This window comes from Anolis sagrei, chromosome 5, assembly GCF_037176765.1.
Source record: "Anolis sagrei isolate rAnoSag1 chromosome 5, rAnoSag1.mat, whole genome shotgun sequence".
NCBI lineage: Eukaryota > Metazoa > Chordata > Lepidosauria > Squamata > Dactyloidae > Anolis > Anolis sagrei.
The window spans coordinates 15,740,472-16,028,829 of record NC_090025.1 but is presented as its reverse complement, the minus strand read 5'-3'; the positions used below and the strand labels follow the sequence as shown (position 1 = coordinate 16,028,829).

The following is a 288,358-nucleotide window of genomic DNA, read 5'->3' as shown; positions in this document are numbered from 1 at the left end:
GGAGGTTTTAAATCAAAAGTAAAGAGTAATTAAAGGGACACGTCTGTTTATAAAACACGTGCTTTGCTATTGAATGCTGCGGTGCCTCATAAATGCCCATTTTACCCGGCTGAGGAGGGAAAGGAAGGGGCCTGAGGCTGTTAGGAATGGTGGGAGTTGAAGTCCAAAACACTTGGAGAGCCCTTGTTTGCTGACTCTCCTTCTCTCTCTCTGTCTCTCTCTCTCTGGCCTCCGCGACGGATTGGAGGTCAGCGCCCGAGAGGGAACGTCTGTCTGCTCATTAACATAATCCCGCACTTTCCCTGGGAGACTTTAATTAAAAGCAGCCAGCAGAGGGAATTAGGCCTCACCTCGACACGCTCCTTTCCAAGGGAGAGAGGGGGGGGGGGGAACCCGCCTCGGAAGGGGGCCGGAAAGGGGAGGCTTGCCGCGGGATTCTCCTTCGCCCCTCAAAAAATAAACAAATACCCAAACCCACAAAGGCTGGATCTACAGTGCTTGAACCCCACCATATGCCCTGATCATGTAATGCATTTTGTGGCGGTGTAGATCCAACTAAAACACTTGGAAATTAAACCGATTCGTTACTGGAAACAAAGTCCTAGGCGGAGAACTATTTCTGAAACCTCAGGAGAGAACGGGAGAAAGGTCAGGAGAGAATGCTTCTGGAACACGGGTTGTTGTGAGTTTTTCGAGCTGTATGGTCATGTTCCAGAAGCATTCTCTCCTGATGTTTCACCCACATCTATGGCAGGTTGGAAACAGACCTCACCACCTCTGAGGATGCAGACGAAACGTCAGGAGAGAATGCTTCTAGGACATGGCCGTACTGCCCGGAAAACTCACAGCAACCGAGTGATTGGAATACGGGTTGTTGTGAGTTTTTCGGTCTGTATGGTTATGTTCCAGAAGCATTCCCTCCCGTTGTGTCACCCACATCTATGACAGGTATCCTCAGAGGTTGGAAACAGATTTCAAGAGATGCCTGCCATAGATGCAGGCAAAACGTCAGGAGAGAATGCTTTTAGAACATGACCATACAGCCCGGAAAACTCACAGCAACTGAGTGATTGGAACACTGGTCGTTGTGAGTTTTTCCGTCTGTATGGTTATGTTCCAGAAGCATCCTCTCCTGACGTTTTACCCACATCTATGACAGGTATCCTCAGACCTCACAATCTCAGAGGATGCTTGCCATAAATGCAAGCGAAACGTCAGGAGAGAATGCTTCTAAAACATGGCCATAAAGCTCGGAAAACTCACAGCAACTGAGTGATTGGAAACACGGGTTGTTGTGGGTTTTTCGGGCTGTATATTCATGTTCCAGAAGCATTCTGTCCTGACGTTTAATCCACATCTATGACAGGTGTCCTTAGAGGTTGGAAGCAGACCTCACAATCTCAGGGGGTGCCTGCCATAAATGCAGGCGAAACGTCAGGAGAGAATGCTTCTAGAACAGTGGTTCTCAATCTGTGGGTCTTCAACTCCCAGAAATCCTAAAAGCTGGTAAATTAGCTGGGATTTCTGGGAGTTGTAGGCCAAAACACCTGGGGACCTACAGGTTGAGAACCACTGTTCAGCCCGGAAAACTCACAGCAACCGAGTGATTGGAAACACAGGTTGTTGTGAGTTTTTTTCGGGCTGTATGACTATGTTCCAAAAGCATTCTCTCTTCTCAGGTTTCCTCAGAGGTTGGAAACAGACCTCACAATCTCGGGGGATGCCTGCCATAGATGCAGGCGAAACGTCAGGAGATAATGCCTTTAGAACATGGCCATACAGCCCGGAAAACTCACAGCAATCGAGTGATTCCGGCCACGAAAGCCTTCCAAAACACATTTCAGAAATATACCCTGATGGTGATTGAGGAGGAGGAGAGTTTCCCCTCAAGGAAAGGACCAGCAGACACCCTGAGGTGAATGGGATCTTCTTCTCCTGGAATTCCTGGAGGAGAAGTCACCAAGGGAGCTTCTGAAGAAGACTTTTCCAACGGAGAAACCCAAACAAGTCGCTTCTCATCCCGAAGACGCGCCTGAAAACTCGTCCGTGTACAACAAAGCAAGCTTTGGGATGACACGGAAGAGCTCCATTTTCTAAAACCCGGGTGGGGTGTTTAGAGAAGCCACTCTAGCCAGGTGTGGAGAAGGAGTCCTGCGTGGAGCTGAACTGGGCAACGAAGGAAGAGAGGAGAAAACAAGGGAGAGAGAACAGGAAGCATGGGTCGCAATAGCGCAGCCTGTTATTGTATTGTCGAAGACTTTCATGGCTGGAATCACTGGGTTGTTGTAGGTTTTTCGGGCTATATGAACATGCTCTAGAAGCATTCTCTCCTGACGTTTCGCCTGCATCTATGGCAAGCATCCTCAGAGGTTGGGAGGTCTGCAAGTGGGCTTTATATATATATATTGTCGAAGGCTTTCATGGCTGGAATCACTGGGTTGTTGTAGGATTTTCGAACTATATGGCTATGCTCTAGAAGCATTCTCTCCTGACGTTTTGCCTATGGCATCTATGGTAAGCATCCTCAGAGGTTGGGAAGTCTGCAAGTGGGCTTTATATATATTGTCTAAGGCTTTCATGGCTGGAATCACTGGGTTGTTGTAGGTTTTTTCGGGCTATATGGCCATGTTCTAGAAGCATTCTCTCCTGACGTTTGGCCTTCATCTATGGCAAGCATCCTCAGAGGTTGGGAGGTCTGCAAGTGGGGTTAATATATCTGTGGAATAATGTCCAGGGTGGGAGAAAGAACTCTTGTCTGTTGGAGGTGTGTGAATGTTGCAATTGGTCATCTTGATTGGCATTGAATGGCCATGCAGCTTCAATGACTGGCCTGGGGGAATCCTTTGTTAATATGACTCAGAGATTTTGCCAGAAATGTACACAAGTTTCTGAGAGATACATAATTAGCAAACCTTTTTGTATTTTGCTTCTATGTTCTCTTCATCTGTTAGTTCCCAACTGACCTCACTACCTCTGAGGATGCTTGCCATAGATGCAGGCGAAACGACAGGAGAGAATGCTTCTAGAACGTGGCCATATAGCCCGAAAAACCCACAACAACCCATGCTTATTATTGTTGCCATTGTTATTATTATTATTATTCGTGTGCTCCTAATAATTTAGAAGTTGGAGGTCATGATTAGAGAATCAATATTGCCATGGCTCGCTAATTATCAACAAAGAAATACAAATGAAGATGATGATAATGACAATAACAACAATGATAATGACAGCTTTCTCCACCAGCTTTTTCTTCCACCGCGACCAAAGCAATCCCCAAGCGGATTACTGTTCTGATTTCACGCCGAGCCTCTCCGAGGTGGGCGCGCGTGGGCTGGGTGGCGGGGAAGTTACTTTCTTCTGCTGCCAACTTCAGAATGGTTTCCTTTTGCCGGGCTGAAAGGGGTGGCATTCCCTCCTCGCCCTTCTCTCTGCCCTCAATGAAAAGAAATCAGGAGAAAGAGCCCCTGCGAGGGATCTGAGCGTGTTTCATTCCTCTTTTGATGGAGATGAGGCTGCCTGTGTGCGTGTGTATTCCTCTCACACACAACCTCCTCCCTCTCCCTCTTTCTCTCCTACAGATTTCCTTTCTCAATCCCAGAGTGGAAGGTCGGCTCTTGTTCCAGCATCAAAAAGTAATTCTGTGTAACGATGCTAAGACTGGGTCCTGTAACTTACTCCCAACGCATTGAATCAATGGGATTTATGGGTTGCTGTGAGTTTTCCGACCATGTTCCAGAAGCATTCTCTCCTGACATTTCGCCTCCATCTATGGCAGACATCCTCGGAGGTTGTGAGGTCTGTTGGAAACTAGGCAAGTGGGGTTTATGTATCTGTTGAAAGTCCAAGGTGGGATTTACCTCTGTCATAGATGTGGAAGAAACGACAGGAACCTGACCATACAGCCCAGAAAACTCTCAGCTCTGAGTCGCCTGCGGGGCTGAGAGGGGCGGCATACAAATATAGTATACAAATATAGTAAATAAATAAATAAATAAATACAGCCCGGAAAACTCTCAGCCCCGAGTCACCTGCGAGCTTAGAGGGGCGATATACTAATATAGTATACAAATATAGTAAATAAATACATACAGCCCGGAAAACTCTCAGCCTTGAGTCTTCTGTGGGCTGAGAGGGTCGGTATACAAATATAGTATATACAAATATAAATACACTAGGTTCTTGTGGGTTTTTTCGGGCTATAGGGCCATGTTCTAGAGGCATTTCTCCTGACGTTTCGCCTGCATCTATGGCAAGCATCCTCAGAGGTAATTCAGCCCGGAAAACTCTCAGCCCTGAGTCACCTATGGGGCTGAGAGGGGCGGTATACAAATATAGTATACAAATATAGTAAATAAATACATACAGCCCGGAAAACTCTCAGCCCCGAGTCGCCTGTGGGGCTGAGAGGGACGGTATAGAAATATAGTAAATAAATAAATACAGCCTGGAAAAATCTCAGCCCTGAGTCTCCTGTGGGGCTGAAATATACAAATATAGTAAATAAATAAATACAGCCCGGAAAATTCTCAGCCCTGAGTCACCTGCGGGGCTGAGAGGGGCTGTATACACACAGAGTATACAAATATAGTAAATAAATACAGCCCGGAAAACTTTCAGCTCTGAGTCACCTGTGGGCTGAGAGGGGCGGTATAAAAATATAGTAAATAAATAAATACAGCCCGGAAAACTCTCAGCCCTGAGTCTCCTGTGGGGCTGAGAGGGACGGTATACAAATATAGTATACAAATATAATAAATAAATAAATACAGCCCGGAAAACTCTCAGCCCGGAAAACTCTCAGGAAAACCTGAGTCGCCCGTGGGGCTGAGAGGGGCGGTATACAAATATAGTATACAAAAATAGTAATTAATAAATACAGCCCGGAAAACTCACAGTAACCCAGTGGTTTCGGCAGTGAAAGCCTTGGACAACACAATGCAAAGGATCCCTCGCCAAGCAAAAGAGGCAGAACTCCAAAGTGGAAGGGAAACAAGGAAGAGAAAAAGAAAAGAAGGACAGAAAGAAGGGAGGAAGAAAAGAAGGAAGGAAGGAAGGAGAAAGACAACATGTTCCCTTCCTTCTGTTTTGCTCCTTTTCGATCCTTTTTTTGAGCTTTCCTCCCCAAATTTCCGTTCACAGCAGCAATCCGCTCCAATCCATCCTCTCTGTTTATTTCCTTCCATCTGAGCTCTCTCTTTCTATTTTTTTTGGCTGAAAAGGGGGGACAAAATACCCGCAACCGAAACAGATGTCCTCCCGACTTCCAGTCATTGTCTGATGCTTTTTTCCTCCCCTCCACCGATTAAAATTAAATACAAACCCGACACCCGCTTTTTCCTCCAAGCCGCTTTGTATTGATCGCCCTGCCATCTCTCTTTCGCTCTGTTCTGTTTCTCCGTCTCTTCTCTCTTTCTGTCTTTTCTCTATCTCTCTATTTTGGCCTTTTGAGGTGCCAGGAAACGAACCCCCCAAAAGCAGCCACGAAGGGTGTGGTGTGGGCAAGTAACATTTCCCCTTCTTTCTCTTATTATTGAATGCATGCATTTTTTTCATTTCGATGTACAACCAAAATATATCTTTACTTACCGGGAATAAGGTCAGGATTGTAATCCTAAAGGCAGAAGGGAAGGGACAGATTGGCAAAAGCAGGAAAAATATATTAATCCCCAGCAAAAAGTGGCCAAAATTGGGAAAAAAATTCAAAAAAGACGCGACGAGTTCCCCTCTTGTTTTTTTCTATGGGGAGAGGGAAGGAAAAAAAGGCAAAAAAGGAGAATATATATTTTTAGAGTGGGTAGGTGGGGATGTGCCTATTGTCCGTGTGCCTTTTCCATGGCCGTGGGGCGCTGCTGGCAGGCGCGCTGGTGTTTTTCTCCGGTGCTTGGCGGAAAAAAGAAGGAAGGGAGGAAGGAAGGAAAGAAGGAAGCGGGGAGGAAGGAGGGAGGAAGGGAGAGAGAGAGGGAGGGAGGCGGCCGGCAGGCAGGCAGGCAGGCGGGCGGGCGGGCAGGCAGAAAGGAGCCTGGTGCAGATGGACCCGATGCAGTGACTGACTGGCACCCAGGCGCACCGTTTTTGTTTGCTGCACATCATCGGCCCAATGACGCGTGAGAGCCCCACCTCCCCGCCCCTCTTAACTCTTTCCTCGGCTCCTCCGGCGCCGACAGAGAAGGGAAGGAGGGAGGGAGGGGCCTCGGGAGGAGGAAGGAAGAAGAAGGGGCTGGGAGGGGGGCCCAACCCAGAAGGACTCCTGGAGAGGGACTTGGAGAAGTCGGCTTCAGAGGGGCGCAAGGAAGGGACCACTTTGTAGAGCTGGATGGCAGAGGGGCGCCCGGGGAAGAGCGCTTGGGGAAGGGCTCATGGAGAGGGGCGCTGAAAGAGGCGCACGGGGAGGGGGCTTTGGAGAAGGACGCTCCTAAAGTGGGGCTTGGAAAGGGGGCTTGGAGAGGAGCGCACGAAAGCGGGAGCTTGAAGAGAGGGCTTGGAGAGGGACGTTTGTAAGAATGGGAATGGAGAGAGGTGTTACAAGAGGGGGGCTGGAGAAAGGAGCTTGAAGAGGGGTGCACGAAGAAAGGCTCACGAAAAGGGGCGCTTGGAAAGACTTGGAGTGGGGCTTTGGGAGAGAGCTGCACAGAAAGGGACACGGAGAAGGGCGCTTGGAGAAGGGCGCACGAAGAGGTCTCCCTCCCTTCCTCCCTCCCTCCTTTCTTCCTTCTCTTCTTTCTTCCCTTTTTCTTTCCTTTCTTCTTTCATCCCTCCCTCCCTTCTTCCTTACTTCCTTCCTTCCCTCCGTCCTTTCCTCCCTCCCTGCCTTTCTTCCTTCATTCCCTCCCTCCCTCCTTCCTTCCTTCTTTCCCCTCTTACATCCCTTCTTCCTTCCCTCCGTCCTTCCCTCCCTCCCTGCCTTCCTTCCTTCCTTCCCTCCTTCCTTCCTTGCCCTCTTACATCCCCCCTTCCTTCCTTCCTTCCTTCCTTCCTTCCTTCCTTCCTGCCTTCTTTCCCTCCCTTCCCTCCTTCCTTCCTTCCCTCCCTTCCTTCTTTCCCTCCCTTCCTTCCTTTGCTCCCTCTTTCCTTCCTTTCTTCTTTCATTCCTTCTTTTTTTCCTTTCCTTCCCTCCCTCCCACCCTTCTTCCTTCCTTCCTTCCTTTTCTCCTTCCTTCCCTTCTTTCCTTCCCTTCTCCCTCCCTCTCTTTCTACTTCCTTCTTCCCTTCTTTCCTGCCTTCCTTTTTTCCTTCCTTCCTTCCTTACCTCCTCCCTCCCTGCTTTTCTTTCTTCCTTCCTTCCTTCCTTCCTTCCTTCCTTCCTTCCTTCCTTCCTTCCTTTCCACCTCCTATCCCGACTTCCCCTCCACCTCCCCGGAGGGCCACACTTTCCTCCTTCTAAAGGAAAGGGCAGTTGGGAAGTCCAAGTGAGAAGGCGTCGTGCCTCCTTACCAGAGGTGTGACCAACTCTCCAAGTTTCTTGGAGGGAAAACAATGCATCCTCCTTGACTTCCCGGATGTAGTGCTTCGAGCCTTGGACTAGGATGTGGGGAGAGCAGGGTTCAGATCCCCACAGGAAGTCACTGGGTCACTTTAGGGAAACCACACTTTCCCAGAGGGAGGCGAAGGCAAAGCGCCTCTGAACAAAACGTGCCAAGAAAGGTTTGCCTTCAGGTTGCCCTCTGCTGCAAGCAACAAGAAAACCTTCTACAGTTGGCCCACTGCTGTAGAAAGAAAGCATTCCCTTCCTTCCTTCCTTCCCTCCCTCCCTCCCTTCCCTTCTTCCTTCCCTCCTTCCCTCCCGCCCTCCTTCCTTCCTTCCTTCCTTCCTTCCTTTTTTCCTTCCCTCCCTCTTTCCCTCCTTCTCAATGTCTTCCAAATAATATTGGGACCATAGTTTAAGGAGGCTGGAGAAGCCGAATGGAAAGGATTGGAGGCAAAGAGTTCTTTCTCCTCCATTGGCCATGGACTTCTATCTCTTTTAAGTTTCTAAACGCTTTCTGAGGTTTTCCTTGCAAACATCGTGCCTTGAGATGCAAAAATGGGCAGAATCTGGATTTCGGCACATGCTCCCCACAAACCCCATCGGAAAGTATTTGTGAGTTTTCTAAATCCCACTGAAATCAATATGGCAGTGCAGTGGTTCTCAACCTGTTTAGTGCAGTGGTTCTCAACCTATGGGTCCCTTGATGTTTTGGCCTTCATCTCCCAGAAATCCTACCAGCTAGTAAACTGGCTGGGATATCTGGGAGTCAGGGGATCCCAATACAGTCTTGCTGAGAAAGTCTATGCCCCCATTGTAGTCAATGGGATTTATCTCCGAGTCCATACGCATAACAGAGGCTATATCTGTTCTAATGGCATTTATATCAATACAAATCACACAAACCACCTATATGTTAAAGGATACTAGTAAACTGGGTTATTGTGATTTTCCTGGGCTATATGGCCATGTTCTAGAAGCATTTTCTCCTGACATTTCAACTGCATCTCTGGTGGGCATCCTCAGAGGTTTTGAAGTCTGTTGGAAACTAAGAAAATGGGGTTTATATATCTGTGGAATGTCCAGGGTGGGAGAAAGAACTCTTGTCTGTTGGAGCTAGGTGTGAATGTTTTAATTGGCCACCTTCACTAACATTTAATGGCCTAGCAGTTTCAAAATCTTACTGCCTGAGAAAATCCTTTGTTGGGAGGTGATTAGCTAGTAAAGCAACTCATTTTCCAATGCAACATGGCCAATATGCTATTGACAGCCCCAATTAAATGCAACTACTGAGTCACCCTCATGGTACAAAGTGTATTATTCAATGAGTCTACTCTACTTGGGATGAATTATATTCCAGTCCAAGGTTTGAAGACACTTTAACCTCTACTGACAATATTCCCCACTTTAGAGGATTTAGGAATAATTTTCTCCCTAGCTCTACATTAACCCTTTCCTGTCATCTTTTGAATTCTCTCGCTCTATAAAATCCCAACAGAAAGTGCAAGTGCTACAAGTCAGTATTTTAATATTTAGAGCTCCCAGGTTAAGTTAAAGCTTTCTAGTTTTTCCCCCTAAAGGGCATCAGTTCCTTTATGAGGGTGGGAATGCTCTGGATGTTGTTGAACTGCAAGTCCCATCAATCCTAGCCAACACTGTCAATGGTGAAAAATTCCAGGGACTAGAGCAGGCCTGGGCAAACTTTGGCCCTCCGGGTGTTTTGGACTTCAACTCCCACAATTCCTAACAGCTAGTAGGCTGTTAGGAATTGTGGGAGTTGAAGTCCAAAACACCCAAAGGGCCAAAGTTTGCCTAGGCCTGGACTAGAGTGTGATAGCATCTGTTAGGACATCCCAGGTAGAATGTGGCCTCTGTGCCTTTTTTCTGGACTCAGAGATCTCTCCTGAAGATTTCTGAAATTTATTGAATCAAGCAAAGTCACTTCTCCAAGGCAACAATGACCATTCCCCTTCTTTGCTTGATCACTTGGATGAAATAAGATCTACTGCCTTAACACCCTAAAGGCATTGGAGCCCATCTAACCTTTGAAGCAGAGTCAATCCTGGATAGAATCAGGATGGGAGGCCACCAAGGAATACCAGATGCTGCAGGTCACATTTTGAGAGGAAAGAACTAGCAGAAGAAGCCTTGTCAAGGAAAACCCTACAGGATTCGTGGGGTTGCCACAAGTCAACAGCAACTGCATGGAATGAGAAATACAGCTTGAATCTGGCCACATTTTTTTTCCAGAAGTAGGAATTGTTGGCTGTTTAGTAAGTCTGCATTACTTCCTGGGAGTAAATTCCATTGAACTGATGGTGTATCTAGACCAGACGTTGGCAAACTTCAGCCCTCCAGGTGTTTTGGACTTCAACTCCTACAATTCCAAAACACCTGGAGAGCCAAATTTTTCCCATGCCTTATCCCACTATAGAATTAATATAGTTTGAAGTTCATGAGAGTTGCAGTCTTAACAAGTCTCCCAACAAGATCTGGTAAATCACTAAACTGCAAATCGCACAATTCTATAGCATTGAGCCATGGTAGTTAAAGCGGGGACAAACTACAATGTAGAGATGCTTCTTGTGTAGTGTAAATACACAGAGAGAAGTCAGGAAAAGTAGGAGATGAGCTTAGAAGGAGAAAAGGGAAAAGGGAAATGGGGGTTGCAGAAGAGGGGAAAGGTTGCCAATGCATCTTCCAGGCACTTGATCAGTCAGCATATGCAAATGATATGTGGATTTATCTCCTATAGCCAGATACTCTCTCCATCTCCATACCAATCTCATAGATGACTTCTCCCTCACAGGCCTTGCTTAAAGTAGTTTGGGGGTCTAGAGTTTCCCAAACCCCCTAACTAGCATGGTCCTTGGGGATCCTAGGTGTTGTAGTCCACAATAACATTGTCAAGCCCTGACCTTCCAGTTTGAGATCTGAATTGACTGGATCCATATTTTGCCTTGGATGACCTATGGCTAGTTTTTTCAAAGAGGCAATGACTTTCTGAAAGCTATAACTTTTGTAAAGGCATGACCTTTTAGAGATCACAACCTTTTGGAAAACCAGAACATCCATAGCCTTTTAGAGAAGATGGCATTCACAACCATTTGAAAATTTTGTGAAAGTATGATCTTCCAGAGAAGAGCCAAAAACTCCTTTGAGTAATCTTCTCTTCTGTAGTATATATCCATACGTACTTATGCAAGGCAATTTGGTTTCCAGTTAGACTGATAACCTGGTTGTCTTTGATTTGTTAGGAACAGAGATTATGCCAATGCACAAAATATAGCAGTTCTTCAGAAGTGTTTCCTTCAGTGTTCAAAAATATCTACTCTCCCATAAAACATCTTGTTTCTATATCATGCGCTCAAGAGACAAAAATAAAGTAGACTTCATTAAAAGTAATGTATTTGGTTTACTCACAACCTTCATGCATTCAGCATACAGGTACAAAACTTCTCAATCCAGTTACAGATAGGTTTTAATAATAATAATAATAATAATAATAATAATAATAATAATTATTATTATTATTATTATTATTATTATTATTATTTATACCCCACCACCATCTCTCCAAAGGGACTCGGGGCTGCTAACATGAGGCCAAGCCCAAGAATTACAATAAGGCAAAAATAAAATACATACAACAAACAATAACATCAAATAAAATGTGAACAATAACCAAATAATACAATAAGGTAATGACAATAACATTTTAAAGCAGTTTCTCTGAGCAGATAACACAGGGCATCTTTCTTATAATCAACAGCAACATGAAGGTGCGCTTAACAGTCCAAAGTCTAATAGTGTCTCTGTGTTCTGTGCTCTAATGGAGTCTGAAGTCTAAAAAAATGGAGTCTGAGCTCAGAGTAGTCCCAGATCTGATCATGTTGTTTGCAGTCCCTCCCACAACATAGAGTAAAGGGAAAGTTGCATATCAAAACATATATATACCATATAGCAAGCATATCATATACAAAAGAAATTACTAGTGGAGGCTTGAAGAAGGTTGCCATTTCCAACAATAACATAGTCAGTTTAAAGACTGTTTACATCCATTCTTCCTCCTCCTACTACTTCCTCCTCCTACTTGGTTATTTCAATGTGCCTTCAATGATTGAATGTAAGACACTCCCTGACCAAACTTTGCATAAAATGACCTCAGAAGCACTTTATTTTATGCTTTGTGCAATTAAATCCTTCCTCATCCCTGGATCCCTCTTCCCAACATTTTTATATTGCCCTATCTCCCAGTGTTTTAAAATCTTTATCTTTGAATCTGGCCCTGCCTGGTGTAATTTCTTTTGTGTTTTAATGTTTTGATTTTATATTGTTGTGTCGTCTATCATATTGGTTTTGCATTTTTTAAAAAAATTATTGTATAATACATAGAAACATACCATCTTTGAAATTAACATTCAAAATACCAGTATTTTCCCCAATCCTAATTCTTCTACACAGGCCCTCATAAAGGAGAACTTCCTGATGGATTATGTCTGCTGATGTTGTTTTAAAAATTAGGAACAGAAGTTTCATCTGCAGTCAGGAAAATGTTAGGAGGATTTCAAAGTCACTCATCTTTCTGTATATAATTGCATCCCCCCCTCCCATTTACATTAGGATTAAAGGCTATCTATAATATGCTACCGGCATTTATCTCATTAAGTCCACAAAACCCACTGTCTTTTTTTTAAATGGGAAAAATAATTTAGAGAAAAATATGGAAAAGGGAAACAATCAGACAAATAATTCCTGCCTAAAAGGTATTTATTTTCCTCATATTTTAACTGATATAGTATATGATCTGTCTTTGTCTACTTAATGAATTAAAATATTCTCAGTGATAAAAAAAAAACCCTCTCGGCTTTTCTAGGACTGTAGTAGACAAGATACTGGATGCTCTTTCTGCCCCAAATCTTGTGAAAGGGATATTTAGATGGGTGGAAGGTGCTATGGAGCTAATGTTTGATTTGTACTAGCCCAGCTCTGATAGTTGTCAAGGCCCACTCTGGAATTCTGGCCTTTGGAAGCTGAGTTTGGAAGCTGGAATTAGTACTGAACTGGCTTTTAATTTTAAATATGTATGACTGTTATATAGTATTATGGCTATGTTTTTATAATGATTTTCTGTATGTTTTTATATTGGTAATTGCAATGCTGGAAACACCCCGAGTCCCCTCGGGGAGATAGAGTGACATACAAATAAATTATTATTATTATTATTATTATTATTATTATTATTATTATACATAAAATGCTTGCAAAGATTTTCTATCTGATCTTGAAAGCTAAAGTATGTCAGCTCTGGTTAGTATTTGGAAGGGAGACTGTCATCAAGAAACTTGGAGGTGCACATGCACACAAACGCAAAGAAGAAAACACAACATATCCAGAGAGAACCAGGATCCTACCTCTGAAGTACAGCACTAATGCTATGACTTGCCTCAAGAGTACTTCTGGAAAAGGAGAAAGCTTGGAGTCACCAGCTGCTTGGTTTTGCTACTCAGAAAAAAATCCCTGCACTCAGAAATCTTGAATACATCAGTGGCTTTTACACCAGTTTCCCATTGTTGAATCTCAGGATTTTAGTAAAAAGGCAAAGATGTTTCAAGCCCAAAGTCTGGCAACTTGGCGTCTAAAATAGTTAAAGTAGTGATCCTGGAAAGAAGTGACAAGTGGAGTGCCACAGGGTTCCATCCTAGACCCAGTCCTGTTCAATATCTTTGTTAATGACTTAGATGAAGGGTTAGAAAGCATGATCAAGTTTGCAGACAACACCAAATTGGGAGGGATAGCCAATACTCCAGAAGACAGGAGCAGAATTCAAGAAGATCTTGACAGATTAGAGAGATGGGCCAAAACTAACAAAATGAAGTTCAACAGGGACAAATGCAAGATACTCCACTTAGGCAGGAAAAACAAAATGCAAAGATACGGAATGGGGGATGCCTGGCTCGAGAGCAGTATGTGTGAAAAGATCTTGGAGTCCTCGTGGACATGAGCCAACAATGTGATGTGGCGGCAAAAAAAGCCAATGGGATTTTGGCCTGCATCAATAGGAGCATAGTGTCTAGATCTAGGGAAGTAATGCTACCTCTCTATTCTGCCTTGGTTAGACCACACCTGGAATATTGTATCCAATTCTGGGCACCACAATTGAAGAGAGATATTGACAAGCTGGAATGTGTCCAGAGGAGGGCGACTAAAATGATCAAGGGTCTGGAGAACAAGCCCTATGAGGAGTGGCTTAAAGAGCATGTTTAGCCTGAAGAAGAGAAGGCTGAGAGGAGATATGATAGCCATGTATAAATATGTGAGAGGAAGCCTCAGGGAGGAGGGAGCAGGCTTGTTTTCTGCTTCCCTGGAGACTAGGACATGGAACAATGGCTTCAAACTACAAGAAATAAGATTCCATCAGAACATTAGGAAGAACTTCCTGACCGTGAGAGCCATTCAGCAGTGGAACTCTCTGTCCTGGAGTGTGGTGGAGGCTCCTTCTTTGGAAGCTTTTAAACAGAGGCTGGATGGCCATCTGTCAGGGGTGATTTGAATGCTATATTCCTGCTTCTTGGCAGGGGGTTGGACTGGATGGCCCATGAGGTCTCTTCCAACTCTAGGATTCTATAATTCTATGATCCATGAACTAGTGCTGATCCCCAGGACATTGATGGCCAATCCTTGGAGAGTTACCTGGAAAGAAGAAAGAAAGAAAGAAAGAAAGAAAGAAAGAAAGAAAGAAAGAAAGATAGAAAAAAATAGAATCTAGTCCTGCCATATCTGGGAAAAAATACTGGTCCATTTCTTCTGATAGTCACACAAAAAATCAACAACAACTTACCAGGTTGTTTTAGAACACTGTTGAGATAATTTCTGTCCGCTCTAGTTTAAGCTTCAGATATGGCCACAAATTACATATTGTCCTCTGGCTGCCTCAAGAGAGCAATTGGTATATTTCTATAGGATGCAATGCAGCCAAAGTTCAGACTCATTCAGCCTCATATCATGTCCAATGGGCAGTCAAAGCACGTGCTGAAAAGGAGACAACTGATCAGTACAGCTTGCATTTTGGCTAGTGGAGTTTGTTTTAGAAGCAAAGCCATATAGCACTAGACTGCGACACTCCTATTTAAATCAATGGACACTATGCATATCTCCAACTTTTAAACATAAAAGTAGTGTGGTTTGAGAGTCTGCTGACACTTGAAGCTCATGAGATGACCTGGTCTCATTCTCAGCCTAGTCTACCTCATGGGGTTGCTGTGTAGAAAAAAATAAATAAAAATAAGGGGAAAAATATATGCTTTCCTGGATGAAAGGCAGGGAAATGAATTAGGTAAAGACAAGATGTTGGGTGAAGTCAATTAAAGTAATTGGCAGATGTGTCAGGAGTGGCAAGAATGTACTTCTTCACAGAGTGCATAATTAATTTATGAAATTCATCATCACAGAGATTGCAACTGACTTAACTGGCTTGTTTTAATATAACGGTATTGTTGCTGGGTGCCTTGAAATCAACTCTGACTTAAAGTGACTCAGTGGTAGAGTTTTCTTGGCAAGATTTATTCACATTGTCTTTCTCTGAGGCTGAGAGAGTATCACTCAGAAAACAGTTCTCACCGTTATACAAATAGATTGGGGAAAGCATGTTCCCAAATGCAAGTCTCTGCAACTCTCCAACAAGAATACATTCAAAGACCACATATACAAAATGTATATTTCCACATAACATGGAAATTATTTCAGCCCTAGCTCTAAATTGTAGCCAGAGTCCTAACTTTCAATACCTTTGAAGCTACTGCAGATCTGCAAGGCACTCAGCTAGGACCATGGAGAGCTCCTAAGCCCCCATATTTGTAATGGAAGATGTGAAAAGTATAAGAATGGAGGTAGCAATAGTTTGAAGGTTGAGTCGAAGCCAAGGCTCAACAATAACAACGATCAGATGGGTAGCATGTGGAATCTTTCAGTGGCTACTAGTCTTGATGGATATGTTCTCTTACTAGTACCAGAGCCATTACAATCATAGTTATAGAATCTTAGAGTTAGAAGGCCGTCTTGTTCATCCCCATTCTGCCATGCAGGAATACACAATCAAAGCACTCCAGACAGATGGCCATCCAGAGGAGGAGACTACATCATGTTCTGAGGCAGCATATTCCACTGTTGAACAGTGTTGAACAGTACAATATGTTCTTCCCAACATTTACACAGAATCATGTTTTTGAATCCACTACTACATTTTTAAACCCACTTCTACATGTCCCAGTTTTTGGAGAAGCAGAAAAAAGCTCTCCAAGTATTTAAAATGGTTATTATGTCCCTTCTCAACTTTTTCTTCTCCAAGCTAAACATACTCAACTCCTTAAGTCTCTCCTTGTAGGGATTCAGGATTTCTGGACGTTTTGTCATTTTTATCACCCTCTTCTGGACTCCTCCCAGCTTATCATTGTCCTTCTTGAATTGTATTGCTCAGAACTGGACACAGGATTATTCCAGGGGAGGTCTAAACAAAGCAGAATAGAGTGGGACTATGGCTTCCCTCGATCCACACACTATACTTCTATTCATGCATTCTGGGAAAGGCCAGGCTTGGTTGGGATAAAGATGGTAAGAAAACCCTACTTTGGATTGCAATGCAACTCTGTCCATTTGGAGAAAGATGTGAAACATTTCCGTCCTGTAGCAGCTGCTTGGCAAGATTCCCAGGGCTTCCTTGCCTTTTCTCTCCCTCCCTTCCTTAGCCTTCCAGCCTCCATGGCTGGGGAGGGCTGAGCCCAGAAGCCAGACAGATTTGGGTGTACCTACACTGTAGAATTGACACAGTTTGACACCACTTGAAGGACCAGGGCTCGATACTGTCATGCAATATATGATGTATGGTTTGAATAGAATTGTATCAAAGGTGTATGAATGAGACCTAATAATTTTAGAGACACCATTCTAAAGATTGAGGCCTAGAAAACAACTAAACTCAGGAACTGTAATTAAAAGTTGATGAACTGCTAACATTGATGAGAACTGTGACAATGATTAACTGTTTAACTTTTGGGTAAAAACAATGTGTTTACATTAATCGGAGACAATGGCTCTTTAAGTTAAGGAAATGTTTACAGGGCTTCTTTATGTTAAGAAGGAAGCCAACACAAAGCTTCTTGTATTTACCAACACCAATCAAAGAGAGTCAATATCTGCCGGGAAACTGAGATGAAGCCAGGATGTTTCCAGCTGGAAAAACATCTATCAGTAATTTAAAACTTTGGAATGACATCAACAGAAGTATTCACATAAAAGAGTCAATCTAATAATTCTCAAAGTGTGACAGACAGCGGTGCCATTCACCCACCATGCTCTATGGAAAGAGATGGTGTATATATTTGGGAGTGTCACATCTGCAATGGAAAGCAGGAGTCTGGACGTTTGGCTAAGTAGTACAATTTTGGAGTCATTTGCAGAGAGTCTGTTTCTGCTGTAGAGATCTGATCCTTGGCATTGTTCTTAGGCAAAGGGGGTGTATTTTGGCGTTTTAGAAGTTTTGGAAGTTTTGGAAGTTTTGGAGCTGGGCATTGGCAGATTTGCAAGGAAGCAGTCTGGCCTAAGCAGGTGCCTCTCCAGGAGGGAGGAACAATATGGTAATATTTGGGGCATGAGGATGAATGAATTAATGTATATGTGTAAGTGAATGCTGAGTAGAAATGTTACCCCTTTAATCAATGTAACTGTAGGTTGTTTTTGGATTCAATGTAGTTACATAGAATCTGTATTTCTGTATGTCTAAATGTTGTTCTGTAAATGTTCCGATACCCTTTCTCTTACTGAAAAATTGCAATTAAAAGAACCAATGCTTTAAAATTATTGGAAAGTTATTCATAACAATACTATGAAATCCTGGGATTTGTAGATTGGTGAGAGAAGGCTAAAGACCTCATGAAATGACAGTTCCCATGATTCCATAGGGATAAGCCATGGCAGTTAAAGTGATGCCAAGCCGCATTCTAGACAGCATCAATTCCGATGATAACAAAAGTGTTTATGGCATTTTTGTTCTTTGTGTGACCATTTATCAAAATAATGTTTCTTAACATGGCATCCTCCAAGAGAGCTGGATTGCAAATCCTATTATCTCTACCACCATCTCATCATTCTCATTTAGATGATTGAAACTGTAGTCAAAAACATTTGGAGGGTCCAAATGTTTGGTGATGCTGCTGAGATGTAGTATCCATTACAAGGGCATGAGAACCATGACATGTAGATTTAGTGTTATAGGAAGTACTTGTGTGGTTTTTCAATAATATGCAGTGATGTTATAGAAAATTCATAGCCCAGTCTTCCAAGATACACATTTTTCTACTATTTACATTCAAAGGAGGTAACATTTCAGTCAGGAATTGTGCCATGGAACACAAGCATTCAAACAAATGGAACCATTAACACAATCTCACAGTTACATTTACTTCCATAACTGACTTCCTGTAGTGTACACAGTTATCTGGGAGTTAGCTCTGTCAAACATAGCACAGTCTCCATCTGACTAGTAGAGTCAGCTTTTCAACCAAGCTGAGCTTAACAAACATTTTCCCATCATGCTGAAATGTAACCTATAACTTTTAATTACACATCCAGAAAATCTAGAGAAGTCTCAACAGCTGAACTGTGAATTGCATATGAGAAAAACTCCTTCTGCATGATTATTGCCCTCATTCTCCAGTTCCCTGTATCCAATCTAATCTCTGTAGACTCTCTGGGGCATCTATCTGTTTGCCAATCTATCAAAAGTCATGCTAAAATATAAACGTTTCATTATTCCTTCATTTTCTTTTGACCAAGTAAGGATATATAGCAGTTATCACAATACCTTGACAAATGCCATAACCTGTATCTGAAAAAAGAGGGCTGTAGTCTTAAAAAGAGAAGGCTTCTGAGGAGGTCGTGGGTGGTGCGATTTGGGGTGGGACTCTGAGTTTTAAAGGCTATTTTAAGTGTATTCATTATATTTTAATCAGTTTCTACCTCACTGTACTATTTAATTGCTTTTTAACCTTGTATTGCTCCAGCAAAGGATTGCTGCCTTGTTGTGGCGCTGGAGCTTGAACACCTCAGTGATGTCACAAGCAAAACCAAGATGGGATGGTCATGGCAGAGAGGTCAGACCAAGCACGATCCCTGGGGAAGGCAACGGCAAACCACCCCAGTATTCTTGCCAAGAAAACTAAATGGACCAGTATATTGGAGAAAATGTGGAGGCCGTGACAGACTTTGTATTTCTAGGTGCAAAGATTACTGCAGATACAGACTACAGCCAGGAAATCAGAAGATGCTTACTTCTTGGGAGGAGAGCAATGAGCAATCTCGATAAAATAGTGAAGAGTAGAAACATCACATTGGCAACAAAGATCTGCATAGTAAAAGCAATGGTATTCCCCATAGTCACCTATGGATGAGAGAGCTGGGAAGGCTGAGTGAAGGAAGATAGATGCTTTTGAATTGTGGTGCTGGAGGAAAGTTCTGAGAGTGCTTTGGAGTGTGAGAAGATCCAACCAGTCCATACTTCAGAAAATAAAGCCTGACTGCTCATTGGAGGGAAGGATATTAGAGACAAAGATGAAGTCATTTGGCCATATAATGAGAAGACAGGAAAGCTTAGAGAAGATAATTATGCTGGGGAAAATGGAAGGAAAAAGGAAGAGGGGCCGACTAATGGCAAGATGGATGGATGGCATCCTTGCAGTTACTGGCTTGACCTTGAAGGAGCTGGGGGTGATGACAGCGGACAGGGAGCTCTGGCATCGGCTGGTTCATGAAGTCATGAAGAGTCAGAAGCGACTTAATGAATGAACAACAACAACAACAACAAGTATTGTATTGAGCTTTTAAAACTTGGCTAAATCGGGAGATTGTTAGCCACCTTGAATCTCCACAGAGAGAAAGGCGAGGCATAAAGTTAATAATATAGTACCAAAGGTTTCATATAGACCAGCATTCTATGACTGACTAATATATAGTATACTAAGGCTCATTTCACAATCAGACATTTGTTATTAAAAAGAAAGAACACATAAGTGAGGCAATGGGGTAGAAGTTTGCTTTTGTTTGTGTCTACAGGGAAGGGTAAATTTCTACCCCTTTTCTCCTTTCTCTCAAATTAATTGAGGACAAACTACTTTTGTACTTTGAACTCAGTTTGCACCAACTGAAGTAAATTATTTATTTATTATTTGTTTATTATTTATTATTTGCATTTGTTAACCGCCACTCTCAGCCCGGAGGCGACTCGTGGCGGTGTACAAAACATAGAACATAAAGACAACAGTTACAATCATCAGGAACATAACACACATGTTACTAACATACCACTAATTAAGCTAAAAATCCGCTTCGTCTTGTTTGGGTCATAATCCATCTCGTCGTCATAGTCCATTCCGGTGGTCATACCAAAAACATAGCACTTAATTAAAGGCCTTTTCAAAGAGCCAGGTTTTCAGGCCCCTACGGAAGGCCATGAGGGACGGCGCCTGTCTAACTTCAGCAGGGAGGGAGTTCCACAACCGGGGGGCCACCACCGAGAAGGCCCGCTCTCTAGTCCCCGCCAAGCGTGCCTGTGAGGCAGGCGGGACCGAGAGAAGGGTCTCCCCGGATGATCTCAAGGTCCTCGTGGGCTCGTAGGCCGAGATGCGGTACTCAAGGTATTTTGGGCCGGAACCGTTTAGGGCTTTGTAGGTTAACACCAGCACCTTGAATTGGGCCCGGTAGCTGATCGGCAGCCAGTGGAGCTGGGACAGCAAGGGCGTTGTGCGCTCCCTGCGTCCCGCTCCGGTTAACAACATGGCTGCCGCGCGCTGGACTAGCTGGAGCTTCCGGGCCGTCTTCAAGGGCAGCCTTGAAGGGTAAACTAAGGATAAAGGAAGTGGAGGTGGTGGAGAGAAGTCGGGATGTTTTAGAACAGTGGTTCTCAAAGTGTTTTGACCTGCGACTCCCAGTAATCCCAGCCAGTTTACCAGCTGTTATGATTTCTGGGAGTTGAGGCCAAAATATCTGGGGACAAGCAGGTTAAGAATAACTGTTTTAGAAGAAACTGCTCCTGTCAAACTGGCATAGGTGCAGGGTACAGGTATGCTCAAATTTTTCAATTTTTTAAATCTTAATATTTAGATTCATTAATTTTATATTTATTCTCGCAGGTAACTTTCTACATGGCAACCAGGGAGTACATCCTTCCACAAATTCCTTTGTGTGAGCGGAGGTCTACTTGTGTTCCACATTGCATTCCTATATGAAATAAATGGAAACCAGCAAAAACAGATTCAGGGTTTTGCTTCGTGACCCATGATTTTAAAGCTGTTTTAATGTCATTCAGTGTGAGACTACAAAGAGAAGCCAGAGGTCTTCTGAAAGACAACCTATCTGGTTTTAGAATCAATGACTTGAATGATACTAAAATAGCTTTAAAATCATAGGTCATGAAGCAAAACCCTGAATTTTTCCAAAATGGTTTTGATGCGTGGGTTAAACAATTGCACAAATATGTACACATTGATGGTGACTATGTCGAATGGTATTTTTATGTAGAGGGCAGTTCAGGCTATGACCTGTAGCAACTTTTGCTGTTATATGTTCATTTATAATGTTTTTATGACACAGGAGGCAAAACTTTTTGACCCACTTGCGTATGTGCCATCTCCAAGATATCTCATTATGTTTCTAAAATATGAAAATACACCAAAGCCAAATGACTTTGGCCCTGAGCATTTCAGGTATAGAAAACTCAACCTGTGTTGCACTTCTAAGCTTTTGAAGCAACACCTGGTGAAATCCTGTTTTCTTGTTTTTAATGTATTCCCCACTCTTAAGACTGAGGAAAGATTTTTTTGTGGGGAAGTCCCTTTGCTTCCTCACCACCACAGCCTTCAGGGCTGCAAGAAAGCTGAAGCAGCTGCAAGAGAAGCGTCCTACTTGGCAAGGCCTAAAACTCTGCAGTCCTTTTGCTCCATGTCAGGGGGAAGAGAAAGGCAGTGAGGGGAAGGGGGAGGATTGGGGTTTGGACTGGGCCTTGTTGCAGGAAGAGAACTGAGTTTAATTTTTTTTAAACGAAGAAGGAAGATTTATTTTCTCAAGTCGTAAATCTCGTTGCCTTGTTCCTCTGCCCAACGAAGCATGATAAAGTCCTTTTCCATAAAGTATTCAGCATTAAAGCCACAAAGCTCGCCCAATCAGTAGCCATCTGCTTCTCCCGTAACAGAGGCTCCCAAAGCAGGAGGGCAAAAGGAGCCCACAGAGAAAGAACACCACTGTTCAGGCTGCGAGGAACAAATGAGGAAGCTCTGAATAGCAGGAGAGACCCTTTAGATTTCCTTGTAAATCTGTATCTATAGAGACAGGGGGAGAAAGGAAGCATTATATTGATACAACAATCGTAAAACAAAACCACAAAAAGGGACGAGGCATCGAAAGGGCAACCGGAGCATGCATCAGAGGGCTCTGTGTGAAAGCGGGAACTAACAGATTTATAGAAACCTTTAATTGGTTTTCAATCGCAAGATAAAGAGGTTGGAGCTAAACAGAAGAGAGTGGCAAAATGTTTCACATTCGTCTGCACAGTACGAATGCCATTCATGCGGAAGCCAATATTTTTCTCTCCTCCCCAGTAAGTGGTCCTTGTCTGGTTTGGAGAGGAGACACCTCCTCCCCTTACATTTTACATCTCCAAAAATGTACATAGAAGCCAAAGAGATTTTCCTGAGAACCCCAGGCAGATTTAGAAGAAAAAGAATCCAATAACACGTTTCCTTCTAAATCCTTCTTCACTCAGTCCCCATATTCGCTAGGGTTAGGGGCACAGACCCCCATGAAAGTGAAAATCCTATCAACCTTGTGGTTGCCTTCAAAGGGCCACTGAATCCATGGATGGAGAATCCATGGATACAAAGGACTAACTGTAATTTTTTGTTATAGTGTTTCATATTCTTTACCCAGTTTGGGTTGCCATGAGTTATAGAACAACATGTCCCCCCACTTTTCACTTCTTCACTTCACTTCACTTCACTTCACTTCATTTCTTAATTAGTCGCTCTCCACCTAGGTGCTCCGAGCGACTTACAATCTAAAATAGCATTTACAGAATATAAAAACATTCAACAGTGACTATTTGGCAAATTAGATCTGATTACTTAAATGCACAACCAAACAGCCAAGTCTTGAGTGCCTTTACAAAAGGTTGCAACTCCAACATTGCTCTAATGTATGGAGGCAAAGAGTTCCACAGAATTGTACCTCCCTAGGGCCCGGTATGTATAGGAGATTTTCCTGGGTGGATCGAGGTGACCACTGATGGAGAAAAGGAATGAGGCTTTTGATTATCTGCTATGCAGACTGGGGATAATGGGAATTGCAACTCAACAGCACTTGTGGATCTGAGGTTATGGGAAGGTTAAAGGACATTTTAAAGTCAGGGATCATATTCATGTGCCTTGCATAAATTGAAACCCCACTTTCCTGAGTAAATAGAACAAACTGCAGCCTTCCAAATATTGCTGTATCACAACTCCCATCAGTTCTAGTCATGATGTCTAAGGCTGAGGAATGCAGGAGTGTATTCCAGGATCTAGATTCCAGGTCTAGATTCAGCCCACGGGCTTTGAGCTTGACACATGTGACATAGAGATTCCTAGTGAGAATATTTTGTTCAATTCCCTGAATAATCAAATCTACAAAAATCAAAACTGCAAGTGTGGAGGGACAACTTAGCCATAGTCTATTTTAGGAGATGCAGGAAGACATCAGTAAAGTGCTAGATCTACTTGGATCCAAAGCTTGGAAAAATACATTGTTAGATGCCATTAATTCAGCTTCAATTTATAGCAACCCTTTGCATGACAGACCTCCAAAGAGTCCTGCTATTAACAGCCCAACACAGAACTTGCAAGATTCAGGCCATGGCTTATTTCATGAAGCCAACCCACCTGTCATGTAGTCTTGTTCTTTTCCTGCTTTTACGACTATTAGTGATATAACAAGTTATGTCATCTCATGATACGTCCAAAGTATGATGGTTACAGTTTAGTCATGTTGACTTAGGCAAGTAGGGCAGCGGCTTCCAAGATTTTCAAGGCTTTATTGGTTTGTTGCTGCAACTTGCTAAGACTCTCCAGAGGCATCTACTACCTATATATTTTGCTTGCTTTCTCCTTCCTTCCTATTAGTGTGTCAAGGTTCATTCTTCACTCTACTCCACATCTAATATCTGGCTAGAAGCAAGTAGGCTTGGTAAGTCTTGTTTATCCTGTTTCCCCAAACATGTGGGCAACAGTGATTAATATATTTTTTAACACATGAAGCTTATGGAAATGACCAGGGGTTCTCAGGTTTTGGCTGTGAAAATATAGAGCTTGGGATGATCCTAGACTTATAACTATTTTTTGGGTGGACAAGGAGCTCCCATATACTTACTACATGAAGAAGCCCTATGAATGATTCTTGTCTTCTCATTGACACAACTCAGTATGAACCAAGGAGGCTATCGTTCAAAAAACGCCTTTTCAAAGCTGTGATCAAACCCTTCCAACCAATCTTGCTTTGCTGAAAAGACAATCATCCCTGTTCTGTAGATCCAAACAGACCACTGCAGACAAGGGCACCATCCGTTGGAGACACAATGCAAACAATACACTCAATATTGCCCTACTGTAATTATACAGGATTTCCATAAGAGAAAATTGTTTGGTGGAAAACACACATCAGATTATGTTAATGGTCCTTCTTTGTGCCCCCTCCCCCCTTCTTATTTTGCATATGAACATTTCCCTAACAACTGGACAATCAGACTTAAAAGACCTGCCAACATAAATGTAGTAGGTCAGAAAAAGGCATTTGTTCCTGTAAGGGATTAATGGGGGCCTTGTATTATGCTGCTTTTTGGAATTACTCTCAGGATTAAGAGGCAGATATAGCAAAGGGACATATTTTGTATTCTCTATCCATTTTGATTAATGTTTACTGGAGGAAGGGGGAGGGGAATAAAAATTACTCAACTAGCTTCTCAAGCTGGATGGAGCCTCTCTTTTTCTCTCTTTCTCCATATCCTCCAATGGTTTACAGATAAAAACAAGATACACGTGACCAAGCAACAATAAAGCATTAAGAAAATGGTCAAAGTTATTCACGAGGATGAACACATACATTTGGAGAGGGTGTAGTGTTGTCCTGATCATGATAGCAGAGTCAAGACTGGTGGGCCACAAAAATGGACCTTGGCAATGTCATCCTCATGGTTTCAATGTTTATGTAGTACTTAATCTGTTCTGAAGTTTAGCCTGAACCTATCCTACACAACTTGAAGATCCACCAAATGTTGACTACTAGTATTTTCAAGAGGCCAAATCCGGTCCTCAGAATAGGCCCAGAACCTTGAAGAGTCTAGACTAAAACCTTGAGCTGATCTACTGCTCTGTTGATATGGAAGGCATTCCCCACAATGTTGAAAGGCCCTAATGTGGCTCTGGAAGGGAGTCTGAGAAAAGCGCTTTGCCATCAGGAGAGAAATATAAAGAAAGTATTTTATTTAATTATTTGCTACATTTATATCCCACCCTTCTCACCCCAAAGGGGACTCAGAGCAGCCTTACAATGCCATAAGCATACAGACAATGGATAAACAAAATTTTAAAACCAAACAATTAAACACATCACTATTAAAACCAATTATTAAAATTATGCCGTCCAAAATCGTAAGCCAAGGCTATTCCGTATTTCTTTCCACTATTCTGTATTCTCATATTGCACTAAACTTGCTATCCGAAACCTTGGTCCCATAACCATGTTTTTACTTTCATCCTGAAGGTCAGGTGGGATGGCACTGATCTAATTTCACTGGGGAGGGAGTTCCACAGCTGATGGGACACCACTGAGAAGGCCCTGTCTCTCTTTCCCATCAAACACAGCAGCGAAGGTGATGAGATCGAGAGCAGGGCCTCCTTGGAAGATCTAAACCTCTATGATGGTTCATAGAGGGAGATGTGTTTGGACAGGTAAGCTGGGCTGGAACCATTTAAGGCTTTATAGGATAAAGCCAGCACTTTGAATTGTGCTCGGTAGAAGACTGGCAGCCAGTGGAGCTGACATAACAGGGGGGTTGTATGTTCCCTGTGCGCTGCCCCAGTGAGGAATGTGGCTGCCACATGTTGGACCACTTGAAGCTTCCAAACAGTCTTCAAAGGCAGCCCCATGTAGAGTGCTTTGTAGTAGTCTATTTGGGACTTAACAAGAGTGTGGACCATCTTAACAGCAATGTTTTCACTACAGCCTGCTGTGGAATTGCTGGGTTAAGCCAAGTGCTTTTCTTTTTGACTTTTTCTTTTGTAAAGATTCCACCAGTACCTGTAATGGTTGTAACACCACTAACATGATTTATACAGAACAATAAATTATGGACAGAGAAGGTAGATGTGGAGAGAATTGCCACTTGATTGTTTTCTCTGCCTTTGGCCTTCTGGGTCCCCCGACTTGCGGAGTTGTTGAGCTACATTATATTTTGCATTCTGGGTGGAAACTTTCCATGGCTTTTCCTAAAGCTGCCTGGTGTCCAGCTGTGCTCCAGTGTGTCAAAGATTTGGAATGTTGCAGAGTGACACATCTGCTAGGTGTGGGTAGCATTCATTAGCCAAGGTTTTCCGCTCGGTAAGAAGCCAGAGTTCTGACAGCCATGGCTGATGCCAATCATTTGTTTGCTGCCAATCCATTTGGGGATGGCTTCTTTCCATGTATGACCTCTGGGAACACAGGAGATGCTAGGCGCAACCCATGGAGATGTGAGGAAAGAAATGGCTCCTGTGAGGGATAGCTAATTGGTAGGTTTTGCAATGAGAAAGATGACTACATGGTGGCGAGTCAAGAAATGTGCTTGCAAAGGTTCAGAGATCCAAGGCAAGTGCCACATGGATATTTATTTATTAATACAGCTACAGATGATTTGAAAACTTGCATAGCCTCCAACATTTCCTAGATGAACTCCAGGGCACATATGGCCAAGTAACATTAGGGTGTGACCAAGATGACAAAGGCTCCTCAGCTCCAGGAATTTTTGGATGAAACTGTTTATCTGGACTGGTTTTAGTCCTGGTCAAAGAATGGAGACAGCTTTGGTTGCCTTGGTGGATGACTCCACAGGGAGCTGGACGGGGGGGGGGGGGGGGGGGTATGTTCCTGCTGGTTCTCTTGGATCTCTCAGTGGCTTTCAATATGATCAACCATGGTATCCTTCTGGGTCAGCTCTCCAGAATGTATATTGGGGGCACTGTTTTGAAGTGGCTCCACTCCTTCCTTGAGGATCGTACTCAGGTGATGATGCTGGGGGACATCTGCTTGGATCCCTGGCCATTGACCTGTGAGGTCCCACAAGGTCCTATTATTTCCCCCATAAAACCGTTAAGTAAGTTCACCTGGGGTTTTGGAGTTGGGTGCCATCTCTACACAGATGTCACACAACTCTACTACCCTTTTCTACCACAATCCAAGGAAGCTCCCCGGATCCTGGACCAGTGTCTGGCAGCTGTGATGGACTGATTGAGGGCCAACAAACTGAGACTTAATCCAGACAAGACAGATGAACTCCTGATAAGTCGCGTGGCTGATTGGGGTATAGGATGGCAACCTGTGCTACACTCCCCCTAAGGACACAGGTCCACAGTCTGGGGGTTCTCCTGGATTCATTGCTGACACTTGAAGCTCAGGTGTCGGTGATGGCCAGGAGGGCCTTCACACAGTTAAAACTTGTGTGCCAGCTGTGACCATACCTCAAAAATCCTGACTTGGCCATAGTGGTCCATGCCTTGATTACATCTAACCATTAATCTTGCCAGAGCCAATCAGAAGAAGAAAACGAATCACATGTCTTTTTGCAAAACTGGCCTATATCTACCAGGGCAAGCTTCTTCATTTTTCTCTGGCATCCTGGTCTGAGAGAGAGATTCTGTGCTAGCTAGCTCTGTGTTCTATCTCAGTGCCATCAGTGCTTGGGATTGCTTTTTGAGAATTTAGATCTTTTTTCTTGCATTATATCATTCAATTTTCTTAGTTAATATCTTCCTTACAGCCCTTCTTTTATTGAAATTTCACTTGGGAGGTGTGGGTGGGTGTGCAACGGGGGTGGGAAGGCTAAAAGTTTAAAGGGGATATTTGTGTGTGTGTGTGTGTTGAATTTTTTTAACCTTTTTTTGTTTTAACTTGACTGAGCGTGGGATAGGTTTATGGAAGGAAGGGATAGTTTGACTCCCTTGAATCGCCACGGGAAGAATATTATTTCAATTTCAGTCCCTCCCCAGCCCTACCTTCTGGTTTCTGTACTCGGTACACCAGCATCCTCCTCCACTCTAAATATTTAAATTTTTAAGCCCTTTTTTTTCTAGTTCACCACTTTGACTCTCTGCTAGTGTAGAAAATTTGTCCTAAAAATGAGTGGATGGTCCAAATGTTTTGAAATATGGGGGGCTCGCAGTTGTTAATGTGTCCTCCAAATGTGGCCATTTTTGTCCTGATAGCCATAAAAATGACAGAAAGGGTAGCCTTGCAATTTTCCCCATTGTCACCTGTGGTTTGGATATTTATTTATTTATTATTTATTTGGGTTACTTCTACCCCGCCCTTCTCACCCCGAAGGGGACTCAGTGCGGCTTACAAAAACAAGGCAGAATTTGATGCCCATATCACACAACAGTAATAAAACAAAATAACATAAATTAGCAATCAAACCACAATGTTACTTTACATCTATAAACCGATAAAACCAATAAGACCAATAAAATCCATACAAACCAATACATACGAATTACTCCTTGTTGCTGGTCAGCGTTCGCTATCTCATCGTTCCATTTCCAATTCCACAATTGTCAGTCCTGTCAGTCCTATTCGTCTGGCTGTCCTTATCTAGTTAGTAGATTGCCCGAAGGCCTGGTCCCACAACCATGTCTTTACCTTCCTCCTGAAGGAGAGGAGGGATGTTGATGCCCTAATTTCCCCCGGGAGTGAGTTCCACAGGTGGGAGGCCACCACTGAGAAGGCCCTGCTCCTCGTCTCCACCAGCCTCACTTGGGATAGCAGTGGGGTCGAGAGCAGCCCCCCCCCCAAATGATCTCAAATTCCGGTGTGGGACATAGAGGGAGATAAGTTCGGACAGATACACCAGACTGGAACCATATAGGGTTTTGTAGGTCAAAACCAGCACCTTGAATTGAGCTTGGAACTGAACCGGCAGCCAGTGGAGCTGACACAGCAGAGGGGTGGTGTGCTCCCTGTATGTCACTCCGGTGAGCAGCCTGGCTGCTGCTCACTGGACCAGTTGAAGTTTCCGAACCGTCTTCAAGGGCAACCCCACATAGAGTGCGTTGCAGTAGTCTATTCGGGATGTAACAAGAGCGTGGACCACTGTGGCCAGATCAGATATTCCTGGAATGTTAACAGAACTTCTGGCTGCCAGATCATGGAATGATATTTTTCCCCTCCCAATTTCAGGAATTTCCTGGTAAGAAGAATGGGAGGCAGCTGAAAATGGAACCCAACACAGGAAAGCTTTTTGGTGTCTCGCACACCCCTATAACCCGTGTTTGTGAAAGAAAGGCCGGTATTGAAGGGTTCTGCCAAATTACACCCAATGGCTGGTATCCTAGATGACTGTGCATTGTATAAGAGTTGTGCATATGGCTCCGCTATCTGCATCCCCAGGAGTCCTCATGTCCCTGCAATAGCTTCCCCCCACAATCATTCCACAGCTGGAGAAGAGCAGAGGGATTGGAGAAGCATCTGGCTACGTTCCTATAACCAGATGCAAGCTGAGGACGTCTTTGTGACATCAAGGAGCTGTTCTTCCTAGTCAGGAGCATGTAGTTTTTACTTCAGTGACTGTCATTTGTGCATCCTAATTTGCCAAAATGTTCCTTGCTTTTTTGTCCTCTCAATCGCACGCAGCAACTACTTTGGCTCTCGGCTGCCTGCTCAGGAACAGTCTTTGTTCAAAACGGCAAATACAAATCTAAATAAAGCCCATGGCCCACTGCAGCCTCAGCAGCAACATGAGGCATCAGCTAACTAACATTTTTGAGGGCATATGGTACTTTGGAAGCCATATGTATAGCTGTTTAGCGATTCTGGCAGAGAGGCGTGGAATGGTGAAATCCAACTGCCAGCATTGCTGAAAACAAATATGTAAATGCTCCAGTGCTTTTGTTATTCATGACATACCTCTAACACAGCACATACAATATGCTGTCCATTCTGTAACTAGTACCACTACTAAACCACAGTCGCTTCTATTCTGATTCTAAGGGAGCGGGGAAGATTTCCTTTGATTAAACATTTGCTATTTTCTGTCATTTACATTTGTTCCTTTATATATTTTTAAAAGATATCCCTCTCTTATAGTTAAAAAATGCTATGAATTATTCAATCAAGAAAAAAGAGGCACATCTTAGATATACCTCAGTAAAAAATGGAGTGAACTGCTGCAGACAAGAACAAATATAAATATGGTATCTGATTGCATAGCAGTTTACAGTATTTAAGATACTTTATCATCAAGATCACAAATTGCTGACCCCAATGGCAGGTTTTCAGCTTGCTTCTGAGCACAAACAGGGCATTGGTTTTAATCTGGCATGTTTCATATGAACATGCCAAAATTTTGAGATCCTCAGTGGAGGTCCTTTTATAAACAAAAAGATTTATTTCAGTCCCAGACCAGAATATGTAGCATGTCCTAATTTGGGAGGGATTGTCCCAATTAATCCCGTGTCACCCCATTTATTTCATCTGCCTTTAAAATGTCCTGGTTTCTCTCTCCTCCTACTTTTGCCCTTTGTCAAAGCTTCATTCATTTGCTGCAAACAGAGTTTAGAGTAGCAGTTTGCGCTTAATTAACTCTTTTTCTTTTTCTCAGGCAAAAGCAAATTGTTTCAGTCTCTTTGAGCTTGTGTGTTCTTCGTGAATCACTTTTGCCATCCTGGGCCGCTCTAATGTTTCTTGGCCTCGTGTGTTCTGGATTTCATTTATGATGTGTTGGAGAGATCCACTTGATCATCCCATCACTTTGAGAGGGTAATATTGTATGTCAGCCTGTTCAGCCTGTGATTGTGTCTGATGTTCATGGTGGGAATGGGGATGATGTTCCTGATGGTGGGCCTGGGTCTTTTGGCAATGGGGATGAGGGTTTGCCTGGGCCTGAGTTAAGCTCAGATGAGAAGCCTAAGTTGTCTCAAGAATATTCCCAAGACCACATTCCTGGGAGAGGCCCTTCACAGTATTTCTCAGAGCAACTGTCTGAAGATGATTTGCAGAAGTTAATGAGAGTCAAGTTAATGAGAGTTTAGATAGAAGGCAAGGCTTTTTTAAACAGAGACAGAGTGCTCAGGCGCAAAGAATATCAGTTCTTTTACAGGAGAAGAGAGATAGGAAACCTTTATCTGGTGGTAAGGTCAAGATAAATGCTTTCCTTTTGGGTTTGGGATCTGGAAAAGCCTTATATTGATTCATGGGAAAGACTTGACTCAGTTGGGTCAACATTGGAATTTCATGACCGTCTTGCTTTCAAGTGTTCTTAGATTCATGTACCAAGTTTTTGCCAAGCTCCTGATTTGTGTATTGGATTTTTCATGTTGCCCTGTTTCATGGATCTTGTGCCTGTTCTAAGGATTTTTATACCTATGGATCTTGTTTTGCCTTAAAGCCCATTAACCAAGCTTTGTTTTGGAACTTTACTGTTTTTGCTAATTTTACTGCTTTGCCTACTTATATTCTTCAATAAACTGTTTGCTGATTTTATCGATGTCAGAGGTGTTCCTGCTCTGGTGTACAACAAGTAGGTTTATCCCTTTGACTGATGTAACCATTTGCGTTCTAAGTTGGGTTTTGGAGGGCTGAATCAGGAGAGAGGTCATAGCTCATGCATGAGCAAATTGGCCCTCTAGGTGTTTTGGACTCCAACTCCCACAATTCCTAACAGCCGGTAGGAAAACTCACAGCAAGCCAGTGATTCCGGCTATGAAAGCCTTCGACAGCACAATCTTGTAAGAAGTTATGGCAGGTGCAGTTTCAGAACCAGAGACATTATAATTCATCAGTCTGCTTAGCTATTATATATTTTTAGCTGTTGTATCACTCTTTATGAAAGCCTGCTTCATTCTAGACCCAACCACTTATTTATACATCAGAAATAAACATTGCTATCCTGCTCATGATATCATGGGATGTAGCTTGCCCCATGAGAAGAGAGGCAAGCAGATCCAGCGAGCTTTGCTCTCTCTTTGGCTCTTACTCCTTCCACAAAGTGAGCATTCTTTATTCCCTTTCAGCCTCTGTAATGAAACCTCTGTGATGCTAACCATGAGAGCCCCCGAATAAGGTTGTCATTGTGCCACTGCCCTGCCTCATTAGCAGGATTTTATGCGGGGTCCAGACATCATTATCTGCTATTCCTTTCTCTCCCGTTTCTCCCCCATGCCTTCCTCTATTTGTTTTCTTAACCACAGAAAATCTGTTAAGGGGTGAAAGATGAAAGGGCTGCTCTGTGTCTTTTGACTGGTAATACATGGAGGCACCCATCCGGGTGTGCCCGAGATGATTAGCGATTGCATATTTTAAAATGAGAGACCAAGTTCAGCTGGTGGCAGGGATGGGGTGATGGTAGTCATTGGCATCACAGGATGTGGAGACAGAGGTGTGTGTGTATCTCACATGGCAAAGGTCCAGGTGATTTGAAAGCCAACATCTCCCTATATGGTTTCGTTTGGTTTTACGATCTTTGGGTGAAGGCTTTCTCTCCATCCTATCTGGTGAAGATGTGGGAGAGAGTATTTTTGGTGGGCGCTCCTAGTTTATGGAAATCTCTGCCCTTGGAGATTTGATGAATGCCTTCTCTGCTCTCTTTTTCCCAATGGACAAAGACCTTCCTGTTTAAAGAGGCTTCAAGTCTGAACTAACCAGTGTAGAACATAAAATCATTATTTTGTTTTTAATACATCTAAATCCTCATATTCATGGGAACAGGACCCATGGCTTTGTTTATTCATGTCTGACAAAATATGACCTCTAAGCATTTTCTAGAGCCCCCGGTGGCGCAGTGGGTTAAAGTGATGAGCTGCTGAGCTTGTTGATCAAAAGGTCGCAGGTTCGATTCCAGGGAGCGGCGTGAGCTTCTGCTGTCAGCCCTAGCTTCTGCCAACCTAGCAGTTCGAAAACATGCAAATGTGAGTAGATCAATAGGTACCACTCCGGCAGGAAGGCAACGGCGCTCCAGGCAGTCATGCTGGCCACATGACCTTGGAGGTGTCTACGGACAACGCTGGCTCTTCAGCTTAGAAATGGAGATGAGCACCACACCCCAGAGTCAGACATGACTGGACTTAATGTCAGGGGACTACCTACCTACTAAGCATTTTCTAGGTCTTCCAGGATGATTCTATGATATTCTGGAGACAGAGGCCTTTCACCTCTATAGGGTTCACTTTATCTGTGATTTCAAATATCCATGTGAAGCTGGGTTGTTGTAGGTTTATTTGGGCTATATGGCCATGTCCTAGAGGCATTCTCTCCTGACATTTCAGGAGAGAATGCCTCTAGAACATGGCCATATAGCCCGAATAAACCTACAACAACCCAGTGATTCTGGCCATGAAAACCTTCAACAATACATCCATGTAAAGTCTAGAAATATATCCCCCATTGATATGGGAGTCATGCTGTATGTACTGCGTGTTTTTGTAATTGTTGGTCTGCAATTATCTTAGAAGTACTGATTTAATTCAATTGATGGTTTAATGCTTTAAAAACATTTGCACTTCATGTTGTTTGAGCTGTTCCATTTACACTAACTAAGGTCCCTTCTACACTACTATATAAAATCCAGATTATCTGCTTTGAACTGGATTATCTGGCAGTTCATATGATCCAGTTCAAACCAGATAATCTTGATTATATGGCAGTGTAGAGAGGCTATTGAGTGCCACTTTGGCCCCTTTTACACCACCGTATGCAATCCAGATTATCTGCTTTGAATTGGATTATCTGGCAGTGTAGACTCAAATAATCCAGTTCAAAACAGATAATGTGGATTATCTGCTTTGATAATCTGGATTATAGGGCAGTGTAGAAGGGGCCTTTACATCCCACTTTTCCTTTGAGGAAAAGTGGGATGTAAATCAAATAAGTAGATAAATAATAAAATAAAAAGACTGGTTAATCTGCTCTGGGCATTATTCTGAACAGGAAAAGGGATATTATCCAAATGTTAAACCACTGCAACCAGGTCTAGCATTCTGGATACGCCTTTTAAAATTTGGACTAAAAGACAAAACAGGTTTTGCTACCTCCCTGATATCAGAGCCAAAAGCTCTTGCTGCTTGTGGAGGTTTCTGGCTTTTCCACGATATCAGTAAATAACATTTAGCTACTTGCAAAATGGGAAAGTGAACATTAGGAAGAGAAATACTTGCTATTGGCATCAATGGAAGTGCCTCCCTCTCTATTAATTGCTATACAGGAAGTTATTTTCTGTGGCTGTTTAAGTCATTTGGGAGTCATGTTATATATTACCTTCTACAAAGAAAACCAAGATTATGAAATAACCTGCATGAAGTTTGTTTATATGCATTTGTTATTTGCCTTTACAGCTATCCTTTCTGCTCAATACAACAAAGAAAAGTGTTTGCACAAAATAGTATTGTCTCTTACATGCAATTCTCTAAAAATAGCAGCAGGTGGAGTGAGATGAAAGTTTGAAAGTATATCCCAAACATCTGATTGGCTGAAAAGTTGTTCTAGCCAACATGTGGCGCATTTAAAAGATGTTTTCCCACTCTGATTTCTTTTGTAATTGTTGGAATCAAGCTGACTATGTACTTGGGCTTTGTGGTTTCTTTGTCTTCCCTTAAATAAGAGTTGGAGAGTTGGCTTTGTTGGTAAATTTTCAGCGTCAGTACATTGTGATTCAATTATCCTTCGGAGTAATGAAGTGAGAGCTAGCATTATGTCGTGGTTTGAGCATGGGACTACAACTCTGGAATCCGTGCTTGGCCATGAAACTCACTGGGATTTGCATTCTAAGAGGAAGATAAAGAAGAACCCTCTCTGAAAAAAAATCATGTCAAGAAAATAAATAAATTAAAAAACCAAAACCCAGTGGGATTTAGTCCTGCATAAATAGGAATATAGTGTCGAGATCCAGAGAAGTCATGCTACCCTTCTAGTCTGCCTTGGTCAGACCACACCTGGAATACTGTGTCCAGTTCTGGCCATTGCAATTGAAGGGAGATCTTCACAAGCTAGAATGTGTGTCCATAGGAGGCTGACTAAAATAATTAAGGGTCTGGAGAGCAAGACCTATAAGGAGCGGCTTAAAGAGCTGGGCATGCTTAGCCTGCAGAAGAGAAGAAGAGATATGATGGCCATATATAAATATGTGAGGGAAAGTCATAGGGAGGAAGAAGCAAGCTTGTTTTCTGCTGCCCTGGAGACTAGGACATGGAAAAAATGGCTTCAAACTCCAGGAAAAGAGATTCTACCTGAACATGAGGAAGAACTTCCAAACTGTGAGAGGTGTTCAGCTGTGGAACTTTCTGCCCTGGAGTGCGGTAGAAGCTTCTTCTTTGGAGGCTTTGAAAGAGAGGCTGAGTGGCCATCTGTCGGGGTTGCTTTGAATGCAATTTTCCTGCTTCTTGGCAGGGGGTTGGACTGGATGGCCCATGAGGTCTCTTCCAACTCTATGATTCTATATTTCTGTGATTCTATGATTCTATCTTCAAGTTAGCATAAGTTAGAATGAAGGCACACAATAGCAACAGAGAAACACTCACCAAGCAGTGGGAAGATCAGTAGTGTTACTCCTCTAGCTGTAACTTGCGTTTGTATGCATGGATGTATTTTTCATCCTTTACTTGTGGAGCTGAGATTGGAGGCATTTATTTTCTAGAGCAGAGTTCTCAGAATCTCCCAAGTGTCATGACCCATGGCTTGGAGAGTCTGAGAATTGTGTTCCCCAAAAGTAACTGGAGTGATGAGAATGGAGTTAATTGTTCATTTCCCAGAGGTGTATTGGTCTGTAGACATAGGAATAAGTTCGTAATGAAACCTGGGATCTCTTGTAATGGTTAACCAAGATGCAGGGAGCAGAAAAGTAGAAGAAAGGAGAGGTGGGAAGAGAGTACCAAATAAAAGAGATGTACCATTGATTCTTTTAAAATGTAGTTTATCCGTAACGTCTTCTGCTAACCTAGCATTCGAAAACATGCAAATGAGAGTAGATCAATAGGTACCGCTTCAGCGGAAAGGTAATGGTGCCCCATGCAGTCATGCTGGCTACATGATCTTGGAGGCATCTACAGACAATGCCGGCTCTTTGGCTTAGAAATTGAGATGAGTACCATCCTCCAGAGTCCAGCACAACTAGACTTAATGTCAAGGGGAAACCTTTACCTTTACTACATAATGGCTTCATTTTGCAGAAAATTTTATCTAGGAAATTTTGAAAGATTTATGAGTCTATTTTGGAGGAGGACTGTAATTTGTATTTGAAATTCTACTTTTTCCAGTAGAGACAAATAAGGGAAAAATGAATGAATCCCCAAACAAGCAGGACTCAAATATCAGTCAAGGACTGATGCCAGATATTCTTCTGATGGTTAGGGAAAGAGCAGATTTAGCTTTTCTTACCAGGGATCCAGTTTACAATGTACAAACACTTGTTTCAGTTCTTTGAATGGTTACTTTTTTGTCTGATCTCTTAGAATCAGAGATGTAACTTTTCCAAGCTTTGATTTGTTCAAGCTCTCACAAAAAGCAAGCTTTAAGGATTGGTGATGCCCAAGCTTTGGGGATTCATCTTTTAATTTTATTTAGATGTTCAATTTTGGTGTTTGTGGCATTTTTGGTGACGAGGTTGATAATATTATGTGGCACTCAAATAAAATCTTGCTACCTTGAGGAATGTTAATAGAAAATTTCAGCTGGCAAACCAACATACTGGATTGGATCCAGGCTTAGTCATGCTTAGTGTCGATGGACTGAAATGCATGAGAGATATGTTAGTCATTCCATTAATTTCAGTGGTGTTACTCAAAGAATGACTAAGCCTGGATCCAATTTACTATTTATACTAAAGATAGAGACACAAAGAGAGTTTGTGTAAATATTTATGATTCAGTAAATATTGTTTTCCACGTGTCAGACTGGAGGATTTGTCATATTCAGTTGGGAGACATTTGCCCTGAAGGCCCACCTCTCCAAAGCTATCCTGTGTCTCATGCAAAGCAGGCAGGATCTGGGAAGCATTTGGTTATGTCCCTGTAACTAGTCATGAACTGATGATAGCAGTACTGAGAACTCCAAAGGCTGTAATATTCAAATCTACATGCCATTGCATAACTCTGCTGTTCGTCACCAATAGAAATCTACCTTGTTATGGACTTCTCAAAAGCATCTAACTGTCCCTTATAGTGTACATTTCTGTTCAGGAATGTAAACTAATAATCTACAATTGCATTGTAACAAACTGTAACCATAAAAGAGAATGCATGTCTGTATCTCTCTCTGTATTCCTAGTTTAGTCAATAAACACTTTTCTGTAGCATGTGGTACCATCTACAGTCACTAGGTGGCAGATTCCTCAAATTACAAGAAAGCCATTTGGCCTTGGAACCAATAGCCTAGAGTAGTGGTGAGGTCTTCTTTTCTGGTCTTCCTCAAAAAGAGGATGGATCCCCAACCTGGAGATTTTTACTGGGATGGACTCAATGGTCCCAGAGGCTTCTTCCAACTCTATGATTCTATGAAACCCTGCCTGATGTAGTAGTTTAAGTATTAGACTATGGCTATGATTATTAGGATTCAAATACTTGCTCAACCATGAAAACTGACTGGGTGACCTTGAACAAGTCACACTCCCTCAGCCTCAGAGTAAAACAAAGGCAAACCCTCTCTCAACAAATCCTATGACGAAAATCCCATGATTGATTGCCTTGAGGTCAACATAAAATGGAAATGATTTAAAGGTGCACAACAACAATAATGACAATTATATTATATCGTAAGGCAGTAGCAAGTACTCAGGCCAATCCTGTTCTGTTCTGCAACCATTGGAAAAAATGGGAGGAGGCTGGGGACTCAACACATTAATTTCTCAGATCTGGGGACAATCTATTTTTGCAAAGCTTCCCCCCACTCCTCCCCACCCACCACACACTCCTGAATACACACCCACACCCTCCTGTCATAGTTTCTCTGCTCAGATGGGATGTCGTGCATGGAAACTGGGAGTCCTGGTGTGTTGGAGGGAATTGATATGCACTGGCTCCATAAAAATGGAAATGTAGGCATAACACTTTAATTCCATGATAAGTTGGACAGAAGTTCCTCCATGTGTTAGGTTGTGCTAGTATGTATTGATTAATCGTTATAAAGCCTGTATAATTTTCTTTGTCCCCCTGCATACAGACCCCAAACTCTCACATCTATGCAAATGACCTTTTCTCAAAGTGTCCACAAGGGGTAGAAACTTGAGCTTTGTGAAATAAATATAATGAAAGGTGAGAGCCCAGTAAACTGACTTTTGCAGCCTGCACCAGTTTGTTCGTTTGCATATTTGTGTTGAGCCAACTGTGCAGTGCGGTTATCTGTTATGAAAAACACCAACAAGCATTATATCTGTTCATCTCATTATTGGGATTGCTTACATTCACACACAAGTCCCACTACATAAAATGGTGTATCAAAATGCTGCCCCTTATATAAAATGGCAAAAACAAAATTTGCCTTGCGAAATTATAATAATAATAATAATAATAACAGATTTGGATATCAAATTTGCAGATACAGAATCCATGGGTACAGAACATTGATTGAATAGCATAATATGCCTGAGTTTGATTATCAGAACAAAAAGGCAGATTAGCAATCATAGAATCATCGAGTTGGAAGAGTCCTTGTGGGCCATCCAATCCAACCCCATTCTGCCAAGAAGCAGGAAAATCACATTCAAAGCACCCCTGACAGATGGCTATCCAGCCTTTGTTTAAAAGCCTCCAAAGAAGGAGCCTCCACCACACTCTGGGGCAGAGAGTTCCACTGCTGAACGGCTCTCACAGTCAGGAAGTTCTTCGTCATGTTCAGATGGAATCTCCTCTCTTGTAATTTGAAGCCATTGTTCCATGTCCTAGTCTCCAAGGAAGCAGAAAACAAGCTTGCTCCCTCCTCCCTGTGGCTTCCTCTCACATATTTATACATGGCTATCATATCTCCAATCAGCCTTCTGTTCTGCAGGCTACACATGTCCAGCTCTTAAGCAGCTCCCCGTAGGGCTTGTTCTCCAGACCCTTGAGTCACCCTCCTCTGGACATATTCCAGCTTGTCAATATCTCCCTTCAATTGGACACAGTATTCCAGGTGTGGTCTGATTAAGACAGAATAGAGGAGTAGCATGACTTCCCTGGATCTAGAAACTATATTATTATTTATGCAGGCCAAAATCTCATTGGCTTTTTTTTGCTACCACATGACATTGTTGGCTCATGTTTAACTTAATCTTTTATCTGCTTCCATATTGACCAGTTCTAGCTATGTCTGGACGCACTGTTAGCTGGCTCTTTATATTTAATCCTGTTATAATGTATACATATTTGTAAATTTTAGATGTGGCACTCAAATTGTATGCTGATGCTTTTATGTTAGGCCACTCTGAGTCTCCCACAGGAGAGATAAAGCAGGGTATAAAATATAATAATAATAATAATAATAATAATAATAATAATAATAAGTGCCTAAAGTCCTTGGCCTGCACTTAAATACAGTCGGTGCTGAGAAAATTATCATCTGCCAGCTGCAAAAGGCCACCTTACTGAGATCTACACACATTATTCATTGATACATCACACAGTCCTAGACACTTGGGAAGTGTCTGACATATGATCCAATACAACAGTCAGGAGAATGATCTTGTTTGCTGTGGACTCATCTTGTTTTTCAAATAATAATAATAATAATAATAATAATAATCATCATCATCATCATCATAGAATCATAGAGTTGGAAGAGACCTCATGGGCCATCCAGTCCAACCCCCTGCCAAGAAGCAGGAATATTGCATGCAAATCACCCCTGACAGATGGCCATCCAGCTTCTGTTTAAAAGCTTCCAAAGAAGAAGCTTCATCATCTATAGTTTTTGTAGAACAGGAGATTTAAGGCAAAACACGCAATTACTCTTTGTTTACTTGTTTTGTAAGAAGTGTTCTGGCTCCTGTCTTTCTCTGGTTTTAACCACTCATTGTAATTTTAGCTATAGCTGTGATTGTGATGAGTGCTAAATAACAGCAGAGTGTAATACTACCATCTGGGGGTTCAAAACTTTCTCATAAGTTCTAAAACTTCTGTGGAGGGAGAGTTCTTCTGTTGTGAAAAAAGGATTGCTACCCACAGAAAACAACTATGAAAGACAGAACTGTAAAGTAGGTGTGATCAGTGACGTATCCACCCACAAGCAAAATATAATAGCAAATAAAGTTGGTATTTGAAACTGTGGTCTTGTTTCATCTTCTGAAAATTAATTCCATTTCCTAAGTTTGTAAACATTTCAAACATTATTCTACTCATAAAAATCAAAGTCATTGTTCTTACAGTATATTATAATAGTGGAAAAACTGACTGAGGTGGTGTTTAAAGGCACAGTATTGGAGAATCCAAGACAATATGTTGCTTCACCTCCAGTATCTTCCTTATGTTCCTTTTGACCACTCTGTTTCATTTTGGTATTTCCATCCTTTGTCTTTTTCTTCAACTGCACTTCCATCCTGGGCTTCTCTCCTTTGTCCACGATCTCATTTGCTTGATGATAAGATAGGCTATGTATGATGCTGACCAGCATTTGCTGAATTGTAGCAAGATCAAGAAAACCACAAGATTTGCCTAATTATCTTTCCTCAGTCATGGACTCCCTTTCTGAAGCTGTATGATTCAAAAAAGGGAAGGCAAAAAACAAAAAAACCCCTCACAACTATATAAAATGAAACGAATCCACAACTGCAACGTGTAAGGCTGCTGACTTTTAAACTTTTAAACTCGCTTCCTCTTAGTTGCCTTTCACTTCCATACTAATTTATCTGCTCAAGATGATGTGTGGACTGTGAAGTGTTTGAGGCACACGATCAACAGCTGGTGGGTTTTGATTCAGTGGGGCAGCAAAACTATTTTGGGACTTAGTCAAACTTAGTCAAACTTTAAAGGAGCAAACAATGGCTCAGAAGGCCACCTTACTATTCCTCAAATAGATTTAGTACCTTGGAAAGCTCATCTAAAGTTGAATTCTGAGATCCCATCTACACAGTACCTAAAACACAGGGTTTCTCATGTTTAAAAGAGGGGTGGCTACATGATGTTAGTACTAAATGCATGCTGATTTGCTGTACTGGCTGAAAAACATGGGATAAAAAAATCTCTTTTGTTGTAGCCTCATGAGATTCTGAGTGCTCTGAAGATGAGGAAGGGGATGCTGGGGTAGATTCAAAGGTGAAAACCTAGCTTTTTGAGCAGGCCTTCCCAAATATGGCATAGTTATACAAAATCATGGAACCACTTGACAACACAATTGAATAATGACTTGACATGGAGACTCTCACAATAATGTTTTTAAGGCTTTATACTTTTTTATATTCTTATATTGTATGCTAATGTTTTTAACAGTATTTTATTATTGTTTTACTTGTTATAATTGTTGAGGCATAAAATTATTGTCAATTGTGAACTGCTCCGAGTCACCTCTAGGCTGAGAGGGGCAGTATATAAATGTGGTAAATAATAATAAATAAATAAATAATAAAATGTTGCTGCATGGTAGAATTGGGTTGGACTGGATGGCCATTGGGATCTCTTTCAACTCTCCAATTCTGTGTTAACACAGTCCCTATTCTTACCAATTCAACACAAAGCAGAGAGTTGTACAAGCAAAGGACATTGCCACACAGCTCTGGTGTAATTAGGAATCATCATAATCAAATAAAGGAAATTGGCACATCTGCTTTTCAGGCTGTTGATCCAACTGCGTTGCTGAATGTGCACCCTGGCAAGAAGCTGCAGCTCGATGTGCTCAGCAAAGATGTCTCTGCATAAATATTTACATAATTTTCTCTAGGCAGCAGTGCTGGAAGCAGTTGTTTTTTAACACTTCTCTCCCCCTGTGCAATTTTCTCTCCCCTCCCTTGATCCTGAGAAAGAGAAATTGACTTGACATCCCAATGTTTGTCTTTTCTCCTGTTCTCTCTCATTTCCCTTGCTCTCCCCCTCACTCCCTTCTCTTCCCCCTCTTCTGCACTAATTAAATATTGGGTAATTTTTAACTAGGATAGTGAAAAGCAAACCATTCAGATTATGGTAACAGGCTTTATATAAGCCTTCTGCAAGAGTGTAGAGATTACAACTAGCATAAACTCTAGAAGCCAGGATGGTGTTCCTGTACACATGACTTTGCCCTTGTGAGAGCTATATTGCCTTTCAACTTGTTACAAGTGCAGGGTTCATTTTTTTTTATCTCTAAAACCTTCAAATGACTTGAGGGCAGGGTATCCGAAAGACTCCTCCCATATGAGCGTGCCTAGATTTCTGCTTGCTGTTTGTAGCCCTGGTATGTCAACAAGAATGGTGAAGTCAGTGGTTATCCAAGACAAGCCTTTTGTAATGTTTATCCAAGACATTTTGCTGCTGTGGACAAATTTCCCCCAGCTTGCTGTTAAATTTCCATAGCAAACCATGACTCCACTACTGAATTTGGGTGATACAATTCAAAATTTCATTGACATGGTTTGGTGAGTGGGGATTGAGATCTGTAGGAACATCCTCAGGGTCTGCATGAGGCATCACCCTATCTTGCTCTGTTCTGTCTAGTAATCTGATATAAATGTTTTCCAGACAAGTTCCTGGAGGCAGAGCAATCATTACTTGGCTTCTAGCCATAATGGCTATATATAACCTTCTTATTCAGATGTAGTATGCCAGATGTAGTAGGCCCAGTTTACCTGTCCGAACGTATCTCTCCCCCCCCTATGAACTATCTCTAAGATTAAGTGGCCCTGTTCTCGGTCCCGCCTGCTTTGTAAGCACAATTGGTGGGAACAAGAGACAGGGCCTTCTCAGTGGTGGCCCCTCACCTGTGGAACTCCCTCCCCAGCAATATTTCAGAAAGAAAGAGAAAACATGGCTTTGGAATTATATGCAATGACTACCAGAATGGCCTGGATTATGATTTTGGATAGCATGGTTTATAGTAGTAATTGTAATGTTTTAAATGTTTTAATGTTTTCTAATCTTGTTTTTAATTTTTAATTGAAATGTTTATTTAATTGTATATTGGATGTATATTGTTATTAAGGCATTGAATTATTGCCTATATTTTAAGCTACCTTGAATCCCCTTTGGCAGGCCCATAGCCAGGATTTCGTTTCGGGGGGGGGGGGGGGGGGCTAAAAAATTTTCAGGGGGGGTTTCGGGGGGGTTGAGTTTCGGGGGGGGGGGGCTGAGTCTGAGTGAAAGAGGGTCTAACCTAGCAAACCTTTTGTATCATTACCCCAATACCCCCATGCATATGGGATATATTGAGTATGGTGATCAGATCATGATATGAATAAACATAACAGTTTAAATAATGCACCAGTAAGGCCTTTTCGCGAACCAACATGAGAATTTTTTTGGGGGGGGGGGCTGAAGCCCCACGAGCCCCCCCCCCCCCCCCGGCTACATGCCTGCCCTTTGGGGTCGAGAAAGGTAGGATATAAATATAGTAATTAAGTAAGTAAGTAAGTAAGTAAATAAATAAATTTACTTACTTACTTACTATATTTATATCCTACCTTTCTCGACCCCAAAGGGGATTCAAGGTAGCTTACAATATAGGCAATAATAATAATAATAATAATAATAGTAAGTAAGTAAATAAATAAATAAATCATGTGAGTGCGGAGAGGAGCAAACCACTGACCACCTGCTGCAATGCAACCTGAGCCCAGCCACATGCACAATGGAGGACCTTCTTGCAGCAACACCAGAAGCGCTCCAAGTGGCCAGATACTGGTCAAAGGACATTTAATCAACTAACAAACTCACACATTTTGTATTTTCTCTGTTTGTTTGCTTTGTTCTGTTAGAAATGTAATATAATTGACTGGCTGCCCTGACAATAAATAAATAAATAAATGCAAGCAACAGGAAGGAGCAGGACTGTCAAAAGAAAATTTGCTGGCTATCCTTCCTTTGCAAGATATATTACCCAAAACCAACTGATTTATTATGGCCCATGAAAATCCTGCAAGCACCTCTCCTCATCCTTGAAAGCAGCAACAATTAAATTCAACAGTAGTATAACCAACAATGTGTTGTCTTGTCATGACATCACAAAGCTGCTGTCTTAGGTGGCCCCACCACATTCTGTGTAATGGCCAGGCCACCCTGTTAGAAGGGCTCTTCCCCATTTTGTGGGTTTCTAATTGGCCACAGAGATCCCAGAGTAGATTTGGTCTTTGGTATTATCCAGCAAATAGCTTCTTTTTTGTAGTGCAGTCCATCAAAGGGATAGTTGGAAGAGGTTACCAACAGATGCTAAGCATCTGCTCCAGATGTTGACCCATGTGGCAATGATATTGCTGCTGTTCTGTCACTTTATAGGAAGAGGACATGAAAAAGGGCTCTTGCAAAGTGGGGAAAGGAATCAATGGCACAATAACCAGAGCCTTCCAGTTATATCCCTTATCAGAAGAGGTGGAAAATGCAGTGTGTCAGGGGTTGAAATTTAGAGGATATTCTCTAAGGTCCTGCACAGACTGATAGAAAAAATATTAAAACCATTCAAAGCAAAAACAAATCCACTTCTGGTTTTGAAATAATACATGACAACCTTGTTTCTAATACTAACTTTTTTTATCTTAACCAATAGAAAGATACCACGTAGCCTATTTATAGGGTGAATTGCCAATCTTGAACGTATATGTTAATCTTTCTACAATACAGGAACTTTCTCATTGCCCTTCTGCTTCCTATTGAGTTGCTGTGAGTTTTTTGGGCTGTGTGGCCATGTTCCAGCAGCATTTTCTCCTAACATTTCACTTGCAACTGTGATTGGCATTTTCAGAGGTTCTATTGGCAGTGAAGCAAGTGGAGTGAATATATACCTGTGAAAGGACCATACAAAGGTACTCTGCTAAGTTTGTTTTTGTAGGCCTTTCTTCTTTTTTACATATTATTTTTGAAATATTGCTATGTCTGTCTTAAGATTTAAACATCACTAGTAGATCTTAGCTTTAAGATCTTAGATTTTTTTTTAAAAAAAAATCTTACAAGATCATGCTTAAGTCACATTAAGGAAACATTTCTGAGTTCAGTGGGTTTACTCCCACTTACTCACTAGAACAGGTATCATTGCTGATTTTTGCACACAAAACAGCCTTAGGCCATTTTCATTGTCCTGACCATGCAAAACGTTGATACTATACATAGCTTTATGTATTACAAAACATTTATTACTTCACCTTTCCTCACCAAACACATTAGGAGAAGCAGCTTGTTTTCTGCTGTTCTGGAGACTAGAACATGGAGCAATGGATTCAAAATGCAGGAAAGGGGATTTCATCTAAACATTGGGAAGAGCTTCCTTATAGTAAGAGTTGTTTGACAATGGAATATACTGCCTCGAAGCACAGAGGAGTCTCCTTCTATGGAGGTTTTTAATCAGGTGCTGGATGGTCACCTGTTGGGAGGACTTTAATTGTGAATTCCTACATGGCAGGAGGTTGGACTGGATGGCCATTGTGGTCTCTTCCAACTATGGTAATGCAACACTGTATCTCACTAAAGATCATAGGAGCCCCCAGTGGTGCAATGGGTTAAACCCTTGTGCTGGCATGACTGCTGATTGAAAGGTAGGCAGTTCGAATCCAGGGAGTGGGGTGAGCTCCCATCTGTCAGCTCCAGCTTCTCATGTGGGAACATGAGAGAAGCCTCCTGCATGATGGTAAAACATCCGGACGTCCCCTGGGCAACGTCCTTGCAGACAGCCAATTCTCTCACACCTGAAGCGACTTGCAGTTTCTCAAGGTACTCCTGACATGAGAAAAAAAATCAAGTAAAGATAATTAAATTTAGGTCTGGGTATGGGAAATTATTTTTATGGATGTACTAGCCTTGCATTTCCTATACTAAAAAAAGAACTTGAAATAGATGGCTCACAAGGCTCCTTCCCAGTTAGGCTGGATCTACAGATTAACTCCATTGAACTGCATTATATAGCAGCGTTGACTCAAAAATCCAGTTCAATGTAGTTATTCTGATACTGGTTTATATAGCAGTGTAGACCTAGCGTTTGTGATTCTGTTAAACATGAATATTTTCACTTGCCTAGCAACAACACTGACAGTTACAAAATTCCTCACTTGTGCACCTTGTGCACCTAAGTTATTTCCGCAATGCTTTTTACACTCTCTTGTTTGGTTTTCCTATACAGGAAATACTAACCACATGTGTTTACTAGTAACCAGATTGCCACACCACATCTTTAAAGTGAAATAAAAAGGAAATGGTTAAAAGACCTTCAAGCTGGAAGGTGATTTTGATACTAATGCTGTTTTATTGGCAGTTTGAATGCCTACTAAATCGTAAAAACCCATTGATTGGCCGTGGGCAAATCACACTCTCTCAACCTCAGAGGAAGACAAAGGCAAAACCCCACTGAACAAATGGAGCCCCCGGTGACGCAGTGGGTTAAACCCCTGTGCCGGCAGGACTGAAGACCGAGAGGTCGCAGGTTCGAATCCAGGGAGAATGCGGATGAGCTCCCTCTATCAGCTCTAGCTCCTCATGTGAGGACATGAGAGAAACTTCCCACAAGGATGGTAAAAATGTCAAAACATCCAGGCGTCCCCTGGGCAACATCCTTGCAGACAGACATTTCTCTCACACCAGAAGCGACTTGCAGTTTCTGAAGTCACTCCTGACACGACAAAAAAAAACCTGAACAAATCTTGCTAATAAAACCCCATAATAGGTTTAGCTTGGGATTGTTATAAGTTGGAAAGCATTTGAAGGTATTGTTATTGTTGTTCATTCGTTCAGTTGTCTCCAACTCTTCGTGACCTCATGGACCAGCCCACGCCAGAGCTCCCTGTCGGCCATCACCACCCCCAGCTCCTTCAAGGTCAGTCCAGTCACTTCAAGGATGCCATCCATCCATCTTGCCCTTGGTTGGCCCCTCTTCCTTTTACCTTCCAATTTCCCCAGCATAATTGTCTTCTCTAGGCTTTGCTGTCTCCTCACGATGTGGCCAAAGTACTTCAACTTTGTCTCTAGTATCCTTCCCTCCAATGAGCAGTCGGGCTTTATTTCCTGGAGAATGGACTGGTTGGATCTTCTCGCAGTCCAACGCACTCTCAGAACTTGCCTCCAACACCACAGTTCAAAAGCATCGATCTTCCTTCGCTCAGCCTTCCCTAAGGTCCAGCTCTCACATCCGTAGGTTACTTTAGGGAATACAGTATACAGTACGCGAAATACTCAGTATCTTATTCCACATATTTTTCCTATCTGGCTGCAAAATGAAATGTTTGGCATAACATCCTTCTGAACTCCCTGTTCTGTGGCTAGTGATCATGAAAGAGTACATATTATGCAAGAAAGTCAAGGAAATGTGGAAACCTGTGTTAAACTCCCAAAGCAGAGAACATTTTTAAAACCTGAAAATGGTAATAAAGATATGCCTCTTTTCCTTTGCTCCAACAATGCTGATAAATAACATTCATTATTTTCAGTGATTTGTCTGCAAGCTCAACAAGGAATGGAATCAAAACAGCATGTGTTAGTTTGTGACCGCATCCGGAAATGGAAAGGAAGTGAATGCATGCAACAACTGTCCTCCTCACTTCCTGGAAGTCATCTTCACATCCTGGTTTCATGTGGTTTACTTTTGAGTCAGGACTAACAATATAACCCCAAGATTTGCAGGTTATGGGCAGAATATCATTTTAAGGACAGTATAGACTCCATTTTTTTCTAGAAGGCCTTTACACTGGAAAGCCAAAAGAAGAGGGCTATATTATGATGCTGAAGCAATTCCTTCCATTCAGCATTTTATTTTAGGGACATTTTCCTTTGTCTGGTAGTCAAGAGAGCAGCTTCTTCATAGCAGGATAAAAAGTAATATTCTTGCAACAACCTTTTGCACCATGTTTGATTTTTCAATGCAGGTGCATCCACACTGTAAAACTAATGCAGCTTGACAAAACTTTAACTGGCATTGTTCAATGCTATGGAAATGCTATGGAATCCTTATTTGTAATTTAGTGAGGTACTGTTGTCGAGCCATGGACCCCCAACTCCCAAGAGTTATAGCTCATGAAGAGACTGCGAGGAAGATATGGTTTTTTTTATTTTAATTTTTTTCAGCAGCTCCAGAATTGTCAAATGTCAAAGACACATGAGGTTCCAGGGTGAACCTACAAGCAGCTGTACCCTAAAAACTATATCATATCGAACCCTTTAATAAACTGTATCAACTTGATGATTTTTCTGTAACTTATTTCTTTTATGTACTGTATTAATTCCTGAAAGTATAAACTGTATAAACTGTGTCAAATGAAATGTATCAAAATGTACCTTTCCATGCCCTCAAGTTTGCATAATCCCTTGGGAAAGGAGATCATGGGTCCTTCTGGCTATTTTCCAAGCCAGATAAATATCAAAACAATTGTTTTTGTCCCCATGATGAGCTCAGTATGTTTGTTCATTCAACTTGAGGCTGAAAGTCTGCTGCTCCCATGGAAGAGGGGCTCAGCAAGCATGAATTCATAAACTCTCTACACAGGCTGCCAATCCCCTGATTGTCTGAAATAATCACTTTTGTATTTGGGTCTTGCACCCAGTGTTTCACATGGAACTGGACACTTGAGTTAATTAGGGGCTAATCAGCATATCCACGTCACCATTTCCTCGTGGATTGTGCCCTCCCAAGGGGTGTCTCTACAGTAGATTGGCTCCTTAAAATTTCCAACCACCAGCTATCTTTCTTCCTGCCATAGTAATGTCTTCCCACAGGCTATGATGTCAAAGGAACCCCTGGCCAATCCTGGCATGGATCCTAGCCTGACCTTCTTTTCAGCCAATCAGAGGAGGGAGAGGGAAATCTGAATACCTGCCAGAACTGTTTAAGATGTTATGCATTTGTCTGTGAATGTGTGTTTGTATCTTTTGAAGCATATTGTTTGTACTTGCATCCTTTTTGGCTGAATCATAATAAACCTCTGTAGCTTTGCCTTTAAACTGGAGTGGCTGTCCTCTGTCCTGGCTGATCTGGTTTAGCGAAGGCTCACCGGGCACGGACCTCTCTATCCACAGCTGAAATCACTACAGCACTTGCACTCTTTAATTGAGTAGGCTAAAGACCTTGTAAAACTATAACTTCTTTAGCCTTCTCTGCCAAGGAATGTTGGTACCTGGCCTAACTTCAACTCCCATGATTCCCTAGCACTGAGGCATGGCAGTTAAAGTAGTGTCAAACTGCATTCTTCATACAAAAAAGATCCTTTCACAAGATTATATTGTGTTACATTTATGAATAGCAGACCTGTATGTTTTTCTAAAGTCATTCTCATGTAAAATCTAACCCCTGAACATTAAATCTGACAAAACCTGAGTGTATTTAATAATATATTTGATGTCTCTGGCATTAAAACTAGTAAGTATGCATTGCGCTAGCTAAGCAGTTACTATTGAATGACCTGGATGCCATGCTCTACAGCTGGAATGAGCAAAGAATAGCCTGTGCCTGCCATGTAGCCTCAAATGACCTATTTATTTTTGTTTTAGGCCTAGATTATGCTATTTTTCCCATATAGGAAATAACCTATAGAGTCTATAGATACAAATGTGGAATGTCGCAGAAATATACCACAAAATGGAAAAAAGAACTTTTTTACCAGTTCTGTGATATCAGATGTTCATTTAGTTTCCCTTCCTTGTTCTAATTCACAGTAATATTTTTGTATGTCATAAGAATTCAGAGAAATCAGAGGCAGTTGTTCATATAGTTAACACCAATATTGTAGCTGAATGGGTCCTAAGTGTCAAAAGCCAAGCCTCAGGTTATATTATGCCCTCTACCTGCCCTTATTTGGCAAAGACATTCCCAATTAATTCTCTGTCATTCTACTTTTTCTGCTGCTTTTCAAATGTCCAGGTTTTTTTCTCTTTCTCCCATTTCCCCACTTTGTCTTCAGCTTAATCTACTTTTGCAAAGTGAATTCAATGTGCAAAATAAGTTTGCACACATACTTGTATTGGTTTTTAGCTTAGATTTTAAAATTTCTTGAGTTTGAAGTATATAACCCCATGGGTTTGATGTGGACGTACGGGACTGGGTCCCCTGTTACGATCTGGTCATCAACCGTAATAAAGTTTACTTACTTACTTACATAACTCAACATGGGACAAGTAGAAGAGGAGGAAAAGTCTTGTCTTTCCCTATAGATTCAAGTAAAAGCAAACTGCCTTTCCAGTTTGTCTGTTTTTACTTATGAATAACCTTTTCCCTCTTGAACATACTCTTGGTGCGTGTTCACATGTATCCCAGTTGTCACCTGTGTAATGTTGGAAGATATGAAGTTTTTCCCTATGCATACACACATTGGATTGCTTCGATTAAGCCACTATTTCCTCAGTTTCATGCACTCCTCCTCAGACTGTAAAGTAAAAACAAAACAATAAAGATTATGAATAGCATGTTTCTGTATGAGGGCAATGGAGGCAATGATAGTGGGAACTCTAGACATGCATGCTGCATGTCTAGAGTAATAAATCATAAAACTCATTTATGGAGAGTAAGGACAGATTGGCTTGCCATTTAAGTAAAAAAACCTTGTAATTTTATGTGAGTAATAGTAATAGATGTTGCAAATAATTAAAACACAGGAAATGAGTCAGTGGGGCTAGTCCTCATGAAGTCACAAAATTACCTAAGATGAATGTATCTAGAATATCTGTTCTATGGAAGTAACTATTAAACTCTACTGTTACTTTACACAATCAGATCTTCTTCTTCTTTTTAGAAAATCAATCAATTTCATAATGGTTATTTGGCAGATGACTTGTTCACTATTAATGGTTTTCTATTCTCATGGTTGCTGCAGGATGACCAAAATAGTAGTTTAATAAATTAACTTTTTAACATTTCTGGCCAAAACATTCACATATACACTTGACCAACTTTTTGTGTGTGTCAGAAGCAACTTGCTTCTGTTGTGAGAGAATTGGCCGTCTGCAAGGACATTGCCCAGTGGATGCCTGGAGATTTTGCCATTCTGTGGAAAGCTTCTCTCATGTCCCCACATGAGAAGTTGGAACTGACAGACAGGAGCTCACCCCACTCCTCGGATTCGAACCACTGACCTTTAGGTCAGCAGTCCTGCCGGTGCAAGGGATTAACCCATTGTGCCACCAGGGCCTCCACGTAACCTACTTGCATCTAACAAGAAAGGCCATGCACCACAAGAATTTTGCTGAATTTTTCTTCTCCTTTGGAAAAAATGCCTTCAAAAGTAATTATAGTTGGCCTTCCACATTGTAGATTTGACTTGTGTGGATTTGATTACTCATGGATTTGATTAAAATATTCTTTTTATGAATCTTGAGGGCCTCCAATATGATTCCATGGTCAGCTTCTAGTGGAAGTTGACCTTCGTTGAGCTGGAGGACCTAGAAAATCCTTTAAAACTAACATTTTTATTTATGGTTCACAGAGGTGACAGAACTTATCAACCTAATAGAATAGGAAAAATGTATCAAATGGTTGGCAAGGGGCACCAGTCATGATAAACTATATGTTTCTCACTAAAGAGTTGATTTGCTCATAAGGCTACATCTGAGAAAACAGAAATGATGTGTTTGATCTCACAAGAGCAGAAGTGGTGTTGTGTGATCCCATCTAACAAGCAGGCCATTAACAATTCTGTGTGAAGTCCTCTGGTATTCTCCTCTTTTAAAAAAACCCTGTCAGCTCAGAGTGTGGGGAGAACAGTTTGTTAGAAGTGTCAAGAAACTGATAGATGTTCAAGAGATCGAATCTGGTAGCTTATCACCACCATGACGGCTGCACGATTCTTCTTGTTTTATCATGGATAGACAAGAAATATCTTAATTCAAAGAGCAGAGGTTTAATGAGGATTTTAAAAAAGTTATTACAGTAAAGCAATATATTTGTCCAAAGTAACCTATGGCTGACATTTATCTTAGTGTGTCAGAATCCTCTTGAATTATGTCTCATTGTCTGGACTTTGAAAATTATTTTTTGTTGTTAAGTAGTCCTGAGCTAATAGTGAGAACCGATCTGGTGCAGTAGTTTGAGTGTTGTTTTCTTGTCTTTCTATTTATTTCAGCATTATGTTGGATAAAGAAAAAATAAAATAAAGGCTTTTCTATTAGTCCCATTACTCATATTCACCACAAAAATAGTTTTAACCATGTCTTTGCTTTCAAAGTCACTTTCTCACCATGTAATAATGATTCATTAAGAGTTACTTTTTGACTACAACTCTCAGAATCTCTCATCTAGCATGACCAGCATATTGGTCTAAAAGGAACCTTTTTAGGTTGCTGCTATGTGCCCAATTACTATTTGGATATATATGTTCCCTTCAGGATCTAATACTTGCTTGGAGTTGATTCAAAAATGGCCACTTGATTTGTCTCTGAGCTTTGTTCATCCCTATGAAAGCCAAATTAATATCAAGTTGGCATTGGCTTATGACAACCCTAAGGTGAACGTATCATGGGGTTTTCTGAGGCTAAGAGTGTGTGACTCACCCAAAGCCACTGAAAGGTTTCCATGACTGAGAAGAGAATTGAAGCCTGGTATCTAGAGTATAGTTCAACACTGAAACCACGACACTACATTGGCCTTCAAGAGGTTTAAGTGACTCCCAATTAAGTAAATAAACATTCCCAATCTGTGTCATTGTGTTGAATGAGATTTACTTTCTGATGTGTATGTCTAGGACTACAGCCTAAAACAGAGTTCTTAAACTTACATGTTGTTGTTGTTGTTGTTGTTGTGTGCCTTCAAGTCATTTTTGAGTTATGGCCACCCAAAGGTGAACCTTTTATGGGTTTTTGGTCTAGATTTGTTCAATAGTGTTTTCCTTCTAAGGCTAGGTATGGCTAAGGTGATTGGGCCAACCCATTGATTTAATTGGCTTTACCTAGGTGGATGTGAAACTCAGCATTCAACAATGGGTTCAGTGGCCTTATTCTAGTTGGGACTAAGCAGAGGATTGAGCCCCATGGTGGTAGTGTTTTAAAATAGTAAGAAAGGGAAAAAAACCAATCGTACATGAAGCTGTGTTTCCCTTGGTATACCATGTCAACCCAACTGCTGATGCCAGACCTTTTTGTCACTACCCTTTCCATTAGCAGCCTCTGGCTCTGTTTTGTTGGTTACTTGGGAAATCACTAATGACCTGGAATTTTAGCTCCAGGGTTTGGACCTTGCTGTTGTTAACTTCCAAGAAGTCAGTGTCTAGTTATGGTGACCGTATGAATGAGAGACCACCAAGTCACCCATCATCATGTACTCTGCTTCAGTCTTGCAAAGACTCAGGGCTGAATCTATCTGTTTTCTTCCTTCCCAGGCATTATTCCTACCTTTTCTAGTGAGTCATGTCTTCTCATATCATGCCCAGAATAGGACAGCCTCAGTCTAGTCCTCTTGGCTTCTAGGGAAGAGTTCAGGCTCATTTATTGGTCTTGGCGGCAATCCAGGGTATCCACAGAATTCCCCTCCTGCACTACATTTTAAAAGAGTTGATTCTAAAGTAAAGTAAAGGTTTCACCTGACATGAAGTCTACTTGTGTCTGACTCTGAGGGGTTGTGCTCTTCTCTGCTTCTAAGCCAAAGAGTCCGCATTGTCCATAGACATCTCCAAGGTCATGTGGCCAACATGACTACATGGAGCACTGTTACCTTCCCGCAGAAGCTGTACCTATTGATCTACTCACACTTGCATTTTTTCAAACTGCTAGGTTGGCAGAAGCTTGGGCTAACAGCAGGAGCTCACCCCACTCCCCGTATTCGAACCGCCAACCTTTTGGTCAGCAAGTTCAGCAGCTCAGTGGTTTAACCCGCTGTGCCACCAGAGTTGATTTAAATATGCTGATTATCTTGGCCTAACAACACAAGCAAAAGAATTTGAAACAGTCAAAATCCAGCTTACTAATACCTTGAAAGATCTTTCCAGCTACTTCAAAGTTAACCACCTGAAGCCTAACCCTGCCAAGACACAAGTGTGTGCTTTTCACCTACAGAACTGTGAAGCCAACAGGAAATTGAAAGTTACCTGGGAAGGTCAAGAGCCTGAACACTGTTCCCATCCTAAATATCTTGGTGTCACCTTAGATTGAACACTAACATATAGGAAACATTGCATGAACACCAAGCACAAAATAGATGCATGTGATAACATCCTGCAGAAACTTACTGGCAGCATGTGGGGTGAAGACCCCAAATTAATAAAACATCAGCCCTGGCCTGGTCTTACTCAACTACAGAGTATGCCAGCCCTGTTTGGCACAAGTCTGCCCATGTGAAGCAGGTTAACATAGCATTGAATGAAACATGCAGAATAATCACAGGATATCTTAAACCTACACCTCTTGATAAACTCTACAAGTTAGCTGGCATTGCCCCCCCCCCCCCCCCCGATGTGCGATGGGAAGTTGCTGCTAACTATGAGAGAAATAAGGTTGAACACTGTGAAAGCCACCCACTGCATAGCTATCAGCCTCCTCCCAGTAGACACAAATCAAGGAAAAGCTTCATGAGAACCACCATTCCTCTTAATGTTTTCCCAGTAATTTATTTATATTTATTTATTTACGACATTTATATGCTGTCCTTCTCACCCCGAAGGGGACTAAGAGCAGCTCACAAGATATATATACATACAATATATTATAAGCATGGTACAATATCAGTATTACATATTACTATATTGTACTATACCATTATATTGTAATATTATTTGTAATATTACATGTAATATAAATATATAATTATAATACCATATTATTAGTATTATATTGCATTACATTATAATATTATAAATAAATTTATATGTATATACATTATATTATATTATATTATTATATATTATTAGCATAGCACAGGAGCAAGAGTATTCCTCTGGGCAGCTAAACTAGGAAATCCAAACGGGATGCCCCCCCCCCCCCCATATGAGGGTCTTCCAGGGGCAAACCAAGAATCGGCAACTTGGAAGTCTCCGAACTGACTCAGAAGTGAAATGGGCAGATGAAAAGACAACTTGCCAAAAATGGTACTACCTAAAACAATCCCCCACCTTGTGACACTGTGGAGCAGAACAGACAACTCTGCATCTGTATGCTTGTCCACAATGCCCTGCCTCAGGTACAGAGGAAGAATTGTTGGAGGCTACAGACAATGCTGTTGCTGTTGCCCATTTCTGGTCAAAAGATATTTAGCTGCTTGTGCTCCTTCTATTTTTATCAGTTTTATACTAATTTATGCAATGCTTTTGATACAAAATAAATGACCAGAGTTGATATTATTATTATTATTATTATTATTATTATTATTATTACTTTGCTTTTCCCTCTCCACAAGGAGACTCTTCTGATCTTTCATCACTGTCCAGCTTTCCAAATCTATATAAATAAAAATGTAATGTTCATTTGTGGGATTAACATTAGGGCTGGGCGGTTTCATTTCGTTAATTCGTAATTCGTTAATAATTCGTTAATTTTTTCAATTACAAAACAATAACGAACCATTCTGGAGCAATTTTTTAAAAAAACGAATTTTTAAACACGTTTTGTAAATGCTTCGTATTTCGTTATTGCATTCGTTTCGTTATTGTTCTGAGGTCGTTTCGTTATTATTTCCGCATGTCTGGGGCAAGTTTTTTGTTTAATTAGTGAAAAAAATTATAATATCACACCAACAGTCAACAACAGAGGGAGAGGGAAGCTTCAGAAGTTTTTGGAGGTTTTTTAGCGTATTTCGCGGTTGCGTCCGCCATTAATGAATCGATTCGTTATTGTTTCGGAAATCGATTCGTTAATGTTTTGAAATTTTTTTCACATTTACGAAATTTCGTAAATATTGAACTTTTTAAAAGGAAATTTTTGTAATTATTTTAAATATCAAAACAAAAAACCCCCCCAAATACAAATTGATTTTAGAAACAAATTTTTGCGTTGTTACCCAGGCCTAATTAACATAACTCAAAAACCACTGGATGAATTGATGTGAAATTTGGACATTACAACCCTAACAGCCCAACAAGTGACCATCACTCATACCCCCCCCCCCCAAAAAAAAACAGTGGAAAGGACTTTAAAACCCCCAAAAGGCTAAATGACAATGCAGTACATGTGTGAAAATGACAGCTCCCAGCATCCCCTAGACCAGGCCCTTTAGGGAAGAAAGATGCTCCAAATGCAAGCATGACAGGCAGTGGTGGCTGAAGCAATAGGCAAGATACGCATTTGCGTATAGCGCGAATCTCTGAGGGGCGCTCTTGAGGCGCCCCCACATACACACATCAGGCAAGGCATGAGAGAGAGAGAGGCAGGACTCTTGTGGGTCCCTTGCAGCTGCCGTAATACTTGTAGACCAAAAATAACAACAAAAACTTGAAATTGTTGCTAAGTTTAATAAAATATTTGCATTCTAAAAAGTTAATTTGTGTTAATTCTGTGTAAAGTAACTATATGAACATAATGTTGTAAGTAAATTTCTGGTTTGTAGGGTAACTCTTTTATTCACCTCAACCTTCTACCTTTTAGTTTTCAGTTATTGGTTTGGGTGGGCGGGGCGTGCCAAAATACTGTTTGCTTACACTTGAAAATTATCTAGGGCCGGCCTGGACCTTCCCAACTTTAGTATTCAATGATCTATTGCTCTCTTTCTTTTCCAAGAAGAGCTTTCCCTACTTCTTGGCAGGGGGTTGGATTGGATGGCTGATGAGGTCTCTTCCAACTCTATGATTCTATACACTTCAAGGTCTTGTCTAGTTGTGCAACCCCCTCAAAATAAAACAGAGGAGCAAGTTTTCAGAGGGTGAAGGCTGGCTTGTTGTTGCTTATTCATAGAATCATAGAATCATAGAATCAAAGAGTTGGAAGAGACCTCATGGGCCATCCAGTCCAACCCCCTGCCAAGAAGCAGGAATATTGCATTCAAATCACCCCTGACAGATGGCCATCCAGCCTCTGCTTAAAAGCTTCCAAAGAGGGAGCCTCCACCACACTCCGGGGCAGAGAGTTCCACTGCTGAACGGCTCTCACAGTCAGGAAGTTCTTCCTAATGTTCAGATGGAATCTCCTCTCTTGTAGTTTGAAGCCATTGTTCCGCATCCTAGTCTCCAAGGAAGCAGAAAACAAGCTTGCTCCCTCCTCCCTGTGGCTTCCTCTCACATATTTATACATGGCTATCATATCTCCTCTCAGCCTTCTCTTCTTCAGGCTGAACATGCCCAGTTCCCCAAGCCGCTCCTCATAGGGCTTGTTCTCCAGACCCTTGATCATTTTAGTCGCCCTCCTCTGGACACATTCCAGCTTGTCAATATCTCTCTTGAACTGTGGTGCCCAGAATTGGACACAATATTCCAGATGTGGTCTAACTAAAGCAGAATAGAGGGGTAGCATTACTTCCCTAGATCTAGACACTATGCTCCTATTGATGCAGGCCAAAATCCCATTGGCTTTTTTTGCCGCCACATCACATTGTTGGCTCATGTTTAACTTGTTGTCCACGAGGACTCCAAGATCTTTTTCACACGTACTGCTCTCGAGCCAGTTGCTTCTGACTATTCTTTCAGTTGCTTCTGACTATTCTTTCAGTTGCTTCTGACTATTCGTGACCTCATGGACCAGCCCACGCCAGAGCTCCCTGTTGGCCGTCACAACCCCAGCTCCTTCAAGGACAAGCCAGTCACTTCAAGGAAACCATCCATCCATCTTGCCCTTGGTCGGCCCCTCTTCCCTTTTCCTTCCATTTTCCCCAGCATCTTGTCTTCTCTAAGCTTTCCTGTCTTCTCATGATGTGGCCAAAGTACTTCATCTTTGCCTCTAATATCCTTCCCTCTAATGAGCAGTTGGGCTTTATTTCCTGAAGTATGGACTGGTTGGATCTTCTCACGATCCAAGGCACTTTCAGAAGTTTCCTCCAACACCACAGTTCAAAAGCATCTGTCTTCCTTCGCTCAGCCATCCTTATGGTCCAGCTCTCACATCTGTAGGTCACTACGGCGAATACCATTGCTTTTACTATGCAGATCTTTGTTGCCGGTGTGATGTCTCCACTCCTCACTATTTTATTGAGATTGGTCATTGTTTTCCTCCCAAGAAGTAAACGTCTTCTGATTTCCTGGCTGCAGTCTGAGTCTGAAGTAATCTTTGCACCTAGAAATACAAAGTCTGTCCATGTTTTCTTCCTCTATTTGCCAGTTATCAATCAGTCTTGTTGCCAAAATCTTGAGTTTTTTTTCATGTTTAACTTCAACCCAGCTTTTGCACTTTCTTCTTTCACCATGGTTAGAAAGCTCCTCAGCTCCTCCTCGCTTTTGGCCATAATAACATAATAAAAATCCATATAAAAATGATGAAAACTATAATCACCAATGTATTCCAGTCAAACTCATTTTCCATTTGCATCATTTAAACCAGGGGTCCTCAAACCTTTTAAACATAGGGCCAGGTCACAGCCCTCAAACTGTTGGAGGGCCGGATTATAATTTGAAAAAAACATGAACGATTTCCTATGCACACTGTATATATCTTATTTGTAGTACAAAAACACTTTAAAACAATACAATAATTAAAATGAAGAACAATTTTAACAAATATAAGTTTATTAGTATTGCAATGGGAAGTGTGGGTCTGCTTTTGGCTGATGAGATAGGATTGTTGTTGTGTGCTTGGTTAACCCTGAGCAAGGGACAGGTAAATGAGCTTGGAGGACCATATTCAGCCCCCGGGCCTTAGTTTGAGGACCCCTGGTTTAAACCATTCCAAGTTCACTCATATCCAGAGAGCACTCTACCCAGATGATGATGTACCTGGACCAAACTTTGCACACAGACCCAAAATGGCCAACTTTTAATACTGGCAGGGTTTGAGGGGGATTGACCCTGTGATTCTGGGAATTGTAGACCACCCACCCCAAACAGAGAATACCTAACACCCAAAAACAAACAATACATTTCTCAAATAACCTGGGCATCGCAGGGTCCCCGAGCGAGTCATAAATAGAAATGGGAATGTATTGCCGAAGGCTTTCATGGCCATAATCACTAGGTTGTTGTAGGTTTTTTGGGCTATATGGCCATGTTCTAGAGGCATTTCACCTAGCTCCAGCAGACAAGAGTCCTTTGTCCCACCCTGGTCATTCCACAGATATATAAACCCCTTTTCCTAGTTCCAACATATCTCACTACCTCTGAGGATGCTTGCCATAGATGCAAGCAAAACGTCAGGAGAAATGCCTCTAGAACATGGCTCTATAGCCCGAAAAAACCTACAACAACCCAGAAATGGGAAACGCCATGGCCTGAACCTTCTCAACTTTAGTTTTCAATGATCTCTCACTCTCTGTCTTCTAAGAAGCGATTTTCCTGCTTCTTGTGGGTTGGACTGGATGGCCCACGAGGTCTCTTCCAACACTATGGTTCGATGCACTTCAGGGTCTTGTCTAGTTGTGGAACCCCTCAAATTCAAATGGAGGAGCAAGTTTTCAGAGGGTGAAGGCTGTGGCAACTCATCTCTTTTCTACTTTTCTCTTTTAGCTTTAATTTCCTGAGTTCAAGGAGGGCCACGGTCTCCCCCTTGCAGTCCCCGCCTCCGGGCGAGGCTGAGCCAGGGCTGCGGGGAAGAGGCTGCCTTGGGTCGGTCTCCTGGGCTCCCTCCGGGGCGACCCGCTTCCCTCCCTCTCCCTCCCCAAGTCCCTGAGCGTTAGTAGTCCCGCCAGCCGCGCCCTGGCCTTCCAAGCCCAAAGGAAGAAGGGACGGCCAGAAGGAGGAGAGAGAGAGGGAAGCGGAGGGGGAAGGGAAGGGGAAGGAAGAAGCGGAGAGGGGAAAACAAAGCGCGCGCAGGGGGAAAACTTGGGGGACGTGAGCTCCAAAGAGCAGGGAGAAAGAAGGAAAAAAGGAGACCCAGAGAAAGGAGAGGCCGCAAGTTTCCTCGGGGAGTTTGCGGAGTTGTGCACGGAGAGGGAAGAGGCAACAAAGAAGAGAAGAGGCTGCTGAAGGGGGCGAGGAGCCCAAAAAAGGGAAGGAGAGGCTGAGCCGCGGGAGGAGGGGGCTCCGCGCTCCGTACGCCCTCCTCTTCGCGTGGGGGGACCCACTTCTCCTCCTCCTCCTCCTCCCTCGGGGCTTGGCCCGCACTTGGCCAGGCTCCCCTTTGTCCTCGCCTCCTCCTCCTCCTCGCCGTCGTCCTCCTCCCTTCTGCGCGCTCGCTTCCTGGGCAGAAGAGAGACGCCGCCAAAGCCAGCCTGTTGTTGTGGAGGTCTCTGCCGGTGGGGAGAGGCCATGGGGTCCCCTTGGCTGGGCTTGGCTCTGCCGCCGCTCCTTCTCCTCCTCCTGCTCCTGGGGGACCCGATCCCGCGCCTCGCCCGCGCCCAGGACCAGGACAAGCAGCCCTCCTGCCACGGCGCCTTCGACCTCTATTTCGTCCTCGACAAGTGAGTGCAAGCAAGGAAGGGGCCCTGTGGGGGTGGCGGGTGGGAGAGAGAGAGAGGGAGGAGAAACCCCCAAATCGGAGCCCTGGGGAAGCCGAGGGTCTGCCTGCCCTGCCCACCAGAGCCTTCTAGGCTCCTTGCAGCATTTCTCGTGGCCTCATCACACTAGAGCAGTGTTTCTCAACCTGGTGGTGTCAGAGGGGTCACCAAAGACCATCAGCAAACAAAGTATTTTCTGTTGGTCAGGGGAGTTCTGTGTGCCAAGTTTGGTTTAATTCTCTCATTGGTGGAGTCCAGAATGCTCTTTGATTCTAGGTGAACTATAAATCCCGGCAATCACAACTCCCAAATGTCATGGTCTATTTCCCCCAAACTCCTCCACATTTGGACATATCGAGTATTTGTGCCAAGTTTGGTCCAGATCCATCATTATTTGAGTCCACAGTGCTCTCTGGATGTATGCAAACTACAACTCCCAAACTCAAAGTCAATGCCCACCAAACCCTTCCAGTATTTTCTGTTGGTCAGGGATGTTCTGTGTGCCAAGTTTGGTTTAATTCTCTCATTGGTGGAGTTCAGAATGCTCTTATATTATCAGTGAACTATAAATCTGGGAGTTGTAGGCCAAAACACTTGGGGACCCACAGATTGAGAACCACTGCTCTAGCGTGGTGAAGTTGTCTTCTCTCTTCTACTGCGCTAGACACCAGGGTTTGAATCTCTGCTGTTCAGTCATGACAACCCACTCAGTAACTTTAGGCAAGTCACACCCTCTCAGCTCTAGAAAGCCCCACCACAGCTTTGAGTTAGGGTTCTCACATGTTGGAAATGACTCCAAGGTACACAACAACAGCATATAAGTTTATCACTTTGGAATGAATGAAAGGCCAAGATCTTCTGTTATTGCCTTACTCTCTTGTTTGCTTGGTATGTAATGCCAAACTCTGGCAGTCCTTATATATGTAGTGTCACGTACATGTATTTCTAGGCAGAAACATAGAGACACAAGGACACATTTCTGGATGTAGTATTTTAGCACAGGATGGAAGGATTTGATTCTATAGCTGAACAAAGCTTTGCAAAGTTACTTTTTGAGATGACCCTGGCAAGCAGATCTTGGGACTTGCAGTCAGAAAAGTTTCTTTCCCAAGTTTGAGGATCTGGATGCTGCTTCTGGGATCTCGGCCTTGTTGTTTCCCTGAGAGCTCTTTCCTCCTCACTGCTCCTATCTTTAGAGCTTATCAGAGGCTGGTCCGATCTTGTTTGAACACTCATTTAGGCAAATGTGCTTTGGATCACATGTTCAACTGGCATGCCTGTGGTTTCTATTTGCACCAATAGCACTACTTAAAAATATTAGAGGCCTGTTTTGTATATTTTGCTGTAGCATGCTTTGTGTGCTGAGATGTCTGAGGGCATTCTTTGACTGGCATCCATTGCAAAACTCTAAATATAAAAGTGCATGCTTTTTCCCACTTGGTGAGAATCCTTCCTTAACTACGACTGTCATTTTCCTTACAGGGAGTAACTACTGTTAACTATCCTGCTTGTCTACAGAAGCCTTCAGTGGTACAAAAGGAATAACAGCAGCCATACTCAGTTAGAGGTCTGACACAAGCAGACCTGTATCATCTTACACAACTTTTTGAAAGTTTATGGCTAGGTCACAGTTTCCGTCTTTCCATATCTCATTAGATGGTAACCCTACTCCAATAAGTATGGCTAGGTCACAGTTTCTGTCTTTCCATATCTCATTAGATGGTAACCCTACTCCAATAAGTATGGCTAGGTCACAATTTCTGTCTTTCCATATCTCATTAGATGGTAACCCTACTCCACTTATCTGCATGACTGCATTTCTGTGTATGAACCCACACGATTTCTTCGATCATCTGGAGAGGCCCTGCTCACGCTCCCACCTCCTTCGCAGGTGCAATTGGTGGGGATGAGGGAGAGGGCCTTCTCGGTGGTGGCCCCCCACTCTGGAACTCACTTCCCAGGGACATAAGACATGCCCCAACTCTGGCAGTCTTTAGGAGGACTCAAGAAATGTGGTTGTTTCAGTGTGCCTTCCCAGAATAAGGAAACTCAGCAATATGCCCTCAAAATGCACTTTACCACTGATTTAGGACTGACTGCGTTCCCTCAATTCTCTCTGAAAATCCGATCCCAGTTATATCCTACCTTGTTCACATCAGCATTATCTTTTAATTTTAATCTATTACATTTGGCCCGGTCATTGGTTTTAGATGCTTGTATGTCACTGTTGATTGTTTATTGCTTATTTTTTGTTTATGTGATTTATATGAATTGTATTGTATTGATGGTTTTATTGACGTTTTGTTTATTGATGAATTGTGGGCTTGGCCTCATGTAAGCCACATTGAGTCCCTTGGGGAGATTAGTATGCAACTGCTATATCAGTGGTTCCCAACCTTTTTTGACCAGGGACCACTCTCCAACATAGTATCAAAAGGGTGACAAATAATTTTTTGGTCAACTTTAGATTTGGTTTGGTTATTTGGGGTGCTGATTCAGAAAATTGTGTTGGATAGACCACATCAGCTGTAGTATTTATTTATTCATCGTGTCATCAGCAACCATACCATTGTGTTACAATTCTAACAGAACAAAACAAACACACAGATTAAAAAGAAAAAGAAAAAAAAACACACAGATTTTGCAAACTTGGTAGTTGGTTAAATATCCTTTGACCAGTATCTGGCCACTTGGAGTGCCTCTGGTGTTGCTGCAAGAAGGTTCTCCATTGTGCATGTGGCAGGGCTGTAGTGCCTGATACAGAACATATACCACCCAGCAGTCACCATCTGTTTGCCCAAAGAAAACCATATTTTATAAGCTCTGGCACTATAAAAGGGCTTTGCGAGACCAGTCACTCTTGTTGCAATGGTGTAGTAATAGTAAGGCCACAAACCATATTTTAGTTCTTGTGGACCATTGGTGGTCCATGGACCACAGGTTGGAAACCACTGTGCTACATGGATCCTAGAGAAAATCTGGACCAAACTCTCCAGAAGCCAAGAAGCCAAGCCATATCATGAGAAGATGAGATTCACTAGAGAAGGTGATAGTGCTTGGCAAGGTGGAGGGCTATAGGAAAAGAGGAATACCATGTGCTTCCAGATAGATAGACTCAATCAAGGAAGCCACAGATCAGAGTCTGCTAGACTTGACCAGGCTGTTGAGAATAGGGTGAGTTGGAGGTCGCCATAAGTTGAAGTCAAAACTAAAGCACCCTGAGAAGGTAGCTGTCCAGCTTCTTTTTGAAGACAGCCAGAGAGAAAGACATTACCATGCCTGTATGCATTTTTCCCGATTGTTGAACCACTTTTATTGATAAGAAGTTCATTCTAATGTTCACTCAAAATATACTACTACTAACTTAAAATCATTAGAACTGTTATTACTTTTTGGGACATCAGAAAACAATCCTGCCTTTTCCTTCCTGTAACAACCAGGGGATATTTATAGAGTGGCATCATGTCACTCCTCAGTTTCCTATCCATCTCAGAGGTGCTTCTAGATTCCTCCGCCACTTTGTTTTTTAAGGGTGGCACACGAATCTTCATTTGTGTACATTTCTGTATTTAACATTGACCATCTCTTACAAAGTGGACCCCATGTGATTTTTAAAGTATTGTTGGACTGCTTACTTACTTATGTAGGTGATCCCTCATAGCCCGAGGATGATGACCCTCCAAGTGTAGTGTCATGGCAGTAGGTCTGTAAGTGGACGTGGAACCCTATGTTCTCCCACAGTGTTCTCCCACAGTGAGTGCATTGGTTTCCAGGTGGAAGGCAGTCCCAGTGAGGGTTGGCTTGACATTTCTTCCTTTTGCTCCATTTATACCACTTTGAAGTCCTCAACACTGCTGGTCACAGCTGTCTTCTAGTTAGAGCACTCAAGAGCCAGGTTTTCACAGTTCTTAGTGTCTATGCCACAGTTTTAAGGTTGGCTTTAAGCCCATCTTTAAATCTCTTTTCCTGTCCACCAACATTACATTTTCTGTTCTTGAGTTGGGAGTATAGTAACTGCTTTGGGAGATGGTGATTGGGCATTCAGACAACATGGCCTTCAGTCCAGTGGAGTTGATGGCATAGGAGCATCACTTCAATGCTGGTGGTCTTTGCTTCTTCCAGCATGGTAACATTTGTCCATCTGTCTTCCCAAGAGATTTGCAGGATTTTTCAGAGGCAACACTGATGTTGGACTGCAACTTCCATAGCCCTAGCCCAAATGATCAGTGGTGAGGAGTTGGGAATTGCAGTTCAACAATATCTGAAGGCCTGCATCATTCATGTCTGTGATCCATTGGTTGTATGGAGATAAGAACCTTCTTTACTCTGCTGAGACATGCCTTTCTACTAAACCAGGGGTCCTCAAACTAAGGCCCTCCAAGGCCATTTACCTGGCCCTCACTCAGGGTCAACCTAAGTCTGAGAGCACATAAAAACAACAACAACAGCAACAATCCTATCTCATCAGCCAAAAGTAGGCCCACACTTCTCATTTCAATACTAATAAGTTTATATTTGTTAAAATTGTTCTTCATTTTAATTATTGTATTGTTTAAAGTGTTTTTTGCACTACAAATAAGACATGTGCAGTGCGCATAGGAATTCATTCATGTGTTTTTTGAATTATAATCCGGCCCTCCAAAAGTTTGAAGGACTGTGATCTGGCCATCTGTTTAAAAAGTTTGAGGACCCCTGTACTAAACTGATGTATTTTGCTAATATAGTGCCCTTAGGAGTCATGCTGCTATGGCAATGCTGATTGACAAGAGCTCAAAACATTTCTGTGGTTTCAGCAAACCAGTTTACTAGTAAAAGTTGCAGTATGAAGTCTATCTTGTGGTGGCTGAGCACCACATTGTTAGTGCAGAGGCTTTGGAAGAGGGAAGCCTTAGAAGATTTTTTTTGCCAATCTGGTACCTCCCAGATGTGTTGGGTTATTGTATTGTTGAAGGCTTTCATGGCCGGAATCACTGGGTTGCTGTAGGTTTTTTCGGGCTATATGGCCATGTTCTAGAGATATTCTCTCCTGACGTTTCACCTGCATCTATGGTAAGCATCCTCAGAGGTAGTAAGGTGGTGTTGGGCTATTGTTGTGATTGTCCCTAACCAACTGGGATCAATGATGGCTGTATTCAAACACATCTGGAGGGAACCGGGTTGGGCAAAGGCTGTTTGGCAGTAAAATTAATATGCAGTTGAGGATTCAGGGGCATGTTCCAGGAATCTGGAGGAATGTAGCCAACTTGCAGAAATGATAGCCTAGTATTTCAAGCCATGTTGTCTTTATGTGTGCTGAAAGAGTGCCTCACATTGCAAACAAGCTGTATGTTTTTAGGGGAAGCAACTTGTTTTTAAATGAAGCAACACTATTAAAACTCACTACGAAATGCCTGATCAACTGCTGAAGAAACTGAAGGATAAGAGTTTGAAAACAACTGTATTAGTTTGTAGCTGGTGTGGTGTGTTGCTAAAGAAGCTGTTGAATTAGAGTCAGAGAAGGAAGATCAGGGTATGAAGAGGGAGAGCGGTAATTCTGGGTGCATCTACATTGTCGAATTACTGCAGTTTGACACCACTTTAACTGCCATAGCTCAATGTTATGGAATTATGAGAATTCTAATTTTACAAGATGCTTAGGCTTCTCTGTCTGTGGTCTCTGGCCAAACTACAACTCCCATGGCCATAGCATTGGGCCATGGCAGTTTAAGTGGTATCAAACTGCAATAATTCTACAGTGTAGGTGCACCCTCTACAATGCAGTATACAGTACCATACTTTGCATTTCTGTCAGAAATCTTCTGTTGGAGTCTCTGTGAGGTGAAGTTTTGGTATTGTGAATTGTGCTTAGTAAAACTGACCACATTGAATATGTAGTACAGAAAAAAGTGCAGAGGTGGTTATGTGGTTTGCTCTTGAGAGATGATCGCTCCACATGTTTAAACTTTCTTTTCAGGGTATAAGTTTGTATCAAGTTTTGATAGTTACATTTTTAACTTTTGTATATTGTGAACTTTTAGCTTCTGTTGTTTTCACTGTTGCAAGCCAGTTTGAGTCCTGGAATGACTGGCTATAGTGATACTGATAATTAGTTGCATCATGACATGGGGCTCTTCTGCATTGGGAGCTTTGTGATTTTCCCAACAAATGCATGGTTGCTGCAAGTGAGGAAGCCTTAATAAAGTAATGAAAGGAATGCTTCTGGCATTTCATATTCTCTACACAGGAGTTCACCCATCCAAGTGCTAACTAGGGCTGATCCTGCTTAGCATCCACAGTCAGACATACTTTAGTGTATTATAAATGCCTTATTATGTATACTTTTTGTGGAATGTGCGAAAAAGCCAGTCATCAGACAATCTGTAGGAGCCCCCAGTGGCGCAGTGGGTTAAACCCCTATGCCGGCAGGACTGAAGACCGATAGGTCGCAGGTTCGAATCCAGGGAGAGCATGGATGAGCTCCCTCTATCAGCTCCAGCTCCTCATGCAGGGACATGAGAGAAGCCTCCCAAAAGGATGATAAAACATCAAAACATCTGGGTGTCTCCTGGGCAACGTCCTTGCAGATGGCCAATTCTTTCACACCAGAAGTGACTTGCAGTTTCTCAAATGGCTCCTGACATGACAAAAAAAAAAGACAATCTATACATGTCTGAAGTAGGGCTTTTGGGGTAGTTGCTCCAAAGTGCAATGATTTCCCCCTTTTAAGTCTAGAATATAAGTTCTTTATTCACCTTTTAAAGTGGCCCTTTAAACCTAGGCTTTTGTCATTGTAGTGAATCTTCAAGATGTTTCTGACTTTTGGCAATCCTAACCCCATCACAAGATTTTCTGTGGTTCAGAATGTGTGACTTGCACAAGGGGCTTTCATAGCCAAGTGAGGAATCCAATGCTGGTCCCCAAAAGTGGAGTCCAATGCTGAAACCACTAATGACAGCGTGGCAATTTGCAAAGCCAAACTCTGGAAGAGAAATCAGTAGGAAATTTGATGCTATTGTTTTGGTTCTGTTTGATATTTGTATTAGTAGTTAAGGTCTTTAAAATGGCTATTAAATTTGCTTTATTTTTTATCAGCCACTTTGAGTTGAGAAACACCAGCATAAGCTTTTGTTTTATGTTTTATTGATCTTGTTATGGTTTTTATTATATGTTATTGTTTTTAATTGTATTTATAGCATTGTGGGCATTTAATTTTGCCCTGTAAACCACCTTGAGTCGCCTATGGGCTGAGAAAAGTGGTATACAAATACAGTAAATAAAAAAAAAAGCATTAAATATATGTCTCAAAATAAATAATGGTTGGGATTCTAGATTAATTATTACATCAAGGCCCCATCTACACTGCTATATAATGCAGTTTCAAAATGCAGATTAACTGCATTGAACTGGATATAATAATAATAATAATAATAATAATAATAATAATAATAATAGCAACTTTTTTTGTAGACCGCCCTATCTCCCCAAAAGGATTCAGGGCAGTTTCCAGCACATAAGGCAAACATTCAATGCCAACAAAGAGACATATTGGTGGTAATGTAGACTCATATAATTCATTTCAATGCAATTCCATCTGCATTATTTGAGTCTATACTGACCATTATAACGTAGTTCAAACTGTATTATATGACAGTGCAGATGGGACCTAATCAGTGTCTCCAAGAAGCCACCAGAGCTTTCCAAATTGTGTGTTGTAACACATAGTGTGTTGTCTGCTGTGTGAAGGTGTGTCACTCAAACATGACAAGAACTTCTGAGTCTATGTGAAATAAACAATAAATTATATAATCAATATATTATTTATTTATTTATTTATTTATTTAGGCCATTTCTACCCCGCCCTGCTCACCCCCGAGGGGGGACTCAGGGCGGCTAACACAGGCAACTATTCAATGCCAACAGTATCAAAACAACAATATAAAACAGCAATATAAAATCCATTACATAACAATTAAGCAGTGATATTAATTAAAATTACATAACCACATAGAACAGATCACAGAATCACAGGTCATAAAGCCATTTCCAATTTTCAAACAATCCTATTGTCTGAGTTCAGTGCCTAAAGTGCTGTTGTGCCCACTAGCCAAAGGCCTGGCTCCAAAACCACATCTTTAGTTTTTTCCTAAAAGTAAGGAGGGAGGACGTCGATCTAATCTCGCTGGGGAGTGAATTCCATAAGCAGGGGGTCACCACTGAGAAGGCCCTGTCCCTCGTCTCCACCAGATGTGTTTGAGACGATGGTGGGACCAAGAGCAGGGCCTCCCCAGTAGATCTTAAATTACGTGGTGGAACATAGAGAGAGATACGTTCGGATAAGTAAGCTGGGCAGGAGCTGTATAGGGTATAAATTAAAGGCTTTTATGAGATATTTTGCGTCCCCATACATTTCTTTATTACAGTTTATGTGAGTGACCATATATCTTATAAAGAGTTGGTCTAATACTAAAACTGAATTACTGTGTAATGAAATGATGCATGTTAAAAAAGTGAGTCACCAAAATGAAATGTTCAGAAAACTCTATTCTATACCCATATGTTAACTATGTTAGATTATTTCATCTTTTCAACTGATCCATGTTTACTCTTGCTTTCTCTGCAGATCAGGGAGTGTCATTGACCACTGGTTTGAAATCGTTGACTTTGTGAAACAACTGACAGATAGATTTGTAAGGTGAGTTATCCTCCTCCTGCTTTCCAGGATTAATGTAAATGGGAACAATTGCAAAATAAACTCAGATTTTCAATTCATGAGGAATTAGAAACATGCATCAGTTTGAGTTGTGGAGGCTCCTTCTTTGGAGGCTTTTAAACAGAAGCTAGATGGCCATCTGTTGGGGGTGCTTTGAATGGAAGGTCTCTTCCAACTCCATGATTCTATGCTCATGTAAGATAGTTACAAAATAGCACAGTCTACGACAAGCATGGATGGACCTTTTTGCCTTGGGGCCACATTGTGAACCCAGCCAGGAGGGTTGGGCTGGGAGGAAGAGGGGCAGGCCCATGAGGTGTAGGGCCTGGGAGTGGGCAGGACCAAGAGGGGAAGGGCAGGGCCTGGGTCATCCTCAGGTTGTCCTCCAAGCATAAGGATGGAGCTGCTTGCCCCATCCTTAAGCTGGGAGGAAAGCAGGACACGTGGTGACTGCCCCGATTCTTCTTCTCTTGACATTGTGCCTGGAGGAAGGTAAGACAGGCAGCAACTGAGAGTGCTCCAGAGGGCTTTCATTCACCACATGCCTTCTTTTAGCTGTCTTTCTGGCATAAGGATGGGGACGCTCGCATTGTCCTTATGCTGGTAGGAGGGCGAGACATGCAGTGGCTGAATGCACTTCAGAGGGCTCTCAGCTGTTGCAGGTCACCATGTCCTTATGGCAAAAGGACAAGGTAAATGAGGAGGACCTGAGGTAAGCGCCCCAGGGATCACATCCAGCCCCTGGGCCTTGGTTTGCCCATGCCTGTTCTACAACATACTTTCGGATTGCTATGTATTGTTCTATAAGTGTGTATCTTCCAGGATTCACTCAGGCAGGGAGCAGCCAGGCTTTGAAGCTGCAAGGTCATTCAATGTTAATCAAGGTGGCCAACACAGACACTTGTCTCAAACAGATAAGAGTTCTTTCTCCCACCTTGGACATTCCATAGATATATAAACCCCACCTGTCTAGTTTCCAACAGACGTCACAACCTCTGAGGATGCCTGCCATAGATGCTGGTGAAACGTCAGGAGAGAGTGCTTCTGGAACATGGCCATACAGCCCGGAAAATCTACAACAACCTGAAATGTATATAGTTCCTTAAGAAATAGAGATACTCCCTGGCTGTTATAACAACAACCTAGGAACCTAATAAGAACAGCTTATTCCATATGAAACAATTTATCCGTAAACCTAGTGTTATCTACGTTAACTAGCAGTTTGATTCAGGAAATATACATCTAAAATTACAGGGTGATTGTTATTTTGATCTAATTTACATTGAGAAATTCATGTTTTTAAAACATTTTTTAAAAAAATCCATCAAGTGAGATGTCAAGATCAGTATTTGAAGGAAAATATGTAAGTCAGCCGTACTTTCTGTTTCTTACATGTGCCTTTCTTTTTGTCTCCCTTTCATCATGCACAACATAGCTATTAGTCTGGGGAAATATGAGTGCATCTTCTAGAAACACAATGCTAAAATAGATGGAATTTAGTCTCCACTTTCAAGGCTATTCTAAGAACAAGAAGAACCTGTATTTAATACCCACCTGAAATAAAGATTGCATAGGTTGCTGTGAGTTTTCCAGGCTGTATGGCCATGTTCCCGAAGCATTCCCTCCTGCCATTTCATCCACATCTATGGCAGGCATCCTCAGAGGTTGTGAGGTCTTTTGGAAACTAGGCAAGGGAGGTTTATATATCTGTGGAATACCCAGGGTGGGAGAAAGAACTCTTGTCTGTTTGAGGCAGGTGTGAATGTTGCAATTGGCCACCGTGATTAGCACTGAATGGCTTTGCAGCTTCAAATCCTGGTTGGATTACTGCAACGCACTCTACGTGGGGTTGCCTTTGAAGACTGCTCGGAAACTTCAACTAGTCCAGCGAGAAGCAGCCAGATTGCTCACCGGAGCGGCATACAGGGAGCACACCACCCCCCTGTTGCGTCAGCTCCACTGGCTGCCGATCCAATTCCGAGCACAATTCAAAGTGCTGGTTTTGACCTACAAAACCCTGTACGGTTCCGGCCCAGTATATCTGTCCGAACGGATCTCCCTCTACATCCCACCTCAAAGTTTAAGATCTTCTGGGGAGGCCCTGCTCTCGACCCCGCCAGTGGCACAAGTGAGACTGGCGGGGACGAGGAGCAGGGCCTTCTCAGTGGTGGCCCCCCACCTGTGGAACTCACTCCCCGGGGAGATCAGATCGACAACTTCCCTTCTAGCGTTTAGGAAAAAACTAAAGACCTGGATGTGGGACCAAGCTTTTGGCCATGCTGACAACTGATTAAAGGACCTATCGATAGACAAGGACAATGGAATGGAATGGATATATGGACTCTGATATATGGACTCTGACATGAGATAGTTTTTATGATTTTAATAGGTATTGATGTTTCATTTTAATTGTTGAACTGTTATATTTTGTATTGTTTGTTGTGTGATTTGGGCATCTAATTGTGCCTCCTTTGTAAGCCGCCCTGAGTCCCCCCCGGGGTGAGAAGGGCGGGGTATAAGTAGATGAAATAAATAAATAATAAATAAATCCTGGTTGCTTCCTGCCTAGGGGAATCTTTCGTTGGAAGGTGTTAGTTGGCCCTGATTGTTCCTCCTACTGCAGATATATAAACCTCACTTGGCTAGTTTCCAACAGATCTCACAACCTCCGAGGATGCCTGCCAAAGATGTCGGAGAAACCTCAGGAGAGAATGCTTCTGGAACATGGCCATACAGCCTGAAAAACTCACAGCAGCCCAGTGATTCTGGCCATGAAAGCCTTTGACAACACAAAGATTGTATGCTCAGCAAGGTGCTGCTCATGTCATGGGTCTCTTTTAACCATTGCAAGCCACCTTGAGTCCTAGATTGGAAAAAAAATGAGATGATAGTGGTGATGATGATGATGATGACAAAAACAACAACACTCTTAAGATTTTTGTGCTTTGGACTCTTTTATCACCCTCTTTTCATGAGAGACAGTTATTGTAGTGGTTTAGTATTGGATTGGGGTATATAAGCTTTTGATTTAAATTCCATTCAAACCATAAACCATTGGATAACTGCTGTCCAGTTGCTATGTCTCAGCTTGATCTACCTCAGAGGCTTGTGGGCATGATAATAATGAAATAAAATAGAAGAAATAGCTAAATGTGCAGAATCCATATGACATAAATATCCCCCATTTGTTGTTGTTGTTGTTGTGTGCCTTCAAGTCATATTTGATGTAGTGTAACCCTATGCTCATGGGGTTTTCTGAGGCTGGAAGTATATGATTCACCCAATGTCACCCAGTGGGTTTAGTAGCTGAGCAGGGAATCAAGCCCTTCTCTCCAGTCTTAGGCTGGGTCTACACAACCATATAGATGCTTTGTGGAAAAAAAGTGGGGTTTAAATAAACATAATAATAATAATAATAATAATAATAATAATAATAATAATAATACCTGCCTGCCTGCCTGCCTGTGACAAAAAACCGGTGGGATCACAAGCCTGAAAAAGTTACACAAAATGAACACATCAAACTGCTCCAGGACTTCCAAATTCATACTGATAGAGTTTTGGAGCACAATACTCCTGACTTCACAATCGTGGAAAAAATGTAGTATGGATCATTGATGTCGCAATCCCAGGTGACCGCAGAACTGATGAGAAGCAACTGGAAAAGCTTACACAATATGAGGGTTTAAAGAGAGAACTGCAAAGACTCTGGCACAAGTCAGTCAAGGTGGTCCCAGTGATGATCAGTACACTGGGTGCAGTGCCTAAAGACTTTGACCTGCACTTAAAAACAATAGGCGCTGACAAAATTACCATCTGTTGGCTGCAAAAGGCCACCCTACTTGGATCTGCACACATTACTTGCCGATACATCACACAGTCCTAGACACTTGGGAAATGTCCAATGTGTGATCGAACACAAAAACCAGCACAGTGATCTAGTTTGCTGTGTACTAATCTTGTTGTGCATCAAATAATAATAATAATAATAATAATAATAATAATAATAATAATAATAATGGGTTGTAGTTTTTTCCGGGTTATATGGCCATGTTCTAGAGGCATTTTCTCCTGACGTTTCGCCTGCATCTATGGCAAGCATCCTCCGAGGTCCATCCTCACATCTTGTGAGGATGGACCTCGGAGGATGCTTGCCATAGATGCAGGCAAAACGTCAGGAGAAAATGCCTCTAGAACATGGCCATATAACCCGGAAAAACCTACAACAACCCGGCCATGAAAGCCTTTGTCAATAACAACAACAACAACAACTATCTGATCCCAGATTACTGGATTTGAACTGGATTATAGTCTACACTGCCATGTAATTCAGTTCAAAGCAGATAATCTGGGATCCAAAACTGGATTATATGGCAAGTGTGGATCTAGCCTTAGTCCAATACTCAAACCACTACACCACAACGGTTCTCACATTTGTTCTTCTGTTGCAACATATGTGATTGTGGGTTGAAGGGATGTGTCTCTTATTTGCATTGTATGTGAAAAGAGTTTGATTTCTGGCTCAGACTTTTTGCAGTTTGTCTTTGCAAAACAATGAAAGAAGCAAGCAAGAAAGTAAACAAACAAAAACAAATGATATTTTTAAGAAGACTTGGGGATTGCTGAGAAGTCAAGGCTTTAGTATCTTATATGGCTCTTTGTTTTTCTCCAGTTCTATCCAAAGCAGAATCCATAATGCAATCTAAGCTAATATATGCATGATCTACTGCATCATCTTACTCTTCCTACAGTTGTATAGCTGCTGAAGGATATCATGTTGGTGATTTTTCACATAGGCTACACTCAGCCCTGGATACTCAGAGCGCAAGAGGAAGTATCCTCACAGACAGTGGAGTTAATTGTTTCCTACGGAAAATGTAATACAGTGAGCAATTGTGAGCTTGACCAGCTGGTGAAAAGTCATGTGAAATAGACAGGCATAATTGCATTTTGCTTGCATGTCTCTTCCCAAAACCAGATATAAGGAGAGAAATCTAGTAGAAGTCGTCTCCCCATGAATGTAAGCTATTGAAAAGAGTCTAATCAGCCATTCGAAAGAGGCCATGGCCCAGACTTACAGTTACTGGCAAGAGAGATATTTATCTCTTCCAAAAAAGATCTGATTGTCCATTCCAAAACCTTTCAGTCATCTTTTTATTTAAGCCAAGACTCCCTGCCCTTGTAAATCTTTTTTTAAAAATCATTGAATTGGCTGAAATAAAGTAGGTTGAACTGAATCATTTGACAAACGGTTCTTAACAGCTTATTAAGATTTCTTCCTTCTCGCCCTCCTTTTTTTCCCCTTAAGAGAAAGAGGACAGCTTAATGGTTGACAAAAGCTGTTCAGCGCAGCATATGGTGAAAACACAGACCAGGTTTCATTATAAGAATTAGATCATTCCGGTATGAGTTGTACATCTGTTTCCCATTTTGCTGAGTCTGAAAGATGTAGGTCTGCAGTAGCAACACAACACACATTTTATTTCCCCTTTTAAGAGGCTCAGGCTTTCAGTGGGGCCTTAAAAAGAAAGGAGTTGTGCCAATGATCTTTTTTATCTTCATTGGAGGAAATGAAGAAAAAAATTGATAAAAGTGAAAAGTATTTATTAGCAACAGTATCTCGCTTTAAAAAACAGGAAGAAGCTACTTAAAAGTGATGGTGCAGATTAGAAAAGAAGTCGTTTTCTAAGGTGCTATTGGATATTTTCTAATGCAAACTCTATTTTGTGCAAATCAATAAGCTAAATACAAAGTTGGGAGAGACTAGATGTTACTTGTTACAGAGCAGTGACTCCTGACTTTGAATGTTGCTGAACTTCATAAACATAATGGTTGCATGACCAGGTTTTTAGAAATTCTAGTCCCACAAATACACACACACACACACACACACTCACACACACGGGTTATCCAGAAAGTACAGGTACAAGATTTTTTAAAAACACAAAGAATGAATATATTTTAATAAAACTTACACGGATTGTAGCATAGGTATTACATGATTTTCCACATAATCATCATTCAGTTCAATTACATTTGTCATCCGTAGGACGAGTTTTTGATTCCTGTGTTATAGAAGTTTCCCTCTGTCTTTTTCAGTCAGTTTGTCACTTCAGTTTTCACCTCCTCGTTGTCAGAAAAGTGTTTTCCACCCAGGTGTTCCTTCAATTTAATGAACAGATGATAGTCATTGGGTGTGAGATCGGGATTGTGAGATGGGTGGCTTAAAACATCCCAACAAAATGAAATCAACAACTCTTGTGTTGCATGAGCGGTGTGCGGATGCGCATTGTCATGAAGGAGACAGACTCCCACCATCAGCATCCCACAACATTTGTTTTGGATGTCTCTGCAAAGTTTCTTCATGGTCGCACAATATATTTTGTACCCATTTTGTTGCATGGTGTCTTGACATTACATCCTCTCCATAAACTGAAACCATTTCACAATGAATCACAGAGGCATTCATGTTCTGAGCATTCAGGTAGTGTATTACAGCGTGAACTTTGCACTTAGGGGGAAATGGAATGAGGATGTTCATCTCTTTCACTACAATGCCAGTCGATGAGCTACTTCACTTCCGCTGGCTTCCCACTACACGTCAGTGATACAAACTTCTCCTGCGGAAATTCTGTGCAAGAGCTTCATGCCTTGCAATCTTACTTTCTGGATAAGCCTTGTGTGTGTGTATGTGACACACACCCACCCACACACAGGCATATGTACACACACACACACACACATATCAGCCAATGACCAGCATTAAAACATACATAAAAGATATGTACAGCATTAAAATACAAGTTTTAAAAGCAGGGTTCAGAAGCAATGTTGAATATGAGAGTTAAAATAGTGTTAAATATTTGTATATTTGAATAACAGTGGTAGAAGCTGAGATAAAATCATAGACTAACAGTGTCCTTAGTTCAATCAATGCTTTGGCGTCTTTAGTTCAAGACATTCCTCTCTGAACATTCCTATTTTAGTCAACCAGTTATTATTCCTGGGCTCCAACTCACCAAGTCCCACAGACAGTATAGCAGTGGAAACTTTGAAATTGCAGAATGTCATGCACGTATTCAGACCATTGAATGAGCTTGACTTGGACTTGTATGTCTGAGTTAAGGTGTGTCCAGTTTGTGCTGTTTTTTAAGTGGTTTTATTTCTGAAAAGCATACAGATAACAATGCATTATAATACAAACCTTGACATTCTATATGGTCCTGTTAATATAAATTAGAGGTGAAAAATCTTCCGTTCTCCAGATGTTTTGGACTACAACTCCCACAGCCATACTGGTTGAGGCTGAAAGAAACTGTAAGTCAAAACAGAGGAAGGACTTGAGGTTCCACAGTTGAGGGGTGGATACTACTTTGTTGTAGTTCCCTCTTCTGTCCACTCTCCATGTGAGCTTGTCTCATTATAGGAAGAGCTCCTGCCAATGAGAGCAGATACTATCACTGGTATGCAGAGAAATGGCCCAAGTTACACACAGGTAACATGAGTGGAAACAACATAGGCATATTCATTCTTCCAAAGATTTGAACTTCAGGGGAATGTCCTATGTTAGCTGAAATAAGAATAGCTGAGCAGGAATGCACACATTGGATGTCTTGATACTTCCTGTGTGGGTTTTGTGTTTATTTGGCTCCTGTCATAAAGGTCAAGAGGGAGAGGTCCTCAGGGTCTGGTTATGGCACAGTTCCATTCCAAATGAATGTGGGCGCAATGTTCTGAGACAGATGTTTTTCTTTCTCTCTTTGTCTTTAAACAAGCCCTCGGATGCGGTTATCCTTCATAGTGTTTGCCATGCAAGCAAAAGTCATCCTGCCGTTAACAGGAAATAGGTAAGTAAATTGCTACATTGCTTGTTTTTTGTTCTTAAATGGTAGGTAACAATTCTACAATAAGTTGTTTGAAGGGATAAACTGTATGCCTTACTGAGTACCCAATAGTATGATCTCCCCTTTCCTTTTCAAAGAGAGAGATAATTTTCCTGAAAGATTGATGGCCACATGGAGTTGGTGGTTTTCAAACTGGAAAATGAAGCCTCAGGTGGTATAGTTAATTGACTCATTCATGTGGGGGCATGAGAAAAGTCTTCCACTGGATGGTAAAACTTCTGGATGTCCCCTGGGCAACGTCCTTGCAGACGCCAATTCTCTCACACCAGAAGTGACTTGCAGTTTCTCAAGTCACTCCTGACATGAAAAAAACTCATTATTTTACAGATAATGGATCCAGTAGTTGGTGATGGGTTTCTTGTTGGCAGGGCAGTGAATCCCCTCCAAGTCTGAATCCAAATTGTAACGGAACTCTCCAAGGTGCTGAACCTGGATCCACCTATATGTTTAGCACTTTACATAGCTCTTTTAAGGTTTGACAGAAGGATGGATCGCAGTAAGTGCTCTTCTTATGGAGAACTTGCTAGCTGCTCTGTGGTGTTGTAAGTGTTATTAGAATAATGTAACCAAATCCATCAGTGCAATATAAATGTGGCCTAGCATAATACTAGTGGATCAACTAGGGCTAAGCCATGTATCGCCTTATGTTTGATTACCAGTCTGAACGACTTGAAGAAACAATTATTGAATAGGAAGGAAGATTTGGGCATGACAACTTTTTGGAACAAAAACGTGCCTTTCTGAACAACAAAAGTATGATAATTATTGCACGAGATTGGGAAGGAAGACTTGGGCATGATAACTTTTTGGAACAGAATTGCCTTTCTGAACAGCAGAAGTGTGAGATTCATGCACATATGCTGCACTGACAAGAGATGTTCTATTTGTAACCACTCAAAGCAACCAGACAGCCACCAAGTTCTCTTCAAGTAGTGCTCTCCCTCCCACCCCCACTTTTGTCTTTAATTCCCAATGAGTTTCCTAGACCTCCAAGGATTGGTCTGTTATGGTATCGTCCAGTTCCTATTAATTGGTGTTTTGTTTTTGTTTATATTTTTTTCCTTGTGTTGGCTTTATTTTGGTGTAAAAGATAAAAGTTTCCCCTGACATTAAGTCTAGTTGTGTCCAACTCTGAAGGGTGGTGCTCATCTCCATTTCTAAGCCAAAGAGCCGGCATTGTCTGTAGACACCTCCAAGGTCATGCGGCCAGCATGACTGCATGGAGCACCATTAGCTTTCCGCAAAAGTGATACCTATTGATCTACTCACATTTGCATGCTTTCAGATTGCTAAGTTGGCAGAAGCTGAGGCTAACAGTGGGAGCTCATCCCACTCCCTGGATTCAATCCACCAACTTTTTGGTCAGTAAGTTCAGGAGCTCAGCAGTATAACCCACTGTGTCACCTTTTGGTGTATAGATTTTAATTTATGGATAACCTTGGGCTGGCCATTATCTTAAGCTGGCTTCCAGCACAAGTTTATGAAGATGAACTGAGATGGAGGAGAGACATGTGTACTGCCTTGAACTCTTTGAAAGAAAAACAGGGGTTTTTTTTTGTTAATGGACATTAAGTCAACCTTGACTTACGGTGACCCCATGAATGGGAGACAGCCATCACTCTGTTATCACCAGCCTTGTCATAACTTCATTTAATGATATTTAATATATTTTTCTTGACTGTGACTGAATAATAAAGCTCTATGTTAAGTGTGCTAACCTTTTTGGCTGTGTCAAAATCATATCGCATGGCTTGGAGTTGAGCTGATATTCTTCTATTGCTGATTACATCACAGATGGCTGGTTCTGGGAAACCTGTGACACTTTGTGAACACACTTTCTGTGCTTTTGTGCTTGAAGAAAATATATTTAAACAGACAATGACATTAACTTAAAAAATTTAAAAAATACATTGTCCTGAATCCTGTTTGTTCATTCCTGATAGAATAGACACATCTAATACAGTGTGGAATCATGAGTGGAATCATGAGTCAATATGTAGGTAACTCCTGTTGATTCAATGGGTCTCCTTTAGTTGTGACTAACGATAGGATTCAAGCGATTAACAGATTAATTCTCAGACACTGTTTGTATAATTGAATGATGAACAAGTTCAAGAAGTCTTAAAGGATGTAGATAAGCTAAATTAATTCTCCGTGTCTTTTTTCATGGCAGAAGACACAAGGCAAATGAGTGTACATGCACTGATATTTTTAGGGAAAGAAACTGATTAACTGATCTGAAGAGGTGAAATTAGGGAGGTGGTTCACAAATTGAATGTGAACAAATTTTGGGGTCCAAAGGGCACCTCAGGAAGTTCTTTGAAAATTCAAATGTGGCATTGCCCATCTTTTAAGAAAAGCATGACAGATGTCCTGTGCACTAGAGGACTGGAAAATGATCAAGGTAATGCCAATTTTTAAAATATGGATATAGAAAATTTCAGAACAGTTAGTTCAATTACTCTTCTAACTAAAGTGTGGAAAGCTTTACTAAAGATAGATTTTTCAAGCATATAGCAGGGCATGTCTACTGTAATGAAGAGAGCCAGCATTGCTTGTTGCAAAGGTTACATTCTGTCTCACAAATCATTCAGATTTTTTTTAGTAATATCACCAAGCATGTGAACAAGATAGTCTGGTAGACTATGTTCACTTGGACTTTAAAAAAAATCTTGGCCATAAATACTTAGCAAAAGCTTGGGCAGGGTTGTATGGGGAGGAAAGCCCATTCTTTAGCCTGGACTGTACACCCAAGTCTTTGGTCTGGTCCAGTTCATTTTGTTCTATATTTACACAACAATGGGTTGAAAATCAGATAATTCTTTTCTTCTTGCCTATGGTAGATTAGCAAAAGGTATGCTAAAACTTGCAAAGAGTAATACAGTGTTCCCTCATTGCTTCGCGGTTCGCTGTTTCATGGCTTTTCAAAAAAAAAAAATTAAAATACAAGTAGTGAGGGAACACTGTATATAACAGACTTGAGAGCCCCATGCCAGTGGGGAAGCAGGGAGGGAGAAGGGTGGCTCCAGCAAGGGGAGGGGGAAGGAAGAGAGAGAGGGAGGGAGTGTTGTGGCTCACTTTGATCCTGAGCTTTCTGAGCCCAAGTTTCCTCAGGACGAGGAGTATGATGGGTTACAGATTTCTGAACATGTCCCTGTTATTGAGTCAGAGAGTGTTGATTCTGAAGAAGAGACGGCATTTCTGTTTCCCAGAGAAAGGAATGTTGTTTAAGATGAAGACAGTGAAACTTCACAGCTGCAGGTGGAGGAGTCAGCCCCATCGGCCTCTCGGTTCCCAGGGTGACAAGTCCCAGGATAATGAGTTATCTGGCCTTGAAGATGGTGGAGATTTGATTAGGGAGGACCATTTGCAATTAAGGGTACGCTGAAGTGCTCGTCTTGCCAATAAAAGGGAAGTTCGAGGTCAACATAATGCTTTCATGCTAGGGAAACATATTTAATGATCTGATTGAAGTCAATCCTTTGTCAGTGCAATGTTGCTTACACCCTGTTAACTTCTTTGGAATTACCTCAGCTTTGGGGAAAAGATTTTAGCTCTTTGGGACTTTGGTTTTGATTGTGGTTTTTGGGGACCTTATCATGCTGCCATGGACTCTTGTTTAACCAATACTAAAGGATTATTCTTCATGTTATTTGCCCTTAGATCTTGGAAACTTTGCCTCTGCATTTAAGACTCTGTTTTGGTTATTTAACTTTTGCAACTATATTTCTATGTTTTTGTTTTTGCTTTTTCATCAATAAACTACAAAACCTACATCTTTGGTGTGTGGTGGTATCTTGAGCAAGGTGAATCTATCCTGAGTTGTGACAGGGGGAAAGAGAAGAGGGAAAGAGAGAGAGAGAGAGAGAGGGGGAGGAGGAGAGAGGAGTGGGTGGAGCTATACTGCACATATACAGTATAATGTCCCTACACCGTGGTTTTTCATCCACGATAGGGGAGGGAACACTGTACACACCTCTAAATTCTCTGGAGTCAGTGGTGCAGGACCCCAATGAAAGTAGAAAAATGCAAATAAAGAAAACTCTATTTTTAACTGAAGAGAACACTTCTCTAGGAACATGTAGGTAATCCATCAGAACTCTATAGTCAACTTCCACGTGACATTGGCCATAATATCTCACTAGAGGACCTACAAATACCTAGAAAAATGTTTCTTCCTAGGAATCACCAGGTCATCTATCATGACTTCTGGAGGAACTGGGCCATAGAGTAGCACTGGAGGATCTAGATATAATAATCAAATCTGTGAATATTGAATACTACAAGTCATAGTTTTTCTCCTTCTACCAAATTTGCAGGAGATTTGAATGTTGAGGCAAGTTATTGTAATGATAGTGTTAAATTCTGGTCTGTGACTGAAACAGCACAGAGTATCAAACCTGCAAATGTGGAGGTCTGATTGTACAATCATATTCATAACAGACATTAGAACATATAATGTTAAGATCAATTTGAAAAGACAGTGTAGAAATAGTTCTTGCAATCTGGGGCAATCTTAATAGCATTATAGACCCTTGGTGAAGCAGTGTGCTGGACCTTGTCTATACAACCACAGGAAAAAATGTAAATTACCGGTAAAATCGACTTATATGTTACCATGTAATAGATCAGCAATGTCTTTTTCCTCACTTCATTTTCTTACACTTCTTCTAACCCTTCACCGCACAAATGGGATTTTTGGAACACAAACAGGGGAGGTTCTGCTTCCAATAATGAAAATGCACACTGTCAGCAATTGTCCCCAACCATTAATTGCCTTCCCCGAATCCGTTACAATATTCTGCTTCTATAACATAGTAAGCAATAAAAACAGTGAAATTTCTCTCATGAATGTAGTCATGCCAACTCTCTACTACAAGTCATAGTTTTTCTCCTTCTACCAAATTTTCAGGAGATTTGAAAGTTGAGGCGGGCGATTGGAAAAATAGTGCTGAATTCTGGTGTGTTCCTAAAACAGCACAGGGTTCCTATGATTGTGTGCCCTTGACAACTGTCCATGCATTAGAACAACACTGGACTAGAAGCAACTGTAAGAATTAAAGAAAACTGACCAGAGGGGGGGGGATCCTTTGTGGACCTTGGTGGATGATGAAACCCTTCCCCGTTGAGCTTTGGTGGATGACGAAACCCTAACCCCTCCCCTTCTTCCACCTCCCCCAGGCCAAAGTCTTCCATTCTGCATTTTGTCATGTTATCGAATATTGGTGGGCAGATGGTAACCTGCTCTCTTTTGCTGCTGAGTGAATTGGTTTCTGTTTTCCTTCCTTCCTTCCTATTCATTGGGACCCTCACTCGAAATAGGTTTGGAGGTGGCAGGAGTTGCTGGGAGGTCTTGGTTGTATGCTGGATAACTAAAACTGAACTGATTGTACGAGAGCTATTTTTTGCGCCGTGAAATCTGTTTCAGAAAACTGGAACTCGATTTGTCGTTTGTTTCTTGGCAGCAGAACTGCCGGAGCCTGTGGACATGCTGCCACTCATTCCTGGCAAGCACAAAGTGTCTGCTTTGTAATCTGCATTCGTACATAATCAGTTTCAAGTTGTTTTCAATAGACGCCGAGTGTAAAATATTTTGGATTAAACAGATTGCATTGACTTTACGTAACTTGCTCAGCTGCCATCTATAGCACACAGCATGTCTTCCGTTGCGACCAGGACTGCCAGTACGGATATAAAGTGCTTTATGCAAGCATTTCGAGTTTACCTTTTAAATAGGGTGGAGGGTGTTAGTTAACAGAGTTTTTTTTTTAATTGAGTTGAACTGAGATGAAATATATTGACATTTTAGAACAGAACTTTTGTATTCACAATAAAAAAAAACCCCAGAAAAATGCATATTTATGAAAAGGCTTCCTTTGTATCAGTTGATATTTTTCTAGTTTGTGGGAGGTACATTTCTGATGTCATTATTTGGATTTGTAGAGCCATTTTATATAATGGTATCCCATGTTTCTATCTGATAAACACATTCATAGGCTGGATGAGAGCTTCTTGTTTAGCACAATGGTGGCTGATAACTCTGAGGTTGGTGAAGTGATGAACAATTATGCAATTCTTTACTAAATGTCTTCTTGAATGAAGCAACAAGTGTTTTTTTTTTAGTAATTTTCTTCCTGCTGTGAGAAAGTCTTCAAAATCCACATGATGTTTACTCTTTACTCTGTAAAGAAATCACACATGGTAGTTTTGTACATAAAATAGCATGTCCTGTTTCCTTTCTATGAATAAATATTCTGCTGTCTATGCAAAACAATGATATGCAAATTTTATATAGAATTGGTCTCTAGTATCAGTATTTTTTGCATAGGAAACATCATTCATTACTTCATATATTGAATTTGCTGTTTTCAATGCTGATCCACGTGTGATTTTTACATTTTCTTATAGAACAGTGTTTTCTGTACAGAAAAATAATTATTCTGTACAAAATATTTTTTCTGTGCAGAAAAAACCTTTTTCTCTATGCAGAACATTCTATTTTCTACCGAAAGTAAAAATGAGAAAATTTTTCACAGAACAAACCCTGAACTTTAAAGATTGTTGTTAGTCCGGGATTCTACATTTTCACATTTTCTTTTATATTCCCCCATCCCAGTGAGAATCTACTCTTGTTTAGCTCTGTAGTTTAAGGAGGTATCCATGGTGCTATGGGTGAGCTGAGGTTCAGCATTTTGGACTGCTTCTTAAAAACAAGAGTGCATTCATTGCTCCACTGACATGAAAGACACCAGTCACCATTGGTGCAGACTGAGAAGGGCAGAGGAGCCATTTTTCAGTGGTTAGTTTGGATTGTGGAGTCTAATCTGTTTCTACAGTACGTGGGCTTAGAATGAACAGCAGTGGTAAGCACATGCTACAACTCAGGAATCAGATATAGCTAGCAAATCAAATATTTCAACTGAATTCAGTGGAGCTGGAGGCAACACTCAGACCAACAAGAGACTGCTGAGACACACCAGTTCTTCTCAGAATCCTACATTGTAGACACATTAAATATTGCTGCTTTTTATGATATTCAGTTACCTTTTCCTTTGTTTTCTTATTCTCAGGGCACAAATTGAGAGAGGACTGGAAGAGTTGCGCAATGTGAAGCCAGGAGGTGAAACGTACATGCATGAAGGAATAAAAGAAGTATGTTTTGTCTCCCACCTACTTTTAAATCAGTGGTTCTCAACCTTTTTTGACCAGGGTCCACTTTGACCAGGAACCACCCTCCAACACTAGTACCAAAAGGGTTATAAATCAGTTTTTGGTCAACTTTAGATTTGGTTAGGCTATTTGGGATGCTGATTCAGAAAACTGCATTGGATAGATCACATCAGCTCTAGTTTCTGATACAGAACACATGCCGTCCAGTAGTCGCCATCTGCCCTCCCACAAAAAAGTTATATTTAATCATGTAGAGCTGATGTGATAGTAGTAATCATTGTGGGTAATCAGTTTCTCCCCTTCTGACATTGCCATTGCGTCAACACTATAAGAGGGTTTCACATGACTAGTTGTTCTCATTGCAGCATGGTTTTGAGGCAATGGTGTATAATGGTGAGGCTATGGACCATAATTTCATTCTTGCAGACCAGTGGTGGTCCATGGATCACAGGTTGGGAACCACTGTTTTAAATAAATGAATTGCAATATTTGTTACTGTCCAAGGTACCTCACATGCCTCACCCAGATATGACATTTCAGTCAGTCCTCCACATTTGCTGGTTTAGGGGTGCAGAACCCCATGAACATAAAAAAGTGAATAGGAGACTTGGAGTTTTTTTTACTTGTAAGAACATCTCTCTAGAAATCTCTAGGTCATCCAGTCTAACTCTATGGTCAGCTTCCACCAGGAGCTGGCCATAGAATTGCAGTTGAGGACCTAAAGATTTTGAAAAAGGTGCTTGTTTATTGATCTGTATGTCATCCAGTGTGACTGTATTGTCAGCCCCACTAGCATTATTTTAGCCTCAGCTTGAAAATTACAAAGCTTATTGCCAATAATGAATACTTTTTTTTTACAACTACTTATTACCATTTAAATATTTCTTCCCTTCTCCCTTGCCATAGTCTTGGGTTTGAAAAAGTTACTTTTTGATGACAACTCCAAGAATACGCTTGCTTGGGCATTTGGGGAGTTATACTCCAAATACTGAAGAGATGTCCCCTGTCAAGACAATTGTAGTAACCCACAATCTTGTTTTTTTTTAGGCCAATAGACAAATTGAAACAGCAGGAGGCTCGAAGTCTAATAGCATCATCATTGCTCTAACAGATGGGAAGTTAGAAGGCTATATACCACAGTATGCCGAGAAACAGGTAAATGTTAAATTGCGGCAATGCCTCTTGTTAAGTTCTGTTGTGGAACATATCATTTATAGCAGTTGCATGCAATCTTCTTTTCTTTCTCATTCTTTCTCTGGGATAGGCAGCTATATCCAGAAGTTTAGGAGCAAGAGTTTACTGTGTTGGTGTCCTCAATTTTAACCAAGAACAGGTAAGAGATTTTTATGTGGATTTTTTAATTCTACTATAGCAGCAGAATTGGCAATTGATATGCAGTTCAGCATGTTTCCAAACTTTGTTGTGTACATACTTTGCATTTGCCAAAATGTGGCCCAGAGAGTACTTATGGTCCCTAGACCCTCACATTTTGGCCCTGAATTCCCCAGTCAGTCCTATATTGACTACACTTTTTAAAGGGTTTTGTGTAACTTCCACAAAACCATGAAGAGCTCCCAAGTCCCCAAACACATCAAAATATATGGAAACAACACACCACACTGTTGCAAGTATCCCAAGACCCTGTACTACTCCCAAATGCTATGGTGTCACTTTCTATTACAATATTGAGAGACAAGGAAGAAAATAGAGGTGTTTGAGTTGTTATGCTAGTTGGGATGCTTCTGTAAGAGGTCAAGCAGTGAAAACTTTCTTACATTTGATAAACACAATGGAATGAAGCATCAGATCCTGAGGCAGGAGACTTGCATGTACAACTTTAGGCTGCATGTAAAACTCATGCAACTTCAAAGCTTACCTATCTGAAAATAATAATAAAAAATGTATTGTCGAAGGCTTTCATGGCCAGAATCGCTGGGTTGTTGTAGGTTTTTCGGGCTATATGGCCATGGTCTAGAGGCATTCTCTCCTGACGTTTCGCCTGCATCTATGGCAAGCATCCTCAGAGGTAGTGAGTTGTCTGAGTTGAGGTCTCTAATGGCTTGTCTTTCCTTCCTTGTAATGCTACTGGAGGGAAATTATGACTTTTTCAGGATCCTTGCTGCTTCCCCTCTTACTTCTTCCGCTTCTTCCTCGGGGAGGTGATAAATTGCTGATTCGATGTTGGCAATGATGTTTTCTACTGGGATCCTCACTACCACTGAGGATGCTTGCCATAGATGCAAGTGAAACGTCAGGAGAGAATGCCTCTAGACCATGGCCATATAGCCCAAAAAAACCTACAACAACCCAATAATAAAAAAACCTTTTCTAAAAATATCAACTTTTAAAACTTTAGATATAATTATTTTTAGGATAGCATAGAATAGCAATTGGTGTCAATTTTTCCCTTCATGGGACTTAAAGTCGTATGATGGCACACTGGAAGCAACATTTTGTCACTTCTGGTTTCCACTTCTACCAAATACTTGACTCCAAAAAGCCTATAAAAACAATGTTGGGGTGTTTTTGCATGTGCGCTTGTTTTAGGATTTAGAACACCATTGAATCTGCATGTGGTTTTATATGGGAAATCAGACCAAAATCACTCTGAATCAAAAGTTGGGGGGAGCTGTGGTGGGCAGCCAGACAGCTTTGAGATGAGGCTCAGAGCCTATATGTGGGCCATAGGTTGCACTTTCCCCAGCCCTATTCCAAGATAACCTGTTTCCTGCTATGGTAGGTTTATACTGTATGAGACTCCAGCTGCAGGCCCATTCTGTCATCTCAAAACTTGTCCAAAAGGGAGAACTGATGAGCATGTATGAATAGTCAAAGCCAATTAAGAGACAAAGCTCCAAGTGCTTAAGGATGGCCACTTGTTTTGTTTGTTTTTAAAAGAGCCTAATATGTGTAGCTTTGTGTCCTAATTTGCTTTGGCAATTCAGAACGTGCCCCCCTTTGCTGCATCTTTGGTTTTTTTCTTGAGCAATTGTTGGGCATGATGAAGGGAAACTGTTTTGTATAAAGAAAATCTGAGACTGCAGTTATATGAGGAAGAGAGGCTTATTTCTTCACTCACCAACTGTGGCCAGAATGAAAACCATCCCACACTCCTGTCTCAAGCTAAGAATTTTAGATAAAAAGTTCTCATTGTAGTACAGTGATTTCTGTCAAATTTTGTTTGTGGAGGAGTAAGAACATAAGCTTCCCCTCCCCTTTCTCTTCTTTCCTGGTAGGAATCAGCTTCTCTCATGCTGGTAATTAATTAAGGAAAAAATGATGCCATTACTATTGCATTCAGTCCAGTGTGCATTTTATTGATTCTCATACACTCCAAGCTTGCGTAAACTGAGTCAGATGATTGGGCAACCAAACCAAATATTGTTACTTTTGAGCCACAGCAGTTTACAAGAGCTTTAAGCAAAGCTGTCTCTCTCTCTGTCTCTGGCCTTAGGGGCACGGTTCTGTCATGGCTCCGATCCTTCCTGGAGGGTCGATCCCAGATGGTGAAGCTGGGAGATGCCTGCTCGGACCCCTGACCTTTGACCTGTGGGGTCCCACAAGGTTCCATTCTGTCTCCCATGCTCTTTAACATCTACATGAAACCACTGGGTGAGGTCATCTGGAGTTTTGGAGTTGGGTGCCATCTCTACGCAGATGACACACAACTCTACTACTCGTTTCCACCTAACTCCAAGGAAGCCCCTTGGGTGCTGGACGAGTGTCTGACCACTGTGGCTGTCTGGATGAGGAGGAACAAGCTGAAGATTAATCCTGACAAGACAGAGGCCCTCCTGGTCGATCGTAAACCGGATCGGGGTATAGGGTGGCAACCTGTGCTGGATGGGGTTACAGTCCCCCTGAAATCACAGGTCCACAGTCTGGGTGTCCTCCTGGACTCATCACTTACGCTTGAAGCTCAGGCGTCGGCAGTGGCCAGGAGGGCCGTTGCACAACTAAGACTTGTGCGCCAACTGCGACCGTACCTCGTGAAGGCAGATCTGGCCAGGGTGGTCCATGCCTTATTCACTTCCAGATTGGATTACTGTAATGCACTCTATGTGGGGATGCCCTTGAAAATGGAAAACGGAAATTTCAGTTGGTCAAATGGGCGGCAGCAAGGTTGTTAACTGGTGCTCCTTACAGGGAGAGGTCAACCCTCCTGTTTATGAGCTCCACTGGCTGCCATTCATTTTCCAGTCCCAATTCAAGGTGCAGATGCTTACCTATAAAGCCCTAAATGGTTTGGGACCCGCCTACCTGCGTATCTCTGTTTACGAACCCACACAATCTCTTCGATCATCTGGAGAGGCCCTGCTCACGATCCCACCTGTATCGCAAGCTCAATTGGTGGGGACGAGGGACAGGGCCTTCTCGGTGTTGGCCCCTTGACTCTGGAACTCTCTCCCTAAGGATATCAGGCATGCCCCAACGCTGGCAGTTTTTAGGAGGAGCTTGAAAACCTGGTTGTTCCAGTGTGCCTTCCCAGAATAAGGAAACTCCAAGCAATATGTCCCCAAATACACTTTACTAGAGATCCAGGATGTCTGCATGCCCCATCCCCCTCCAAATACCTATCCTTTTCACCTGGTCATTCCCAGCCTATTTTTAAAAAATTAATTATTACATTTGCCCCTGCTATAGGTTTTAATGCGTCGTGGTGTTTTGTTAATGTGTATTGCTTTGTTTTTATTGTTTTGTTTTTGAGTTCATTTATTGTTGTATTGTTGTTGTTATTGTTGTGTACTGATGTATTTGAGCTCGGCCTCTTGTAAGCTGCACCGATTCCTTTGGGAGATGGTAGCGGGGTATAAATAAAGGATTTATTATTATTATTATTATTATTATTATTATTATTATATAGTTGGGACACAAGTGGGACATGAATAAGGGAAAATTATTTGGCGAGGATCCAGAAAATGGAAAGAATGATACATTCCATTACGGCTTCTCTTTTTTCCCCTTCACTGTTTTACTTTGGTGTTGTTTGGGCTGCAAAGACATACTGTTTCTGAGCCGTATTCTGAGCAGCCTGGTGTACTGTGAGAACAGTGACAATGATAGCAGAAAGCCAGGCTCCATCTGCTTGTCTGGTTCCATGCTGTACATTGCTTTGCTCTGAAATCCAATCAGAACTCAGAAAAAGTTCATTTTTTGGACTACCACTCCCTGAATTTCCCAGTACGCGTGTTAGCCGGGTTGAGAGTTCTTGTAATTTTTTTAAAAAACTTTCTCAAGTTCTGGTTCCTGCAGTATATGCACTCCTTATTTCTGTGTAAATGCATAGACAAGTTGATTAGCCTGTATTGCTTTGCCAGATGTGTTTGTTTATTTCCCTAGCTTGAAAGTATAGCTGATTCGAGAGAGCAAGTTTTCCCAGTCACGGAAGGATTCCAAGCTCTTCGAGGGATAATTAATTCTGTGAGTATTTGGGAAAGCACATCTTGCTTAACTTTGAAGTTATGAAGTTCATTTGTTTGTTACTTTATTGCTATTTCTGTGGCTTCTCTTTTATGCTGATGACAAGCTGCTAGAGCTTTCTCTAGCCAGAAAGCGTCATTCCCAAAATATGCTCTTGTGTATTAGGTAGGTTAAAATGGTTTACGCAGGTATTCTAGCCTTTACAGATTCACTCTGTAAAGCAGTGTTTCTCAACCTTCCTAATGCTGTGACCCCTTAATACAGTTCCTCATGTTGTGGTGACCCCCAACCATACAATTATTTTTATTGCTACTTCATAACTGTAATTTTGCTACTGTTATGAATTCTATCTGATGTACAGGATGTATTTTCATTCACTGGACCAAATTTGGCACAAATACCCAATATGCCTAGATTTGAATACTGGTGGGGTTGGGTGAGGGTTATTGATTTTGTCATTTGGGAGTTGTAGTTGCTTGGATTTATAGTTCACCTAAAATCAAAGAGCATTCTGAACTCCACCAATGATGTAATTGAACCAAATTTGGCACACAGAACTCCCATGACCAAGAGAAAATACTGGAAGGGTTTGGTGGGCATGGACTTTGAGTTTTGGAGTTGTAGTTCACCTACATCCAGAGAGCACCATGGATCTGGACCAAACTTGGCATGGATACTCAATATGCCCAAATGTGAACACTGGTAGAGTTTGGTGAAAATAGGTCTTGACATTTGGGAGTTGTAGTTGCTGGAATTTATAGTTCACCTACAATCAAAGAGCATTCTGAACCCCTCCAATGATAGAATTGGGCCAAACTTCCCACACAGAACCCCCATGCTTTGAAGGGACTCGTCGAGCATGCCTACTCTCTCCTCCTTGCTTGGACTCTCAGAAACAGCCCTCTTCTTGGCTGAGAGGCTGGCCAATCACAACAGGAGGAGGACTTTTGGTGGGAGTATCTTTCCAAAAAGGAAGAGAAAGACAGGTGGAAAGATCTTCTGCCAAAGGGGTTCCTAAGACCATTAGAAAGATGCGTTTTCTGATGGTCTTTGGCGGTCCCTCTGAAACCCCCCTTGTGACCCCCCCCCCCCAGGGATCCCAACCCCCAGACTGAGAAACACTGATGGGCTACTTCTGAGGATGATAATGATAACAGCAACGACAATAACAACACAGGATGTGTGAAAAATAATCCTCTTTTTTTAGTGCACCTGGCCAACTAGGTAGTGCTAGTGTCCAATTTTCTGCCCCACCACTACCAAATGTACCAGAATATTCCATTTCCCCAGTTTCCTTTCAAAATGGTGACTGGAAATGGCTCTTAGCACTTTGAAAGAGAAACAGAAGGAAAAGCATTTGGGGTGAAGTGGTGGCCTTGAGGAGCCTTTGTGAGACCGAGGAAAGAAGATTTTTTAGTATAGATTTGGGAGAGATTTGGAGGCAATTCTAATCCAAAATTAACAGTGGAAATATTTCCAGTTTTTAAAGGTGAGGGATTCAACTGGCTATCGGAAACTCATGGGAAGAGCTTGTGGGCTCATCTAGTCCATTACTTCCTGCCAAGAAGCAGGAAAATCACATTCAAAGCACCCCTGACAGATGACCATCCAGCCTCTCCAAAGAAGGAGCCATGACCACAAGCTCAGAGGCTGCATATGACTTACAGGCTTCACTGACTCCATCCTTGTTCTGTGGGCTATACTAGGACTGAAAGCAGATGAGATGAATAAATGTTAAACATAAACAGAAGTTGTGCCTGGCTTTGATTTTGGAAATTTGAGCTTCTAGCAGGCAGAGATATGTCCTACAGCTTTTTTGTATGAAAAACTGATTGCTCCTAGAGGCTTCTAGGAGCTTGGAAAACAGCACTATTTGCTAGGTTTTCTTTTTCTAGCAGGGTAAGATCAAAGTTGAGGTTGGCCTGGGCCCACAAAAAAGCCACAGGGCCACATGGTGCATACAGTTACATTTTGTGCAGAATAATTGTAGGGGTAGCAAATCCTTCTGAGATCCATTTTAAAACTCTCTGATAGAGTCCTTTCTGTTTTTTCAAGTTGGGAGTGAGAAAGAAGGGGTTGTCTCATGCCATGCTGTTGAGATTTGCTGCAGGGAGAAGCAGTGCAAGGAACTGATTGTGTACTTTTTGCCATGCTCTCAGCTTGCATCGACTCATGTCACTCTCCAGAAAAAGGTCTTAGTTTTCAGTTGCAAAATCTGCAATGATTGTGTGGTATTCCTTCCTGGAATTGTTCCAGTGGGCTGGTAGCATGGACAAAATGAATGTGCATTTGATCAAATGGAAGATGAAACTTGTGGGAAAGGGGGCAAAGGAGAAGGAAAACAATAAGAATTTGATAACGCTGTGATGTGTCAACTTAAATATCAAGAGAGGTGGCATGTCTATAGGAAGGGAGACGCATAACATGGTATTTCTTATGGACAGTACCTGTTGTCTGTGTTTAATTCCTAAAGCATGTTTTTAAGGTTAAGCATTGATATAAAATCTTTGGTGTAGAGATGGTAAGTGAGCAAATGTTTTAAGGCTCTTCATGTTGAAATTATGGATATTCCTTTGCTTGAAGAAGAGTTGCAATGTGAACATTGAAGATCTGGATGTTGGTCGTTTGTGTATCAAGACATATAAGCTATCCTATGCCTAGAAAGGGGAAAGTGGAAGGCAAAAGGAAGAGGGGCCGACCAAGGGCAAGATGGATGAATGGCATCCTTGAAGTGACTGGACTGACCTTGAAGGAGCTGGGGGTGGTGACGGCCGACAGGGAGCTCTGGCGTGGGCTGGTCCATGAGGTCACGAAGAGTCGGAGATGACTGAATGAATGAACAACATGCCTAGAAAAACTGAATTCTGTAATGAACACACATTCATTCAAAGGGAGCAAGTCATGAATGCATGTAATTGTTATTTCATGAATGGAGAAGTGTGAGTCCCCAGATGTTGCTGAGCTACAGACCTTAGGATTCCTCATTAACTGGGTATCCTTTCTAGACCTGATGGGGTCTGGATTCCAGTAATAATATCTACGCCACACACTCCCCAACTTTGCTGAACTTTGTATAAGGTACTTGGCTTCTGTTAGTCAGAGGGGATTTCTGTTCTGTACTGTTTGGTTTGATATGTCTGAATGTTTACATCTGGTCATTCAGCTGGCACATAAAACACAGATCCAAATATGAATCTGTATTTTCTCCTGGATCTGGTGCAGTATATTTACTGAACCATGAATGTGGAGGGGTCTCAATTTGAATGTTTCCTCTGCTGAAAATGCAGTGTTACCTTAGGCAAATCCTTTCCTCTCCTTCTCCCTCTCCCTGCATAACAGCCTCATTATTTTCACTTTCAGCATGAGATACCATTGTAGGGACTTAGCTTGTGTATGTGCCTTCCAGTTGGCTGTCACTTTATGGCAATGAATTTCATAGGTTTTCCTTGGCAAGGGATATTCAGGATGGTTTTGCTGGATCCTTTTTCTGAAATATAACCTAGAACATCTTGTATTCATTTATGGTCTCCTATCCAAGTATTAAACAATGCTGACCCAACATATCTTCCAAGATCAGATGGGTTCTGGTACCTTTAGTGCATTTAGGTCCTGGGTCTCAGCTTCCAAAGCTGTCATTGTTGTCGGGATTATAGCCAAATAATATCTGTTAAGGTGATATATTGGTTGTCGAAGGCTTTCATGGCCAGAATCACTGGGTTGTTGTAGGTTTTTTCGGGCTATATGGCCCTGTTCTAGAGGCATTCTCTCCTGATGTTTCACCTGCATCTATGGCAAGCATCCTCAGAGGTAATGAGCTCACTACCTCTGAGGGTGCTTGCCATAGATGCAGGCAAAACATCAGGAGAGAATGCCTCTAGAACAGGGCCATATAGCCCGAAAAAACCTACAACAATCCAGATATATTGGTTGGTGAAAAATATACATGAAACATGATATTTGATGGTGGTTATTGAATGTTACCTCTTTTTTAAAATATTGGACCTTTTAAAAGTAGGAACATGAATATGTGACATTCCTATGTATTGAGATGATAGCTTAACTTACTTTGACTGGTCTCTCACACAACATCTGGTACTCACTAAATGTCTGATGTTCATTGGAAAAAGTGATAGTCATTGCTGGAACCCAGAGCAAGCTTGTGTTTATAGCAGGAGTGAAAACTATGAAACCCTGCAGATGATGTTGAACTGCAACACCCAAGAAATGGTGAGAAATTCTGGGGGTCCCAGTTTCACAACAATTCAAGTACCAAACAGCTCCTACTTGTGCTTTGGAGGTTCTCACTGTTGTTACCGGAACAACCCTTTTCTTGGGTGAGTTTTGATCAACACTTGCCAGAGCAACCTGTCCAAGGTCTTGACAGCTACACATAGTTTGGCACGATTCCACTCACACTAGATGTGTTGATAGACATTGTGTAGCTTGATATGAGTCCACTCATATCTGATGACCAGTAAAGCATCAGTGATCTTAACATTGTTTGGGAGTCTTGCTCCAAGATAACAGATAACAGGGCTGTCATCTAAGCCCTAATTTACCCCTTCTTGGCTTTTCATGCAGGGGTATTCAGAGTGAATGATATCACATTGCATGTCTGGAAGCCGAAATGATTGGGCTGATTCCCTGATGAAAATTGGGGAATCAACAGCTTAAATGTGGCATGTATATGTAAGATTTTATGAAGATTGGCTCATGTGGATAGGGTGTCCTGATGTGGCGGTGGGCCTCCATTCTGGTTCAGCCTATAGTACGTTCCATACCACTCCAGTAAGTCCTCTTTCAAGATATAACATGTTCTTACATAAGATATAACTTTGCAAGAGAAGTGGTATGCTGAGCTATCTGTCAGTAGCACTGTTTTTTTCTGTTTGTTAGAAACTTGGAATAGTGTTGTCTTGCTCTTCTGCTGAAACGTCTCACTAACTTTTTAGAAATGAGGGAACATATCCTTGGCATCCATTTATGTCTTCTGATATATTTGACTTACTGAATGAATTTTAATGTATTTCACTGGCTTGGGATGGTGCAAAATGTACTTACAAAGCTGCCAATATACATTTTAGGCTGAAATGAGATGTATAATTGCAGTTAACATGACTTCTTGTATGCTTTCAATGCTATAGTGAACCTATTATGGTTTTTTTCTTGGCAAAATTATCTTCCTCTAAGGCTGAGAGAGTGTGGTTTGCATAAGGTCACCCAGGTGTGTGGTTAAAATATTGTATAGTTATATTGTTAAAACACAATTTCCCAAATTATAATATTTAATCACCACTGAGTTAAAAGGCACATTAATAATGCTTCAGTTTCAAAAAGCTTCAGCTGAAAAGTCCACCTCATCAGCCTATGGCAGCTAAATAACCCAATGGGATTTTGGCCTGCATAAATAGGAGTCCAGTGTCTAGATCCAGAGAAGTCATGCTACTGCTCTATTCTGCCTTGGACAGATTACACCTGAAATCATACTGTGTCCAATTCTGGGCATTCAAGTTTAAAAGAGATGTTGACAAGCTGGAATGTGTCCAGAGATGGGCAACTAAAATGATCAAGGGTCTGGAGAACAAGAGGAATGGCTCAAAGAGCTGGGCATGTTTAGCCTAAAGAAGAGAAGGCTGAGAAGAGACATGATAGCCATGTATAAATATGTGAGGGGGAGTCATAGGAAAGTTGGAGCAAGTTTGTTTTCTGCTGCCCTGGAGACTAGGATGTGGAACAATGGCTTCAGACTACAAGAAAGGAGATTCCACCTGAACATTAGAAAGAACTTCCTAACTGTGAGAGCTGTTCAGCAGTGGAACTCTCTGCCCCGGAGTGTGGTCAAGGCTCCTTCTTTGGAGAGGCTGGATGGTCATCTGTCAGGGGTGCTTTGAATGTGATTTTCTTGCTTCTTGGCAGGGAGTTGGACTAGATGGCCCACAAGGTCTCTTCCAACTCTATGATGCTATGGTTCTACCAATTACCAAAGGCTTGCATCAATTAAAAGATAAGAGCAGTCAAGGTTTGGCTGCTGAAATAGAATAATATTATACAGAATAGAAGAACAGTATATATATGAAATTGATGTATAATCCTCTGCTGCGATAACTCTGCCAATGAACTTTTGCAAGCTTTTCTGGTGTTGTTAACATTTTCCAACTTTACAAAGAATTTAAATGAACACTGACTTGTCAAAATAAATAATCTGAGTGGAAAGCCGAGTGGTGGAAGAACAAATGCTGAAGGCGACTTACGTTATCCGATCAGTAATGGTTTACTGATCTAGTGTGGCTGATAATTATTTGGAAGTATGGCTTCATGAGTATGTGGAATAAAGGCTTTGGCAATGTGAACATTCAGGGCTCACAAGTGGATACATTTCCTTCTTTGCCCCCTGCATAACAGTATTTCAGTGCAGATATTAATTCCTTGCAAAAAGGCTATTAACACTGAATTGCCAAGCACTGTTCTGATAAACTGGCCTTTTTGAGCAGAAGTAGACAGCTTTCTGAGGCTTGAAGAGAAGTGTGCTTAGTGTGCCATGAGCTCACCCTACTTCATGAGGTTGTTGTGAGGATAAAGCAGTGAAGAAATTTTTTTAAAAAACCCTCTTTAACGTTCATGAATGGAGTCTTGTAGTAGCAGATCCAGCAGTTTATTTATTCAGACAGTGACAGGTAGACCCTGGGGGTCCCATGCTGAACAAGTAATTAAACCAACTGAGCAACAAAAGACTGTGAGTGTATCTATACTGTAGAATTAATGCAGCTTGACATCACTTTAACAGACATGGCTCAATGTTATGGAATAGTATTGAACCACAGAATTGTAGTTTTACAAGGTCTTTTATAAAGTCTACAATGGTAGCCCCATGTAGAGGACATTGCAGTAGTCTATTCAAGAGGTTGCCAGTACATGGATTGCTATGGCCAGGGTTTTTCTTTCCAGGAAAAACTATAGCTGGTACCCCAGACAAAGGTGGTATTATGAACATGCTGAGCCACAGAGTACACCTGGGCTTCCAATGACAGAAATTGATCTAAGATTGTTCCCAAACTATGTCCCTGCTCCTCCTTCTACTCCTAAGCAAAGACTGTTGACCAGGAGCTATTGATCTCCACTCCAGTTCCATTTCTAAACAAGAAGCATAGGAAGTGTGCATCTTTTTTTTCCAGAGGCCTTTAGCTGTAAATGAAACTGGATTCTCTCTTTTGGATTGTGCTGTGGATGCAAGTGCTTAAACACTTGTGAAAGTGGCACCGGGATTATTATGCACCTCTCTTATCTGTTTTGTACACATTCGGCTCTAGGATGGCATTCCCAGAAGAATGGCACCCACATGGCTGAGGACATTTGTGATGTGTGGCCTTGCCTTATGAGTCCCATTTTTGGAAGAAAGTTGGAATGTAAATAAAATGAAATCAGTCAATCAAATAAATACAAATATAAACTATATATTTGGCATTGATAGCAGTAATCACACATATTTATGTTTATCTTAGAGAATAGAAGACTGAGCAGTGATCTTTAAATATCTGAATGGATGCCATGTAGAAGCTTCTTTTCTGCTGTTTCAGAGACTAGAACATGAATTCAAATTAGAAGCAGAGAGACTCCTACTAAATATTAAAACTATTTCTTTACTGTTAGAATGATTTAATAATGGAATGGACTACTTTGGAGGGTGATAGGCCCTCCATTTTTGAGACCTTTAAATAGAAGTTGGACGGGCATCTTTCAGAAGTGCTTGAGTTGTGTCTTCTTGCATGGTTGGGACTTGAACTTAGCACTTTATGGCTCTTAGAGTTTATTACAGTATGTCTCGTGGTTATTTATTTATCGTTTCAGGAGCGAACCAAACAGTTGTATTGTATGTATTGTCGAAGGCTTTCATGACTGGAATCACTGGGTTGTTGTAGGTTTTTTCGGGCTATATGGCCATGGTCTAGAGGCATTCTCTCCTGAAGTTTCGCCTGCATCTATGGCAAGCATCCTCACTACCTCTGAGGATGCTTGCCATAGATGCAGGCAAAATGTCAGGAGAGAAAGCCTCTAGACCATGGCCATATAGCCCAAAAAAACCTACAACAACCCAGTTGTATTGTATTTAAAAACAAACAAAAACAACAGCCAAAAACACAACAAACACAAAACCCCACAAAGTTTGCAAACTTGGCATTCTATTAAATATGGGAGATGACTAAAGAAACAGAATACATTGTAGTTTTGTTTGTGTTTGTGATTTGAAGTTCAGGTCTTTGTTCTGTACAGTGGATAGAGAGACCAGCGGAAGTTTGGGTAGATGCCATAGTGTCACCTGGGCTACCTCAGGAGTTATAGAGGTGAACAGCTACCAGGAGGCCTCTTCCATATGACTTTTTATGCTGTTCTGAAAGTCCTGCCCTTTTACCCCTATTCTTTTCCTTGTCACCTGCTCTGAGTGCATTTAAGCAGAAAATACAGATTTTGGCAAGAGGGCAGGAGAAAGACACACCAGTCACCATGTATGCAAACTTGTCCTTGCTTGGATTGTTATTATTTTTGTGAGAAATGAAATTCTATATGTAGGTAACATCTGATTACCAATTATAGACCTTCTCCTTAATTATAATGTTTGCTGCAGGAGGAAAAAATATGGTTAGAGTTTGGGTTCTGGGACAGCCAGCAGCAAGCCATTAAATGCTTAAGTTATAAGCAGAAGAATGAAGGGAAAAGGAGGCATTAAGTGAGCACAGAGGAGAATTATTCCGATTATGTCACTCTGGTCTTTAATCCGCATGGATAGCCTAACACTCGAGCTGCACTTGCTGTGAGATTTAGAACAAACATGTTAGAGGTTTCTGTTCATGCAGCTGAGATGAGGGAGGAACAGAGAGTTGCGGAGGGGGTGGGGGATAGGGCAGGAATTGCCGAGTTGATCTGTTAAAGTGACTCAATGGCCTGGAAATTGAATATTTCTCCATTCCTACCCTTCAGCATTGTACAGGGCTTAATTTGACATCCTCTGACATATTACAACTCATATAATCTTCTGGTGCACAGAGGGAGAAGCGGGAAGGAGCAACTTAACTGATCAGGTTCCAGGTTCTGTCTCTCTCTGCCTTGCTTGCCCTGTGTGCGTGTTCACGTTTTGCTTTGTGATGGAGATTTGACTTGTCAGATACCCCAAATTACTATCAGTTGCATTACATAACTGGTATAGTAAGCACTCTTAACAAAACCTCTCTCTGATGCAGAGCTTGGAGAAGCTAACTTGTTGGACAGCAACTCTTACAATTCCCCAAGAGCTTAATGGTGGGATTGTAGGAGCAATTGTTAAAAATAATAACTTTCTTAAGCCTTGCTCTTGAGCTGAAATCCTTAAGCCTCTGCTTTTTATTCCAGCCCCATTTGTTGCCACTTTACTGTGACCTCTTCTAGGGTTAGTGTTCTATTCCTATCCTTTTCTTGGCCAAAGTCCTACAGACCTTATTGATTGGAATTATAGAATCATACAATTGTAAAGTTGGAAGAGTCCTTGTGGGTCATCCAGTCCAAAGCGCTTCCCAAGAAGCAGGAAAATTGCATTCAAAGCACCTCCGACAGATGGCCATCTAGCCTCTATTTAAAAGCCTCCAAAGAAGGAGCCTCCACCACATTCAGGGGCAGAGAATTCCACTGCTGAACAGCTCTCACAGTTAGGAAGTTCTTCCTAATGTTCAGGTGGAATCTACTTTCCTACAGTTTGAAGCCATTGTGCTGCATCCTAGTCTCCAGGGCAGCAGAAAACAAGCCTGCTCTCTCCTCCCTATGAGTTCCCCTCACATCTTGATCAATGGCCCTCATTATGTCTCCTCTCAGCTTTCTCTTCTTTAGGCTAAACATGCCCTGTTCTTTAAGCTGTTCCTCATAGGGCTTGTTCTCCAGACCCTTGATCATTTGAGTCGCCCTTCTCTGGACACATTCCAGCTTGTCAACATCTCCCTTCAATTGCAGTGCCCAAAACTGGACACAGTGATTCCAGGTGTGGTCTGACCAAGGCAGAATAGAGGGGTAGCATGACTTCCCTGGATATAAGCACTGGACTCCTATTTATGCAGGCCAAAATCCCATTGGGTTATTTAGCTGCCGTAGGCTAATGAGATGGACTTTTCAGCTGAAGCTGAAACAATGACATTGTTGACTCATGTTTAACGTGTTGTCCATGAGGACTCCAAGATCTTTTTCGCATATAATGCTGTCAAGCCAGTCGTACCCCATTCTGTATCTTTGCATTTCATGTTTTCTGCCTAAGTGGAGTATCTTGCATTTGTCCCTGATGAACTTCATTTTGTTAGTTTTGGCCCATCTCTCTAATCGGTTAAGATTGCTTTGAACTCTGTTTCTGAACCATGTAGAGCTTACTGTCATGGGATTCATCATCACCTAATTCCACTGTCTGTCTATGCATAGTCCTCCACCTCTCTCAATGGGATCCAGTCCTGTAAAAGTAGACATAATCAGGACTGATCTTTGTCTGTATCATCATCTTTAAGATACTCTTGTTGGAAAATTGCTGCCCTAATGTGGTGCTGCCCAAACTGTGACTACATTACTTCTGTTTCATTACTCAGCAATCAGCTGAATTACAACCATTTTAGTGCTTCACAATGTTGTCTCAAGCCAAGTAGGACATGGTTATTAAATGGGCAGGTGGAAAATAAGTCACTTCAGTTTCGTGCTAATTATAGATCCTTTGTTATCCTACACATTATAGATCCTTGTTTCCCTACACAGAAATATTAGTTTGTCAAGGTGTTGCAGCACACAAAGCTTTGCTTTGAACATTTTTGCAAAACTATTTCCTGTTGCCAGTTCATTTCTTTTCCCTTCTATCTCCAAAACAGTATTATTGTGTGTGTTCAAGTTATTTTTGACTTATGGCATCCTTCCTCTTTTTGGGGGAAAGGGAGCTGGGTTTCTAGATCTTTATAAAATTGGAGACAAGAACAAATGAAGTTGATTTGGCTATGGCATGCAATTTTGATTTCACAAATGTATAATAATAATAACAACAATAATAATACTAGTATTTATTTACCACATTTATATCCTTCCCCTCTCAACCCTGAAGGAAACTTAGGGCAGCCTTACAAAGGCAACAATTCAATGCCAGTTCAATGCCATATATTAATCACATGATTGAAATAATATTCCAAGGCCAGTCGAAGTCATTATATTACTTTGTAGTCTCATATTGCACTATTCCCATAACTGGCTGAAAGCCTGATCCTAGAGCTATGTTTTCAGTTTTTTCCTGAAGGTCAGGAGGGATGGAGCAGATCTAACTTCATAGGGGAGGGAGTTCTATAGACGAGGGGCTACCAACGAGAAGGCCCTGTTTCTTGTCCTCAGTAGTCGCACTTGCAAGGGGGGTAAGACTGAGAGCAGGGCCTCCCTGAATGATTTTAACCTCCAAGATGTCTCATAGAGGAAGATACGTAGAGGGAGATAATAATAATAATAATAATAATATCAATAATTTATTTATACCCCACCACCATCTCCCCGAAGAAACTCAGGGCGGCCATACATAAAATAAAAAACAATTACATTGATATCAGAGCGATAAAAACATGAGCAGACATCTATAAAATATCACATAATAAAATTAAAATTCATAAAACTCAGTCATAACTGCAGAGCTTGAAAAGAAGGAACTAACCTAATCTCCTTTGGGAGGGCACCACTGAGAAGGCCCTCTCTCTCGTTCCCACCAACCATAGTTGAGATGGTGGTGGGACCAAGAGAAGGGCCTCCCTGGCAGATCTCAGAGCTGCGCCAGTTCATAGAAGGAGATGCGGTCGCAAAGATAGCATATGGCTAAATTATGTCCATAATGTTTTCTTCTTCTGATAGACAGAGGTCATTTTGGTACAGTAGAAGCATAAGAGATGTTGAATCTTTCTCGTGTATTCTGTCGAGTGGCAAGGACACAAATGGAGCTAAACAGCTGTGGTTCAGTCCTGGGTATTTAGTTCACGAATGCTGTGTGGCAGTTTTTGATTTAATATATTGGGATACTATAGATATGATCAGTAAGAAGGGCCTGTGTGCAGGAGGTCAAACATATAGGCCACTTTAGTTACACAGGCATGCAACAACTTGGCTTTTATCTGACAGTTGTTTCAGTTCTTTTTTTCATGTCAGGAGCAACTTGAGAAACTTCAGGTTGTGTCTAGTGTGAGAAAATTGGCCTTCTGCAAGGACATTGCCCAGGGGATGCTTGGATGTTTCCCTTATGTGCTTGTATGGGAAGCTTGCATGGGATTTGAACTGCCAACCTTTTGGTCAGCAGTTTAGCCAGCACAAGCATTTAACCCATTGTACCACTGCTGTCTCCATTTCAGTTCTGAGATGGGCAAACTGTAACCCTATTGATTTATTTATTTTATTTCTAGTATTTCTATCCCGTCACTTCTCTACCCCAAAGGAGGACTCAGGACAGCTTACATATAGTAGCAATGCAATTCTGCTACCTAACAATTACTGTAATAAAATCACAATTAAATACAACAGTAGTCATTAAAACAGTAACACATAGAACCATAAAACAATATCGCTAGAGATGTTGTTTGGCTGCCACTCTCATCGTATGGGTCAAGTAGGAATTACTGAATTTGGAAATGTTTGTTTCTTAGAACTAGAACTTGTAGAAAGCTCCAATGGAAATTGTAGTCTAAAAAGAGAACATTTCCAGACTGTCAGAGTTGTCAGAATTGCATGTGGCCTGAAGCTGGATTGAACCTGGGTTAAACCCCAGCAGGATTGAAATGCTAGAGGCAGGAATGTGGTGAATTTAGAAGTTTTTCTTTCCAAAATTTCTGGCTTGTTCAACAAAAATGCTAACTCCCACCCAATAGGCAAAAACAATGGCCTGCCTTAGAGAAGAGAAACCCAGCCAGCTGGCAACCCTGATTGTGTGATGCTTCTGTTGTTCTTGCGTAGGCCTGGTGTGACTCTTGACTTGCTTCCCCTGTTAAATGAATAATTGGGCGGGATTTTTTCTTCCTCTTTCCCCCTCTGTTGTTCCTCTTCATTAGTGTGCTATATTGACGTAACCCCAGGAAGTAGCTGTATTGGCCTCCTCTGAGAATACAGATGTTTCAGAGAAATAAAGGAAGATTCCACGGAATATGCAAATCTTGGCTGCTTCTTTCACCCTTCTGTCTTTTCAGCATCTCCATTTATTCTGTGTATCACTGACACCATCCTGGAATCTTTGTTTTGAAATTAACACAGACCAGAGCTAGGGAAAGTTGCTTATTTGGACTTCAGATCCCAGACACCCCCACCCCCTAACTAGCTGGCCAGACTTCTGGGATTTGTAGTTCAAGAAGTACCTTGTCTAAACTCTGGCTGCGAAAATAGCTTACACCATTCATCACTTTTCTCATGAAACTCAAGCTATAAGGACAGCATGCAAGCAATGGAGATATACTATGAGATTTGATACTGGGTATATTCCAGAAAAGTGCCTTCCCTGTTGGGATTTGATACAAATAGGGGGAAAAAATATCATGAGGATGTAAACAGGAGACAATTCCAATCTGTGTCTGTTTCTTCTCTCTCTCTTTTTGATATTTTTAAAATAACTATTTGACATATAAATTTTAGACAACATCAAGCATCAATCAGACTGTACAGAACAAGAGTAACAAATATACATGTTTGTATAACTAACAGAAGAGGAAAGATTGACGTAGAATACATTGAAACCTTAATGCTACACCCACACTAAGTGAGATGTTACTCCCAGTTTGTACACTAATTCTGTCTTCTCCTTTTTAAATTAATAATTCTAAATTTGACTTTGAATACAGTATTATTTTTACATATAATCCAATTCTGCATATGGTTCTTGTCTTATTTTGGACCAGCATTTCCCTTGAGAGGCATTTTCCCTTGAACTCTGTCTTGTTTCTTGTTCCATCACACCATGAATCATGTAGTTGTCCCACCCAGCTGTTTACCAACTTAGATATGCTTTTTGCATACCAAATACTTTGGAATGGTGTTGCTGCTGGGAGATCAAGCCATCTTGGAATGGATGGGGAAAGAGGAGTGTAACTGATTGTATGCTTTATCTTTCCATTTTGGCCCCCAGGGTTAGGCAAAGCCAGTTGACACAACACAAACAACACTCCCAGCAGAATGAACACAGCTATTAAAAACATGAAGAGAAAGTAAAATATTTAAATAATAAATTAAGCTAATTACTAGGGATAACTAATGACCTTTGGGAATTCAGTTGCTATGTTTCTTATATCCTTCTAAAGCAGTGGTTCCCAACCTTTTTTTTGACCAGGGACCACTTTGACGAGGAACCATTTTGACCAGGGACCACTTTGACTAGGGACCACTTTGACCAGGAACCACTTTGACCAGGGACCACTTTGACCAGGGACCACTTTGACCAGGAACCACTTTGACCAGGGACCACTTTGACGAGGAACCATTTTGACCAGGGACCACTTTGACTAGGAACCACTTTGACGAGGAACCATTTTGACCAGGGACCACTTTGACCAGGAACCACTTTGACGAGGAACCATTTTGACCAGGGACCACTTTGACTAGGAACCACTTTGACTAGGGACCACTTTGACCAGAGACCATTTTGACCAGGGGTCACCTTGACTAGGGACCACTTTGACCAGGAACCACTTTGACCAGGGACCACTTTGACGAGGAACCATTTTGACCAGGGACCACTTTGACCAGGAACCACTTTGACCAGGGACCACTTTAACGAGGAACCATTTTGACCAGGGACCACTTTGACTAGGAACCACTTTGACTAGGGACCACTTTGACCAGGGACCACTTTGACCAGGGACCACTTTGACCAGGGATCACTTTGACGAGGAACCATTTTGACCAGGGACCACTTTGACTAGGGACCACTTTGACCAGGAACCACTTTGACCAGGGACCACTTTGACCAGGAACACTTTGACCAGGGATCACTTTGACCAGGAACCATTTTGACCAGGGGCTACTTTGATGAGGAACCATTTTGACCAGAGACCGCTTGACTAAGGACAATTTCGACTAGGGACCACCTTGACCAGGGACCACTTTGACCAGGGACCACTTTGACCAGGAACCACTTTGACCAGGGACCACTTTGACCAGGGGCTACTTTGACCAGGGGCTACTTTGATGAGGAACCATTTTGACCAGAGACCTCTTGACTAAGGACCATTTTGACTAGGGACCATTTTGACTAGGGACCACTTTGACCTGGGACCATTCACCAACATTAGTACCAAAAGGGTTTCAAATAAATGTTGGGCAACTTTAGATTTGATTTGGCTATTTGGGAAGCTAATTCATAAAATTGCATTGGCTAGACCACATCAGCTCTAGTTTCTTATACAGAACATATTCCACCCAGTAATCTCCATCTGCTTGCCCAGAGAAAATCATTTTAATAATGTAGAGCTGATGTGGTAGTAGTAATATTTCATGGGTAGTCAACCTCTCCCCTCCTGATATCCCTGTTGCCTCAGCACTATAAGAGGGTTTTGTGAGACCAGTCGCTCTTGTTGCCATGTAGTTTTGAGGCAATGGTGTAGTAATGGTGAGGCCATGGACCATACTTTCATTCTTGTGGACCACTGGTGGTCCATGGATCACAGGTTGGGAACCACTGTTCTATAGCATACTGTATGGCAAGTAACTTCTGGGTACTATGATCAATAAGACAGAATTATGGAGAACATCTAGTTTTTAGCATGTTTCCAGAAAGGTCTTTTTATTTCAGGTTACACTTCCTGAAGCAAATCAGACCTGCTTAGTTTTGCAGAATTACAGCATTTGCTGGGCCATTTGTTCTTGTCACAATGACCTTCTCCAATCATTTGCGATAATGTTAGGCTAAATCTGTAATTTCAAACAAATGATACTATCTGAATCATTCTAATCAGAAATATATTATCTGTGTGCTCAGCCATTATTCGTCATATTATTCAGTTCTCCTGCCAGCAACGTGTATCCCATTAGTACCCGGTGGAATTTTGCATAATGTTTGTATTCATAGTAACCAAGTTGGAAGAAGGGAAAAACACCAAACATCTGCATGAGTATATTATGGGCCCCTTTTCCCTCTGACTCATGAGTTTGCCAGTCTTTAAATCACTGTCCATAGTGATAAACCTATTATTGTAATTGTATGTACATGTGGTTTTGTTTGGCATGACTGACACCATTTTGTGCAGGGCAATTATTGCCACATGTGCAAATGAAGCTACAAGTAAGGAAGAAATAGCTGGGCTTCAGGGATTCTCATATTTCCAGTGCATTTTACAGTTAAGCACCAGATGAACTAACCTGGACAGAGCATATTATTTGATGTGGGTGAAATGTCAGGAGAGAATGCTTCTGGAACATGACCATACAGCCTGGAAAATTCACGGCAGCCCAGTGATTCCGGCCATGAAAGCCTTGGATAACACAAAGATTGTACACTCAGCAAGCTGTTGCTCATGTCATGTATCTCTTGCTTTCAGTAGAATGCCATGGTAATGAGATCTGGGCAATAGATGTGGGATAGAATGAGTCTGGGCAACAGATATGAGTGATTTCAGGTTTTTGAGATATGCTCTTGTTTTCTTTTTCTTTTTTTTTACTGGAGTCTGTCTGTCATCTATCAAATGCAGCCTGTGCAAAATGAGTGGGAGATGAATCCATTTACTTCCCAATCCTCATATATTGGGGCTGATCTGTATTAACAAGTGCAAAATTATATTTTAATTACCACATATCAGTTATTCTAACAGATTCATTGAGTGGGGAAGGGAAACCCGTTGCTGTTTAAAAAACTCCCAAGTCAGAAACCCTTGCTATTCCACTGTACATCATCCTATTTTTTTCATGTCGGGAGCGATGTAAGAAACTGCAAATTGCTTCTGGTGTGAGAGAATTAGACATCTGCAAAGACGTTGCCTAGGGGTCACCCAGAAGTTTTACCAGCCCATGGGAGACTTATTTATTTATTTATTTATTTATTTGCTTTATTTCTATACCGCGTTTCTCAACCTAAATTAGGTGACTCAATGCGGTTTACACAATATTAATTAACATAGCAATAACAGTTAAAACACATCATACACAGAAGCAAACACACAACAATCATACATAATGCCTCGATCACAAATGAAATCCAATCTCATAATCCTTGAGCCGTTCCTATGTTCAGTTTACCGTCATCCTATGTTTAATTGCGCTGATTAGCCAAACGCTTGCTCAAAGAGCCAGGTTTTAAGCTTCTTCCGAAATGCCAGTAGCGAAGGGGTCTGTCTGATGTCAATGGGTAGGGCGTTCCATAGCCGAGGGGCCACCACCGAGAAGGCCCTGTGTCTCGTCCCCGCCAACCGTGCCTGTGACGCAGGCGGAACCGAGAGCAGGGCCTCCCCGGACGATCTTAATGTCCGTGTCGGTTCATAGGTGGAGATACGTTCGGAGAGGTAAGTGGGGCCGGAACCGTTTAGGGCTTTGTAGGCTAGCGCCAGCACCTTGAATTGTGCCCGGTAGCAAATTGGCAGCCAGTGGAGCTGGCTCAACAGAGGAGTGGTGTGCTCCCTGAGAGCAGCTCCTGTTAGCAATCTGGCTGCCGAGCGCTGGACCATCTGAAGCTTCCGGGCAGTCTTCAAGGGCAGCCCCACGTAGAGCGCGTTGCAGTAATCTATACGGGATGTGACCAGAGCGTGGACTACCGTGGCCAAGTCAGACTTCCCGAGGTACGGGTGCAGCTGGCGCACGAGCCGGAGCTGTGCGAATGCTCCCCTGGCCACCGCCGAGACCTGAGGTTCCAGGCTCAGCGGTGAGTCCAGGATCACACCCAAGCTGCGAACCTGCGTCTTCAGGGGGAGTGTAACCCCGTCCAACACAGGCTGTAACCCTATACCCCGCTCGGCCTTTCGACTGACCAGGAGCGCCTCTGTCTTGTCTGGATTCAATTTCAATTTGTTCGCCCTCATCCAGTCCGACACAGCAGCCAAGCACCGGTTCAGGACCTGAACAGCCTCCTTAGTAGCAGGTGGGAAGGAGTGACAGAGTTGGACATCATCTGCGTACAGATAACACTGCACCCCGAAACTCCGGATGATCTCTCCCAACGGCTTCATGTAGATGTTAAACAACATGGGGGACAGTATAGAACCCTGCGGGACCCCACAAGACAATGGTTGTGAGGTCGAGCAGTTGTCCCCCGGCAACACCTTCTGGGTACGATCCTCTAGGAAGGACCTGAGCCACTGCAGAACAGTGCCACCAAGGCCCATTCCCGCGAGGCGGCCCAGAAGGATACCGTGGTCGACGGTATCGAAGGCCGCTGAGAGGTCCAGCAGAACTAACAGGGACACACTCCCCCTGTCTAGCTCCCTGCGCAGATCATCCACTAAGGCGACCAAGGCTGTCTCGGTACCATGTCCCGGCCTAAAGCCAGACTGTGCCGGATCCAGATAATCCGTGTCTACCAAGAATACCTGGAGTTGTGAGGCCACCACACGTTCCAGGACTTTGCCCAAGAAGGGGAGATTGGAAACAGGCCGATAGTTGACGAATTGAGTGGGATCCAGTGATGGTTTTTTCAACAGCGGTTTTATTACAGCTTGTTTTAAGCTGGCTGGAATTTTGCCTTCCCGAAGGGAGGCATTAACCACCACTTCCACCCACTCGGCCAATCCCCCTCTGGCCTCCTTTAGAAGCCAGGATGGGCAGGGGTCTAGGATGCATGTGGTAGCTCTCATTCCTCCAAGTATCTTGTCCACATCCTCGGGTTTCACCAATTGAAATGAATCCATCAAAATCGGACAAGCAGATGCTCGTGTTACATCCTCAGAGACTGCCGTTAACATGGTATCCAGGTCAGAGCGGATCAAAGCGACTTTGTCCGCAAAGAACCGAGCAAATGCTTCACAGCGGGCCGTCGAGTTGTCAGGGTTCCCATCCGGAATGGTGGGGTTCAATAACCCTCTGACAACTCGGAACAGCTCCGCCGGACGGTTCTTTGCGGACGCAATATTGGCTGCAAAGAAGGCTTTCTTTGCCGCCTTTATTGCCACGGCGTATGCCCTGAGTAGGGCAATAAACCGTGTTCGATTTAACTTGCTCGGGTCCGAACGCCACACGCGCTCTAGTCTCCTCTTCCTTCACTTCATCGCTGCCAGCTCCTCGTTGAACCAAGGTGCTGGTTTAGCTCGGCTACTTGAGAGGGGACGTTCCGGAGCAATCGTGTTTATGGCCCTCGTCATCTCCCCGTTCCAGAGAGATACCAGGGCTTCAACAGGATCACCAACCGAGGTGGCAGGAAAATCCCCAAGAGCCGCCAGGAATCCATCCGGATCCATAAGCCTCCTGGGGCGGACCATCTTAATGGGTCCCCCACCTCTGCAGAGGTTGGGAGGTGTGGTGAGTCTAAATCTGACCAGATAGTGGTCGGTCCATGGCAACGGAGAGGTGGATAACTCCTCGACACCGCCACCTTGGTCCCATCCCTGACAGAAAACCAAATCCAATGTGTGTCCCGCACAGTGGGTGGGGCCAGATACTCGTTGGGACAGCCCCATGGTTGCCATGGATGACATGAAGTCCTGAGCCGCTCCTCCTAGGGTAGTCTCGGCATGTACATTGAAGTCCCCCAGCACAAGGAGCCGTTGAGACTCCAATGTCAGGCTCGAGACCACCCCCGCTAGCTCAGGTAGGGAGACCGTAGTGCAGCGAGGTGGGCGGTACACTAACAGAATCCCTATTCTGTCCCGGTCACCCACCCTCAAGTGGACACACTCAAAATTGGTTGACTGTGGGATGGGGCCTCTGGTCAGGGGGATAGAATTTTTGTAGACCACCGCTACTCCGCCTCCCCGCCCTCCAGGTCTCGACTGGTGCTGTACGGAGAATCCTGGCGGACAAAGCTGGGTCAAATTAACTCCTCCAGCTTCATCCAGCCAGGTCTCCATAATGCATGCCAGATCTGCCCGTTCCTCCAGGATTAGATCCTGGATGAAAGATGTTTTGCCATTGACAGATCTGGCGTTCAGCAGCACCATCTTCAACCCAGAGGGACTGCCATCCTGGGTACACCCACTTACCAAGTCAGGAGACCGATTACAAGTGGTTAAATTTTTTCTCCTTCTCTCCCTAGGCCGAATTTGGGTTGTTAAGTTTTTACTATTTCTAGGCCGAATTGGTGGTCTCCCTTTCCCGTATCTCCCCCTCCCCGTTATGAGTTCTATGGGGGCCCCCCGGCCAATGGAACACCCCTCTACTACCATATTGCACTTGGATTTCGTAATTTCAACCCATAATGTGTTCCAGATTATTTGTTTTTGCCACCCAGTCTCGATCTGATTCTTTCTTACCCCAGTTATGCTATTTCCAGGATCCTCCCACCCGTTCCACCCTTTATTGTCTTCCCATTCTACCAATAACACAATAAGCAGACACCAAGGGAAGAATGTTGACATTGGTGAACGGAGTTGATACAGGGTTAATTTAGGTCACTAGAATTCACGTAGCAGCAGGTCTTATAATACTAGGTCTTAAAGTGCTAGTTGTTTAAGTTGAGAGTTGTTAAAGTGCACACAGTAGCGCGTTGTAAGAGACTAAAGTGCTATGGTGGCAACTTAATATCATTAGATTACATAGGGTTAAAGTGCAATTTGTTGGTTAAAGTGCTGACAGTTGTATAATTTAGCAGCGATTGGCCCAAAATAAGGTGCTAACAGTTGGAAGAATTAGCAGCAATGGTACAAATAAAGTGCTGGTAGTTGGAAGACTTAGTCGCGTTGGCCCGATATAAAGTGCAATAGTTGGCAAAATTAGCAGCGTTGGCTCAGGTAACAAATTAACAGCGCAATGATTGTACAAATTGATCATATAGTCCTCAGTCCTCAGTCTTATTGGTAGGTGTTAAATCCAGTTAATCCCCTCACCCCCTCCCCCCCCCCCCCAACTATCAGTCAGGGACGGATAGGATAGGTTTAAGTCTAGTGGGATTCCTACAGTTCCTACTGTTCCAATAGCTGAGGGCCTTGCAATGGGATGAACGGATCACTAAGATGGCCGCAGGAACTGCTGATGAGATGGATAGTTCCGGAAATGGAGGCAGTAACGCGATGGATGGCGTTACAAAATGGCAGTTGATCACAAACCTCGTAACAGCAGCTATGTAACAGGATATATAGATTCCAGCCGACTTATCTCATGTCCTTGCTTGAGAAGCTGGAGCTGACAGACAGGAGCTCAACCTGCTCCCCAGTTTCAAACCACTGATCTTTTGGTCAGCAGTACTGCTGGCACAAGGGTTTAATCCATTGCACTACCAGGGGCTCATCCTATTATCTTCCTATTGCTCTATTTAAGCATTTGGTTGCAGCTTTTTGGATTGCTGCTTCCAGAATCCCCTAGACTGCACAACCCCTAGCTATATAAAAATACTATAAGAGAGCCCCCGGTGTTTGCAATGGGTTAAACCAGTGATTACTAAACTTATTTGGCCTACCCCCTGGAAATCAATTTTTGTAAATCTTCTCTTCTTTCTTTTATGCTTTCACCACCCCCTTATTTATTTATTTCACATATTTATATCAACCCTCCTGTTCAAGGAGCTCCATTGGCTGCCGTTCATTTTCCAGGCTCAATTCAAGGTGCAGGTGTTACCTACAAAGCCCTAAACGGTTTGGGACCCACCTACCTGCGTGACCGCATTTCCATATACGAACCCACAAGGTTTATTATTATTATTATATTCCACCCTTCTACCCACAAGGGGGACTCAGCGCGGCCTCACATGAGCATCAGAGGATTCTAACAGCATAAATACCATAAAAATTACAATTCACAATAAAATCATTTTAAAACATTGTACATCATCAGTAAAAATTTAACAATAAATTAATAGATTAACGTGCCAATAAAACCAAGCCGAGCCAGGAGAATCCATGTTGCAAAATCCAAATTTCCTTTTCCTATTGCCACAGGCCTCTAATCAGTAGTCTTCTAAAGGACAGGAGGGAGGTGGCCAGCCTGATGTCCTTAGGGAGAGAGTTCCACAGATGGGGGGGGGGGGCACTGCTGAGAAGGCCCTGTCTCTCGTTCCCACCAATCGTGTTTGTGAGAGTAGTGGGATCGAGAGCAGGGCCTCTCCTGATGATCTTAAGCTTTGTGAAGGTTCATGGCAGGAGATACGTTCAGACAGGCAATCTGGGCCAGAACCATTCAGGACTTTAAAGGTCAAAACCAGCACTTTGAATTGTGCCTGGAAGCTAATTGGCAGCCAGTGGAGCTGGCACAACAGAGGAATGGTACGCTCCCTGTACGCAGATCCAATTAACAACCTGGCCGTTGACCGCTGGACTAATTGGAGCTTCCGAGAAGTTTTCAAAGGCAGCCCCACATAGAGAGCGTTGCAGTAGTCTATTCGGGGTGTAACCATAGAGTGGACCAGCGCTACAGTTATTCATCACCCCCCAAATGCACCTGTGGCCATTACCGCCCCCTGGATCACTGCAGCGCCCACCTAGGGGCGGTAACACCCACTTTGGGAATCACTGGGTTAACCCCTTGTGCCGGCAGGACTGGAGATTTACAGGTCAGAAGTTTGAACCCGGGGAGAGCACAGATGAGTTTCTTCTGTCAGCTCCAGCTCCCCATGCAGGGACATGGGAGAAGCCTCCCACAAGGATGGTAAAACATCAAAACATCCAGGTGTCCCCTGGGCAACGTCCTTGCAGACAGCCAATTCTCTCACATCAGAAGCGACTTACAGTTTCTCAAGTCACTCCTGACATGGAAAAAAAAGGTCTTTGGAGACTTCTGGAGGTTGGGGTACTGCATTTTCTCCCATCCTGATGAAAACGAATAAGAATGGTATACTGTATATTAGAAGGTTATCTCTGCTCTATGAACCCTCCACCTCGTGGTGTCTTACTTGGAGTTCAGTAACTCCTTTAGTAGGACTGCTCATGTGTTACAAAAATGGAGCAATCTTTTGAGGTCTTGAGAACTCTTCATTGGGCAAATGGAACAAAAATGTGATGATGGAGGGAAAAAACTGGACAGGAGAAGTATTGAGACGAAATTATGTACTTTTTAAGGATGTGATGTTCTGAATATTTCTCTTCTGGCTTGGATTAAAGATCTAACAATATGTCGCAATAATGCATATCTTATTAATGCTCAAGCAATTGCAACATTGCATCTTTGGTTTTCAAATGAAAACGGATACTTGTAGTTGGTTAGGAAAAAGCGTTCCAGCTGTTCTGAAGGACTGCCCAGAATCCTGAACCCGCTCTGCTGTTTCGTGGGAGGAACAGATGCCAGGAGAGTTATGATTTATGGTAGTAGTGGCTGCCAAAATCTTTTGAACTGCATGCTAGGGCTAAGCGAAATCAAATGATGCTGTGAAATGAATTGATGCTTAGCATATTTTGCTAATTGTCAATGTATATCATGTGTGTTGATCAAAAAGTCACCCATTCTGGATACATTCTCTTATTTCTGGCCCTTTCACCCTTGGTTATGAGCTGGGAATGTGTTCAAATAGGAGCATTGCCAGATTTTCCACAAAGCTCATTTTTTATAAGAACTACTAGATAGAAAACGTCTTTTTGGTATATTAACCCCAAAGCACAACAGAATTTTCTTTGGCTCGAATAAGATCAGTTCGGGAGTTGTTAGAAGACTTTGTGCTCATTCTTGCTGTGAATCTTATAGCAACCTGTTTTGTTATTTGAAGAGATACAGAGACTTATTCTTAAAGGATGTGGAATGTGTTGGTTGGCTTGGTGTCCAACTCATTTTAGCCAACTTAATGAGGGATAGGAGCCCCCAGTGGCACAGTGGCTTAAAGCACTGAGTTGCTAAACTTGCTGACCGAAAGGTCACAGGTTCGAATCCAGGGAGTGGCCTGAGCTCCTGCTGTTAGCCCCAGCTTCTGCCAACCTAGCAGTTTGAAAACATGCAAATGTGAGTAGATCAATAGGTACCATTCCGGCGGGAAGGTAATGGCGCTTATACAGTCATGCTGGCCACATGACCTTGGAGGTATCTATGGACAATGCTGGCTCTTCAGGTTAGAAATGGAGATGAGTACCAACTCCCAGGGTCAGATACGACTGGACTTAATGTCAGGGGAAAACCTTTACCTTAGTAATGAGGGATAATAGGAAATACATATTAACAGTATCTGAAGGGCCACACATCCCATAGTATCGCTGCATTATCTTACACATTACCTGATTTCAGAAGCCAAACAAGATTGGGATTAGTAGTTGGATGAGCATTCATTGGAGATGTTTGACTTCACGTTTCTACTGTTGACACTACTTCAGGTTTCTTACTGGGCGAAATTGGTTCATGATTACTAGGTAGCCATAGGATACAAGAGACCAAACCAAACAGGGAACATAGGGAAAGGGGACAGGCAATCTTATTTTCCTGTTGCCACAGGGTTAAAAGCACATGCCTTGCCTGTCAGAAGCCTTCTGTTCGATCTCTGGTATACTCCAGATGGAATATTTTAGCTAGTTTTGGAGATCCTAGAGACAAGACAATATTTAGAGCTATAAAAAGTTGATTTTCCACAAAGCCTTTTTGTATAAAAGGATGGCTCAGGTGTGCAGTACCAAATAGAAAGAGAGAATGAAGTAAACGAATTCACAGTCATACATAAAATACAGGTACATGCATCAGGGAGCCTGAGCTTGACTTCTGCTGTGTGCTAAAGCAGCAGTCAGTTTAAGAAAGCTTCTTGTCTATTACTCTAAATGTCCCCCTGCCCAATTTGAGTCTAAAGCAGCATCCTTATATTGAATGTAATGTATTGTGACTTACCATAGTGCACTGAATGTTGCTCTCTTTTGAGCAGTGAAAGATAATGGTTCTGATGTCAGTTGGTGTGCTTTTAGTATGAATTTAAAGGAGTTAACCAAAGTACTCAACTGATTTCAGGGATTAGTGTTCTGTACCCTTCTGTACCTATCGGGGTTGTGGTGGTGCAGCTGGTTAAACCACTGAGCTGCTGAACTTGCTGGCAGGAAGGTTGGCAGTTCGAATCCATGGGATGGAGTGAGCTCCCACTGTTAGCCCCATCTTTTGCCAACCTAGCAATTCGAAAACATGCAAGTGTGAGTACATAAAGAGGTACCGGCTCAGCAGGAAGGTAACAGCACTCCTGTTGTGGACCAGTCTGAGCCTAAGCTTTCTGAGCCTGAGTTTCCTCAGGACGAGGAGGATGATGGGTTACAGATTTCTGAACATGTTCTGGTTATTGAGGCAGATAGTGTTGATTCTGAAGAAGAGACAGCATTTCTGTTCCCCAGAGAAAGAAATGTGGCTTTAGATAAAGATAGTGAAACTTCACAGCTGCAGGTGGAGGCTCCTTCTGAGAGCTCAGGGCCTCTTGGTTCCCAGAGTTACCAGGCCCAGCAGGGCCAGGATAATGAGCTATCCGGCCTTGAAGAGAGTGGAGATTTGATTAGACAGGACCGTTTGCAATTAAGAGTTCGCAGAAACACACGCCTTGCCAACAAACGTAAAGCTAGAGGTCAATGTAAAGCTTTCATGTTGGGAAAACATATTTAATGATCTGGTCGAAGGGCATTCTTTGTCAGTGCAATGTTGCTTCTACCCTGTTAACTTCTGTGGAAATACCTTGGCTTTTGGAAAAAGCTTTTGGCTCTTTGGGACTTTGGTTTCGATCCTGATTTTTGGAGACCTTGTCTTGCTGCCATGGACTCTTGTTTAACCAATGCTAACGGACTATGCTTCATGTTATTTGTCTTTGGATCTTGGGAACTTTGCCTTTGCATTTAAGACTCTGTTTTCCCTATTGAACTTTTGCAACTTTATTTCTCTGTTTTGATTTTGCTTTTTCTCAATAAACTACAAAACCTACAGCTTTGGCGTGTGGTGGTGTCTTGAGCAAGGTGAATCAGCTCCATGCAGTCATGGCTGCCACATGGTCTAGAACCACTTGTGGATCCCCGGATGTTTTGGCCTTCCACTCCCAGAAAATCTAACAGCTAGTAAAAAGGCTGTTGTAGGCCAAAACATATGGGGACCACAGATTAAGAATCACTGATCTAGGAGGTGTCTAGGGACAATATTGGCTCTAAGGCTTAGAAATGGAAATGAGCACCACCCCCTAGAGTTGGACTCAAGTAGACTTAATATTAAGAGGAAACCTCTGACTTTACCTGTATCCTACTGTGGGCTGCTAAAAAGACAAATGATCAAGTGGAGTGTTCCAATAGTGTTGGATCAGGACTCCATGAGATGCGGGTTTGAATTCCTCCTCAGCCAGAAAAACCCACTGGGTGATCTTTGGCAAATCACACTCAGCCTCAGAGAAAGGCAACAGCAAACATCTTCTGAAGAAATCTTTCCAAGAAAACCCTATACTAGGTTTGTCTTAGAATAACCAGCAGGCTGAAATAACTTGAAGGTACACAGCAGCAACAAAGAAGAGATAGGGAAGTCTGTAGAGATCCTCTCTGGTTGATTAGGATTCTTAACATATCATTACTGATAAAGTAAACACGGCAGAGGAAAAGGATGGGTGGATGGCAAAATTTGCACTTAAAATGACAAACAAGGAGATGTTTGAGGGAATGCAAGGGAAAAGACATGAACACGCATTTTGCCTGACATCGTGGCTTCTCGGCCTTATTCCACATGCTTTACATAATGATAAGCATGAGACATTTGCTGTGTTTCCAAAGAAGAAATCATAATGTTCTTCAGTGTATAGCCTGTGATGTGTCCATCACAAAGCTGGAATAAAAACATGTCTTAGGGGGAATAAAGAAAATTGTATGAACTCAGAAACCTAAATCTAATTGCTTGTGTTAACTGGAATAGACTCACTGGAGTAGCAAGTTAACACTCAGTGTGAATCCCATTGATTCAGTGGGTCTACTTTGAAGTTGGAGCCCTCGGTGGCGTAGTGGGTTAAAGCACTGAGCTGCTGAACTTGCTGATTGAAAGGTCACATGTTTGAATTCAGGGAGCGGGGTGAGCTTCCGCTGTCAACCTCAGCTTTTGCAAACCTAGCAGTTCGAAAACATGCAAATGTGAGTAGATCAGTAGGTTTTGGTCGTGTCAGGAGTGACTTGAGAAACCACAAGTCGCTTCTGGTGTGAATCGGCCGTCTGCAAGGACGTTGCCCAGGGGATGCCCAGATGATTTGATGTTTTTATCTCATGTCCCCGCATGAGGAGCTGGAGCTGATAGAGGGAGCTCATCCGCCTCTCCCCATATTTGAACCTGCAACCTGTCGGTCTTCAGTCCTGCTGACACAGGGGTTTAACCTACTGCGCCACCGGGGGCTCCTCAGATCACTAGGTACCGCTCTGGCAGAAAGATAGCGGCGCTCCATGCAGTCATGCTGGCCACATGATCTTGGAGGTGTCTATGGACAACGCCGGCTCTTTGGCTTAGAAATGGAGATGAGTTATATCCCCAGAGCCGGATATAACTGGATTTAATGTCAGGGGAAAACCTTTACCTTTACCTACTACTTTGAAGTTAGACTGAGCTTAAGTAGGGATTTCTATCTGCATCTTCAAAGGACCTTATCCATGATTCTTTCCATCACGCTGGCCTTCTTTAAGTAATTGCTGGCTGGAGTTTATGGGAGTTATTTTCTAACACTTTTGAGAAAAATGGGGGGGGGGGGGGTCTGCAAAATGCCACTATGCTGGTTTTGGATTGCAAAGATTTGGGAATATCTTTTTAAGAAATGTTTTTATGCCATATGGTTGACAATCTGGAATTTTTTGTGAAGTAGCTCCCTTCCCCCTTGCAAAGACAAAGGAAGCCCTGCATCTCTTGCAAACCACAGGAAATAAGAAGAGATTACATAAGTTCCTTTACCCTCTCTACACCTTCCTTTTATCAAGGAAGTTTACAGTACTGCATAGATTTATGATAATGTTCTCAGAGAGCTTTATTTTCCTGTTGTTGGCCTTATATGGTATCCATTTTAACATTTTTCCCTGTGCAATGGACAAACATGATGTGCTTCAGTTGCTATCTGGTATATGTCAAGGATGGGATTTCAAAGTCAAGGCTGACTTTTAGCATGATGCTTCCAAAGACCTTATCTGGATGGAACTAGTCTTTACTTAAACATGTACATTTGAGCAATGTGTGGCATTCAGGAGCAGAAGGAACACAGTTTGCATCCAAACTAGTCACTTCTTGCCTAACGAGGTGTAATAAAGTCACATTTAAAAAGTAATGTAATGTAATATATAGGAAAGAGGTTGCTTCACAGATAACTGAGTTCAGGAAAAACATGTAGACATCATGTTATCTGGAAACAGTCCTGTGAGTACTGTGCCCCCCCCCTTTAGTCCTTCAATTAAGAATATTGGATCAGAAATAAACATGGAATTTGAAAAATGCTTTTGGAGGCATAGCTTTGTGCATGATTGTTGCTTTGGCTCCTGCTGTTGAACAGCTCTTAAAACACATCTCACTGAGGAGAGGAAATGAGAAAGTATATATATTTTTATTTATTTTATATATATTAAAATGCTCTGTTTGTTTTGAGTGACATAATAACTCAAAATCCACTGGATGAATTGCCGCCAAATTTGGCCACAAGACACCTACTAACCCAAGGAGTGACCATCACTCCAAAAATTGATTTTGTCATTTGGGAGTTGTAGTAGCTGGGATTTATAGTTCATCTACAATCAATGAGCATTCTGAACTCCACCAACAATAGAATTGAACCAATCAGGACTTCCATGACCACAGTAGAAGGGTTTGGTGGACATTGACTGTGAGTTTTGGAGTTGTAGTACACCTACACCCAGAGAGTAATGTGGACTCAAACAATGAAGGACCTGGACCAAACGTTGCACAAATACTCCATATACCCAAATATGAACACAGATTGAGTTTGGGGGAAATAGACCTTGACATTTGGGAGTTGTAGTTGCTGAGATTTAGAGTTCACCTACAATCAAAGAACATTCTGAACCCCACCAACGACAGAATTGGGCCAAGCTTCCCACACACAACTCACATGACCAACAGAAAATACAATGTTTTCTGATGGTCTTTAGTGACCCTTTTGACACCCCTTCAGGTTGAGAAATGCTGGCTTAAGGTCATCCAGTCCAACTCCCATCACCAGGGCAAGAAAATGTAATCAACACCCTCCTGACAAAGAGCCATCCAGCCATAGATATAGACAGATATATATGATTCACACACACACACACATATACACATGTATATGACAGATATAATATAGATTTGAAAGGGACCCCTAAAGAAGGACAATTATATGTTGCATGTTCAAGGGTACTAAGGTGTGTGTACTAACTCTGTATTAGATTAGGTTGTTAACTGTTTTATATTGGTGCATTGAATTTTGCTGTTTCCTGTGTGCTGTGAACCGCTGTGAGTCGCCTCCGGGCTGAGAACAGCGGTATAGAAGTAAAGTAAGTAAGTAAGTAAGTAAGTAAGTAAATAAATAAATAAATAAGGGTAGGCAAACCAGACTATCTCTACATCAACACTGACAAAGAAACAACAAGAAATACTATTTACCCACAAGCATAAAGAAATTACATAGATTAGAAACCAGCGCTTTCTCATTACTTTATTTTCCATATCACCAGACTGGGCCACAGCAACATGTGGCAGGGGACTGCTAGTTTATTATTATTATTATTATTATTATTATTATTAATCCCTGCAAACCTCAACAAACCATACTCTCTTCTGCACATGTGCATTTTGGTTGTGCTGTGTATATTTATAAAGCATCTGAAATACAATGAGGCAAAGGGATTTCGTAATTGTGATTTGCATCAGGCTTTCTGCTGTTGCAACAGGAACTGTGGGCAAGCAGAGTGAAGTAATGCACATAAAAATTAAAGGGCCTGCTTTCTCTACTGGGATTGAATGTCTTATTCTTGCTTTTCTCTGTGAATAAGATACAATTTTCATCAGCAAGGATAATTGTTTGATGCTTATGCAGCACTGTGTGCTAGCTAGGGCGAACCACTTTAAAGGAATACTTTCTGGCTCTTTTCCTTGAAACCCTGGAACCAGTTTCTTGAAGCCATTTGTTGTGTGCCAGAGTGCTGGATGATGAAGTCTCTTCATTTTCTGATTTCTTACTATGCTTTTAGAGTGAATTGCTGAAATCATTTATGAGAAAGTAAAGGGGGTATTCAGTCAAAGACTTCTTCCTCCTCCTGGTGACCTTAGTCTTTGGCAATCAGTCCTGTTTCTCTCTGAATAATCTTGCTTCTCCATCTGCATATACAAATGGAGACTTGTACAAGCAGAAGGTCATAAGAACAGCTGTGCTGGATCAGTCCAAAGGCTTGTCTAGTCCAGCATTCTGTTCATAGAAGGGCCAGTCAGTTGGCCAAAAGGAAAACCCAAGTTCAATTGCACTGCCTTGTCTTCCACTGCTCAGTTCCCAACTCCTGATACTGAAGGTGACATTTGGCCACCCTAAATAGAAGCCATTTATGAACCCATCCCCACCTCAAATGCAGTCCTCTTTTAAAGTTTTCCAGATTTTTTATCCAGTCCTCTTTTAAAGTTTTCCAGATTGGCAGTCAGCTTGTGAAAAATCAGAATATCTGCAGCAGAATAGATTTACAATATTCATTTCTCTTCATTCGCCTACCATTCATTAATTCTTCATGGTTATTAGGGGTGTAATTCTTGACTTAATTCATCACTGAATACATGAACAAAGATTTTTTTTTTTGTAATTTGGAGGATTTATTTATTTATTTATTTACAGTATTTATATACTTTCCCCTCTCACCTGAAGGGGACTCAGAGTGGATCACAGAACACATATACAGCAAACATTAATACCAATATAGGCTTTCCCTTCTTTGGCATATTGGAGGCTATTCTCACTTCCGACCACTGGGGGTGATGTTGCTCCACTTTTCCTGCTGAACAGCTTTGTCCATAAATTTCCACCTTGGTTGAATCTCTGGCATTTCCTTATGGGTGCCTTAAATACTTTCCTGCTTGAGTGGTATCTATTTATCTACTCACATTGCTGTTTTCAAAACTGCTAGGTAGGCAAAAGCTGGGTTAAGAGCTTACTCTGACTCGGGCTTTAAACTGTCAGCCTGCTAAAGCCTGGACCATATTTCCACATTTCAGGACTTTCTGCATGTCAGTTTTTTTAATTAAATGTGGCTATTACCTTACCTATTACCTAAATGTCATGGAATCAGTATATTTTAAAGAGCAGTTTCCCCTTCATTATCAAGCTCTTGCCACAAACTGTTCAATCAGACTAACTTTCTACTTCAGGAAATTCACCTGGTCCCTTCTTTAAAAAAACAAAACAAAAACCAATGTATAGGCAGTTACTAAAAGTCAACTTATCACAATAAATCTTTAGCATTGATTATTAGTTTCTTTCATTTTGATGTTACATTTGCTATATTTGTGTCTGCTTCTTCTGTTGCTGTTCTGCTTTTAAGTTTTTGGATATTGTATTTAATTTTGGTTTTAAAAAACCCCTCATGATGCAGGTTGAGTATCTTTTATCTGAAATACTTCAGGACTAGAAGTATTTGAGATTTCAGATCCCCCCCCCCCCCCCAGATTTTGGAATGCATGGATTTGCATATGAGATATTTTAAAGATGGGGACTTATTATGTTTCATATACCTCTTATTTGCATAGCTCAGGCATGGGCAAACTTTGGCCCTCCAGGTGTTTTGGACTTCAACTCTTACAATTCCTAACAGCCGGTAGGGAGTTGAAGTCCAAAACACCTGGAGGGCCAAAGTTTGCCCATGCCGGGCATAACCTAAAAGTAATGTTGTACAATATTTTGTGTATGAAACAAAGTTTGTAAACATTAGAAAGCAAAGGTTTTGCTGTCTCAGACACTCATTTAGCCAGACTTTCATTTGGAGCATTTCAGATTTCTTATATCTGGATAAAGAATGCCTGTATTTATTTTTTCATCCTACCTTGAGCATCTTAATGTTTGTAATTTTTTTAAAAAAATCCATAAATAAAATACCAATGTAGAAAACTCACACCTCCCCTTCGAATGATGTAATTTAACTTATTTTTCTGAAGCTGCTCCCAAACTCACTGAAGCCCATGAAATAAAATCTATGAAAACTCCCATATTTCTACCAAACTTTGTATTTGTGCTGATTTTAGAGGTCTAAAGACTGGCACAGTCAGGCTCCTTCCACACAGCCGAATAAAAAACCACATTATCTTCTTTGAACTGGGTTATATGGCAGTGTGGACTCAGATGACCCTGTTCAAAGCAGATATTGTGGGATTGATCTATTGTCAAAGGCTTCCATGGCTGGAATCACTGGGTTGTTGTAGGTTTTTCGGGCTATATGGCCATGTTCTAGAAGCATTCTCTCCTGACGTTTCACCTGCATCCATGGCAGGCATCCTCAGAGGTTGTGAGGTCTGTTGTAACTAGGAAATGTTGTGGGATTGTCTGCCTTGATATTCTGGGATGTAGGGCTGTGTGGAAGGGCCCTCATTCTGAGTCACACAAATCATGGAAAACAAACCATAAAAGGTAATCTAAGGTAACCCAACATTTCAAATCTACAGAAACCTCCATACTTGCAAATCTGTAGTAAGTGACAATGATCTAGACAGGGCCATTTTATCCATTATAACCTCTGCCCAGATCAGCTGTTGCTTTCTATGGCTGCTTGATAGGGTGGCTCATCAAAACCGCTTCAGTTTTGTGTGTCAACATTGCAACAAAAATTAAAATAAAACAGATTATTTCAATTTCTTCAAACAGATATTGAAACAGTCGTGCACAGAGATTTTATATCTGGAGCCCTCGAGCGTTTGTGTAGGAGGTGAGTTAGCTGGGGCTGGAAAACAGTGTGCAAATATTGACGATCCTGCTGTTACTTCCTAGTAGCTTCCAGTTCCATATGTTGAGTAGGAAGATGTGAATTAAAGGTGCTTCCTTCCTTTGCCAGACTCTGCATTACACATTTAAACTGCTGTGGTTTCCCTCCAAGAAGTTCAGGAGCAGCTGGGTTGTAAAATGGTTATAGTTTGTTTCACCAACATCCTGTTCTTCTACCTGCAAAAAAGTCATGTGAAGTTAGCTTAGAAAGAGAGGGTGACTTCACAGGTCTATGTTGATGCAGGGATTTATCACTTACTGCATTTTTTTTCAATTCTAAAATACACTTTTTCCCCTATATAAACATCTCTAAAAATGGAGTATGCTTTAGAGTCACAAGTGTATCCTGTGTGTTTTTTTTGTTGGTGGTGGCTATACTGAAATTATGGCACATCTTACAACTGATGGTACCCATAGTGGCATCATCATCACCATCACCATCACCATCACCACCACCACTACCACCACCACCACAACAATAACAACAATATCCCGCTTTTCTTTCTTGATCAAGATCCAAAGCATTTCAAAACCCTAAAAACAATACAATTAAAAACCTACAAAATAGAATTAAGCATACAATTATTAAAACAAGGCAATTAAAACCATATTTAATAAATATGTAACAACTGTTAAAAGCAATTCAAACACTGTATAACTAGGAGTAGAGGAGGAAGCCTGTCTCTTTGTCTATAATAGTTTTCTCGAGTATGTATATTCAGAAAGAGAGAAAAATAAATGTGAAGCTGAACTCATACATCAGTGGTTCTCAACCTGTGGGTCACCAGATGTCTTGGCCTTCAACTACCAGAAATCCTAACAGCTGGTAAACTAGCCGGGATTTCTGGGAGTTATAGGCCAAAGCACCTGGTGTTGCACCTCAGCTAGAGTTCGCCTTGCTCAAGCACTCACCAGGAAGCCAAACGTAGTAATAAACAGATTATTGGCAAAACACACATAGTAAAAGGGTAAAAATCCAAATATGTAAAGAGAGAAAAAGTCTCAAAAAGCCAGAGATAAATCTCCAATGCCAAGCTTAAAGCATGATCATTAATCCAAGGTACATGGAACAAAACATGAGCTTGATTAATCCAACAGACCAAGAACTAAACATGAGCTTGTTTAGTCCAAGAAACAAGGAACAAAACATGAGCTTGAGTCCATAGTAAAATCCCCAAGACTGATAACAAAACTTGACTAGGAAACTTGGCTAGAAGCTAAGATATCACCAGGAACAAGGCAGGAGCTTCTTACTCCATTTGTGACATTGCTTAATCTGAAACATAAGAGCTTCCTATCCCTATTTAAGAACAGCAATGCATTTATTTATTATTTATTGTGTCATCAGCAACCATTGTATTACAATTCTAACAGAGCAAAACAAACACAGAGATTAAAAAGAAAAAGAAAAAAAAACCACACAGATTTTGTAAATTTGGTATTTGGTTAAATGTCCTTTGACCAGTATCTGGCCACTTGGAGTGCCTCTGGGGTTGCCGCAAGAAGGTCCTCCATCGTGCATGTGGCAGGGCTCAGGGTGCATTGCAGCAGGTGGTCAGTGGTTTGTTCTTCTCCGCACTTGCATGCCGAGGATTCCACCCTGTAGCCCCATTTCTTAAGATTGGCTCTGCATCTCGTGGTGCCAGAGCGCAATCTGTTCAGCGCCTTCCAAGTCGCCCAGTCTTCTGAGTGCCCAGGGGGGAGTCTCTCATCTGGTATCACCCATGAATTGAGGTGCTGGGTTTGGGCCTGCCACTTTTGGACTCTCGCTTGCTGGGGTGTTCCAGCGAGTGTCTCTGTAGATCTAAGAAAACTATGTCTTGATTTAAGTTGTTGACGTGCTGGCTGATACCCAAACGGGATGAGCTGGAGATGTCTCTGCCTTGGTCCTTTCACTATTGGCTGCTACTTCCCGGCGGATGTCAGGTGGTGCAATACCGGCTAAGCAGTGTTATTTCTCCAGTGGTGTAGAGCGCAGACACCCCGTGATAATGCGGCATGTCTCATTAAGAGCCACATCCACAGCAATGCATGAAGGCATTCTGTTGGCCATGAGAAGCCTGTCCCTGCCTCCCTTTCCCATGGCTCGGCTTGCACCTGGAATTCTTCCCCCGCAGGAGCAGCCTGGATTCTCTGTCGAACCCCTCTTCATCGGGTGAGCTCAATGCCCTCCTGCCTTCTCTGCCTGTCAGCTTCTAAAGCAGTTTCATTTTCACACAGAGAATCAACATATAATTTCAAATTCCCCACCGTTTTCCCAACAGAGGAATCACCATCCTGTTCCAACATCCCATCAGTCTGAGTACCTCCAGAACCATCAGGTCGTGAAGACCTTGCACCCCCAAACCCCTCATCCTTATCATCAGCTGGCTGAATTACAACACCCGGGGACCCACAGGTTGAGAACCACTGTTATACATCAAACCACCTATGTCTTTATTTGGTGGGGAAGATTGTGGCACATTTGGAGAGCAAGCCTTGGAATATGTTGAAAAAATCCTCCAGATTTCGCTCAGCCATAGAAACCCAGTGGGAAACCTTAGGAAATTATTGCTCTCTCATATGTAGAGGAATGCAATAGCAAATCCCCTCTGAAGAAATGTTGCCACAAAACACCTGGAATAGGGTTTCCATAAACCAGACTTGTTGTAAAGGCACTTAACAACAACAATAATCAGACTCCAAGCCAGAGATGAAACTTAATTGGTATAATTTATTTTGTTTTTGGGGCTACATACTTATGTGTTTGTTCATTTACTTTCAGAGGAATTTCAGGTTGTTTTAAGAGGAAGTGGTTTTACTTTGGGAAGGTCAAAGGAGAGTGTCGTCTGCTCCTATGTTGTAAATGGAACAGTAATGAGTAAGTATCTGCAAAAAACATAAAGGAGTGTTACACAATTAAATTGTTAAGTCAGAATCTCTTGCCTTTGCACCCCTTTCTACATATTGCTGTGCTTCTGGTGTCTTAAGCAATAACAATGCTGTTATTATTTATCAGTATTCATGTTTTTAGTATGTATTGTGCATTATCAGTGCATGTAGTGTACTACAGACTAAAATGAGAAACACATTCTACTCTTGTCCCAGGGACCTTACAATCTCAATATCAGACTAATGTTGACTTAATAAAAACTTACTAAACATATGAAAGCATTTAGACCCCTTCTACACTGCCATATAAAACCCGGATTATTTGCTTTAATAATCTGGATTATTATGGAGCTCCCGGTGGTGCAGTGGGTTAAACAGGACTGAAGACCGACAGGTCGCAGGTTTGAATCCGGGAAGAGGCGGATGAGCTCCCTCTGTTAGCTCCAGCTTCTCATGCGGGGACATGAGAGAAGCCTCCCACAAGGATGATAAAAACATCAAATCATCCGGGCATCCCCTGGGCAACGTCCTTGCAGACAGCCAATTCTCTCACACCAGAAGCGACTTGCAGTTTCTCAAGTCACTCCTGACACGACCAAAAAAGAAAATAAATCTGGATTATATGGCAGTGTAGAAGGGGCCTTGGACTGACAGTGCAATTTGAGGCATGTCTACCCAAATGCAAAATCCTTCAAGTATAATTGGACCTCTATATAAGTGTGAGGATGATGCCCCTTCTGCCCAAATGTTAATGCAATGCAGCTCTTATTCCTTCCAAACAGGGAGAATCTGTTTCTCTCATCTGCCTCTCTGCTAATTGAATTCTCTTGTTCTTTTTCTATGTGTATGCATTCAAGAGGTAGAAAAGTGATGGAGTTGCAAAGGGAAAACAAATAATTCTGCACTCTGAAAATATTGTAAACACTGCCCACTACTAGCATATGTTCCCATTGAACTAGAACTCCCAGATCCCCTAGCCAGCATGGGGACATTATGAGCAGGGACAGGTTGGAAGAAAAGCCATGGGGAAGTTACTTTTTGAACTGAGTACCCTACTATGGAAAATCTTGCTTCGCAACAGCCATTTGCAATCTGTTATCCTCCAGTTATGCTGGGCTATACTATCCAGCTTTCCAGTGTACCTAGGGATGATAGGAAGCCTAATCCAGAACATATGTAGAGCCACTAAACTGGGAAGAAATACTGTGCAACATACTAAATTGTATTATGTTGAAGAAGAAAGGCAGAATGTGTTAAGTGAGCAACTGGTCTGAGAGTTCAAGTTCTACATATTCTTCTGTGGATATAGATATTATGTGTGGGTGTTATTTTCTCCTCATTAAATCATTATAAAATCTTGGCTGGGATCTATTTTCTCCCTTCATATAATGAGGGAAAAAATATTGCCAAATGGTAGAAAGGAAACGTGCCAAAGGCAATAGCAGAAGACCAACCTTCCCTCCCTCACTACTCTCTAAAATGAGGGCATTTAAGACAAAAGCATATGTGCATATGCAAACCCGCTCTGTTCTTGCCAGTAGTCGATCTGGAACTAATTATTTAATGCAAAATGTGCTGCATACATTTCACCTCTTGTGGGTCCAACAGGCAGTGGAGGCTGATGGCTTCCATTTCAATGAGGCGGTGACCTGGGTTTTGACCCCCTAGAGTGGGTTGAGCTCCCTCTGTCAGCCCCAGCTCCCCATGTAGGGACATGAGAGAAGCCTCCTATAAGGATGGTAAAACATCAAAAATCCAGGCATCCCCTGGGCAGACGGCCAATTCTCCTTGCAGACGGCCAATTCTCTCACACCAGAAATGACTTGCAGTTTCTCAAGTTGCTCCTGACACACACACAAAACCTAAAAGGGGAAATTTATGGTACCAAATTTAATCCCCCAAATACATTCACCAGTTTGGGCAGCATCCTTCACGCTGTTCAAAGACTGGGTTCAGCACCTGGGATAACTCCTTCAAAGCAGTGTAAAGAACCAACAAAATATGCAGTGAATTCATCAACCAACTGACATGGAAGTGAAGAGCTACTAATGTCAATAGTTTCCATACTATAACCCAATAGGAAAATAGACCTGAGCTGCAAGGGGTCAATAAAACAAGAAGGCAGCTAGAACTTTATGCTATCGACACTGCCATATAATCCACTTCAAAGTCGATAATCAGGATTTTATATGACAGAGTAGACTATATTTAAGTCACTTGTGTTCTCCCCACTGAGACTGATAGATATTGTCATTTTAGGGAAAAGAGGCTGATAACTAAAGGTAAAGGTTTTCCCTGACATTTCCCTGTGGGGTGGAGATGACAATTTCTAAGCCAACGAGCTAGTGTTGTCCATAGACATCTTCAAGGTCATGTGGCCAGTATGTCTGCATGGAGCACTATTACCTTCCTGCAGAAGTTGAACCTATTGATCTACTCATACTTGCATGTTTTCGAACTGCAAGTTTGGCAGAAGCTGGGCCTAACAGAAGGAGCACACCCTGCTCTCTGATTTCGAACTGCCAACCTTTCGATCAGCAAGTGCAGCTGCTCAACTATTTAATCTGATAGGTTATTCTTTATTTTAAGGGGGAAGGTACTTAATTTTACATGGAAGCTATAGGACCAAGGGAAACCCCCAGCATGGCCAATAGGGAGAGATCAGCTGAGCCCAACTGCATTTTAAATACTTGCTAAATTTTTACCTACTAGCCTTAGATTTCTTCAGTTGATCTCTCCCTTTTCTACTTCTTCTCTAGCAAACATTTTGTATTTTTCCCCCAGCATATATATTATTTGTTTTGTTTCTGCTAGATAATGGAAAGGGGTGAAAATGTATGAATGTTACTGAAGCATTCCTCCTGACTGTTGGACTTCAGGTCCCTGAGAAATGGTTCCTGCACAAAACCATTTTTCACATATAATAATAATAATAATAATAATAATAATAATAATAATAGACAGACTACAAGCAGAGGCATAACACTGTTGCTCAGATGATTCATTGGAACTTATGCCACAAATACCATCTGCCTTCGACAAAGAACTGTTGGGGTCACAAGCCAGAAAAAGTTACAGAAAATGAACATGTCAAACTACTCTGGGACTTCCAAATTCAGACAGAGAGAGTTTTGGAGCACAATACTCCTGAACTCACAATTGTGTTAAAAAAAACAAAGCATGGATGTCGATGTTGCAATCCCAGGTGACAGCAGGGTTGAAGAGAAACAACTGGAAAAGCTGACACGATATGAGGATTTAAAGATTGAACTGCAAAGACTTTGGCACAAGCCTGTAAAGGTGGTCCTAGTGGTGATCTGCACACTGGGTGCAGTGTCTAAAGACCTTGGCCAGCACTTAAACACAATTGGCGCTGACAGAATTACCATCTTCCAGCTGCAGAAGGCCACCTTACTGGGATTTGCATGTATTATTTGCCAATACATCACACAGTCCTAGACACTGGAAGTGTCCAACGTGTGATCCAATGCAACAGCCAGCAGCAGAGTGTCTGCTGTGAACTTATCTTATTGTGCTTCTAACAACAACAACAACAACAACAACAACAACAACAACAAATTTATTCTTGTATCCTGCCACCATCTCCCCAAACGTACTTGGGGCGGCTTACACATGGCACAAGGTGCCTAAAAACATATATATAAAATAAACAGTGCAAAATACAATAAGTGAGAACAGGCAGATATAAAACATCAACTAAGACTCAATAAAACTGTGCTCATCCACCAATGGTGATAAGCTGTTGTAAACATGGCCAGATTGTAAACAATAGGACAAAGGAATGGGTTAGTGCAGAGCTGTAACAATGGATAGAGGGCATGGAATAAAATGCAAGGCCGTGTGACTGTTGCACAGAACAACTAGGGACTAGGTGTTCTTGAAAGCTTGTTTGAATGGTCACGTCTTCAAGTCCCTATGAAAGGACAGTGTGGGGGTCTGCCTAATCTCCTTGGGGAGGGCATTCCAAAGCCTGGGGGCCACCACAAAGAAGGCCCTCTCCCTCATCCCCACCAATTGTGCTTGTGACCTAGAGGAGGGCCTCCCTGGCAGATCTTAGAGCCCTCACTAGTTCATAGGGGGGATGTGGTTGCGAAGATAGGCAGGATCTTAGCCATTTCCAGCAATGTGCTCTTTGAGGTTCTGTGGTGTGTGTGTGTGTGTATGTGTGTATGTGTGTGGGAGAGAAATGAGATAGATGTGGACCCCAGATACTTGTGGGGTGCCTACCTCTTGTACATGCCATAAATTTGGAAGATCAGCTTCTCATCTAGGAAAAGAGTAGAGTGCATTGATATAATATAATACCTTTTTTTTCCAGAGGAAAAACCCATGCAGGTGGAATCTGATTTCATGCTCTGTCCAGCACCCATTCTCCATAAAGCTGGCCAGTAAGTATTTGACCTTGTAATTCTTTTGAGAGATATCTGTATGTGAAGAGGAATGAAGCAGATGGTGAGATAGGCAGTTAGATGGAGGCGCCTTTGTGGCCAAATAAGCCGTTTGTAAAGGCAGTTTTCCTCTCTCTGTGTTCAAATAACTGGTTTGGCCATGTCTTCCACATTCACTCAAATGTCAGAATCTATCATGAATGAATAATCTCTCTTTATGACATAGATTGTTCAGGTTTTCCTAATCTAGAGAAAGAGAGTAGCACATTACTTAGTAGATTACAAACCTGAATCTAACTGCCATATAATGCAGTTTGAAACTGAGGATAGAGTCTTATAATGCTGTTCAGTATAGTTACATTGCATTATATGAGTCTACTCCAGGCATGGGCAAACTTCAGCTGTAATGACAGCCTACTGGCTGTTGGGAATTGTGGGAGTTGAAGTCCAAAACACCTGGAGGGCTGAAGTTTGCTCATGCCTGGTCTATACTCAGGGGCGGCTCAACCCATTACGCAAAGTAAGCATTTGCAGTATAGTTGATGTTGCCCAGTATAGTTGATGTTGTTACTGGGATGTATAGTTCATCTACAATCAAAGAGCATTCTGAACTCCACCAATGATGGAATTGAACCAAATATGGCACACAGAACTTCCACGACGAACAGAACATATATATCAGTGATTGGTTGGGGGGGGGGGGGGGGGCAAAATACTGTTTGCTTTCCATTGAAAATTACCTAGGGCCACCTCTGTCTATACTGACCATATAATGTTGTTTCAAATTACATTATATACACTATAGATGGGGCTCAAGGCTTAGCAGTGTGATGTAGCAATTTAAATAGCCAATGCAATTCTAAGGGCCCTTCTGTTCAAAGCAAAATCTAGTTTGAACTGGGTTATCTGAGTCCACACTACCACATATTCCAATTCAAATCAGATATTGTGGAATTATCTGCTTTGATGTTCTGGGTTATATGGTTTTATAGAAGGGCCTTAAGTTACATCAATATGAGAATAGTGTTGAGATCAAGGGAAGTAGATTAAGGGAGGTTTTTCAGCAGAGGCTAGATGGCCATCTGTCAGGAGTGCTTTGATTGTGTATGTTATAATGGCCCGTGTGGTCTCTTCCAACTCCGTGATTCTGTGATCCTATAGGAAGGTCTCAGAGGAAAACATTATTTCCCTCTCTAATAGACAGCTTTCTTTTTTGGATTGAATTAAATCTGCAATAGGATACTTTTGTGTAAGCCAACCTACAGCAGTGGAGAATGGTCCTTCTTTGAAGTGCAGAAACCATAATTCCCAGTGTTGTTACAAAGCCTAAATTGCTTGTCTTAAATTATAATTGTGGTTGCGGTGTGAAGTTTATGTAAACAATGCATTTTGTTTTGCTTTCTTATGAAATCTGTTTGTATTTTCAACATTGGTTTCCCTTTTTTTTTCTCAAAATGGCACCAAGTGCTGGGAATGAGCCTTATTAAGCGGAGCAGATTTTACTTGAGAATATTTGTGTACAAAGTTATTTTTATGTCAGCCACTTTGTGCCTGTTTTTACCATAAAGACATCTTGAAATATTTAAAGTCATAAAATTGCTCTGTAAATTTCATGACGATGCCAAATAATAGTATAATTTTATTTGCTAATGAATGTATATTGGCTCCGTGTTATCTTGCTAAGGCAGTAAAAGACATTATGTTTGGGAATCTTGTTCCAAATAGAGTAGATCAACTGGATCAGTTATTCACAAATCAGTTAACATTTGGGAAAACTCAGGGCCCTTCTAAACGGCCATATAATCCAGATTATCAAAGCAGATAATCCACATTATCTGCTTTGAACTAGATTATCTGAGTCTATACTGCCATATACTGCCAGTTCAAAGCAGATAATCTGACACCATTGACACCTCCAAGGAGCCCCCGGTGGTGCAGTGGGTTAAACCCCTGTGCCGGCAGGACTGAAGACTGACAGGTCGCAGGTTCGAATCCGGGGAGAGGCGGATGAGCTCCCTCTGTCATCTCCAGCTCCTCATGCAGGGACATGAGAGAAACCTCCCACAAGGATGACATAACATCAAATCATCTGGGCGTCCCCTGGGCAACGTCCTTGCAGACGGCCAATTCTCTCACACCAGAAGCGACATGCAGTTTCTCAAGTCTCTCCTGACATGACCAAAAAAAACCAAAAACCCTCCAAGGTCATGTGGACTGCATGGAGCGCCGTTACCTTCCCGCTGGAGTGGTACCTATTGATTTACTCACATTTGCATGTTTTTGAACTGCTAGGTTGGCAGAAACTGGGGCTGACAGCGGAAGCTTACACCACTCCCCGGATTCGAACCTGTGACGTTTTGGTCAACATGTTTAGCAGCTCAGCGGTTTAACCCACTGTGCCACTGTGGGCTCCATGTTTTAAATAGACTTGGGAAAAAGCTGGGGTAATATTACAACCGTGAAAATCTAAGATATTTTTGAAAACTAAAACACACATTTCCTTGATTTTTTTTGATGGGGGAAAGAATATGTTTTTTTCTTTCTCTCCACATTTTTCATATCTCCAGGAGGGTTGGTTGAGCTTGAAAAGCTGTCCTTCCTTCCTTCCTTCCTCCTCCTCCTCCTCCTCTCCTTACCCACTTTCTTTGTGCCAGTTCTCCAAGGAAATTCACTTCATATGAAATGAGCTTTAAATAGGCAAGTGTGACCAAACAGATTTGGACAGCACCTTAAAAAGAATGAATGCACAGCTAGTTAAAAAAAAAACTCTGAGAAGGTCTGGCTTGTCGTAAGTTATGCAGGGATAAAAAAATCGGGCATGTTAACATACTTCCTTCTGGATGATCTTCGGGATTGTGGTTGAAATTCTTACATTATCAGTGACAGTTGCAAACTATTATTACAATTTTGTGTCAAGTTGCATCCTGCAGATCTACATGCAGTGACAAAATAAGGCACTAGTTGTAACATTCACAGCACAATCTTAACAGCTCTGTGGCTGAAGTGTTGTCCAGTCCTTATTCTAAGTGTCACTGACTGTGACTGAATACCAGGTCTATAGTCCTGAAAGCTAATTCTTCCTCCCACATTCAGACATGCCTTGGGCTTTTGAAATCACTTTTGCTCAGGCTTAGTTTCATACATATCTATGCAAGAGGATTTTTTCCCCTATTCTTAACATTACCCAAGATAGAAAAGAAAAAGTGCTTACGGGGAAGTGGAAACATGCATTTAAGCAGGCATTGTAAGTCGATTGGAAAAATTCAGTAGGGTCCAAATAGCCCTAAAGACATCAAATCCCATCTGATTTGGGAATCTACGTTGGATCAGCTCAATTTAATACTCGGAGGGGAGACTGCCTATGAATACCAGGTGCTTTAGGCTATATTTCAGAGGAAGGCAATAGAAAAATTGAGTATTCCTATGTTAAAGAGATTCAGGGCATGCAGCCATATAACCCAGAATATAAAGGCAGAAAATCTCACAACTGCTTTGAATTGGGTTATCTGAGGGCCCTTCCACACAGCACTATATCCCAGAATATTAAGACAGAAAATCCCAGAATATCTGCTTTGAATTGGGTTATCCGAGTCCACACTCAGATAATGTGGGATTTCCTGCCTTAATATTGTGGGCTGTGTGGAAGGGCCCTGAGTCCACTTCCATATATCCCAGTTCAATGCAGAAAATGTGGGATTTTATTCACCTGTGTGGAAAGGGCCTTAGTTCTCTTTGGCTTTAGGTCATTATAGATAATATATATTGCCTTCAGTGTCAGAGGTAATAACAAGAAACTTGTTAGTCTCTTACATGTATAATTTTTTGTATAATTTGGACAAAAGATTGTGGAAGTTCAATTGTGTGCCCAATTCTTTTGTATACAAGGATGTTTGTGCACATAGAGACAGATGTGCAATGGTACAATTAAATGCAAGGGTTGCAAACCTTAATCAATGCATAATTCCATGTGGGTACATTTAAACTATTCAGAATAATAGACTTTTCACTTATCAATAAAAGAAGACCAAGGAAGGAAGGAGGGAGTCCCAAAACCTGGGAACAGCACCAGGAAAGTCCTCTTTATCAAACATGCCTCAAAAGATGGTACAATTTAAACCCCTTCTACACTTCCTTAAAATCTAGATCAACAAATCAGATAATCCACATTGTCTGCTTTGAACTGGATTATATGAGTCTACACTGTCATATAATCTAGTTCAAACGGTTCTGGCCCAACTTACCTGTCCGAACGGATCTCCTCCTATGAACCAGCTAGGACGTTAAGATCATCTGGGGAAGCCCTGGTCTCGGTCCCGCCTGCATCACAAGTACGGTTGGCTGGGACGAGAGACAGGGCCTTCTCAGTGGTGGCTCCTTGGCTGTGGAACGCCCACCCTACAGAAATTAGATCGGCCCCCTCCCTGCTAGTATTTCGGAGGAAATTGAAGACCTGGTTGTTTGAGCAGGCATTTGAATAGGCAGTGTAACTAATATAGAAATATGGAACAATTGGTTGACGAGACTGGATCTTGATTTTAACTATGAGACGATATGAGATGTTGATGCTTATTGATTGTTATAAGTGTTTATCCTTTTTAAATGCTTCTTAACTGTTTTTATCATGTTTTATGTATTGTATTGTGGTTGTGAACCGCTCTGAGTCACCCTGAGGGCTGAGAAGGGCAGTATAAAAATGTAGTAAATAAATAAATAAAGTGGATAATCCGGATTTTATATAACAGCGTAGAAGGGGCCTTAGAGATTCTTAGATAAGTGTTCTTTCACTTTTGAGGTGTTCTTGTGCCCCTGACTCTGGTGAATGTTAAGGGTTAACTGTATATGTTGTTGTGTACACTGATCAATAATGTTTTATTGTGTGGGGATTGTTGTGCACGATCATTCAGACACTGTTTAGTCCCTTCCCCTTTCCATTGGAGTCTGAAATGGTGCAAGCCCAATAACAGACACCACACGTGGGCTCATCTGTTTTAGTTCCAAGATGTTCACCACCCCGCAGCCTGCCAAATGAACACAAAATGTGCTGGATCTTTATTGCTGCATGTTTTTAAACCTTGGTGAAAATTATCAGAACATGCTGTATTTTTATTGTGTTGGAATGTGACTGTCGGGCTTACAAAGTGTTGCTTGCAGTCGGCACGGCACCAAATCGTAATGGCACGGCAGGCAGAGGACTTGATAGCTGGGCAGTTCTTTTTGGGTTGACCTTAGAGAATGCTCTCCAAGGCCCACTGGGGTGTGTGTACAGATGTTACATAATGGTTTCAGCTTGCAAAATTTATCTCAATTATGTTTGGATTTTAAAAGTCTTGGAAGGACTTTTAAGATTTACAGAGTGTGGCCCAAGCAATGTCTGGTGAGTTAGGAAGCTGACTGCAATGAAAGCAAATCTACATATTTGAACTTCTGACTTTCCATTGGCACTGCCTCTACTGTGTTTGGATCTCTCCCAAGAATTCTCCTCAAGTGGGGTGAACTTGACTAGCTCACTCAGCAGCAAGCTGCAAACTCCTCCTTTCTCTCCTCCTTCTCCCCTATCCCCATGGGATCAGAAAAATATCAGTAAAAGCAGATTTTGCAACCTCTAGTGGCAGGAAGAAATTTCCCTTGTGTGTGTGTGTGTGAAAGAGATCAAAAGAAGTCTCCGCTCACCATAAACACAAATACACTGATGAGGAAAGAGGCCAAACAACACAGATAAAATGGTATAGCTGGCAAGCCACTGGATTGTTGGATAGGCTTAGCAATTTAAGAACTTTTGAAGTTTCTATTAAAGTTATACACAAGTCTATACACATGTAACAGTTAACCTCAAGTATTAGTCAATGGCAGGGTTGTCAATGTCCCCAACATTTTTGGATTTTGCTATGATCTATGGATGTCAAGAATCATACCATGGAGAAAGGAACAGGCTGCTGCCATCTCAGCTGATGCCATTTTTCTGCCCAGATATTGTAGCTGAGAAAGTTGTGGGGGGTCAGTTCTTCTTTTGGATTCTCCCTGGATAGACTAAACTTTTGCCTTTTCCACTCTACTCAGAGAAGGGAAGGGTTTCTTTGCTTGTATAAGAGTTCCCACTGACGCAGCAAGTTAAACTGCTGACCTGCTAAACTTGCTGACTGAAAGGTCAGTGGCTTGAATTTGGGGAGCGGGGTAAGCTCTTGTTGTTAGGCCCAGCTTCTGCCAACCTAGCACTTCAAAAACATGCACATGTGAGTACTGCTCCATTGGGAAGATAACAGTGTTCCATGCAGTCATGCTGGCCATATGACCTTGGAGGTGTCTATAGACAATGCCGGCTCTTCGGTTTAGAAATGATGATGAGCACCACCTCCCAGAGTTGGACATGACTAGACTTAATGTCAGAGGAAAACCTTTACTTTTACCCTTTACTTACATTGACTCATGGGTAAGTTGACTCAGAGTTTTGGATTCAATTCTTTGACTAAAATTTATAGACATATAGAGTATATACAGAAACCTGGGTATAAATATGCCAATTGTTGAGAAACTGCCTTTGAGAAATAATTTAATACTTTTATTATTTTTAAGACAGACAGGAAAGGGGCTGGCATGCAAAGTGACGGATGTTTAGTATATTTGCCTAATTAACTTTTGGCTAAAGATGCCGAACCATTAAGAAGCTAGTTAGTATACATCCCGAATAAACACATCTGGTCCTGCGAACAGTGATGTTTCTGCCTGGATGTGGGTGACAGATGTGACGATGGTTCCCTCTGTCCTCTGCTTTAAATAATTAACAGCATGCTGGTGGACGAGCCCTCAAAGCCAGCTGCATTGTCTCAGAGCAGTTATCGGTGGACATGTGCCCCATGCTCATTAGTCTGCTCCATCTAGTGCAGCCTCATCTCTGTGCTGTTCCAACAATGGCGTTTTCGTCAAGGCGGTGGTGACAAAATAGATGGCATTCTTTGAAATAACGGTGGGCTCTTGGCTTCTTGGGTTTGAAAAGGCAGTTGGGGGAGGAATATAGAGCAGACCACCCGTGTGGGAAAGGGAGCCAAGTGCCCATTAGCAGGGGAGATTGATCTCTTCCCCCAAACAAAGGGCATTTCAGCAAGTCCCACCCAGATGTTTCATTCTTTGGAGGTGCTGGGATGAGATTGGAAGCATCCCTCTTCAGAAGATGGTGGCATCTTGTCTTAAGACTTGTTTCTTTGGGTGATGAATGGCTGCTGGGACTGGAACATCTGGGAAATTGCTGTTAATGGCAGTGGCAGGAGGGGAGGGGGGAGAGGAGAGAAAATAAGAGAAGGCAAACAGCAACACTACTCAGAACAGAAGACCAGGGATATAAGTCGTTTCTACCATTTAATACAATGGTAGGGCATCTCTGTTTGTTTATGCCTTTGTCTGTGATTTGAGTTATGTTTTGTTTTGGATGTTCTGATCTGGAGTGAGTGGGAGTTTATGGGATGGGAAGTACTGCTTTATGAGAAGGAGAGAACTTTTGTGTTGTGAAAGAGCAGAATAAAGAAAATAAAGGGGGGGGGCACAAAATAAAAGCATACCCATCTTTTACTTCCAAAGAGCTCAAAATCTTGGCTCTTTTATAAGGATTGTTGAGGTGAATGTCACTGGTGTCCCAAAGATCTGGGATGCATTTGCAACCTTTCGCCCCATTTTCGCATGACGGTCAACAATAGCGCAGCTGTCCTTCTGCCTCGTTGAGATCTCAAACCTGCAATTTGGCAAGAGGAACAGAACAAATTGGATAAATACCAGTAAGCGTGCTGCAAAAAAAGGAAAGAAAAAGCGGACTGAATTGAACTCTATAACTTGTTTGATAGAAATGATTTAAGCAGGCATATGGTATAGTGAAGCTTGCTTTCAAAAACATTGGCCTGCTTCTTCTTTCAGGAAGCTTTTTAAAAAAGTTATTTGAAATTAAAGAGGGAACTATGACTCCTTCACTGTTTGAAAAGAGGAAGAGGTTTACTTTTGGAAAATTTGTTTGGGAAGTTGCGGTTAACACATACTTACATTTTTCCTTTCCAAATTCCCTTGACAATCCAGGACAAATTTGGCATAGTTACAAAGAGACTTCCAGCAGCAACTTTTCCTAAGTATAGAGTTTTCCTCTTCCTACTGCTATTTTTTGCAGAAGACATGTGAAAAATAGGCCTGAGCGGTTGAGTATCAGTTGTTGTGTGCCTTCAAATCATTTTTTATTTATGACAACTCTAAGGTGAATCAATCATGGGGTTTTCTTGGTGAGAGTTATTCAGAAGGTATTTGCTTTTGTTTTCCTTTGAGGCTGAGAGTCTCTTCCCAGGATTACCCACTGAGCTTCTATGGCAAAGCTGATTAATAGAAGCTATGATCCTGCAAAATGCTGGTTTGCAGGATCATAGCCCAATTCTCAAGGCACTACATCAGTGTTTCTCAAACTGTGCTCCTCCAGGTGTTTTGGACTTCAGCTCCCAGAAATCCCAGCCAGTTTACCAGCTGTTAGGAATTGTGGGAGCTGAGGTCCAAAACACCTGGAGGAGCACAGTTTGAGAAACTCTGCTTTACATCATTTTGGCTCTCTTTGAGAAACATACATTTTTCTTTTCTCAACACAGGAATGGAGAACCCTTTGCCTTTCAATGACCACATTCCTTCAGCATTAATCTGTTGATAAATGGACTGGCAAACAGGGCCACAGGCAGCTTTGGATACAATTTGCCCCCCTTATCCATAGGCTTCAAAAATATTTGTGGACCTCTCAAGAATCTCCATTTCAACATTACAGTCTTCTTTCAGGCCAAGTATTGTCAAAATATGAGGTTCACTATTATCCGAGCTTCAGGTATCCACAGGACATTTTGGAATGTATCCCCTGAAGAGAGGTTGCACTGTTACATCCAGATGCAGTGATGTGGGGCCATGCATTTTTCTCTCTTTATGCCACAAGACTCTTTCCATTCTCCAGTGGTTGCCATAGATCAGGAGTCCTCAAGCATTTTAAGCAGAGGACCGGTTCACAGTCCCCCGGACAGTTGTGGGGTTGGATTAGTGTAAGTACCTCTGCCATAGATGAAACCTTAGTTTGGGGACCCTTGCCATAGATGGAACAGCTATCCTCCTTGTCAGTGGACTGAACTAATCTCTTCAAAGGATTCTGGAATTTGATATAGACAAAGTTGTCCATTCCAGCCTTTGGAAACCAATAAAAAGAGGAGAATAGATGCAAAATTTCCTTTTCAAAACTAAACACTGTTGATCATCTCATTGAGTGCATGTGTTAATGTAAACAGAAAAAAGACTTTCACATGCTGGCTGCCTTATTGGTGAGATGATGAATCCACTGAAGAGTTTTAGTGCAAATTTTACAAAAGATTGTGAAGATCTTTGGCAAATTTGGGCATAGGATCCAGCAATTTGGAAGGCTTTATGCAATTCAGATTAAAAAGTAGACACAGATTTTCCTGTCCAGAAACATGGAACCTACCAGCTGCCACTAATCATGCAGTTTTTCCATATGTTCTTCCTTTTCTATGTATACATGTTCATGGTAAGAGTTTTTGTGATAAGGAAAAAGATGGTAAATGGAATACCTGGGAGGGTTCCCATTGGAAGAGAACTTTATTGAATAAGGGACTCTGAATGGCATTATATGGCTGGTATAGACCCATATAGTGAAGTAAAATGCAGTTCAAACTGAATTATTTGGCAGTGTAGATCCAGCCTGAGACTCCTGTGAAAACTCTGTAATCAATTACACAATGATGGGTTTCCCTGGATCTGCCTCTAAGATAGATATATCCATGAACATGTCAAGCTAGTGAACTTAGTAACTTTTTATAGACTAATAATTTCTATGGACCTGTTTTTGAGGTCAAACAGAAGTCTCAGTGGGTGGAAAGTCCCTTGCTCAATGATCAAATGGTAACTGATGAGTCAGTGCAATTGAGAAGTATCTTGCCAGCTCCATGCATTAGCTCATTTTAACATCCAAGCTAAACTTATGGCTAATGAATGTTTCATCACTTAATCTGTGCTTTTATGCATGTTCATGGCTGTTGACAAGATCAGATTGCCACACCCCCCCCCCCCAATATGACAGAGTACTATAAGTTTTTTGCTAAAGCAACTTAAAGTTTTGATTGCCACAAATCTGAAAACCCCCTTATAGTATTTTAAGCGACCCTTTTATGCAAATATGTGGGAATAAGTCCTATTAAATTGTGGGACTTGCTTCTGAGTAGACAGGCAGGGAAAATGCCCAATTATTTCCTTGCTCTTTTTATAAAAGTGCTGGCACCTCAGTTCCATAAGAACTTCTTTAGTCACCCTCACTTTAATAACTTTTTGAGCAGTTGCCAGTTTAATCTTCAGTGCGTAGAAATTGGAGGTAAATTATTTATTACTTCCAGCAAAATGTCTTTCATCGTTTTTATTTAATTTTTTCCCTATCTTTTTTTAATGGGTAATAAAATGGCAATCTTTTATTGGATGCTCATAAAGAAAGGCGCAAATGAATACTTTGCAAATAGGTTACAGTGGATTGAAATGTCAGCTGTATTTCATGAGATGGTGAAGCCCTTTTCAGTCCAAAGAAGAAGAGACAGGTAGGAGTGGGCTGGCTCTTTCTCTTGTACTTTTTATTTTTAAAAGACCACACCAGATACAAAGAAATATTTTTTTTTCTTGTGGGCAAGATTAATTGACAGTCAAAAGCAGTCCTTGCTCCTTTGAAATGAAGTTCACCATTGCCTAGTCTAGAAGAGGCGTAGGAAGAAGTTGGCCTTTCAGAAGTTGGACTGTTGCACCCATCAGTCTTAGGGCCTTTTCACACAGCCATATAACCCAGAATATCAAGGCACAAAATCTCACCACATCTGCTTTGAACTGGGTTGTCTGAGTCCACACTGCCTGTTCCTTGCAGATAATCTGGGATTTTATTCAGGTCTGTGGAAGTGGCTTTATTCAACATATCCAATGGTGCAGGGGATCCATAGATATTCAGAGTGACCAAAATGACAATAGTCTAGAGACCAATCCCCTTGAAACATGACTTAGGGCGCTTCCAGACAGCCCCTTTAACGCAAGAGTTCCTGCATTTAAAAGGGGGCTGTCCAGATAACGTCCCTGAGAAACATGAATTGATTCACCACAAACCAGGAAAATAGTGTCTTGTGGATGGTATAATGACTTCTTACTGGAGGTGTAATGGCTTTTTATGGATAGTACATAGGAAAGTGATTGGCACTAATAGTTACATTTTGGCAAGTGATCTCACTCTGTGGACTAAACAATCCAAATAATTTTTCAGATTTCAATTTCTTGGGCATCTTTCCCAGGTTTGAATAGTTGAATTGATGAAACCACTGCATTATCTGCTATGTGGTTTCATCCCAGGCTTTGAGGATTTGACAAATACAGATAAGGTCCCCTTCCCTTCCTTCTTGATCAGGTTAACTTATTTATATATTTTAAAAATATACTTTATCAAAGCTGTTTATCAATTAAATGTATATCTCACTTTCTACTATGCATAGTGCTAGAGATAGTGCTCAAGGCTAAAGAAGGATAAAATGCAAACTTATAAGAATACACTAAGGTAAATCAAGGATAACTCATGAAGGAGAATGAGAAATAGCACCAAGTGGTTAAAACCTTTCTAGCAAACAAGACAGCTGAACAACCCAAAGCCTGTCGGAATGTAACCTGAAATATGTCATAGATAGATATGTCCTAAGAAGATCAAAACAAATAAGAAGGTTGCTTGAGTTTCTCAACATGACATTTGCAGACATGATATGATTAGGTTGAGTCTTGAAATGTTTATCCTCAGGAAGATGATCTGGATGACTTGACTGGATAGCTTTTCGAACCCCTCTGTCAAATCCTCCATTTTATAATCCCTGCCTCAGTGTATCAAAAAAACAAGCGGATATGTTGAATGGTTCTCTTTTGGATTTTTTCTCTCTGTTTGGCTTGATGCGCTCAATGAGTTTGTTTCTTGCGATGTTTGTCAGACAGCCTGCCAGCTGAAGGTTGACAGAGAGATTCAAACTGGCAGCATCATGTCTGGGAAACTAGCAGAAGGAGAAGCTGGGAGACTTGGGGAAAATCTCTGGAGCTCAGAGAAGTTACTTTTTTTGGGCTACAACCCCCCCCCCCCAAATCCTCCAGGTAACATGGCCAGTGGCTGTGGGTTCTGAGCCTCTAGCCATAAGTGTGAATATGATTTAAGATTGTATTAGTTATAGTTATGGGTTCCATTACACCTCATTCTTCTTTGTTTAGATAGTCCTCAAAAATTGTCCAGTCCGTCTTTTTCATACCTTTTCCATTGTTCTGCTTTAACAAAAAAGTTAATTTGTCTATATCCTTTATTTCCATTATTTTATCAATCCATTGTATCTTTGGAGGAATTAATTCAAGTTTCCAAAATTTATCAAAAAAAATTCTAGCCACAGTTATGAAAAAAGTAAAAAGTTTGTCCAAATTAGGATCTTTAAATATTTCTGAATCAAACATCCCTAATGGATAAAATTCAGATTTCATGGAAAAGTCAATTCTCAATAATTTTTTACACACTTGATGCACCATTTTCCAATAACCTAATGTTCTTTCACAGGAACACTACATGTTATAATATGAACCCTCATGTATTTTACACTTCCAACATTTATTGTCCACAGTATTAATGTCATTCCTAATTTTTTTTGGTGTAATATACCAATGGTGTAGCATTTTTTAGCCAATTTTCCTTCAAATCTGAAGCATATGTGTATTTAAAACGTTTTGTCCAAATTAATTCCCATTCTCTTAATTTAATTGGTCTTCCAATATTTCTTGCCCAAATTATCATAGAACTTTTGATCTCCTCTTTTTCTGTTGCCCATCCAAGTAGCTGGTTATAAATCTTTGTTATTGCTCTCTTTTCCATTATTAGTATTTTGTCCCAAAATTCATCCTTATCCACAAAATGATTTTTTTTGTCCAAATTAAAAGATTCTTTTATTTGAAAATATTGAAACTACAACACATTTTTATATTGATATCTCTTCTTGTGTTTTTAGTTCAAACCCATCATCCCTCTTAATTAAAATATCTTTGTAAGTCAGCCATAGTAATTCCTCTCCTTTGCCATTATAACTGGGTGTTGTGGTTCATCTTAATATGGAGTGCTTAAAATTCAGAGTCAAGAATGGATAGATTTTCGTAATGAAACCTGGGACATAATCATATTCAACAATTACAACACGATGATTCCACTTTAACTACTGTATGCACATCCTAAGAAACCTTGGGATTTAGTGAGGCTGAATACTCTCCCTAACTTCAAATCCAGGATTCATGGGGATGGGACCATGTCAGTTAAAGCAGAATCATAGTACTATCATTGTACAGTGCGAAAGGATCCTTTTATTTAATTTCCCACTTATCCAGGTAAGCTATATGGTCATTCTTAAACCTATTCCAGTCTAATGTGATTCATGTGATTTATCTTAGGATAAAATTGGGACAACTTTCTATGGCACTATCTTGTGGTTCCAGAAAGAATAATGTGATGGTTAAAGAGACCAAAATGTTGAAATGTGTTATCTACTCCTTGTAACTCAAAGTTAAGTTCCAGTGAAAACCTGCTCAATCTCATGTGAAAGCTGGAGAGACTGGGAACGGCTGATCTATAATCTTGGCCATGTGTTTGAAGTTTCCCGAGGTTATTTGAAGAAAGAGGAAACACTTTACTATTTACGTTTCTCCGATTCCCGCCTGCTCTTTGCTGAAAACCTCAACCATCTATAATTAGGGTTTTTGGTGTTGCGTGCTATGTTGTCAGCATGGTAATTAGTGCATGTATTGCAAATCCTGACATCCTTCTGCAAAGGGGTGAATGCTTCACAGTTACATATAGTTCATCACTTCCTGGGAGCTCACATTTGGATTGAAGGCTTTTAAATGATAAAACATCTCTTTGAGACGGATGGCTGTAGCTTGATCAATTCCACCCACTGGCATGAAAAAGCCCCCATGTTGAAATGGGTCTGTCTCATGTCAACTGGCTATTTTTACAAACTTTATAGCTTCCTGACTGCAATGCTGTTTCAGTGGTTTGGTTTTTCTAATTATAGTTGCACCATTTGGCCAATCTGCCATTTATAAACTGTGCCACACACTCCACTCCTCAGCTCTTATTTGGCTGTGGGCAAAAAGGGCTGGGCAAAATAAATCTCTTTCAGATGCTCAGATGTGGCAGTATATCTTAGGCTATCCCTTTTTGCATGTGTTGTTGAGTGTGTACCACCATAATGTCCTTGAATGAAGTTGTGCACTGAGTAATTTCCAATTTACAACAATCCTTTGGTGAAGCAATTACTTGGTTTTCCTAGCAAGATTTGTTCAGAAGGGGTTTGCATTTCATAGAATCATAAAATCATAGAATCAGAGTTGGAAGAGACCTCATGGGCCATCCAGTCCAACCCCCTGCCAAGAAGCAGGAACATTGCATTCAAATCACCCCTGACAGATGGTCATCCAGTCTCTGTTTAAAAGCCTCCAAAGAAGGAGCCTCCACCACACTCCGGGGCAGAGAGTTCCACTGATGAACGGCTCTCACAGTCAGGAAGTTCTTCCTCATGTTCAGATGGCATCTCCTCTCTTGTAGTTTGAAGCCATTGTTTCTGCGTCCTAGTCTCCAGGTAAGCAGAAAACAAGCTTGCTCCTTCCTCCCTGTGGCTTCCTCTCACATATTTATACATGGCCATCATATCTCCTCTCAGCCTTCTCTTGAAGGCAGAAAAAGTGTTGCTCGGTTAAGGATTCATACCCTGTCCTCCAGAGTCATAGAGTGCATCTATACTGTAGAATTAATGCAGTTTGACACCACTTTAAATGCAGTGGCTCAGTGCTAGGAAATCATGCTATGAGAGTTGTAGTTTGGTGAGACACCAGCAGTATTTGGCAGAGAAGGCTGAAGATCCTAACATTGAGCCATGGCTTTTAAATTGGTGTCAACATGTACTAATACTACAATTGTTAGTTGTTGATTGATTCGTTCAGTCGCTTCCAACTTTTTGTGACCTCATGGAGCAGCTCACGCCAGAGCTCCCTGTCAGCCATGGACATCTCCAGCTCCCTCAAGGTCAAGCCAGTCACTTCAAGAATACCATCCATCCATCTTGCCCTTGGTCAGCCCCTCTACCCTTTTCCTTCCATTTTCCCCAGCATCATTATCTTCTCCAGGCATAGATACACACTAAGACGACAAAAGAAGAAATGTAGCTTGATGTACTACAGGGTACTTCAGAAAGATGGACCTGATTCAAAATCAGATCTATCGTTTTGAAGCACTCTGTAGGTGCCTCAAGCTCTACAGCTTGGTAAGGATTTCATTTATGGGCAACCATGAACCACCCATGAACGAAACCTTTACCACTTTAAAGGGTGGGTGTCAAATGATGACCACAAGACACCTCGCACAGTGCACAGACCCAATCATTCACAAGATGGCAATCTCACAACATAACAGCTAATTAATGAGCTATTCTCCATTTGCAGAGTTATTTTTGTTTAGATTTGTTTCTGGTTAGCAAAATTTGGAAACTCATTACATTGTAACTTTTTGTGTAGTTGTAACATGTTGCTATCATACTGCTTTGAAACTGAGTCCATCATTTTGAAACATTTTAATTTTTTAAAAATGTGCCGATTTTTCACCATGCAGGAAGTATTTCACTCCAAAATCATCCTCCCACTTGTAGTTTGGTGCAATCCTTTACATAGTACAAAGACAGCACTGTGTTGTCCAGTGGCTGAACAGAGGTTTGAAGCTTGGCTCTCCATGGATAATGAGAGCTACACCCTAACCATTACTGGCCACCCCACATTACTTGGCTGCAAGGCCTTCCACTTGAGCTGTTTAGCAAATCAACAACACCCACAAACTCTGGCTCCCTTGCTGTGTTCCTTGTTTTACTTTAACTGCATCTGGCTGGACAACTGTTACATTTTCTGCATTTGATTTTTCCCCTGGTTTCTTTTTTTTTTCAGAACACTCGACGTTTATGTCAGTCTCAATGATGGGCAGTCCCCTATCACCGGCTCCTTAACCATTACTGCAACAGAATGTGTAAGTACACGTTTGACAAGAGCCAAGGGATCTATGTTGCTTTTTTAAATGTACAGTCTAGAGATGGGAATGGCATGGAATAGTTTTTTTAATTAATTCTGACCCCTGGGCTATACATTTATTATTCTCGAACCCTTGCAACCTCATAGTATTCCAGTTTGCTTGGGGTTTTTTGGTCAGTTTTGGCCTGCCTCGCCAGCTACCACCAGCATGTTAGCAAAGCATAGACTATGATTTTGATCTTCAGATTAAAATCATAAAATGCTGGTTAAAGAAGTCACTCTAGGACAGGCATGAGCAAACTTGTGCCCTCTGGGTGTTTTGGACTTCAACTCCCACAATTCCTAACAGCCGGTTTAATGGCACTTCACTCCATGTGTCTGAGGAAGTGGGCTTAGGGTGGATTTACACTCTAGAATTCTTGACACCACTTTGCCTGGCATAGCTCAATACTTATGGAATCATGTGGGTTGTAGTTTCATAGGGCATTCAGTCCTCTCTGCCAAAGAGTTCTGGTTCCTGACCAAACTATAAATCCCAGGATTCCATAGCGTTCAATCATGGCAGTTAAAGTGGTCTCAAACAGCATGGATTTTTCAGGCTTCAGAAGCTCATACTGCCAATTTTGTTCTCTTAATTAGATTCTAAGGTGCCACAAAATATTGTTACATACAGATCTCCTTCTCTGGATGTTTTTGAAGAAAGGTTAGATGGTCATCTTTTGGGAGGGATTGGACTTGATGGCCCTTGTGGTCTCTTCCAACTCTATGATTCTAGGTGCACATTGTTAGGTTTTGAATAACATTTTTGCTGAAACATGCTGAACTGCTCTTCTTCTTATGGTGTAAGAATATGCTCCTATATTCTTGCATGTTATCTCTGCCTCTGCTACGAGAACTATTGTCCAGAGACTCCTCTGTATAGAGCAATTGCTAACATGATTTCTGTGAATGAGAAAGTAGTTGTGATCTTTCCCTCTTCCTTTCCCCTAGGCAAGTGGCATTATTGTCTTGATAGTAATCCTTGTATTGTTACTCTTGCTGGCACTCGGTCTCATGTGGTGGTTCTGGCCCTTGTGTTGCAAAGTGGTGAGTGACATGGACAGCTTTTTAATTTTAACATTTCTACATGGTGATTTTTTTTTATCATGTTAGCGAATTGAGAATACAGTTACAATGCATACAGAAACCACAGACAAAGTTAAAAGCTTGGCAGTGTACTAAATTTCCTTTGACTAGGATGGGCACTTTGAGTGCTTCTGGTAAGTAATGTGAGTCAAAAGGTTGTTAAAAGTTGCCACTCTGGGAATTGGGACTTCGATTTCCAGAAACCTTAGCAAGCTTGGATAATGGTACTGTATTCTGAGAGCTGAAGACCGAAACTCCTGGACTTCCAAAAGGTTGAGAACTATGATCTAGATAAAAGATTCTCAATCTTCACTTTCCAGATGGGTTTGGACTTCAAATCCCAAATACTCCAAGTGGCCAAGGATTTGGGGGAGTTGCAGTCCAACATGGATGTGTGAATCTAGGAATGGATCTGTGATCTCAATGAATGTCAATGGCATTGTAGACGTTTTTGTTGATGGGCATTACTTCTGCCCCAACATCCTTGGCAGAATGAGATTTCCCTTGTAAGAAGCCATATATTGTATTTTGAACCTCTGGAAAACATTTGGAGAGTCTCCTCTATATATCTCACCCATTGAGGTATCTTGATTTGTGTTCATCTGCATTACATGGCATTTCACTTGACTAAGACACAGAAGTAGACTTTGTTTTCTGTGCCTGCCTCCTTTCATTGTAATATAATTGTAATATAATATGTAGCTGCCTGATTCAAGAAGCCTACATACTCAAGCACAAGTCTGAGGGTTGTTTTAATCTGGACACTAGCCCTAGATTGTAGGGATGATGGGAACTGTAGGCTGGGATGACAGCATTGTGTTGGGGAAGTCTGCACTAGAGCTGTCTTGATATGCAGATATATGCAAATCAATATGTCACTTTGTAAATGAAAGCTGGTTGAAACAGATTAGATGTGCCTCAGTTTACTTTCACCAACTTCTTTTGGTGTTGGACTTAATTATGTCATTTTTGTATATGTGTGTGCAAATTAGCATTTGCAGCTCAGCATGCAACACATAAAGGAAAAAAACTTGCTAGAAAGGAATGATATAATAACACAAAGTCTTGAATGCAAAGATAAATTTCAAACAACATCAAATGAGTAAAACTGGGATTAAAAAAGGAAAAAGGGGGGATGTTTGAATATCTCCATTTTTTATTACACTGCTCTTTTGGATTAGATGGATTTTCATTTATTCATTAAATATCTCCATCTTGCCTTTGTTGTTGTACAGCAGCATTTCTCAACCTGGGGATAAGGACTCCTGGAAGGGGTCACAATGGGTTTCAGAGGGGTCGCTAAAGACCATCAGAAAACAGATATTTGTGATGGTCTTAGGAATCTCTTTTGGCAGAGAAGGCTGAAGATCTTTCCGCCTGTCCTTGTCTTCCTTTTTGGAAACAGACAGCGAATTCTCTCATCAAAAACCCTCCTTTGCTGTGATTGGATGGCCTCTCAGCCAAGAGGAGGGCTGTTTCTAAGACTCCAAGTGGGGAGGGAGAGCAGACGTGCTCGGCACATGGTAGCATGGTGCGCATATGCAGGCAAGGGAAAGCATGTGAGGCTGGAGGGAGGATCATGCCACCAAGTCCCTTCAAGGCATGAGGGTTCTGTGTGGGATGTTTGGCTCAATTCTGTTACTGGTGGAGTTCAGAATGGAACTAGAACTCCCAAACGTCATGGTCTATTTTCCCCAAACTCCACCATTGTTCACATTTGGGCATATTGAGTATTCATGCCAAGTTTGGACCAGATCTATCTTTGTTTGAGTCCGCAGTGCTCTCTGGATGTAAGTGAACTACAACTCCAAAACTCAAGGTCCATGCCCACCAAACACTACCAGTAATTTCTATTGGTCATGGGAGTTATGTGCCATGTTTGGATCAATTCCATCATTGGTGGAGCTCAGAATGCTCTTTGATTGTACATTAACTATACATCCAAGCAACTACAACCCCCAAATGACAAAATCAATCCTTCCCAACCCCACCAGTATTCAAATTTGAGCGTATCAGGTATTTGTGTCAAATTTGGTCCAGTGAGTGAAAATACATCCTGCATATCAAATATTTACAACAGTAGCAAAATTAGTTATGAAGAAGTAACAAAATAATGTTATGGTTGGGGGTAATCACAACATGAGGAACTGTTTTAAGGGTTCACGGCGTTAGAAAGGTTGAGAAACACTGCTGTAAAGAAATACCAAGGCAGGCAACAAGAAGATAATGCAGAATAGTACAACATTTGTGTGTTCTACTTTTTTCATCAGGACATAACCAGTATAGCCTGTAGTAAGATCCCTGTTTCTGAAGGGGATATGTTTCTGATTAGACTGCAATTACCAGAAACCATGGATATGACCAAATGCCATTAAATTACTTTATTTCTGGTCACAACATACCATAGAGTTGTTTTGGAGAACCTGGAGATTCCCAGAGATGTCCCTCAACATAACTCTCTGGTAGCTTTTGAATGAAGCATGCTATACGTTTACCAGGAGGACCCAGCAAATTCCTAGAGAAACTGGGCACGGGGAAGTGCCATGACAGATATTAATTTCATGCATGCAGAGTCTTGCTGTAATTCATGTTCATTCAGTAGGAAAGCTATTGCCTATTAGGCACATCTCCTCTTCCCAGATCTAATATTTGTATTATGGCCTCAATTCAATTGCTAATCCTAACTAAACCCTTACATAAATGTTGTTTTACCATTCATCAGTCGATTCAGTGGGTCTACTCTAGTTGTGACAAGCAGGAGATATTTTTCACCCAAAGTATTACAGAGATTATTTGTGTGAACACTCAGGAAATGTTATATGAAAGCCTTCATGGTTTTAGTTCATTCTCACAGAAGTGTGAAACAAACAAGCTTGCATTCCATTTGATTTGGTGAGGACGCTTCTTGTTATCCTATATTTGCAAAGCAGAAGCAAATAAAATATACTGTAGAAGAGGTTGGGAAAGTTACTTTTGGACTAAATCCTTTAGCCACTCTTATGGGACTTGTAGTCCAAAAGGGAACTTTTCCAAGATTTGCGTTGAACAACAATAACAACATTAAAGTTAAAGGGGTAATATTGCCCCTCACCATTCAGCCGTCCTTTCTGGCAGCAACCAGTTGGCATCTAGTATGTCAAATGAATTGGGCATGCTGTTTAATTGTTGGCAGGAGCCAGTTGGTGGATTTTTTTTTAACTTGATCTGCAGTCCATACACACCACCAGGTTGTTGGTTTTTCATTTCTCTACTCTCTCTCTCTCTCTTTTTAAAAAGAGTTCGCTGTTGACAGTTCTTTCGCTCTTCCCCAAACGTTCGAACATGTGACGGCATCAAGCTGGCTGTAGGCTCTGGTGCTGACATTTCTTAATGCCCACCTCGTTCAAACATTTGATAAGTGTTAATGAGCAGATCAAAGGGACTGTTGCCTGAAGCAACTTGTTTTCTGGGTTTTTTTGGAAATTAAATTCAAGATACATATATATACATTTGAAAAATGAAGGAGGAAAAAAAATCGGCTGTCTTCCAAAATCAAAGCTTCAGGTTGCTGCTTTTTTTTTAAAAAAAATAAATTTTTTGACAAGCAGCCCATTGCTGAAATGAGGATAATGAAGCCAGACTAAATAAAATTGGAGAAAACTCAAAGTCTGCATATGGTAAACAAAATGGAGATTTAGTCTCCTGAGCTCTTGGGACAGTATTTAAGAAATCTGAATTAAACAGAAATGCTGGCTGCCTTGCAATATTATGTCTTTTAACATCTGCAAGTTTTCAGGCTGCTGAAGTTGCAGATACTCTTTTTCTCTCTCTTCCTCCACCACTCCTGAAATAAAGGGGTTTATTCTTATGTTTCTATTCATCTTCAAATAATAATAATAATAATAATAATAATAATAATAATAATAATAATTTTATTTTTGTATCCCGCCTCCATCTCCTCGAAGGGACTTGGGGCGGCTTACATATGGCACAATGTGCCTGGAACAATGCAAAAAATAATAAACATACAATACAATAAAAGATAAAGCCACAAGCATATAAAACAATTATTTAAACTTAAAACAGCACTCAATAATCTATAGTGAGAATTGTCATAAAACATGGACAATCCACAATAACACTGTAATTCATTGATTCTAAAATGCACTTCCTCCATATAAACATCTCAGAAACAGGGTCTTAGAATCACAGGCTGTACACACACACGTACACACACATGTACGTTCCACATTGACATACATAAATGCATACATACATATATGGCTTTTTTCCCACGTTGACATCTATATAAATAAAAATGTAATGTTCGTTTGTGGTATTCACAGAACTCAAAAATAACTGGACGTATTGACACCAAATTTGGACACAAGACACCTAACAATCCAATGTATGTCCTTCACTCAAAAAATTGATTTTGTCATTTGGGAGTTGTAGTTGCTGGGATTTATAGTTCACCTACAATCAAAGAGCATTCTGAACCCCACCAATGATGGAATTGAACCAAGCTTGGCACTCCCATGACCAACAGAAAATACTGGAAGGGTTTGATAGGCAGTGTCCTTTGGTTTTGGAGTCGTAGTTCACCTATATCCAGAGATCACTGTGGACTCAAACAATGATGGATCTGGACCAAAGGCTACACAAATACTCAATATGCCCAAATGTGAACACTGGTGGAATTTGGGGATAATAGAATCATGACATTTGGGAGTTGTAGTTGCTGGGATTTATAGTTCACCTACAATCAAAGAGCATTCTGAAGCCCACCAATGATATAATTGGGGCAAGCTTCCCACACAGAACCCCTATGACCAATAGAAAATACTTAAGGCCATCCAGTCCAACTCCCTTTACCAGGGCAAGAAAACGTAATCAAATACTGTTTACCCACAAGCAGAAAAAAATACATATATTAGAAACCAACACTTTCTCATTGCTTTATTTTCCAGATCACTAGACTGAGCCACAGCAATGCGTGGCAGGGGACGGCTAGCACATAAATACATACGTACATACATACATACATACTAGGCCTGGGCGGTTTCGTTCGTTAATTTTGTAATTCGTTAAATATTCGTTAATTTTAGCAATTACAAAACGATTACAAAACTTATTTTTAAACCCGGAAGTGTTTTTAAATATCGAAACAGCATGCGCCAAATATTTTTGTATTTCCGTCCATTTCGGAAATACGTAAGATGGCTACTGGCTAGATGCTTGCTGGGAGCTCCGGGAGCCAATCAAGTAAGCCGTTGCGGAACACTTTATTTTGCCAGGGGCGCCGAGAGTGAGGGAAGCTATCAGAGGCCAGAGGGACCCTGCTGCTGGTGGTATCGTCGAAGCCTGCTGCTCCTCCTCCTCCCATCCTCCTCCTTCTCCGCCTCCAGCAGCAGCAGCAGCAGCAGGGTCCCTCTTCCTCCCCGCCCCCACCGAGCGGCGCAGCCTGCTGCTCTTGCCCTGGCTGCTCTTGCCCCGCCCCTGTGGATGGCCCTTCCACTGCCGGCGCGCCCTGTCACTCCAGGCTTGACAGGGAGCCAGGGGCGGGGACAGCTCAGCTGGCCACCACCCCGCCAGTCTCCCTGGTCATGGGGCCTTCCGTTCCTCCCCCCCCCCCAATCCTCCGACCCTTTCTCTTCCTCCTCCTCCTCCTCAGGCCGCGCCGCTCGGAGATGCCAAGGGCGAGGGGGGAGGAAGAGGAGGAGGAGCGGCAGGCCCGGTTATCAGGGAGACTGGTGGGGTGGTGGCCAGCTGAGCTGTCCCTGCCCCCGGCTCCATCTCAAGCTTGGAGTGACTGGGCAGCGGCGGCAGGAAGGGGCATCCATGGGGGCGGGGCAAGAGCAGCCGGGGGCGACCTCTCCCGCCGACCTCCTCCTCACTCCACTCCCAGCCACTCACTCACCGTGAGTATATGGCAGTGCAGAGGGAGGTTTAGGGCAATCTGCACTGCACAACTACATGATCCAGAATACGAATGGCAGGGGGATGTACAAAAACAAAAAAAAACCCCAGAGTTGATTGGATTATCACAGGGCCCTTCCAGGCAGAACTGATATCCCAGGATCTGATCCCAGGTGTTCAGTTTATCCCAGATTAAAAATTAAAAATTAAATTTAAAAAATATTGAAAAAATATTGAAAAAAAGGGCACCATCTTTACAAAATGTTTTGTAAATATTAACGAAATTTCGTAAATACCGAACTTTTTTAAGGGAAAATTTTGTTATTATTTTACATATCGAAACAAAAAAAAACCCCAAATACAAATCGATTTTAGAAACAAATTTTTCCGTTGTTACCCAGGCCTAATACATACATATATGGTTTTTTTCAGCAGTCTGAAAACTTTTCTATATGGTACTGAAATTAGTGTGCATCTTAGAATCAATAAAATACAGTATTATTATTGGAAGATTTGTATTTCTAATATGCCTGCTTGGGTGTGAGATACACCCACTATTGCCACTTGTCATAAATACAGATTCTAGTCCCCACCAGAGTATATCAACTCATACATTGTTGAATGGGAAGAAAAACAATAATGACAACAGTTTTGATTTACATAGTTTTGGATTGAGTTAGAAAATATCAAAATAGTGAAAATCATTAATCAAAATAAAGAAGGCAGTCATGAAATCAGAAGAAGACAAAGAACTGGAAAGGCAGCTATGAAGAAACTGGATAAGATAGTCATGTATAAGGATACACCACTGAATACAAAGTCAGGATTGTTTATACCATTTCTGATATCTAGGTATAGTTGTGAAAGCTGACAAATGAGGAAGGTCATAGGAAAAGAGTTCTTTAGATACCTGGACTACCAAAAGGCAAATAAATGTGCCTAGAGCATGTCTATGATTCTATGAAATGTGTCCTAGAGCAAATAAAGTTGGAGCTTTTTCTAGATGTCAGGAGCACTACACTGAGGCTATTGTACTTTAGACACATCATGAGAAAACATACCTTACGATAGTTGACCATTTTCTTACTAAACCGCCATATAAAATCCAGATTATTTGCTTTGAACTGGATTATATGGCAGTGTAGAAGGGGCCTAAGTTGTTTTTATTTGTTAAGACACACTTTCTTGTCAAGGATGACAGAATTTATGAGAATCCTTTATATCCCTATGCAATTGGTTGATTCTTTCATGAAGCTTGTAGGAGGAAATCTGTACTATATGTTGTGTTTTTTGACTCTGAAAAATGTTGGTTGTCAATTCCTTACCCCTGATCTGTCTTTCCTCAATAGGTCATTAAAGATCCTCCTCCTCCACCACCACCATCAGCTCCAGTAGAGGTTTGTTCATCTTGTGAAACTATAGAAGATGTTACATAGGGCCCATTCACACTTCAGAATTGTAGTGCTATCACTCCGCTTTAACTTCCATGGCGTTGTCCTATGAAATTGGCAATTTATGGAGGGGCATTTAGATCTCTCTGCCAGAGAGCTCTAATGCTTCACCATACTACTAGTAACAGTATCTTGTAGAATGGAACCATAATTATCAAAGTGGATTAATAAATCTATAATTATCTGGACAAATCTCTTCATATTATAGCCAGTGACTCAGAGATGCATATAGGTTAGGGGCAGAGTTATCTACTCCAGTGCCTTGATGTTATCAATGCCATACTATTTTCCTGCTATGTCCAGTTATGAAGATTGGGAGAAAGGCTGAAAGGGATGGCAATGTCCAATTATTTGTTTTTACTGGATTAACATATACTTCAATTCAGGGATGCCATTGTTCATGTCAGTTCCACGTTGATAGTGATGTGCATTTCTAATGAGAATCTACTGTATTGTAGTATGCATCAACAAACCATTCTCAGATATGGATTGCTATCATCCCCACTTCTATCATCCCCAGCCAATTTCATCACTGACTTGAATAATGAGAGTAGTAGTAGTTACATACGTCTGGAACAGGCACAGCTGGGGGAATCTTCTTTACTGTATTGGGTTATTTTGAAGGTTATCTGGGACTTTGGTATATACAGAATACGGTAGTTTTCCTTTGCCCAAGGAAGATTATTATGGAATAGTTCAATTCTCATTTGCCAATGGAGATGATAGAAGTGGCTGACTTCTAGAGGTCTGATATTATTTGGGTTCTCTCAGAAATTTCTATAATCATATTTCTTGGGTATGCAAACACATGGCAATAAATGCAGCTGGGAGTGGGTACAACATTGCTGTATATATGGCATCCTCTATTAGACAGTTTGGTTTTTCAGAACTGTGCAAGTAAAGTGGCTGTGTTGATCAGACAGGAATTGGATTGTAATAGACACTTCAAAACACATTCCTCAGCAAATTGATTTTCCTTGCACATAACTAAATATCTGGCTTTATGTGTTTGGTGGATGAAGGTGGCAGTAGGAAGGGATGGAAAATTACTTTCTAATTCAAAGAATATCTTATTCACTCCCTCCCAACTATCACTCCAGAAGCAGAGATTTACACGTGGATCCATCTGATCATAACAAATATATTTCATATCTATTTTCTTTAAGTGATTTAAATAATAATAATAATAATAATAATAATAATAATAATAGTTTATTGTGAAATGGCACGGGTTACTCATGCACAGACCATGTTCTTTTTGGTGCCCTGAAACTTAAAGGACTATGATAGCCTTCTTCAAACTGACATCTTCCAGATGTGTTGGTCTGTAGCACTCATTGGATGCATGTAGTCTAGCACCATCTGTGTAGGGTTGCATCCTTATTCCCTTTTGGAAGCTATCAAGCCCTAGGAGAACTTGCTTGGCTGTTTACTGGTGGGAAGATGAGAAAGCAGTTCTGATCATAAAGTAGCTACTGGATTCAGCTCATTGAGAAAGGAGGAGAAATGAGTATACAGCATACAGTAATCCCTCCACATGTGTTGTTTTGACTTTTGTGGATTTGAATAAAATGATCTCTCTAGGACGGGCATGGGCAAACCTTGGCCCTCCAGGTGTTTTGGACTTCAACTCCCACAACTGAAGAGTTGCAGTCCAAAATGCCTTGAGGGCCAAAGTTTGCCCATGTCTGCTCTAGAATTATCTAGGTTCTCCAGTGTGACTCCATGAGCAACTTTCCCTAGTCCTGCTGGAGGACCTAGGAATTCACAAAAGAACACCTCTAGGACTCTCAAAGTCTTGCAATATTATTTTTGTTCAGCTTCCAGTGGAAGTTAATCATAGTCATGCTGGAAGATTTAGAAATTCCTATAGAAATGTTTTTTCCCAGGAAAAGAGCAGCAATTTCTCTATTCATTGTTTTTTAAAAAACTTTCATGGTGGCCCTGTTCCTCTAACACTAGCAGATGTGGAGGGCTGACTACAATATCCTTTGCCATGATAATGAAAACAATGCTCAATTTCTATAATTTGACAGCATGTGTAAAAACAATGCCCCATGTTTTATTCCATAACCTCCCCTTTAAAGAACAAAAGTTAGTTCCAAGTAACTTGGCTCTTGATATCTAATGTGTGAGTTGTTTGATTCTCTTTATAAAAAATTCACCACCACCCATAAACAAACAACCTGTGTTGGATTCTTGCCCAGGAAGAAGAAGAAGATCCTTTGCCTAATAAGAAGTGGCCAACAGTGGATGCTTCTTATTATGGTGGACGAGGAGTTGGAGGAATTAAGAGGATGGAGGTTAGTATTGTCGAGTGAGTCTCCTACAACTGAGTGTTTCAGTTTGAGGTTTAATACCAGAGCTTAGAAAATTGCTTTTTCCAATATTCCAATTCAAAAAGTAACTGTCACAAGCTCTTTCTAAACTATAAGACTAATGCATTGGTTTCATATTTACATATTGCACTACATCAGTGCAATATTGCTTATTAAGAGGATAAGCCACCATAACTGAAATTTTGCTCCACTCATGCAATATATAGGAAGATGCTTTTGGGTTTGATCATAATACTGAATTCTGCAAATAATTTTGAACTGTATTTCTGCACACAATTATGTGTAACCTCATTTTTGGCACCACAAAAGTCTTGAGATGGAAGTGCAGATGTTATGGCCTGACTAGCATTATGACTGTCATGTCTTTGTGAAGGATTGTAAAGTCAGCCACTGTTATTTTTCTTATAACGAGAGACAGGAAACCTCATCTTCACAAAGGGTTTTTGAACTTCAGCTCTCCTAACACTTTATTGGTTATGCTGCCCAAGTCTTTTAAAGCTAGATCCAAAATGCCTGGGTCCATCCCACTGATAACATAAATATGTTTATTATATATATTACGATTTTATTAGTAGAATGGTAGGACACAAAAATACTATTTTCTTAATTGTTGGTGCTTGCCACCACAAATGGAGTATTGCTTTTATGTCCTACCTGCTGATTTAATAGGCGTGTTTAACTGGCCATGGCTGGAAACAGATTCATGGACTTTGCTGAGTTCCACCATCTGTTTTCTTGGGATGCAAAGTTTTATACGTGGACAGTAGTAATTGAGGTCCATGTTCATTTTCTGTAATTGTAACCTTTTTCTGGGGATTTAAGTGTTTTTTTGATGATGTTTTAAACTGTTCTGTGATTATGTTTTAAGAATACCTATGTTTTGAGCTAATCTTTTGCTCCTGGAGACAGACAGAAATTTTGAGTGATCCTCTTCAGAGTTTCCATATTTTTGAGTGTGTGCAGGACTTTGAGAAATCTGGTCAAAACCAGGGGTTGTTGCTCTTGTGTGCTTTCACATCATTTTCAATTTACAGTGACCCCAAGGAATTGAATCTTGGTCCCCAGAGTCTCAGTCCAATGCACAAACCCTTTCACCACTCTTGCTCTCAAAACCAAGATTGCATGTGCAAACTGGGGTTGGGACCACATGTGGCTTATGGCTGCCATTCCTTTGCCCTTTGATATGTACTCTTGGTTCAAAATGTATTATACACTTGCTTTAACATCACTGAGGTCAGTTCTCTTTAAATTTGATAAAAACTTGAGCAATGGCTTCGATGCTAATATGGCTTTTCTTTCAATGAATTTCAATATCAATTCCTAAAATTACTAGAATGACCTACTTCCCTATGATTTCAGCCTTCTCTGATTTTTTTCTTTCTATCTATAGAACAGTTGCAGGCACTTCCCTATAGAATAGAGACAAACTGATTTAATCAGTTCCATTTCATCTGCACTCTGAGGGGAAAAGAGAAGTTTGGTTCAACAACTGAAAGAGAGAGGAGGACAAGGCTTTTAATTACATTTTTTAAAATGTCCTGTTGGGAAAAATTACAGTGTAACATGAATATTCTCATTGTGACTCAGCCAAATATTCTTACAAGGCTGACATTTATAGTAAGTGTTTTGCTTCTTTTGCAGCTGGTGTAGTGTTGGGGTTAAAAGCATGTTCTGGATAAGAGTTCCTTGTTGAAATATAATGGTCATAAGCCACGGTCTCTCAGTTTCTGCCTCCTCCTATTTGTATGTGCAAATGGGGAGGGGTGACCCATGACCACAGATGACCCTGTTATGCACTCGTTACCATAAGATGTGGCCACAAAATGGCCAATCTCACGTCTCATGGAGGCATTTTACTCCATTTATTCCCATGGATACTACTTGCTTATAGAATTCATGTGGTTGCCATAGCCGGCAGTTCGAAAGCACGCAAACACATATACATTCTACTTGAGGTCTGCAGAAAACTGTTTCTCAAGTTTCTAAAGTTCACAAATATCCTGTTCCTTCTTGTTTAAGGATATGGTCCTGGATTAAAGTATATATCCATAAATAAAAAGGCAAAGGGAAAATAAATTGGACCAATGGAGTAATCATAAAGATGGCAATTGGCCACTTCAGATAAAACAAAATTCACAGAAGAATCTTTGTGGTGGAAGTCACTGAAATCTGATATAGCTAGAACTGTGGAATTTCTTTTTGTAAGGGTGGCACAATCTCAAATTAAACCTGTTGAACGTGAGTCTTATATTTGCAGAGTCTCCACCACCAGATCTCATTGGATTTACTAGCTCCTGTACACTGAGGGATAGCATGGCAACTCATGCATTTACTACTTTGGTATGAACTTGCCATTGAATTTGTCAGTGAAACAATCTATATGGAGACTCTAGGTTTGCCACCACTTTTTAACAAAAGAAGCTCTTAGTAATCATTGGGTTGTTATTATTATGTCAGGAGCAACCTGAGAAACTGCAAGTCGCTTCTAGTGTGAGAGAACTGGTCGCCTGCAGAGACATTGCCCAGGGGATGTCCAGATGTGTTACCATCCTGTGGGAGGCTTCTCTCATGTCCCCACATGGGAAGCCGGAGCTGACAGATGGGAGCTCACCCCGTCTGGCGGATTCAAACCACCAACCTTCAGGTCAGCAGTTTAGCTGGCACAAAGGTTTAACCCATTTCACCACTGCAGCTTGTCATAAATAGTCCAAGAAATCTTAATCATTGGTGATATTTTCCAAAATTTAGTGATCTCCCTAAGTTAACACATTCTGGCACCTCCAATTTTCAAACACAGAATTTTAGGAAAGTGGTTTTCTACTGTTTCATAGAAGTTTGGTTGAAGATAAAATGATAACAACATTCCTCAAGGTGAGCCTATCACAATGCTTACAAACCGCAGCTAGAGCCAACCGTTTTATTTAACTGAATAGATAAAGCCGAAGCTCTATATGCATCTACCTGGGAATATGTCTGATTGGAATGGACATCTGAATAGACATGCATCGGCTGGTGCAGTAATTTTATAATGTTGTAAGGAATTGTACTTGACCCAGACAAATCAGCTGATTTATAGTATTAACACAATGTGACACTTTTCAAATAAATAGCCCTGTTAGTCACTTTCAGCATAAAAAAGAAAGGCAAGTGGGGAGGGATCTAGCAGTACTACAAAGAGTAACTTTGTGAGAATAGTGAACAAGTGTTTGTAAACGTAGATTCATCTCATTAGGTGCACTTTAAAAAGTTTATACTTAAACGTAGCAGTTGGTCTCAGATTTGATCCTATATCCTTCCTTTACCTTTATAGATAGATAGATAGATAGATAGATAGATAGATAGATAGACAGATAGGTGTGACAAGTGAATTGAGCACCTGGTATCCAAAGATACAAACCCTCTTTGATCTCAAATCTTGCTTACTTTAGGTTCGCTGGGGTGATAAAGGATCGACTGAAGAAGGGGCTCGGCTAGAGAAAGCCAAAAATGCTGTGGTAACAGTGCCTGAAGAGACAGAAGAGCCATTTCAACCTAGACCACCGAAACCAAAGCCTACCTCACCTCCACCTCCTCAGGAGAAGTGGTATACACCAATTAAGGTACTTTATCTAGTCTTTTGTCATTGAATCACTGCTTGATGCTGGTTTACATGTTAATTGGATAGTGTTTCTACTCCAGGTTTTAGACCAGTGGTTCTTAACTTGTGGGCCTCCAGATATTTTGGCCTTCAACTGCCATAAATCCTAACAGTTGGTAAACTGGCTGGGATTTCTGGGAGTTGTAGGCCGAAACCCCTGGGGACCCACAGGTTGGGAACCACTGTTTTAGACCTAACTCTAATGGAACTATCCAATAGGCTGGACCTTAAATCCATGACATTTGGAGTGATAATTGGAAAATGTATTCCATGACTCGCTGACATTAAAGCCACAAGCCACCACTGGGTTAAAGACTATGTTGGCTTTCTGGGTTTTACGCAGAAAACCTAAGTTGATCTTAAAATAGCTGAAGAACCAGTCGCATCTATATACATTGAAAGCTACCAGGAGAAATAGCATGGAATGGAGGCAAGATGACTGAAATCCCTATCAATTCTGAATATAGCACTTCAGAAATGGAAATCTTTTGTATGTTTAATTGTATTCAGTGATCTCACCTCTGTTTGATAACAACTCTGTGAGGCTGGCTGATAGTACTTGTTCTTCTTTAGCACAGTCCTCAACCTCCTTATACACAAAAATAATGTTCTTCATTATCACAAGCAAAAACAAATAATTCCTGGAGTATTTCCTTACTGGATGAGAAGATGAAGATTTCTATATACTTTTCAATTGATGTTTGTACTTGGAAAATACTTGTCATGGAATCATAGTTGGAAAAGACTACAAAGGTCATCCAGTTCAAACTTTCACTGTGCAGAAATACACAGGGATTTTTTTAAATGGCAGAAATACATTTTATATACAGAAAACTTGCTTTCTGTGCAGAATTTGGCATGGTTTTTCTGTGCACAAATACAACACATGGGCTTTTTCTGTGCAGAAAACATATTTTCTTCTCTTTCTGTGGAGAAACCAAGAGTTTTTTCATGCTGAAAACATATATGTGTTCTAAGCAGAAAATATGAAATTGCTTTTCCTATTCAGAAAACATTGCTATATAAACACATATTTATTTATTTACTTAATTTCTACCCCGCCTTTCTCAACTTGGGAGGGGACTCAAGGTGGCTTACAAATCCAGCAAAAATTCAATGTTGCACATGTAAATAATAAAGTAATTTTCATAAAATATAAACAATATAAGCATGTAAGTAATTAAAAAACATAACAATCTATCAAACAGATTTAAATCACATATACAATGCTGAGTCATGATCTCATGTCCAAATTGTTTTCCAAAAACCATAATCCATTATTCTTGCTGTTGAAGTCTCATTCTGTAGTTTCCTTTTCACCAAACGCCTATGTATGTCTGCACAGAGGTTTCCTTAGCACCAGGAGATCCCTATTGTGGATGACAAATGAATATCCTTGCCATTCCTTGACAAAAGCCTGAAGACACTTGGACCTAACTCCTATTGTTGGTCCCAGATAGTAAAGCTTCTTGAATCAGTAGGACATACCTAGTGAAAAATTGATTGAAAAGGCCTGCTATAGTTGGAACTAATTGGTAGGACTGAGGCCATATTTAATCTTTTGCAGTTTGTGTTTCTGTGTGTCTTTGCAAAAAACCCTTGTCAACTTAAAATAGTAAAAGACCAGAACTTGGAATTTCCCACTCATTTAACACATTGTTAAGAACCATTTATTTAATCACACATCGCTGGCTCAATGTGTTCCCATTAAGCAAAATTTATGCCTAATAGCATCCCGTTTAAGGAGCGCTCATTGTCCTACAGTGTCATTTGGCTGAAGATAATCCCCAAGATATGGCCAAGGACGGTTAATGGTGTTGAGAACTGCTGCCGTATATGCCAGCTAATCAAAAGTCTTTTGGGTCTCCTTTGAATAGGGTCGACTCGATGCACTGTGGGCTTTGCTGAGGCGGCAGTATGACCGAGTGTCTTTGATGCGACCGCAGCAAGGAGATGAGGTTTGTGGAGAGGGGTATTTGATAAGTTTAAGAATGAATTCTCATGATCCATAAGTCTGCATACGGTACATAGAATGTTCATTTGGTGCACACATGAACAGTAAACTTTCATGAGATGTTTTAATGTATTGACTACAACGTGAAGATTCTTTCAGTGGCTCAAGTGATCACCATGAAGGCAGTGGAAGATCCTATGAGATGCCGATGGGATGCATGCTATATATGGTCATGTGTAAGTCAACCTCATGTCAAGGGTTGGATGCCTCATTGAATCATAGAATCATAGAGTTGAAAGAGACGTCATGCGCCATCCAGTCCAACCCCCTGCCAAGAAGCAGGAACATTGCATTCAAAGCACCCTGACAGATGGCCATCCAGCCTATGTTTAAAAGCTTCCAAAGAAGGAGCCTCCACCACACTCCAAAGCAGAGAGTTCCACTGCTGAAGAGCTCTCACCATTAGGAAGTTCTAACTAATGTTAAGGTGGAATTTCATTTCCTGTAGTTTGAAGCCATTGTTCCATGTCCTAGTCTCCTGGGCTGCAGAAAACAAGCCTCCTCCCTCCTCCCTATGACTTCCCCTCACATCTTGATACATGGCTATCATTGCACAAATAGAAATGACGTGTGTTTCAATAAGCCTTCTGATTATGTCACATATAAATCCTCAAAAAGATCCCAGTCAAATTGCCACATTTCTCCTATCCTTTCTTTCCTTCTTTTGAAGGAAAGTGACATCTGTGATGATCTATGTTTTGACTGGGTATCTGCATAGGCTACCATGGTATATGTTTCATTACTTTGTCAGTGTGGTACTGAGAAGTAGGGATGAGAGAAACCTCTTCCTACACAGTCAAATGTGCATATTCACCTGGGGAATTAATTCCAAACTTGCTGTAGTTTTCTACTCCCACCTTCTAACAGCAGTTCCTTGTACTACACACCCCAAATCACTTTTATAACACACTCTTCAACAACAACAACAACAACAAAACTTTATTTATATACCGCTCTATCTCCCTGAGGGGACTCAGAGCGGTTTCCAAGTAACATCATCAATACATACAGAGTAAACAACATAAACATAAAATTAACAAAACAATATAAGCATAAAAAATCACAATAGCACATATATATTTAAAATAATCCTGCTTGTTCAAGGCAATTTCCAGAGGGCCCAGGAAATTAAGTGCAATGCTATAGCAGGCAACAACAATAATAGGTATAGTCTATGACTGTTCATTTCCAGGGCCTAATAGGAGGAAGTGACCTGGATAAGTGATAGAAAAATATATGACCATATTCAACAATATCTGGGGTTGAGCTAGAACTAGTTGTTCTCAAAGGCTTGTTTAAACCACCAGGTCTTCAAGCTCTTACAAGAGGAGGGGAAGGATGGGGCCTTATTTTCTTTGGAAGGGTGTTCCAGAGGTGGGGGGCCACCACCGAGAAGGCCCTCTCTCTCCCCACCAACCATGCTTGTGATGGTGGTGGGAGCGAGAGGAGGGCCTCCCTGGAAGAACTTAAAGTTCATGCCAGTTCATAGAGGGAGATGCGATCACAAAGATCGGTGGGGCCTGAACTGTTTAGGGCTTTATAAGTCATAACCTGCACCTTGAATTTGGCTTGGCAACTTGTTGGCAGACAGTGAAGCTGTTTTAAAAGGGGCCTTGTATGCTCCTTAAAGTTTGCTCCAGTAAGGAGCCTGGCTGACACCCATTGTACCAATTGGAGCTTCCGGGCCATCTTCAAGGGCAGCCCCACGTAGAGCTCATTGCAATAATCCAAACTGGATGTAACCAAGGTATGGACCACACTGGCCAAGTCAGATTTCATGAGGTACTGTCACAGCTGGTGCACAAGTTTGAATTTTGCAAATGCCTTCCTGGCCACTGCTGACACCTGAGCTTCAAGTGACAGCATTGAGTCCAGAAGGACCCCCAAGCTACGTACTTATGCCCTCAGGGGGAGTGTAACCCTATTGAGCACAGGTTGCTACCAATACCCCGGTCAGCCCCACGATTGACCAGGAGGACCTCTGTCTTGTCTGGATTAAGCTCCAACCTGTTAGCCCTCATCCAGTCCATCACAGCAGTTAGATTCCTTCTCCTTCTTACTCCCTGATAGTTCTTATGAAATGCTTGCCATTTTGAACAGTCGCCTGTATGCATGTTCTTGCAAGTATGAATCAGGCTTTGTTAGTCTTGTTCACTCTGGAGAACACTTGTGTTGGTCTCAAAGTGGATATGCTGTTCAGCACTGAAAGCCTGCGTGATGTTCAGGTCAAGATTAATAAGAGAGCTGTGGAAATCCCATTAAATAGAGAACCTTAACAAAGAAACATATTATATTGGCATGTCAATAATATAAATGGGATCTTTAATGCTTAGAAAGAATATATTTTGTCATATTTGGATAAATGAAACTGTGGATACTGGTCTTGTAGATATGGGGGTTGTACTTTACATATTGTTGAAGACTGGCTCAATGATTTTCCTGTTGACTGATGTGTTCTCATGTTTGAGACTACTCGTAGTATTGTTCTGTCTAAGAATAGAGCATGTTTTACACCCTGAAGGAAAATCTACTCATTTCATCAAAGCTCTAGAACCTTGTTTGTATGAGTCAAATAAACAATACACACATGTTATCATTCTATATAGCCAGTACACCAAAATGGTTTCTAAGTTTACAGGTAATTGACATGTTCTAAAGAGTTCACACTTGAATCAGATATTATTAATCAAACGACTGAGGCTGAAGCAAAAGGAGAAACAACTCCTTCTTCCTCTTTTTCCTTTTGCACTACTTTTCTGATAATCACCGGATACTAATGGCAAGGCTGGCCCAGTTTGAGGACCTCCTGCTGTTGACTGGAGAAGCTTTGATTGTGGATGGATCCCCTTGGAGCCATCAATTTTTCAGCTGGCAATCAGCAAGGTGAGGGAGGCTTGTCCAGGTGTGAGCGAGCAGGTTGTCCCAGACATCTGTTCCGAGCAGAGGCCTAGCTCCCCACCAGCCTGCAGCGAGGCTTCTGGATTGTCAGCAGATGTAGTTAAGGATGGAAGAACAGTGTTTTTGGTCTCACATTTGCTGCCTGAGGCAGGGCTGAAACACGAAAGGTAGAAAGGGGGTGGACACAGCTGCACTCCCAAATATGCCTCAGGCACAAAGAGAAGAGATCTAATGTAGTTTGACTCTGTTGTGGTGGGGAGATGAGGAGAGAGAGCCACTTCAGAGACAACTTAACGTGGCAACATCTGCCACCAAGTTTCGAGGGAGTGACAGGGGACAGCAGGTATAGATCGGAGTCCCCAAATAAACAGCCCGCATTAAGCCGTGAACTCTTTTGAAGGCCTTCCATCAAACGTGTTGGAGTCCTCAGCAGGAGTTTCATTTTTGTTTTCTTTTTTTTCAAAGCGGTGTTTTGGGATGGGTGTTGGATTGGGTTTTTTTTTTTTTGGTTGCACTAACAAGGTAATTTATAAATGATGCATCACCACGAGCCCTTGCTGTTTTGTTTAAAGTTGAGAGAGATAGAGGGAAGAAGAAAGAACGGCAATACTTCTGGGGTTGTTCTATTAAAAAACCAGTTAATCCTCAGAAGTGCTTCTTGAATTTAATTGAGGTTATGTTAACCTTCAGACCACATTGGTACACCAAGGCAGACGCTGGAGTGCTTAAACGCAGTCACGGCAACGCTGTTGAAGAAGACGCCGTTGTTGGCTTTTCTTTTTTACCTTTATTTGATAGCTTTTTCAAGGGACTTGATGCAGCAGAAGACAGAAACTTGGCATACAGTTCATTGTGCTCATCGGGTTCCTTTGCTCTTTATCTAAGCTGGCTCATGCATCTTGATTTACAAGTCAGGATTGGCATACAGACTCATAAATTACTCAAGCCTCTTCAGGACCTTTTGTTATTTTCCCCCATTTGGCTTTACCTCTGTTTGAAAATTGCAACTATTTTCAATCCTGAAACTATATAAGAATATTTGAGAACACAGAAATGTTGGATCACTCCAACAGCCACCATGTCACACTACACAGAGAAGCCATTGAAATTCACAAGCATGTGGACAATTTCAACAGAAAGGAGGAAACCATAAAATGAACAAAATCTGGCTACAAGTATTTAAAAACTCTAAAATTAGAACAGCACAACAACAAAGAGGAAACAAACAAGGACATCTAATCACCTATCAACAAAAGATTGCTCCAGGCACTGCCAGGCAATCAAATGCTAATCAAGGTGGTCAGTTAAAACATTTGCACCTAACTCCAACAGATAAGAGTCCTTTGTCCCACCCTGGTCATTCCACAGATATATAAACCCCTTTTTCCTAGTTCCAACAGACCTCACTACCTCTGAGGATGCTTGCCATAGATGCAGGCAAAACGTCAGGAGAAAATGCCTCTAGAACATGGCCATATAGCCCTAAAAAACCTACAACAACCCAGTGATTCCGGCCATGAAAGCCTTCAACAATACAATATTTGTATAGCTTTAGAAAGACTTTAATGTTGGCTTTTGCTCAGAGTACACTTGGAATCACTGCTTTGCCAGGAGTATTGTGTGCAGAATTTGGTTTATTTAATTTTTTTATATCATTTTTATCCCGCCCATATCAGCCCAAAGGCGACTCACTATCAGAATTAGGATTATGTAGGAATTCACTGTTGGAAACATTAAACAAGAAAAATTTCTGCATTTACACCTCAGTGAATCTTCTGGGGAAGTCAGAAGAACCATGTTGGATCAAACCATATCCAATGCTGTATTTTATTTACACAGTGACCAGCTAGTTGCCTATGGGAAGGCTCCAAACTTACTGTGTAATAGCCTTTACCTGCTTAACTGCAGATATACAGAGGAATGCTATGAGACCGGAAAGACTATATGCATCATGATCAATAACTGTTGATAGCCTGATCTTCCATGAATTTCTCAAAAATGGCACCCATCTTTTGGTTGTGAATTCCATAATTTACCTATGCAGTATGTGAATATTTTATCCACACAACAATTATGAGTTGTGATTGGGCTAGGACTGAGTGGCTGATAACACAGTATATGCAATAATGCATTCAAACTTTTCCACTCGACTGTGCCATGTTAGCTTTCAGTCCCATCCAGGAGAATCATAGAATGATTGAGTTGGAAGAGGCCTTGTGAGCCATCTAGTCCAATCTCCTGCCGAGAAGCAGGAAAATCGCATTCACAGCACCCCATCCAGCCTCTGTTTAAAAGCCTCCAAAGAAGGAGCCTCCACCACACTCCAGGGTAGAACATCTCTCACAGTCAGAAAGTTCTTCCTCATGTTCAGGTGGAATCTCCTTTCCTGTAGTTGGAACCCATTGTTCCACATTCTAGTCTCCAGGGCAGCAGAAAAGAAGCTTGCTCCCTCCTTCCTATGACTTTCCCTCACATATTTATTCATGGCCCTCATCAGTCTCCTCTCAGCCTTCTCTTCTGCAAGCTAAACATGTCCAGCTCTTTAAGCTGCTCTTCATAGGACTTGTTCTCCAGACCCTTGATCATTTTAGTTGCCATCTTCTGGACACATTCCAGCTTGTAAACATCTCCCTTCAATTGCGGTGCCCAAAATTGGACACAGTATTCCAGGTGTGATCTGACTAAGGTTGAATAGAGGGGTAGCATGACTTCCTTGGATCTAGAAACTATACTCCTATTGATGCAGCCCAAAAAAGGATATAATGTCTAGATCCAGGGAAGTCATGCTATCACAGTGCTTCTTTCTGGATTGTCTTCTGTTTGCTGAATTTTGTGAAGTTTGTTGTCTTTGAAAACAATATTACTGCATACCAACTCTGTGTTTGTTTCCTGGGAGTGTTTCCTGAGACATGCTCATTATAGTGCAGCTAACCAATAGAAACTTACCAGAGTTATCAGACAGTTTTTCCCTGTGCACAGTGGTTGTTTGAATGTGGCACATCTGCACCTTTTTTTAGATTGTAGTATTCTTCTGTTCCTGCTGGGAGTGGGATGTGTGATTGCAGTTGGGCATGGAAAAGGGAGCCACTCCTTACAAATGTTGGATTAGTAGGAAATGCAAGGAAAAATAAAAATCTAGTCCCAATTTGAGCTAATTCATTGAAACTATTAGAACTAAGTAAGTCAATACTTACATAAGTTTCATTGATTCAATGTACAGTGGGATTTAAGTCCACAACTACTAATCTTGGGTCAACAACCCAATTCTGTGTGAATACATGAGATATGATATCTCTGCATAATACAGTATAGGTGGAATGAGGACAGCAATGTCACTTTCCCTCTCTGCCTACATCTTTAATTTCTACTTGTGGCTGTCAGCTACTGAGCTGGATGCACTGGAAAGCATTAGAGCACCGGTTTATTTTATAGTTCACATCAACTCCTATTGCAGTAGCATATCTATTCCCAATATTTGATAAGGCTATTTTCTTTTCTGTTTCTCCACCTCTCGTTTTCATCAGGACACCCCACAATATGGTAGATTGGGACAAAACAGTTGCATTTAATTGGAACGAGGCTTCCAGGGAATGAAACGCCTTCTATATCTATATATAACTATGCTTCATCATAAAATGCAAACTCCCCGATTCCAACACAGCGATTATGACCTGTTGGGAACTGATGTGGTTTATGTTAATGCCAAGTATCTCATTAGTCCAGTTTACAGAAGGGCCTGTTACCCTTCCAGAAACAGCAAGTAGGAAACTGACAGTTTAATTCAGTTGCTCCTCTCCAGAGGAGACGTGACAGCTTTAACTGTCTTGTGCACCCAGATTTATGAACTAGTCCTACGCTCTTAACCAGATTAGTTCCTTTTCCATTAACTGTGGAAAATAGGGCAGCTGTCCGAGCGGCTGGTTGTAAATTCGATAATGTCTGCTGTGTTAATCTCTAAGCTTTTCAGATGGAGAAGGCAACAGATAACAGGATTAAAGTTTCACGACCCAGGGTTTTCACAGCCTGAGATGGGGGTACCAGGCCCAGAGGTGGGGGCTGAGGCGGAAGAGGAAGACTGTGAATACAGAGAGTGGAGAGCGACTTCTGTCATTAATCTTAATTGATTGCCAAGAGGTTTTAATCTGGGCTATTAATTAGGAAAGTCCTTAACGCACTGTCCGTATAGGAACATCAGATGCTCTTTTGTGAATTATGATGTGTTTGTGTAGACACAGGATTTATTGACAGACAATATATTAAAAGCTCATATTGCATGAGTGTTTTCCTTGTTGATTATAGTCAGGCAGAACCTTGCATGCACACAGCGTCATGCACATACGCAAATAGTGAAAGTCAAATTGGGTGAAGAATGGCATTCAGATATAAATGCTGGCCATCCCAAATGAATTTTAGGAAGGTCTGGAAATAAATACTGTTTCCTTTCTTTTGGGGTGCATTACAAGTGAATGTTGACAGTTTATCAGATTGTAGTTGTTTAAATTCATTGAGTGGTAGAGTCATAACACAGAATACACACTGATAGGGCTGTATAAATAATTTGTTTGGGATTTTGGGATCAACCAAATTCCAGACATTCACAGACACCATGCAAAGCTGTTCTGTCACAGCGGAAGAGAAATTGTAGCAAAATGTTTCTTTAAAGTATGTCATATGTGCTAATAATGATAAATAAAATCTTGCTATTTTAAGGGAGAATACGATGCATTATTTTCTTTCTCTCGTGTGCTCTCTAACTCACAAATGCACACTGTTTTTGTAAGAAATGTGTATCTCTTTATGTATGTATGGCAGAGAACACATATATTTGCAAAGCTATCAACAGCCCCCTGTGCAATATAGTCATTTACATAAATATCCATATTTATTTCTCTCTGTCAGTAGCTCCCCGTAACATAACTTGGCACAGTTACTGGTATACAGAGCAATGCATGTAGCATCTTGAATCCCAGATTGGACACATCAGTTTTGGTAATTCAGAATGTTCTGTTGCAAAGTCTTGGCATAAAATTTATCTTTTAGGATCAGGCCTATTTCAGATTAGATGAATATTGGTTCATGTTGCTGCAAACTTAAACAATTCACTCCTTGTATTTTGAGAAAATCCAGATATTCAAATATTACATTAAAAGGGGGCTTATCCTGTTACACTCAATCCCAAACGTAGTTTCTTATCACTTATTAAAATGCTACATTGTCCTTTTTTCTTCTCAAATGTGATTAAAATAGTTTCTTACTTTAAAAAAAACCCCTATATCAATGACAGACGTCACAACACACCATATATACATTCAATTAATACCTGTAATTGAGTGTTCGGTAGCAGAACAATGCAAAGCACAATAGTGCTTGAGCCACCCCTTTGATTGCAGAAGTTAACAAAACTGCAGTTATGTTAGTTAGTGATTTGTAAGTAAAAGAACAACAAAATATTAAATCACCATGTACAATCTAACTGAGACATGGCACAAATTGTGCAGCCGATGGCAGTGTGTGTGTGTGTACTTGCCCTGCAAATACTGCTTCTTCTCTCATTCTGAGACCAGGGCAGTGGCAGTTGGGATGAATGCAGGGCCATTAGTTATTTAACGCAATTGTTGTACATAGTGCTTTGCAAGTTAAAGAACAATAGTACATAAAGCTCACAATCTCTGAGGATGCTTGCCACAGATGCAGGTGAAACATCAGGAGAGAATGCTTCTAGAACATGGCCATACAGCCCGAAAAACCTGCAACAACCCAAGACATAAATCACAATGTACAAACTAACTAATACATGGCACAAAATTTACAAGTGATGGCAGTGTGTGTGTGTGTGATCTGCAAATACTGCCTCTTCGTCTCTCTTTCTGAGACCAGGGCAGTGGCAGTTGGGCTCTTTCTAGACCTAGGCATAAATGGGGGTGTACTTGCTTTGTCTTCTCTCCCTCCAGTAGCAGTTGGGATGAAGGGAGACCCTTCAGTTCTGGGACTAATTATGATGGAGCTTTGCCTCCCACCTGCCCTCTTTCTCTGAAGCCAGGGAAGTGGCAATTCAGGTGGAGGCAGGACTCTTAATTATTTCTGGAATTAGGCATAATGGAGATGGGCCTTCTTCTTCTGTTCCCTTAAGGCAGTGGCAGTTGGGATAGAGGAATAACATTTAATCTCTTGTTGGATCAAGGCATGATGAGGTTGTGTGTGCCTTTCCTTTTTGCTGTCTGAGATCAGAGCTGTTATAGTAAAGTAGATCAGTGTGTTGAATTAGGATCGATGCAGGCAATAAGAGGCAGCCTTTCAGTAGTTATAGTAAACAGTATTATTAGGAGCATGAAACATTCCAGTCCTGGTAAGATAGCTTCAAGGGGCTTCAGTAGTGCAGCAGATTAAACCCCTGAGCTGCAGAACTTGCTGATCAGAAATTCGGTGGTTTGAATCTGCAGGTGAGGAGAGCTCCTGTTGTTAGCTCCAGCTTCTTCCAACCTAGCAGTTTGAAAACATGCAAATGTGAGTACCGCTCCAGCAAAAAGGTAACAGTGCTCTGTGCAGTCATGCTGGCCACATGACCCTGGAGATGTCTACAGACTCTTCAGCTTAGAAATGGAGATGAGCACACACTCCCACCCTCAGTTGGACACGACTAGAATTTAATGTCGAGGGGAAACCTTTACCTTTACTAAGATAGCTTCTCAGTGTTGGCAGAGGCAAGTATTTTCAGCAAAGAAAGGGGCTTACTAACAAGGAGATAGTGGACAAGAGTGAGGCAGGGCAGAATGAGAACATATAGTACAGATGGACAAATGTAAATCTCAGGATGTTGAACTGCATAGCCAATGATAAGTGACCATGGGAGTTGTAGTCCAACAACAACTGGACAGCTGCAGACCTCCCTTCTTTGGTTTAGGGAAAAACAGAGTTCATAAAGAAGAATGCTTTACAAATGCAGCAAAAGGAAGTACGGTAGTTTGTTTCAGGTAGGCACTTTACATTTTCTTTTTTTTAAAAAAAAAAATCCAATTTTACCCCTTCTCATCCTTTTTATTGTACTCCTATAGCTCTACTTGATTTTATTATTTTCACAATTAATTTTTGCATGCTTATAGCCCTTATTAATGAACTACGGTTCCATTAAGATATTAAAACTTGGGAGGGGGAAAGGGAAATATTAAAAGAGTTGAGTTATTAACATTTTGAAATTACTGGATGAGCTCATTAAGTAGGGACATTTTTTTCCAAAACCACACAATCTTGTTTTAACGTCTTGAGGCTTCATTGTTGGGCACTCCTACAGGTATTTCTCTATTCTCTTCTAGGGTTGGTTGTGATATTTTTGTAGGCATGCTTACAATAATTACATTTTTTGAAAACCTCCCTAGATTGTGCCAAAAATGGTGGAAAGCACTTTAAGATGGAAAGTTATTAAGCTATTTCCCCTCATAGGGTTAGCTTTTTGACTTTCAGAAGTTACTTTTTTGGATTACAGTTCTGGAAGCTGTAGATTCCTTTAGATCAGTGTTTCTCAACCTGAGGTTTGGGACCCCGGGGGCGGGGGGTTGTGAGGGGGTGTTAGAGGGGTCATCAAAGACCATCAGAAAGCACAGTATTTTCTGTTGGTCATGGAGGTTCTTTGTGAGAAGTATGGCCCAATTCTACTGTTGGTGGGGTTCAAAAGGCTCTTTGATTATAGGTGAACTCTAAATCCCAGCAACCACTACTCCCAAATGTCAAGGTCTATTTCCCCCAAACTCTACCAATGTTCACATTTGGGCATATAGAGTATTTGTGCCAAGTTTGGTCCAGATCCATCATTGTTTGGATCTACAGTGCTCTCCAGATGGAGGTGAACTACAACTCCAAAACTCATGGTCAATGCCCACCTAACCTTTCCAGTATTTTCTTTTGGTTATGGAAGTTTTCTGTGCCAAGTTTGATTCAATTCCAACCTTGGTTGAGTTCAGAATACTCTTTGATTGTAGGTGAACTATAAATCCCAGCAACTGAAACTCCCAAACAACAAAAATCAACTCCCCTTCCAACCCCACCAGAAAAGGCATGGTCCAACTTACTGGGCCAGGGAAGTTGTGGCACAGGGCCCCCACCCCCTTATTTTCTGGCGTGGGGCATGGGCCCTGGATCTGGCTTGGTATCCCCCCCTAGTGGTAGGGGGGAACGCCTGGTGGTCTCAGGGGTACCGAGTTTACGTTGGGCCCGGTATTGTGCTGGCGGCACCCTGGCATGTCTCACGATATCGGACAGCAGTGGGCTGCCTGATCCTGATCCAGGACTCATGCATGGCTGCCAACCCTTGTTCCTGTTATCAATAAATGAGTTGTGGCCATCGTTTATCCCAACACCCTTGTGTGAGTGGTCTTTCTTGGGCCTGCGGTGGGAGGTGTATCACCCGTGCACATGCAATTCAATTTTGGGTGTATCGGGTATTCGTGCCAAATTTGGTCCAGTAAATGAAAATACCTCCTACATATCAGATATTTACATTACAATTCATAACAGTAGAAAAATTGCAGTTACGAAGTAGCAATGAAAATAATTTTATGGTAGGGAGGAACTGTATTAAGGGGTCGCAGCGTTAGGAAGGTTGAGGATCACTACTTTAGAATCTGAATGTCACAAACATGTAAAATCATGAAATTTCAGCTTTGCTGTAATTTTTGGTGGTACACAGGATTGAATCAAGCAGCCTTGCTGATTAAAAATCAACCATTGACAATTTAAATTAGCTCCCATTGATTAATGATCTGACATTTTAATTTGATCGATCTTCCCATTAAAGGCCTGTAGCCATATTTCATCCTCCCGGGAGGCTATTGGTAGTGACTGACTCAAATACAAGCCTTGCCTATTGATGTACAATGCATACACACAGCATCGGAGATGGCAGCAAAGGACAGGTCTGCATGAAGAATGGGGTCTGACAGATCTTGCTATCCCTCTTTTTATCTTTATTTAGCCATGTCACTCTTTTACCAATCTGAATGCAAACAGTGCTTAGATTTGACAGCTTGTGTCACAACCTTAATGCAATTTAAATATAAGGTATGCATTATATTTAAACAAAAGAAGTGCAGGGGGGAGGAAGGAATGAACATATTAATTCAATTACAGGTAGCGCGGCATGAACGTTGCTGCCTCGTGCCACTAAATGTATCTGTATAGAGATATGTATGACTTGTCTTGTGTTGGGTCACCCTGAAATGAATTTTTCAGTGATGGCTTGGCAGTGGTGAACAAATGCTAAATGAAAATCAATCACTTCCATTTAACTGGGCAAACCTCACCGTCTTTATTAAATAGTCTGTGGCAGATAGCTAACCTAATGATAAGGAGTAGCTTAACCTTTAGCCTTAGACTGCTGTTTAACATAACCCTCTGATGACTGTAGGCTCATTATTCTTACTTGTGGAAAGTCTGTATTCTTAATACCACACACCAAAGAGCAACTTTCCTTAGAAAATGGATTTTGTGATGTTTCCCTGCGTTGAGCCAAATACTTTAAATGCTAAACAGTTTTGTGGAACTTACAGAGTGAGGCAGATTAAAGGGAAGAATGTAAAATACCTATTAGTATTTATGCAAAGCAATATATAATTTCACTCTTTTGAAAAAAATCAAACTTAAAAAAAGAGGATAGAGTTATTGTGATTGTCTAGGTAGAGAAATCATAGAATCATAGAATCAAAGAGTTGGAAGAGACCTCATGGGCCATCCAGTCCAACCCCCTGCCAAGAAGCAGGAATATTGCATTCAAATAACCCCTGACAGATGACCATCCAGCCTCTGTTTAAAAGCTTCCAAAGAGGGAGCCTCCACCACACTCCGGGACAGAGAGTTCCACTGCTGAATGGCTCTCACAGTCAGGAAGTTCTTCCTCATGTTCAGATGGAAGGATGGGCAAAGACTGGCCCTGAAGATGTTGTACTGCAATTCCCAATATTCCTCACTTTGGGAATGGCAGCCCTGCAATAGTCAGATATCTAGTAATAGTTAGATTATCAACCTTGGTATTCCCCAGACCTGCTGTATATTTTTATACAATTTAAGCCTTATAGTTGTGGGTAAGTTCCTTTGTCTCCTGGAAACTGCTGGAAATAGCAACCTTCTCGAGCCTCCACTAGTTGCTTGTTGTGTATATAATTCAGATTCCTTACTGTATTGTATATGTGTATTGGTTTGCAATTTTACTTTAACTCTTTGTTATTAGGGAGGCTACAGACCATGTGGTCAGGCCAGAGCTTGTTCAGGGCGCAGACTCCATTTTAGAAGACTATAGGAACAGATGTTTGCTTTCAGACTCCAGCAGGAACTGGATGCTTAGAGACTCCATTAGACTTTCAGACTAGACAGAGACTCTGTTAGACTCTGAGAACAGAGAGAGGCTTTGGTTTTACTGTCGTGATTGTGAGGCATTGAATTTTTGCCATTATCTATATGTAAACTGCTTTGAGTCCCCCTAGGGGTGAGAAAAGCGGTATATAAATGCTGTAAATAATAATAATAATAATAATAATAATAATAATAATAATAATAATAATTGGACTATGGACTATTGATTATAAGAAAAATGCCCTGTGTTACCTACACAGAGAAACTACTTCAAATCCTATCTGTAACTAGCTTCATATTCAAAGTACCTGTATGCTGAATACATGAAGTTTGTGAGTAAACCAACTATGTTACTTTTAAAGCCCACTTATTTTTGTCTCCTGAGAGCATGATTTAAAGGCAAATATATTTTAAGGGAGAGTAAATGTTTTGGGCATCTCAAAGAACACTTCTGAAACTCTGCTGAATGAATATATATATGTGTGTGTGTTTATACATTGGCATATCTTTGTCCCTAGCAGTTCAAAGACATACCTAGGTACATCAGTTTAACAGCTGAGAAACATAGTTGCCTTGCATGAATGTTGGTGAATGCCATTTTTCCAAAATGATAATGACTCTAACAGGTCATGCTCTTACCCATAGCTTATGACATCATTTTCAAAAGGTTGTGACCTCTAACAAGGCCATGCCTTTCCAAAGATCCTTAAATCTGCAAAAGGTTCTGAAGATTTTCATTTTCCAAAAGTAACTGATATTTTTAGAACCAGTTCGCTACAGTATATATCCTTTTATTCAAGCACTGCAAAATAACATACCATGTTTTTGCTGTTTAAAATAATTTAAAACTGGGTACCTTAAATCAGCTAAAACAAATTAAATAGTCTGACAAGTTAAAACAGTTTTAAACTGGCAAAAAAAATTAAATGCAAAGTAAAGTCAAATCACACAATTAAATTTGGCATTTGATGGTTCTCTCTGTTTTGATGCTCTTGGTGTTCTTGAGAGGTGGGGTCTGAAATTATATATATATATATATATGTGTGTGTGTGTGTGTGTGTATATATATATATATAGTGAGTGTGTGTATATATTCCCCACTACCACTGCTTATTTCTGCTGACCAACCATTCATTGTAGGAATATTTTTACCAACAGCCCAGGGGTCAATGAAGAAAGACTCACTTATTTGTGCATCACATCTATACAAAAAACTTATATGGAGAGTTCTGTGCTGAATTCTGACATTAAGCAGGGAAATCTGAAATCCTGAACAGGTCTCCCTTCAGTCAATGGGGAACTTCATGCAGTGTAGCAGGAGAGCCATATGGACTCCTTCCTCACAGCTCCTGAGGGCTGCCACTAAATTTCTGCAAGGGGATGCTGGCAATAATCCATACAGTTTCATTTTAAAAGAGGGCATTTGCCTTGCTTTTCATCCAAATCATGCTCCTAGGAAGCTCACAGCAGTGCATTTCGGATTTAAATCAATGTGTTTGCTTCACACATGTCATGTGTTGCCCATCTTTGGTGCAGATCATTCTGAGACATATGGGCCAATGGTCTGACTTAGTATAAAGTAACTTTTTGCATGAGTTGTGACAGCTGATGTGCATCACCATGCCATGCAGAAGTCCTGTGAAGTCCATTTTTCTCTTTATTGTAATATTCAGTAGCTCAAAACCCTCAAAGCGATGAAATTGATTTCTGAGATTTTCTAGATATTCCCACTGGGAAATGTTTCAATGTCAATAAAGATTTAAAGAAGTGAAAAGTCCATAGAAGTTTGCTCAGTTTCAGACCACCGCTATGTTAAGAATTAGAGTATAATTTGTGGTAAATTAGATCTCTTTAAGGTTAACCTTTGATGGCTGAAAGCGAGGAGGAGCTGAGAAGCCTTCTAATCAAGGTGAAAGAAGAAAGCGCAAAGCTGGGTTGCAGTTAAATATCAAAAAAACCAAGATTATGACAACCAGAATGTTTGATAACTGGAAAATAGAGGGAGAAAATGTGGAGGCCGTGACAGACTTTGTATTTCGAGAAGTGAAGATTATTGCAAACACAGACTGCAGCCAGGAAATCAGAAGACATTTACTTCTTGGGAGGAGAGCAATGACCAATCTTGATAAAATAGTGAAGAGTAGAGACATCACACTGGCAACAAAGATCCACAAAGTTCAAGCAATAATATTCCCTGTAGTAACCTATGGATGTTAGACCATAAGGAAGACTGGGCAAAGGAAGATAGATGCTTTTGAACTGTGGTGTTGGAGGAAAATTCTGAGAGTGCCTTGGACCACAAGAAGATCCAACCAGTCCAGGAAATAAAGCCCAACTGCTCACTGGATGGAAGGATATTAGAGGTAAAGATGAAGTACTTTGGTCACATAATGAGAAGACTCAAAAACTTGGAGAAGACAGTGATGCTGGGGAAAATGGAAGGAAAAAGGAAGAGGGGCCAACCAAGGAAAAGATGGTTGGATGGTATCCTTGAAGTGACTGGCTTGACCTTGAACGGGCTGGGGGTGACAACGGCAGCTATGGCGTGGGCTGGTCCTTGAGGTCACGAAGAGTTGGAAGTGACTGAACGGATAAACAACAAACAAGAAGGTTAACCTATTTATTTCAGCATACTCTGTTGTTGAGTACAGCTCATTTTTTCAAAGGCGCAAGTCTACATTTGAATCCACCATATAAATTGCTATTTTTTAAAGTTGTCATAAAATTCCTTATAAGCAAACACACTCTTGATTTTGCCAGGGCCATAGGAATGTCTAGTATATATTTTAAATTTCATCATTTACATTGTGGAATTGAAATAGTTAAATGTAAAATGTTAACTGCATAGATGCAAAAAAAAAACCTGCTAAAGCTGTTGAGAAATGACACGTGCAAAGCGAAGTAGCATTAGACAAGTTTATATCATGATCCCCCCGATGTACAAGGGAAGCATTTTTATGTGTGATTATAGGCCAACATAAAACAAGCTCTGGGTTGGAAGGATAATAAACTGACGGGCAAGACCACAGAAGTACTGATAAATGTTCTCAAATTGTGACTGGGTTTCAGTGTAATTTCTGAACATATAATTTCGGCAGCAGTCATGCTCTGTGCTCTGATGGTATTCATTTCAGTAAGATGGTTTTAAGATTCCTAAAAGTCTTAATGAAATCCTACTGGAATGGTGCCGTCTCAAGGTGGGATTTTATGATACTTATGTCTGATACGTGGATTATCTGTTTGTGTTGAAGATGTGACATGAACCATATTATTTAGTTTTATGAAATTAATTTAATTTGCAGACATGAAATAATCCAGTATTAATCTAGTGTGCTACAGTATCTTAGTCCCATCTTTGTGTAGAGTCATCTGTCTTGTGTGATTCTTTTGTCCCTAACTATCATCACTTGCATGGTTCAATTGCATGATTCTTCCAATAGAATTAATGTGCTTTTAATCTTGATTCACCAGTGGTAAATGGTTGTGTGTTATCTTTCTTGATTTACATGGATCTTGAGAACAGGTTGCCATTTTCTTTGGCCACAGGAGAACGGTTGATGGGCAGGTAATTGTTTGTTAGTGCCACCATTTTCACATTACTTTTCAGAGGTCAGAGTTAACAGCATTGGGTCAGTATGTTAATAGACACCAGGTCCCACTGATAATGTGACAATTGAACAGATGAGGAGAGGTTACGTGTGACTGATGAGAGATGTTGGAGTAGCATCTCGTCATGCTTTCTGCTACAGAAAATTTGTAGAGTGCACAAACTTTAAAAAAAGTGCAGATGAAGTATGGCAGAGGCACTTGTGAACTCGTGATTTTATATTGATTTCCTCAGGGTTAGCTAATAATAATTTACATTAATATGGGCAGTGTAACAAGCAATAGATTTGGCATACAGGCAAGGAAGCAAATGGTGTTTCAAAATCAAATGCTGAAACTGTTTAGATATCTAGAATCAGAGGAGTTGACCTAATAGCTGACTCAGACTACCAATCTATCTAGTTCAATACTATCTACACCAGCACTCCCTAGTCATTTTTGAATTGGGGAGAATGTCTGGAATTTGGGGCAGACATCATGGGTGCTTTCACAAAATGGCTTCTATTGTGGATGACTATTGAGTCACAAAATGATTGCCTTGGTGGATGCAACCATTAGCAAAACACCACTGAGATTTCTGTAGTCAGAGAGAAATAGTGTGCTTTTCCTTCCATCTTAGGAAACATAAGAGGCATGGTTCTGCCTTCTGCATTTCTTGATGTCTGGGCTAGTGGTTGCAAAAGCAGCAGGGCAGTATTTCTGTGGAGCCTATGTGGGGATAGGTTTCAGCACCTTGGAAAGCTCATTTAAAAATAAACCTGTAGACAGTGGTTCTCAACCTGGGTCCCCAGATGTTTTTGGCCTTCAACTCCCAGAAATCCTAACAGCTGGTAAACTGGCTGGGATTTCTAGGAGTTGTAGGCCAAAAACATCTGGGGACCCCAGGTTGAGAACCACAGTGTAGCACATTCATTTCCCCATCAGCTACTACCAGTTTGCCCCCTCTATCCCAATGTGCATAGCAACATAATACTGCTCTCTATTTCTCTAACAGTGTTCAGTATAAGCTTGACCCACTGTGATGCAGTGGCATGCAATCAAAAAGTATTGATATAATTGCCAATAGTCTATCAGGTACTGCATGCTAAACCATGTTTAGTGAAGAACCCATACTCTATATTAAGTTCCTAACATACAACAAGAGTTTGGACCAATTTCCTTTTGAATTACTGCACTCAAGATCTAGGAACTGTTGCTATAAAAAGTAGCATTCAATTAGCTTTGCATATAACAAGCAAACCAAACTACCTGGCTGATTTCCTTTTATTGAATCTGTTTTGGACTCAGCTTAATAGGCTTACTCCTTTCTCCATTGTGTAGTAACCTCCTAAATTGGAGCAATGGCTCTAATTGTCTATAGTTTATGAATTAGGGTAGAATGATAATTGTGTATAGACTTTTGATGTCTATTGCTGAATACCTTTTGCACATTTTGGGAGGAAGCAATGGACATTGCAATCCACCTCACTGTCAGAGATGAAAACCACTGTACTAGTTGCAGTGAAACCATGCTTTTGGAAAGCTATTTTTGGCTCTACGCAACCATCTCCCAACAGCTGGACCCAAGCTCCAGCTAGGCATTTGCAGGTTGAGTGAATGCAAGCATCTCCCGCACCCCATCCCACCCCATCCAAAGAGCCCGGCTTTCCTAAAGTGACAGCACTAGCAATTAAGACACAAAAGGAAGAGGCAGCAGGTTTCTTAGGTTTGCATTGTCTGAATGGGAGGAAGTGATAAGGAATGAAGCCAGTGATGGCATCTGACATTTTTGAAAAAATGATGCAAACACCAACTAATGAAGGTTAAAGAACCAGGAGAGGATGCCACGGATGAGGAAAGGAAGCATTTATGAACAAAATCTTAGAAGAGAAGCTGATTAGTTCAGATAGCTGTTTTCAGATTCCCCCTTTTTTACAGAGCGAGCACAAGGAAACTAAATGGAAGCAAAAAAGATGTGCTCATATGACCCAGGATATAAATGGATATATTTATCCCATTTTGCAATTCGTAGCTAAATGGTGAGGATAGTGGTGATGATGTTTAGAAATAGCCATGTGCAAAACTCGCATGATGTCCGCTTGCCAAGCATCATACAGCAGATTTGTTAGAAAAAATTGTGTTTGGGTCTTGGCAGGTTCTGTTGTGTTTCCTTCCTTGAACTAATTTTGATTACAGATTTTAGTTGGAGATTCTGGAACATAGATGCTTTACTTGAATTGCTTTTAATTCAAGATATTGTCTTAAATTTTCAAAAGCTGTTCTTGATTTCATAAATGTTTGTGATTCCTAGAAGTGGTAAGAAATACCTTAAAAAATGTGAAACTGTGAACATATTCGTAGTGACCTGAAATCATTATCTTCAAAATCTGGCAAACGTTGGATTGGTTTTTCAGAATGTTTAGATCAAGACTTTGAAGATGTTGAATGAAAACTTGTTTTAGTTATCTACCTGTGCTATTTTATCCCGTTTTACAGTTTTCATAGAAAAGTTGACCTATCATATATTATTTCTAAGTTTGTGATGTTTGTAGACCGCATTTAAGAACTAAATTGCTTAAAAGATGGTTTGAAAAATTACAGTGAAATAACACAAAGCACATAATAAAACTGAGATCAGTCAGAATTAGTCCATAGCAATTCACGAAACAATGGCCTCATTTTCTAGATATTCAGATCGTAATTATGGCAAAGATGGCCTTTATTCCTCCCATGTCACTGCAGCAATGATTCTGCTTTGGATTTTAGTGCAAATTTTAAAGGAGAATTGGATTTTGCAATTAGACTTTGGATTTTATTGCAAACTTCAAACTTTAAAGGGGCCATGATAAACTGCTAAGCTGTAGAATTTGCTGACCAGAAGGTCGGCAGTAAGAATCCGTGGACAGGTGAGCTTCCATTCTTAGCCCCAGCTTCTAACAACCTAGCAGTCTGAAAACATGCAAATGTGAGTAGACCAATAGGTACCAATTTGGCAGGAAGGTAATGGTGCTCCATGCAGTCATGCTGGCCACATGACCTAGGAGGTGTCTACGGACAATGCTGGCTCTTCAGCTTAGAAATTGAGATGAGCACCACCTCCCAGAGTCAAACTCGACTAGACTTAATGTCAAGGTGAAACTTTACCTTTACTTTAAAGGAGAGATTCAAGATGCTGAATTTATTCTGGGAATAGAGCTCAGCCCATATAAAGTTCAGTCTAAACCCTAAGAAGGTATTACTACTCCAAACCACTGTATTGAATTAACTCATTGTTTGAAGAAATGCAATCTTTGTTGTCTGAAGCCAGAATAAAGAAAAATAAGAAGAATGAGGGCAAGTAATGACTTGGCCATGGTGGTACACGCTCTGGTCACATCTCGCCTTGACTACTGCAACGCTCTCTACGTGGGGCTGCCCTTGAAGACGGCCCGGAAGCTTCAGCTGGTTCAGCGCGCGGCAGCCATGTTACTAACTGGAGCGGGAGGCAGGGAGCATACAACGCCCTTGTTGTCCCAGCTCCACTGGCTGCTGATTTGCTACCGGACCCAATTTAAGGTGCTGGTTTTGGCCTACAAAGCCCTAAACGGCTCCGGCCCAAAATATCTTTCGGACCGCATCTTGGCCTACGAGCCCACGAGGACCTTGAGATCGTCTGGGGAGGCCCTTCTCTCGATCCCGCCTGCCTCACAGGCACGCCTAGCGGGGACGAGAGAGAGGGCCTTCTCGGTGGTGGCCCCCCGGCTGTGGAACACTCTCCCTGCAGACATCAGACAGGCGCCCTCCCTTATGTCCTTCCGAAAAAGCCTTAAGACGTGGCTGTTCGAGAAGGCATTTAATTAAGTGCTATAACAATGTGGTAAAGATGACTGGAATGGAACAAGGAATATGAGATTGGTTATGATTCTACTATGAGACGAAGCGGATTTAGCGTAACTTTGTAATTGTTGTATTGTTAATATGTTGTTGTAATTGCCCTTTTGTAAAGTGCCTTTTTATGTGTGTTGTACACCGCCATGAGTCGCCCGAAAGGGCTGAGAATGGCGGTTAATAAATGCATCAAATAAATAAATAAATAAATAAATAAATAAATAAGTAATGCAGCAGAGAATTGCCTATTGCATCTTCTGATACAAGAATGAAAGTATAAACAAAAGACAATTCTACTTGTTTTGATGAGATTACAGCAGTTCACACAGTTTGGGTTGTTTAATGCATTTTGGGACTTCCTTGCAATAATTTTGTTTGTGGTTTTTGTAGCAAGACATGGTATTTTGTGCTATTAAGGAAACACCATGCCGAAAAACTTGTCTAAAAGCAATACAGGTTACTTTGCACAAAAATCTGATATTTTATTTTATTTTGGGGCAAATGATTCCACGTATTTGACAAAGAATAGGAAAATATGCGGATAGTCAGCCCTGATTAGGGTATTGTTCTCTCAGTAAACCCAGGGAGTACCTTCTATAATGTCTTATATTATGGGACAGCTGGAACTGGAGATATATCATACTGGGTGGCCATATGTGCTATAAAGGAAAATTCGGCCTCCCAGGGTAGGCTCGCAAGGCATGAAGGGTTTTGTGCTTGTTTTTTTGTCAAAAAGGCAATTAATATTATGCAACGTCTTTCTTCGTGGCTGTCCTGGGCCTAAGCTATGCCTGGTTAGGCCTCGGTGGAGATGGGATTATGGCAGGCAGGGTCAGTGCACCTGGGAGAGAGACAGCTGTTAGAGCTGACTCCAGCCTTGTCAGCATTAATGACCTGTTTTTGACACCTCATCCCAGCCGTCCTTGTTTCACGTACGATCTACTGCTTTCCAATAATTACTACCTGTCATCCTCCATTTAACGGACATTCTCCTCTTAGTCAGCCCGGACATGTAAGTGACATGCGATGGCAGCTAGAGTAATGTCAGCTAACTTCGCAGAATGAATTTCCACTTGGTCATTCATGGTGGTAGGAACTCTTCCTTTCTATGAATGGTTATGTACAAACTTCTTTTTAAGCAGCAAATCCATCTGATTTTACAGATTGGGTTGAAATCTGAGAGATAGTGCTTGTGATTATGAATGGCTCAATGGGAAGCATCTGCATTCAATTCTTTATGAAATGTTTCATCTGCTGCAAGAGCCAAGCAGTTGTCTAAGGATGCTTCCCAAACTTCCAGGTGTTTTGGACTTCAGCTCCTGATAGTTGGCCAAAGCACCTGAAACTTAAAGAAGCTGAAGTCCCCACACACCTGGAGGATTAGAGCTTGGGAGCCACTGGTCTAGAGTATCTATCTATCTATCTATCTATCTATCTATCTATCTATCAAGACATCAGGTTTTTTTCTGTGTCCGGAACGACTTGAGAAACTGCGTGACTTCTGGTGTGAGAGAATTGGCCATCTGCCAGGACATTGCCCAGGGAATGCTCTAGGGATGTTTTACCATCCTGTGGGAGGCTTCTCTCATGTCCCCACATGAGAAGCTGGAGCTGACAGATGGGAGCTCACCCTGTTCCCAGATTTGAACCACTGACCTTTTGGTCAGCAGTCTTGCCGGCACCACCGGGGCTCCTAAGACGTCAGGTGATAGCTATAGTTACATATCATTTTGAGAGTGTTTCCTATCAAGAGTGTTTTATTGCTGATTTCAGTCTCCTTTGAGAGAAGAAAGTGGGATATCAATTATTATAATAATCAAACAGTACATAAGGATCAAGATGATTAATCACTGTGATGTGCCCTAGAAATTGTGTAGATTGATGAGATTGCCCATCCTTTAAGAAGAAGCAGGTTACCTGTTTAATTCACAAGTAGGGAACTTTTTTTTGTGTGTTGCTCAGAACACATGTCAATGGGGAACTTCCCAAAGCCCTTAAATGGCCTCTTATCTGTGATCACCGATAAAGGCATAGGAAGCTTTGCAAAGTGATTCTACTCTTGTGTTTTAAATAAATAATGAAAACTTCAGCATGGTGTTCTGTTTTCAAAGGAAAGGCATCCCTGGCCTGCTTCTGTGGAGCAGAGCATCATGGTGGAGTCTTATAGACATTGAAGCTACTGATATTTGGAGAGGGTCCTCCTCCAGATCTATGTAAAGATGTTTGAAGAGGAAATTACCAGTGTATTAATGATTTAACATTCCATTCAGCCCGGTAAAGTTGTACAGAGATACTAGAAAGTGACCTTGCTGAAAAGAGGGAGAAAGGAGGAGATGGAGAGAGACGTTTGGTGCCTCTTGAGATCAAGTGGAGTGATGCGTATCAGGAGAAGACACTAAAGATTTATTGTCTGTGGCAAAAGAAACACAGATCTCTGCTTGTGCAATAAGTGTTTTTGACATCATATGCTTCAAAGAATGATTGGATACTGGGGGTTATAAACTGTTTGGCTGAGAGAAAATAATATTGTCATATATTGATCCTAAGTTTGGGATTATCTCTCTGTTTTGAGTCTTGAGACCCAAAATTTTTATTTTTAGTAGATTGTTGCTTGTTGTTTTTTAATATTATCTATCAATCTAAATTACAACAGAATTCACATCTCAAAAGTATCCAGATGAAAGCCAACATTACAGACATGCACACACACACACACAGACACACATAGAGACAAGAATGCAGCTGAATGAATGGCCAAAATAGTCTTAAAAAGGGATGGAGCCGGGTCTACATTGACCCAGCCACTTCATCATACTAGAGACGAAATCCACTTAAAATCCAGTTTCTGCCTGGGGTTTCTAGTTTAGTAAGGCTGTTAAAGGCTCTATTATTGTAAATGCATCACCAGTAGTTATGTTTGGTTGTTCCTTTCTTCTTCCCTTACTTAAATATAGAAGTGTGGATTGAAACTAATTTAATTCTTTGCCACAACCCTGACAAAAATCAATCTCCTGCATACATTCCAGTTGTGGTTAGAAAATGTCTGTTGGTACCAATGGAAATCTTGTCACCTAATTGATATTTGGAAAAGACCATTGAATGCAATCAGGGTCTGGATAATCTTATGGCCACCTTTAATTAAGATGGGAAATTTAATTCTACGAGGGGTATTTTTTAAGTAAGGTCCATTTGAACATAAGTACATAACGAAGGTTTATTTCAAAAAAGTAAATTTATTTTCAGAAAGTACATACTTCACTCTATTTTTCGACATAGTTCCCAAGTTTGTTCAAACACTTATCATACCTCTGAACCAATTTTAAAATACCCTCTTCATAAAAACTTGCCGCCTGCTCCGATAACCAAGAGTTCACTCAAATCTTTGGTTTTTGTGGTCCTCTGTTAGGAGTTTCGGGACCCAACAGGAGAACAGTTTCCTAAACTTTAGGTGTTCAGAAACAATGTTGTAAAGCACTGATCTCGACATGTCAGGAAATTCATTTGAGAGACCTGTTATTGTGAAGCGCCTGTTCTCACGAATCCTCACTTCAACTGAAGCCACCAAATCGTCTGTAATCAAAGAAGGGCGACCGGAGCGGTCCTCATCACGGTCCTGTCATGGCCATCTTTGAATTGTCGTACCCACTTACGCACTTTGCTTTCACTCATAACAGTATCACCGTACACTTCACAAATCTGTCAATGAATTTCTGCAGCAGGCAGGTTCCTTGCTGACAAAAACCGTATCATTGAGCGAACCTTACATGCGGCGGGTGAGTTGATAGTCTTAAACATTTTTAAAGCACAGAACAGAACCGTACAGGTTAGCTACAGAGCGGAAACTGAGCACAGTTGTTCCCGAGGCAAGCCGGTACACGACACACACACTCGTTGCGGTATGCGTGCAAACTACTAGTGTCTACAACAAAACGGACCTTACTTAAAAAATACCCCTCGTATGTATAATATAATATAATATAATATAATATAATATAATATAATATGTACTTTAGTCTTTAATTAAAATGTAGTTAAAATGTAGAAGGGGAACACACAGGCATGAAAGAAAATAAAAGAGGGGGAAACTTTTCTTGGATTTGAGTCTACTGGGAGGAGGCTGATAGTCATACAGGGAGTGGCTTGCACAGTGTTCAACCTTATTTCTCTCACAGTTGGCAGCAGCTTCTCATTTCACATTGGGGGGTGGGGTTGGGGGTGGGTCACAATGCCAGCTAGCTTATAAAATTTATCAACAGGTATAAGTTTGAGATGTTGCATAACCACAGGCTCTCAAACCCACTGGGTGATGTTGCATAACTCACACTGTATGGCCATGTTCTAGAAGCATTCTGTTCTGACGTTTTGCCTGCACCTGAGGTACAACCTCTGAGGATTTTGCTGCAACCTCAAAGCCTCTGAGAATGCTTGCCACAGATGCAGGCAAAACATCAGGAGAGAATGCTTCTATAACATGGCCATATAGCCCGAAAAACTTACAAAAACCCAAACCTTAAACTAGTTTCACTTTAGAGTTTCCATTAGGTACACAACAACAACAGTCTTTCAGGTTAGATTTTGAAATGTCATAGCATACTGTAGCAAAGTTAGGCTGTTGGATAACTAAACTAAAAAAATGAAATACTCAGGATTTAAGGGGATGAATTGTTTGGTGCCAAGCGTATCTCCTCAGAATTAAGTTGTAGGCGGTGGGTCTACTTCCCTCGAAAGTGTTATTGGGATCTGCTGCCTTGCAGTGCTGCAAGTGAAATTGGAAGCATAATGGACCTGTTACTTGGGAGTTTAAAAGGGTTTATAATGAACTATCATGGCACTGCTCACATAATAATAAATTATTTATATAGCACTCTTAGCATGCAAGGGCTTTTGAAGAGTAACAAACAAAATTATGGCCAGCAAAGGCACAAAGCAAAAGGGTACTAAATATCCAACAGATGTCAGTTTCTTATCTCCTCGTCTCCCATCCCTGATGCTAAGTTGGTGATCGGTACAAGCATTGTCCATGCATTCTAATCTACCGTTTCTGCTATTTGGAAGTTTGAAAATGTAACCATCTTAAAATCCTTACAGTTACCATCCATGGGACAGTAGTTTAAGTCTTACGGCTCATGGTTACTTCGAAGAACTGCAAAAGCCCGAGAAATTCCAGCTAAACATCAATAAACATTTAAAAGATTATTAAAGGAGTAAATACATTGTTGGTTAAGTAACTGTATAATTTGGAGCATAGGAAGAGAGCTTCAAAATGTATCCTAATTACTTAACACATGCAGCTCCCTTCTAAATTTAGACATGCAATTAAGCAGTTAATTATGCTGAAAATGCAATTGAACTAGCCACATCCCAAGGCCCATCCTGTTGTTTATGCTGTCATGGAAGTTCAGGTACATCCTTATCCCCCCATCACCCCCATTTTGATAAAGTTGTAAAGCACTACCTTTGGGAAACACTGGTTTACAAACAAGCAGGGGAAAAAAACAGATCATTTCTTCTGTTTCTGTTGTTCAAGAGGGAATGCTGTTGCTCGTGTTTTGTAAACAGAAGGAGGTAATGGCAAATTTGATAGGTCTGTAATAACAGGGGATGTAAAAGGATTTTGTAACAAAACATTGCAGTGTGGATTTATTCTATTTGGATTCTCAATTCTATGCAGCTTTCCCTGAAAGAGAGAGAGAGAGAGAGAGAGAGAGAGAGAGAGAGGAGATATGAAATTAAAAGGTATCTAGAATTTCCCAGTGAAGAGTGGGAGTTGGGAAGAGAGAGAATGGAAAAGAGTAGAAAGAGCCAAATTTTCATTTAATAATGGAAAATGTTCATTTTTTTCCACTGTTACTAATACATTGAGGACTTGGTAGCATTGCTTCGTAATATAATTGTGTCTTTACCAAACTGCATCTCTTTTCTATTATGTTAAAACACAGGAGATTTCATCACTGCCAGGATGTCCACAAAAGATGTACAGTGTGTCTACACCAGGCATGGGCAAACTTCAGCCTTCCTGGTGTTTTGGACTACAGCTCCCACAATTCCTAACAGCTGGTATGCTGTTAGGAATTGTAGGAGCTGTAGTCCAAAACACCTGGAGGGCCAAAGTTCTACATTATGTTCTACACTATGCCTGCCTGTTCTACACTATGGAATTAATGCAGTTTGACATCACCTTAACTCTCTTGGCTCAATGTTACGAAAGTCTGAGATTTGTAATTTAGTGAGGCACCAGCGCTCTTTGGCCAAAGAGGATACAGACCTTTTAAAAACTACAACTCCCATTACCCCACAACATTGAGCCATTCCAGTTGAAGTGGTATAAAACTACATTAATTCTAGATCCACCCAAGACCTCATCTAAACCGCCCTCTGTTCTCACAGGGAGATAGAGCAGGATACAAATAATAATAATAATAATAATAATAATAATAATAATAATAATAATAATAATTTGAAACACAACAAGATGAGTCCACAGCAGACAAGATTACTCTGCTGGCTGTTGTATTGGATCACACATTGGACACTTCCCAAGTGTTTAGGACTGTGTGATGTATCGGCGAATAATGCAAACGAGATCTATATGCTGGATTTCCTATCAAAAAAACACAAGTCAAACACTTTGCAAGCATCTAGGACTGTGTGATATATTTTCGAATAATGCGCGCAGATCCAAGTAAGGTGATCTTTTGCAGTTGACAGATCGTGATTTTGTCAAGGTTTATTGTTTCCAAATGCCAGCTGAGATCTTTTGGCACGGCATCCAGTGTGCCGATCACCACTGGGACCACTGTAGTGGTTTCTTCCAAAGCCTTTGCAGTTCGATTTTGAGGTCTTGATAACGGCTGAGTTTTTTCTGTTGTTTTTTCTCAATGCAACTGTCACCTGGTATGGCAACATCAATAATCCAAACTTTTTTTCTTTTCTACAATCGTGATGTCTGGTGTATTGTGTTCCAAAATGTTGTCAGTCTGGATTCGAAAGTCTCACAGTATTTTTACGTATTCATTTACCACTTCCTTTCTAGGTTTATGATCCCACCAGTTCTTTACTACTGGCAGGTGGTACTTGTGACATAAGTTCCAATGAATCATTTGGGCCACAGAGTTGTGCCTCTGTTTGTAGTCTGTCAGTGCAATTTCCTTGGAGCAGTTGAGGATAATAATAATAATAATAATAATAATAATAATAATAATAATAATAAGTTAATACATTTTGAACTGTATTATAATGGTTTAGTGTTGTCTCATATAATGAAGATTGCGCTGGATTGAACTGGATATAGAGTCTACACAGTCATATAATCCAGTTCAATACAGAGTATCTGCATTCTGAAACTGCATTATATGACAGTGGTAGATGGAGCCCAAAGCTTGGTCTTTTGACCACCTTTCCCCCATTCATCTGTTGGCAATCATAGTTCATAACATTGTATGAACAGTTCATGAGAAGCTATCACAGTGTTAGAGTGGAAACGGAAAGCACTTAATAGCAGACTTAGCATCCTGCAATTGTTCCTGCAGGTCAGGGGCGGCCCGTCCATTACTCGAAGTAAGCGGTGGCGGAATACTTTTTTTGCCAGGGGGCGCTGTTCTGTCCTTAGGCCACGCCTCCTCCTGCAGGCCCCATGCGCCCTCCACAGCCTTCTAATGGAGAAGCGCAGGCCCCGCCCACTAGGCGAGAGGGAAGTCCTCCCTCCCTCCACGTGCTGCCAGGAGGGAGGCAGCCAGCCAGCCAGGCTCTTTCGCTTTCCCTTTCCTTCCCTGCAGCTGTGCCTGGACCCCTCTCTCAGGGCAGCAAGGAGGCCTGGTCAAAAGGTACTGCAAATGTCATCTTCTGTACATGCCTCCCCCAAACCCCTCTAGTATTTGGTAATGGAAGTCCTATATGCCAAGCTTGGTTCAATTCTATTGTTGGTGGAGCTCAGAATGTTCTTTGGTGCTTGGTAAACTGCAATTCCCAAATGTCAGGGTCTATTTTTCCCAACCCCCTCTCCAGTATTTTCTGTTAGTCATGAAAGTCCTGTATGCCAAGTTTGGTTCAGTTCTATTATTGGTGGAGTTCAGAATGCTCTTTGGTGCTTGGTGAAGCATTCTCACCTGATGTTTCACCCACATCTATGGCAGGCATCCTCAAGAGGCTGTGAGGTCTGTTTGTAACTAGGCAAGTGGGGTTTGTATATCTGTGGAATGTCCAGGGTGGGAAAAAGAACTCATGTCTGCTTGAGGTAAGTGTGAATGTTGCAATTGGTCATCTTGATGAGTATTTAATGGCCTTGCAGCTTCGAAGCCGAGCTAGTTGCTGCCCAGGAATCCTTTGTTGGGAGCGGTTAACTGGCCCTGATTGCTTCATGTCAGGAATTCCCCCCCTTTTTTAGTGTTGCTCTTTATTTATTGTTCTGATTTTAGAGGGTTATTTTAGAGGGTACTGGTAGCCAGATTTTGGGCGAGGGGCGAGCGAGGCATTCTCTCCTGACGTTTTGCCTGCATCTATGGCAAGCAGCATCCTCAGAGGTAGTGAAGTCTATATTTATAAGGGTTTATATTTATGTGGAAAAATGACCAGGGTGGGACAAAGGACTCTTGTCTGCTGGAGCGAGGTGTGAATGTTTCAACTGACCACCTTGATTAGCATTTGATGGCCTGGCAGTGCCTGGAGCAATCTTTTGTTGAGAGGTGATTACAGATGTCCCTGATTGGGTTGTTGTAGGTTTTTTCAGGCCATATGGCCATGGCCTAGAGGCATTTTCTCCTGACTTTTCGCCTGCATCTATGGCGAGCGAGAGGGGCGAGCGAGGCATTCTCTCCTGACGTTTTGCCTGCATCTATGGCAAGCAGCATCCTCAGAGGTAGTGAAGTCTATATTTATAAGGGTTTATATTTATGTGGAATAATGACCAGGGTGGGACAAAGAACTCTTGTCTGCTGGAGCGAGGTGTGAATGTTTCAACTGACCACCTTGATTAGCATTTGATGGCCTGGCAGTGCCTGGAGCAATCTTTTGTTTTGTTTTTTTTTTGATGATTTTTATTAGAGGATTTTTTTTTCCATAGTTACACACTTACAAACATTCAAATCAGGTATTGTTTACAGTAAGTTGATGTTAGTTACTCATCCCGTAAACAGGGGGGGGGGGGAGGTCAACGGGGTAGGGAAAGGGGGGTGTGAGGGGTTGTGAGGGGAAAGATGATTGTGCGAATATTAGATCAGACATACCTACATACATTTAGACTTCCCAACAATATTTCAGGAGGTAATTACATCCTTGTTCATTCGCTATTGTTAATCTTATTGCAGTCGACAATAATCAAGAGAAACTCATACATGTAAATTTTTGCTTTCTTTAAGAAATCTTCTAAGTGGGTAGCAATCTATTTTTCTCTTTACGCTTATATCATCTAACATATTAGATAATGTATCTAGCTCCATAAGATCCCTTATTTTAAGTAGCCAAGCATCCAATGATGGCAATTCTTTCAGTTTCCATTTGCTCGCCATTACTATTCGAGCTGCAGCTGAGAGATGAAATAGTAAACTCTCGCTATTTTTCCCCATTTCAAAGTCCAGTAAGTGTAAAAGATAATATTCTGCCTTCATTTCAAACTTTACTTGCAGGATCCCCTGCACATTTCGGTGGACCTCCTTCCAAAATTCTTTTACTTTTTTGCAATCCCACCAACAGTGTAAAAATGTACCTACTTTTATACCGCATTTCCAGCATAAGTTACTACCACCATGGTGGAATTTTGCTACCCTTACCGGTGTTAGGTACCATCGTGTATACATCTTATACCAACTTTCTTTAATGAGTACCGATTTTGTAAGCCTTATTTTGTCTTTCCAAATTGTTTCCCAGTCCGTCAACAAGATGGTATGTTTCATGTCCACTGCCCATGCAATCATATTTTCTTTAATAAGTTCCTTTTCCGTCCTCCATTCCAACAGTTTTTGGTAAAGAGTTTTTATCACCTTCCTCTCCTTCTCCATAACTCTATCCCATAAGGAGTCTGTTGTGAGCAATCTTTTGTTGAGAGGTGATTACAGATGTCCCTGATTGGGTTGTTGTAGGTTTTTTCAGGCCATATGGCCATGGCCCAGAGGCATTTTCTCCTGACTTTTCGCCTGCATCTATGGCGAGCGCGAGGGGCGAGCGAGAGGGGCGAGCGAGCGGCGAGCGAGAGGGGCGAGCGAGGCATTCTCTCCTGACGTTTTGCCTGCATCTATGGCAAGCATCCTCTACTAGTGAGGTCTGTTGGAAGTAGGAAAAAGGGTTTATATATTTATGTGGAATAATGACCAGGGTGGGACAAAGGACTCTTGTCTGCTGGAGCGAGGTGTGAATGTTTCAACTGACCACCTTGATTAGCATTTGATGGCCTGGCAGTGCCTGGAGCAATCTTTTGTTGAGAGGTGATTACAGATGTCCCTGATTGGGTTGTTGTAGGTTTTTTCAGGCCATATGGCCATGGCCCAGAGGCATTTTCTCCTGACTTTTCGCCTGCATCTATGGCGAGCGAGAGGGGCGAGCGAGCGGCGAGCGAGAGGGGCGAGCGAGGCATTCTCTCCTGACGTTTTGCCTGCATCTATGGCAAGCATCCTCTACTAGTGAGGTCTGTTGGAAGTAGGAAAAAGGGTTTATATATTTATGTGGAATAATGACCAGGGTGGGACAAAGGACTCTTGTCTGCTGGAGCGAGGTGTGAATGTTTCAACTGACCACCTTGATTAGCATTTGATGGCCTGGCAGTGCCTGGAGCAATCTTTTGTTGAGAGGTGATTACAGATGTCCCTGATTGGGTTGTTGTAGGTTTTTTCAGGCCATATGGCCATGGCCTAGAGGCATTTTCTCCTGACTTTTCGCCTGCATCTATGGCGAGCGAGAGGGGCGAGCGAGCGGCGAGCGCGAGGGGCGAGCGAGAGGGGCGAGCGAGCGGCGAGCGAGAGGGGCGAGCGAGGCATTCTCTCCTGACGTTTTGCCTGCATCTATGGCAAGCATCCTCTACTAGTGAGGTCTGTTGGAAGTAGGAAAAAGGGTTTATATATTTATGTGGAATAATGACCAGGGTGGGACAAAGGACTCTTGTCTGCTGGAGCGAGGTGTGAATGTTTCAACTGACCACCTTGATTAGAGGGCCCGCCAGAGTGAGTGCCTGCCTTCCCTCCTTAATAATAATTTTAATTTCTCCTCCCTATTCTACTAAATTAATAATTAAAATTTAAAAATATTGAAAAAATATTGAAAAAATATTGAAAAAAAAGGGCGCCATCTTTACAAAATGTTTTGTAAATATTTACGAAATTTCGTAAATACCGAACTTTTTTTTTTGAAAATTTTGTAATTATTTTAAATATCGAAACAAAAAAAAACCCCAATTACAAAACGATTTTAGAAACAAATTTTTGCGTTGTTACCCAGGCCTAATAGATAGATAGATAGATAGATAGATAGTGATTGGTTTTTTTGGGGGGGGGGGGCACCAAAATACTGTTTGCTTACCATTAAAAATTACCTAGGGCCGCCTCTGCTGCAGGTGCAAAAATATTAATGCAGATGGTGCACAAACTTCCTTCCTCTGAAATGTTATTATTTGATCTGAGGTTAACCTTCTTGGTTTTGTTCATGAAGGCATTACCGGGTATCTTTTAAACTTCTCCCACCATTTGTTTAAATTGCAGCTTCTTGTAACGGATGGGAGAAAAACCTTCCCAAGTTTTTTGGTCTGGTATCAAAACCAAGATTTTAGTTTTACAGAGGAAGCTCATTGTGAAGCAATAAAATCCTGACAAATCTATACATTAGTGAATGTTCATTGATTCCATTATGTCTAACTATTGGAATTAGACCCATATTTTTAAAGAATGTAACTCAGGTAACAAATAGCGTTTAGTTTTATAACCCTGTTGAGAATTTCTTCTTTCTTACCAGTTGCTTGGGAGAGACTGTTTTCCTGTTCTGTTTGTCATCCCTGGATCTTTCACAACCCTTGAATGTGAAGTTGCTGTTGTGAATAAAGTTCATGTTAGATTAGATTAAATCTTGTATTTATTCACTGGTTAGGGCAGGCGTGGGCAAACTTCGGCTGTCTGGGTGTTTTGGACTTCAACTCCCACAATTCCTAACAGCCAATTGGGAGTTGAAGTCCAAAAAGTCTGGATGGCCAAAGTTTGTCCATACCTGGTTTGGGGGAACTGCAAACCCAAGTTAACATCCCAGCTTTATATGCTGGATCATCCAAAGCTGGTAACCATTATTTCCCAGTGTGGACAACCCAGTGCTTCCTGATGTGTATCTCACAAAGGAAAATGCAAATCTTTCAGCGGTCGAAACCATTTTCATATCTGAGTCGAGAGGGAAAGAGAGGAGTGTGCAGTAAGAAAGCAGCAAAACCAAAGCCTTGGAGGATTCTGTCCAGAGCAGTGGTTATGCTTAATGTGTTTAAGAGTTTAGCAGCCCTATTGATATCAAATTGCATAGGGAACCCTTCACTGTGGTTGAAAGGTCTTATTTACGGTTGCTGATAAGTCATGAAAGCTGGCTTTTCAAACCCCTTTGTACTCCTGTCTTTGTGACATTCAATAGATTGCAAATGGTTTTAAATTTGCTAAATAATTCTTCCCCCCAACCAGCAAAGAGGGTTAAAGTATTACATTTGCTTCTGAACTGGCTGACCCTAGGGGCACCATTATTCTACTGGGAGAAAGTTGTAACACAGTATTGTTTCATATCTGAACTTTTTCTCATGCTCCAGCATTATTTTAATGTTCATGTAATTTAATCATCCCTCTTTTTTAATGACTGCAGTAGAAGTAATTATTTCTGTATGGTGCTAAATCTAGCAAACCCATTCTGTTCTATAGAAACTTTTTAGGTGGAATAAATGTGTGGTTGTTTCCGATTTCCTTTGCAGGGTTTGATAGCCTGACACAGCGCCTGTTCCCTCATGAGCACATTTTTGTAGCTAGAAGAATAGTATTATTTTCATCCATTTAGATCAGGGGTCCTCAAACTAAGGCGGCCCTCCAAGGTCATTTATCTGGCCCTCGCTCAGGGTCAACCTAAGTCTGAAATGACTTGAAAGCACACACCAACAACAATCCTATCTCATCAGCCAAAAGTAGGCCCACACTTGAAATAATATTGAAATAATAAGTTTATATTTGTTTAAATTGTTCTTCATTTTAATTATTGTATTGTTTTTAAATGTCTTTTGCACTACAAATAAGATATGTGCAATGTGCATAGGAATTCATTCATAATTTTTTCAAATTATAATCCAGCCCTCCAACAATTTGAGTGACTATGACATGGTCCTCTGTTTAAAAAGTTTGAGGACCCCTGATTTAAAGGCAAATATATTTTAAGAGAGAGTAGATTTTTTTGGGCAACTAAAATAACACTTCTGAAACTTTGCCAAATATATGTGTGTGTGTTTTTGTGTATTGGCATGTCTTTGTCCCTAACAGTTCAAAGACATATCTAGGTACATCGATTTAACAGCTGAGACACCTAGTTGCCTCACATAAATGCTCGTGAATGCCATTTTCCCAAAAGGTAATGACTCTAATAGGTTGTGCTTTTACTAAGAGGCTATGGCATCATTTTCAAAAGCTTGTGACTTCTAATAAGGTCATGCCTTTCCAAAGATCATAAAATCTCCAAAAGGTTTTGGGGATTTCCAATTTTCAAAATAGTTGGGATCTTATATTGTGTTTGCATAATTTAAATCTACAATCATGGAGATAAGTGATGGCTGTGTTAGACCTTCTGCTAAATTCCAGCATTGAACAACTAGGTGCATATCTGTCAGTGTCCCTCTGTTTCCACAATTCCAGCGAATCAGATTATACATTAAACACACTGCTGTGTTGTTACACACTATCCAAAAATGTGCAACTACCTGTACAACAAAAAAACTTCATTATTTATTTTATTTTATATGCCATTTTTCTCTCAAAGTATAACCCAAGGCAAGAGACTCTGCATGTATATCTATGATCTGAATATGGATAGCACACCATGGCAAAAACAAACAAAGTTCAAGCACGTGCATGAAAGAACTCAGATGTGTATAAAAATATTAGCAGTATACCGGCCTGTGTTTCAGAAAGGTAAAAACAGGAATTCCGACATTGAAATGTTTGCCTCATAGTAAAACAATCCTCTATATGAAAGCCTTGCAAACACTGTTTGCTTTGTGAACACGGCAGCAGAAGAATGAAATATTTGTCAGTGGAGACGAGACGGTAAAAACAAAGTTCCCTAGCAGTACCTTCAAGGTGGGTTACAGAATTAAAATTTCACCTACAACTTACACAATAAAAACTAATGAACTAATTCCATGTACGATCCACAACAAATATAAATAAATAAATAAATCACAAAGCAGGAGTTCAAACAGCTGGCGGGGGGGGGGGGGGCAAGCCTTTCCAAACAGCTTGAGTCTTGCAGGCATCATCAAAAACATTTCTTTCTACATTAACCTCATCATTCTGAGTTTAATCTGTGCTGTCCTTTGGGGAGGGCAGGGGTGTCTGGCGCGTGGCTGTTTTAATGTACAAATGGCAGGCTTTCAAGCAAGCGAGCCCATCCCTGTCCTGACAGTTTACTCCAATTAAAGCTGATCATCCTTTCCTTAACTCGTTCCCCTCTGTGCTTAGGTATTGTGGCACATATGGTAGGCTGCATCAGGCTCTGCTCTGAGACCATTTCACTGTACCTAGGCTCAAGAGGGGAGCTGAGGAAGAGGAAGGGAAAGGGTTCCTTCTGGTTCAACTCTCTCTGGTTTTCCACTCTGTAAGTTTTTACACTGGCAACAATTAGTGATATTATTAAAAATTGGGATTTCTTAGGTCATGCTTCAAACCCTTTAGGCTGGTGATGCTCACCTGTGTTACTCTAGCTGTCCTAGAGTGCATCTGCACTGGAGAAAGAATGACAAGATAACTTGTTTATGTATACCAATTCCAAATCATGATCCAGTTTTCTCTTGAAGGTAGTTCTTTGTTTTTCCATTTTTGCACATAGAATATTCTTGAAGCTCGAATGATATGATGTAATAACCTAAAATTTAAATTCTTTGTCTGTTCATAAGAATATCCTTTTGTCCACCACATTTCCACCACATATAATATCTTGATGCATTTCATAGAGTCATAGAGTTGGAAGAGACCTCATGGGCCATCCAGGCCAACTCCCTGCCAAGAAGCAGGAATATTGCATTCAAATCACCCCTGACAAATGGCCATCCAGCCTCTGTTTAAAAGCTTCCAAAGAAGGAGCCTCCACCACACTCCGAGACATAGAGTTCCACTGCTGAACAACTCTCACAGACTGGAAGTTCTTCCTAATGTTCAAGAGGAATCTCCTTTCCTGTAGTTAGAAACCATTCTTCCATATCCTAGTCTCCAGAGTAGCAGAAAACAAGCTTGTTCTCTCCTCCCTATGACTTCCTCTCAGATATTTATACATGGCCATCATGTCTCCTCTCAGCCTTCTCTTCTTCAGGCTAAACATGCCCAGCTCTTTAAGCCACTCATCATAGGGCTCGTGCTCCAGACCCTTGATCATTATAGTCACCCTCCTCTGGACACATTCCAGCTTGTCAACATCTCCCTTCAATTGCCCAGAATTGGACACAGTGTATCCAGGTATGATCTGACCAAGGCAGAATAGAGGAGTAGCATGAATTCACATTTCTGACATAGATTTTGAGGTAGTGTTTACTTATATATCAAAAACCTTTTATAGTTTGTCATCCTGTTGAAGGGTAAGCCTAGCAACATTTTTTTCCATTTTTCCATGTCTTCCCTGCATTGCTGCCATCTTCAGTGTATACTAGCAGATCTTGGTATTAGAAGGGATTTCTTCTAAGTCAATGAACGAACCTTGTATTTAAAAATATTCTTGGTCATCAGGAACCATATGCAAGTGAATGGCTGGAATCTCATGCAGATGATCCAGTAGTCTATCCCAGGAAAGATAGAGTGATTGTTCTCAGTTCTTAACCGACCATAGGGACCAAGTATAGTGTGTTTCTTTGTGTAGAAATACGGATATCCACCTCTTCTCTGCCAGTTCCCAACAGACTACTACAAAAGGTTGCAGGTTAGCAACTTTCATAGATTTATATACAAGGCTGATAATAAAGATGCCCATTTCATCTTAGAATTCGGATTGTTGACTTGGGAACCGTCAGCTCAGGCAAGTCTCAGCGTTAACCTTGCCAATCATGCTACATATTCCTGCAAATGCACTGCAGCTATTTGGAAGCTCTTCTGGGTTGGCGTTGGCATCTTTTTGCTAGATTACATTTATGCATTAGTACCATCTGTGCCTGCTGCACCTTCTGTGAGTCAGCCCTGGCCAAATGACTGGCATTTATCTGGAAGTGCACTTCAAATAAAAGAGGAGGGGGAGAGGAACCAAAGTACCTAGAGTCTTTTTTCTTTTTTTCAAAAAAGCTTGCTGTCTGTCTGCTGGCACTTAATGGATCTCAGGGAAAGCGTGTGTTGGTGAGCGCAAAACATCTGCAGCTGGTGTCCCACACTTTCGTTGCACTTTGCCATTGTATGTCTGTATACTCAGAAGATCATACGCTATTTATTTTTAATATGATGCTAACGAAGTCTGCAGTCGTCTCCTCTTATGCCTTGTATATTTCTTGAAGGGATAACAAAGGCAAGGGCCCAAGTCAGTATGTTGAGAAATCACTGGTGGTCCTTCTCCGCTTATTCTTCTTATCATAAAGAATGAGTCAGTGAACGAACAAAACCGTTCCTGTTTTATTCATCCATGTTAAACAAATTATTTAGACTAGTACAGATTGAAAATTTAATAAAACAGCATATATTTTTAAACAAATGAGCAATCTATATAATAAGAACCATTTAAAATTAATTAAATCAAAACAAAACAGCATACCATTAAAACCACATCACAGTCAGTGCCTAAAACCCTTTTAGAACAGGGAAATGTTCACTATTTGGAGCAAGGAGAGCAAAAAGGGAGTCACCGTACTCTCTTGAGGGACCAGCCACTGAAAATGTTCTCTTCCAAATATCTTGGAGCTCAAAGGTCAAATAGGGGGATATTTATTTGTCGTGTCAGGGCAACCAGTCAATTGTATTACATTTCTAACAGAACAAAACAAACAAACAGAAAAAATATAAAATTTGCAGGTTTGGTAGCTGATTAAATGTCATTTCACCGGTAGCTGGCCACTTGGAGTGCCTCTGGTGTTGCCGCAAGGAGGTCCTCCATCGTGCATGTGGCAGGGCTCAGGTTGCACTGCAGCAGGTGGTCAGTGATTTGCTCTTCTCCGCACTCGCATGTTGTGGATTCCACTTTGTGGCCCCATTTCTTAAGGTTGTCTCTGCATCTCGTGGTGCCAGAGCGCAGTCTGTTCAGTGCCTTCCAAGTCGCCCAGTCCTCTGTGTGCCCAGGGGGGAGTCTCTCATTTGGTATCAGCCATTGGTTGAGGTTCTGGGTTTGAGCCTGCCACTTTTGGACTCTCGCTTGCTGAGGTGTCCCAGCGAGTGTCTCTGTAGATCTTAGAAAACCTTTTCTAGATTTAAGTCGTTGACGTGCTGGCTGATACCCAAACAGGGGATGAGCTGGAGCTGGCTCTGCCATGGTCCTTTATAGGGGGATATAATCTAGCTTTCCTGGACCTTAGTTTTCTTGGAGAAGAGTGAAAGTAACAAAGAGAAATGCTGAAGAATACTTTTTTCCTTACTGATGCATGCTAAAGGGGATAACCAGAATGTTCAGAGTGTACTTTCAGGGTGAAAAATAGCTTTCCTCTAGAGTGATTTAAGCAGCTGCAATAGAAACTGCAGACAGTACTAGGGATAGGTAAATTAGTTTATTTCCAGTCCACCACATTTTTGTGTTTATACATGATAACACCATATTGTTTTCACATTAAGTTACAAGTAAAATGTCTGCACACATATTTGCATTAAAATATATCTTCAGTTACTCATTTCAGAAATGTTCCCTGCAAAGTGCATACTCAAGCAAAGCCTTGTCAGGACAGTCTTCCATCTTGAAATGTATGTCCTCAATGTGAAAAACCACGTGGATCCAGTATAGTCTCTATAGTCCCTTAAGGACCCACCACCAAGACTCTATTCTTGAAAGACAATCATTATACAAAGGAGGGATTACCTATGATGATGCTGAGTCTTAAATATATGTTCTCTCAAGTCACACATTGCAGTGTTCATTCTAATGTATTCTTTAGGCTGGACACTACATAAATAGCCAGAAAGGTTAAAAGTCAGTATATAACTAAGGTAGGCCAACTGTCATTGCAATTGATGACCATCCATATAGCATGATGCCATGGGCATCCCACTGCTGGTATGTTTCTTCCCTGTAAATCTCCCATTCTTAGCTATTGATGGGTAAAACATGACACAACCTCCCAATCTCACAACATTCCTATCACCTATCTCCCCTTTTGCAGGATAGAAAAGTGACCATATTGCAAATCTGCAAACATTCAACCTCTGGACAGGTTTTTTTTGAAATGTATTTTTACCTTTGTTGTTTTAAGATAATTTTAGATCAGCAGTGTTATGAGGACAACTGGATGAAATTTTCTAAGAGTTATAGTCTCCCAAAATTACTGTTCCTAACTTTGATCTTCCAGCCTCAAATCAAGAACAACATGGCATTCTTGGGAGAACAAATGGAGGAATTGTAGAATACTTTTTAATTCTGAAAACTTCCTAAGGAATGTGTGAAGGCTCACAAGGAAAGCCAGGTGGATAGGGGTTTGATTGTAAGGAAACACAATAATGTTGGGGACTATAGAATGTGCTTACCATTTATATGGCATAAGGATTAGGGCAAGGTACCTTAATGCAAAGTTTCACTGCTCTCTGGAGCACAGCTGTAATCTTAATGTGGAGGATCTTTTGATCCTAAATTGACTTTCTTCAATGGCCAGCTCCTGGAAATCTCCATGATCACAATTATGATCCATCTTCACGTTTGATGCCTGGATTTGATGAGGCCTTCTCTGATTCTTTGCAAGTTCTTCCTGCCACTTGATTTGCCTCTCTCTGAAATTAGGGCATCCTCACAACTGTGCCTTCTGGCAAAGCTGGAATTCTGACAAAAGTTGCAATAATGAACTCGTCACTGTGTGCATCATTCCCAGCCTCCTGAACTGATGACCTTGAACCAGAGGGAGGAATGGCTCATGATTTATACATCAGGATTGATCCTTAAAGCCTTCCATCTTCATCCCCATGAGTGACATCTGCTTCTCACTGTTCATGTGTCCACATCTGCACTGGCAAGCATTTCTCCTGCTGTGTGCAAGTCAGCACATTGCTTTGCAGGGCACCTTGCAGGCATTCACTTCCTGTCAGTTAGCTGTTCCTAGAGCCAAAGTTGTGCTAATTCTTCTTTTATGTTATGCTGCTAGTGTGCAAAGTGGCATGATTCACACAATGATGGGAAAAACCTGCTTTTGTCTCTGGCTTTGCATGATAGAGAAGTGCAAACATTCAGTATTTCAGCGGTTCTCAAACTAGGGTCTCCAGATGTTTTTAGCCTTCAATTCCCAGAAATCCTAACAGCTGGTAAACTGGCTGGGATTTCTGGGAGTTGTAGGCCAAAAACATCTGAGAACCTCAGGTTGAGAACCACTGCAGTATTTGGTCACTATGCCTCTGTATATTTGTTGCTGGGAACCACAAGTGGTAGAGCGATATAGCATTCAGTTCCTGCTTGTGGGCTTTTTCTAGACACCTGGTTTGCCAATGGAAACTAAATGCTGAACTTGATGTTCCTTTGGCCCAGGTTTCCCATAAAAAGAGGCCTGCTGGGCAATAGGGTCAAAGATCCATCTGACTAGCTCACCATCCTGCTTTCTAACCTTAGCCAACCCAATGCCCTTGGGAAGCCCACCACCAACACAAGGTGACAGCTCTCTCCTGCTGTAGATCACCTGTGACTGGCAGTAGCAGCAATACTGCTTCTGAACATGCAGGCTCCATATACCTACTGTGACTCATGGCTGCTGAAACTGTCTAACCCCTTATGTTATACTGACACTTTTTGCACAGTGGCAGCTACAGCACTAAGAATATTTTGCCTGAGAATCAAGACTTGCTTCTTCTTTTCCCATATGCTCTGTGTTAAACATATGCTATGCTGTATATTTAAAACTAGCAACGTACCAAAAAAAAAATCAACCATCAAAATATGTTTTCTTCATTATTGAAAGCTGCCATGTCCTCATCTACTCGGCAAAAAAAGGAGGGGAGGAATCTTGTCAAGGAATTCTAGATGTAAAAAATCCCTTTAAAATACTCAACAACTCCCAAAGCTTTTAATAGCTACAAAGAAAATGAAACTTGCAAGTACAATTCCAGTTTATCCATACAGTTCAATCTGTTTAATCTCTGTGATGACCAACTGTCCTGATAAAATAACCCAGCCTATTGTTTTGCCTTTAACGACAACATGAACTTCAGAAATCATCAAATGAATATTTTCAGGGCCAAAGGCTTAATGCCTACACTTTTCTGCCTATCACGATGCTATGAAGATGATCACTTCTGGAGTCAGCTCCAAAATGGGTAGCACTATGCAGTTTGAAAACATGCAAATGTGAGTAGATCAATAGGTACCGCTCCGACGGGAAGGTAATGACACTCCATGCAATAATGCTGGCCACGTGACCATGGAGGTGTTTATGGACAACGCTGGCTCTTCAGCTTAGAAATGGAGATGAGCACCAACCCCCAGAGTCGGACACAACTGGTCTTAATGTCAGGAGAAAACCTTTACCCTTTTATGCTTAGGGCACTTGTAATGAAACAAAGTCACTTAAACCAACACCCTATTGCATTTTATTGCATATAAGGGTAATTTTTGTTGATGTTGTAAAGGTCCAATGGAAATATGGCCTTTCAAGTTCTCATGATAGGCTCATATAAGCCTTTTTGCCCACTAAATGAAGAAAAGATAGAACAGTAATTGGTATTAGTAAGGAAAGACTATTCTGGTTGTTACTTGATTAGGACCAACAAACGTAATCCAGACAAGACAGAGGTCCTCCTGGTCAGTTGCAAGGCTAGTTGAGGTCTAGGGTGGCAACCTGTGCTCGACAGCATTACACCTCCTGAAGACATAGGTCTGCAGTCTGGGTCTCCTTCTGGACTCATCGTTGATGCTTGAAGCTCAGATGTCAGCGGTGGTTGGGAGGGCTTTCACACAGTTAAAACGTGCATGCCAGCTGCAACTATCTCGAAAAGCCTGACTTGGCCATGGTGGTCCATGCCTTAGTTTCATCCAGAATGGACTAATGTAATGCACTCTACATGGGGTTGCCCTTGAAGATGGTTCAGAAACTTCAGTTAGTGCACAAGTAGGCTGCCAGATTACTAACAGGAGCTAGCTATAGGGAACATGCTATGCCCTACTCAAGCAGCTCCACTGGCTTCTGAAAACTTTCTGGGCTCAATTCAAGGTGCAGGTTATTACCTATCAAGCCCTATCTTTGAGACCACATCTCTTTCTATGAACCGGCGTGGGCTTGAGATTGGCAAGGGAGGCCCTCCTCTTGGTTCCACCACTGTTGGTGGGGACGACAGAAGGCTTTCTCTATAGTGGCATATCAGCTTTGGAATACCCTCCCAAAAGAGATCAGATTAACCCCCACCCTTGAATCTTTCTGATCCAGCCTAAAATATGGATTTTAAGCAAGCTTTTAGCCTCAAGTAGGCTGAAATGGGCCCATATGAGGTTGACACTCTGGCACTTTAGTTTGTGAATTGATGACAGCTAGTTTTAACTACATATGGTTCTGTGTTTTAAATTGTGTTCTTTTATTTTACATGTTGATAGTAGTTGTTTCATATTTTTGTGATTTTTTTTACTCATGTATTGTTTATGTTATATACTGGACTGCAGTGTCTTGTAAGTTGCCCTGAGTCCCTTTTGGGAGATGGTGGCAGGATATAAATACAGTTTATTATAAAGTTTATTATTATTACTCTAAAAGTCAATTCCGAGGTAAGGCAACCATTTCCTAGGATATTCTTAGCAATATTTTTTTGGAAGTTTGACAGTTGTCTTTTGGGGGGTATTCACATTATATGACTTAGAATCATAGAATCAAAGATTTGGAAGAGACCTCATGGGCCATCCAGTCCAACCCACTGCCAAGAAGCAGGAATATTGCATTCAGATCACCCCTGACAGATGGCCATCCAGCCTCTGTTTAAAAACTTCCAAAGAAGGAGCCTCCACCACATTCCGGAGCAGAGAGTTCCACTGCTGAACGGCTCTCACAGTCAGGAAATTCTTCCTAATGTTCAGATGGAATCTCCTCTCTTGTAGTTTGAAGCCATTGTTCCACGTCCTAGTCTCCAGAGAAGAAGAAAACAAGCTTGCTCCCTCCTCCCCGTGGCTTCCTCTCACATATTTATACATGGCTATCATATCTCCTCTCTTCTCTTCTTCAGGCTAAACATGCCCAGCTCCTTAAGCCACTCCTCATAGGGCTTGTTCTCCAGACCCTTGATCATTTTAGTAGCCCTCCTCTGGACACATTCCAGCTTGTCAACATCTCTCTTCAATTGTGGTGCCCAGAATTGGACACAATATTCCAGGTGTGGTCTAACCAAAGTGGAATAGAGGGGTAGCATGATTTCCCTAGATCTAGACACTATGCTCCTATTGATGCAGGCCAAAATCTCATTGGCTTTTTTTGCCGCCACATCACATTGTTGGCTCATGTTTAACTTGTTGTCCATGTGGACTCCAAGATCTTTTTCACACGTACTGCTCTCGAGCCAGGCGTTACCCATTCTGTATCTTTGCATTTCGTTTTTCCTGCCAAAGTGGAGTATCTTGCATTTGTCCCTGCATTTGTCAGCTTGGAAAATAGTGGTGCCTTTTAAAAACATCTGGCTCCCTGGACATCCTTGGAAGGAAGAGTGAACCATATTCTCTGAGGAAGTCCCTTCTTTGTTGAAGAAATGCAACTGCCTGCGATTACAAACATCTAATCCTTGACAATATCTGGAATGCCAAAATTTAAAGGTTGTTTGTCAAGGATGTCACCAGAAGGCAAGGAGAGCACATTTAACTGTCATTTCTGATCTCTTCTTTAACTGTCCACTCTGCTAAGATTGCAGATTGGTGTGATGGGTCAGCTCAGTTGTTGCTGCAGCATTGTGCTGTGTCCACAGTTGGAATTGACGAGGTGCTGACATGACTCTTTACTATATATATATAAAAATAGGGCATGCCAGAGGCTTTATGTACAGAGAGAGTACATATCTATTGCCTTGATATGCTGCCTCAAGGAAGAAGGGAAGAAAACATAAATTCCTGTCCGTTGTTTGATGAGCTCATTCTATTCTTCTCTTACTATTGACCGTTGCATTCTTTTCAGTAGGACATCTCTGGTCATGTCAGTCCCATAGACTTTGAGAAAACATTTCCTGTTATATTCCCCCCATTAGAACTCAAAAGTAGTAATGAAATGGGAGTGCAAATGATGCAAAAACTAGGGGTGTGCAAAATGGCAGAAATCCATTCTGTTTTCAATTCCATTTTTGGGTGCCCTCCCATTCCATTTTTGGGGAAATTCAAGAGATTCAAGAGATTCGGGGCAGGGGTGAATTTGTAATTCAGAACCCTGAGTTCTGTTTCTATTTATATATCTGTGGAATGTCCAGGGTGGGAGAAAAACTCTTTTCTGCTTGAGGCAAGTATGAATGTTGCAATTGGCCACCTAGATAGATAGGTAGATACTAGATAGACTCACTTGCCTAGTTTCCAACAGACCTCACAACCTCTGAGGATGCCTGTCGTAGATGTCAGCGAAACCTCAGGAGGGAATGCTTCTGGAACATGGCCATACAGCCTGGAAAACTCACAGCAACCCAGAAGCAATAATGTTTGGGTGTAATTCAGTTAAGTGATTTGGTTACAGATACAAGATAGTGAGAATTGGGCATGCACATGATATGAAAAAAGGATTTCAGAAAATGAAATTTGATAGAAATGTTGGGAAGTTAAAATAGAAAGGAAATTTCATAGCAATAAAGGAGTTTAAAGACAGAATAGACTTAGTCATGCTGCACAATATTATTTATGGTTTTAGTTTGTAAGGATTTGTGCTGTGTAATTATGCTAGAAAGTTGCTGTTAGTGCTAAAGGGTAGACAATTGAATACAAATTATTATGAAATAATATGATGTAATGACTCCTATGTGTGTGAGGACTATAGAAAGATAATGGTTGATATGTTAATACAAAGGAAGAGGGCAGGCACGTAGCCGGGGGGGGGGGGGCTTGAGGGGCTTCAGCCCCCCCCCCCCCCGAAATTCTCATGGTGGCTCGTGAAAAGGCCTTACTGGTGCATTATTTAAACTGTTATGTTTATTCGTATAATGATCTGATCACCATACCCGATATATCCCATATATTTATTTATTTATTTATTTGGTATGCTTGTATACCGCTAATATCTCAGCCTGTGCGGCGACTCATTGCGGTTTACAACATGTTAAAATATACAATTCATTTAAGCATATAAAATTAAAATAAAAATACATACAAAAAACATACACAGTATTGGGCCACCAATACAGATCGGGACATCTCATAGTTAAAATCATCATCCCCAATACCCCAATACCCCCATCATATACATGGGGGTATTGGGGTAATGATACAAAAGATTTGCTAGGGTAGACCCAATTTCACTCAGCCCCCCCCCCCTCCCGAATTGAAAACCTGGCTACGGGCCTGGAAGAGGGAAATATTTTGGTTGTTGAGAAATGATGTAATAGGAGATGGAAAGAAGAGAGCTGTTCACAGGCTTGAAATAGTTTGACTATTATGTGTTAGATGACTTCCTTGATTTTAAACCTTTATCTTTTATGCTTTATCTTTTATAATTTTCCCCCTTTGTCTCTTTTCTTTTCCCCCTCTTTTAGTGTACTTGAAAACTTCCAATCAAAAATATTTTCTATGTATCTATGTATCTATGTATCTATGTATCTATCTATCTATCTATCTATCTATCTATCTATCTATCTATCTATCTATCTAGTCTGTCTATCTATCTATCTATCTATCTATCTATCTATCTATCTAGTCTATCATCTATCTGTCTGTCTGTCTGTCTGTCTGTCTAGTCTATCTATATCTCTACACATATCTATCTATCATCTATCTATCTATCTATCTATCTATCTATCTATCTATATACACACACACACACACACTTTCCTGGATGCTTTTCCTAACAAATCATGGTCTTTTTCTACAGATAGAATTTCTTAGCCTTTGCCCGTATTAAATTTCTATCCCTTCATAGATTTGTAGGGTTGCTTATAAATCTTCTCAAAGGATTTTTCATATGTGTGTGTGTGTTTTCCAGAACTTGGAAAAGTGACTTTTTTGCACTTTATCTTCCAGAAACCCCACCTAGCTATAGGAAGTTTTGGAAGTTGCAATCCAAAATAAAAAAGTAATTTTACTAAACTCTTGTTTGCTGTAACAAGGAAAAAGAAAAATAGAAGAACAGCAAGAACAGTAAATATCTGATGTTTAAGTAAAGGAAAAGTGATGTCATGCCTACTGCCTGAGGTGGGAAGTGAGGATTCTAGAGACAGTCCATCTGAATCCAGAGATCTCTTACTTTCCTTGTTGAAGTGACAGCTGTATGACAGTGGCATCTAGAGGGCTGTTACATGCAGGAAAGGATTCAGCTCTCTGCTGCTTGCTTCTTCTGTTCAGAACAGTCAACATCATTCTTCCTTGATTCCTTGACCAAAATCCAGGGCTATTTTGATATTTACTATTATGACCTCCAACAACCCTTTTCATTGTATTTAGAAAAAGAATGATTCTTGTGGACTTGCTAGTTTGCAGACACAGTAAAGCAAAGCAAGTTACCAAAGCAATTGCTATTTCTAGAAAAGGTAATAGATCAGAAGGAAGGTAATAGAAATTTAAATGGGATCTATTAAATTTCATTTATTTACAATAGTTATTGCGTGCAAATGAAGTGATATTAATTAAGTAACTGATAGTAAATTTGCTTCCTATTGATAAGGTCTAACACAGGGGTCCTCAAACTTTTTAAACAGAGGGCCAGGTCACAGTCCCTCAAACTGTTGGAGGGCCAGATTATAATTTGAAAAAAGCATGAATGAATTCCTATGCACACTGCACATATCTTATTTGTAGTGAAAAAAAACCCACTTAAAACAATACAATAATTAAAACAAAGAACAGTTTTAACAAATATAAGCTTATTAGTATTTCAATGGGAAGTGTGGGCCTGCTTTTGATTGGTGAGATTAGATTGTTGTTGTTGTTGTGTGCTTTCAAGTCATTTCAGACCTAGGTTGACCCTGAGCGAGGGCTAGGTAAATGACCTTGGAGGGCCATATCCCACCCTTGGGCCTTTGTCTGAGGACCCTTGTCATCTGCGTGGTTGAATTCCAACATGCTCCGCAGGGTCATAAGAGAATATCACATCGACTCAGATTTCAGGATGCTTGAGGTGTGCATGAAGGATACTTAAGATAAGCAGATATTATCAAGTGTATCTATCACATTGCCCTCCAGATGTTGTTCAAGTGAAATTCTCAGCCGATCTAGCTAACACAATTACTGGTGAACAGTAGAAGGAAGTTGTTCTCTCATACCTGCTATACATATTATAGGTGGATGAGCTCCCTCCAAAGTACCTTGCCTTGGTGGCTGTGGCAACTGGAATATTCTCCTTCTAGTTGGTGCAAGCATTATCAGTCCAGTAACACATGTATCTCTGAACCTTGACTTATGGATTCATCAGCATTACTGCTAGTAGTATCAGTGACAATCTGGAAATGTATGCCCTCACTGCAAAAGACCATGCAGATCCAGAATAGATCTCCACAGTTACTTATGGACGCACCACCAATACTCTACCTCTGGAAGACAATCAGACTCAGCCATGAGTGATAGTCTAAGATGATTCTGCATTATCTACTTCACCATATTTAACTAATACTTAACTCAGTAACAATTCCTGGCCCAGACCATCAAACATGGTGGAACTGTCATTCACTTATTGTTCTGTGATCTGCTTTCTCTGTTGCTCCTCATCGGAGTCTTGCTCACGAGTAGTCTTTCTTCCCCTCCTAATACTCCCATTAGTATCACTACTCAAAGATTCCGTCACAACACTTATGCTCCAGTCACCAGCAGAATTTATTTATTTATTGTGTCAGAAGTGAATTGGGTACAGGTATAATGCATTTAAAAACACAAAGTTAAAAGCTTGGCATTATGCTTTTAAGCTGGCCACTTGGAGTGCCTCTGGTGTTGCTCTGAGAAGGTCCTCCATTGTGTGGTTGGCAGGGCTCAGGTTGCATTGTAGTAGGTGGTCTGTGGTTTGCTCTTCGCTGCACTCACATGTCGTGGACTCCACTTTGTAGCCCACACAATAAATAAACCAGCAGAATGGACTTCCTTCAGCCATGCTTAGTAATGCAGGTTGTGAGGAGAGTTGTTAGCCTAGCAGTAGTGCTACATTTATGAGTAAATGATGATAAGGAAAACAAAACAGTTACAGATGGGTAAATCTAGGTAACTGTTTTGTATTCATGGTTGCTACTTAATCATGATCGTCATACTGTTGCAGTAATCATAACTTCCCTCCAAACCTACTTGACTGGGCATCAGCTGATGTTGTTGATCTAGGATTCCAACCACTGTTTATAGTAGTATAAATAGAGTGTCACTTATCCAACATAAACAGCACAGCAGAACGTTGGATAAGCAAAAATGTTGGATAGTAAGGAGGGATTAAGGAGAAGCCTATTAAACATCAAATTGCATCATGATTTTACAAATTAAGCACCAAAACATCATTTTTTACAACAAATCAACATAAAAAAGCAGTTCAATACATGGTAATGTTATGTAGTAATGACTATTTACAAATTTAGCACCAAAACATTGCAATGTATTGAAACAGCTGTGGATCCTGATGGGAGGCAGACTGCATTGGATAATACAGAATGTTGGATGAGCAAAGGTTGGATAAGTGAGACTCTACAATATATTATCTGGAGGTTGTGCTTCAAACTTCTTCCTCTCAGTCTCAAAGGTGAGACAATATCCTTCTGATGTTATTGTGTATTAGTGCTGCCACTCCTCTTAGTTGCACCATTACCCTTACTGTAGCCACTGTTACAACTGCTGCGAACTCAAACTTGATTATATTCAAATGGCAGAAACATGCAATATGAATTAGATCTTGGAAAAAAAATAAAGAAGTTCAGCATAGAGCTCTAAAATCACCAATATCATTTTTGTAACTTAAAAGTATCCATCTCAAAAAGGACGAGAATGGCTAACATTTGAAAGTTTTTCCCAAGTGTTTTCCAAAAAGCAACCCCCCCCCCCCCAGAAAAACCCTGATGTTTTAAGGAAAGTACACATTGCTCCCAACACAGGAAACCATAATGGTGTTACCAGTCATTATGTTATTTATAAAAGAAGAATCCATATGCCCTCGTTACTTTACCCTCAGTATAATACATGCTGGGGGTTCCCAACCCTGTTTCCCCAGTGAAGCAGTATGGGTATTCATGTGTAGAGACTTCCATTTAAAGCAATTCTGTTTATTTTGTGCTTTATCCTTTTCCATGATGAGAGAGCTTGGCAAAGGATGTTCATTATACGCTGCCCGTGCTGCCTCTGCAGGCCTGGCATTCACAAGGTTAAACCACCAATAAAGATGTACTTGAGGGCTTTATGCTCAGTGGCAACAGGGTTGATTCGTCCATATGTCCAGTTACAAAATAAGCACTATTAGCAGGGATCAAAGAGCTGCCCTTAATAGCATTTTCTGAAAGCAGGCTGTGAACTGAAAACCTTGGCGACAGTAGTCGGTCGGTTCTCTTGGGGCAGCTCTCAAATGCAGAGCATTGCTGCTTTCATCATTTGGGTTATTTTGTGTTCCAAAATAGCTCAGATTCCTGGGATCATCTGTTCTGGGATTGAGAAACTTTCTTTTTGAACTATAGTGCCTTGAATCCTGCAGCCAGTGTGACCAAAAATGCCAGACTCTTGAAACCCAGTTGTAGGTCATTAAATAGACCTTAACAAGTGAGTGTAAGCTTTTGGGGTGTTAATCATGGGACACATTATTTCCTCTTGTTTGTCCTCTGCATCTGTCTTTAAAAAGCCTCACTGGGCCACCTGAAGATCCTCTGGTTTAACATCTTGCTTGCAGTACAGGCTGATCTGATGCTTCTAAGATGCTAGCAAGCATCCAAACATAACATATATTTGTCAGAATTTGAGATGAATCCCATTTTAAAAACTCATTAAGCCCATTACAGTTACATGGCTGAGAGCCTACATGGTCACATATCAACATAAGTATTAATATACCCTTGTGCTCCATCAATCACCTTACCATTGCAATGGCATATTCCCAATTGCCATTTTGTGGTGGAGAGCAGGAAGTGAAGAAGCATATGAAGTCTGACTTGGCCACGGTAGTTCACGCTCTAGTCACATCCCGTATAGACTACTGCAATGCTCTCTACGTGGGGTTGCGTTTGAAGACAGTCCAGAAGTTTCAACTAGTCCAACGTTGCAGCACTCAGGGAACATACAACTCCCTTGTTGCGCCAGCTCCACTGGCTGCCAGTTTGCTACCGGGCCCAATTCAGAGTGCTGGCTTTGGCCTATAAAACCCTAAATGGTTCTGGCCCAACTTACCTGTCTGAACGTATCTCCCCTTACAAACCACTGAGGACTTTAAGATCATCTGGGGCAGCCCTGCTCTCGGTCCCGCCTTTGTCACAAGCACGTTTGGCGGGGACGAGAGACAGGGCCTTCTCAGTGGTGGCCCCTCAGCTATGGAATGCCCTTCCTAGGGAAATCAGATCTGCTCCCTCCCTCTTGACATTTCGGAGGCAAGTTAAAATGTGGCTATTCGAGCAAGCGTTTACAAATACAGAGTAGCTAATGTAGGAAATCGAATGACCTGACAATGGAATTGGACAATGCTTGAGAATAATGAGACGCTGATGATGTTGCTTTTGTTGTTTTTGTGATGTCTTATACTGCTAATGTTTTTTATCTATTATGTTTTATGTATACTGATTTGTTGGAAACTGCCTTGATTTGCAAATTGGCTGAAAAAGGCGATATACAAATACAGTAAATAAATACATAAATAAATAAATAATGGTCCCATAGCCCAACCCTGAAGAAGGACATCTTCCATCAAAATCTACTTGGGCCATCTAATCAGATGATTCTATTGGCTTGCTTTTGACTACACAGAAATACATTGCTCAGTAGCAGACGTGTCTGAGTCCTATGGGAGGAAGGAAATACCAATCTCCACAACAACATAAAAAGTACATATGAAAAGCAAGCTGGAATTAAGTTTGTGTACTGCTCATTGGAGGGAAGGAGACTAGAGACAAAGTTGAAGTACTTTGGCCACATCATGAGGAGACAGCTAAGCCTAGAGAAGACAATGATACTTGGGAAAGTGGAAGGTAAAAGGAAGAGGGGCCGACCAAGGGCAAGATGGATGGATGGCATCCTTGAAGTGACTGGACTGACCTTGAAGGAGCTGGGGGTGGTGACGGCTGACAGGGAGCTCTGGCGTGGGCTGGTCCATGAGGCCACGAAGAGTCGGAGACGACTGATCGAATGAACAACAACATTACAGATAGGCTCCAATGATAATGAGCCTCCCATCAACCAATTATGACAAGTGGAGGAGTTTAGTAAGATGAACATTTTTCGGCTTGTAGAGCCAGCCATACTGTTATTGACTGGTCAAGCAATTATTTTAGGATGCAGATACTGGGGCCTCAAAAACACTCACCCAACTGTTCCTCCCACCACACCAGTCCTCCATTGAGCTGTGTGTGGTGGCACAATTCTTGGCATTTAATACACTGCAAGACTAGTCTGCTACTTTCAGATGTGCCAGTTAACCTTACCCTGCTTCCAGGCTTGAGGTGATATGTAAAATTTAAAATAAATAAAGTTCACTGGAATTTTTCCTTCTGACTATAGCTCCTAGAATCTCCTCCAAAAGAGATAAAATGGGGTATAAGTAAATACTATAAATAATAATAATAAAGTAGTGTCTCACTTATCCAACATAAATGGGCCAGCAGACTGTTGGATAAGTGAAAATGTTGAATAATAAGGAGGGATTAAGGAAAAGCTCATTAAACCTCAAATTATCTTACAGTTTTATAAAACAAGCACCAAAACATTGTGTTTTACAAATCAATAGAAAAAAACAGTTCAATACATAGTAACATTATGTAGTAATTACTGTATTTACAAATTTATCACCAAAACATCGTGATATATTGAAACAGCTGTGGATCCGGGCAGGAGGTAGACAGCGTTGGATAATACAGAACATTGGATGAGCAAAGGTTGGATAAGCGAGATTCCATTGTAATAGCATCCTTAGCCAGCAGAGCCCCTTACCATGTTGGCTTGGGGAATCCGAACTTTGTAGTTCCAGCCCATCTCCCAATCTTTCCAAATTCTGGAGATATTTACTGACTATTTACGGCACAACTCAACTCTTAAAGACACAAAACGGATGCCTAGGCCTTTTTATACTCAAGAGAATTTTGTCAGCCAGAGGATGTGTATGAGGAAGTATCCATTCAAAACTTTGGGCATGTTTCAAAGTCACTTAGAGTGTTGCCGTTTATTAATCCTGTTCCAAAGTAAATATATAAATCCACTCCCTGTGTTTAAACACACACGCATGCTAGTATATATATATATATATAGAGAGAGAGAGAGAGAGAGAGAGAGAGAGAGCATTCATTTAAATGGAACTGCAGGTGTCTGTGGATATTTATGAGGCAAACCCAATATTCACACAGTTATAGCAGTGAAATACATCCTGTGTATGTAGCCAGCCAAGGAGCAGGGGGAATGTTAATGCTTCTAGAATGTTAACACCTCCAAGGCTGGAAAAAATGACACATACTTAAGTTCAGGAGTGGGTTGGTGATGTCAGTTTCTAAATGTAACACATCTAGGCGGAAACGTTGGCTACTAAATCTTAAAAACCAACAACAGGTTTTTGTAATGCTTTCAACACCTTGTGCTTTATAGCTCAACTGTACTGAAAAACTTTGGATCCGGAAATGTGGTATTGTTAGCAGACTTGAGAGAAACAGTTGCAAGTAATCTTGTTCATGAATATTGCACTTCAGATGCTCTGGTTTGACTCTTAGCTTGCATTGAGCTTAGTGAGACTTTCTTCTGTGCAAAATTGTATAAGACAGCACTGTATGTTTGCAAGGTCTACACCACACCACGCAAAAGTCCCATATTACTACTACTATTACTACTACTACCATCATCATTGTTACAATAATTCTCAGAGTTGTCAGCTGAAAATAAACTCTGATAATATAAGCTTTCCAAGCTCTGATCTCATCTCAACCCTGAGTTGAGGTGTCTGTATCTGCCTTTTGGAGCTGTTCCAAACACAGGGTTTTTTTTGTTGTAAAACATTTCAAAACAATTGCAAAACTTTGGCACAAGTTTTGAGGTGTTTCCAAATTTTAAGATTTGGTGTAAACAATGCTCTTTTGTTTACAACAAATTTCTAAATCAAAAGGTTGTGAAAAACATCAAATGAAGTGTATTATTTTGTCTTTTTTGCCTTCTATGCATTTGTAAAAGAATGTTTTCTAATGACATGTTTTAAGACCCCAGAGAAGAGGTATCTTTTGAGAAGCATATTTGACTCTTCTAGGATATTTTCTGATTGCTCACAAGACCATCATGGGATGCTTGCATAACTCATGTTTTAATTACTGTAGCCCTAAGACACTAATTTAGTTCAATTTTATACCAAGTGCATGTTGGTCTAGTTAAGGTTTATGACCCAATGATTTACAAGGCATAATACATCTGAATTCAAATTGGATGTATTGATTGTTTAATTGGGTACAAGGGCATGGATGTAACACTAAGCTACCACATTGACTGATAGTGGTAATGTAGATGGGATGGTAACTCCCATCTTCTCATGTATTTTTCTGCAGAAGCTAGATTTCAGATATGATGATCTATCCATTTGTTAAAACTATTTACTTATTCAAAAGAGTAGTTTTGACTAGTTGACTAATCAGTTTACATAGGGTAGACTTCAGCAGAAAGATCAGAGAAAGCAAACAAAATCTAATCTATTGGACGAGTAATGGAAGAAAAGCATCACTAGTTGAATCTCTCTGGAGAGAAAATTACAAAATGGGATATCAAAAAGGAAATTAAAAACTTCATTTAAAACAAAACAATATTACCAGAATTTACCAAAGTTACTAACCTTCTAAAAACCAACAATTTGATAGTAACATTATTACAACCAACTAACATTACATGGAAAAATGAGTTTTTGAGTTCTCTAGAATTCTTCTCCAGGTTGGGTAGTGTCCTATTTCCATGCCTTATTATAACATAGGCCTGTAAAATTGAGGGTCTGTGCTACTCAACCAGAGCATAGTAATATTTTTGTTTATATATTATCCACTTCATCGTTATCATCACATAAGAGATGATAGGCTTGTGCTGTAGCTGCCTCATATCATAGGAAAGAGAATGTTAGACTAAATTGATCCTTACTATGCTTCGTTAGTCTTCTTTTAAAGAAAGTGGGAGATGTCAGCAAGTTTCTATCAAATATCACATATTGAGTTTTGGATGCCTCGTGTTTCATATGCTTATGGCCAACAAAACCTGAAACAATGAATTCTGGATAATATTTGGTGAAATATATTTACCAAAGTAGCTTTGCCTGTATGTGGCAACTTTTAATGTGCCCTCTGCATGCATGCATTAGAGAGATGCACACCTTGTCACATTATATTACCTACACATGCAACTTGTTCTTTACTGTGCTGGCATGGATTCTTTGCTGTTACATCCATGGTGATATGCTAACCCCTACCTTCAAAATTAATTAGCACTTTTCATCATGTTTTCCAGCATTCTGTTTTCTGCTGAATGGGCTCAACAGCCACCTCTATGCACATTTTGATAATGTCTTTCATCCACAAGCCCATCAATAGAGAGAAGAAGGATAAAAGTTGAGAATGCATAAATAGACATGCATCTGGAAATTACAAAATGGAGTAGAAAAGACAATAATCATCTTCTTTATCAAAAGTGATCACTTTTCCTGCAAAACTGGGAATCAAATTGGCTTACAAATTCAAATGAAATTGAATATATGCACAAAATTACATGCAATCTTCAATATACCATATCTGTCTTATCCATCTGTGCAAAATACACCTTGGACTGGACTACACCAGGAAAACTTGCAAAAATAAGCATGTCTTCAACATGTACTTGAAAACAAAAAATTGTAGGAGCATATCTAATATTGGGGAAGGAGTATTCTACATAAATGATTCTCAAAATGGGGGATCCATAGACCATGGCTGGTCTGCAAGCCATTGGCTGATGTTCTGCTATGAGTTTACAAGGAACAGTTCTAGCCAATGGGCACGATTTGCCATTGTGCTTGGATATAGCCATCCATTATAGATTCTCCATAAATTCAAAGTTGTGTTATTTTAGTATTATTATTAACAAGAACAGCTGTATATTATTTTTGAATGTCTGCCATTTGGTGTCTGTCTACAGCTTCCTGTAAATGCTGGCAGTCTGAGATGAATTTTATGAATGCCTGAAAATAGACGAGGCATATATGTGTTGTCCCTACTCTTATGACATCCGCAAGTGAATGCTGACAATCACATTTAGGGGACTGTCAACATTAGCTTTGGGGTCTCTGCTTTTTAGAGGCCTCGACAGGATTCTGAGATTGTCAGCATTCGCATGTAAACGTCAAGCGCTGCCAAATTTCAAACCTTCACTGCAACACAGGCAACTCAGAATCCAAAGAACTCAGAAGGAGTTTATCATGGACTTAGTCTCCTTCGCTTGCTGCACATGCTATTCAGAATCAAACTTCAGATTAGATTAGGTTCTCTGGCTTCCAGTAAATATGAACCAAGCATATGTGTATTCATAGCTGAATATTCATGATACATTTGATTTGCTAATTTGGAAAGCCCTACTCATTTCAGTTTAATGTTATACACCCCCAGTTAACGTGTGAAAATGGAAGAGGGCATTTCCATCCAAGCGCTGTATAGTTGTTGGCTGTGGAAATGAATGAACACATATGTATGCTGTGTGACAAATTGAAAAGCTTATGGAGTAGGAGGACAGCCTGTAAGGTTCTGATGGTTCATGAAGGACATCCCTAACATTGCACATCCCATATGACATGATCTACAATTCTCACTGTGTTATTTTAGTCCATTAGTTCATCAGGGAGGCCATTTTTAATACAGTCTACATTCGCTGAAGTTAGGGGGACAATAATGTAACAGATTATTTTATTATTTACTATTAATGGTTCAGTATCAAGACATTAATTCCAATTGTTTAACAATATATTAGTCCTAGTATTAGCATTTCTTAGGTAATCCACTTCAGTTGAACTTGAATTGACTGTTGTCTAAAGGCATAAAATAGTTGCCCTTGGTGAAGCTGCCTTGAGTCCCCTTTGGGGTAGAGAAAGGCAGGATATAAATAGAGTAAATAAACAATAAATAATTTTCAGCATTTGCAAGATCTTGTTCATCCACAACTGAAAAAAAAATACTTTGCTCAACCAGATGAATTAATCATGTAGGGTAGGATCTAATATTCGCGTCTTCATATGAAAATAAAGCAATGATGTGCATGTGTAAATGGTATGTTCACATCCATAAGTGCTAGAAAACTACCAGATTTTAGGCAAATCGCCTTTTATAAATCTCCCAGCTGAATTTTTGAAGCTGTGATCCAAAATTGTGACTTTCTAAGTGGTGGAGAGAGTTAGATCTTTTCTCTATTAAAATTAAATTTGGATGTCATATTGTATTTAATATTGACTTTCAATATTATTATGTTTAGATAAAAAGTAATTTAAAGTTTCTACAAAACTTAGAGCAATAGTTTTTTAGGGTCTTTTTTTTTAAGTCATAGACAAAGTGCAGCAGTTCTGACTGGAGGTTGGCACTAGCCATGTTGCAGAAAGTGATGTGCAAATTATGTTAATTGTATGCTGCTAATATATGTAAATCAGCTACATTTCTTCAGCACATGATGCATGCGCAATGTGGCCTTTGCTGCTGAGCAAGCTGCTCATCCCCTTGATTTTAATCAAGGCCTTCTGCTGGGTGATGATGCAAATCATGATTACATTAATCTGTCCACTCTGGAAGATGTGTTTAAAGAGACTTATGCATTTGGCTTACCATGGTAAAAATATGTTTAGAGTTGATGCCTTGTATGTGGTGGGAGGGATTGTAGACCTATAAGAGCAGACAGTTTTGCCTATTGTAGCCAAATGTCTCAGATTATTATTTTTCTTTATAGGACACATTCATGTCACCTTTTTAGACTTACTTCATCATTTGACTGAATATTCAAGCTAGTTGCATCATCCAAGAGTGTGAAACTAAGAGATTTGTAATATTTGGATCAAATGAAATTGATATAGACAATGATTACATGAACTCAACAGCAGCTATTATTTGGGGGTGTTTTGTTTTAATTCTTCAGAACCAAAATCATAGTAAAACATCATGGGATCCTTTCACACTGCATAGTTATAGCAGCTTGCTTATGGCTTCATCCTAAAACATCCTGGGGCTTGTAGTTTGGAGAAGCATTACTCCACTCTATAAATGGCACATAGCAGGCTTTCCAAAGATGTTGCCATGGGAGCTAAAGTGGAATCAGAATAGTACAGTTGATGGACCTATGCGCTGTCTGGATATCCAAAAGTCAAGATGTTGGACTCCCGAATTATAACTTGGACAGCATCCTATTATTAGTCACTTGCTATACTGATGTGCTTTGTGGAGGTAGTTTCTCTTATTCCAGTAAAAACTTGGTGTCATTTAGAGACATTGGTCAAGATCCTATTTATTGACATAGCTATATGACAGAGGAAGAGTCACTGGTGTGGTAGCAGAAGAGAAGAGGCTATGGGTGTTGGGATAATGGAGGAAGTAGGTTTTATCTCCTATTTCTGTTAGGAGAAAAAAAAACCTGATATGTCAACACCCAAGCTGACTATGATGGGTTTTGCTGCTGTTTCTTGGACACTGTTACACCCCAGTCCAAAAGGTCCCTTACGCCAGTGTGAGTAATCTTTTATTCAGGTTTAAGACATCAAAAGGATTTCAGTAGGTGTTCTTAATGAATGAATTGTTTCAAAATTGTGTGGGAAACTAATAATAAGAAACAACTACTTTAAGAAGTCTCTCTTGCCTTAGTTTTCAGAGGTGTAGCTGGTTGTGTGACACATTAAAGACTATAAATTTATCAGGGCAGCAAGTTTTGTGTGCTAGAGTCCATTTCCTACATCTAACAGAGAACACTAATCAATGAAAACTAAGGCCACACTTAAAATTGAAATTTTTAAAGTGACAATGTACTCTGATATTTTTTTTCTTTGTGTATCATTTTAGGGACTAATATAGGATTCCTGTTAATTTCAAAGACAACAGTTACCTTTGGTTTCTGTTCCAGTAGTAGTATAGCTTCTTAATGCCTGTTGACAATCAACTAGTTTGTAGGCATCATTTTGGCAATTTAACTTTTCGGTGAGGATGTACTTACTTATTACAATCACAGAACGTAACCATTGAATTATTTTCTGTTTTTTTAGGGTCGATGCATGAACTTCACCCGGGTTCAGTCTCAGTAAAGGAAGATCAAGGAGTGAAAAGCCATCACTTTTGTATTGTAACCAAAGGAAGACAATGAAGCACTTATACGAAGGTCCTCAGAACTTCAGCCTTTCAGCATGGACAATCTCTCCATTTGGTTCCTGCACAAGTCAACTAATGCTGCTACACAAAGCTCTTCTGTCCGCCATTTTCTTTTAAGCTTTTAACCTCATACAGCATTCATTACAGTATTATATGATTTGCGATGGTGATGCAAAGACACGTTGGCTTAGCATGACTAGAGTCCCACCAGAAATCAAGCATAGGAATTGCAAGCAATTTGCCAGTGCCTTGGCTTTCATTGTCTTTATTGTAACTGAACTGCATATAACTTGAGCCTTTATGTGCCTCAACCAGGAGCTGCATTGTTTCTTGGATGTGATGACGGCACGTGTTATTTAAGCAGGAAAGTATTTGCCACAGGCAGAAGAGTGAAATTCCCACCAGGCCTGGAAAAATGTAAGAGTTCATTGCCTTACAGCGATGTCATATCACAAAATCCTTCCGAGTCCCATCCGCCCACCGCCCCCATCGGATTGTGCCTTACGGGAACCTTCTGACTGAAGATCTTGTCACTTTAACACTGAGCAATGCACATGCATGACAAAATGTAGACACAGTGCCTCAAGGTATTGGTGGCAAGCAAGGCTTTGCCCTTTCGTTTCCGAAGACACCTTTCTTTCATTATGCACCCAGGACAGGAAGAAAAATTAATAGAGCGTTATTCTACAGGAAGACAGCCTGTAACCAAAGATCTTGCATGGAGATTGAAGGACCAATGCTTCAAGGCCTTGGCACTGTGGCTGATATTTTTCTCTCCCTCCCCTCTGTGCTCGGCACTCGGTAGTATATATATGAAAAATTATGCCTCCTAGACATGAATTTTAGGCTTGTGCATTGTTACAATACTACGATGTGGTGGGAAGAGGCAGTTGCCACAAAGCAGGTATCTCAGGGTCCATCTCCCCCCACCCTCCAAATCTCCAAGGGCTCTTCAGCGTCACAAGCCAGCAACTCTCTTTGCATGAGAATTTCAAAGTTTAATTAATATAATTAAAGGCAACAGCAAGCAGCAGCCTGTGAAGGTTTTGCTCATCTTTTTTTATGCCTTTTGACATTGAATGACCTATTACTGTATGCACATTACTCCGCTTTTGAGGGGGTACCATGCCTTGGTGGAGAATGAACATTGGGGCCAAAATTAATTTTAAAAAGAGATAGGAGAGGAGGAGGATGAAGGAAGGAGGGAGATAAATCAGGAGACCTCTTTTTCTCCATTTCTAAATTAAATATACAGGAGTGCGGGCCATCAAAAAACATTGACAAAGTATGTATTATAATTTTTTTAGAAAAACCAGCGTTGTGTCACGTCGGCGGTGCCAAATTATGTTAGCGTGAGTGGAAACACTGTGGGGGAGGAAGGAGGCAGCAGCTGAAGAAAAAGGCTCAAATGATCCAGTCACTTTCGATACTGTACTTCAGATGCAAAATGGATATTCGAGTCGAAACCTGACAAAGTGCGCCTACTTTGATGGGAACCGGTATAGACAATGACCAGTGGCTGGGTCAGTGGGATGTCTCTCTGCGAGCAAGGAAGCTTATCAAATGACACTAAAAATAAGTTCAACAACCATCACGTTGGAGGGGAAAAGGCGAACATTTCACGTTTGGTGGGCATGTATGTGCGCAAGACGGGAAAGAGCGAGGGGGATGCGTGCCGGTCTAATTATCCCCCTTTGTTGCTTCTCATTGAAATCTCTAGGGACGCAAAATAATTTTTCTTGGTTGATGGCCAAATTTACAGTTCTTCCCAAACCAAGATGTCCACCACAATGTCTCTCATGTGTATCTTATTGGCTCAAGATTATTTGAGCTACCCGTAGCATTGCCAACCCCCCATTTTGTGCTCACATGGATTAAATCATGTACCTACGGTTGTACTACAGCTCATTTCTCTTTCATGTAAACCCTGTTTTGTATCGTTGGGTGCATGCTTTGACTGGGGTTGCCTCCATCTCCAGCTGCTGGCTTCAGCCAATAGACTCACCTTCTGCTGTCATCACATGAGTTCTGAGAAGGGATGTCACAGGCTAACTCAGGGGATGCACGCTTGTCCAATTATTTAAATTTGTCTGATGCTACGGCATGTGTAGAATGTGGTGTTAGCAATACACATAAAACAGGAAAAGGTGCCTTTACAATCACTTTCTGCAACCTCTAGGAAACACTTTTTTAGCTTTAAGACGAGATCTTCAGACCTTCCAGGCAGGATAGGAATGTGATAAGGTTGTCCATTATGTGTACAAGATACTAATATGTACATTTTCTTTACAAGCAAATGTTTCGGTTACTGGAACCCATTGGTTATGTCTTTGTAAAATGATTTTTTCGCTGCCTACAGTAACAAGCAAATCATGTGCTCCTTCTCATTTGCTACTCTGAATTTGTCTGGAGAAATGGTGCTAAGGATTTGAGTGAAGATATCCAATCGTCCTTTACGGATTCAAAATAAATTCACATTCTATATCTGAATGTTTGTTGCATTTGAACTTAAGTATTTAGAAAAGCAAATAATTTAAACAAATATTCAGAAAAACAAAAAAATCAAATTAAATGTACTTGTTAAACAGCACATTTAAGGATATTCCTTCCTTACCTTTTTTAAAAAAGCTGCAATAAAACCGCTGTATAGAAAATAATTCAGACAGGAATATTTAAATCGAAAACATTGGCAATATATTTATAGCTTTGAGAAGGACCGTGTTTAAAGTGATCCATTTTGTGAATTTCTATTTCCCAGAAATGAAACATTCCTATTTGGTTATTTATCGCAATCATCCTTTATGCAAAACAATACTGAATGTTTCTCAGGGTTTACCATTGCATTGACTTCGTAATTTTATGAAACCCTTATTTGTTATTCATTTGAAACATAACTCATGTGGTAAATAATTGCTCAAATACATACATTTGAATGCTGAACGCGGCACAGTATTATTTAAGATCTCTTTGAAAAAGCCCCTGGTAAAATAGCAGCACAACAGCGTTTTAACAATTTCATGTCCACTGAGCTTCCAATGTAAGTGAACCAAAGCAGTATTAATTTAATAGAGTCTATTAAATGTAATAAATTTATATGTTTATAACATCGTGAGTCATTTGTATTATTCTTTGGATGCATTTTCATAAAATACACACTGGGGATTATAGCTTTAATTCTGGAGTAACAGTGACTTCAGTTCAATAACACCAGACAATGACAGTTTTGAAGAAATAAACATGTGTGAGTCTTTCAACAAATTTTGAAAGTACAGTGGGACAATAGGACTTTTTAAAATGGCATATTTAAGGGTTTTATCCTTTGCTAGGATGGGTTTTTATTTGTTATATTTTTATACATACTATACACCTGTATACTGATTCCTTCCTTCCTTCTGTTAAAAGCATGTCAACTAGAAAAGCTTTGTGATCGTCTCTATCCAGATATTCCAAAACTCATTTAATGAATATTCCTGTATGTAAAATGAAACAGCTTTATGCACCAACTTTATTCAGTATCTATTATTATTATTATTATTATTATTATTATTATTATTATCTTTATTTGTACCCTTCTAGCATCTCCCGAAGGACTCGATGCGGCTTACAAAGGCCAAGGCCTCAATACACAACATAACAATACAAAACCTAAAGCAAATTAAAAATAATTAAAGCAATATTAGACAACAAAGCAACAACAATAAACAATACACCAAAACACAATAAAACTGGGCCTTAGGCCATATCACAATACCAAACCAAACAACAAGGCTAAATAAGACTTGATTGCACACTATGTAGTAAGTTAAAATAAGACACTTATAACAATACAATACAGTAAATATGATAAGATATGCTAGAACTGAGGATACACATCATATTTCCTTATCACCCCTACAATTTACCCTGATCAGCCCCACAAATGTGGTTCTCAAACATATATTTTTGTTTAAATACAGAGCTGTTTTATGTGTTATTTTTGGATCTTGGCCACACATAAAATATGTTGTTCTGATGTGAGATTCCCAATACTATCTTTTATAATGAAATGTAAGAACATGGCAGTCTCATCCTACCTATGTAAACATAATGGTCACAAAGGAGCTGAATATTTCTCTTGCTTAAATTTTGCTGGAATCAATAAAATACCACTTTGTAACATGCATACATGCAAACACGAATCAGTGTTCTGCCAGTATCTGCCACATAGCAACAATTATTTTTAAAGGAAATGACCTTAAACACATTCCTTATCCTTAAACACATTTTTACTTCTCCATTTCATTATACCATACAGACTTGAAATATAATAACAAAAACTTATCAAAGCATTTCAAGTACTGCATTGTCTCTTGCATTAATATACTCCAGGCCTCAGAAAATCCAATTGATATTATAAGATCAGCATATTGTAATATTTTTCTTGCTAGATGTAACCTACAACGTATACACGTATAACTGAGCATTATAATTGTGTAAGGGGGCATTAAGCTTCAGTGCTTTATGATTTGATCTTAGTGACCTATTGGTTACAAAACCTTCTGCAAAAAAAAAAGAGATCTCTGTAAATATCCTACAAAGAACACAAAATTTGCAACGAAATCTCCTTTTGATATTCTGCACAATAGATTGACTGTTTAAGCAGGAAAAAATGGGTTTTAGGTATAGATTGGGTTTAATTTCTTTGATTAAACCCATTAATAGGTCACTATGATCAAATCATAAAGCATTGAAGCTTAATGCCCTCTTCCACCTATTGGTTACAAAACCTTTTGCAAAAAAATAGAGATCTCTGTAAATATCCTACAAAGAACACAAATAGATTGACTGTTTTAACTAAGCAGGAAAATGGGTTTTAGGTATAGATTGGGTTTAATTTCTTTGGTTAAACCCATTAAATAACATTATGGTAAGTTATTCCCTAAGGTTATTCTCTGTTTAGTGAACTTGCTGGTTGGGTTGTTGTGTATTTTCCGATCTGTATGGAACATGGTCATACAGCCTGGAAAACACACAACAACCCAGTGATTCTGACCATGAAAGCCTTTGACAATACAACTTACTGGTTTTTAAAAAAAATCAGAATATAAACAATGAGTACCATCCTAACAACATGAAATGTTCTGGAAGATGTTTTTTTTATTTTAATGGATCATGTGTTTGATTCCCTAATCCAATCTGCGTAGTTGGATCCAGAGTTATAAACACCTGCAGTAAACCAACTGAAAGCATTGGGACTTCAGTCAATTGTGACTCGCCTACATTTCATTAGCAGAGCCAAAAGTGCTGTAATTCATTAATCATTTTTGAAAAAGCTCTGACAGCCCAAACCTTTAGTATTGTGTTGGAAAGGGTGGGTTGCATTCCTTAGAAGTCACATCAGAATTAGATGTCTCCTCCTTCACAAAGTAGAAAGAGGAAGGGAGTGCCAGAAGTGTTCAACAACAGTAGTTGTTCATTATTGTTAATTAACAAATTAGCAATTGTTAATTAAAAATTAATAAAGTTGTTAATTACAAGCACATTTTAATAAGGTAAAGAGGGATTGTAAGGATGGCTTTATAGCACAGCAATAACTAGCAATGACAATGTTGGCAGAACAAAGTCAATTTCAAAAATCTCAGCTGCATCCTATTTATATGCGTTTACTCTTTGTGATAATATCATAGTCAAATTGGTTGGTGAATTTCATCTCAGGTTAAAGAAGTCATGATTTTGTAAGTATTCTGTTATACCTTGTGTTTAAATTAACTGGAAATGATTGAGTTTTTCCAACAATTTTCTCATAACTGTAAACAAAGGAGACACTTCATACTGGCTATTAAAGCTAAAGGCATATGAGTATTATTTGATAAATTGAAGCTTGTTATCGGCAAACCTTTAGCTCTATGTGTTTGCTTGATTATGTAAAAAGGTTAGGAAAAGTACAAAACTGTGCTCTTTGGTCTTGTCATCTAGGTATTGGCCCTGAAAACATACACAAACTGGTAGATAAATGTGTTCTAACTTGGTTGTGTCTACTACATGATCAAGATCCTGAATTGTAAAAGGAAACTACTATGTCAGAAGCCAGGCATAATTTCTTGGAAAACATTTTTCTTAATTTGTTCAAATTTTAATTATATTATTGTATTGGAATTTCTTATTTTAATTGCTACATGCACTGACAAGGGATTCAACTTGTTGGCCTTAGAGTCCCTTCCAACTCTGCGATTCTATGACAACTGCGTTGTGGCTTTCAAAAATTATTCATGTTACTTTAATTTTTACTGGTCATTTTAGTAATATATATTTTTTAACAAAATGGTTTACAGTAATGAAACAGATTAACTGTTATCCACAATTAACATATTGATTTAAAGTGCAAGAACATATCCCCTACAGATATAGTGGTCATGCTATTTTGAAGTACCCTCTATATTATCTGCCATTCTTTCCATCTATTTCTGTAATACAATTCAATATGAGTAGTATGGTAATAGTTAGCATAATTGTGTCTCATTAAACAGAAGAGAAATGGCAAACTATTAAAGATGTAGCCTACAAACTTTAGGAGGGTATGGCATGTTTACTGAAACAAAGCCAAATAATCATATACGTTTTCTCCAGGCTTTAGTAATTTACCATGCAGAGTAGACCCAGCAGCTCCAGAGGTTAAACTATTTCTATAGATGCATCAACAAATTAACAATAATTGAGTATTGAGATAAGTTTAATTGAGAACTATTGAATGGAGAAGTATTGAGTTAAGTATAGTGAGATAAGTTTAATTGACTATTGAGAGAACAATTGTATTGAGTATTGAGAACAACTATTGAGAACAACTATTGAGAACAACTATTGAAATAAATATCCCCTTTGATGTTTAGACCTCGCAATAGGCTCCATTGTTGATTATCTCAATTTTCTCCAGAAAGCCCCAGCGGTTCACCCAGACATAGGGACAGCACATCATAGTTTGTTTTATAAAGCGTCTGAGTGTAACGGCACACAAATTATGCTTATATTGGAGAAGAATGTGTCTTCTCTTAGGCCCCTTCCACACAGCTGAATAAGACCCCACATTTTCTGCTTTGAACTGGAATATATGACAGCATGGACTCAGATAATCCAGTTCAAAGTGATATTGTGGGATTTTCTGACTTGATATTCTGGGTTATATGGCTGTGTGGAAGGGCTCTTAATGAAAAGGTGGTCACAGTAATTCCCAAACTTTACTTCTTTTGGATTTCAGCTCTTAGAATTCCTGGCAATTGGACAAGCTGGCTGGGGCTTCTGGAAGTTGAAGTCCAAAACATCTGGAGAACCAAAGCTTGGGAACTATGGTCGGGGGGGGGGGGCGGGCTTCCATGCAACCCTATATCCCAAATATCAAGGCAGGAAAGCCCACATTATCTGAGTGTGACTCAGATAAACCAGTTCAAAGCATATATTGTGGGATTTTCTGCCTTGATCTTCTGGGATATAGGGCTGTGTGGAAGGGCCCAGGGACAGTGGTTCTCAAATGTTAGTCCTCCAAGGAGTTTTGAACTTCGGCTCCCCAAAATCCTGCTCAAGTCAGCAAAAAAGAAGCTGGAGTCTCAAAAACTGGAAAGACCATAATTCCTTGGTCTTTTGATGTCTTTGCTAAGCTGGTGGTCCACAACAGCAGCTTTTATGATTGCTATTTGTCTCCGGGATGGCATGTTGCCTATTCATCACTTAAATAAATACTCCCCAAGCTTCCTGCTTTCTTTCAGAGCAATGATGTGATGTGTGAATCTCCACTTTGGACATGGCACAAAAAGCACAAAAGCAAGAGGAATGATCCACTTTCTCCTCCTATCTCCCAGCTTGTTGCTGTTAACACTCAACCTCCACTTCGAATGGCAGCTCCTCTCAGCTGATCGAGGTGTTTATTTTTTTAAGAAGGCACATAACAAGGATGGGGTGGGCAACCTCATTTCCTCTTCCTGCCCCCAAGGGCAACTGCAGATGGTGATTTGATTGTCATGGCAGGACCAAGCTCCATATCCCTGCTCTACTCATTTAAAAGGAAATAGAAGGTTCAGACTCGGAATAACAGAAAATTGACAATGATATGATCAAGGTGACATGAAATGTCAAAATGGAGCATGGAAAAAAATGGTAGCAACCAAAGAGAATTAAATCAGGTAGAAAGGTATGTATCAAAAATTATTCAAATGCTTACACAAAGCCTGTTAATGCTACATTTGCTAATGAACATTTCCTTAATATCTATTGTGCAGTTATACAATTTGTCATAATTTCCCGCAAGATACTTATTAGACCTGGCATGCCCTATTTTATTTTGCAAATCTGTTTTGCATTGGCTCAATTAAAATTGTTATATATTTCTGATCCTCTGGAGGTACCATCTGTTTAGTAATACCAGGGGTCCCTTTAATAACTGTTGTCAATGTAATTGTGCAATAATTTGGGTACAATCCAGGGAAAAAATAGATGTACCTAATCAATGGGATTTAGTTAGTTAGACACCAGTGCGCCCTTAGTCTTGTTGCTTTCAAAGTATCTCAGAGAATATTAGCTTTCTATTAGCACTAAATAAGTTTTCCTTTTTCCCATTGACATGTGAAAAAGTAATCTGTAAACTCTAAAACAATGGGGAAAAGTTTATTTAGTTGAAGTTTTACTCATGACAGCTTTGCAAAATCCACTGTAGGCCATTTTTAAGGCTCCTGAGACACAAACAACCAAGATCACAGCATAAAATACAAGAAAAATCTCAAAATTTAGAAACAAGTCCTATTTAGATACTACTCCCAACTCACAAACAGAAGGGCTGATTGAGATCTTACACAGAGTACATAAAGGGTAGATAATTAAGAGTTTTTTCAATAAGCATCTTCTCTTGGTTCAGTTATCACTGAACTAACTACATACTTGTGAACTGTCTTGTACACAAGATTTGCAGTGTCATTAGGTCAGGAATATAGCAGAGACTCAGGCCCCTTCTACACTACCATATAATTCAGATTATCAAAGCAGATAATCAACATTGTCGAAATTGAACTGGATTATATGAGTCTACACTGCCATATAATCTGGTTCAAAACAAATATTCTGGATTTTATGCAGCAGTGTAGAAGGGGCCTGAGTATCAGGGTCAAAACCTAATCCCATGTGATGGTAGAGGGATCTGATTTAAGAAGGGTGGTGTTACTGTATATGTGGGATCTCCCTTCATGACGTTAAGAATGACACATTAAGCATCAATTACAAATAAAAAACACCAAGGCTAACACATAAAATATGAATACCACACACTTTTTTCAAAGCATCACTCTTATGCTGAGATTCATCCCTATCTACCCATTGAGAACTGGTGAAGAAGAGCTAGTCTTTGAGACCCAGGATCAGCTCCTCACAGCAGAACTTTATCAGGAAGGGCAATATCCACAGTGAGGACCTTGAGGCAGAGCTGGTCCTATCATTTAGAAGTATGACGCAGAAGAGTTAATGTCATGAAAATGCAGCATATTATCATTCATTATATTATTTTTGGTGCCAAGGATATGTAAAGATAGGAGGATGGGCAGTGTTACACTTTGCTGCTGTGCTTCGGACCTCAAAGCTAAGAAGTTGGCACAATGTAAGCGCCTACCTTTTGATTTTGAAATCTAGACCTTTATATTTATTTTGCAGAAATATTCAGGAAAATGTGTAGTTTGCATTCTACCTATCCAATGGGTCCCTATGTGGGACGCTACCTCTGATGTTCTGACGAATGCATGCAAAGACTCTTGGGGCAAATATTTAAATCTCAGGTGCTTGCTTTAAAAAAATTATGTAGTGTAAAATGCCATTTTGTTAATTTGGGGTACAAGCTGTAGAACAGGGGTCCTCAAACTTTTTAAACAGAGAGCCAGGTCACAGTCCCTCAAACTGTTGGAGGGCAGGATTATAATTTTTTACAAAAACTATGGATGAATTCCTATGCACACTGCACATATCTTATGTGTAGTGCAAAAATACTTACAATAATTAAAATGATGAACAATTTCAACAAATATAAACTTATTAGTATTTCAATGGGAAGTGTGGGCCTGCTTTTTGGCTGATGAGATAGGATTGTTGTTGTTGTATGCTTCCAAAGTCATTTCAGACTTAGATTGACCCTGAGCGAGGGCTGGGTAAATGACCTTGGAGGGCCATATACAGCCCCCGGGCCTTAGTTTGGGGACCCCTGCTCTAGAACTTCCTTAGAAAAGGAAGCTGAGCCACCCACTCCAGTTGCTCACGTGTCACATACTTTTTATTCACACAAGCCAAATGCAATGCTATGTAAAAGATAGATGGATAGGTAGATAGGTAGACAGGTAGATAGATAGATAGATAGATAGATAGGATTTGGTTTTGAATGAAAAACAGACTGAATTAAGGCATTAAGAGGACACAAAAAGACATTTTTTGAAACATGGAGGTTGTATTGAGTTTATCAACCTGGCTCTACAACACAGACTCTTGCAGACCAAAATGGTGACTTTAGAAAGGACTGATACAGTGTGAAGTCTAAAGGAAGGGCAGTAAGTGTCATATTTTGACACATAAACATTGAAGAGAGCACATTATCCTTGGTGATTTGAAGTATGGATTGACATGCCAATGTTAATGTTTCATTGATAATCCTATCTATGTCCATATGGATGTCTGTACTTGTTATGTTCTGTTACTCAAACTAAAATTAATAACTATAGACTATTTTTTTTAAATGTTAAGTGTAAAATTGTAGGTTTAGACTCAAATCTATCCTGTTGGCAGAAATCCCTTTCTGTTGGCACAAAAAACTCTTTTGCCAGCAGAGGACTTTCTCACCATCTCATGAACTACTCTGCCAGCTAACATCTATCAGCGGAAAAGATGGTGTTTATGTGATGGGGAAAGGATAGGCAAGGGAAGTCCTCAGTTAACTTCTTCCAGTGGTGACATAAATGAGGTCAGGATGAATGCTTGATACCTTTAATCAGTTAGGATTGTGTTCTAAAAATATAATGTACATTTGCAAATGTTTTGGTACTCAAAGGACAGTTCACTGGAGACTATGTGTAGTAGCATTGACGGTTAGTACCAAAGTCTGTATTGAAGGGCCTTGGAGAGTTCTCTAATATGTTAATAATTTGAAAGAACAGAAGAAAGAGAAGAGGCAGGAACAGAAGGATTTAAAGATGCCTAAAAATAATCAGTTTACATGACAGAGATGCCAAGCTAGGCAGATAAGAGATAAGGAGACTTTGGATCACTTAAGCAGTAGTTGAATTTCTAAGACAGCTGCCAGGAGAGTTTTGGGAAACCTTTTCACCTTTAGTTTCTCTTTGTGCATTGATTAAAAATACACTTTTGTATCAAAAATATCAACTATTTTTTCTTGTACAGAAGAGAGGGGGGATTCAAAGCAGTTTCCAACATAATCATGGCAAAATTCAATGCCAACATACATGTAAAAAAACAGAGCATCAAACAAACAAGAAAAAACTATCAATCAAAACTATTAAAACCATATTAAACTATATGTTTTAACATAAGCAACATTTAGACGTTAAGACATAGTATTAAAACATATTAATATAAACATTAAAATCATATAATCCAAATCATAATCCAAAGTCATTCCAATTGTCAATTGCACATATTCCCTATTCACTGCTTACTAACCAAAGGCTTGGTCCCACAGCCATGTCTTTGCTTTCTGTCTGAAGGTCAAGAGGGAGGGCACTGATCTAATTTCACCTGGGAGGGAGTTCCATGGCCGATGGGCCACCACTGAGAAGGCCCTGTCTCTCGTCCCCACCAACCCCACCTGCAAAGGAGGCAGGACTGAGAGCAGGGCCTCCCCAGAAGATCTTAATCTCCTTGATGGTTAATAGAAGGAGATGCATTCAGGCAAGTAAACTGGGCAAGAACCATTTATGGCTTTATAGGCATCCTGAAGACATCCTGAAATGTGAAAAAAGAAATAAAATAAAATAAAACCTGTTGAAAATGTGCAGAGCTTCTATTATTCATACTATGTAGGAAGAAAACACTTGAAATTTTTCATTTTTACACGCGAGGATTTAACAGCCAAGAAATTACATTTCCGCTATTCTTTGAACTGAGTGGCTCCAGAAGGTGCTTTTAACTGGGTGGAGTTTTTCAGTGGTGAGTTTTCATTGCTTTCTAATTCACCTTATGTTTGAATTAATCTCTTTCATGTTCTAATGATTTTAATAGTTTCCTTTGATTTTATCATTAGCCACCTTGGCTGTGATGTTTTAATGAGGAAGACAAGCAACACATCAAATCAAATAAATGCATTAGAGAATGTTTATAGCTGACTTCGCCATTTCTGGTTACAGGCCTAAGACGCAGTATGAATACGAGCCAAGTTAGTGAAGAATCTCCAGAAAAATAATTCAAAACAGAAGTATTGATGATTATGGAACCAAAACCAATTGCATGGTTTTGGCCAGTGATCTGGAAGCAAATTCTGAAGTGCAAATGATCACCAAGAGAATTTTTATAGCCATGTGTCCAAGAAGAATTTTAAAAGCCAGTCTGCTTTTTCACTCTTGAAGCGACTACGTCTCCACCACCAAATGAACAACAAAGCCTGAAAGATATGAACATAAAATATCTACAATAAATTACATACATAAAAACACAAAAATATTAAAAACTTGCAGCAAACATAGATGTAGAATTGACATATAGTAGTAACAGAATGTGAATTAAAAGTCATGATTGAAAGTTGACTGGCTAGGGCTTCCAGAAGAGATGGATCTTCAATTGTGCTTCAAATTTCAACAGCTCATTTAGGTATCAGGTCTCTTCCAGTAGATCATTCTACAATTGTGGAGTATCCAATGAAAAAGTCCTCTGGGTGAGTGTAGTATAGGTGTAACATGCTCACTCCTGGATGTTTCTGTAAATAGTCTGGCTGCTGGGTTTTTAGTTTCCAAATATGGTACAGAACTAACCCAATGTAAAGTGCATTGCAGAAGTCCAACCTTTAGGTTACCTTACTTACTTACTTAGGCGATCCCTCGTTGGACGAGTAAGATGGTCTTCCATCATGGGTTTCCTTGTGGGTCCGTAGGTGGCTGTGGAGCCCTATTCTTGCTCTGCATCTTCTTCCGCAGTGAGGGCATTGGTTTCCAGGTGGAAGGCGGTCCCGGTCGGGGTTGGCTTGACGCACCTTCCTCCTGGCACGTTTCTCTCTTTCACCCTCCACTCGTGCCTCCTCGAATTCTGCAGCACTGCTGGTCACAGCTGACCTCCAGCTGGAGCGCTCAAGGGCCAGGGCCTCCCAGTTCTCAGTGTCTATGCCAGAGTTTTTAAGGTTGGCTTTGAGCCCATCTTTAAATCTCTTTTCCTGTCCACCAACATTCCGTTTTCCGTTCATGAGTTCGGAGTAAAGCAACTGCTTTGGGAGACGGTGGTCAGGCATCCGGACAACGTGGCCTGTCCAGCGGAGTTGATGTTGGAGGACCATCGCTTCAATGCTGGTGGTCTTTGCTTCCTCCAGCACGCTGACGTTTGTCCGCTTGTCTTCCCAGGAGATTTGCAGGATTTTCCGGAGGCAGCGCTGATGGAATTGTTCCAGGAGCTGCATGTGACGTCTGTAGACAGTCCACGTCTCACAGGCATATAGCAGGCTTGGGAGGACAATAGCTTTATAGACAAGCACCTTAGTATCCCTACGGATGTCCCGGTCCTCAAACACTCTCTGCTTCATTCGGGAAAATGCTGCACTTGCAGAGCTCAGGCGGTGTTGTATTTCGGCGTCGATGTTGACTTTGGTGGAGAGGTGGCTGCCAAGGTAGCGGAAATGGTCGACATTTTCTAATGTTACACCATTAAGCTGTATCTCTGGCATTGGAGAGGGGACGGCTGGTGACTGCTGGAACAGCACTTTGGTTTTCTCGATGTTCAGTGACAGGCCAAGCTTTGTGTATGCTTCTGCAAAGGTGTTGAGAGTGGCTTGTAGATCTTCTTCTGTATGCGCACAGACGACATTGTCATCAGCATACTGGAGTTCTATAACAGATGTTGTTGTGACCTTGGTTTTGGCTTTCAGTCTGCTGAGGTTAAATAGCTTGCCGTCTGTCCGATAGATGATTTCCACTCCGGTGGGAAGCTTCCCATCAACAAGGTGAAGTATCATGGCGATGAAGATGGAGAATAAAGTTGGGGCAATAACACATCCCTGTTTGACACCCGATTCCACCTTAAAAGGGTCACTTTGGGAGCCATTGCTGTCCAAGACTGTTGCCATCATGTCATCGTGGAGGAGCCGCAGGATGTTCACAAATTTGCTTGGGCACCCGATTTTTTGGAGGATGGTCCAGAGAGCGCTGCGATTCACTGTGTCGAATGCCTTTGCAAGGTCGATGAATGCCATGTACAGAGGTTGGTTTTGTTCCCTGCATTTTTCTTGGAGCTGTCGTGCAGTGAAGATCATGTCCACGGTTCCTCTGGAGGGGCGGAAGCCGTTCTGGGATTCTGGGAGGGTGTCTTCTGAGAGGGGCAGAAGGCGGTTTGCAAGGATTCTTGCGAGGATTTTTCCAGCTGAGGTTAGAAGGGAGATACCTCGATAGTTTCCGCAGTCTGTTCTTTTCCCTTTTTTGAAGAGGGTGATGATGGTGGCATCCCTGAAGTCTGCTGGGATTTTCTCGGTCACCCACACTTTTTCTATGAGCTGGTGGAGTTGGTGTGTCAGCGCAGGTCCTCCCTCTTTAAAGATTTCAGCAGGGATCCCATCCAGTCCGCTGGCTTTGTTGTTCTTTTGTTGGCTGATGGCATTGCTGACTTCTTCCAAACTAGGCAGTGCTGCAAGCTCATCCCTGGTTTGTTGTTGCGGGATTTCTGAGAGGACCTCTTCGGCCACACTGGAGCTGCGGTTTAGGAGGCTTTGGTAGTGTTCTTTCCAACGTAGTGCAATTGACTTTTGGTCCTTCAGGAGTTTGGTTCCGTCTGATGAGCGTAGAGGCTGTATGCCATGGTTTCTTGGCCCATAGATGACCTTTGTGGCTTTGAAAAATCCTTGAGCATTATGGGTATCTGCCAGGTGTTGGATTTCTTCAGCCTTCTTTGTCCACCAGATGTTCTTGAGTTCTCTTGTCCTTCTTTGGACCTCAGCTTTTGCACTGGCGTAGATCTTTTTCTTAGCAGCACAGTTGATGTCTCTCTGCCATGTTTGGAAGGCTTTCCTTTTCTTGTCGATTAGCTGTTGGATCTCGATGTCATTTTCGTCAAACCAGTCTTGATGTTTCTTGGCTTGGTATCCAATAGTTTCTTCGCAGGCTTGGATGATGGAGGTCTTCAGTTTGTTCCAATGTTCCTCAACATTTTCGGGGTGCTCTGTGGGGAGATGGTCCTTGAGTGCTGTTTGGAGATGGGCTCGCCTGGAGGGCTCCTGAAGGGCTTGGGTGTTCATTTTGCGCCTTGTCTTTCTTCCTTGGAGTCTGCGCTTGGGGGCGATCTTGATAGCCATCGTGGATCGGATTAGCCTGTGGTCGGTCCAGCAGTCATCAGCACCTGTCATGGCTCTTGTGAGGAGTACGTCACGGCGGTCTCTGGCACGTGTGATTACATAGTCTAAGAGGTGCCAATGCTTTGACCGGGGGTGCTTCCATGATGTCTTGAACTTGTTTTTCTGGCGGAAGAGCGTGTTGGTGATGACAAGGTTGTGCTCCGCACATTTGGTGAGAAGCAGGATGCCATTCGAGTTGCTGTTTCCAACCCCATCTTTTCCGATGGTCCCTGGCCACAGGTCGAAGTCTCGCCCGACTCTTGCATTGAAGTCCCCCACGAGAATGATTTTGTCCTCCTTAGGTATCCCCGATAGGACGGTGTCCAACTGACAGTAGAATTTCTCCTTGATGTCTTCATCAGCGTCTAGTGTTGGTGCATAGGCACTTATGATGGTTGCCCGTTGGTTTTTGGCAAGATCGATTCGGAGGGTTGAGAGTCGTTCGTTGATGCCAGTGGGTGCTTCGGACAGATGTTTCACCAGATTATTCCTGATGGCAAAGCCAACTCCGTACATTCTTTGGTCTTTTTCGGGCAGTCCCTTCCAGAAGAAGGTGTAGCCTCCTTTGTCTTCCTTCAGCTGTCCCTCTCCTGCTCTCCGGGTCTCCTGAAGGGCTGCTATGTCGATGTTGAAGCGTCCCAGCTCCCTTGCGATGATGGCAGTTCTGCGTTCGGGGCGTTCACTGTCACTGTTGTCCATCAGTGTCCGTACGTTCCACGTACCGAAGTTCATTTTTCTTTTTTGGCCGCAGGATGGTGACCCCACTGGACGCGGCAATCCAGTCAGGGATAAGTGAGGCAGACTATGTTTAGGGCACCTTTTCTAGCCCTCTCCCCGTGTGGGGTGAGCAGAGTGGGTCCTAAAAAGGGCTGCTCAGTCGCGGATACAGCTGCCGAACTACTCAACTGCCTCGGACCTTGAGGTAGAACGACTGAGTCCGTACCCACCGCCCATGTGCCAGTCTGTGACTAGGGGCTTCCAGATTTCACAGTCCTGCCCCCGTCGCCACTCGCTGATCGCCATGGGACTTTGGTTAGTTGGTTTTTATTTTCTTTGGAAGACGCCTGTGCGTGGGTTTTTTTTTATGTGTGGAGGTCAGTGCACAAATGATCAACACACAGACTTCACAGAGTGAGGTTCCACTGGTGATGTAGTTTAACACAATGACCGTGGCTTCTCAGTCTGTTGCAGCCTTCTTCCGCCTTCGCAGCCGTTGTAACATGTGCCATGTTATCCTCCGCCTGCTCCGCCGTTGAGGTCTTTGGGTCTTCGGACTGTGCTTGGTCTGGGACCTCCCCCGCGGCCACTCCTGGGAGTGCAGGACTCCAGTTGTTGTGCCCACAGGTTCATCGGAACACGCAAGCCCCCTCACCACGACAAGGTGACAGTCCATCGAGGGGGGGGGGGGTTACCAGTGCATGCACCACCATCTTTAGGACCTCCAAGTCTAGGAAGGGATGTAGGTGGCCTATCAGCTGAAGCACTACCTGGCCTGATGATTGGAGAGACAAATCCAGGAGCACTCCCAAGCTGCAAACACTGTCTTTCAGTGGGAGTGTGACCTCATCCAGAACTGTTTGATACACTTCCATCCTCAGATTAGGACCCTTGATGGCAAGCACCTCTGTTTTGTATGGATTCAGTTTCAGTTTGTTTTTCCTCACCCACTCCATTACCTTTGTCTGAATACAGTTTCAGTTTGTTTTTCCTCACTCAGGCATTCATTCAGAGGAGGCATACTATCCTCAGCTAATGTTGTTTCTGAAGGCATAGAGAAATATATTTGGCATACTGATAACACTTCGCTCCATGTCTCCAGATGATCTCTCCCAACAGTTTGATGTAAATGTTAAAAAGCATGGGAGATAGAATGGCATCTTGTGGGATGCCATATAACAGCTCCTTTTTTGAGGAGTAGGTATCCCCAAGCACCAACATATTAGAGATGAATAGACTTAATATAGGAATATATGTGCCTGAAACTGTAAGGGCAGCCAATGCTTGGATGACTTGGGGGCCTCTCATTCATAGCATCACAATAAGCTGAAATTGACTTTATGACAGTTTACAACAACTGTTCTCTGGCAGAAAATTGTGAATACGTCATGAAATCACAAACTCTAGAATTCCATAGGATAGAGCAGGCATGGGCAAACTTCAGCCCTCTAAGTGTATGGGACTTCAATTCCCAGTTATGGGAGTTGAAGTCCAAAACACCTGGAGGGCCGAAGTTTGCCCATGCCTGGGATAGAGCCATGATGGTTATCATGTTGTGAATTTTCAATCATGTTGTGTGAAAGAGATAATTACCTTCCTAAGCATATTTGCAAAGAAGTGACATCCAATTCAATTCAACATAACAAACTACCAAAGCAGACCTTGGGGGAAAAAAAGAATATTTTTGAAGTACAGTTCCCATTCTCCATCACACAGTATGGTGACTGAGAGATTTAGGGAAAAATACAACAACCTCCCCCCCCCCCCCCCCCAGTTTTTCTAAGCTTACCTTCTTGAGTACACATTAGGAAGTATTGTGCTGTCTGTCTAATAAAATAGATGTGTTCACTTGACTTTATATTAGCTGGTGGCAAACACTAATTTCACCCTTTTCCAGATCATTTGGATACAACTTGGTATACACCAGCCACACAGTTTGTGCTTTACAATCTCCCCATTCAGCCTTGAGTCCAGCAATAAGTGAGAGACTCCAATGACAAATACAGCTGCAGCAAAAACTGGGCTCAGCACAGGTTATTTCTGTATGTGAACAAATTATTCTGTTTGTGATGGCATCACGACCTTCTGGTAGCTTCTTTATTTAGGAGGCAGAGGCAAGGAACACACACAATGAACTGGCTTGCATTCCAGTGCAAGGAACATTAATTCTTCCTCTATAGAAATGAAATGAGAGGTAGAAAAGGTCACGAACACTCACTTTTAAAACCTCAGATAGCAGCTTTTGCAACACTTTTTTGAGGCATTGAGGATAGACGACTGTGGAATTGCATAATTAAGAGTAGGGATCCTTAGGCACACTCCTGTTTTAAGGATTATAGCCACTGTGGCTGACTCCAAACTTGGCAATTATGGAAAGATGCAAGCATTTCAACAACAGGCACAGATGCACACAATGATGTTCCCAGTATTTCTCTCCTTTTTTAACTTTTTGGTTTAAATTTTTTGAACAGTTTGGGATATTGTATAGTCATACAAACAGAGAGATAAAAGGCCAGAGTTTACCAGTTCTTTTAAGGCATTCTTCAAGAAGCTGAACCCTATCTGCTAAGGTAGGGCCAGCACCATGGATGGTTTCTTTACAATTCGGACTAAAACTCAGGTTGGATTCACCATCTCACTAACAGAGGAAACCTCAAGTCTCTCATGGACACACATATCACAATCTGCCAAGACTTCTGTACACAGGCAACATTAATTTACTTGTAATGGCATATACTTTGCACTAACCATTTAAAGAAGTCCCCAAATGTAATTTTATAGCACTGAAAAGAGGTATAGTAAAACCACTGTATTCATAGAGGATACATTCCTGTACTTCATATGAATACATGAAACTGCAGATAATAGCATCATATTTGTGTCATGTAAAGCCATTCTCACATAACTATGTGGTGGTTGCAGTGCAATACCCTTCTGCTGAATGTCCACATTGCAAAACCAGTTGTGTATCTCTGACTATGATTCCTGTTTCTCCAATTCCATGGAATCAAGTGGGGCATTAGAATCACGGAGTTGGAAGAGACCTCAAGAGTCATCCAGTTTAACCCCATTCTGCTATGCAGGAATACAGTAAAAGCACTCCTAGCAGATGGCTACCTAGTCTCCTTTTAAAACATCCAAAGAAGATGTGAAGTTATGCACCAGTCAAGAAAGTGTGACTTAATGTGCCACAATCACACTTGTGGAACTCTGCTTATGCACCTGAGAATGGAATACAGAAGTTACCACATTGCCCAAAATGTTCAACCAGATGCATAATGGAACTTACTTGTGCACCAAACATCACCAAAATACCAGCCATAATTAATAGACACTGGTATTTATGTCACCAGACAGATAGCCAGAGATATCTTGAAGCTCACTCAAGAATAACCTTCTAACCATAACATTCAGTCTAAGCTGCACTTGCACTTAGAAGAGCAATTACATCCTGCCTTTGGGAGGTATTTCAATCAGACAGAATTCTGAATCTGCTTATCTATTAGTAGGAGAGCTACATTTAACTGATCAAATTAAATACATTGGCCAACGTAACTGCATAAGGCGAATTAGTTGAATTGCGATGCTAGAGGGCTTTCCGTTTTCCATGTTAGAACAGGGAGGCTGGGCTTTGCTAATGTAATGGTTGGTCTGATTTTATTTGATTAGGCAAATTATGAAACAACTGTGTAAAATTCATTATTGTACTAATGTGATCTTGAAAACTGGGAGTCTTATTACAGCTTTGGCCTTGATGCATTCTATCATTATCCTGCACTTTGAAGCAATTCCCAAGAAATAAAGATAGATAAATACAGTGGTAGTTTATACACATAGTAGAAATAGGAAAAAAAGAAGTTCCTATTTCCACACTTGCTGAGAAATTGTAGACATATTGCTAGATGGTCTGGCTTTTCAAATCTACAGTCAAAACTTGGGATGGTTTCATCCAATTGTAACTCAACCAATACCCCTTTAGGGGCACTGGGAGGTCATTCATTGCCATTTCTGACTCAGAGTCGACATCAAGTGGTATACCATGTCATGGTTCCTATTCAGAGGAACCATGACATCTCAATGCTCCCTCCTCCTTCATGACTCTCGATGGTCTCCCTCTCTTGGCCATTTCATGACTGATGAAAAGTGGTGGTGGTAGAGGTGGTGGGGTAATCAGAGGAATAACTGGATATACAACAACAACTTAATCCTCCAGGACTTTTGGACAACTGACCAAAAGGATACATTTATCATCCAGCTTCTAGTTATCGGAACACAGTTAGAAACTTCACTGATCTTCCCACTCTCCACTGGCCACGAAACAGCTATGGAAGGAGGGTACAGGAGGGAAGTGGTTCTTGCAGGGGGTTGAGTAATTACACAAATGAAGACCTGGATTCCTCCCTCCAGAACAAGCAGAATAGTTCCCTAAGTTTGGTTACACCTGCATATAATAATAATAATAATAATAATAATAATAATAATAGTTTTATTTCTTGTCCACCTCACCTCACGGCTCGAGGTGGGTTACAGCATTACTAAAACATAGATGCAGGCAAAACGTCAGGAGAGAATGCCTCTAGAAAATGGCCATATAGCCTGAAAAAACCTAAACAACCCAGTGATTCCAGCCATGAAAGCCCTCAACAATACATTAAACACATAATCATTTAAAAACACAATGTAAAATACGTATATTAAAACATACCTCCATAAAATATATGTCAAAATATACCAAACAAAATCCAAGCATATAGTGGAGTTTAAAATTCACCATTAAAACTGTCTGAGTAGGCCTGCTGGAAGAGATAGGTCTTCAATTGTATCCTAAATTCTGATAGCTGATCCAACTGGTGGAACTCTACCAGTAGGTCATTTCACAGTTGTGAAGCAGCTGATGAAAAGGTCCTTTGGGTGGTGGTTGCCAGTCAGGGTTTGGCTAGTTAGAGTAACTGCTCCCCGGAGGACCTAAGTGTGTGGAGCAGATTGTATGGGAGGAGGCGATCCTGTAGGTAACATGGACCCAAGCCATGTAGAGCTTTAAAGGTCAAAACCAACACCTTGTACTTTGCCCAGAAACTAATTGGCAGCCAGTGGAGTGACTTTAGTGTCTACATCAACAGTATTCACCAATTGATACTGATCTAGTGCAATCCCATTCACAGAGTTGCTGGGCACCTCATGTTCCAATGACCTCGTCTCAGTTGGCAAGAGATTGTATCTGTGAAGTGGTTGTTAAGAGCATCATAGTGAGCTACTGAAGATTCTAATATGGGTTCAGAGGAGAGGGCACCAGGGTTAATCCTCTAACCACCCTGAACAGCTCATCTGGGCAAGAATCCAGATGCAATGTGTACAGAGAAGAAAGCTTTCTTCTCTGAACATATTGCCACCTTATAGGAGTGAAGGTGGCCTCTATACTGTGTCTTGTGACATAAAAGTTGAGTTTTCTGCCTTCTGCACTCTAGTCATCATCCTTTTCATTTCCCTGAGGGTCCCTGTATACCACTAACAGGATGGCAGTCCCTATTTCAGAACTTTTCAGACTAATGCATTGTTGCACTACCATAACATCAAATCATTGCCAACACAATGGTTTACTGAAATATTTCTATCCTGCCCTAAGTCAGTGTAAGTAAAGACACCTCAAGCCAGTGTGCAAGTAAAATCAATTGAAGTAGCCAAAAGCAAATTTAAACTTTAAAACTAAAGAACCAATTTCAAGAATTAAATTACTGAATGGTGAGCAACATAAAAGGTAAATCCAATCAATTCAATTACTCTAATTTAGTCAAGAGAAACAGTATGACTTTAATGCATGTGAATAGTAACGCTTGTTGAATACTACTACACAACCATAAACTGAATACACAAGCCCTCCAATATTTCATAGATGAACATCTGGGCATATTTAGCTGAGCAACATCAGAGTAAAACATATTAATAAGGAAAAACACACAAGCAAGAATTGGCTTTAGCGATTTGTTTTTGCCTGAGTCCCTACTAAATTAATGGAATACAAACTACTTTTGTTCTTTGAACTCGGCACATAACAACTGGACTAAGTTGTGGTCAAAGATGGAAAGTGAAAGGAATAGAAAGAAACTGGGACATTTTGAAAGCAGCTGAAAAAGTGGGAACTTAGGATTAATTGGTACTGTTCCTGCCAAATTTATACATTAATTACATAATGAATTAAAAAACTACAGCCGCATGCATTAGTAAAGTGACATATGCAATTGTAGGGACTCAAAGATCCTCTAATCCAGTGGTTTTCAACCTGTGGGTCCCCAGATGTTTTGGCCTACAACTCCCAGAAATCCCAGCCAGTTTACCAGTTTGTTAGGATTTCTAGGAGTTGAAGGCCAAAACATCTGGGGACCCACAGGTTGAGAACCACTGTCTAAAATCCTTCAGGGTTAGAAGATGAAAAAGCAGAGACCTAATGTGCATATTTGCAGAGAGTCATTCATGGCAGGGGACAAGAGGGAGGATAATAGCTGTAACAGCAGCATAGAAAAACAATAGGCTATGGACATCCATTTCCCAAATACTTATTTGAAAGTTAACTGTGTTCTCTCTCTCTCTCACTCTGTGAATCCTTTGCTTAAAATATATTTTAATTTTGCTCCTATCAATCTCTATTTTCTTTCGCCGTATTCGTGAAATATAACATGGAAGATGAAAGCAATAAAAATAATTCACCTGAGTTGTAAGTGAGTGAAAGTAAAATGACAAGAGTAATATATAAGCATTTTAATAAAGAGCAGGATGACAAGAAAGGAAAGCAATCCTTCCCTGATTGATTTATATAACTACCTTCATTATGGAGAGCCAATGACAATGGTGTGCACACCTTCTCTGCTGGAGTACAGCAAAAAGGTGGAGTACTTTTCAACAGGAATATAACAAATGAGCTGGGATGCTTTGCTATAAAACTAATCTATGCTCTTTGCACATGAGCCACCTCCCCCTTTAGAAGATAAAAGGCAGATATTTGAGGAGGTCCATTTTTCACACCTCATCCATTTGGAAGTTCAGGTGGAGTTTTTCTTACCTTGCTAAGAAGGTGGCAGTGAAATCTAAGCAAATGAAACATCCAGGCCTTCTTTTCTTGTCATTCAATTGTAAAGGAAGGATACAGTTTTAATTTCTGTCACTGGTTTACCTAGAAAAGTTGACATGAGAAACTTCTAGGCTGTGGCTCATCAGAGAAGAAGTTTAGTGTTCTCATTATGGGTCCTACACACAGTAAAACGAGGAAGGTCACAAATGCAGCAGGCCTGGCACACCATTGTAGCAAGTGGTCTAATATTCTTTATCTCAAAGTAGATACTGTGGAAAGGATCCTATTGGTGGCTTTATGCACATGTATGTTTCTCTGGAGGCATGCTTGGATGCTAAGCAAGGTGGTTACTACTTGAATGGGACTCTACCAAAAAATACCAGGTCTGTGGGCTTTATTTCAGAGGAAAGAAGTGCTGAAACTTCCTTTGTGTATTCCTTGCCTACAAAAACTTATGAAATTCACAAATCATTAGGTAGATTGAAGGCAACTTGAATGAAACATACAAAGAACAACAAAGGCGTTTTGTAGGACCTACAGGAACATGTCATCATTTTGCATCTGGCTATGGAAACATTGAAGAAGCTTCTGAGATACATACTACTCTCCATTGTCCAGTTACATGTTCTTGGTATTACACAACATTCAGTTTACTGTTGAGTAATTAGAGTTCTGTAGATGTAACTGTTCTATATGCAGTTGCGCATTCTTGGGTTTCATTGCAATTGTGAAAACAACAAGCATTTTTCCAGGTATGCAGTTGATTGCAGTATGTTAGTATTCATCAAGGGAATAGTATAGTACAGTCATCATTTAATTACATGAAGGTAGATTTACACTACCCAAGATATGTGATCTTAGCTTATGTCTCAAGAATTGCTTCTAAAGAAGAGGTCCCAGTAAAACCAGTAGGCAAATTGAAATTCAAGCAGTCCCCAAGTTACAAACAAGATAGGTTCTGTAGGCTTGTTCTTATGCTGAATTTGTTTGTAACTTGGAACAGGTAATTTTTAAAAGTGTTACACCAGCCTATCTATATATGTGTGTGTTTGTGTGTGTATTGAAAGGGGGGGGGGGGGTTGGATAGCAAAGAGAAGGGTTAACACCCCTGTGATGTTTGTTTTGCTGTCTGTGCCCCTGTTCAGAAGTTTTTTTCTCATTTTGTATTCCTGTCATAATTGGATTTTGAAAATATTAGCTTGTTGTGGTAGCAAGAATTGGTAATAAAGCTTTAGTGGAGACATTTTTCCCCATGGTAACTCAGAAGTGAATTACCACTTCTGAGAGGTAGCTGTCTCTCACTTCCTGTTGTCTCACTCCCATATGTAACTATGAGTCATTTGTAAGTTGGATGTTTGTAACTTGGCGACTGCCTGTAGATGATTGTGCTGGTGGCCTGAAGAACTGGAAATTAAGGGCAGTTCCAGACAGGCCTTTATCACAGGAGAATCAGTGTTCTAAAAACATGGTTCTTCCTGGGGCCCTGTTCACACCCTGCCCCAGATGGTGTACTTTCTGGGGTGGGTGTCCAGATGCTCTTGCAGGACTGGCCTGTGAGAACATCTGGAGGCCCTCCCCCTCCCCTGAAGCCCCCAGACCCCTTTGAAAAGTAAAATAAACTTACCTGGCCTCCATTACAGTCTTGGAGCAGCTCTCCCGGTGCATAGAAATGATGCACCAGGATGGGGAGGGGGGAGCGATTCCCCCTCCCCCCATGGTTCTCCTGGTGCATCATTACCACACACCGGGAGAGCTGCTCAAAACCTGTAATGGAGACCGGATACGTTTATTTTACTTTTCAAAGGGGTTTGGGGGCTGTGAGAGAAGGGGGTGGGTATTCCCACAGTTTTGAGTCCAGACACCGGAAGTAGTGGATTTATCCTGTGCTTCCAAGAAGGCACGGAATAAATCCACTATCTAATTAATTCACCACAAACCAGATTTTCTTGTTTGTGGTGAATTAATTAAAGACGTTGTCTGGACAGCCCCTTCTTTATAGCGGGAGTTACCACAATAAAGGTACTGTTTGGACAGGCCCTAAAACACCTGATATCTTATCTCTGCTCCTGCATGCTGTCCTGGCACCTCCTGATCTCTCTGGCTACAAATTGGATTTTGAGGTTAATTCCAACATCAAACAGGTCAATTGTGTGTATTTGTGAGGGAGGCATTGTACACAGAAGTATTTAATATCTTCTACGATAACCTTTAAAACACACTGAAAGGTTATGGGAATCGATGTGCGCATGAGTCACCTACAGGATTCTATGCACCGGGAGAGCTGCTTACAACAAAGTGTTACCTTGCAATCTATAAATAGATTTCCCTCCTACATATTTTTCTTCATACAATAGATACATTTTTTGTTCTTGTTTAAACTTTGTCTTTTTAGTCACAGATCTTAAACATATGGTGTAACAATGAGAAACCAAGGGAGAGTTTGAGTCAATGTTATGTTGGTGGATAGGCATTTGTTACCACATGAAGATAAATGTATCAGGTTTTTATGACACAGTCATAATGGCATCAGGTGGGATGATGAGAAGGGTAGAGACAATGCATGGCTTGTGAGCCACATGTACTTTGCACAATTTTGTGTCCCCTTGTGGCTCTCTGCATCATACAATAGTTTTTATTAGAAAAAGGAGACGTGTACTCCTTTTATATCAACTTTGCAGGAAATTGCATTCACCTTTTTAAAAAGAACTTCCTAACTGCCAAAGGAATGAGTTTTTTTAATTAACCAGAAGTGGACTTCTGACCACTACCATTTGAATTTGGGCAGGTATTCCTTTAACAGGAAAGGTTGAAGAACTGTCTTCTGGAGACTCTGAATGTGTCCCCTTGGGTTACAGGAACACTAAATCATAGCCTCCCAAATGATTAGATCCCTCTGGGATGAATTCTGGTTTTCAATATTCTTTCTACTTGTTTCCCTTGCAGCTTGCTCTGTTCCAATGGCCATTGACTGACTAGAGGAAATTGGAGATGTGCTGGAAAAGCATATGTCCCTACAAGCAGTCAAAGAACAACAAAGAGATGTGGTAGGACCTATAGGATCATGTCATCATTCTGCATCTGGCTATAGGGATATTGAAGGAGCTTCTTGGATACATATCTCTCTCCATTGACCATTAAATATCTGTGGAGGGAGAACCTTAAGGAAGACCGTAGGCTTGGTTGATCCCAAAAATATTGTTCAAAACTCACTTCGGATGTAAGGGGTGCTGTTGGTTCAATTCAGAATTGATTTCCAAATTGTATTGTCGAAGACTTTTTCTTAAAAAAATTTGGAACTTTTTTTTCTAAAAAAAAATTGGAACTTTCCAAAACTTCCAAATCGCTTCATTAATGACTGTGCAATATGTGATAAACGGAATTAGGAATCCTTTAGGAAGGATATTCTCGACTATATGGAATTTGTAGTGTCTTCTGGCAAGCAACACACAACAACAAGTAAGTAAGAAAACAAACATAGCAGAGAGAGGCCTTTTGTGGTTTTGGAAGGTGATTTCACAACTTTAGGAAGAATATTCTTGACTTCATGGGATTTGTAGAGTCTTTTCTGGCAACACAAAGCAAACAAGGAAAACAAATAGAGCAGAGAGAGGCCTTTGGGGTTTTGGAAGATGATATTCATGACTATATGAGCCAGAAAGAGCTGCTACAATGCTGGGGCTTTTACAAATGTTGGAGGGCTTTGGTTCCTCCGTGCTGCTCCTTCCACCCACACAGAATGAATGCCCACACTACAATGCTGGGGCTTTTTCAAACATTGGAGTGCTTTGTTTCCTCCATGCTGTTCCTTCCACCCACACCACACCATGCCACATCATGCCACGCCATGCCATGCCACTCACCCAAACACCCCAATATTACCCATACATCGCCCACCCATCCCAAACCCCAACAGCAGCAACACACAAGCGGCTGCAAGGCAAGCAGTCAGGCAGGCAACAGCCCTTCTCCCACTTGCCCTGCTCTTCTTCCACTCGGTCTTCTTCCAACCTCCCTTCACAACCTCCCTTCCCTTTCTCTTTCCCCTTTCCTTCTCCTTTCCCTTCCCGGGCTCACAATGAGCCTCTGAGCCATGTGCTGCCCTTTATACAGTGCAATGGCTGCTGTGCGGAAACCCCTCCTCTCCCCAAAACTTTTTCTCTCATTGGCTGGGAGGCAAGCAGCCTCCCAGCATGCAAGCTGCTTGCCTCCAAATGCTGACTCACTTACGACTCACTTCCTGAGTCGTATCAAAAATGGCAAGGGAAGTTTCGAAAGGGCAAAGGGACTTCCTGTTATTAAAATAACTCCGAAATCTCTTCAAAAAGGTAACTTTTCTAACTTTATTCTGAATTATGAGTATTCCGACATTATATAACCATGCCTAGAAGACAGAGCCTGCTGAGGGATGGGAGGCATCATTCCTCCAGGGTGGAATTTTATGATAAGACTCTCAGTGTAGCATCTCAGCCTACATTGACAGAGTGAAAAGAATGACAATGGATCTAGATTGCTACTGGTAAAATAACTTGCAAAAATTGGTATTTGATGTTCCTATTTTGTCTTCCCACAAACATTTCTCCAGTATAAACTGCTTCTGTTCCCCAACCATGGGTCCCTACATTACCAGGAAGGAAGGGCTTCTGTGGGTGTTGCAGCAATGCACCTGGCTCTGACTTCCTGATCAGCTTGCTGGAATGGCAGTGAAAGAGTTCAGCAGTTCATGCCTGTGCAATGTGAGCTCACTGTTCTTATTTTAAATGAGCGATGACAAGGTAATATTCACACTCTCTTGTCCCTCACACTGGTTCCTTTTGCTGTTTTTGTTCAGCTCAGCAACATAAACATCTGAAATGTCTTTGCTGTCCACTTGCTGCTCACACTGTCTCCTGAAGCTCATCAATGCCTCTTTCTATGTTGGTTTCGAGCACTTGGGTCAGCAGTACCTGCCTTGCATGCTCCTAAGGAAAAGCAGTACAGGAGATCTGATCAGGTTACCCTTTGCTTCCTCTTCTGTTGCAAAGAGATGTGCTGTCATTCCTTTAAAACGTACCATTGGTTCATGGTCATTTTTTCCAGGCCAAGGGGGAGAGGAAAAACTCGTGATGGTGACAAGCATCTTTAAAAGAGTGGTGTGATTTATTTTCCGAAAAGCTCAGCATAAGTCAAAAGGTCGCTGCCTTATATTTCCTGTACTTGGGATGGACAGAGCAAGAGAGAGGTGGAGAGAGAAAGGGAGAAAGAGAGGGAGGAAGGGACAGAGGGAGGGAGGGAGAGAGGGAGAGGTGCATGGCTATCAGCTGTAACCCCAAGTACTTCTTCAGAGTGAGATTCTGAATCATCACTGAATCATCATCTTTTTCATTTAAGTCAGTAGAAATACAACAAGAGTAGAATCATGTGGCCCTCAAGATTTATTGAACTGCAGTTCCCATAAGTCCTTATCATAAACTATGCTGGATAACTTTGTCCAACAATATGGATCAGATCCAGGTTATTTGAAGGATCACATTCGAACCTGCTTATTTTTTGAGAACTTCTGGGGAGGCCCTACTTTCTGTCTTAGCACCGTCTCATGTACATAGGAGAGAGCCTTCTCACGGGCTGGCCCCAATTTCTGAAACTTCATTCCCATTGGGACCATCATTACTATCATTCCACAGACTGGTGAATGATAGCATATTCTAGCAGGCCTTTGAGAATTGATTATTTTTAAAGGAAACTGACTTTGCATCGTATACTTATTTTGTTGTTGCTTTTAATGTTTCATGTTTTAAACTGGTTTTAAATTTTCAGATTTTAATTGTTTTTTAGCCCTTGTATACTGTCAGTATTTGTTGTCAGCCACTATGAGTCACTAGCTGGGGAAAAGGTGGAATATAAATATCACAACAATAACTGCAGGGTTTTAAGGAACCCACCTTACAGCCCTGCAGACTCAGAAGAGAGAAGAATCTGTTAATCCTCTTGAATTCCAGCTGTGCTTTTCTGATACTGAGTCAGATTCTTGGTCCATCTAGCCCAGTGGTTCTCAACCTGGGGTCCTCAGATGTTTTTGGCCTTCAACTCCCAGAAATCCTAACAGCTAGTAAACTGACTGGGATTTCTGGGCGTTGTAGGCAAAAAACATCTGGGGACCTCAGGTTGAGAACCACTGATCTAGCCCAATACTTCTCAACCTGTGAATCCACAGGTGTTTAGGTCTACAACCCCTAGAAATGTCAACCAGTTTACCAGCTGTTGGAATTTCTGGGAGTTGAAGCCCAAAACATCTGGTGGCCCACAGGTTAAGAACCACTGAATTCTAGCCCAAAATGGGAAGTTCTTAACCAGCAATGCCTTTCCAGAATCCTTTCCCAGTCCCACTTGGAAAGCCTTGGTGAACTGCCATTCTGCTTAGCTTCTAAAACCTGACAAGCTGAAGGTGTGATGAAGGTAGTTTGATGTTATAAAATCCCACTTTTCCATTGTAAAGGTTGTGTGCATCATTGCTTATGTCAGCAAAATGGTGTCATCCACATAGAAGAGTGAGGTATCAGTTGACCTAGAAGAAACCCAGTTTGCAGAAGTACATAAATGATGGAGAAATAAACCCAGTGGCAAGAAGAACACCCCACTTCACCCCAGAGCTGCTCAAGACATTCTTGGCAGTCAATAAATGGAAGAAAAGGGGGAATTATATGGAATAATGAGCAACAGTATTGTATTCTGCAACATTTTGTTGTAGGACTGATTTGCTTTTGTTTTATTTGATATTTCTTGTTGCACGATTCAGGGACAGGCAACTCCTGCGAGGCCAGAGGATATTTTTCCATCTGCTCAAAGGCCTACATGTCCAAGAGGGCAGGAAACCAGGGCTTACATGGAAAGGTGGAGTTTTAAACAGGAATTCCCTAATTCATTTGTTAAAGATTTGGGGCAGAATTATGCATTCACCACCTTAGCTATGTAACCAAGTGGAGTCTCCCAGCCTGATCATGCCAGTGTCCTATTCCAGATTTAATGAGCAGCAGCCACTTTGAACGATAGGGATCTTTTCATTCAGCTTTTGACTCGATCATCATTTATTTATTTAATTGCATTAAAATAAATGTATAACTGTAGCATAATTTTACACAGCATCAGCTGCCACAGGTTCTGACAGCCTCTTGGGAATAAATTGCTGGCAGTATATTACATCTGCTGCTGCCCTTATGAGAAATTCTAAGTAAATCACAAGTTCATTTGGTTATGAAGCCCTAAACAACTTTCATTCTACATACTTGTGAGAGTATGCAACTTGTAGTAGATTGTTGCTGTACTTTTTTATTGATGTACTTTTACATAACTTCCATTCAATTCTGTTTTAATATTACCATTCATCCAATCTCCTTTTATTTTGAACTTCATCTCTCTGAAGCTCTAGACAGTATGGCTGATAGCAAGGAATTATGGATGTTAGAGTCCAAAACATTAGGACACTCTAAGATTCTTGATTTCTTGATGGTATGGTGTGTTTACTAGTTTTGGAATTTGCAGTCCTATGTTTTGTATATTCTGTCTTTCATAGAATCATAGATTTTTTCCATCGATCATTTCTCCATTGCCATAGATATAATTCAAAGAGGAAGATGATGTTTTAATGTTTTAATTTAATTTTAACTATAATTATGACTTCCTTTTTTACCATAGGCAGTTTTTAAAATGCATCCTGTTAAAATGTAAACATGTCAGGTAGCTTTTTGCATGGGCCACATTAAGCAAGGATACAGAATCCGTATGCACACAGCACAATATTTTCTATATTTGAGAAAGGATGACGTCTCATCTTGCCCTAAGCATGTGCCAGATTACTCATAAACCTGGACCATATGCCACTGCAATTTGTTGATGGGCCCAAGCTGTTTTGGTAGCTATAAAATCCAAGGGGATTATGGAGGCTCGATCCATGCTGGAAATGGAACAACGGTGCCGGTGCAGCTGTTTTCTCTCCCCTTTCGGCTTCACAATTTAGGTCAGCATTCAACAGAGAACCCAAATGAAGTGAACAAGCGTGGCTGAAAGAGTTGCAACACACTGAGGCAGATCGCCGGCTTCTGCTGACCCTTTATGCCGTGGGTCGCAAGTGTGGCTGAGTGCCCAGGCTGGAATGAGCAAAGGACAAATAGTTCATGCAGAAACATCTACGCTTCTGTTGGTCTACTTTATTACACCTAAAGTTGCTAAAGTTCATCGGCTCTGATTCCCACTATAAACATACAGTTCATTTCCAGTTTTCTCTTTTGTCCAATATTACCTTTTTTCCAGAAATTCAGTATTTTATTGTAGACAAAACACCTGATGATAAACTGTTCCTCTTGGCAAATTTGCTTATCAGCTGATGTCTGCTGGAGAGTATTGTAGTTATGTAATAGTCTAAAGTCTCTTATTAATTTCCTAAGGAATTAGTGGCTCTAAGATAACATAACTTCTTATTTATTGATTGATTTCATTTGATTTCGGCTTTGCAGACTGTGGCCAGGAAATCAGAAGACGCTTACTTCTTGGGAGGAGAGCAATGTCCAGTCTCGATAAAATAGTGAAGAGTAGAGACATCAGACTGGCAACAAAGATCCGCCTAGTCAAAGCCATGGTATTCCCTGTAGTCACCTACGGATGTGAGAGCTGGACCTTAGGGAAGGCTGAGCGAAGGAAGATCGATGCTTTTGAGCTGTGGTGTTGGAGGAAAGTGCTGAGAGTGCCTTGGACTGCGAGAAGATCCAACCAGTCCATCCTCCAGGAAATAAAGCCTGACGGCTCACTGGAGGGAAAGATACTAGAGACAAAGTTGAAGTACTTTGGCCACATCATGAGGAGACAGGAAAGCCTAGAGAAGACAATTATGCTGGGGAAAGTGGAAGGCAAAAGGAAGAGGGGCCGACCAAGGGCAAGATGGATGGATGGCATCCTTGAAGTGACTGGACTGACATTGAGGGAGCTGGGGGTGGTAACGGCCGAGAGGGAGCTCTGGCGTGGGCTGGTCCATGAGGTCACGAAGAGTCGGAGACGACTGAACGAATGAACAACAACAAACATTTGATTTGAATCCAATCTTTCTCTTAAAATGGGATCCAGAGTGTCTTTCAATACTTTCTGCAGCAATCTTATTCCAGAGAGACATGTATTTCCATAGACTTCAATCATTTTCCACCAAACAGATGTCCAAAAAATATTAAGAGATCAACCAAGTCCAGGATGGCGCTCTTCTTCTTGCTGGCCTTCCTTCCCACAACTTAGCCTGGTATAGCCTGCCTGTAGCCTGTGGTGGTGGACTTTCACTAGCATGTAGACTTTATTTAAGAGGTTACATGATCTCCAGTCATGTTTAGATATTTGAAAATATGTAATATTGAGGAAAGAGCAAGCTTGCCTTTTGCTGCACCAGAGATTAGGATTTAGAGCAATTGATTTAAACTACAGGTAAGGAGATCCCACCTAAACGTTGAGAAAAATCTCCTAATGGTCAAAATTGTTCAACAATGGAACATACTGTCTCAGAGTCTGGTGGAGACTCCTTCTTTGGAGGATTAAAAAGAGGATGGTTGGCCATCTATTGGGATTGCTATTGTGACAGGAAGTAGGGTTGGATGGCTCTTGTGGTTTCTTCCATGATTCAGTAATGATTCCACAGGATGGAACCATAGCAGTTAAAGTGTTATAACTGAGTAATGCACATGGACTTCTAGTTTAAGGGACTCTTTTGTTTTGTTTCTTGGGAAACATCAAAAGCAACCACATAGAAGGTTGTTTTTGATATTACACATCGCCTGTCTCTGCTTTTGAACTGTGGTGTTGGAGGAAAATTCTGAGAGTTCCTTGGATCACAAGAAGATCAAACCAGTCCATACTCCAGGAAATAAACCCAAATGTTCACTGGAGGGAAGGATATTAGCGGCAAAGATGAAGTACTTCGGCTACATAATAAGAAGACAGGAAAGCTTGGAGAAGATAATGATGCTGAGGGAAAAAGAAGGAAAAAGGAAGAGAGGCCAACCAAGGGCAAGATGGATGGATGTTATCCTTGAAGTAACTGGCTTGACCTTGAAGGAGCTAGAGGTGGACATGACTGACAGAGAGCTCTGGTGTGGGCTGGTCCATGAGGTCACAAAGAGGCAGAAACGACTGAACGAATAAAGAACAACAAAATTGCCTCTCTCATTGTTGCATTTTTATTCTGACTCTATCTGAAAGAAGTCTTTTAACTCTCAACAAAAGATTCCCCCAGGCACTAACAAGCCACACCAAAAAACTGCCAGGCCATCAAATGCTAATCAAGGTGGCCAACTGAAACATTCACACCTACCTCCAACAAACAAGCGTTCTTTCTCCCACCCTGGACATTCCACAGATATGTAAACCCAAATATCCTAGTTCCAACAGACCTCACAATCTCTGAGGATGCCTGCCATAGATGCAGGTGAAACATCAGAAGGGAATGCTTCTAGAACATGGCCATAGAGCCCGAAAAACTTATGACAGCCCAAGTCTTTTGAGGCTTGCTTCAAAGGCTTTAAAGTCACCCATTTTGACACATCGTTAAAACTCTTCACACTCCAGCCATTGAGACCTGAAGTTATACACATTGCACTGACTCTTTTTCAACTAGAACTTCTTTGTTTATTTGTTTCTGTATATCTTTTTTGCCTGTTTCCTTTTGTCCAAATGTGAACTGTTGAAGATGTTCATAGATGTGGCATGCAACAGAGATTTGTGCAACTTTGATAACTTCGCATTCTCCATCCAAGATTGCACCACTGTGGATGAAAAATATTGTTTATGTGGTTTAAAATGTCATTTTGATGCTCTTACTCTTAAAAAAAGAAAAGGGAAATGATTAAATAGTTTTTTTTTATGCTGAAGGCCATGTTGCCATCTTGTTCGTGAGTGTGCTAAATTATTTAAAGACAGTGATAGTAGACAATGGCTATATCCCCCTCCCCCATCTGTGTCTATAGTGCCCTGGCTCCCAACAGCATTCAATTTCATTATTATAACAGCACCTCTTAAAAACAATTGCCTTGGCTCTGCAGGACAGTTTTATAATGAGAGAAGAAGGGTACTTAATGGACACATGAGTCAGAGATGAACAGTTTCTCGGGGCTAACAAAGCAAGAGAAGAGTATGTCTAAAACAAAGCCTGCCCACATGTTTCATTGAAGGGTAAATTTTCAATGTGATGTACTCAAATTTCACGTCAAAAATCATTTTTTAAAAATAAAATCAGAGCTCTTGTGTAGCCCTTTCAACATTCACCAAATAACAGCTGAGCCTGCCAGGAATGAAAGTGTGTAGTGTTTATAGTACGATATCTATAAAATGATTAATTCCCTAAATGAGTTTTATTTTTATTTTTTAAGAATCTCCATCTCCCCACCCCTTGCTGAGAAGCACTCGATTACAAAGCAAAATACATGAACTGTGCCCAAGTTTAAAAATTGATTTTGGGATAGATGCCAGACCAGATGGTTGAACAACCTAAATACCATTGATTTATCTCGCCCACTTTGCAAAGCAATATTAGAGACAATGGACCTTATCAGAAGGAATGAGAATAAACAACGGAATGCAGACTCAATACAGAATTAACAACCAAAGCTTAGCTGATTTTATTATGCTATGATTAATTCAGAATTCACAAACATGCTAACTAGCAGTGGAACACATGGTTAGCTTTACCTAATGGAATTGGAGTCAGATTGTGTTTGGCCTTCTGTTAAGTCACCTGCAATTTGTAAGGTATCACAACAGAACAGTACACACTCTGGAGCGAAAAAAGAAAGATTGAAGGAGGGGAGAACACCTCAAAGACTTTGGTAAATATTCAAGGCTGTAATTAGTTATTGGGTTAAATTAGGTTATTAGTTATTAACTAATTAGGTAATTAGTTATTGGGTTAAATGACCAAGTAGTTGATCATAGTTTTAAACAACCCTCCAAGAGGCCGTTTCAAGAAGCCCTTTCAGAAGGCTTTCAGAAGGCTAATGAATTCATATTTGCTTTAGCCTTTCCTTTTGTGAGACTATGAACCCCCATTCATTTCTAAACAGGTAAACAGTTGGACACAGCCCAGATGATAAAAGGATTATCTGCAACAAATCTATATAAAGGAACTGATTGCATCTGACCCGGGAGACTGCTGGAGAGACTTCCTAGTTGTTTAGCCATCTCCATTCCCAGAAGCTTATGTAAACAGGGGGCACTAGGGGAACAGATGCCTTCATATTACATTTGATGCAAGTTTATAGATTTAAGAATGGACACAGTACATAATCAACGCAAGTTATACAAGAAATGTTCTATACATTTATTAAAGGGTTTTGGTTTGGCTCGACAACACCATGACAGATAAAGTAATGTCAAGCTGCATTAATGATACAGTGTAGAAGCACCCTTTGATGCCCATGACCTCTTTCGTGAAGTCTGACTTGGCCACGGTGGTCCACGCCTTACCTACCTCTATATTGGACTATTGCAATGCACTCTATGTGGGGATGCCCTTGAAGACGGCCTAGAAACTTCAATTGGTCCAACAATCTGGCAGCCAGACTACTAACTGGAGCGAATTACAGGGAGCAGTCTACCCCCCTGTTTAAGGAGTTCCATTGGCTGCTGTTTATTTTCCAGTCCCAATTCAAGGTGCAGGTTCTTACCTACAAAGCCCTGAACGGTTTGGGACCCGCCCACCTTCGTGACCACATTTCCTTCTACAAACTGACACGATCCCTTCGATCTTCTGGAGAGGCCTTTCTCTCACTCCCATCCCCGTTGCAACTGTGACTTGTGGGGACAAGGGAGAGGGCCTTCTCTATGGTGGCCCCTCAGCTCTGGAACTTGCTCCCCGGAGAAATTAGGCAAGCTCCCACCCTGGTAGTCTTCAGGAAGAGCCTAAAAACTTGGCTGTTTCAGTGTGCCTTCAAAGAATGAACAACAATCCCTGACCTTGACCAAACTCTGCATAAAATGCCTTCGGGTGCACTTTATTTTACCCTCTAGTGCAATTAAACTCCATTGTTTCGTCCCACCTGAACTTCATTCCAGATACACTACACTTACCTAGAGTTTTTAAACATTTTACTCTTTGCAACCAGCCCTGCCCATTGTGTTCAATTATTGTGATGTTATATTGCACTATGTGTTTACTTTGTATTGTTTATTATTATTATTTTCATTATATTTTATTGCCGTATTTTTTATGTTGTACATCTGCTTTGTTGTAATTGTTGAGCATGGCCTCATGTAAACCCTTGGGGAGATGGGAATATTATTATTATTATTATTATTATTATTATTATCATCATCATCTAGATTTGTATGACCGTCCCCCTTCTGAGAAGCTGTCTTGTGCATTTTAGTCAGGAAGTAATATGAGAGATGGATGGTAGGGCAAAGAGTTGTTTGAAACTGTATTATATGGCCATTGTAGAACTGCACTAAACTACATTATATGTGCTCCAGGCTGAAATATATCTCAATATAGTTAGAGATTATGTCATTTACAATTACTCCATCAAGCTAAAAAGAAAGAAAGAAAGAATTCAGAATAGTGTCTTGAGCCAGTCCTGGAGTTGTTACACCAAGGAAGATGTCCAGATAATTGCCGCCAAAGAGTGGGAAGGCACCAAGTTAGTCACAGCAAGGCAGAAGATCAAGATCACATGAATGATCTTGAGAGCACTGCTTGGTCACAGAGATAGGGACACTCCAGGCAACAAAGTTTTGGGGTCCATCTATATGGACCACAAAATCTGAGACTGGTTGCAAACATTGCTGCTTTGAACCTGGATTCTGCCATGGTGTTTATACCAAGCTGATCCCAACCATATCAGTAGTGGAAGCAGAATCCTGACTGTCCAATTGGGTTGCACCAGTTTAGCTCCACTGGATGCTCACCCTTAACTTGGTCATTTTTGTTGCCACAGCTGTGGCCATGGTTCTCCAGAGAGCTCCAGGCTGTCAGTAGGTGTCTTTGATCATATTACCAAAGGCTCTTGCATAACTTATAAAGAGAAAGAAGAAAAAGAGGAGGTGACCCCTCTCCCCTCCTCAAGTCACAACAACCATTGTTGCTGGCATTGGCAAAGGCAGTTGCTGCAGCAACAAAAAGCCATAAAGATAAGTGCCATGCTGTTTTATTAGTTCCACAGAGTGTGGGGAAAGTGGGGTGCTTGCATTGGTCCTAGGGAGGCACATTTGGAAGCTACAAGGTGTAGAGCTTTTTCGATCAATGCTCCAATTCTGTGGAACTCATTGCCTCCATATATTAGAGCAATGTCGAAGTTGCGACCTTTTGCAAAGGCGCTCAAGACTTGGCTGTTTGGTTGTGCATTTAAGTAACGGATCAAATTTTGCCATAGTCACTGCTGAATGTTTTTATGTTGAATATTTTTATGTTGAATGTTTTTATATTGAATGTTTTTATATTGAATGTTTTATATTGTGTATAAACTGTTTTAAATTGTAAGTTGCTCGGAGCGACTAATTAAGAAATAAAGTGATGATGATGATGATGATGATGATGATGATGATGATGATGATTGGCCTGACTGAATGGGGCCAGCTCTTCACATACATACCAAAAGTGCAGAGCTGCTTCAGAGCTTCAAGGAGGATTCTTTGACTTGACCTAATATGTACAAACAAGCATTTTGGGAAGGTTCTGTGCATCATGTGGATGCCCAAGAAATATATCATACCCATTCTAGTGGGAGATCTAGAAGCAACTTCTGACCTACAAGAGCTTACTGAGTCAGTGTTTCCTCTTTCACACATAATGGGATCTACAAAGCTCCTCTTTATCTTTTTGTTGGACTTCAAACTAAGCTACCATCTCCTTTAACTACTTTATCCCTGACTTTGGATTTGGAGATGCAATTGTTACCAAGAATCATAAACTCCTGGCAAACTGATCCCTTTGTGTCTGGTTCTTCAGATTCCAGAGGTTGAGTTATGATGCAGACTAAAAATTCAGACTAAAACCCAAAGTAGATTCACAAGCATGGAAACCGCTAGCCATGACTGAGAATATACAGTGTATAATGGCCGTACCTTCCTAAAATGTTTGCAATGCTGTTAAATTACCTGCAGGTTTCACCAGCTCAGCCATAGTGATCATTCATTGCTGGTTAATGGCTGTTAGCAATGCAAGGAAATAGATTTTTCTGATGGAAATGTTTAAGGTCTGTTATTTGCGAGATGCAGTTGAGGAGCTTGTATATAATGAATCTAGCTCTTGCCTCACTTCATTTGCCATGGCTAACATATACAATAAAAACCAGAGTTTATATTCCAGTGCCACCATGCATGAACATCTCATTATAACTGTGGTGTCTTTTATTTTTATTGGTAATTCTGACTACACTGCAGTGTGCTAATTTCAACAACGACTACAACAAAAAGGTTTCAAATTCATGTATAATTTCATCAAGGTAAAAAAAAAAGTAGTAAAATGTGTTGTTTCATCATACAGGTGTGATTGTCTGATAAAGTTTTCTAAAATGCTTAATTATTTTTAAGAATGAACATGTTTGGACATAGAAACATTGGCTTTTCAGTTGTGAACAGTTATGGCTCATTTGTGGCTTATCTAAAAAGATTGTCTTCACCCAGCATGCTTGTTGTGTGAACATCTACTCTGAGACAGTTCAATCTAGAAACGAAGTGTACTCTGTGTGTGTGTATGTGTGTGTGTGTGTGTGTGTATATATATATACACACACACACACACACACATATATATACATATATATATATAGTAATGTTCATTTGTGGGATTAACATAACTCAAAAACCACTGGAAAAAATAGACACCAAATTTGGACACAATACACCTATCAGGCCAACAAGTGATCATCACACATAAAAACATTGAAAAATACAGTGGAAGAGACTTAGAAAGCCAAATAAAAATACATTACATTATAACATATGCGCATAACCACATAAATACACATGTACACAAATATATACACACACAAATCACACACACAAAACACATATACACAGACTAGGCCACAGCAACACGTGGCAGGGGATGGCTAGTAAATCTATAAATTTGTACGCCACCCTAAGTCCCTCTATGCTAGGGAGATGAGGCAGGGTACAAATAAAGCTTATCATCATCATCATCATCCCACCATTAAATTAAAGTAAGAAAAATAACCCCTTAAAACCGAGTCTGTGTAAGTGTTCTGCCTCCACGCTATCTTAACTACTTGGAAGGTGAATTGGCTGCGCAGGGAACAGATCAGAGACTATACAGTTGAATCAAACAAGAATTTGTTAACTGACAAGAATTTTAGACTTTCTCTTCTCCTGAGTCTCACTACAAAATCTTTATGAAGAGAGGTAAAGTCTTTGAGAGATAGACACAGTTCTAGCCGAACTGAGGATCTTGAGGATCTTTATTTCTTCTTATTGTCTCTTTCTTGCATGGTGTACAAATGTCTCGAAGATGGTCTCAATATTCAACTCTGACTAGACTTCAATACAGCTCCAACTGTACTTGAATGCAATCAACACAGCTCCAACTGCCATGCTATTTGTAGACCTTCTGGCCTTCGTCTCTTCCCACCTTCCAGTCACAAAAAGGCTGACTCTTCCAAGAGCTAGAAGTGCTTTGCCTGAGGTTCTGCCCCTGGAGGGATCCTTAAAGGGGCAGGATGACAGAGGTTTTACATGCAAAGAGGCTGTCTAGACCAGTGGTTCTCAACCTTGCTAATGCCGTGACCCCTTAATGCCGTTCCATATGTTGTGGTGACCCCCAACCATAATATTGTTTTCGTTGCTACTTGATACCTGTCATTTTAGTACGGTTATAAATCGTAATGTAAATATCCAATATGCAGGATATATTTTCATTCACTGGACTAAATTAAGCACAAATACCCAATATGCCTAAATGTGAATGCTAGTGGTGTTGGGGGGCGGGGAGGAAGCATTCTGAACTCCACCAGTGATGGATTTAAACCGAACTTGGCACAAAGAACTCCCATGATCAACAGAAAACACTGGAAAGGATTTGTGGGCATTGACCTTGAGTTTGGGAGTTGTAGTTCACCTATATCCAGAGGAGAACTGTGGACTCAATCAAGGATGGATCTGGACCAAACTTGGCACAAATACTCAATATGCCCAAATGTGAACACTGATAGAGTCTGGGGAAAATAGACCTTGACATTTGGGAGTTGTAGTTGCTGGGATTTATAGTTCACCTACAATCAAAGAGCATTCTGAACTCGACCAACAATAGAATTGGGTCAAACTTCCCACACAGAATCCCAATGACCACCAAAAAAACTATGTTTTCGGATGGTCTTTGGCGACCCCTTTGACACCCCCTCACGACCCCCTCAGGGGTCCCGACCCCCCAGGTTGAGAAACACTGGTATAGACTGACCCCCCTCCCCCAGAAACGGTACATAAAATATTAATTCATTTAACTATAAAGGACTTAACTAGGGGTAAACAGTGAGGGTCTTCATGGGGCATGATAGTAAGTAGTTTGCCTTAATTCATATATATATATATATATATATATATATATATATATCAAAAAAAGGAGTGCAGTACATTATTTTATTTATGTATTTAACATTGCAAGTTCAGTCCCTATACATTTATTAAATGAGTAGGGCTTGGGTTTGTGCTTATAAAGTGTTCAGGCAAGGTGCCCATCAGTGACAATCTGCATTAAACTCTTTCAGAGAGTTGGTTCATGCTATTACTCAGCCACTTCCAAACAACTCTCGAACTATAACTCCATAGCAGAGCCTAAACACATTTTGGATTTAAGGATTCAATCATGCAAACAGAAATGGAGACTGTATTATTCTGTTTATTTTTAAAAAAATACTTTTAAATACAAAAATAAGGTACATAAAACCTGTCTCTGATTCTGTGGCTAAGGTAGGATGCCTTCAGATCATGTAAGTGCTGATAATACAGAAGTCTGGTTTCAGATGAAAATTGGATGAAGGAAAATATTTTGGTGCCGATAAAAGTGTTTTTTCCTTCTTCAGAATACCTAAGTAGATTTATTTTGCTCATGTGTGAATATACAGTGTGAATAGATGATGAGCAAACTCAGTTAAGTAATGTCTTTGCATATGGATGCTGCAGGTCAAACCAATCTGCCTTACACTGAGGCCTGCAATGAAAACCCTTTTTCAGCATTGTAGCTGTGTTTAATATATTTTGAACACTGAATCTGGAAAAAAAATCCACACAATAAAAATATCATATCTCAAATAGTTCTTTCACAGATTTGATTTTTTTTATCAATTCAGATCTCACTGGGGTTTTCATTAAGTGTAGATTCTGATGTTCAATTTCTTTTAGTGCTTTTCAACGGATGTTTGAGTTTCAGATCAACTCCTTAAAGGTGTTTTGAAAATTTCTTAGTAGACTTTAACTCTTTTCTTGCTGTCTACTCTTTACACCCCAAATAAATTGTTGTGTTATTGTTGTTACTGTTGGTGTTTTGTTGTTTACCTCCAAGCCATTTCCAATTTATGGCAATTGAAAGGCATGCAGGCAGCAAAGTGTCATCAGGAAATGGGATTATCCTCCTCTTTCTCTCCCCACTCTCACTCACTACTCTGAAGGTATATATATATAGTTGTTGTTTATTCAGTCAGTCAGTCGCTTCCGACTCTTCATGACCTCACGGACCAGTCCACGCCAGAGCTCCCTGTCGGCCGTCACCACCCCCAGCTCCTTCAGAGTCAAGCCAGTCACTTCAAGGATACCGTCCATCTTGCCCTTGGTCGGCCCCTCTTCCCTTTTCCTTCCATTTTCCCAAGCATCATTGTCTTTTCTAAGCTTTCCTGTCTTCTCATGATGTGGCCAAAGTATTTCATATTTGCCTCTAATATCCTTCTCTCCAATAAGCAGTGAGGCTTTATTTCCTGAAGTATGGACTGGTTGGATCTCAGAATTTTTCTCCAACACCACAGTTCAAAAGCATCTATCTTCCTTCACTCAGTCTTCCTTATGGTCCAGCTCTCACATCTGTAGGTTACTATGGTGAATACTATTGCTCTCACTCTCGCTCTCTCTCTCTCTATATATATATTCTGTAATTGCAAAATTCCACAAAATAAAAAAATAAAAATGAAGGAAAGCCTGAGTTGTGAGAGTGTGCATTGTTGGAACACAAATTAGAGAATTGGTATTAATGAAGAAAGATATGATATCAAAGTTGCTCAATGTGCTATGTATCCACTACCATCAAAATTTACAATTATAGTGGATTCAGTTTTATTCCCAACAGAAAAGTAACCATCCTGGGTGTTGAACCCTATATCTCGAAACAGATTTTAGCACCTTGGATAGGGCTAGAATTCGGAATAGATTCCCCCTCCCTTCAAATAACATGGGAGCCAACCAGCTATCCCTGAATATGATCCCTTTCTTTTCCCTACCTTTTCCAGCCAGGACCCAGCACCGTCACAACTGAAAATATGTAACTGAATAAAAATGATGTTTAGACAAAGCATTTGAGGAAATTACCCTCTAAAGAAGTGCAATAACCCGAATGCCATGTGTTCACTGCTCCCATAAAGAAGCCAATTAAATATGTGGCAAATTTGCTGCACGGAGCACACCTGCACCACCACTATTCCGAGCTAATTATGGCCATCTTGTAAATGGGATGATTCATAATAGAATTGTTAGGGGTGTTGGATGGAGTGCGAGCAAGGCGATAACGCAGCCATTATTCCTAGAGTATGCCTGAGCTTCTTGCTTATGTACAGATGCATGGAGGCTCTCAGAACTTGCTCAACAACTGTGAAATTGAATTCTACCACAAGTGAAGGCTTCAAGTTCAGTTAGCAATGATGGGGGCTGAGCCAAATGTTTTTGAGTTTCCATTTCATGCTGAGACTTGCATATGCGGCAAAGGGGGAATTTTGGTCAAAGATCTAAGCAAGGACTCGGAAGTTCAGGGCATCTGATTTTTGTCCATGTCTTCTTGGATTATAATTACAGCTCAGCAAGCTGAATGCAAAACCTGCTGTCACATATTTACTGTAAATATAGTCCAGCATCTTGCTGGTGACACATGATGGTATAAACTTAGTTATTAATATGTAACCAAGGACTCATCTATACATGCATTATAAACTAGACTCACCCTGAGTTAGTTCCTGATTGTCCCCAAGGTTACTTCTGGTAAGTAATTACTGCAGTTTAAGCTAGGTTAATCCAGTATAGACCCATGTTAGTAAAACTTGGGGGAATACTCAACTTTGCATGAAACTCCAGAGTAACCCCATCGCTCCAGGGCCATGTGGATAGCAAGATCGAGCCTTATTTGGGCCAGTCCACTAGACACAGAGGGAACTCCTTCCATACCCTTTTTCCAGCACGGTGTAAACATGCATTGGTCAGACACACATTCCCAGGCCCCCAAGCCTACCCTAATAGCTGGCAGTCACAATAAGCAATGAAAGTATTTTGAATGAGTGAAAAATGCATAAAGGCAGATACCAGGCATGTAGCCGGGGGGGGGGGGGGGTGGAGGGGCTTCAGCCCCCCCCCCCCCCGAAATTCTCATGGTGGTTCGCGAAAAGCCCTTACTGGTGCATTATTTAAACTGTTATATTTATTCATATCATGATCTGATCACCATACTCAATATATCCCATATGCATGGGGGTATTGGGGTAATGATACAAAAGGTTTGCTAGGCTAGACCCTCTTTCACTCAGACTCAGCCCCACCCCGAAACTCAGCCCCCCCGAACCCCCCCTTGAAAAAATTTAGCCCCCCCCCCCCCCGAAACGAAATCCTGGCTACGGGCCTGGCAGATACAAATGGTAACAGAAAAATAAATACATTTTGAACAGCTTGCACCAATACAAGGCAAATGAAACCCTGCCCAGCAGTGCCTAGGAAAGAGCGAGAGGACTCTGTTGTTCCATGATACTGATGTACATATTGTAAAGACAGAAAGCCCTGCATAAATTCCTTTTTATCTGCCCGAGTAAGCTTTCAAAACATTTTTTCCAAAATATGTTTACAAAGGTTTGTCTGTAAATGTTTGGGCGTCCTGTAGAAAAAAAACAACAACAACAAACCAGAGCAACAAAAACAAACCTGCCATGTTTTAATTGTTAATTTAGGTTTTAAAGGCATATACTTCAAAGAGGGAACAAGGGGTGTTTGATCATAAAAGGCTTGGAATGAAGAGTCTCCATTGTGCATTTAATTGTTTGCAAATATTCAAGCAGAGTTATTAGAAGTATGAGCACTAGGGAGACAGCAGTGCCAGAAGTTGTGTGGATGACACTTTCAAGAAATTCAAATGCATGACTTGGAACTCATCAGTCTTAGAAGTTCACCCTGGGAGAAAGTTTTCTGTATCTTAAATATTACTTAAACTCCATTTTCACCAGGTGAAATAATCTGGAGTGATCTACCTTGTAGCTGCCCAAGTTACACCATCAAAGTTACTGGGAAGATAGACTGATAGACAGCTGATCAGAACTTTGTTGCTGCTGCTGGCTGTTAACATGAGCTGGGTAGAAAGGTGTGTGCGCGCACACACACACACACACAGTATATGTATATAGTGTCATAGTCTATGCAGTCCTACTGAATATGGAGCAGTTACAACTCTGTTACTTTAGGTTATAAATCTGTGACGGTAATATGGAATGCCAGCCATTGGCATCTTCTGGCATGTATAGTCCTCTTCTACAACTCACAGTCATATTTTTTCCTTATAACATGCTGAGAGTGCATACAGAAGTAAAAGGGGGATCAGAGAAATGAGATAGAAATATCTTGAAAATCAAGTGAAGCAAGGAACGGTGTTAGGTAATAAAGAGATGAAAGGCCTACCTTCCATCCCAGCTGCCACTGCCCTAACCTCAGCGAGAGGACTTAATCCCATTCATACTGTCATCCCCGTTCCTTGTATATCTTCTCATTACAGTATAAGTCTGAAGGATCTGGTTTTTCAGGAAAGTTTTTTTCTTGTAAAGTGCCATGTACAGTCACGGTGCTATCCTCTTCCTCCTCAATTGGACTCACTCTACTGAGAAGCAAATGAATTAATGTTCCGTATCAGGTTTGAGGAATCTCTAGGCTACACATTGAATATGATCCACAACAATTTCCCATCCATCCCACAAGATTCTTCTGCTTTTATGAAAATTAAGAAGTAACTTAAAGGTGGCATGGATTTGAACTCAACTTTGCAGCATGTTGTGTGAAAGTGAGCTATTTATTTATTTATTTACCCTATTTATTTACATCCCACCTTTCTCTACCCTGAAGGGGATTCAAGGTGGCTTAAATGCCTTAAAACACATACAATTCCAGTAACATTAAAATTAAATTAAAATTAAAACATATTAAGCATTTAAAAGTTTAAAAACATTACATTCAATATAAATCCCCTTTTCCCTGATCCAAGCAAGGCTGGAGAGGGGAAAAGGCTTTGTCTCCTCCGCCCAGGGAAGAATATCCAACCCAAAGTAGTTCCGGCCGGAACTACTTTGGGGGGGAGGAGCCTGGAGAAGATTAGCCTTCCTCCAGTCTCCTCCTGATGTCTACCCACCGCATCCCGCCCATTAACAGTATAATTGAGGTTGCTTTAGAGAGCCGGGTAGGAATTTTTTCCCCTCCTGCATTCCAGGAGGGTTTTTTCGCCTACCCTATACTGTTACCAGGGGGGCAGATTGGGTTTGTCGGTGTTTTAAATAGATTTAGCGGAAAAACAGCTAGGAAAGGAAACATTTATCTGGTGTGCACCCAAGGCACCCCCTTTGGGGAGACAAAAGGCCATTAATGTTAAACATCACCGATTGTTACACTATCCAAGGTGAACAAGATAATGGCTTTAAATGGGGAGGGTCTTACCTCAATATCCTTGAGGAAGATTCCTCCAACGCATTTTGCTAATAAGGTTACCCAGGTTTACGTCACCTGGGAATCGGGTGCTTCGCCCTGTCAGCCGAGGGGGGGGGGGGGTAGTCCGGGAAGGGACACCACCTCGGCTTTATTTGTTGCACGTTTTATGTTAGTCTGATTATGGTTTTGAGTGTTAGATTTAATTAGGTAACAGTTAATAAAGTTGCCCAGTTTTAAACCCATAACTTGTGTGGTGTCTTCATTTGGGGGGTTGGCAGACAAATCACACCATCCATAATCGTAGTTCAAAGACATTTCATAGTCATTGCACATATTTCAAATCTATTATTGCACTGTACTATTCTCCGAAAGCCTGATCCCAAAGCCAAGTTTTTACTTTCGTTCTGAAGTCTAGGAAAGAGGGGACTGATCTAATGTCACTGGGGAGGGAGTTCCATAGCTGGGGGACCACCACTGAGAAGGTCCTGTCCCTCGTCCCCACCAGTTGCGATTGTGAGGAAGGTGGGACCGAGAGCAAGGCCCCCCCAGAAAATCTTAATCTCCGAAGTGGAGAGAGGTAACCTGGGCCAGAATTGTTTAGGGTTTTATAGACTAAAGCCAGCACCTCCAATTGTGCTCAGAAGCAGACTGGCAGCCAGTGGAGCTGGCGCTACAGGAGGGATGTCCTTTGCAATCCAGGAAGCTGTTTCATGGAATTAAATTGTACCTTACACAGCCAAGGATGCTGATGCATAGAGGTTTCCTGCAGACCAGATATGTACAGTATGGTTTTGAATTCTGATTTATATGCTTAGTCCAAACTGGTAATGATGAGGAGATATAGGAAAAATAGATATTGATTTATGAATAAATTGTATGTACTTTATAAGCACTGAAATGTATAGAAAAATCAGGCTCTCTCTGTATAGAAAGAATACTAATGGGCAAGCAAGCTGCTGTCCAGGCACAGCAAGAGGGGGTATGTTATCCATACATTCCAGGAGCGAGATAAGCCTGTCCTAGTGGCAACAGACTGGCACAACTAGGCTCTAAAAGGAGCCCCCCTCTATCTCCTGACAGGTCAAAGTTATGCCCCTTGATTGATGAATGTAAGATGCTTGCTCTTTAGAAAGACAGAGACATGCCTTTTGCATGTTGGAAAATAGAACTTGATATTCTTATGATGCTAAGATGACACAGTGAATGATGTCAACATATGTAGATGCATGTTCTTTGTTTGACTGCGATTGGAGGGTATAAAAGCCATAGTCCGCACCTATATCATTGCTCTGGTGCTTTTGAACAGAACTCCTCACCAGAGTCCCAGCTGGAAATAAAATCGTGCTTTTGAGACATCTGGAACTCTCTTCGTCTTTTTTCCTGAAACCTTCTCCCTGCCATTCAGTAAGAATTACATCTTGCCCACTACTTTACTTTGGCTCTGCTTGAGTGCCTTGACCACTACGAACAAGTGGATATGCCCCCTGACACCCTTCCAAAATTTGAGTTGGACCCCAAGTTGAAAAATTTCTTGCAACTCTGTCTAGAGCTGAACTTTCTTTTGTACTATGTTAGGTAGAGGTTAGAAAGGATTGAACTTTTTTTTGTTAATCAGTGATGCAAACTTTACAGAAGTATGGTGGTTTTCAGAAAAGATGCCGACACTTTAAAATGCATTAAACAAGAATACATTTGCATGCCTTCAGCACGTTGTAAGCCTTTTTAACGGGATGCATGGCAGGATTCAACCTGACTTCAGACTTTCAGTAGCAGCTCTAAGTAAAAGGGTAAATCTTATGTGTAACAGTTTAAAACAACATTTAATCCTGGCAGAAACTTAACATAGCTTTCTGTCTCTCGCAATCACCGAGAACACTAGAAAATATGTTCTTTTGAATAAAATGCATTTGAAGTCATGTCAGGAAATGGAGAGGATTTATATCTTTATGTTCTTTCTCCGGAATCAGCTTCAAAGGAATATTTATCTGTAGGCTTAACGGGTGGGCGACTGAAATACACATTGGACAATGTGTCTGCTTTTTATTTGTCCTGACGGCCTCACAAGCAAAAGATCATTGTTGTCGAACAAAACCCACTAAAGGCCTTTATTTTTATTTGGGGAAAAATACAATATTGTCATGCAGAGCTTTGCCACCAGTAACTGCTGTGTATATTGTTCTTTCCATCATGATCTTCAAAACGACTGTACAATAAATAATCAAAGATTAAAACCTTAAACCAGGAGAACTTAGGGGGGGAAATGTGTGAAAATTTTATCTCAGATTATAAAAATCTCCAGGTGATTTACCTTGAGAGACAACTTCATGGCTGCCATGTGCAAAAATTAATGACTGCCCTTGCCCTGTGATTGGTGGGGATGTGCCTTAGCCAGCATCCTCATAGGGAGGCAATAAAGTTGTGTTGCTCCACAACTACCCGACTTGTCACTTACATATCTTTTACCATTTGTTACAAGAAAATTGCAGTCTGTGTGTATATTTATATCAGGATGGCAACAGCATGAGCAATAAAGTTTGCCCAAAGTTCCTTTTTGTTTTCAGCTCAGGCTAACTATTGCCTATTGTCTGAAGACTTTGTATAGCAGCAAAAGTTGCATAGTGAAGAAAGTTGACATGAAGACAATCAACATATTTGACATGTGATACTAGGGGGAACTTCTATGTATACTATGTATTGCTGAAAAGACAAATGTGTATGTATGTCTTAAAGCAAATGAAGCTTTACTCTCACTAGAAGCCTAGATGATTAAACTGAAACTGTTGTACTTTGGATGTATCATGAGATTATGTGACTTGTTGTAAAAGACCATAATGTTAGGTAAAGTGTAAAGCATTAGGGGAAGAGATGGACAGATGGATTAATCCAATAAGGAAGCAATAACCATGAGTTTGCAAAACCTGAGCAAGGCAGATGATGACAAAGGATCCTGGAGGCCTCTCATTCATAGAATCACCTTAAGTTGATTTGATGGCAAATATCTAAAGTACATCAGCCTTGGTTTAGTAATCTTCATTACTGGTGAAAGTTCTATCTTTATTTATTTTTTAAAGACACATTTATCTTTTAGCAGTCCATGGGAGCCACAAAATGTTCCTCAGTCTTCACATTTCAAATGAGTTCATGCTCTTTCTCTCCGTTTTCTTCACTGTCCGGATTTCATTCTCATATATAGAAATTGCAAATCATGGCCTAGGTCAGTGGTTCTCAACTTGTGGGTTCTCAGATGTTTTGACCTTCAACTTCCAGAAATCCTAACAGCTGGTAAACTGGCTGGGATTTTTGGAAATTGTAGGCCAAAACACCTGGGGACCCACAGGTTGAGAACCACTGGCCTAGGTGGTTCTTCTGCCTTTCAAATAATTGATGTAATGATTTTGCTAGTTGTAATCTGGCATGTCCGCTAGGACATAGCGGACATGCCTCCTTATGGAGATGACATTCACTAGAGTTCAACTGTGAAAGGTTCTTCAGTGTAGATGTTCCGTTGGTAGGGCAATTTGGAGATACCACCTGCAATGTGGGAAACCACGCTCTGGTTACATCCCGTTTAGACTACTGCAACGCTCTCTACGTGGGGTTGCCTTCAAAGACTGCTCGGAAGCTTCAATTGGTTCAACATTCGGCAGCCATGATACTAACAGGAGCGGCACTCAGGGAGCATAAAACTCCTCTGCTGCGCCAGCTCCACTGGCTACCAATTTGCTACCGGGCACAATTCAAAGTGCTGGCGTTGGCCTATAAAGCCCTAAATGGTTCTGGCCCAAGTTACCTATCCAAACGCATCTCTGCCTACGAACCCACTAGGACTTTAAGATCTTCTGGGGAGGCCCTGCTCTCGATCCCGCCTGCAACATGGGCATGTTTGGTGGGGACGAGGGACAGGGCCTTCTCAGTGGTGGCTCCTTGGCTGTGGAATGCCCTTCCCACGGACATTAGATCAGCTCCCTCACTAATGGTATTTTGGAGAAAAGTGAAAACCTGGTTATTTGAACAGGCGTTTGAATAGGCAGTGCAATGAATATAGGAAAATGGAACTACAGATGATGAGCTGGATCATGATTCTAGTTATGAGATGCTAATGAGTTGTTTACTGATGTTTAATTACTTAGTAAACTTCCGTACAGTGGCCCTTATTTCTCATGCCAGTAAGGTAATGCTCAAGATCCTGCAAGGAAGACTCCAGCAATACATGGAGCGAGAGTTGCCAGATGTTCAAGCTGGGTTTAGAAAAGGCAGAGGAACGAGAGACCAGATTGCCAATATCCGCTGGATAATGGAGAAAGGCAAGGAGTTTCAGAAAAACATCTACTTCTGCTTCATTGACTATTCTAAAGCCTTTGACTGTGTGGATCATAATAAACTGTGGCAAGTTCTTAGTGGGATGGGCATCCCAAGCCACCTTGTCTCTCTCCTGAGGAATCTGTACAAGGACCAAGTAGCAACAGTCAGAACTGACCACGGAACAACAGACTGGTTCAAGATTGGGAAAGGCGTCCGGCAAGGCTGCATCCTCTCACCCAACCTTTTTAACTTGTATGCAGAACACATCATGCGATGTGCGGGGCTGGATGAATGCAAAGCTGGGGTGAAAATTGCTGGAAGAAACATTAACAACCTCAGATATGCAGATGACACCACTCTGATGGCCGAAAGCGAGGAGGAGCTGAAGAGCCTTCTAATCAAGGTGAAAGAAGAAAGCGCAAAAGCCGGGTTGCAGCTAAACGTCAAAAAAACCAAGATTATGGCAACAAGAATGATTGACAACTGGAAAATAGAGGGAGAAACCGTGGAGGCCGTGACAGACTTTGTATTTCTAGGTGCAAATATTACTGCAGATGCAGACTGTGGCCAGGAAATCAGAAGACGCTTACTTCTTGGGAGGAGAGCATTGTCCAGTCTCGATAAAATAGTGAAGAGTAGAGACATCAGACTGGCAACAAAGATCCGCCTAGTCCAAGCCATGGTATTCCCTGTAGTCACCTACGGATGTGAGAGCTGGACCTTAGGGAAGGCTGAGCGAAGGAAGATTGATGCTTTTGAACTGTGGTGTTGGAGGAAAGTGCTGAGAGTGCCTTGGACTGCGAGAAGATCCAACCAGTCCATCCTCCAGGAAATAAAGCCCGACTGCTCACTGGAGGGAAAGATACTAGAGACAAAGTTGAAGTACTTTGGCCACATCATGAGGAGACAGGAAAGCCTAGAGAAGACAATTATGCTTGGGAAAGTGGAAGGCAAAAGGAAGAGGGGCCGACCAAGGGCAAGATGGATGGATGGCATCCTTGAAGTGATTGGACTGACCTTGAGGGAGCTGGGGGTGGTAACGGCCGACAGGGAGCTTTGGCGTAGGCTGGTCCATGAGGTCACGGAGAGTCGGAGACGACTGAACGAATGAACAACAACAACAATTACTTAGTGTGTTATTGTGTTAATTGTTTTTAAATGGTTTGTATGATGTTAGCATTTAAGTTTTGCTGCTACTGCTGCTGTTAACTGCTTTGAGTCACCTAAGGGCTAAGGGTATACAAATGAAGTAAATAAATAAATAAAATAAATCTAAACAATGGCATAGTGTTGAATATTAAAATTCAGGTGCTAATAATGACATATCCCATAGCCACATCCACAAGGAGAATCCGAAACACTCAGGTAGCTAGGAGGTTCATTATCAACAAATCAATTTGGGCAGTTTCCATTTCCACCAGAGGAAGAGATTTTCCCATATCTTGACTTAGTCAATAATAAGAATAGGGACTGCAGACAAGAAATAAAAAGAAGGCGATGACTTGGAAGGACAGCTGTGAAGGAACTAGACAAGATCTTGAAGTGTAAAGATATAGCACTGAATACTAAAGGTAGGATTGTCCATGCCATCGTATTTCCCATTTATATGTATGGTTGTGAAAGTTGGAGAATGAAGGAGGCCGACAGGGAAAAAATCAACTCAGTTGAAATACAGTGCTGGACAAGAGTTTCATGGATATTTTCGGGTAAGGTAGGATTGCTCAGTTAATGTTGCAGCCCTCAATCACTCATCTGTTCAATGAGATTTAACTTATAAGAAAACAACTTTGCCTTGTGAAGAATTTAATGACCTTTACTCATGAATTTCACTTTATTCTGTGTGCAATTCATGTGTAAAGGTGATGAAATTCCTGACTCCAGGCTGGGGCTTTCCTTTTGAAATTGCAAAATTGCTTCCCTGATCTTTGCACCCCAGTGGCTATTTACCTTATAATATGTATATTCCTTTTTTAAAAAATCTTTACAATTCCACATCCATTTCTGGCATTTGTCATCTTTTAAACCCAGGGATTTGGAATGATCTAAACCCTCCGATGTCTGACTAAGCGGGCCTTTGATATATACCGTTCTTCTTCAGACTTTATTATCATTTGAAATTGTCACTATCATGCTTCCATCCCTTCCCTCTTGGCTCCTGTTATATTAAGCAGTCAGATCTGGAAAAGGCTGCCGGAAACTGCCTGCTATGGGAAGATCTTAGTACTGTTTATATCATTTTGGGGGACAGAGTTGACATGTTTTAGAGTTTATCACACAGATGTGCTCCCTTTGTTGTGTGTTCATCAGAGGCATGAAAAAAAAACATAAGGAAGATAGCCACATGTTCTCCTTTTTAGTCTTTTGTTTGAAGAATTACCCCTGGACAGTCTTCTCTTTGTAGGCATCCACTCTTTGAACAGCCAGTCTGTGTCTGATAGGAAGAGAAATAGCCATCAGAAGACAGCCTTGATCTTCTATGTAAATAATACCCTAATGGCTCAATGGGTTAAACCCTTGTGAAGACAGGACTGCTGACTGAAAGGTTGGTAGTTTGAATCCTGGAAGTGGGGTGAGCTCCCAACTGTCAGCTTCAGCTTTGCATGTGGGGACATGAGAGAAGCCTCCCACAGGATGCTAAAACATCTGGGCAATGTCCTTGCAGTTGGCCAATTTTCTCACACCAAAAGCACTCTTGACATGAGGAAAAAATAATACCACCTGGAAAGCACATTCTGGACTATAACTCCCAAAATCCTATGGCCAGTATGGCCATAGCTTGGAAATTTTGGGAGTGATTCTTCTCCAGAGGTAGCTTTTTTTCAAGCAAAAAGATAATAGCGTAAAGATCGATAAAGAGCAATAAGCCTTATTTGTGTGATGAGCTTTCTCCACTGGGGTGAGATGCATTATTTTTCTATTTAAATTAGAACAATTACTTCTACATTTGCATCTACATGGATGGATGATGATTAGCACATGCAGAGTTTATGCAGATCTTCGATGTGTTTTGTCATATTTTCTAGTGATGTATTTCTTCTGTTTTGGTAGTATATAAACGACCATTTTTTTTTGCATCTGCCCTTTTCTGCATGAGAATTAATAATTAATTAATAATTAATTAATTATGTCACCTTCCTGCTACTATGGGACTCATAGTGGTCTCACAACATACTTTTTCACCTACATTTGAGCAGATTTTACAGAGAGCTCTGCCACATTGCTCCTCTTTTTTCTTGATAGACTTCCCCCCGTTAGTTTATTTTAACCCTATTTTTATTATATTACCTAACAAGATAAGTACACAGCAAACAAGATAACTATGCTGGCTTTTGTATTTGATCACATGTCGGACACTTCCCAAGTTTCTAGGACTGTGTGATGTATCGGCAAATAATGTCTGCAGATCGGAATAGTGAGGTCAGGAGTACTGTGCTCCAAAACTCTTGTCAGTCTGAATTCAGAAGTCCCAGAGTAGTTCGGCATGTTCATTTTCTGTAACCTTTTCAGGCTTGTGTTCTCAACAATTCTTTGTCGCAGGCAGATGGTATTTGTGGCACAAGGTCCAATGGATCATCTGAGCAACTGTGTTGTGCCTCTGCTTGGAGTCCATCTGCGAGATCTTCTTGCAGCAACTGAGTATGTGATCCATAATTTCATCTGCTTCCTTGCAGAATCTACACTTGGAATCTGTCGTCGACTTTTTAATTCCAGCTTTGATGACATTGGTTGTAATAGATAGTTATTGTTTATTTCTTATTTATATTTCTTATTATATTTATATTCCACTTTTTATCTTGAAATGAATAGTACTAAAAACAATGCAATATACAACTAAAATTATTGCATTAATATAAAATCAGAAATCATAGGGGTTTTTCAAGAAGTCTGGATGCACCTATAAAAAACAGAACCATTGATATCAAAAATACACCTACGTAGTGAGAATTATCAATATAACAATAGAAGCAACTAAAAAGAGCTGCATAATCCTTTAAATCGGTGTTTCTCAACCTGGGGTTCGGGACCCCGGGGGGGGGGGTCACAGGGGGGTGTCAGAGAGGTCATCAAAGACCGTCAGAAAACACAGTATTTTCTGTTCGTTGTGGGGGTTTTGTGTGGGAAGTTTGGCCCAATTCTACTGTTGGTGGGGTTCAGAATGCTCTTTGATTGTAGGTAAACTATAAACCCCAGTAACTGCAACTCCCAAATGTCAAGGTCTATTTTCCCTAAAATCCACCATTGTTCACATTTCAGCATATTGAATATTCGTGCCAAGTTTGGTCCAGATCCATCAATGTGTGAGACCACAGTGCTCTCTAGATGCACAACTCCAAAACTCAAGGTCAATGCTAACCAAACCTTTCCAGTATGTTGTGTTGGTCATGGGAGTTCTGTGTGCCAAGTTTGGTTCAATTCTATCATTGGTGGAGTTCAGAATGCTCTTTGATTGTAAGTGAACTATAAATCCCAGCAACTGGAACTCCCAAATGACAAAAGCAAACCCCCCACAACCCCACCAGTATTAAAATTTGGGAATATTGGGTATTTGTGCCGAATTTGGTCCAGTGAATGAAAATACATCCTGCATATCAGATATTTACATTGCGATTCATAACAGTAGCAAAATTACAGTTATGAAGTAGCAGCAAAAATAATTTTATGGTTGGGTTCACCACAACATGAGGAACTGTATTAAGGGGTCGCGGCATTAGAAAGGTTGAGAAACACTATATTAAATATAAACAAAATTAAAATAATTACACTGGAAAAGGGAGTAAAAATATCTCACATTATGCTATACTTACAGCATAACTTATTTTTATAACATGTATGCTGTTGCTTGCAATCAAGTACATCCCAGACCTGCCCTCTATTAGTGCATGTATCCCTCTGTGCGGGAGGAGAACTATCAATATTATAATACAAAGGGAAGGCATTTTGTGTTGCAGATGGATACTATGGTATCACAATTAAAGCAGACAACCTTCCCCAATTTTTCCCCCTGAATACCCCTCCACTTCCACTTGCGAGAAAGACACAAAACTCAATTAGTTATTAATTGGTGCATGTTAAAATTCATTAACTCTGCATATGAAGCTTAAGCTATAATTAACTGTCTTTCTTGTCTTTTTAAAAAATACAGAAAGGTAGGCATTAAAAGTCTCCTTGGTTAATAGGAAGGAAGGGAAACGTACGCCCCTGAGACGCCTTGCCAGGCAGCAGGGTCCCGGTGAGGATTTGCCTCTGCGTGACATGACAGTCCCGGTGGGTGTTTTCAGACACAATTCCCCTCCCTGCAGTTCCTGCCTCTTCTGTTCTCCAGGTAGAAAGTCAAAATAAAAAAATAAACAAAACAACCAACCCCCTAAGAGGTTTTTATTTAGCATCCCTGATGTTCAGATCTTGACAACATATGTGCATTTTGCATTTATTCTGCATGCATGCCTCTTTCAAGCCATACCCAAAAGGTAACATGAAACAGAGTTGTAGCCCACATATGCAACAGCAATTTTAAAGTAAAATGAACAGAGAAATTAATTTACATGCCAGGTTCCCAGGCTAATGTCCCAGTGCCTTTGGATGGAATTTACATACATCCATGTTGCCTCTTTTCTTGCTAGACATAGTTTACATATGGAGGAGAGGAGCATCATTCCAAGGGCCTTTCTTCCTCCTTAATAGTGTAAAGGTTACTGCAATGAAATGGCCTAGACCTCTCAACTTTTTGGGTAACTCACAGGTCCAGCTTAAAGAATATTTTAAAATGTTTGGAAAATAGTCAAAAACGTGTGTTTTTTTTTGTAACGAGATCCTTGTGAGAGATCCTGTGGATATAGAAGGTTGACCACCTAGCATTATATAACAACAGGATATAAAAGGAACAGGATGCGGATGTTGCAGCATACTAAAGTGAATCCACCCCCCCCCCCCCACTTTCTACATTTCTCTTCATCCTATATGCTCTGTCAAATTTTCTCTGTAAGGCCAATACAAAATTCCCCTATTTAAGGAAAACCTAGTCTCCATCCTGGCCAACCAGATGTGTCAATAATCCTCATAAGGAATAGGTGAAGACCGTTAGTACATAGCTACCTTACTTTTAAAACTGCAATACACAGAATTGTTGAGCCTGTTCAATCACTTGTTGTGTGAGTGGATCATTTCCAGACAGCACTAAATCATGAGTTTTAAACAGGGGCCAAAAATCCTGGGACTTCAGAAGAAGCCCACACACAGTCCTGTTGGTCCCGGGATTTCTGCCTCCATTGTCCAGACTTCATGCTTTGTTGTGAAATTTAGAGGCTCCCAAGATGGCCACCGCGAATCACGAATTCATTGCAGCGAATCACAGCAAAAGTTCCGTTCTTTGTCCTGGCCAGAGAAACTGTGCACTTCACATGTTTCATGAAATTTCTGGCACTTCTACTCAAGTTTCACCTCCTTCTTAGGAACCGACCAATCAGGAACAAACATCTAAAACCCAGGAACAACCCCTAGTTTCCAATTGCAGAGACAAACAGACATTCAGCTCAAAACCATGATATTCTCACACCTGGAAATCATGTGGTTTTTGCCTTTGGTAGCGATTGCTGCTGTGTGTACAGGGAACGGTGTCTGGCCACCTTGTTGTTTACTGTGGAAGCTCCTAGGATAAAGGCACTGTCTGGACAGGCCCTGAGAGTTGTGTCCAAAAAAGATAACTGTTCCAAACTGTCCACTCTTCACCCCAAGCACCTTTCATGTGAGCCTTTAAACATTTGTATCCTTGGCATCGGCAAGTTTGCCATCCAGACCATGCCACATTGCTAAGTATTTGCAAAACCATTGTCTTTATGTGCTGGTGCCAGAAGGTTTTCTATTACTGAAGAAAGGCCACAAAACATATTAAAAATTAAAAGTTGCCTTGGAATGTGGGCAAGCTGATCCCATACGATGCAAATCTTCAACAGCATCCACATTCCTGACACAGAGCACTTTCAGATGGCATGCTGGGAATTCTAAGATGGATTTCTTGAAATTCCAAGAGGAAATCTATATAGCATTTTACTGAAGTGTAGATGGATGAAATTCAGTACGGCACCTGAGGAATCAAGAGACCCATGAGCTGCTTGGTTTCACTTGTGCTTGAGCTCTAGACATCTGAATCCCGTGTTTCAGCTACCCAGCCTCTCTCTCTTTCTCTTTCTGTCTTTCAAGTGGAAAAAAGTAACAGCAAGGGGAAATGAGAATATGGTTGCTCCAGAACTGGGCCAAACCTGTGGCCTACTTTATTGTGTTTATGTTATGATGGCAGCGGAAAGAAGGAAAGAGCCAACCAACCGGGGGCAGGGAGATGGAAAAAGGAAGGAAGGACAGAAGGAGCTTCAGTGTTTATTCCCAACTTGTCTTCTCCTCACTGATCAAACAGATGCTTCAGTGACATGCAGGAGACAGATTGAGGGCTTGCTCAGATTTGGCCCCCTCTTGCCAGCCCCCACCTGCAAGTTTCCAAGTTTGAGTGTTTCAGTTCCATTTCAGTTCCCTTCCCATCATACGCAATAGAAGTATTTAGCATGGCTTTGCAAAATAACTTTCTCTGCTATTGGTGGTTAAAAAGCAATGTGGCAATAAATTAAAAGGAAATGTCATTCAAACAACTGACTGGAATTATATTAAAGGCTGAGCATCACTTATTCAGGTTTCTGAAAACCTAAATCTTCTAAAATCCCAAATTGTCCATACTGTAGTAGTGACATCATGTTTTACGGTGGTTCAATGTACACAAACTTTGTCTCATGCTCAAAATTATTAAAATATTGTATAAAATTATCTCCACTTTAATTGCATTATTTTATCTAATCTTGCAGCAAGCTGCTTCTAGTCACATATTTGGGTGAAAAGTAGGCTTTTTTTGTTTTTGTTGTGTCAGGAGCGACCTGAGAAACTACAAGTCGCTTTTGGCGTGAGAGAATTGGCCGTCTGCAAGGACTTTGCCCAGGAGATGCCCAGATGATTTGATGTTTTATCATCTTTGTGGGAGGCTTCTCTCATGTCCCTGCATGAGGATCTGGAGTTGATAGAAGGAGCTCATCCGCCTCTCCTCGGATTCAAACCTGCGACCTGTGGGTTTTCAGTCCTGTCAGCACAGGGGTTTAACCCACTGCACCACCGGGGAGTATAAAAGGCTATAAAAGCAACAAACAATGAAATCGCCATAACAAATAGGTTGTGTGCCAATGCCAATAGCTTACATCAGCCACTTAAAATATAACCACACTGCAGAATTACAGCAGCTTGATACTACTTCAAAGGCCATGATTCAAGCTATAGAATTGTGTAGTTTTGTGAGATATTTAGCCTTCGTTATCATAGAGCACTGGTGCAACAGCAAACTACAAATCCCAGAAATCTACAGCATTAAGCCATGGCCATTAAAGTGGGGTCAACGTGCTATGATACTGTAGAGTGATTACAACTTTAGTTATGAAAACATAACTAAATACTGTATTCTCGATCACCCTCCAGCAAGTCTACCTCAAGAGCAAAAATGTGAGCAACAATTTTGGCAGGGAACTTGCTTCTGATTGTTGCAGCTACATTTTTTTGATGGTAGAGGAGATGGAAACACCCTCCTCCTCCTTGTATCTTCATTGTCAGCTGAATAGACCACGTTTGCTCAATGCAGCTGCTGACCCTTAAGGTGGGCTGGGGAGCATTTATGATCATGGCAATAGTGCCACAATCATGACTACAGTTCTGTAACTCTGAGTTGCAAATCCATAACTTTAGTACAGAACGCCACCATTGTTGTTGTTTTCTCCCCATGGAGCCACATGTCCTTCTCCTGCCCCAGTAGAACACAAAGCTATCTCAGTGGTTCATGTCATTTGGGAAAGGAATGAAGGACTGTCGCTTATGCCTTTGCAATGATGGAGCACATAATATGGACACTCAAGAGGAAAGTGCCCTGCACCTGGGAATACAGGTCCCAGCTGGAACAGTAAAAGAGCTGGCTTGGCAGAAGGGATTACAAAGCAGCATGGGTGTTAGTGCAGAAGGGAGATGTGCACCTGCTAACCACAGCTGGAGGCACAATGCTGGGATCACTTCTAGAGGGATCGCACAGGGAATAGATGGCATCCTGGGGAAATCAATAATGCTCACAGTCAAAGAGAATGTGAAATGAAAAAGTGGAGGAAAGACCGCATTAGTACCCTTCAAATGAGAACAAAAGAACCTAAAGGGGAACAAGAACATATTCTGGAGAACACTGAGGTGAAACACGAAAATCTTCTGGTTTAGACCCGATTCATAGACACACCCATGCAATCTTGTTAAACTATCTGTCTGTGGTATCACATTTACACTTGCATTTTATAATAATACATAAATATAGATTGAGCATCTCATATCCAAAATGATTGGGACCAGAAGCTTTTTGAATGAGTTTTTTTTTTTCAATTTTGGAATACCTATATTTGCTATATGTGCATAATGAGATTTCTTGGAGGTAGAACCCAGGCCTAAACATAAAAATAATTTTTGTTTCATATCCACTGTATGTGTGTATGTATACATATGTGTGCGTGTGCACACACACACACACACACACACACCCACACACACACATATATATAGAGAGAGAGAGATTATTTATTATGTTTCTATCCCACCTTTCTTGAACCCGAAGAAAGGCATTTCAAGGTATCTTACAACCAGGCAGCCATTTCATGCCTTAACAATATACACTCAAAACCACATTTAAAACAGAATTAAAACACACATACAATAAAACCTCTAAAAACATATAAAACCAATACTTTCACTGGATTTTAAATACTTTTGTGCATGAAACAAAGTTTGTGTTCATTCAAACATCGAAAAGCAAAAGTGTCACTATCTTAGCCACTTATGTGGGTATTTTAGATTTCAGATAACTGATGATCAAATTCTGTTATGGTTAAAAATAGAAAGAATCAGGTTTGTCATTTTGGTATGGAAATATCTGTTTTGTGCCTGCTAAAACTAACAATAGAATGGGAACGCATCTTTCCTCAGAAATCTGTACATTTATGAAGCCTTTGATGGATTTCAGAGGAGAGACATGAACACAAAACCATGCACACATTTCAAAATGGCATACATGTAAAAATATGCACCTTCAAAAAGGCCTACAAAAATGCATTGGCTGATAGAAAAGTGTGTAAAGTAAAACAATGTTTATAAAAAAATATCAAGAAAAAAAATCTCATTGTCAGTTATGTAACTGAGATGAAACAAAAATGTCAGTAGGATACCTAGAAATATAATGAGAAGGAGTTTGACAGATTTGCATATCCCTCATCACTACCAAGATGTGGCGATACCCTAGAATAGATCAGTGGTTCTCAATCATACAGTTTGGAAATCCATGGGGGGGGGGGGGGGGAGAAAAAAATGCCATCTTCCTGGGCCTTCACTGTTATGCATACATTACACTGAATGTCTTCAGATGTTTTGGACTTCAGATCCCAGAAAGCCTCCACATTGGCCAAACTGCCTGGGGTTGGATCTACATCACTCACATAATTCAAATTATCAAAGCAGATAATCCAATTTATCTGCTTTGAACTGGATGATATGAGTCTACACTGTCATATAATCCAGTTCAAAGTAGATAATCTGGATTTTATATGGCAGTCTAGGCCCCTTCCATACACCGGTATAAAATCCACATTGAACTGGATTATATGGCAGTGTGGACTCAGTTAACCCCGTTCAAAGCAGATATTGTGGGTTATATGCCCTGATATTTTCGGTTACATAGCTGTGTGGAAGGGTCCATAGATGGGTCTTGGAACATCTGGGAAGTTAAATTCAAGATATCTGGACCTTTGAGGACCACTGCCAAAGACCTCGCAGTAGAAATGTTTTGTAGTGCATCTGAGGCTGGGGCCCCTTCTACACTGCCATATAATCCAGATTATCAAAGTAGATAATCCATATTAACTGTTTTGAATTACACTGCCATATAATTCATAGAATCATAGAATCAAAGAGTTGGAAGAGACCTCATGGGCCATCCAGTCCAACCCCCTGCCAAGAAGCAGGAATATTGCATTCAAATCACCCCTGACAGATGGCCATCCAGCCCCTGTTTAAAAGCTTCCAAAGAAGGAGCCTCCACCACACTCCGGGGCAGAGAGTTCCACTGCTGAACGGCTCTCACAGTCAGGAAGTTCTTCCTCATGTTCAGATGGAATCTCCTCTCTTGTAGTTTGAAGCCATTGTTCAGCGCAAAGCAGATTGTATTGTCGAAGGCTTTCATGGCCAGAATCACTCAGTTCTTGTGGGTTTTTTCGGGCTATATGGCCATGTTCTAGAGGAACGTCAGAAATGTCAGGAGAAATGCCTCTAGAACATGGCCATATAGCCCGAAAAAACCCACAAGAACTGAGCAAAGCAGATTATCTGGATTTTATATGTCAGTGTAGATGGACCTGAGCAGCAGCTCATAGTAGTGCATACCATCATAAGACTGGCAGCTTTTCTCTTCATATCTTATTTTGTCAACTGACCATTGAGGAAATACTTTAAAGTTTGCTGTATTTTGATTAAGTTTAAAATGCCTTCTCAGATGTTTAATTTTTAATATAGTTGTTTGGATTGTAGTGGATTGGAATTTATATTGTGAGCCGCTTTAAGTACTGGAGCAAAAGTGGAATATAAAATAAATAAATAAATCTGTGTGCTTCTTCCATTGTGTTTCTGAGGGAACTACACCAGACCACACTTTCCTATGCGACACAAAAGACAACAAAGCCCACTTCTCCTTTCTGCCACCAACACGGATGGAATCTAAAGTGCATGTTGGAAAATCCCCGGAGTCCCGAATGGCCTTCAGCAGACATGCCCTAATGAAGCCAAGTTAAAATTCTGTAATAAATTAATGGGAATGTTCCTTTTAGCAGCAATCATCCATACACTCCATCTTAGAGCCCCTTTTAATTATTGTTACTAATGATAGAGTTTTTGGATCAGTGCTTTTGAGAAGGAGCAAACAGAGAACGTCTTTCTGCTTGAAGCCAAGCACTTAGCTGAAGCTGCATCTTCCGTATCTGGAACAACTAATATTTATTACCCAAAAGTTCCGCTTCCTCTCAGCAGCTGGGCAAGGACATTGCCTCATTGGGATGCAAAGGAGGACCTTCCTGATTAGCTTGATTTTGTGCTCACTCTTGCTTTTACTCTTTCCCTCATCTCCTGCTAAAATAATTGGTTTACAGTGCTTCTGGAATTTCTGCCACCGCTTGCCTGGGCTCTCTTTCTCCACTGTTTACTGTTATTAATTGCTGTCCTTATTTGCATGCTGTGCTTGATTGGATGAATTTGACAGGTCCTTTTTCCTCCCACAGTTTGATGTGTCATTTCTCCTGTAAGAGAGAGAGAGAGAGAAGCAAAGGATAGAAACTTTCAGGTACATGGAGCAGGAGGAGGATTTGACCCCAGGGGATTTCAAGCAGCATTCTTTGTCAGAGCATTCTTGAACAATGAGAAAAAGTCACTTTTTGGATGGCACCCTCAACAAACATTGCAACTGGCCATGGTATTTCTGGGAGTCATTGTCTAAAAATGACTTGGTCACGGTAGTCCAAATTCTGGTTACATCCCGTATAGATTAGTTAGTTAGTTAGTTAGTTAGTTAGGCGATCCCTCGTAGTCCGAGGATGATGGTCCTCCAAGTTCGGTGTCTTGGGGGTGGGTTCGTATGTGGCTGTGGAGCCCTATTCTTGACCTGCATCTTTTCCCACAGTGAGGGCATTGGTTTCAAGGTGGGAGGTGGTCTTGGTTGGGGTTGGCTTGACACGCCTTCCTCTTGGCATGTTTCTCTCTTTCACCCTCCATTCGTGCCTCTTCAAATTCTGCAGCACTGATGGTCACAGCTGACCTCCAGCTGGAGCGATCAAGGGCCAAGGCTTCCCAGTTTTTAGTGTCTATGCCAGAGTTTTTAAGGTTGGCTTTGAGCCCATCTTTAAATCTCTTTTCCTGTCCACCAACATCCCGTTTTCCATTCTTGAGTTCAGAGTAGAGCAACTGCTTTTGGAGACGGTAGCAAAATTAATATACTGCTGATGTTCATACACATTGCACATATTTTTGTTTTTTGAGGATTCACACTCTGAGTGCTTGTCCAGACAGAACCTTTATCCCAGGAGCTTCCACAGCAAACAGGAGGGTGGCCCGATGCCATTTCCTGTAAATGCGGAAGCAATCTCTGCAAAAGGCAAAAAACACGAGATTTCCAGGTGTGGGAATATTGTGGTTTATAGCTGAATATACAGATCTTCACATGTCTTCCACACAACCATATATCCCAGAATGCCAAGGCAGAAAATCCCATAATATCTGCTTTCAACTGGGTTATGTGAGTCCATGCTCAGATAACATGGGATTTTCTGCCTTGATATTCTGGGATATTTATTTATTTATTTATTTTATTTACGGTATTCCTATCCTGCCTTTCTCAGCCCTAAGGCAGGTTACAGATTGACAACAATTCGATGCCATACATTCATAAAGAAATATAGTTAAAAACATTTAGCATAACAATATAAAAACATATAAAAAACCATTAAAACATATAATCACCAGTGTCATCCTGTTAAAATCATTTTCCAGTAGCATCGGATATAGGGCTGTGTGGAAGGTCCCTGGATGTCCCTGCAATCAGAAATTATGGGATTGTTCATCTGGATTTGTTCCTGGGTTTTCGATGTTTGTTCCTGATTATTCAGTTTTTAAAAAGAAGGTGAGACTTGAGTAGAAGGCAAAAAACTTTGTTAGTATGCCAGAAACTCCATGAAATGTGTGGAGGGTGCATTTTCTCTGGCCAGGACAAAGAATTGAACTTTTACAGTGATTCGCTGCAGTGAATCTCCACATATCAACATCATGAGGTTTTTTTAAAAAAATGCCAAAGTTTTGGTGGAAGTCCTGCAGTGGCCATCTTGGGAGCCTCTAAATCTCACAACAAAGTATCAAGTCTGGATAACAGAGGCAGAGATCCCAAGACCAACATGTCTTCTGAAGTCCCAGGTTTTTTGCCCCTGTTTTAAACCCGTGATTTAGTGCTGTCTGGAATTGTCTTGAAATATGAGTGTATTTTACTCAGGCTACATAAAAGAAAACAGTTTTCAAATGCTCAGATAGGGGACATCCCTCATAATAAGGGACACCTGCCAGCCCGATAAGGGACAAGCTTTCTGGCCTTCAAATAGGATACATTCTTTGTAATAAGAGACACTGACAATTCTAGTTCAGATTGGCTTTGCCATCACCTTTCTCTGAAGCTAGGAGAATGTGACTTATCAAGTTCCCTCTTTATGATGAACAGAATGATAAGTCAAGTCTCACCTGACTTTCCTCAAATATCTACTTGAACATCACTGTGGATTTGAATCTTCAGACAGTTCAGTCACCTCTTTGGGGAGCTTGTGCATGAATGTGACTCATGCAGTGACTTCTAGTCTTTTATTATAAGGTGAGATAGAGAGACCTGAATCAAAAAATAAAATCAATAATATACTAGCAGTGAAATGTCACAGCTAAATGACATAGACAGACTCAATGTTGGAAGGAAGTAAATGGGAAAACAAAAGCTTCAGTGCCTTGTTTATGGTGACCCGGTTTGCCCATATGACAGAAAGAATGCCAAGAAAGATGAGATGGTACCAAATCTAACAAAACTCTTCTCATAAGAGCAAATGACCTAGAGAACAATCTAAAGGCAAATGATACAATTTTTCTGTGGCAGCTAAGCAAATCTAGACCTAGAAACTATCTGAATGGAAGATCACCTGGGATCCATAGGTAAGCTACTCAGGGTTCTTTGGAGGTAAATACAGGATATGATAAATATTTATAATTAACACTGGTGGCATGCTATCAAATCTGAATAATAGTTGGAGTTTACTTGCAGAGAGGAATGTTGGCTCTTCAGGTTTTTACATAACACCCACTGTCAGGTTGACTCTGGAGTTCACTCTCTCCAGCTGTGTGCTTCTCACCATCCGCCTTCCCGCAACCGATACATGCGCCATCACCAGCCACGTTTCTGTCTCCTTTAAATTTTGGCACCACATCAGAGGGTGGCTTCTCAGCATCCCATCAAAATGAAATAGTAATGATTTTAGCAGGCACTGTTTGTATTATTCATTGCTCTTGGCAAAAGAAATGCTGATCTTATTATAATGCCACTGTTAAGATTTTGATAACATAATGAAACCACCTGGATTTACAGCAGGCCCTCACTCCTTGATAAGGTAATCTCTTTGTTTACAAGATACGGCACATCAAAAAGCCACCCACTGCCAACAGATTTCACACAGAGCTCCCCAGACACGCCACAGCAATCTGAACACACTTGTTATCAACTATCAATTGTATCCACAGCCAAAAGGTTGGAAGGGGTGCGTGTGTGTTTCTCAAAAGCCTACATAGTTTTGGCAGAAATGAGGTGGGATAAAGTTATCTCTCTCTCTCTCTCTTGAAATGTTATTAATTTACTGTATATACTTATTCATAAATTGACCATATGTTTAAGATGGTGGCAAGTTTGAGGGCCAAAAGTATGGATTTTGATGTGACCACTAAAAAGAGGAAATGCCATTGCCACCTTATCAATGCCGCTGTACCTATGGAATGTGGCCAGACCATATGGATCAGATTTTTGTTTCTTTATTTAGTAGGTTTGTTTGGTAAGGTTTTTTTGGTAGAACATAAGTTGAGATTTTTACTAGAAAGGATTTGAAAGGATAAATTATTGAATGTGAGAAAGATTTTTGCTCAACTAATTTGAAAAGATTTGAAAGGGTAAATTATTGAATGTGAGAAAGCAAATACAACAATTCCACCCTTTCCCAGTTTATGGAAATATATAGATACACACACACACACACACACACACATCTAATGAAATACATCTCTGAATGATGGAGGTGTTATATTTATTTATTTATTTGCTTTATTTTTATACCGCATTTTTCAGCCTAATTCGGCGACTCAATGCGGTTTACAATGCAATTTATAGCAATAACAATTAGTTAAAACACAACATACTCGACAGACAATACAAGACAAACAACATAGTCATCAACGCCTCAGTAAAAATCAGGTTCCGTTCTCATATTCCTTCTACCATTCCTTTGTTCATTTATACCGTCTTCAAGAGTTCAGTTGCCTTGTTGACCGAACGCCTGTTCATAGAGCCATGTCTTGACCTTCCTCCGGAACTCCAGCAATGAAGGGGCCTGCCTGATGTCTACGGGTAGGGCATTCCATAGCCGAGGGGCCACCACCAAGAAGGCCCTGTCCCTCGTCCCCGCCAGCCGCGCCTGCGACGCAGGCGGGACTGAGAGCAGGGCCTCCCCGGACGATCTTAACGTCCTTGTCGGTTCATAGGTGGAGATGCGTTCAGAGAGGTAAGCAGGGCCAGAACTGTTTAGGGCTTTATAGGCTAAAGCCAGCACCTTGAATTGTGCCTGGTAGCGGATTGGCAGCCAGTGGAGCTGGCTCAGCAGAGGAGTGGTATGCTCCCTGAGTGCCGCTCCCGTTAATAACCTGGCCGCCGAGCGCTGGACCATCTGAAGCTTCCGGGCAGTCTTCAAGGGCAACCCCACGTAGAGCGCGTTGCAGTAATCAATCCGGGATGTAACCAGAGCGTGGACTACCATGGCCAAGTCAGACTTCCCAAGGTACGGGCGCAACTCAAAGTGAGGATATGTAAACTGCAAGTTGGAAAAAGTGAAACTGTCCAGTGAATCCATTCTTACCATTTGCATCTTGCACGTCCACATATCAATGTACTTCAGCCTCTAGGAATAAAAACCCAAACTTATTTTTAATTTCTTCTAGTACAAAAGAAGTTCTTAGTTCATTCCTGAAAAATATGAACCTGCCTTTCTTGAAATACATTCTGTGCTAGGCATATACAAAAATAAACCTTACACCTGGATATGTGTGCTTTTGGTCAAAACTGGGGTTGGAATTATCTTTCTGCAGTGATGAAAGCCACTGTTTACCCACAT

At 41.1% G+C, this 288,358-nt stretch overlaps 2 protein-coding genes across 4 annotated transcripts in view; one reads left to right on the top strand and one right to left on the bottom strand.

Moving 5' to 3' along the window:
* PRDM8 (PR/SET domain 8) overlaps positions 1-6,116 on the bottom strand; it is a 21,344-nt gene extending 15,228 nt beyond the window's left edge. Inside the window, 1 exon segment of the mRNA XM_060779344.2 lies at positions 5,590-6,116. The gene's annotated coding sequence lies outside the window, so the exon portion shown is untranslated.
* Positions 6,117-59,398: 53,282 nt separating this feature from the next.
* Positions 59,399-223,931, top strand: ANTXR2 (ANTXR cell adhesion molecule 2). 3 transcript variants are annotated; one of them, XM_060779345.2, is made up of 17 exons: positions 59,399-60,223; positions 68,859-68,930; positions 76,724-76,795; positions 83,923-84,004; positions 85,070-85,177; positions 85,287-85,355; positions 89,363-89,443; positions 122,265-122,325; positions 125,146-125,241; positions 129,592-129,661; positions 145,691-145,769; positions 146,762-146,857; positions 154,144-154,191; positions 156,453-156,548; positions 160,013-160,183; positions 162,099-162,179; positions 220,725-223,931. In XM_060779345.2, the coding sequence occupies exons 1-17, from the start codon at positions 60,072-60,074 to the stop codon at positions 220,761-220,763; spliced, it is 1,473 nt and encodes a 490-aa protein (XP_060635328.2). In that variant the 5' UTR covers positions 59,399-60,071; the 3' UTR covers positions 220,764-223,931. The 3 variants fall into 3 exon arrangements, with proteins under 3 accessions (XP_060635328.2, XP_060635329.2, XP_060635331.2); XM_060779346.2 differs by lacking the exon at positions 146,762-146,857; XM_060779348.2 differs by lacking the exons at positions 59,399-60,223; positions 68,859-68,930; positions 76,724-76,795 and adding an exon at positions 82,068-82,174.
* Positions 223,932-288,358: the final 64,427 nt, after the last annotated feature.

Excerpts from the sequence above, each read along its gene's own strand:
- ANTXR2 (XM_060779345.2), top strand. The coding sequence starts at position 60,072 with ATGGGGTCCCCTTGGCTGGGCTTGGCTCTGCCGCCGCTCCTTCTCCTC. Across the intron at positions 84,005-85,069 it reads TGCATGAAGGAATAAAAGAA|GCCAATAGACAAATTGAAAC; the intron begins GTATGTTTTGTC and ends GTTTTTTTTTAG. Across the intron at positions 85,356-89,362 it reads TCAATTTTAACCAAGAACAG|CTTGAAAGTATAGCTGATTC; the intron begins GTAAGAGATTTT and ends TTATTTCCCTAG.